This window comes from Acomys russatus, chromosome 6 (genome assembly GCF_903995435.1).
Source record: "Acomys russatus chromosome 6, mAcoRus1.1, whole genome shotgun sequence".
NCBI classification, from domain to species: domain Eukaryota; kingdom Metazoa; phylum Chordata; class Mammalia; order Rodentia; family Muridae; genus Acomys; species Acomys russatus.
The window spans coordinates 52,315,550-52,545,549 of record NC_067142.1 but is presented as its reverse complement, the minus strand read 5'-3'; the positions used below and the strand labels follow the sequence as shown (position 1 = coordinate 52,545,549).

General features: G+C 40.2%; 3 protein-coding genes across 5 annotated transcripts in view; 2 read left to right on the top strand and 1 right to left on the bottom strand.

Annotated features, from left to right (window-relative positions):
- Positions 1-676, bottom strand: part of Tor1aip2 (torsin 1A interacting protein 2) — a 14,316-nt gene extending 13,640 nt beyond the window's left edge. The window contains exons 1-2 of one of the 2 annotated variants that reach the window (XM_051147618.1): positions 521-676; positions 390-448 (exon numbers count right to left, since the gene is read on the bottom strand). The gene's annotated coding sequence lies outside the window, so the exon portion shown is untranslated. The remainder of the gene's footprint in view (positions 1-389; positions 449-520) is intronic. The other variant, XM_051147619.1, reaches the window with a different exon arrangement.
- A 4,686-nt stretch (positions 677-5,362) lies between these two features.
- On the top strand, positions 5,363-38,086 carry Tor1aip1 (torsin 1A interacting protein 1). Of its 2 annotated transcripts, XM_051147623.1 has the most exons (11): positions 5,363-6,171; positions 8,142-8,213; positions 10,087-10,146; positions 11,016-11,060; positions 20,070-20,105; positions 20,895-20,975; positions 22,955-22,999; positions 26,001-26,042; positions 26,907-26,978; positions 32,134-32,190; positions 37,058-38,086. In XM_051147623.1, exons 1-11 carry the CDS (start codon positions 5,694-5,696, stop codon positions 37,843-37,845), a joined length of 1,776 nt encoding a protein of 591 aa, XP_051003580.1. In that variant the 5' UTR covers positions 5,363-5,693; the 3' UTR covers positions 37,846-38,086. The 2 variants fall into 2 exon arrangements, with proteins under 2 accessions (XP_051003580.1, XP_051003581.1); XM_051147624.1 differs by lacking the exon at positions 22,955-22,999.
- Positions 38,087-66,193: 28,107 nt separating this feature from the next.
- On the top strand, positions 66,194-199,353 carry Cep350 (centrosomal protein 350). The gene is made up of 38 exons (XM_051147620.1): positions 66,194-66,354; positions 79,662-79,747; positions 81,114-81,157; positions 83,937-84,048; positions 85,625-85,784; positions 90,885-91,501; positions 107,155-107,268; positions 110,673-110,786; positions 115,639-115,785; positions 119,018-119,673; positions 120,904-121,025; positions 122,488-123,548; positions 124,801-124,942; positions 126,766-126,935; positions 129,188-129,374; positions 134,491-134,693; positions 135,358-135,521; positions 137,691-137,801; positions 138,128-138,268; positions 138,580-138,716; positions 140,029-140,151; positions 142,976-143,145; positions 149,322-149,518; positions 150,183-150,367; positions 150,867-150,954; positions 154,363-154,509; positions 156,946-157,103; positions 166,977-167,176; positions 170,695-170,903; positions 175,110-175,254; positions 179,024-179,184; positions 182,860-182,996; positions 186,912-186,994; positions 187,986-189,943; positions 190,631-191,035; positions 191,154-191,300; positions 192,758-192,880; positions 198,667-199,353. The coding sequence occupies exons 2-38, from the start codon at positions 79,675-79,677 to the stop codon at positions 198,829-198,831; spliced, it is 9,276 nt and encodes a 3,091-aa protein (XP_051003577.1). The 5' UTR covers positions 66,194-66,354; positions 79,662-79,674; the 3' UTR covers positions 198,832-199,353.
- Positions 199,354-230,000: the final 30,647 nt, after the last annotated feature.

Below are 230,000 nucleotides of genomic sequence, written 5' to 3'. Positions count from 1 at the left end.
GAAAGGAGGAGGGTGGGGTGGGGGGGGGGGAATACTTTTAAAAACTGGCTATGAAACACAGTTGAGTACCTAAGTAGGTAAGAATAATAATTAAGGTTTTGTTAGAACTTCAGAGTTTGTCCTTTTCAGCATTCTTAGTAAATGAAAACTTAAATGTGCTATCTTTTAAGCAGTAGAGTGACTACAGGAATCGGTATGCAGATAGGTAAGAGAAATGGACTCCTAACCTTAAGAATTCTCGTTTACATTTCAAAAGTTTCAAGTAATTCTACTTCTCATCTGAAGTCCGCGCCAAAAATCTACTCTCACCTTGTTTCATTTTATGTTTCAAAGATTCCGAGTATAGTTTCAGCACCCTCCCGGAAATTAATATACCCATTCCAACCTACCTCGATATCTGTTTGTGCCGTAGGGAGGTGGGGGTGGGGAGGGATCCTTTCTCAAAGACCTTTTAAAAGGAGAAAATAGCAGTTCAGACACTAAAACTTATTAAAGTTGTGTTTTCATTTTGCTTACTTACAAATTCCAGCCAGGTTTTAAATAGTGGGACAGTCAGGATCAGCGGCGCCACTCGGCTGTTCCTCCAGCTCCAGAGCGCTGGTCTGCAACCCCCAGCCGCCACGGCAGAATGTCGCCTGTCCCGCCCACGTGACGTGAGCTCCGCAGGGAGAAGCCCACGGAATGCTGGGATGGGTAGTCCCTTGGCTCCACCTCTCCCAGCTCCTCCCACTAAGCTTCACAGAAACTCGGCGCTCGCCTTCCTGCCAGCAGAGGTCCAGCCCCAGCCGGCTTTGCTTTTCAAGGCTGAACTGTAAACATGCTGCAAGATTCTGGCCACCATGTCCCTTAAAATAACCTGAAATTCACAAGAGCTACAAAGGCCATAACCTCATAGTATTTCCTTGCCCAATCACAAATGTGATTATGTCGGGCGGTGGTGGCACAGGCCTTTAATCCCAGTACTCAGGAGGCAGAGGCAGGCGGATCACTGTAAATTCGAGGCCAGCCTTGTCTACCATGTGAGTCCAGGGCAGCCAAGGCTACAAACAGAGAAACCCTGTCTTGAAAAAAAAAATGTGATTATGCAGCCAGACGTTGATAACAGAAGCCTTTAATCCCAGTGCTCAAGAGGCAGAGACAGGTAAATCTCTGTGAGTTGGAGGCTAGCCTGGTCTGCAGGGCCAAGGCTACACAGAGGAACCCTGTTTCCAAAAACAAACAAACAAACAAACAAAAAAGTGAAAAAAGTGATTATGCACAATAAATCCATCCTCTTTTTTAAAAAGATGTTATTAAGGAGGCCAATAGAGAGCATCAGATCACCTAGTGCTGGACCTACGGGCTACTGTGGGCTATTGTGAGCCGCCATATGGGTGCCGGGAGCAGCAAGAACAGGAAGCACTCTTAAAACTTGAGCAATCTCTGCAGCCTGCCCCCCTCTCCCGCTCCTTCAGTAATTAAAAAGTATTTTTAAATGTTTGCCAGGCATGGTGACACATCTCTTGTAATCCTAGCATTTGGGAGGCTGAAGTGACTGAATCAGGAGCTCCTGGTACAGTGGCGCACGCCTTGACTCCCTGCGTGCCTAAGATGGAGGCAGACGGGTCTTTATGAGTTGGAGGTCAGCCTGGTCTACAATGAGAGTTCCAGGACAGCCAGGGCTGTTACACAGAGAAAAGAGGAGAGGAGAGGGAGGAGAGGGGAGGGGAGGGGAGGAGGAGGGGAGGGAGGGGAGGAGGGGAGGGGAGGGGAGGAGAGGGGAGGGGAGGGGAGGGGGGGAGAGGGGAGGGGAGGGGAGGGGAGAGGAGAGAGGATATGAATCAGGAGTTCCAGTACAGCCTCAACTATATGAGGAGTTCTAGGCCAGCCTGGGGTATATTAGACCCTGTATTAAAAACCCTCCTCAGGGGCAGGAGAGATGGCTCAGAGGTTAAGCACACTGACTGCTCTTCCGAAGGTCCTAAATTCAATTCCCAGCAACCACATGGTGGCTCACAGCCATCTATAAGGAGATCTGGTGCCCTCTTCTGGCCTGCAGGTGTACATGAGACAGAGAGCACTGGATACATAATAAATAAATAAATCTTAAAAAAGAGAAAAAAAAATGGTGCCATCTAAAAAAATAAAATAAAATAAAAACCCTCCTCAGTAAAATACTTTTCATTTAAAATAGTTGAAGCCGGGTGTAGTGGTGCATGCCTTTAATCCCAGCATTCAGGAGGCAGAGACAGGTGGATTGATGTGAGTTTGAGGCCAGCCTGGTGTACAAAGTGAGTCTAGAACAGCCAAGGCTACACAGAGAAACCCTGTCTTGAAAAACCAAAAAATAATATATAAAACCAAAAAATAATATATATATATAATAAAATAAAATAGTTGAAGAGCACTGACTGTCCTTCCAGATGATGGAGGTTTGATTCTTAGCACCCACATGGTGGCTAACTGTAACTCCAATTCAAATGCCCTCCTCTACCATGCATTGGCACCAGGCACACACATGGTATGTACTATTAGGTCCTGATGCAGGGCGTGGCTGGCATGACCTGCCCTCTACCTAGGGGCAGGGCTTCTCTCCCAGAGATTCACTATATAAACCAGACATTTTGGTTCCAGGGCCCCCTTGTTCCCACCTCCCTACCCTTTCTCTTTCCCTTCCCACCCCCAAGCCTGCTCTCCCTTCCCTTCTCCCTCCCGTACTGCTTCCAATAAACCTGCGTTTATATAGCATAGCTTCATCGCCAATAGCTCACTGTTTATTTAATCAATCACATACATGTACCAAGTATATCTACATACATGCAGACAAACCCCCTATACCCAATTTTTTTTTTCATTTAAAATTGCTTAATTTAGGGGCTGGAGAGATGGCTCAGAGGTTAAGAGCACTGGTTGTTCTTCCAAAGGTCCTGAGTTCAATTCCCAGTAGCCACATGGTGGCTCACAACCATATGTAATGAGATCTGGTGCCCTCCTATGGCCTGCAGGCCTACATGTAGGGCAAAACACTGTATACATAATAAATAAATCTTAAAAAAAAAAAAAAAAAAAAAAGAGCCGGGCAGTGGTGGCACAAGCCTTTAATCCCAGCACTCAGGAGGCAGAGGCAGGTGGATCACTGTGAGTTCAAGGCCAGCCTGGTCTACAAAGCGAGTCCAGGACAGCCAAGGCTACACAGAGAAACCCTGTCTTGAAAAACCAAAAAAAAAAAAAAAAAAAAAAAAAAAAAAGTTGCTTAATTTAGAAAGCCAATATAAAGAGCAGGAGACTTCTAGATACAGCTTTGCTAGCCAGATATATGAGTTAATACCAGTCACTACTTTTGATTTTGTGTGTGTGTGTGTGTGTGTGTGTGTGTGTGTGTGTGTCTGTCTTCTCTAACAAACGGCAAATTCTCTCAGTAAAACTCTTCATTCTTTCACATTTCTCAAATTCCCAAAGAGACTGTTTGAAGTTCAAAGCTCAGGTTGCCATACTGATGGCCCAGAAAATCTTTTATACTACTGGAAATGAGTCTACTGTCTATAATGTTGCCTTTTTTTAGTATACAAGGGTGGCCCAAAAGAGACTGGAAAACATCTACAGCAGAATATCTGGTTTGACAAGAATTTGGCTTTAACTCATAGTAGCCAAAGTTTGGTATTTGCAAAGTTGCTAGGTGTGGGCGGCAGCTGCCAGAGTTAAGATGACACATTCCTATAACCTAGACATGAGGAAAATTCTAAGCAAATATATGCTAATGCTGAAGTTACCTGCTTCTAAACTTTAACATCCATATCCTTTTGAAAAAGCCATTCATCTGGGTGTGGTGGCCCATGCCTGTATTCCAACCACTCGGGAGGCAGAGGCAGGCAGATCGCTGTGAGTTCGAGGCTAGCCTGGTCTACAAAGTGAGTCCAGGACAGCCAAGGCTAACAGAGAGAGACCCTGTCTCAAAAAACCAAAAAATAAAATAAAATAAAATAAAAATAAAATTTAAAAAAGCCATTCATAAAACTACTTTATAAGTAGTTTTAATTACAAAATAAAACACATGCCAATTATCCAATAGCCTTTGTAACTCTCATTTTCTGTGACTGACCAATTCTGTATAGACCCTCGTCAATTTTTTCTTTCAATATATCCTTCAAACCAGAGTTCTACAAGCCATCACCTAGGCTTCTTTAGTCATCTGTTGTGGCAGGTTTAAAGAAGTATTTTATATACACATACACACACAGTTTTAAAAGAAAAAAAAAAAAAAAAAAAAAAAAAGCCAACCAAAAAGGAAAAACAAGGGCAGCCTTCTTGTTATGGTTCCTCTAGTTTCTCTGGCTATAGTTCTTTGTATATAATAAACAGCGCTAAACGAAGCTTCAAAAAGGACATTATCTTGCCTGACTGTAAGTCATCTAACTCTTCGTGTTGGTGACCAAATTTATGGACTATTAGTGAAAATTTCAGTAACTGGGAATTTGTGTAAGTTTGAGCAACAATTTAATGTCATTGTTTAAAATACTTTCTAGAAAAGGTAAAAACTTTCAAATTTAGGGCTAGGGGTTTAGCTTATTGTAAACAACTTGCCTAGTAAGCTTGAGACCCTAGGTTCAGTTTCCAGTACTTGTGGGAGTGGAGATCTATTCATTTATATTATAGAAAGTTCTCCAAGGAGACATGCTATGTAATTGAATGTAGCAGGGTTTTCTCTCAGTAGTAACTTAGACTTTACAAGTAAATTAACCTTCCTTCAGTTTGTCTAAATTTTCTTACAAACCTCTACATTATACACATGTAAATACGGTATGCAGAGCTGAAATAGTTTTGACCATGTTTTTGTATTCTGTGAATTCGGAAACTCTAAGTGAAATGCAGAAATACCATATCCAGAATGGAAGTAAAAGAATGGTTCTTAGAACGAGAGTGCTGCCTTTAATCTCCTGTTCCTTTCCCGTTGTGTCTAAGGAAGCATTCAGTCTTCCCAACAGTGCTGCTGGGGCAGAATTTTCACATCAAAGTTCAGGAATAAGGTGGTTGCGTCTAGGATTCAAAAATGGAAATCCACACAAGGAATGACTAAACATGATTTTAAAGGGCCCGTAGGTGAATTAAAATTTTAAGCTGGTTAAGTGGCTTCATAAGGTGCTTGAAAGTATAATTTTCGCCATAAGATGACATGCAAAATTTCCTCTCTGATCATTACTCCTACGAGGGACATTTGAAAAGGAGTGGCCAAAAGTAGCAGGGTAACTGCGCAACAGCTTGGGATCAAGGGCTGAAAACTTGTCCTTTCCAAGAGCCGCTAGAAGCCAGGACCAGCGCCTCCTGTGGTGGGCAACCGGCCACCAGCAGCTTGGCAAAGGCCAACACGTCCTACCACCTCCTCGTCGCCCCACCTTCCCCTCCCTCAAGGCCAAGGACAGCGGCGTCCTCCTCCCCCTTCTCCTCCTCTTTGGTGCTTCCAGCCAGGAGGCGGGGGTGACCCACAGCAGCTGACCCAGCTCGGGCACTGCCTCTCCCCACAGCCCTTAGGACACACCATGGGCCCGGAGGCTGGTTTGTGGCACACTAGCGACGACGCAGGCGGCGGCCCGGGCGACTCTCAACTGCCTCCCTGACCACTGCGACAACCTCCCCGAAGCCATCGCCACCGCTTGCTGGGGAACCTAACCGCGGCAAAGCCATCTCCACTACCGACTACTCCAGCTACGTAAACAACTATGGCGGGAGAGAGGCGACCGACCCAGGCGCTGGGAGAAGGATGGGCCGTCTACGTCACGCCCAGAGCCCCCATCCGGGAGGGAAGGCGAAAGTTCGCCTCTCAAAATGGCGACAGCAGTGACGCGCCTGCGTACGGAACTCCTCCGTCGCGCCACGGACGACGGGAAGTGAGGTTTTCAGAAGAGCCGCCAGAAGTGTACGGCGACTTCGAGCCCCGGGTGGCCAAAGAAAGGTCCCCGGGGGGAAGACGAACCCCGCCAGGAAAGTTCCGGCCAGAATCTGCGAAAGAGGAAGTGAGAGAAAGCGCTTACAACCTTCGGTCTAGGCAACGGAGACGGCGGGGACCCCAGGAAGCCGAGGAGATGAAGACGCGAAGGTCTGCTCGCCTGGAGCAGCACTCACCGCAGCCTCAGCCGTCTCCGGCTACGAGCAGGGCAGGGTTACGGGACTCTCAATCCTCAAGTGAAGACTGCCGAGGTAACAGTCTCAGCTGCCAGCTCGGGAGCGCGCGCAGTGCCGGGCACGGGTGCATGCGGCGTGAGGCGCGCCCCCGTGGAGGCCGGCCCCGCCAGGGTATCGGTGATTCTGCGGCCCTTTAGGCGCGCACCCCGGTGCTGAGTCCACCTGGACCCTCGGGAGGGAAAGATGCATGACCCTCGGAAAGATGGTGGTGCCAAGTGACCCCGGCGGAGGCGGAGAGCTCTGCTCATCTCTGAGCATCAGTTTAGGGGACTCTAGGTTGCCTCTTTCTGCAGGCTTTTGCTAGAGGTCGGCGGCTAAGCCGTTGTCGGCACTCCAAATTAACTCTAGGCTCGCTTTCATTTAACTTCTGCCAAGGCGTCTATCGAAACCACTTCCATTTCCGTCTTCTTCTTCTTCTTCAATCTCTGGGGCCCCAAGTCCCCAGTTTATAAGTCATGTTTTTAAGCTAACTTTCCAGTCGATTTCTCTTCCCATCAAGATTAGGAAAAAGATATTTTTCAGGCTATGAGGAATAACGGACTTTATTGAATTGGCTTGTGACCTAACTCCAAATATGCAAAGTGTGGTGGTCTCTGCCAGACTTCCCCTAGGTTGAAGGCCGTCATTGTAATCTCAAGTAGCTAAGCAAATCAAGGCTGAGAAAGTACTAGAAGACAAGATTCTATTAATTAGGAAAGCTTCTAAACGAAGCCCCAAATGCCAGCAGTGTGTGTACTGTAGTTTTAGTTAAGTCACAGGTGAATCAAATTTCTTAAAAGCATCCTCCTCCTTCCTGCTCTCAGATATAAAACTGAGTCACCGGTGATTTCCAGTAAGCCCCGTATAAATCACCTAATTATGAGGTAAAATTCTGACGTTTTGAGTCACAATGAGATAATATCGCTAATGGTAGACATTTGATGCATCTAATGACATTTTCAGCTTAGACCACTGTAAACGACTTGCAGGTTTACCTGCATTCCCTTAAAACCCTGACACATCTAATGATTGGTTGATTTTGGAAACTATGCTAGAGATACTCACGTTCTTTTGGGTCTAACAAGACAGTTTATTCTATATACATGTTAGTAGTTTTTTTTTTTTTTTTTAATTTTTTTGATTGGTTGGGGTTTTTTGTTTGGTTTGTTTGTTTTTGTGGATTTTTGAGACAGGGTTTCTCTGTTAGCCTTGGTTGTCCTGGCCTCTAACTCACCTGCCTTTGCCTCCTGAGTGCTAGGGTGCCACCGCGCCTGGCCCAGTATTTTTTTTTTTTTTTTTTTTAAAGATGGCAGATTTCTTGAAAGAAAGGAACCCCTCTGTCTGCCTGGTAGCAATTTAGGTTGTTTGTCTGATTCTGTCACGGAACCTAAGCCGGTGTTTGCACACAGGAGGCAATGTAACTATGTTACTTTCTATTGGCTTTCCCACAGAGCACTTAAATTTCACCTCTTAGTACATTTTTAAAGAATTTAAATATTTTTTTCTACCTGCTGAATCTACACCATTTTTGATCGTTGAACTCATCTTAAAAAAAAAAACAAAAAAAAACTTTCTGAAGTAACATTTTTTTGTCGTAAAACAGCAATTAATAGTTTCTATTTTGTTTTATGTATATGTGTATGTCTGCGAAGCTGCATGTGTCTGTGTGAGTACATGCACATATGTGTACAAGTTCCCTTGGGAACCAGAAGATAGCATCAGGTCTCTTGGAGCTTGGCTATTGTGAGCCACTTGGACCAGTGTGCTGGGATCCTGGAGGCCTCTGAAAGAGCAGCGAATGCTCTTAACCACTCAACGCCCTCTTCTGACCTTATCGTACTGTGTCTTAATAAGAATTCTGACTAGTTTAATTCCCAAGTTTTGAATCTGGGGAAATTGGGTACTTGCAGCTCTGTTTATAGATTAATGTCGAATATGCATATTCTGTACCATGATCCATCCCAGGCATGTAACTTGAACTTTTTCTCTTCTTGTTGGTGCTGTAGAGGATGAAGCTTCCCAAGCTATTACAAGCCAAACAGCCTCCATGAGAACTGTCAGGACACTAGAGGCTTCAGGTAAGAATAGTTGGTTCTTCATCTGCAAAGGCTCATCAAGAGTCAGCTCTAATTGATAGACTTGTGTGAGTCTTTTCATTCAGTGAATCAAGCCCTGTGGGCAGTCCAAGGACAGACAGGGTGAGCACAACTACTCAATTACTTTGTTAATCTTTACTTTTTATTTATTTATTATTTCTTTATTTTAAGACTTATTTAGCCAGGCATAGTGGCTCACGCCTGTAATCCCAGCATTCAAGGAGACAGAGGCATGTGGATCTCTATGAGTTGAGGCCAGGCCTGATCTACAAAGCAAGACCAGGACAGCCAGGGTTGCACAGAGAAACCCTGTCTAGAAAACAACCCCCCACCCCCCAGAAAAAGGATTTATTATGTATCCAGTGTTCTGCCTGCGTGTATGCCTGCACACCAGAAGAGGGCACCAGATCTCATTATAGATGGTTTCTGGGAATTGGACTCAGGACATTTAGAAGAGCAGCCAGTGCCCTTAACCTCTGAGCCATCTCTCCAGCCCTTTTGTTAAGCTTTATAATGTCACAGGGAGGTATTCTGCCCCCTCAATAGATGAGAAAACTGGGGCTCAGGGTACCTAAGATTCTCCCCTGAGATCACATGAGGCATGACTAAATTGAAATTCAGGCTCAGGTTTGTCTTTTCTAAAACCTTTTCATTTTCCCCAAGCCCTCACTCTCAGCCTCAGGTAATTCTTCGTAGTGTCAGTGGTTATGTCACAGTGCCTTCTGCTTAGCTGTTTCTGCGTGGTAAAACCCTGGCACAGTGAGTGTCAATTCTGTCAGCTTAGTCTCACTGAGCTCAGGGTATCAGCTGTAAGGTGGGACATCATTGCTCTTTGTGCCACCTCGAAGACAAAAAGTACTGCCAGTTTCATGCTGATATATGGTAATGTGCCATAATTAGATAGAATATGATTTCAGAGATGTTTAAAATGCAATAAAGAAAAAGATGTCTTAGAATCATTGTAACAGGGAAATAGAATACATTTAGTAGTTCACCAAAGTTTTTGTGTGTGTGTGTGTGTGTGTGTGTGTGTGTGTGTGTGTGTGTGTGTGAAGTAGATTCTATGTTTACATGAATTACGTACGAGTGTGGACCTCAGGTTGTCAGATGTGGCGGGCAGCAAGCCCCTGAGCCATCCCATTGGCCTGAGAAAATGTACTTTATACATTTTTTTTTTTTTTTTTTTTTTTTGAGACAGGGTTTCTCTGCGTAGCCTTGGCTGTCCTAGACTCCCTTTGTAGACCAGGCTGGCCTTGAACTCACAGCAATCTGCCTGCCTCTGCCTCCCGCATGGATAGATAATCAAATTGATAATATAGTGCATATTTTGGTCCCTACCCCACCCTGCTTTGGCGTGGTGAGGATACAACCCAGGGCCTAGTACAGGCGGCAGAAGCTATATATCTAGTCCCAGAAGTTGGTTATTAATATTTTGGGTTTTTTGGGCCAGGGTCTTGTGTAGTCTAAGCTGATACTCAAACCCACTGTGTGACAGAGGGTTTAAATGCCTGATCCTCCCGCCTCTACCTCCCATGTGTTAGAATTATAGGCGGATACATACACCATCATACCTTGCTTGCGCAATGGAGAAGAACCTTATTTACTATTTGTTGTCTTTTGTACAATACGGCCTACTGAATTTTCAGGTTTCTTCAAGATCATATATGCATTCTGTATAAAAGGTAATTCGCTCTAGTCTGCTCTTGTTATTAGTTCACAAGAGGCTGTCTGTCCCTTAGAGAAAACTTGCCTTTGGTTCTCTATCATAATCAAAGTCTGGGGACCTTTCTTGACCAAATGAGGATGACTGCATACTAAGTCTTGCGTTTCACACACCTTTCTCTTCCACCATCAGTGATGAATGAAGACCCAATAAGTCACTTATGCAGACCCCCGCTAAGAAGCCCAAGATCTGGTAAGAGACTGTTGTGTTGATGTATCTTCCTTATAAGTACTAGAGGAGACACTATTCTTCTAGAAGCTTAACCAGGCACGGTGGTGTGCGCCCGTAATCACAGAGCTCCGAGGACAGGAGGGTCAGGAGAGCACGGTCATCTTGCCTACACAGAGAGTCTAATGCCAGCCCGAGCTACATGGGGCAAACGAAGTCTGTAAGCAACCAGTGTCAGCTTATTTTTCCAGAAGATACGTATTTTCACCTGCCACTTTTTGCCAGTGCTGAGGCTTGAGCCCAGAGCCTGGCACATACTAGGCAAGCTTTCTCTCAGAGCTCTGTCTACTGCCTGGCTGCCTTCTTAAGCGTAAATCTTGGATCAGTGGGGGCTCTTCTGTACCCCTTTTTGTTTGTTTCCACCTCTCTTTCACGTGTATCAAAAAGTTCTGCCCACACTGGTATGCAGAAAAGTCTTCCGCGTTGGTTTTGAAAGATTATTTTTTATCGTGGTGCTATGGTTCTTCAGTGCATGCATGATGCTTTCAAAATAAGGTCGGGGACCTTTTAGTTTTCTTAGTATATTACTAAGACGGAAGGCCTTATGGCATGGGCTACGAAAGGTTGTGTGTGCGTCAGCTACATTTCCTTTTGACTAAAACCTTGCAAGTCCTTAAATTGGTTTCGTGATTATGAAAGGAAACTAGTAAGGTTCCTCTGTACAGTCTACTTGCACTTTGTGTTCTGTGGTCCTTTATATTAGGTCTTTGTTGCATCACAGCCGCTCCCTTGATGATGCTGAGATGCTAAGATGTCATAAGCGCATGTGGTAAGGAAGTACACAGTGCTTCTCCCGTTCGCTTCTAATCGTTTTCTTGCTGCCTCTCTTACAGATTCAACCTACAAAACAAATGGGAATACTAAAATGAATGAAATAGGTTTGTTTTTTGTTTTTTTTTTCAAATTCCTAACGGGTTTTTATTGAGGGTTCTTAGCAGCGAAATACACAATTGTGTGCGTTTTTGTGGTTTGCTTCAGAAGTTTCCATTGTTCATTCTATCAGCTTATGGGTCAGTGTCCCTGGAATGAGGGCCTGCTTTAGTTCCTGAGGTTTTATTCTGTGTAAAATTGTCTTCTTACTTGAAGTCATGTGAAAATGCATGATAATAAATCAATACTTTTTTGTGTGGTGCTAAGGATCAAACCATGGTTTCACACATGTACGTCTGATCCTAGAGTCACATCCTCTCAACCGGTTTTGTTTTTATCTTGTTCTCGTTTTGTTGTTATTGTTGTTTGGGTTTGCTTGTTTGTTTGTTTGTTTGAAATGAGGTTTCATGTACTGTGACTGGTCTCAGCTGTGTAGGTAGCTGAAGATGACCAAGAGCTGCTGTCCCTTCTGCTTCCGCCTCCCGAGTGCTTGCACAGATGTGTGCCATCAAACTTAAAGTCAGGGGCTTGGGGTTTTGTTTTGTTTTGTTTTAAAGTTTTCTTTCTTTTAAGATTTATTTATTTTCTGAATATGGGTGTGCTGTCTTCATGCACACCAGAAGAGGGTATCAAGTTGTGAGCCACCATGTAGTTGCTAGGAATTGAACTCTGGACCTCTGGAAGAGCAGTCAGTAGTGCTCTTCACCGCTGAGCCATCTCTCCAGCCCAAGTAAGGTGGTTTTTATTAGCCTTTGTTAAATTTATTCTGTGAAGAGAAAGAAGTGTCAACCTAGATTCAGAAAGTAATTTTTTTTTTGTAAAAAAAAAAATGCCCTTTGTCTTTTTGTTGTTTTTTCACTAATTTAAATTATTTTAGTGTTTGCCTTGATGTAGAAGGTGAGATTTCAGCCTCGGGTCTTGGGAGTCTAGGGACATGGCTCGGGTAAGCACGATTGTTTTGCACACATGAAGTGTGGAGTTCAGATTCCCAGCACCTAGGTAAAAGGCAGGCATGGCTTCAGTGCCTGTAACCCTAACTGCTGAGTATTGGAGACAGGTGGATTCGGGTGGTCCATAGGCTGATGAGTAAAGCAGGGAACAGTAGAGAAAGGTTGCTTCCCTGGTCTTCACGTGCACGAGTATGGGCACACACATACACAAATGAGGAAAAACATATAAAACAATAAAATCTATAGCTTTAACTGGGTCTGTTGGCTTATGCCTCAGACCCGGTGCTTGAAAGAAAACCAGGAGTTCTAAGCTGTCTCAGGTTTACACAAACCTGCATTGAATGTGGTTGGAAATAGGTATAAATTTTAAGACAAAAAAAAAAAGTTTAATTTTTCTATATAAGTAAGTAGTTACAACTTCCTCTATTAAACGTCTTTTTACCTAGGCATGGGCTGATTTTTATAAAGACTTCAGGATCTGTAGTTTCTGGGTACTAAGAAGAGCTCAGCAATGTGTACCTTATCATATGTGTTTTCACTTATAAAAGTTTCTTGGGAGAAGTTGGTTCTGTTTTGTTGAGGCAGATCTTTGTGTAGCCCAGGCTAGCCTCAAGTTCACTATGTAACTGAGAATGACTTTGACTTCATTATCTTCCTAACTCCACTCTCTTAAGTCTAGATTTCGGACTTTTGCCACCATGCCCAACTTCCATGAGCATTTCCTAAATTCTCTATTTAACTGAGCGTGATTTATTTAACATGGAGACATGACTGTAATCCTAACAACTGGGATGGGAGTGGGGACAGTGGGGGTCCTGAAGCAGGACTGTCACAAGTTCATAGCCAGTCTGATCTATGTTCGAATTGTAGGCCAGCCTTGACTACAGAATGAGTGTTTTAAAAAATAAAAATAAAAATAAAGCAAGCTAAATAGCAGGGAAATGAAGTCAAACCAAGAAGTCATAGATGCTTTGCTTATTCATCATCAGACTGTATTTCATTCTTTCTCTATGTATTCTTTTAAGATTTATTTATAGCTGGGCATGGTGGTGCACGCCTTTAATCCCAGCACTCAAGGACACAGAGGCAGGCAGATTGCTGTGAGTTTGAGGTCAGCCTGGTCTACAAAGTGAGTCCAGGACAGCCAAGGCTACACAGAAAAACCCTGTCTCAATTTTTTTATTCACTTATTTGTATTTTATGCATATGAATGTTTGCGTGTGTGTGTGTGCGCACGCGCGCACGCCTGCCTGGTGCCCATGGAGGTCAGAAGACGGCATCAGATCTCCTAGAATTAGAGTGACATGTGGTTGTGAGTCACCATGTAGGGGCTGGGAATTGAGCCTGGGTCCTCTAAAAGAGCAGCCAGGTCTCTTAACCACTGAGCCATCTCTTTAGCTCCGGCTGTATATCTTGTAGCTCCCATTAAAAAGATGAAAACAAGCCGGGTGGTAGTGGCGCACGCCTTTAATCCCAGGGCTCGAGAGAGGGAGGCAGGTGGATCTCTTTGAGTTCGAGGCCAGCCTGGTCTACAGAGTGAGCTCCAGGACAGTCAGGGCTGCATGGAGAAACCTGTCTTGGGGCGGGGTGGGGGGAGGGGAGATGAAAACAAGCCAGGCACACACCTAAAGTCTAAGCACTTTGGTGGGTTGATACAGGAGGATCAAAAGAAAAAGGGCAGCAAGACCCTATAATCCTGTCTTGGAAAAAAAGAAGAAGAGGAGGAGGAAGAGGAGACGGAATTTTGAAAATCTTGTTAGAACTCTAATTAGTGAGAACTAGTCTCAGACTGTTTTTCTTATGTTACTAAGTATGAGAGCAAACTTCTTTTTAGCCACTTCCTATGTCAAGGACTGACCTACGTACTAGGACAATAAAGAGCTATGAGTTTTGTTTTTTGTTTTTCTTTTCTATATCTCAGGAATACATTAGGTAATGAAAAAGAAAGATAACATTAAAAAATCATGAGACTCTCAACAGTTAGGGCTGGGCAAGATTGTGAGGTTGAAGCCAGCCTGGGCCACTGATTAAAATGAAAACTAACCATTTCTCTGTAGGCTTGGCTGCCTGGACTCACTTTGTAGACCAGGCTGACCTCGAACCCACAGAGATCTGCCTGCCTCTGTCTCCCAGAGTAGTACAGGGGTGCCAGGCGTGCACGGCTACACCCATTCTGTCATAACTTTTTATAAGTGCTAAAATAACAGTTTGTACAGAATATGTAGGAAAAGTACCATACATGGAGAGGTTCAACTTTTTAGATGGAAATGCATTTGATTAAATGTCAAATATGAAAAACTGCATGGTATGACATAGGAAAAATGTGAACTATGAATCAGGTAAAGCCAGGGAATAGACTTGGCAAATGCTACATCAGTCTGCCTTGGACAGGTGTCATTATTTTGCCTTTAAAGACCATACAATGAAGGAGTTACCATTCTTCGATATGGGTGACACCACTCTTATGTTAGCAGTCTTTTTATGGGAGGCCTTATGTGTAGAATGATATTCTCAGTCACATTTGCTCTGTGTGTGTGTGTGTGTGTGTGTAGAGGTCAGAGGACAACTCGTGTGAGTCATTTTTCTGTTATATAGGTCATAGGAAAGGAACTTGGTTTTAGTGCTTAGTGGCAACTGAGTCATCTTGCCAGCCCCATACTGGCTTTTTCCAAGTTATGAGATTGAGATGGCAATGTATAGCCATTTATCAATTTAGCCTTGACTGTAAATAAATATTTAAGGATATTAATAACATTAATAGAATTCTAAAGAAAAGTCAGTAGATAAACAATTTTCAAAGTATGGATACTTTTTTCTTTTTCTTTTTTTTGTTTTTTAAAGATTTATTTATTTATTTTAATGTGCATCATTGCTTTATCTGCATGTACACCTGCATGCCATTAGAGGGCATCAGATCACATTATAGGTGGTTGTGAGCCACCATGTGGTTGCTGGGAATTGAACTCAGGACCTCTGGAAGAGCAGGCGGTACTCTTAACCCACTGAGCCATCTCTCCACCCCTCTTTTTTTTTTTTTTTTAAAGGTTAATTTATTATTTATACAGTGTTCTGCCTGCATGTGTGCCTACAGGCCAGAAGAGGACACCAGATCTCATTACAGATGGTTGTGAACCACCGTGTGGTTGTTGGGAATTGAACTCAGGACCTTTGGAAGAGGAGCCAGTGCTGTTAACCTCTGAGCCATCTCTCTCTAGCACCCCCTTTTTCTTTCTTTCTTTTTTAATATTTATTTATTATTACATATACAGTGTTCTGCCTGCACGTACATATCTGGGCCAGAAAGGGTGTCCAATCACATTATAGATGGTTGTGAGCCTCATTGTGGTTGCTGGGAGTTAAACTCAGGGCCTCTGGAAGAACAGCCAGTGCTCTTAACCTCTGAGCCATCTCTGCAGCCCCTTCTTTTTTTTTTTTTTAAAGAAGGAGAAGCCTGGGTTGGTGGCCCCCACTTGATCAGCGGAGGGAGAGGCAAGAGAATTATGAGGTTTGAAGCCAGTCTGGGTTACATAGCCAGACTCTGTCATAAAAAACTGAGCAGAGAGCCGGGCGTGGTGGCACATGCCTTTAATCCCAGCACTTGGGAGGCAGAGGCAGGCAGATCGCTATGAGTTCGAGGCTAGCCTGGTCTACAAAGTGAGTCCAGGATGGCCAAGGCTACATGGAGAAACCCTGTCTCAAAAAACAAAACAAAACAAAAAACTGAGCAGAAACCTGACTAAATAAAATTTCAGTATACCCTTTTTTATTACTAGAAATTGAAAAATCAGTTTGTTTTTATCTTACAACACAGCCTCTATCACCCAGGTTGACCTAGAACTTGTGATTTTCCTGCCTCTGCCTCCAAATCTTGGGGTTGCAGGACTGCATCACCATACCTAGTTTCAATTCAGTATTTTTTTGGTCCCTGCCCCCCCCCCCCCCCCCCCCCGCCAAGACAGGGTTTATCTGTGTTGCTTTGGCTGTCCTGGACTCACTTTGTAGACTAGGCTGGCCTGGAACTCACAGCGATCCACCTGCCTCTGTCTCCCAAAAGTGCTGGGATTAAAGTTGTGCGCTACTATGCCCGGCTTCAATTCAGTCTTTATGCATGTTTTATATGATGAATAGTTTATAGAGTAAGCCATCTGTGGTATGCTAGCTGAATAATTATATAAATTAAAACTTCTATACAAAAAACTAAATACTATAATAGCCTAGTACTTTGAAAATAAAACTTGAGGGGCTGGAGAGATGGCTCAGCTGTTAAGAGCACTGGCTACTTATCCAGAGGTCCTGAGATCAATTCCCAGCCACCACATCATGGCTCACAACCATTTGTAATGAAATATGATGTCCTTTTCTGTCATGCAGTCATACATGCAAATAGAGTGCTTATATACACAAATAAATAAATCTTTAAAAAGAAAAGAAAATTTGAAAGGTGAGCATGCTAGTGCACGCCTTTAATCCTAGCATTCAGGAATCAAGAGGCAGGAGTTAATGCAAAGAGAAAAAAACAGAAAGAAAAAACTTAGGGGGGCAATGAGATAGTTCAGACAGTAATGGTACTTGCTGGCAATAGCAAAAACCCAAGTTCAGTCCCTGAGACCAACATGGAAAGAGAGAACCAACTTCTGCAGCTTGTCCCCTTATCACACATAGATACTCTCAATAAGTAAAATTTATTTATTTATTTATTTATTTATTTATTTATTTATTTTTGGTGATTCAAGATGAGGTTTCTCTGTGTAGCCTTGGCTGTCCTGGACTCGCTTTGTAGACCAGGCTGACCTCAAACTTACAGCCATCCACCTGCCTCTGCCTCCCGAGTACTGGGATTAAAGGAGTGTGCCACCACTCCCGGCTGTAAAATGTGATTTAAAATTTCAAACTAATAATAAAATTCGAAGGGTAAAAAAGTCTTTAAGAAGTGAAACAGTTCCTTTAATTCAAAACATAAATAAAATTTTGATCATATTTTTCTACTCCTGGGTGTGTGTGTGTGTGTGTATGTGTGTGTGATTGCTTTGAGCTACAGTATTATTATATAGCCTTGGCTGCCTCAGACTCACTGGTGATTCCCTTCCTAGCCACTCTGGACTCAGGGTTGTGCAGCCCCACGCCCGGCAGCTTTGCACTTTCCTTTTTTAAAAAGGAAAATGAAAGTCAGTCCTGGGGCACCCCGTCTAAGACGACATGTACCAGACTCTAGCTCTCTGAGAGAAGCGTGGTGTTACTAGCAAGTTTCTCAAAGCGATTGGTTTTCTGTTTTCTAGCAAAAATATTGACAGGTATATTCTAGATGTTGATTCATAAATGCTACTCTTTTCAGTAGAACTTTGACTAATATTATACTAACATAATTGAATTGATGTGAAAATTTCCAGATTCATACTATAATGTTTAGAATCATTTTCTGAAATTATACTTTCACCTGTCAGGCTAAATTGAGCAACATGAAAACCAACTGTCCAAAAGAAAGTTTATTGGGGAATTGCAACTGTTTTATAATTCAAGATCCATATGTCATCGGAGACCCATCTATCCAAGCTAAAGAGCAGAAGGAATCTCAGACAGACAAGTCCACCTGAGCTGTTTTGAGATAAACCTCACTGGCTACAGGAGGTACTGCAGGAGTCAGTGGATACTGGATACTGTCTAGTTTAGGAACTTGAGACAGGGGTGCAGGTTAGCGTCTTAGGTAGAGTGCTTTGTCTATCCATGTACTAAATCTTAGGTGCCATCCTCAGCACCACAAAAAAAAAAAAAAAAAAAAAAAAAAAAAGAAAGAAAGAAAGTGACTAATCTGAGAATATTGTGTTTTTAAACGCCTTGTTACAGAACTTGTAAACACGCATTCGAGGAGCTGCCTCCTGGCCGTCAGTTTACTTTCTTAGGTTTGGCATAAGCGACTGGTGTGATCCTGAAAGCTTTTAAGCCCTTTGAAGAAGCAGGTGGAGATAAAAGCTGAAAAGAAATACTCCCGGTTCTGTAAAGTCTGAGTCACCCTAATCCTCTACAGTTTTAGTTATTATTTTTGCCCAATTATGCTTATATTTGGGTATAACTTCCATTATTGAAAAAGACAGGCCGGCGTGGTGGCGCACGCCTTTAATCTCAGCACTCAGGAGGTAGAGGAAGGTGGATCGCTGTGAGTTCGAGGCCAGCCTGGTTTACAAAGTGAGTCCAGGACAGCCAAGGCTAACACAGAGAAAACCTATCTCAAAAAAAACAAAAAAAGAAAAAGACAAACTGCCTGGTGGTGGCGCACGCCTTTAATCCCAGCACTTGGGAAGATAGATCTCTGTAAGTTCGAGGACAGCTAGGGCTACACAAAATAGCCCATGTGAAAATCCTGAGTCAAAGTTTGGTCAATGTGTTTGACTGTTTATCTTTGAATTCCCCATTTCTGAAGAGCCCTGATGTACATCACCCTGCTGGAACTGAAAAGGGGAATTTGTTTTTTTCAGTTCATACTTCTTCTTTGTCATACCAGTGCTGAGGACCTGTTTGTTCCTTCAGCTTGTTAAAGGTTTCGAAGGAAATAGAGGAGTCTGCAAATACGAGAGTTGAAATGTGCGGCCCTGTGGGACCTGTAGGGACCTGGACTATTTGCCAGTGTACAATGTGATGTTTTCTGCATACAAGTTATATTTAGAGTACAAACAAGTCTCTTAAAAGAATAAGTAAATGTTTATTTTTAGCTAAATATAGTTCTATACACCTGCAGTTCCAGCATTCAGGAGATACGTATATTGGGATGAGAAGTTCAAAGCCAACCTTGACTACATAGCAAATTTGAGGCTATCCTGAGCCATCTAAAATTCTGTTTCAGAAAAGCAAAAACAGCAAAAATTAAAGCTGTGGGACTGGAGATATCGGCTCTGAAGACTGCTTGCTCTTCTAGTAGACCTGAGTTTGTTTCCAGCACCATGTCAGGCAGCTTACAACCTCAGCTGTCCGGGCTCTGATGCCCTCTTCTGGCCTCTGCAGGCACTTTGTTTTGTTTTTTTGAGACAGGGTTTCTCTGTGTAGTCCTGGCTGGCCTCGAACTCACAGAGATCTGCCTGTCTCTGCCTCCCCAAGTGCTGGGATCCTGGGTGTGTGCCACCACACCCAGCAATAGATCTTTTTAAAAAGTACATGTTTTTATAAAATAAAAAACCTACCAGGCATGGTGATATACAACTTTAATCTTAGCACTTTGGAGACACGAGGCAGGTGGATCATTATGAGTTCAAAGCTAGTCTGGACTACATACTGAATTCTAGAACTGTCAGGGTTACATAGTAAGACCCTGTCTCCAAAAAATTAAATGAGCCTTCATCTATTTAAAAAATTCTTAACTTTTCCCTTTTAAAACTCCTCCCCAGTCATTGTTAGCAGTTCCCAACTCATTCTCCTTAGGACTAGGGCAGAGAGGAAGGGAGAGGTATTCAGGTCAAGGAAGTGTAGGGCCAGGGAGATTCTCAGCCAGAGGCCTGAGGTCTGTGTTGTGTTGTGTTCACTTCCTCCCTCCCTCCCCCCTACTCCTCCCCCCTCTGTCATTCTGTAACCCTTTGTTCACAGATGGAGTTCAGAGGACCTGAGAAAATGATGAGGATTCTAGTTTAGTCTTAAAATGTTATAGTTGACATCCAGGCTAGGTGGCACATGCCTCCCTGCAGAGTTCAAGGCCAGCCTGGTCTACGAAAAACAAAATTAAATGAATGCCCTTTATTTGTGGCTGTAGAGATGGCTCTGTGGTTGAGTGTGCTTACTGCTTTGTGGACGTGTGTCTCAGCACCCATGTAACCTGGCTTACCACTGTCTGTTTCTCTAGGTCCAAGGGAACCAACCCACATGGTTTCTGCACACGACAGACACATACATATGATTTAAAATGTTAATAAAAGCACTTATTTCTAATATGAGCTTATGTCAGATTTATTTCTAAAGTGATAGATTGTTAGTCATTTTATAGGAAAGTTTCCTTTTGTATTTTGTGTTGGCTTTCCCTTAGCTATGTGCTCCCCCGCCCCAAGCTTTACTTTTTGACGTTACCTACTTTATGTCTTTATCTCCTAGAAGCTGCCGGCATCCAACAGGTCAATTTCTCTGAAGGTAATTTCTTTTTCACTATCATGTAATATATTCCCTTTCTTTGTATCAGAAGTAATTGGATAGTGATTTAAGAGGTAAGAGCAGAAAACAGTCTTTTTCTTAAAAACAAAAACAAGCACTGTAACTGTTAAGATACGGCAGGATAAGTTTGGGTAGAATGGAAGAGTGAAGTCCTTACATACTTTAAAGGGTCCATATTTGTTTGGTTTTAAGGAAAGCTAATACGTTCTACTTCTTGCATGTGTTAGTCGTTGGTTATGATACTAAAACCATCAGTTTGAAATTCTCATGACTAGTTTATGAAAAATACAAGCATAAATTTAGTTCATTGTTAAACCAATATCTTTGAAATTAGTCATTTGGATATTGAAATATCTGTGAGTATATGTACATTACCCATGGGGGGAAAAAACATCAACCGGCCAACATTAGTCATATCTGAAATTATACAGTCAGTTTACAGTATCGTTTCTTCCCATAAGTAAAAGTTTTCCAGTATTTCCTGATCATCTGTTCATTTTGGACTCTGCATTCAAGCCTCAGCGTACAGCTTTTAGACATTATTTCTTTAGGAAATAGTTATGTGGCTGAAAGAATAGCAAATACACGAGCTCAGCTGTAGCTCACTTAGAACGTTGTTATTCCAAATAGGAAGCACAGTAGACAAACAACCGCTGTGCTGTGCACTGGGAAGCCAGGTGCTTGCACTTTACCGTTAACCTGGGTTTAGTCAGAGCTCTTGAACGTGACTGTTAGGACTGTACTAGTGTGTCGTCTGCTTCCTTCTAGGAGAAACTGAAGACGATGTAGAGAGCTCTTACAGTGATACCACTATCAAGGTCAGATCCAGGGATTCTGTTGAGTCTAGAGGTAACGTTGCTTTATATACGTGTAACTCTTCCCACAGAGCGATCTCTTAGTTAAAATAGGGTTTTAACTAATTTTTAAGCCTTTAAAAATTTTTTAAAAATCATTTTTAAAGTTTTATTTTTTTGTACATTATAAGTATTCCTTCTATTATATACGTGTGATTAGTAATGTGCTATCCAACAAATAGCCTGCTTGAATATTTATGGAAAGATATTTTTATGTTCAAGAGCTACTGCCTGTTTTTGAATTTTGAGAAGTTGATCACATTGATACTCAACAGTCTCGGGAGGATTGCTCAGTTTTAGGATCTTTTAGTATTCTTAGGTAATTACTTTGTCTTTAGGTCAAATTCTTAACCATGTTGGATAGCACAGGGGATTTTGTGGTTTAAGTATGGCCGTCTGTAATTGTGATGGGAATTTGACTTTAAGTGTACTTTATCAGAGAGTTGATTATAGAGAGAAGTTGCAACTTAAAGCTTAAGAAGATGCTTATTTGTAGACACTGTAAATGGATGGCTTTTTTAGTCCCACAGGCATACTACCTCGTGGAAACCTCTGTAATTCTCATGGTTGACATCATCACTTTTCTCATTAAAGATAAGTTCATGGGGCTTAACCCCAGCACTCACTTGAGAGGCAGAGGCAAGATGTCTGTGAGTTCCAGGCCAACCTGGTCTAGATAGCAAGCTCCAGGCCAGTCAAGGCTATATAGTAAGACCTGTCTCAAAAAGTTAAAATAAATACAAGCTTGTGGAGCTGCTGACACCCTGATGGCAGAGTGCCTGCATAGCATTTGGGTGGGAAGCCCTGATTTGGTCCTCAGGATTACAGAAAATAAAAATAAAAATGTAAAACTGAAAAACTTTAGGCATTTGGTATTTTTTATATCCTACCCCATTTTCCCTCCATTCTTTTTTTGTATCTGGTTTTTTGTTTGGAGAGGCTTACTTTTTTTTTTTTTTTTTTTTTTTTTTTTTTTAATTAGACTGGAGATACTGTATAGCACAGGCTAAAATATTGATCCTCCTGCCTCAGCCCTGCCCTGTCCACAGTGGTTCTGACATTGAAGACGTACATCACAGTACCCAGTTGCCATCATGATTATTACTATTTTGTTTTTATATGCTAACATACAAAGTAATGGGTTTCTTTTTATATTTTGACACATATAAGCCTTTACACTTTGTTCTTAGTTGCCCCCACTTGTCTCTCCCATCCCTCATCCTTCTTGCAATATTTAATATTTTTATTCTTTTACAATTTTATACATAGGTAATATTTTTATCGTATCCCTCCCATTATCCCCTCCATCAGCCTTTGCCTCCTGCCAAGCTTCTGCTTTTTCCCTTCCTACTTGGTTTGCATGTATGTGCCCCCACAACATTAATTACAATTGCTTGCCACGAGCAGAGGTGGGTGGGAGGTTATTATGTGGGCGTGGGTAACTTACCAGTGGCTACACCACTGAGGCTTATGACTTCCCTTCCCCAGCAACTGTTAACTGCCTATTAGGTCCTTCTGCCAGGTGGAGTCATGAGCCCCTCCCCCATCTGTGATGGAATGCTGATGGGCTGTGGTCTTGTGCACATGCACAATATTAGCTTGATCCTGTCCTCCTTGCAGAAGTCCAGAAGATATGTGTGCTGATACGTTATACAGGCTGAGAATTTTTTTACAAAATTACGTACCCCAGGTTATTCCCTGTAGTTTATGTTTCGCTCTGTTGATTAAATACTAACTGTTCTCCTACAAAATGAGCACTTAGAAGTGATACACCAAGCTTCGGAAGCAGGAGGGAGAACAAGCCTAGTACCCACTCCATTCCCCGCTGGCTCGGTAGCTGGTGATTGGAACACACTCTGCAGCATCACCCAGGCCTTAGACAAGGAGCCCTCCCCCAGGTTCTTCGCTAACGTGGATCTGACTTTTTTTTTTTTTTAATAGAAAAGAAGTGATACATTACTTTTTGTTTTTTAGATGAAGCCACCCGTTATCCAGAATCCCTGTGGAGGTTACCACAGAGTAAGTAGTGCAAGTGTGTAGACCACCCCGTGAGAAGACCTGCCCTGTGCTTGTGCGTTGCGCCTTTGCTTGCTTATAACGTCGTCGATTGCTTTGTTAGTTCACTGATTCAGTGTGAGTCTTACAACTTTGAAAGTTGTTATCTTTGTTGTTGCAGTGATAGAGTACAAACTGTTAGAAGTAATATTTTAAGGTGCAGGAAGCAATGATCATTAGTGACGTTTACTTTTGATTTTTTTAGGGGTGCTGAGGGGTGCCCAGGTTTTTATAGTACTTTTTAGGCAAGCATTATATCACTTTGCTACATTGCAGTTCAACAGTTTTCTTAATGTTATTTCCTATGGCAGATAATCTGTAATGAATATTTGCTCCTTAGGTTAAGCAAAATAATAGTGTTTTTTCTTTTTCTATTTTTAAATCAAATCTCAGTATTTGAGTTGTTAATCGACTTATAATATGCTTCCATGTAAATAGTCAAAACCCTTTTTTCCCTTCCACGTTTCCTTTTTGAAAATATTTTATTGACTCTTTAAGTTGTCATTTTTAAAAAATATATAAATTAGAAGAAAATCTGTTCACATAGGCAGTATTAGTTGTGGCCTTTAATACACTTTCCTAAACAGTACTGCTTAGTATTTGATGGTAGAGTGAGTATGTGTGTACACATATATGTCCATTATTTTCACGCCCACTTTTGTTTAAGGCCTGTTCTCACTGAATTGCCTAAGCAAGCCTTAAACGTGCAGTCTTCTTGTCTTAGTCTCCTAAGTTTATAGACTTGTGCCTCCAGGACTGGCTGTGTCTAGTTTTTCAAGAAAATATATCATTTTGTTTAGTTTCTTTGTATCTCCCCTGCCCCCGAGACAGGGTCTCTCTATGTTAGCCTTGGCTGTCCTGGACTCACTTTGTCAACCAGGCTGACCTCGAACTCACAGCAATCCGCCTGCCTCTGCCTCCCGAGTGCTAGAATTAAAGGTGTGTGTCACCTGGCTGCTTTCTTTTTTTTTTTTTTAAACAATTAATTGTTTTTAAGATTTATTTATTATTTATACAGTTTTCTGCCCACACATGTGCCTTCCCACCACAGGAAGACACCAGATCTCATTACAGGTGGTTGTAAGCCACCATGTGGTTGCTGGGAATTGAACTCGGGACCTTTGGAAGAGCAAACGGTGCTCTTAACCCCTGAGCCATCTCTCCAGCCCCCCCTGGCTGCTTTCTTTCTTTCCTTTTTTTTTTTTTTAATTTAAAGTTTTCTTTAAGATTTATTTTATGTATATGGGTGTGCTGTCTTCATGCACACCAGAAGAGGGCATCAAGTTGTGAACCACCATGTGGTTGCTGGGAATTGAACTCAGGGCCTTTGGAAGAGCAGTCAGTAGTGCTCTTCACCACTGAGCCTTCTCTCCAGCCTTTATCCTGCTTTCTTATAGAACCCAGGAATACCAGCCCAGGGATGGCACTATCCACAGTGAGCTGCCCCCTCCTCCATGCATCACCAATTAAGAAAACGCCTACAGGCTTGCCTACAACAGTTTTTATGGAGGCATTTTGTCTGTTGGGGGTCCCTTCTCTCAGTCGACTCTAGCTGTGTCAGGTTGACATAAAACTAGCCAGTACAAGCATATATTGCATTTGTATATAGAAAAAGTAAAGTTCAGGATGAATTTATGTAGATACCTATATGTTTCATCATCAGTGGATAACTTAGCTTTTCAGGGAAGATTTTGATGCTTACCTAGGTCCCATCGTATCATTTTATAATTATACTTAAAAACTTGAAGTAGCATCTTTTGCTTCGTGGCTTTGTAGTGCCCACAGATTTGCATATGTGATAGGTATTGCTCTGTATTGCATAGTTCGTAATTACTACTGCTTGTATTTGTTTGCTAGTTTCACTACTTTTCGATATGTAATCTTGTAGAAATTATCAATTTTGTTTTCCCCCTATTTATAAAGAATGGGTAATAAGTGTTACCACATTAGGTATAAGAATTAAATAATTGCACTTGACACATAGAATACATTTAACCTGTTTCATTGTTATTTTTCTATAATAAGCCATCCATGACCAAGACAACTTTTAGAGCAGTGGTTCTCAACCTTCCTAATGTTGCAACCCTCTAATATAGTTCCTCATGTTGTGGTGGTCCCCAACCATAAAATTATTTTGCTACTTCATAACTGTAATTTTGCTACTATTATGAATCACAATGTAAAGACCTGATATACAAAATATCTAATATGAGACTCTCGTGGAGGTCACAACCCACAGTAGAGAATCCTTGTTCTAGAGGGAAGGGTTTACTCAGGTTTACAGTCCAGGCAAGGCATTAGGAGTAGTGGAGAGCACACATCCCAGACTGCAAGCAGGAGGCCGTGTGAGCGCACACCAGATGTCACAAGTTGTCTAAAACTTCAAAACCCGCCCCCCCAGTGACAAACTTTCTTCAACAAAGCCATGCCTCCTAAGCCTCCCCAATGAGGGCTACCAGCTGGGGACCAAGTATTAAATGTTGCCCTGAGACCCATGGGGAACAGCCTGGTTAGGTGGTGCGGGAGTGCTCTGTATCCTCAGCACAGACATTATTTTTAGAGTGATGATCCTAGAGCCGATATCTTATTGTCCACTGAGTGTTTCCAAGCTTAGAAAAGCAGAAGAATAAGAAGGGGAAAATGACCCAGTGGTTAAATGTGCTTACAGAGGACCAGTGTTCAGTTCCTAGCACCACAGTGGACAGCTCACAACCATCTGTACATCTTACCTCTTCAGAAGATCTAAACACCTTCTGCTTCTGCAGGCACTGGCACCCGGGTGCACACATGCATGCACATGTGCACACAAAAAATACTTAAGGGAGAAAATATATTTGTTGTATGTTCGACTGGTCACAGGTTGGATTTGGTTTCTTTATCCGGAAGATAAGTGAAATGTCTGTATAGCATCTTTTTGTCTTTGTTTCCCTGTGTTCTTTGACTTTGCTCCTTTTTTGTGTCCTAGGTGAGGCCTTCGCAGCTTATGAGAATCAGCCTTCAGTGCTGAGTAAGTGGTTAATAATCTGCTCTGTTTCAGTCAGCCCTGTTCCTTCCTTTTCAGCCAATAAAAAGTTCTAACATGGCCAGGCACACACCTTTAATCCCAGCCCAGACAGGAGGATCTCTGAGTTCTTGGTTAGTCTACTCTACAGAGTTCTAGGACAGCCAGGGCTACACAGAGATACCCTGTCTCAAGAAATCAAATAAAGTTCTAATACGATTTTAGCTCATTTCACCTTGTCGTCGTCGTCGTCTTCTTCTTCTTCTTCTTCTTCTTCTTCTTTTTTGTTTTGTGGTTTTGTTTTTTTTTTTTTTTTTTTTTTTTTTTTTGAGACAAGGTTTCTTTGTGTAGTAGCTCTGGCTATATCCTGGAATTCTTCTGTAGTCCAGGCTGGCCTCAAACTCACGGAGATCCACCTGCCTCTGCCTCCCAAATGCTGGAGTTAAAGGCATGCGCCACCACTGCCCGGCCCTTCTCCACTTCTTAAAGCCATCCCACAGTGGTACTTTACGGAGTAGTTACTCTGTGAGGTGGTACTCTCTTCAGGGCTGGCTAGCCTCAGTGATTTGCTTGTAGGATAATTGCCCAACTTTTCTTAATGTAATTAGAATACAATAGAACAGTTTTGAACTCAGTCCTAGAGACCAGAGTAAAGATGTACAGCTCAGTTTTGTCTAGTGAGTGACTATTTCTTGCCATGGGAAGGCTTTTGTCTTCACTGATCTGATCCCATGAAATTATCTTTTACTTCAGAGACTTGTATTTGTCCTCCCTGCTGTCCCCCTTTCTGTTAGATTTATTATAAATGTTGAACTATGGTGTAAACTTAGAAAGTATATGAAATGATGTTTTTCTATGTTTTTGATTCAGGCCCAGGGTGTGAAAAAAACCCTCAGCAGAGGGTTGAACAAGCCCTAAGAATGAGGACTAGAATGGCAGCCTGTAAGTAGACGCCTCACTTTTTCACTATACTTCTATTGAATTACTAAGTACTGAGTTCTTCGGATGAGTCCTAAAGGCCAACTCTGGCTCCTCGATTGTCATCTTGAGCACAAGTGCAGTGTAGAAAGTGGCATGAGAAAAGCAATGGATGGTGCTCCCAGGCCTCCCAAGCTCTGGCAGCAGTGGCTTGTGCATGACAGTGGAGGTGTACGCTTCTAATAATTTAAGGAGTGTGTGTGTGTGTGTGTGTGTGTGTGTGTGTGTGTGTGTGTGTTGGTGGATGCCAGACAGATAAACACCCCCTGGCAACCTTCTTGGCCCATTATTCCATGCCCTAAAAGCTGAGAGTCACGAATAGTATTTTCATAAAAAGAAAGAAAGAAAGACCTGTAAATTGATGTGATAAAATGATCATACTTTGAACTCAGTCTGTTATTATTTCTGTAGAAATACATCCACATCAGTGCTAATGATGCAGCTAAGGGGCAGGGCACTTGGCTAGCATACTTGAAACACTGTTTTAATCATATGCAAGAACAAAGGGGAAAAAAATCAAGTCAGATGTAGCAAATCCTGTCTGTGACTCCAGTGTGTGGGAGGCTAGGACAGGAAGACGAGAGGTCCTGTCAGCCTAGGCTTTAGAACAAGAACCTATGTCCAAAACCAACCAACCAACCCAAAACTGTAATGGTTGTGTCTATTTTGGCTGTATAAAAACATCCACTGTATTTCTGCCTAGAATGGTGCTTCTCTGCTCTCCCTTCCCACAGTACACCATTTGCTTTTGGCATGGGGACAGTGTTTCACTGTATGGCCCACACTGCCTGGAACTCCATCACGCAACCTCAGCCGCTCAGGGTTAGGAGTGTAGGCATGCGCCATCACACCACAGTGGTAGGTCAGATCCCCTTTTTCCTATCCAACCACAGTAGCTCTTTTGCTCCTAGAATGGCTGACTAAACTGATCCAGGTAATCTCTAATGACCACAGTTCACTTTCCTTTAGCAGTAAGCTTTATTCCACACATAAATGAGTTATTTAGCTGCTGGAAAATGAAATGCTCTTCTCTTGCCTTAATGTTGGCTGTTATTTCTTAATGTTGTGTATACTTAATATTAGAAGACCATTTCCTCTTGTAATTTGTTATTTATTGCCTCTTAGGAAACCAAATACTAATTATTTAGCATATTAGAATTATGTGTAGCCAGAATTAAAATTAAAATCTAGGGTTTTTTTTTTTTTTTTTTTTTTTTTTTTTTCCTATTAAGTTAGAGAGACAGCATCTCTCTGTATCACCCTGGCCATCCTGGAACTCACTATGTAGACCAGACTGGCCTCAACTCAGAGAGCTTCTCCTGCCTCTGCCTCCTGGGATTAAAGGTGTGTACCACCACACCCAGTTGAAAATTAAATCCTAAGAAATAACTCCTGAAAGTAAAAAAATGCAATAGTCTGTATACCCTGAAAAATTTAGAGCTTCTTGGGTTATTTCTTAATTTTTGTTGTTGTTGTTGTTGTTTTTGTTTTTTTGAGACAGGGTTTCTCTGTGTAACCTTAGCTGTCATAGACTCACCTTTGTAGACCAGGCTGGCCTCAAACTTACAGCATCTGCCTGCCTCTGCCTCCCAAGTGCTGGGATTAAAGGCATGCACCACCACGCCCAGCTATTTCTTATTTCTTAATATTGTATTCTAGGCAATAAATAGCAAAGAAAAGATTTTAAAACTTTTTTTAGATTAAATTTTTTAAAAATTATTTTTGTGTATGTGTGTGTGTACCTGACCTAGTAAAGGGCTTTGGTTTGGAACTGGAGTTACAGGCAGTGGGCCCCAGGGACTGAACCTGGGTTCTCTGCAAAAGTACCAATTGCTCTTCTTAGCAGCTGAACCATCACTTTAGCTCTAGAATTTTTTCTTAATTGTGTGTTCTATATTTGTACATATGAGTGCAGTACCTCCAGAGGTCAGAAGAGGGTGACAGATCCCTTGGAGCTAGTGTTTATGAGCCACCTGATGTGAGATTTGAAACTAATATCTCTACACACACACACACACACACACACACACACACACACACACACACACACACACCTTTCTTTTTGTTTTTTGAAACCTGGTTTCTCTATGTGGCCTTGGCTGTCCTGCACTCACTTTGTAGACCAAGATGGCCTCGAACTCATAGAGATCTGCCTGCGTCCGGGAGTGCTGGGATTGCAGGCATTGCTCCACTGCATCCAGCACTCTCCAAATCTCTTTAAACTTTTATTTTCTCAAAGACAATACGCATTGCAAAAGGAAAAATACTTATGTTGGACATTTGTTTGCTATGTAGCAGTGCTGCGGCTGTTGTTGGTTTTGTTTTTGTGAGAACGACTCTTACAGTATAGCCCTGGCTGGCCTGAAAGAATGTAGAGAGCAGATTGACCTGCAACCCTCAGAGATCCCTGTGCACCGGCTTCCCAAGTACAGGGATTAAAAGTCAGCATGACCAGCCTAGCAGTTTTTTTTTTTTTTATCACCAAATATGTAGCTAATTTTAGAATTTTATGTTGCATTCCTACGTCATCTTACATTAGTATAATATTATGACTTAGGTACTTATAACTAGCATTTCTATGTATTCTGTTGAGCTTGGACAGAAAACTTGACAGAAAATGGGCGTACAAGAAGTATGCGTGCATCAAGCCGAGCACGGTGGTGCACGCCTATAACCAGGCTGCTGAAGTAGCTGGTTGAATACAGCTGGGCCGTCTAGGCTAATGGGAGAAGGAAGATCATTAGTCCCTTAACAACTTTTTATTTAGGATAAAACAAGGGAAAGGAGGAAAATACGTGTAACAGTGAACAAGGCCTGTGGCAGCTCTGTAACAGCCTTTACACAGGTTACTCTTCAACCCAAGAGAGTAGTTTAAACATTTCCCCGGATGTTATTCTTTGTTCTTTGGTTGCTGCTGTTCTGGTTTTTGGACAGGGTCTCACAGAGCCAACGCCAGCCTTCTCCTCCTTTTCCTCCTCTTGCCGCCTCTTGAGTGCTGCGATCACAGGTGTGCGCCACCATGCCTAGCTCAATTCTCCCTGCCTCATTTTTTTTTTCAGCATTCTGAATTTCATATTGCTCTGTCAGCTGTGTATTTCTGCTGGCTGTGGTGGGGGTATTTTTTAATGTTGGTGTTTCAGAACCTGGAACTTGATTTCTTGTTGTCATCTCATGTTAGCACCAGTTTTCCTGGGTATAAAATGGCCCAGTTGAGGTTTTGATCTGCAATCCTAACCTTTTGGTCAAGGGACAGTCAATGTCTGTACTTCTTTCCACTTAAAATATGTCTAGAGAAATTAGATTTTTAAAAAAAGATTTGTTTATTATGTATACAATGCTCTGCCTGCATGTACACCTGCACACCAGAAGAGGACAGCAGATCACATTATAAATGGTCATGAGCCACCATGTCGTTGCTGGGAATTGTTTTTCAAGACAGGGTTTCTCTGTGTGGCCTTGGCTGTCCTGGACTTGCTTTGTAGACCAAGCTAGCCTCGAACTCACAGCAATCTACCTGCCTCTGCCTCCCAAGTGCTGGGATTAAAGGCATGTGCCACCATGGCCAGCGAGAAAGCAGATCTTTAAAGTATATTTTGGGACCTTTTGAAAGGCGGAGCATAGTTACCAAGTTTAGCGTTAGAGCTCTTGGGTTTTAGCTCTCAGGCTCCTCCACTTTCTCATTCAAAACTTCCTGCCCTCCAGCTTTCTTACTGTCAGAGGCACCTGTACCTTTAGCTCAGCACTATGAGGAGTCCCCTACATTAAACACAGTTTTTTAGTTTTACCACATAATTGCAAATGCTTATTTGTGTCATGTACAAATCAGTAACTGTGGCAGGTTCATGGCCTTCTACTCTTGACTTTTATGGGGTGACTGCAGCTATAATCTTGGGACTCCAAAATCTCTATAACTTTTCATGTTTCTCTTACTGCCTCTAGTGATTTTAGTGAGAGAGAGAGAGTTTAACCTTTAGGCCATGTCCTACCTCAGTGGTTTATACATAGCAGACTTAAAAGTATGTTTCTGATCTATGGATTACATACACAGTGCATATGATACATATTTAAAGCTGTTTGTCACACCATCATAAAGTGGAGCATCACAGCACTGTCATGTATTCCATTTGATACTTGCGACCATCTAATGAGGTACTTAAGAGGAACATCTGATGTATTGGGGGCATTTTATTGATTTTTAATAATGCAACTGCAACTTCCTGGCATAATTTAAAAGTTTCTAATAAAGTTTCTTGAGCAGAACTGATAACTGAAAAACAATATGGCTCTTAGAGTTAAGATGCCATTGTGTCCTACTTGGTTATTGAGTGTTTTGGTTTTGTTTATGTTTTCTGGCATAGGATGCAAGGCAATTTCTGTATCTTAGAAGTGCTGACTTTATTCCTGTGGTCTAGCCCAGTGTTCCTCAAGTAGAAGCTGTTAATAAGCACAAGGAAGATCGTTTATCTATTCAGAAGTTGTCCCTATCAAAGTTACTACAGGAAGTGGTCGATGGCTAAAACAGCAAATGGAGGCCATACCAGTGACGTTGCTAAGCCTGTCTGTCTCCTGAAACAGGTTTGGTTTTGTCTTAAAAATATTAATTAAAATTCTAAATGGTCAGAGTCCCCAGAGGAACTATTTCAGCCATTCTGAGATAGGAAATGAGGATGTAAGATTGAGTTTTCTATGGGAACACCTTAGTCCATGTAACTTAGTAATCTATGCTTTACATTTCCCTTCACTTTACAGCATTTTCACCAGGAAGTGGTTTAGTAAATGGCCATTTCCCAGATGGCGTCATGCTTTGCCACGGTGGCCTTATCTTCTTTGACCTCTTACCTTTCTTCCAGAGTTTCTCGTTCTTATTACATAAGCTACAAGGCTTTCTCTCAACACTAGTGTTTAAATGTTCACTCTGTACTGGATCAGTGTTGCTGCAATTAACTGTGAAGGAGCCTGTGGTGCAGCAGGCATTCAGATAGTCTGCCTCACCTACTTAATGCCTCTGCCTGGCCTCTGCCTTCTTTTGGTAGAATTTTCATTTTCTTTCTCTAATGTAAATAAGTGGGCAAACAAAACATAAAATTGATGGTCTTTTGAAATTATTATTTTATTTTAGATAACAGCATTCAGGAATCAAACTATAGAATCCAGTCTCCATCAACCTCCAGCCAACGTAAGTTTATCTGTTCATTAAGTGCGTCCAAACTTGGTGGCCTGTATTTGTTTTAAACCTTTTTTGACAGCTGTGTGACATAATGGGATTTGAAGCATCACATGAGCATTTCCATGGGAAAAAAGTATGTATTTTATCAGCAGTGAAATTCTGTGTAGGCAAACTATATGAAACATCCAGTTTCCTCTTGATTTTATTGTTCGTAATACCAAAAATAAATGCTGATAAGGAGGGCGAGAGAGATTGTTTAGTGGGTAAAACCTTACTGTACCAGCTTCTCACCACCTGAGCTCAGAACCCACATGAAGGAGGAGAGAAAAGTAACTCCACAAAGTTCTACTCTGACCTACGTCTACACACCATGGCCTGTGCACACACACATGATACTAACAAATTGACTTTGACTGAAAGCTGCAGTGTAGCCTCGGCACCTGGAAGGTGGAGGCAATAGCATCAGTAGTTCAAGGCCAGCTTCAGCTAGGTAGTGAGTTCAAGGCCAACGCTGGCTATATAAAAGCTTACCTCAAATACAGTTAACAACAAACCACCAAAAAGGAACTACCAAATAAAACAGCTCTAGAATACGGCAATGAGTTTTAATGCAAGAGCACAAAAAATTCATTAACAGTTTCTGACTTCACACTCCAAACTGCACTTAAGACAGCACCACTGCTGGATTAGTGGAAAGGCAGTGCATAGTGTGACCGGAGCAAATGCTGCAGATTTTGGAGTCCACAGACCTGTATTTGAACTAAACTGGAGCACTTGCCTCATATCTAGCCTTGAGGAAGGTTTTTACTCCCAAAGCCTGTTTCCATGAGTAATGAGTACTAAGCAGTCAGTAGCGAGTCTCAGGTTGTTGTCTCTCTCTACACTGGTAACATACCCACAAAGAGTTTTAATTACTTTGGAAATGACAGGATCCTTTCTTCTGGACAATTTTTCTTCCCGTCTCCTCAGCGGATGGACGTTTGTCTCCATGGCTTGCTGTTGTGGATCACTGCTGTAGTGACCTTGGGCTGCAGGGTCTGAACGCTGGGCTGCACGTACTGAATTCATCTCTTTGGATACATACCCAGCAGTGGTGTTGCCGGGCCACATAATAGTTTATTTTTAAGCTTTTTGAGGTACTTTAAGAAGGAAAAAAAATTGCGTTAAACCTATTCTTATTTACCTAGAAATTAGTCTCTGGTTTAGTAAACTTTACTTGGAGTCTCACATCTACTTCTGTATTTAGCTAAGAGCATTGTTCAGATAGAAAGAATTTTTAAAGCCTTTTTATGGATTGTGGACTTTCCTTGCAACTTCAACGTTGAACAACTGACAGTAAATACTAGTGAGGATGTAGGGGAAAGGCCCCTTCTTTCCTCCTGGTGGGGGTGCACACTAGTGCAGCCGTTACAGAGATCGTCATGGCGGTTTCCCAAAAATCACAGAGCCGCCATATGACCCAGTTCTATCCCCAGCATACAGCCAAAGAACTCAGTGTCTTATCACAGAGCCACTGTACATCCATCCATGTTTATTGCTATTCATGACAGCAAGGAAGTGGAACCAGCCTGTATGTTCACCAGCAGATGGATAATGAAAATATGGTATACACACACAATGGAATTTTATTCAGAGGTTAAGAATGATGAAATTACAGAATTTTCAAGGAAATGGATGTATCTGGAAAGTATAACATAAGGAAAGCGGCCTAAACTCAGACAAAAGCTGCATGTTCTCTTATATGCATATTCCAGCCTATAATGTATATGTGTGTAAATGGACAAAGTATAGTATACTTAAATATATTAAATAGATGTAAATGTGGGTAAAGCATAAAACACTAGAAAGAAGACTGGGAGGGCGTAAAAATAAATGCTAAGGAAGTAGAAATGAGTGCACAAAAGGACATGACACAAAAGAGTAAAGGCGGTATTTTCTTTTTTTTTTTTTTTTTTAAGATTTATTTTATTTATTTATTATGTATATAGTGCACACCAGATCACATTATAGATGGTTGTGAGCCACCATGTGGTCGCTGGGAATTGAACTCATGACCTCTGGAAGAACAGTCAGTGCTCTTAACCGCTGAGCCATCTCTCCAGCCCCAAGAAAGGTGGTATTTTCTTAAGTGTAATTTGAAGTGTGAAGTCAGAAACTTAATGAATTTTTTGTGCTCTTGCATTAAAACTCATTGCCATTTTCTAGAGCTGTTTTATTTGGTAGTTCCTTTTTGGTGGTTAGTTGTTGTCTTATTTTATTTGAGGTAAGCTTTTATATAGCCAGTGTTGGCCTTGAACTCACTACCTAGCTGAAGCTGGCCTTGAACTACTGATGCTATTGCCTCCACCTTCCAGGTGCCGAGGCTACAGGCACAGGTCGTTAGGAAATCCTGATTCACTCAGATGCGCAATGGTCACTAGGCGTGGTCTTTAAAGCAGTGTCCCATGCCAGCACTCAAAAGGGGAAGGCAGAAGGACCACTCATGAGTCTGAGGTCAGCGTGGTCTCCATAGAGAGTCTTAGACTAGCCAAGTGTCCATAGTGAGACTGCCTCTCAAGGAAACGAAGCAAACGGTATGTGCATTTTCTGAACGTTGACATTTATGTACAGTATACAAGATTACATTTGTTAATGTCACTATCAAACTCAGGATCTTTCAAGAATGAAACATTACCAGGAGTGGTGACTCATGTCCGTCATCCGAGTACTAGGGATGATAGTGCTGCAGTGAGACAGCAGTGGGAGGGCTGACAGGAGCTCAGCGCCCTCACTCACAAAGTACCGGGCATATCTTGTTCATTTTTCAAGAAACAGCTGTGAAATGCAGGACTGTGACTAGCCATAGGTTGGCAATCATTTCTCAAGTAAAAAGGGCATGCACTTTTTAAACTACCTTGCACTCAGTTAGAGCCCTTTCCCTTTGGACCCCCCTAGTCTGTGCTTTGCAGTAGACGTTCTTCTGTTTTTACATAGAACACTGAAAACATGTGTACTCAGAACGTTAAAGGTCTTGAGTTTTTTTGTTTTGTTTTGTGTTATGGGTGCTGGATATCGTGCTGAGGGCCTTACATGTGCCACACATTTACACCAAGCTACACCCTGCCTCAGCCTAAGCACTGAGGTTGAACAAAGTTAATTTAGCTACTGCCTGAAGGGCAGTCTTAAATGAAACTGGTTTTTCCTCTCCCCCTTTAAAATTTTACTACGTTTATTTTTTATGTGTGTGGAGGTCAGAGGACAACTTTCAGAATCAGTTTTCTTCTAACATAACACATGGGTACTAGGGATCAAACTCAGGTCATTGGGCTTAGAACAGGCACCTTTACCTGCTGATCCACTCACCAGCCCTTCTAATTTTTGTTTTGTTGTTTGAAACAGGGTCTCTCTGCATAGCCCTGCCTGGCCTGGAATTCACTATGTAGACCAGGCTGGCCTTGAACTTACAGAAAGCCACCTGCCTCCTGAGTGCTGGGATTAAAGGTGTGCGCCATAACACCTGGCATCCCCAATTACTTTTAACCTTGTATACTAGCAGTGAGACCTACAGTGGCTGTGCTAACACAGCTTAATGCCTCTTCCAGCAATTCCTGCCCAAAGCATCTCTTCTTCACACACAGCTATCCCACCATTAGGGCAACTGTCACCACAGTGGCCAAAACCAAAATTTCTTACTATTAGAGACTGCACAACCAAGTAGTGTTCAAGTGTTCAAGATAGCTTCAGGCCACACTTTGAGATCTGCTACTCTTAAAAGTCCCTACTACACCTATTAGACTAAAGTAATCAATAAATAACAGATTTGGATGGGCTGGAGAGATGGCTCAGAGGTTAAGAGCACTGCCTGCTCTTCCAAAGGTCCTGAGTTCAGTTCCCAGCAACGACATGGTGGTTTACAACCATCTGTAATGAGATCTTGTGCCCTGTTCTGGCCTGCAGGTGTACATGCAGGCAGAACACTGTAAACATAATAAATAAATCTCTTAAAAAATAACAGATTCATAAGTGGGATTACAAGTTATTATTTAATTGGTAAATGAAGTAATCTATGAAAATGCTATATAAAGTAAAAAAGCATTATGCAAATAAAATGGTACTATAATTATCTCCAGTAATAATGACAAGTTCAGTGCCAGAGTTTTACACCATCAACTTGCATGCCACAAAGATAAATATAAGTACAGTTAACTTACATAGATAAGTAGCTGCTGTAGTATATGGAAAACGTATTGAATCCTTTTTTTTTTTTTTTCATCCTTTTTTTCTCCCTTGGCTTTTCGAGTCAGGATTTCTCTGTGTAGCCTTAGCTGTCCTGGACTCACTTTGTAGACCAGGCTGGCCTCAAACTCATAGAATCCCAAGTGCTGGGATTACAGGCATGTGCCACTGCACCCTGCTTCAAATCCTTTCTTTATATATTTCAGAAATATTCTACTTTATATACTTAGCCATGTTAACTGCTGATTTTCTAAATTAAGCAGTGCTTTATAAAGCACCTATCATTTACTTCCCAACTATTAAAAAAATGCTCATAAGTTTTACTTTATAAAGTTTTGCTTCTGAAATTATGTTTACACCATTTCATATGTAAGTTCTTTTTCTTTAGAACCATTATCTTTCTTGTATATATCACATATATATAAAATCTCCATAGGTTTATGAGCTTTTATTGAAGAGGATATATTTATTTCTGAGGGGAAAAAAACCCCAGCTCCCTTCTTTAAAGTGCTCCCTCTTAGTCATTCGTAGTCAGGCATACCTTTAATGCCAGCACTCACAAGGCAGAGGCAGGGAGTTTGTAGCTCAGCAGTTAAGAGCATGCGTGGTTCGTGCAGAGGACCCAGGTTTAATGTGATATGTATGTCCTTTTTTTTTTTAGCACAAGTAGCCGTACAACCTCAGAATGAATCTCGTGTCAAGACAAAATGGTGGGGGCTGGGTCTCATTGCCGTCCTTGCTGTGGGAATGTTTTGGTTCTTTCATACTCCTGCAGTAGAAACCACTGCCGTTCAAGAATTCCAGAACCAGATGAAGCAACTTCAGTCAAAGTACCAGAGTCAAGACGAGAAGCTGTGGAAAAGAGGCACAACATTCCTAGAAAGACACCTGAACAGCTCTGTCCCTCGGCCCCAGCCCGCCATCCTGCTGCTCACTGCAGCCCAAGATGCTGAAGAAGTGCTCAAGTGTCTGAGTGAACAAATCGCTGATGCCTACTCCGCCTTCCGCAGTCTCCCTGCCATCCGAATTGACGGGGCCCGTAAAGCTGATCAAGACAGTGACGTTGTCAAACAAGAAGTAGATCAAGAACTGAACGACGGGTTTAGAAATGGCCAGAATGCAGCTGTGGTCCACCGCTTTGAATCCCTGCCAGCAGGCTCAACCTTGATCTTCTATAAGTACTGCGACCATGAAAACGCTGCCTTCAAAGATGTAGCCCTGGTCCTGACTGTGCTGCTGGAGGAGAAGACGCTGAAAGCCAGCCTCGGCCTAAAGGAAATTGAAGAGAAAGTGCGGGATTTCCTCAAAGTTAAGTTCACCAGAGCCGAAACGGCCAGCTCCTACAACCACATGGACCCAGACAAGCTGAACGGGCTGTGGAGCCGCATTTCCCACCTCGTGCTGCCCGTGCAGCCTGAAAACACCCTGAAAGGGGGCAGCTGCCTGTGATCGAGAAAAACCGAAATCCTGTCTCAAGTCTGAGCAGATTTCAGACTTGGTAACTAGAGACAGAATTGGGAGCAGTTTTTGAAAACTGGTTTTGTTTTAAAGGAAACTCATACATAAAGATGGAATGTCTAAATCATTTATGCAGCCTAATTATCTGTGATTTGAGAGAATCGTGTCTGTTTCCACTGAGAACTGCTAAGGGTGTTTAGCATAGTCTACAGTATGTGCAGTTCCCTGAGGGTCTGCTTCCTCCCATTCTGACTGGATCATTCTTGCTGTGGTGTGACCAGCGAGAGGGGTGAGCTTCCTTTCTCAAAGGATCAGCTTTATATTTAACTTTGGATTTGTTTGTTTATTTGTGACCCTATTAGTGTGGCAGCTCCCTAAGTGTAGCCATTAAATTGTAGCCATTATTCTTTCTTTTATACCATTTAAGGTGGAATTCTTAGTTTCTTTCTTTAAAAACAGAAGTCATGAAAGATCATGTGGGTGTGCAGTTTAGCCACCCTCCCCCCCAAACCTGGTTTTTAGAGAGGAAAACAGAGAAACTGTTTAAGAGAAGGAAATGGAAGAAAAATGATAGCTGCAAGCTGGGCATGGTGAGACATGCCTGTAGTCCCAGCATTTGCTCAGGGTAGTCAGGAGGATCAGAAGTTCAAGGCCAGCCTCATCCATATAGTGTTTTCTGAAACCCTGGACTACATGAGAAACTGTCTTTTAAAAAAATAGTAATAATCATTTTAAAAAGTTTTAAAGTTTTTAAAATGAAATGTTACTTTATAAAAAAAGCATGAGAGTGGCAAAAGCCTCTGAGAGGCGGGTTACTCAAACATGTCTAGGCTGTTACCTCAGTGAACCGCTACAATTTGCTTTTTTACTGCTGTCTTTTTCATCACTTGAGAAGTTGTTGGTGTGAGGCTAAAGCTCAGTGGTCGACCATTTGCCCAGCTCGTGTGGTACCCTGGGTTCCGCAACCAGCATTCCATACACCTGGAATCTCAGCACTCATCAAAGTGCAACACCTTTAAATCAAAGCCAGCCTGGAATATATAGATATAGATATTATCAGGACCCTATCTCAGTCCCACTCCCCAGTAAAGAAGAGTTCTGTAGTTCTCCCAAGATTTTTGTTTGTTTGGTTTTTTTTCGAGACAGGGTTTCTCTGTGTATTCTTAGCTGTCCTGGACTCGCTTTGTAGATCAGGCTGGCCTCGAACTCACAGCGACCCACCTGCCTCTGCCTCCCGAGTGCTGGGATTAAAGGCGTGCTCCACCATGCCCGGCTTCCTTCCAAGATTCTTAAAGTCTGTATATCATACAGTTTATTTCCGTAATTAACTTCTAACAGTTTTAAAGGTAGGTAATCTCTTTTTGATAACACCTGACAGTTTTTGTTTTAAAGAAATACAATATCCAGTACATCCTCAACTTGATGGCTTGGGAATTTATTATTTATTTATTTTTTTTTTACTTTTTGCTTATACTAGGGATTGAACCTAGGACCCCAAGCCTACTGGTCAGGTGCTTTACCGGTGAATTACATCCTCCAGCAGTAGAAAAACATTTCAAAGTCGGGTGACTCAGGTCTACAACCCCAGCACTTGGGAAGCTAAAGCAGGAGCTCGGCTGTGAATCCAAGGCCATCATTAGCTACGTAGTGAGTTTCCAGCTAGCCTGTCTGAGCTGCAGAATGAAAACTGTGTCAACAACCCCCCCCCCACACACACACACCCACACGCACAGACACATACACCACACATGCACAGCCACACACACCACGCACGCAGGCAAGCACAGCACATACAGACAACTTTAAAAATGGGGTAAACTGCTGGGCTAGTGAAGCAAACTCCGTTTTCTGCTTGTACATGTGTACTAAAGGCCTTGTATAGCACTCCATTAACGAATACAAAAGTATTCTATCACATGATCAATTTTGAGTGCCTCAATCCAAAAAGAGTGGTCCTTACCACACTTAAAGAGTGTTGGACATATGTGTCTACTGCTGGAGTGTTTCAGGGGTGGTTTTTTTTTTTTTTTTTTTTTTTTACACTTAACACTGGGCTTTCTCATCTGTCTGTTGCTTTTTTTTTTGTTTTCTACTCTTGTCCTTTTAGATCCACCTTGAGGTCTTTTGTCCATAGGCATCTAAGTGAAAATTTAGAGTGCTAGTTAGGCCTCCTTTGCCCTCTGGGAGTCTCGTGGTGGGTGGTAGAGCGTGGTCTACCTTCTTTCCAGGGAGACGACCAGTATCTGTACCTTTATTATAATCTCTTCCTGTCACAAGTCAGATGATCAAGTTTATTTTCTAAAGAACTATAAAAAAGTTTTTGAAAGTATTTTTACATGCATATATGGAAATAGTATTTTATTAAATATTCCACTGGCCTAAATAACTTTGAAGTGATATATGTTGCTTATATCTTTCAGGAAAAATGATTGTAGCAGCTATGTGTAAATAACTTTAAAAGCTATTTTAGTAATTTAAATAAATTTACTTTTTGTGTTTGTACTCTGTGTATTATAAACTTTAATGACTTGTGAGCCTGTTTTTAAATTAATCCAATTTTTTTTTCTTTGCAAATTTTAATGGCCTTGACTAAGAGAAGCTTAGGCCAAAAAAGTATTGTTTAGAGTGGAATGAACGTGAGTTGTTGTTGTTTTTTTAAATCCATGAATTTGAGTTACCATTCAAATAGGGTTGTGTTAGACTTTTGATTTTTTTTTTCTTTCTTTCTTTCTTTCTTTTTTTTCTCTTCTTCGAAACAAGGTTTCTCTGTGTATCCTTGGCTGCCCTGGACTCACTTTGTAGACCAGACTGGCCTCGAACTCTGAGAGATCCACCTGCCTCTGCCTTCCAAGTGCTGGGATTAAAGGTGTGCACCGCCACTCCTAGCGACTTTTGGTTTCTTAAGAGTCCCTAAAGCAGGGTAGGGTTTGTAAGTATTTAATTGCCTCCCAACAGAGCCTTTTTAGATTTCCTTTTTCTATTCACTCCCTCTCATTTTTAATGGCACATATTCATTGTATATCTGTTTATTGTGCTTTACACAAAATATTTTACAGCCACTCACCCATAAAGGCACTGTGACTGAGGATATGAACTCAGGAGTGTCTCCACCCTGCGCCTCTTGGGCTGCAGCACTCCGGAGAGCGGGCCACACTTTGCCTGGCCAGCACCAGTTGAGCTTGCCCTGGTGGTGTGGGCACAGGAGAGCTGACAGGCTGATCAACAGGCCATCAACAGGATGCCCAAGAGGGCTCCTGCTTCGGATCCAGTACTGAAAGTGTAGTAGAAACCAGAGGGCTTGAACCAGGCCAATGACTCGTTGCACTGAACATTTGCAAGTAAAGCTGTTTGGGCAAAGGGTACACTGTGTGACACTCTGCTATGGGATGTTTTGTTTTTGTTTTCTTTTGGGGGGCGATTGTAAGGGCGGAGGGCAGATAGAGAGGGATGGGGAGTTGAGTGGGATTGCAGTGCATGATATGAAATTCACAAAGAATAAAAAGGGTTTTTTTTGAAAGTTTTTGGTTTTTTTGTTTTTGTTTTTTTTTTTTTTTACATTTTATTTTATGTGAACATACACATCTCAGTACTTACGGAGTAGTAGGCCTGAGTATAAGTTTTGGGAGTCATTTCTCTTTTACCATGTGGGTTCTGGGGGTCTTAACTCAGGCTCGGGCTTGATGGCACCTGCCTTTACCTGCTGAGCCATCTCACTAACCTCGATCACCTGTTAAGAGGTCAAAGAGAACACACTTGGCTAGCATACACATGGCCCTGGGTTCAGCCTTAACACTTAGTAAGTAAATGAATACATAAAAGGAAAGTGACTTCCTGGGCATTTGGGCTAAATAGTCAGCCTGGCTAAATAGCGTCACTATCTCCTAAAGCTGGGCTCAGGGTGTTGCGTTAGCGGCAGAATACATGCCTAGCACATGGGAGGCCCTGGGTTCACTCCTGCGCTGCTAAAAGAAAAGCATCCGCATGTTAGTTATGGCCTGAACTCTACTTTGTTTATGATTCTTTCAAACGAGAAAGTCATCAACGTGAGAGAGGGAATTCGGGTCTCCAGAAATTGAGCTCTGTGACTTTGAAGACAATAGTAGGCCAAGAAGTTCACAAAAAATACATCAGTTTTGCATTTTCTAGCAAGGAAATTTGCGTCCCTTCCTTCAATTGCTTTCTTTACATTTCTAATTCTCTTTACGTTTTCTAATTCTCAGAACAAAACTGAGTAAACCGAGTTTCTTTCACTGAGAGCTAACAGAGATGAAAGTTGCACATTTTAATGTCATTGATCAGTGCCTAAGCTAAAGATGGAGACCAGAGCCCCGTGTGATCTCGCTGTGTGATCTCACTGAGTGCCCTTTACGTCGGCTGCGCCCGTGCCTGGAGTGCTCATAAAGGGTATGGAGAGGATGGGCCTACTCAGTGTTGTCCTTACCAAGGTCGGAGTAACATTCTGTAGTCTTCTCCTAAGGAAGGTTTTACTGGCTGACCACAAGAACTCTTGTGTGGTGAGGATCCTCTTGCCTGGTAGGGAAAGCGTAGTCTCACCTGAGCAAACACGGTGAGGGTGGGGACACTTACACTCCACGCTGGACCAGATGTTTGGCCTCTTATCTCCTGCACCTTCTTATACTCTTGGACTACTTCCTGTTTTGCTGACTTCCTTTCTGCAACCTCATTACTTGGCTAAGTTCAACTTGTGCCTTAGAGTTGTAAGTTGGTTTTGGTTTTGGTTTTTTGAGACAGGCTTTCTCTGTGTAGTCCCGGCTGTCCTGGACTTGCTTTTTAGACCAGGATGGCCTCGAACTCAGCGACCCACTTACCTCTGCCTCCCAAGTGCTGGGATTAAAGGCGTGCACCACCACCACCCGGCCTGGAGTTGTAAATTTTAAGTGAGATCTTCCCTTATTCCCCTAGGTACCTTGTGTGTGCATAAGACCTTTATGAATGCCTGTACATGAGTGTATACATTTAAAAGCATAATATGTTTATGATCTTGAGAGGAGCCAGTGGTGGGAAGTGGAAAGTTCCTGGGTTACGTGGGTGATTTGGAGGCTGGGACAAAATCCGTTGCAAGTGTCATGAGGCAACCAGGAACCCCCAGATAAAAAGAAGCCCTAGAAGATCACCTACATAGTGCGCACAGGACCACATTCAATCTTCAGTACTGCAACGAACCAAATTAACCAATCGAAGAGATCATAAAGTAGACATCCCACCTGCATACATTGAAAGAATATTGGTAAATTTACACTACTGGGAGCGGTCAACAGAATCAGTGGAGTTTCTACCAAAACACTCAAGACTCCCTTCGCGGAAATAGAAAGCAGCTGTAAATGTGGGGAAGGCTGAATAGCTAAAGCACATGCAATGCTAACCGGCGGGCTTTGACGTCCTACTTCCTGTTCCTTCTTGCCCACAGGTGGTGATGGAAGGGTATGCACTTACTAACATCCTGTATGTCAAATTTGGAGCGAGTGAGATGGCTTTGTTGGTGAAGTGCTTACCATCTAAGCACGGGGCCCTGAGGTTAGAGCCCAGAATCCTTGCAGAAAAGCCCAGTCCAAGGGGAGGTGCACCTACCAATCCCAGTGCTGCTGCTGTGGAGACAGGAAGCTCCCTAGGGCTTCCTGGCCAGCTGAGCCTTGTCTAATAAAGTGAAGATGCTGGGTGTGGTGGCTCTTGTCTTTAATCCCAGCACTCGGGAGGCAGAGGCAGGTGAATCGCTGTGAATTCGAGGCCAGCCTGGTCTACAAAGGACAGCTAAGGATACACAGAGAAACCTTGTCTCAAAAAACCAAACGACAACATAAATAAATAAATAAATAAATAAATAACCCAGGAAGCTCTAAATTTTTCAGGGTATACAGACTGTAGTTACTGCATTTTTTTACTTTCAGGAGTTATTTCTTAGGATTTAATTTTCAACTGGGTGTGGTGGGTACACACCTTTAATCCCAGGAGGCAGAGGCAGGAGAAGCTCTCTGAGTTGAGGCCAGTCTGGTCTACATAGTGAGTTCCAGGATGGCCAGGGTGATACAGAGAGATGCTGTCTCTCTAACTTAATAGGGAAAAAAAAAAAAAACCTAGATTTTAATTTTAATTCTGGCTACACATAATTCTAATATGCTAAATAATTAGTATTTGGTTTCCTAAGAGGCAATAAATAACAAATTACAAGAGGAAATGGTCTTCTAATATTAAGTATACACAACATTAAGAAATAACAGCCAACATTAAGGCAAGAGAAGAGCATTTCATTTTCCAGCAGCTAAATAACTCATTTATGTGTGGAATAAAGCTTACTGCTAAAGGAAAGTGAACTGTGGTCATTAGAGATTACCTGGATCAGTTTAGTCAGCCATTCTAGGAGCAAAAGAGCTACTGTGGTTGGATAGGAAAAAGGGAATCTGACCTACCACTGTGGTGTGATGGCGCATGCCTACACTCCTAACCCTGAGCGGCTGAGGTTGCGTGATGGAGTTCCAGGCAGTGCGCGCCATACAGTGAAGAGTGACTGAAGAAGATACCTGGAGTTGACCTCTGGCCTCACACACATATGCACACACATGACCCACATGTCAAAAACAGACAGCTCCAGGCTAAAGAGATGGCTCAGAGGTTAAGAGCACGGACTGCTCTTCCAGAGGTCCTGAGTTCAATTCCCAGCAACCACATGGTGGCTCACAACCATCTATCATGTGATCTGGTGCCCTCTTATGGCCTGTAGGTGTGTACATGCAGGGAGAGCACTGTATACATAATAAATAAATAAATAAATAATAAATGACAGCTCTGGCAGTTTAAAAGCACTGGCTGCTATTCCAGAGAACCCAGGTTTGCTTCCTATCACGCGCATTGGAGCTCAAACTGTAACTCTAGTTCCTCTGGAATCCAATGCCTTTTTCTAGTCTCCACATGCAGCAGACATGCACATGGTATATAGACATACATGCAGGCAAACCACACACAAAATAATTTTTAAAAAATTTACCTGGCTTAAAAAATAAAAAAATTGAGCCGGGCGTGGTGGCGCATGCCTTTAATCCCAGCACTCGGGAGGCAGAGGCAGGCAGATCGCTGTGAGTTCAAGGCCAGCCTGGTCTACAAAGTGAGTCCAGGATGGCCAAGGCTACACAGAGAAACCCTGTCTCAAAAAACCAAAAAATAAAAATAAAAAATAAAAAAATTACCTGGGCCTGGTGGTACATACATCTAATCCCAGAACTCAGAGGCCAGAGGCAGTCAAGTAGATCTCTGTAAGTTTGGTGCCAGCCTGGTCTACACAGTGAGTTCCGGGCCAGCCAGGACTAGTGAGACTAAGCTGCAGAAGAATTTATAAAAGAAAAGGAAACAAAAATATAAGGAGAGCTAGCTCAGCAGTCAAGAGTACCTGCTACTGTTCCAAAAGATCAGAGTTCAATTCCTCACAACCTACCCTTAGACGTACAACCAACCATAACTCCATCTCCAGGGGAGCTGTCGCTGCCTTCTGCCTCTGTGGGCACCTGTCCACATGTGTGTATACATGTGCACAGATATACACACATAATTAAAAAAAAATAAGATTGGGGGGGAGCTGAGACAGTTTCTCTGTGTAGACCTGGCTGTCCTGGAACTCAGCTTTCTAGGCCAGGCTGGCCTTGAACTCAGAGATATGCCTGCCTTGGCTCCCTAGTGCTGAGGTTAAAGGCAGGCACCACTACCTGGCAATATCTGCTATTCTTTTTTTCTTATTTTTATTCATAATCATAAACAACTCTGCAATCCAGCTAGACTTGGAAGGGAATGAAAAAAGCATGCCTGCTGTGCAAACATGAGGGCCAGGCTTGGATCCCAGCACCCACATACAAGGCTGGCCCACACCAGGCCACAGTGGCACACTCTTCTGAGGCCAGCACTCAGGCAGATGCAGGTAGATTGCTGTGAGTTTGAGGCCAGCTTGGTCTACACAGAGAAACCCTATTTTTTTGTTTTGTTTTGTTTTTCGAGACAGGGTTTCTCTGTGTGTATCCCTGGCTGACCTGGACTCACTTTGTAGACCAGGCTGGCCTCGAACTCAGGGATCCACCTGCCTCTCCACCTTGCAAGTGCTGGGATTAAAGGTGTGCACCATTACGCCCGGCTAAGAAACCAAATCTTGAAAAACAAAACAAAACAAAAAAGCCACCCACTTCTATAATCTCATCACCTTGACTTCATCCTTCAATGTGCGCGCGCGCACACACACACACACACACACACACACACACACACACACACACAGCATCTAAGATTACCAATGAAATCTTTTCCTATAGAAATAAACTAAGGTTTTCTGTTATTAACTGGCAGGTTCCAAAGACCAAAGGTGCCCCTCTGAAATATTTTTATTAGCTGTAGATAAGCACATTGACAGATACAGAGGGAATGAAGTGCTTTTGCTCTTGAGAAACACAGCCAACTGCTTATCTCTGACTTCACCTCTAAGTTTTGTTATTGAATCAGCAGCTCTTTTTTTTTTTTTTTTTTTTTTTAGTCATCTGGTCATTCCCAAGGTGGCCCTTTGACCTTTACAGGCTTTGCAGTTTCCCAAAGAGACCAACATGTCTTAGTTAGTTGGACTATCAGTTGAGTTTCGCTTTAGTTCTAAGCAGCTAAGTAACCCTCGGCATCCTAGTTCATTTCTCTAGAAAAGCAAAGAGCACAGGCCCAGTATAGTGGCCCAGCTGGCCAAGACACTTGCCACCAAGACAGATGACCTGAACTTTGGCTACACGGTAGAAAAAGAGAATCCACTCTCTGAGAGTTGTTTTCTGACCCCATGCATGACATGGCAACACATGCCCACACATAAACACAGAATTAAGTAAATATTAATTTTAATTAAAAATGTTTAAAAAGAAAAGAGACAAACATCAACATTGATGGTAGTTTTCATATTTGCCTCAAATCTTTCACAGGGTAAACAGGAATATATATATATTATTGTGTATATATATGAATAAATTTTAATATGAAATAAATTACAAGTAAGCAAGAGGAATGCCTGGAATAAATAAATATTATGTAATGCTTCTGCGTAGCTACTTCCCCTTATTAGAAAATTGTTTAAGCACTTTTATTTAGTTTTTGTTTTGTTTTGTTTTTTGAGACAGGGTTTCTCTGTGTAGCCTTGGCTAACCTGGAATCTCTTTGTAGACCAGGCTGGCCTTGAGATCCGCCTGCCTCTGCCTCCCTGAGTGCTAGGATTAAAGGCCTCAAGTCTCTTAAGAACACCAACGGCACAGTGAACATACCGTATAGCTAGAAATGAATACGCCAGAAAGGAAGTTGAGGAAATGCTTGGTAATAGGTATTGGAATAACCAGGCTGGCCGAGCCGCTCCTCAGACAGTATGAGGTCATGCTGCCGATAGCAAGACCCTTCTGGTGCTTTCCATCTGAAGTCCTCCTGGTGTTGTGCCGACATTATCTAGCAGAAAACACCACCACCCCTTTTTTATTGGTGGAGAGCCTGAGACAGCAAGAGATTAACTGCCTTGCCTAAGCATACACAATGTGTCTGTCAGCAAAGGGACCAGACATTTACTTCAAGAATCTAATCTGCATTTCTGTTTGCATCACCAGGTCAGCTTTGTAAACCCCACCAGATATTTATTCACATACCTTTCTATGCAATGTGCTTTAAAAACTGATTATTATCTTCTGCAAACAATTCAGTGAAAAAATACTTTTGTTGTAAGTCATGGTTGGTTTCTCTCTCTTTCTCTCTCTCTCTCTCTCTCTCTCTCTCTCTCTCTCTCTGTGTGTGTGTGTGTGTTGTGTGTATGACAGAAATATAAAAGGAGACTTTTTTTTTTAAAAGCTCGTCCTGGACTCAGAAAAGTATTTACTTTAGGTTTAGGATATTTAATAAAAGCCAGGCTGGAGGAATGGCTTAGCGGTTAAGAGCACTGAATGCTATTCCAAATGACTCAGGTTCAGTTGCCAGAACCCACATGGCAGCTCACAACAGTCTGTAATTCCAAGATCCGGTACCTATACACAGACACATATGCAAGGAAAACACCAATGCACCTAAAATAAAATTATAAAAATAAAATAAAAACCAATTTTAGACTTTTGTTTTTGAGACAGGGTTTCTCTATGTAGCCTTGATTATCCTGGACTTACTTTGTAGACCAGGCTGGCCTTGAACTCATAGAGATCCACCTGCCTCTGCCTCCCAGAGCACTGGGATTATATGTGTGCACCAACATGCCCAGCCCAATTTCAGCTATTTAATCATAGGGCCACCATGAAATTGCATCGGCTATGTTGTCATGCCCTAATTATTTTTGTGTGTATGTCATAACATTGTTTTGGAGAAGGGCAAGGCACAAACCAGAGTAGTCGAATTAATGTTACACCTGCTATGGCCTCCTAACTCAAATCTGACCCTGAAAATACTTTAATCTGTATGGGAACGTACTGAGAGGGAGTAGGGGAGTTCTAGGTTATCACCTTATAGAATATATAGCATATATAAAATATATAGCATAGAAAACACTGCTCTTAGGCTAGAGGGGTGGCTCAGCTGCTGAAAGCACTAGCTGCTGTTTCAGAGACTTGATCCCCAGCACTGACTTGGCGACTCACACTCACTGATAGCTTTGGTCCCAGGGGGATCTTCTTCTTCGAGGGTATTGCCCACATTTATGTAGGCAAAACACCCAAACACATAAGATAAAAATAAAGAGGTTTTTTTTTTTATTAAAAAATGCTACTCAAACTTTTTTCTCATCCCTTTAATTTTTTGTTTCTTTTTGAGACAAGATCTCATTTTGTAGCCTAGCTGTCCTGAGACTTGCTATGTGGACCAGGCCAGCCTTGATCTTCTTCCTGGGATTAAAGGCATGTGCCTCTATGCCTGGTTACTATCAATCTTTCATAATCTGTTTTAGAACACAAGATTCCTAGTGTGCAGTTGCTTTTACTGCTTCTGACAAAGAGCACAGATACACATAAGTTGTTTGTATTGTAGTGATGACAAATTCTTGTGCTAAAAGTACCCTGGAATCACGGGACAAAAATAAAGTCTTATAACTGCCTGTAAGTTCTAAGTAAATTTCAAAATAGGAAGCATATATCTTTCTCCTTCGTTTTGACCTCAGCCCAGAACTAAAGATAATAAAAGGAGATCTTGTTAATTTAGGGCTGAGAGTGATATATAAACGTCCACAGGTTTGTGTGGCTTCCCCAATCCCTTCTGTGGAATGATGAATTTGTGGGTACAGGGGCCATCAGCAGACAGGACTATTGCTTATACAGTCATGCTTTTTGAGTAGACAAAGCACTGAAATCCATACCCAAGGCTTTTCTTTGGTTTTGGTTTTTCGAGACAGGCTCTCTCTGTGTTAGCCTTGGCTGTCCTGGACTTGCTTTGTAGACCAGGCTGGCCTAGAACTCACATCAATCCACCTGCCTCTGCCTCCTGAGTGCTGGGACTAAAGGCATGCACCACCACACCTGGCTCCCAAGGCTTTTAAGAAGCTCCTCAGCAGCTTTGTACAGCTTCATGGTAGAATAGAATGGACACAGGTGTGGTTTAGAAGACAGAGGTTCCAGTTGGTTCTGCTGTTAGCTGACTTCAGAACAATAAGCAACTCACTTTTCCAAGTCCCAGCTTCCTTATCTCTGAAATAGAGATGATTACAATATATCTCATGAGTGTAAGCTCACAAGAATTAAGCCAGAGAATGGTATAGAAAAGCATATATATCAGTCATAACCATATACAATGAAAATGAGAAAGTACATGCATATTTGAAGCTGGATTTGGTAGTGCAGGGTTTGATTCTTTAGAACCTACTTAACTTGGGGTTCCTTAATGCCTCTACCTTCCTTCCAACCAACTCAACCTAGGTAGGAGAGAAAGAAGGTTAGTAGGGACAGGGGGTGTAGACTTTTTTAGACTCAGTTTCTTGAGAGATTCCACTTTTCATCATCAGGTAAACAGCTGATGTCCAGCTAAACAGCAAACAGCAAGCAACAGACAGCAGCAGCAAACAGCAACAGTAGAACAAATCAGCCGCAGCCTCCTGGAAGCATTCTCTGGAGCACTTCTTTCTAGGAGCATTTCAAAGCACTCTCTCCCTCCCTCCTTCCTTCCCTCCCTCCTTCCCTCCCTCTCTCTCTCTTGTTCCTATTTATACCCTCTCAGTCTGCACAAGGATGTTTTCCATGGGACAAAGATCATGCACCATGTCATCAAGCTGCTATCATCTGTGGATGAACTAAAGGCAGGTTCACATCCCACACTTGGCATCAAAACAAAGAAAAAAAAACATGTTTAAATAACATAACAAATACTTTCACTCCACATCACTAATCCCAGTACCAGGAAAGCAGGTGCAGGAAGATCGGGAGTTCCAGGCCATCCTTGGGTACAAAGTAAATTTGAGGCTACACAAGATTAAACAAAACCCTAAAATTTTAAAAAGATAAAGAATATATATTAATTTATTTATTAGCATATGTCCAAATAATATATGTTTACTTTGTACAAGTTAGGATTTTTTGTTTGTTGATTGGTTGGATGGTTGGTTTTTTGAGACAGGGTTTCTTTGTGTAGCCTTGGCTGTCCAAGAGCTAGTTCTGTCAATTAGACTGGCCTAGAATTCACAGAGATTCCCCTGCCTTCACCTCCCGAGTGCTGGGATTAAAGGGTTTTTTTTGTTTGTTTGTTTTGTTTTTTTGTTTTGTTTTGTTTTTTTTGAGACAGAGTTTCTTTAGTTAACTCTGACTGTCTTGGGGCTTACTCTGTAGACCAGGCTGGCCTTGAACTCACAGAGATCTGCCTGCCTCCGCCTCCTGAGTGCTGGGATTAAGGAGCGTGCTTCCATTGTCCAGCTTTTAATTTTATTTCTTAAGGTATGTGTATGTGGGGAATCTATCATGGTTAAAAGCACTGTCTGCTCTTCCATAGGACCTATGTTTGATTCCCAATAACCCCAGGATGACTCACTTGCATCTGTAATTCCAGTTTCAAGAAATCCAGTGCCCTCTTCTGGCTTCTGCAGGCACCAGGCATAAAAATGGTACACAGACATCCATGTAGACAAAACACCTATACACATAAAATTTTTAAACAAAAACAAATAACACTTGAAAATGATTAAAATAAATAAATAGTTGTGAGTTTGTTTTTTGGGGGGGTTACAAATGCAGGTGTCTGAGGAGACCAGAAGAGGGTATTGGTTTCTCCTGAAGCTTGAGTTCCATACAGGCGGCTGTGAGCCGCTCAATTGTGCGTTCTATGTGCCTCCAACTGGTCCGCTGAAGGAGCAGCAAATGCTCTTTACAAGAGTCATCTCTCTAGCCTCTTGTTTTATTTTGCTTCTTTATTTTGTTTTTGAAACTGGGTCTCATGATATAGCCCAGACTGGCCTGGAACTCACAGAGATCCACCTGACTCTGCCTCAGGGAGGGCTGGAATTCAAGGGGGCTGGACTTGCACCTGGATGCTTTTGATTTTTAAAAAGGAGGTTACTTGGACTCACATTTTTTGAGGCTTTGGCTCACGGCTCACTGGCTCCATTGTTTTGGGCTTGCAGGAAGGGAGAGCATCGTGCCAACAGGGCCGTGTGGTAGTTGAGGCCCCCGACTTCATGACAGCCAGGAAGCATCTGCACAAAGATTTTATTTCAAGTTTAATGAGCTATTGCAGCCATTTATATTTCTATAACCAGTGACCTCTTCTCCATCACTCTTACTTTCAGCTGTTCTCCACCACCACCACTTTGTATTTTGTAAGCATTCTGTTTGATGCAGTCGGATTTGTAAGCAAATGCTCATGCGTGCCTATATTTTGTTCAACAGGTGGGGATTATTTAGCTCTGAGATTCTGGGAGTGTTTTAGTGGCTGATAAGCCTCATTAAAGCCTGAGGTCTTCTACAAGGCAGAGTACCCAGCTGCTTCTTTTCTATTTTTGGAAAGGGGTGCAGAAAGTCCTCTGTCAAAAGTTTAAAACTTTCCACTGCCTGTAAGCAGACTAGTTCTCTCATAGCAAAAGACAAGCTGTTGGGTCACACAAAACCCCTTGTACCACTTAGCTTTGTTTATTAGCTGCCTTGCCAGACGTCCCAGTGCATATTTCATTGGTGTCATGAGGCCATAAATCAGCATTAAAATGAAATATGCTATAGGGACACCCGTCATCTTAAGAGCAAGCCAAGGAAAAAAAGGGGGGGGGGGCTCTTTAGTATTGTTAAGGGAATTTGTGTGTCTGTCAGCCACTCTATTTTAGGGGAACCACAAAAGAGAAAAGAAACCAATCTCTGCAAATCTGTGGCAATTAAATGTAGGAAATTCTTCTGAGGCTTCAGAGCATCTCAAAAGCACACATTTCAGAAGTTCTTTTTTGTTGTTGTTGGTTTTGCTTGTTTGGTCAGTTGGTTTGGTTTGGTTTTTTGACTGGGTTTCTCTATGTAGCTCTAGTTGTCCTGGACTCACTTTATAGAGTGCTGGGTTTAAAGGCAAGCCCTGCCACCACCTCTACAGTACTTTTGTTCTTAGTTAATTTGGAAAAAATAGATTTAATACTTGTTTTTCAATACATTGTTTGTCTTATTTACAATCTTGAGGAATTTGTGAATGGAGGCAAGTCATAGCAGTAAAATAATCAAAACTGGCCCCACTTTTAGATCTGAACATCAGAGATCACCATTTGCATGGATGTATACATACACATAGATGTATTTTTATTCCTATAAATGACAAACTAGAGACATTGTTAAAGCAACCTGTTTTGTTTTGCTTTGCTTTGTTTTACTCAACAATGCTTTGTGTAAACTAAGCATTTTTAGATATATTTATTGTTTCTATTGTCTGGCAATTGCTATAATAAAAGGTGGTTCTACATATTTCAAAAACAAACAAACAGTAAACCTACCAAGAGAAAGGCTAAGTGTACTATGTCCTATTTTGCTTTTGACCTTACCAGAGATAAAATCAGGAGGAAGAAACTGCCTTGCCTGGCATTTTGCCAAGAGGGCTCAACTGAAAGGGGGATTAGTCCCAAGCGAAGTGTAGGGTTGAAGCAATATTCTAGATAATTCAATTGTCAAAAGCTCCTTTAAGCCTTACAGTGAGACACTCACATTGCGCCATGGATCTCCAGCTGGTTGTTTCCAGCTCATGCTACACTGACAGAATGAATTCATCCACCTGTCCCTGCAGCGGATTAGTAGATAAATGCATACAACTGTATGAATGGACTTCTGCTTTGTTCTTGATTGTGAAGAGTTAAGTTTGTGGGGGCTTAGAGGTGGAGCTCAGTGATAGAATGCCTGCCTAGTTTGCACAAGGCCCTGGATTCAACCCCCAGCACCATACACACACACACACACACACACACACACACATCGCAAACACAAAGACAACAACTTTGTGGAGGACACTCTTATTTGTGTGTGTGTGTGTGTGAGCTTTCCACAATATGGATTTATATTCCCTAAATCCTACTATAAACCAGGACCTCAAAAATATGGCATGGAAGAAAACATAAGGTTATCACTGATTTAGTTATTTGTCCCCCAAATTTCAAGCTATGTTGTATTCCTTCAAAAAAGATTGACCCTTAAAGCTAGAATTCCTGCTAGCACAAGATCCATATAGGTAAAACTCCTGGTTGTAGCATCATCAGCCAGCCAATGTGAGTAGGAGCTACAGGGTGGGATGTGGGTGAGACTCACAATGCTCTGGTGCTCAAATACGAAAGTTTCAAGCCCTCATTAATCCTGCTGTTCTAATCACAAGGATTTTGTGCTTAATTAAGTCAAATAAAATCAATGTGCTAATTGTACTTATAATTTATGTGAAGAGGAGTATTTTATGGCCTTAAAAAAGTCACAGGGCTATAATCACAGCGAAGTAGGAAAAGGAGGATCAATCAAGAATCCAAGGTCGATTCTCAGACACATCCTGAGTTCAAGGCCAGCCTGGGTTATCTTGAGACCCTAATTTTTTAAAAAGATAAATCAATAAATAAAATTGTAATAAGCCCAGTTAAATCAGAATTTATTCTCTTTTTATCTTTGGCTTGCTGTAATGGTAAGACAGCTTCAAATTTAAGAAGAACAAGGTTGGGGCTAAAGAAATGGCTCAGAAGTTAAAGTATTGTTCACCTTGTGAAGAAGCCAGTTCAGTTCCCAGCAACCACATGGCCACTTAGAACCTTCTGTAATCCCAGCTCCAAGGGAGTCTAAAAGAAGTGTAAGAGGCAGTATTTAGTCCCAGCAGTCGAGAGACAGAGGTAGGCAGATCTCTGTGTGTTTGAGGCAAACATAGTCTATATAGTAATATCCAGGCCAGCCAGCACTTGCTAATGAGACTCTGTCTCAAAAACCAAAACAAAACAAGAATTAGAAGGATGTGAGTCATGGATAAGATCAGCTCCCTGGTTTTCTTTCTCTTTTTCTGTGACTTAGATGCTATGACCTGGCTGGTATCCTTAACCATAACTGTGCATGGTTGAAACCGGCCAAGTTAAAGACCAACCTGGATTACACAGTGAATTGCAGGACACCCTTGGCTACAGTTGAGTCTTTGTCTCAAAAAGTTATCATTTGCTTTTTGTTTTGTTTTGTTTTTGAGACAGGGTTTCTCTATGTTACCTTGGTTGTCCTGGACTGGATTTGTAGACCAGGCTGGCCTCGAACTCACAGCGATCCACCTGCCTCTGCCTCCCGAGTGCTGGAATTAAAGGCGTGTGCCACCACGCCCAACTTCATTCACTTTTAATATGTATTATTTAGTATTTTAGAAACTAAGAAGCTGTAAAAAGTCAAGCCTTTGTGTATCTACCCATAGTTGAAGAAAGAAAATGCTATCAGTGCAGTTGGAGGGCTGGGACACATCTCCATTGGTAGAGGTTTTAGGCTCAGTCAGTCACCATTCCGAACTGTGTCCATGCTTACCACATCTCAACTTCCCTCCTGCTACCTCAGAGCTTATTCACTTTGCTGAATTCAGTATTTTTTACTCCTTAGCATTTAAAAATCAGGAAAGGGTTGGGAGGATGGAAATCAAGTCATCTGGACAGTGTGCTTTAGTGATATAGCTGACTTCCTTCCTTGCATAAACTCCTTGTCTTGTTAGGGCCCAGCGAGAAAGAATTGGAGACTGTAGACCATTGCGTTGAATCAGAAGCAGGTCTTCAACTTCACCTCATGTCTCCACATTGATCTCCAGAGCCACACATTGATCCTCATCATTTTGTGTCTCGGTCAGTGTATGCTGTTATCGGAGTTTTTCTCACTTTTGACAAATTAGTGGGTATGAACTGGTTTACTTTTATGTCGTGTGTGTGTTTGTGTGTGTGTGTGTGTGTGTGTGTGTGTGTGTGTGTGTGTGTGTATGTATCTGTCTGTCTGTCTAGGTCAGAAGACAAGTCACGGGACTTGGTTCTCTCCTTCCATCATGTGGGTTCCAGGGATTGAATTCAGGTTACTAGGCTCTGTGTCATCCTGTCAGCCACTTATTACAGTTTTGTTTTTCTCCAGCTGCTAGTGGTGTAATGCATCTTGTCAGTTTTAACAATTGTCCTTAGCTTTTACAATTGTTTTTAGATTAGCTGCTAACCTTGAACCTTCTTTTATTTATTTGTTTTTAATTTTATGTCCATTGATATTTTGCCTGCATGTATATCAGTGTGAGGGTATCAGATCTTGGAGTTACAGACAGTTGTGAGCTGCCATGTGGGTGCTGGGAATTGAACCCTGGTCCTTTGGAAGAGCAGTCAGTGCTCTCAACCACTGAACCATTTCTCCAGCCCCGAACCTTCTCTTAAAACTTGTTGTTTCAGCCGGGCATGGTGGCGTATGCCTTTAATCCTAGCCCTCGGGAGGCAGAGGGAGGTGGATCACTGTGAGTTCGAGGCCAGCCTGGTCTACAAAGCGAGTCTAGGACAGCCAAGGCTACACAGAGAGACCCTGTATCGCAAAACCAAAAACAAACAAAAAACCCAACTTGTTTCCTTTCATCTGACGTTCTTAAAGTGGGACATACCTGCGTATATCTTTTCCATCTGTATTAGTTGCTGTTTGATTGCTGTGAGGAGACACCGTGACCAAGACAACTGCTATAACAGAAAGCATTTAATTGGGAGCTTGCTTATGGTTTCAGATGGCCAGTCCATTATCACTGTGGCAGGAAGCATGGTGACAGGCAGCCTGGCAGGCAGGCAGGCAGGCATGGGGCTGAGAGTGTACATCCTGATGTGCTCGCAGGGAGAAAGAGAGAGAGGGGGGGGGGGGGAAGACTGGACCCGGCTTGGGCGTTTCCAAAGCCCACCCCAGTAACACACCTCTTTCAACAAGTCTACATGTGCTCCAACAAAGCCACACCTCCTAATCCTTCCCAAACAGTTCCACTAACTGAGACCAAGCATTTTTGTTTGTTTTGTTTTTCAAGACAGGATTTCTCTGTGTATCCTTGGCCGTCCTGGAACTCGCTCTGTAGTCCAGGCTGGCCTTGAACTCATGGAGATCTGCCTGCCTCTGCCTCCTAAGTGCTGGGATTAAAGGCGTGTGCCACCACTACCCGGCCTGGGACCAAGCATTCAAACATATGAGCCATTGGGACCATTCTCATTCAAACCACCACAGCATCCCGTCACTCCATCCTTGCCCTGTGAGGTGTTGCTCATGCTTCTGTTATCTAGCTGACTCTCTGCACTCCAGTCTCTACCATCACTTAGCTGGATCACCTGTTTTCGTAAAGATCCTACTTTCAGTAAAGCTGTTATGCACCCGTGCTCAATAAACAGGCTCAGTAGTATAATAGTAAAAACCATTTTCTTTTCTTTTCTTTTCTTATTCAGTGTATCCTTCTAAGTCTCCTCCCTGAGGGAAATCAGTCTCTTCTGGATGACTCTGGCAGGTCCTGTGGCTTTTATGATCAACTTCAGTGAATAGAAAATCTTGAAAAAAAATTACGTGTGTGCATGCGTGTCTGTGTGAGGGTACCCTGTGAATAGCCTGGTGCCCACAGAGGCTGGAAGAGGGCCACGGACATCCTGGAGCTGGAGTTATAGGTATATATGCCACCTTCTGTAGGTGCTGGGGATAGAACTGAGGTGCCCTTTAAAAACAGTATGCTCTCTTGATTGCTAAGCCACATCTTCTACCTATAGTAGAAAAATCTATCATATTAGCTGTCAAACTGTTGGTTCAGTAAGGAAACATTAGGCTAAAAAAATAAATCAACATTTAATTTCTACAGAAAAACATGCTATCTTACCAGTAGGCATTTTCTGAAGTTATGTATGTTGTCTCCTTTCTCCCCCATCCCATAGAGACAGGTTTTTTTTTTGCTTTTGTTTTTGTTTTTGTTTTTCTGTGTGTGTGTGTGTGTGTGTGTGTGTGTGTGTGTGTGTGTGTGTGTGTGTGTCCCTGGCTGTCCTGGACTCACTCTGTAGACCAGGTTGGCCTTGACCTCATAGAGGTCTGCTTCTGCCTCCAGATGCTGTGATTAAATTAAAGGCATACACAACTACTGGCCAGCTGTGTGTTGTCTCCTAAGGAAAAGGGAGTGGTCCATGGCCCAGGGAGGAAAGCAAAAGATAAAGAAGGCTGGGGAGCATTAGGAGAAACTCAGGGGCATTCTTTTTGTTTGTTTTTTGTGGGTGCTGAGGATTGAGCCCAGTACATGTGTGTGCTAGGCAAACACTGACACTGGGCCACACTCCCAATACATTTGTCTGTCTGGTTCAGGTGGGGCTCAGATGACACACTCCAACCCTGAACTCCTGATCCTTCTCTGCTTACCAAGTGCTGGGATTATAAACAGGAACTGTCATGCCCTAAACGTTGGTACCTGCTTGGTACAACCATAATGTGACTGTGCTCACCCCTGGCTGGAGACATGTTTTAAAGCAAAAGTTTTTCTTTAGATTTCTTTTTCAGGACTATTAAAAAGACAGTATCTTGCTCTGCAGTGCTGGCTGGCCTGGAACTTGTGATGTGGACCACTAGCCTGTCCTCTAAAACTTGCCATGATGCTTCTGCCTTTATGCCTGGGTGCTGGGTTTGCAGTCATGAACCACCATGCCTGGATTCCTTGAGTTCTTGTTTGTCTGTCTATCTATCATCTATCTATCTACCTATCTATTTATCTATCTATCTATCTCTCTATCTATCTATCATTTATTGTGTGTGTACATATTCACGTGTATGTGAGGGCATGTCTGCCATGGCACAAATGTGGAGGCCAGAGGACAACTAAAGGGAGTTGGTTCTTTCCTTCTACCATGTGGAATCCAGGGATTGAACTCGGGCTTACCTTTACTCACTGAACATCTTGCCAGCCCTTCCATGAGTTCTTTTTTTTTTTTTTTTTTTTTTTTTTTTTTTTTTGGTTAGATTTATTTATTAATTATTATTCTTATTGGGTTTTTGAGACAGAGTTTCTCTGTGTTGTATCCCTGGATGTCCGAGAACTCATTTTGTAGACCAGACTGGCCTCAAACTCATAGATCAGTCTGCCTCTGCCTCCCCAGTGCTGGGATTTAAGGTGTGCGCCTTGCTTATTTATTTTTATGTATATGTGTGCTTGAGGTTTTGCACCACGTGCACGCAGGAGCCTAATGGAGTGTGCAAAAGAAGGCATTGGATCCCCTGGGACTGGAGTTATGAGTGATTGTGAGTCACCCCATGAGTGCTTGGAACCAAACCCAGGTCTTCTGCAAGAGCAACAAGTGCTCTAACCACTGAGCAATCTCTCCAGCCTACTTCTTAGCTCACTTTCCTGCCAACCTCTACCACTGTGACTCTCTGAATGTGTATGTTGACTGGCCTAAAACTGCCTATTCCTGCTGTCCCCTCGCTTTCTGCTACTAGCTAAGTATTTCTCTTTCCTTGGAGCTCTGCTTGCTTTGGAAGGCCATCCACTTTCTTAGGAGGACCTCTTGAATTTAGGATTTTTTTCAGTGTTACATAAAAAACAAAAAGTCTCCTAGTTGAGTGATTTCTCCAATCCTTAATTTGTTTTTTTTTTTAAAGAAAAATACTTGCTTTTTAATTTCTCTTCAATTTTTTGACTTCTTCAATATGTAATATACTCACATAGTTCAAATTCAAAAGTACAAAGGAGAGGGATGGCTCAGTGGTTAAGAGCACTTGTTTTTGTAGAGGATTTGGATTCAGTTTCTAGTACCCAGATGGTGTATCACAACTATCTATGTTCTAGTAGATCTGATACCTTCTTTTTTAAAAAATTTTTAAAATATTTATTATTTTTTATTAATTTATTCAGCTGTAAGGCATTTTCTTAATTCATGATTGATGGGAGAGGGTCCAGCCAATTATCAAGGGGTGGGGGAGCCACCCCTGGGCTGGAGATCGTGGGTTCTTTTGAAAACTTAGGTTGAGTAAGCCAGTAAGCAGCACCCCGCCGTGGCCTCTACATCAGCTCCTGCCTCCAAGATCCAGCCCTGTTTCAGTTCCTGTCTAGACTTCCTCCTGTGACAAACAGTGCCTTGGAAGCCTAAGCTAAACAAACCCTTCCCTCCCCAACTTGCTTTTTGGCTCTGGTGTTTCATCACCAGCAATAGAAACCCAAAGACTACAATCAAGGTTAGCTATCCCAGATCAGAAACACTCGGCTCCTTCCCTGGCCCCATCCTCTGTTAAACTTGCATCCAAGTTTGCTGCTTCTTTTTCAGAGCAGAATCCAGCTTTATGTTCCTCTGCCTTCCAGATTCTCCCAGCATCCCCCCACACACACACACACACGCGCGCGCGCGCACACACACACACACACACACACACACACACACACACACACACACACAAAAGTTAATAACTTAAGGAGAGAAAGAAAATACCCATGTACCTTGTTGCCTGCGCTCTTGGGTGAAATCCTCCTCTGAGAGCCTTTGAGGTACAACTTGTCTATTTTCAAACCAGTGACCAGGTTGAATGGGCTCGTGTGAGGGGCAGAGAATCACAAACCTGCTTTCCTATTTCTACTGTGAAAAAGCTTGTTTCGTGAATGCCTTTTTCACAGCTATCACTTTGCTTTAGGAACTTAGAACTTCTGGGTTTAACATCCAATTGAAGGCAAATTCAGCTCAGTGTTACCTCTGTGGGTAAGCCTATGTTCTTCTGTGCTCTGGATTCACCGTCTCAGACATCTCTCTTCCTCCTTCCCTTCCTCCACCCCTCCTTCACCTCTCATTACTGGAATTGAACCCAGGTCTTTGTGCATGCTTAGGCATGCACTCTATCAACGGAGCTATATCCTCAGTCCATAACCAATATTCTCTTGACTTACGCGTACACACGTACACATGCTAGTTTTATTTTTGAAGATAGATGGTTACGTCCATTTTCTTGCAAAGAATGTTTTTATTGATAACTTATAGTGTGTGAGTGTGTGTGTGTGTGTGTGTGTGTGTGTGTGAGTGTGTGTGTGTGTGTGTGTGATCCACCCCCTTTCTGGGGATAGGGGAGATGGAACAGATGTCTACTCAACAAAGATAGGGCACTAATGACAGACCAAATACCCTATTCCACCCATGGCTAGATGGGTGAGCCAATGAAACTCATTGGGGGGCACTCACAGGAGCATGAGTGAGTGAGGGGTTACTTTCAGGAGGACAGGTTAACTCTCGAAGGCAGCTACATGATGGTAAAGCCTGCCCCAGCATGGGTGCTGTGTCTCACTAAAGCTGCATCGGTAGGGCTCCCTGCCCGACATGTAGTCAGTTCTACCTAAGAGAGTCTCCATCCGCTTAGCAATTCTTTCCTGTTAATGTAAGTTTGGGGAGGGACATTGAGAATTGTATAGTTTTCTGTGTCTCCTGAGTCTTGGAAGTTTTGTGAGCTATTAGAGTTTCCTGAGTCTCTTCCCTCCTTCTAGAAGGAAATGTCTACACAACATCTGTCTGTCAGAAGACGAAGTCCAGTAGAAAAGCTCAGCGTATGTTGAGAATACAAACGGTCCAGAGGGCGTGAAAGGGATGAGAGAGAAGAGCAATGGTGGTGGGATGGATGACATCAACACACAACATCCACATGTATGAAACTGTTGAAAACAAATACATTTTATTTTTAACATATTTATTTATTTATTTTTGAGACACATCCCTCTACATAGCCCTGACTGTCCTGGAACTCGCTATGTAGTGCAATCTGGCTTCAAACTCACAGAGATCCACCTGTGTCTGCTCCCCAAGTGCTGGGACTAAAGCCATGTGCCACCATGCCTGGCTTATTTTTTTTTAATATTTTTATTACTCCTTTGAGAATGTCATACAATGTGTATTGATAATATTTACTTCTCTCCCAACTTCTCCCAGATTTACTCCTTTTTTTCTACTAAACTTTCTCTTCCTTCCTTCCTTTCTTATTTTGAAAACTCAGTGTCCTCATTCTGTGCTGCCCATATGCTCCTGGTTACAGGGCCACCCACTGGAATGTGGCTGACTTCCTAGGGCTAATACACTGAAAGAAAACTGAATGTTCTTCTCCCAGAAGCTATTAACTGCCAATAGCGCCTCAGACTTGAGCTAGTGCAGGTCTTGTGTCTGCTGTCATAACCACCATGAGCTCAAATGTGCAACTGTCCGGCTGTGTCTGAACATACTGTTTTCACTGTAGTCACCCACCACCTCTGTCTCTTAAAATCCTTCCATTTTGTCTCCTGGGATGATCCTTAAGCCTTAGGAGGAGGGAATGTAACATACATGTTTCATTTAGGTCTGAACATACGGCAGTTTCTTATTTCCTGCACCTTGACCATTTGTGGGTCTGGTTAATAACATCAACTGCTAAAAAGAAGTTTCTCTGTTTTATTTGTTGTTGTTGTTGTTGTTTTGTTTTTCAAGACAGAGTTTCTCTGTTATCTTTGCTGTCTTGGACTTGCTTTGTAGACCAGGATGGCCTCAAACTCACAGCGATCTGCCTGCCTCTGCCTCCCAAGTGCTGGGGTTAAAGGCGTGCGCCACCACCACCACGTGGTTAAGAAGTGTCTCTGATGAGATTTGAGAGATACCCTAATTTATGGATATAGCAATATGTCATTAAAAATCAGTTTAACACTATGTCCATTTATCAGAGTAACAGTAGATTCTCCTCCACATCCTGTGACTTATTCAGCTACATGTTCTTGGCCTCAGTAACAATGCCAGGTGTAGGTTCCATCGTATGAAGCAAGCCTTAAAGCCAATTAGAAAGCTGTTAGCTACTCCTATGACATTTGTGCCACTATTGTACCCATGGGCATATCTTGCCAAGCTGGTCATTATTGTAGCTTGTGATGTTTACATCTGGGTAAGCTTGTGATTACTTTTCTCCTCCAGTGGTGTGCATAGCACAGTCCAGCACTATGAAAGCTAGGCAGTAGAGATGAGGCGTTCATTTGGGTACCAGCTTTATTTCTCTATATTCTATGACTCAAGCATGTTCTGTCTTCAGCAATAAGGTCTTAATGTTAAGTTCTAGAGAGTAAGTAACCAAGATCAGTGACAATAATCTGTAATGTTTGGGGGGTCTATAGGACACCACTGGCTAATAAACCCCAAAGAGGCAACCCATTCCTGGCACTGCACTTTTTATTTGTTAGCCTAGGTGTCTATCAGGGGCACCTTTACCTATTATAGGGTAACACTAAACATTTAAATAAAATATGTGCGCACGCATTGTGTGTGTATGTATGTATTCATATACTGTAGGAGATTTTTACAGTAGTAGGTTTCTACATTTTTTAAAGGTCTTTCATATTAGTTACCCTTCCTTATATTACTGTCTCTACTCTGCTCTCTCACCTTCACCCCATTTAGTCCTACTATTTCATTATTCCCCTTACCCGCCTTTTATATCACTGCGCCCTCACTCCTATCTCATGGTAACGTTCACTTCCCTTACTAGTTTTCTGACCCCTCTATGGGTATTCCAAATGAAATACACAAGTCTGAATAGTCAAAGATAATACCCATATTGAGTCCTTATTCAAATATTTTAAATGAAAAATTTAGAAAATAAGATGTAATGCCGTCCTGGCTAGTTTTATGTCAACTGGACTAATGCTAGAGTTATCTGAAAGGAGGGAAACTCAACTGAGGAAATGTCTCTGTAAGTTAGTCAGGGTTGTCTAGAGTATCAGAACTTATGGGATGAATCCCTTCACACACACACACACACACACACACACACACACACACACACGGGTGGGGTATCAGAACTACTTACTGCCAGGCTATGAACAGAAAGTCCAAGAATCCAGAAGTTTCTAAGTCCACAAGGCTGAATGTCTCAGCTGGTCTTCCAGAGACAGTGAAATTCTAAAGAAGTAGGCTCTCCTGTGAAGGAATGGACTCACTAGCAAGGCAAGAGCAACCAGGCAAAGAGCAAGAGCTTCCTTCTTCCATGTCCTTATAGAGGAATGGCTCTCAACCTTCCTAATGTTGCAGCCCTTTAATACAGTTCCTCATGCTCTGCTGACCCCCAACAATAAAGTTATTTCTACTTCACAACTGTACTTTTGCTACTGTTATGAGTCAGAATGTAAATATCTGACATTCAAGATATCCGATGTGCGACCCCAATCACAACCCTTCCACGGCCTCTGCAACAGCTCCTGCCTTCAGGTTCCTGCCTTGTTTCAGTTCCTCTTCTGATTTCCTTCAATGGATGAACAGTGATAATGGAAGCATATAAGTCAAATAAGTCCTTTCCTCCCAAAGTAGCTTTGATCATGGCGTTTCATCACAGCAACAATACACCTAACTAGGACGAAAGGCCTAGACCAAAGTGACACAGTGAATAAACAGCTCCACCAGGCTCCAAATTCAGGCCTTTGTGACTCCAGAATTCATGACCTTAAGATCTTGACCTACCATGAAGATGATAGAAGATGTTGTGAGGAAACATGACCAGCGCACAAACTGGCAGGGGACGCTCTGCCATCTGTCGAATGCACACGACGGCGCTCACAGATGGAAGAACAACTACAATATGTAAATACCCAAACTTAGGGCAATTCTCCTGCCTCAGTCTCCCAGGTGCTGGGCTTACTGGCATGTGCCACTATGCCTGGCTTTTCAGGACAATTCTATCCAGTAGATACATTAGCCTTGATTCGTTGTCACTAAGTGGTGGCTCTGGAGGCGTCAGAGGACACACAAGTGTTGGAGCACGTTCTACTTGATTGTACCGTATTCAGGGAGATGGAAAGAGAAAAGCTTTGCTAGTGGAAGTGAGACGTTTTCACTAATCTTGGCAGGCAGAGGCAGGGCAGGGACAAAACTTGAGGCAATCACTGTGCAGTAGAAATGAGACTACTTTCATAAAAATGGCGAGGGAACTTTATAGGCCTTGATACACTTGAAAGCCAGTACCTCTCAAGGGAGTAGAAGTACAAGATGTCAAAAAGAAGAGAGGTTATACAGGCATTATGGTGTAGGTCTGTGATCCTAGCACTCAGGAGGCTGAGGCAGGAGGATTGTATGTTCCAGGCCAACCTGGGCCACACACACACACACACACACACACACACACACACACACACACACACACGGGGGGAGAGAGAGAGAGAGAGAGAACGCTGATAGCACAGGGGCCTTGCTGCTGACACTAACAAAACCCTTATTCCTCTGTTGCTTAGGAGGTAACATGGCGGGGTGGGGGGGGGGGGGGGGGGGGGGGGGGGGAAGCATCAGTAAGCTTTGAAGTAAAGAAGATGCTAAACACTATATTGGTCAAATAGTGTTTCAGAACCCATTTCTTCCTTTTAAAAGGTGAGTATAGTTACTTAATAAGGTGATTGCCTACATTCTTTAAAATAACTAGGCTGGGAAAAAGGTTAATTTTACTTTTCAATTACACGTATGTATGTATGTTAGCATGCATGCATTCTTGTGTGTCTGTGGAGGTCCGAAGACGACTTTCAGGACTCTGCTCTCTTGGTCCACCATTTAGGGTTCAGGGATCAAAATCGGGTTGCCGAGCATGGTGGCAAGTCTCTGCCTGTTAATCCTTTTCACTGCCCCATTTCCATTTTCCAATTATTTATTTATTTATATGTATATTTTTTATTTTTGCTGCAGCGCATCTTCTTAGGGAGCAGATATACATTTACATGCGCAGGACGTGGCTCCTGTTGAGCACGGCTGCCCTACGGAGAGGATCAGTTCTTGCTCTCTGCTTTTACTGATAGGGTCTATGTAACAAACATTTATTGAATACCTACAAATTTTCTAGTTACTGTGCAAGGCCCTACTGGGTATATACAGAGAAAGGAGAGTTTAAGACACTCATAGTATTTTAGATGAGAATTTCTAGGCAAAGCAACTATTGGAGCCTAGAAGGTGAAGTAAGGAGAGCTTAGGAGAAGTGAGCACCTAACGGAAGGTGGCATTATTCGCAGAAGATACGTCCTTTAAAGTCTGGACAGATGATAGAATTCACCATGCGGATACCGGGAAAAGACAAAGCTAAGAGAAAATGTGTTAACCCCAGAGAGTTTCTCAAACCACAATACAGAATCGAAAAGAAATGGTAGTTTTACTTGCTTTGGTTGGAATCTTAAACCATCAGCGTGCATGCTAAACAGAACTGTAAACGCTGGCCAATGAGACAGCCACAGTGACAGCAGCCAGTAGCTGCAGCAGCCGCAAGCTGCAGTTAACTCTAACTGCCTAGAGAGACGATTTATTTGGACAATTGCTGAAGCATCATCAACTCTTAGAAAGCTGCCGGTTCCCGGTTTCCCCGGCTCATCCTTGTCAAGTATTTAGCATGTTTTCGCCCGGGGTGAAACGCTCAGCTAGAAGGCCCAATTAACGTCAAAGGGAAGGGGGTGGTCTGCTCTGCGGATTGACTTTGGCTCCTCCCCCTCCCTAGTCCTGCCGAGCTCCCACTGCGCCACACCAAAGATGGCTTCCTCGCGTTCCTTAGCCTCGGCTTATCTCGCGCTCACCTTTCGGCCACACTCAACATGGCCCTAACCCAAGGTTGCATTCCTGCGGAACCGTCTCCGGACAGTTCTCGCGAGGTTTGGCGGGTCGCTCTCTCTCTTTCTCTCTCTCTCTCTCCCCCCCCCCCCCCCCCCCCCCCGCCCTCTCCCTCCCCGACAGCTCCCGCCCTGCCTCGCGCGGCCGCCACCGCCACTGCTGCCGGCGCGGCTCCTCCTCCGTGTCAGTTGTTGAGCTGTAATGGCGACTGGGCCGCCGCTGCCGAAGTGACTCCCGGGCGGGGGAGCGGGGCCGGACCTGCGCCTGAGAGGACTGCAGAGCGCCGCAGCTCGGGAGGGGGCTCGCGGCGGGGGAGAGGAGGCCGTCTCTGCGCCTCTCCTTCCTTCCCTGCCGCCCGGCTGATCCCGGGAACCGGGGCGAGGCGGGTACCCGGTGCGTCCCCGCATCGGGGAGGCCAGGCCGGGCAGCCCTGGGGCCGGTCGGGCGGCGTCACCGCACCCTCCGCCAGGCCCCGCGGGATGCACCGTGGGAGCCGAGGGCGGAGGCGACACTCTCAGGTGAGCTGCGGGAAAACCTGGCGGAGCCTTGCGGACGCCTCGGCTGCCTCTGTCCGCGGTCCCAGGTCCCCGAGGTGGCCGGAGAGGCGGGGCGGGGTCCCCTGGAACTGCCTGGCGTCCTCCTGGGGGACCCTCCATGGGTCCCGAGACTTTTCCGGGAGGGTCATGCTGAGACCTGCGGTCCTGGACTCACCGGTGCCCACCGGTTTCTTTGCTTACCTGCCGGAGTCACCCTCACCACCCTCCTCCCTCCTCTTGTCTGCATAAGAGTTAAGCCACCTCTCACCTTTGGTGGCCGAACTGTCCCTTCTTCGTTTTGAGATCAAGCATATTTTGGGAAATTCCGGGGCAGCTCCAGTGTCAGGGATGGCCAGTTTCTGTTCCTTTTCCTGAGTGTAATATTCTCAAAGTGCAGTAATGGGGAAAACTTTGATCACCTCCAGTCCAGCAGTTGTTGAATGGAGTCTGCCTGCTTATTCACAAACGCTTGGGCGGGGAGGGGGGGGGTGACATTTAACAAGTTGTTACTATTGCTCCCCTCCCCCCTCTTTTAGAAGCAGACCAATATGCTAAATCATATTTCGCTAATGTCACAGATACAGGCAGCAGTTTGCCTGGATTTCAGTTTTCAAGTAAGGAAGTTACAAATAGGTATATATTTTAATGAGTGTTTGATATTGTAACAAATGCTTGGCGGCGGCGGGGGCGGAGGAGATGGGGGTAGGTCGTTAAGAAATGGTGGTCGGTGTCCATGTACTTTAACTGTTCTGCTGGTGATTCTTGTTTTGAATTTGGAGAAGTCGTTAGTGTTGCTATGCTAACCTGCCCTCTTAGCTTGTATTTTAAGGGTTTTAAAGGGAAGTATATATCTAGTCCAACCTATTAACACCTGGGAACTTTGGAAGAAGAAATTACAAAATAATGCAAACCGCTCTCCATTTAACAAGTTGTCTTAATTTAAAAGATTTTTTTTTTTTTTTAAAGGCAGTGTGCTGCTGATAACATGGGATTGTGACTTTGGAAGGCTCTTAGGCCTGTACTAGAAGTTACTTAAAGCCCATGAAAGTGTAAGAGTTTTGGTATACTAAATTGACAAACTATTAATGCAACAAATCTGAACTGTCATTACATTCAACTTAGTACACCTTAATCAGAATATAAATGTCACGCTGGAATACATTGTATGTGTGAATAAATACATGTGTATCTTGTCTTCTCATAGTAGAACTTTGTGCTTATAGTGATAGTGATGGTAATGCGTGTAAATAATTTTGTACATATTTGAAAGGTTTTTCTGACATATATTGGTGTACAGTATTATTTAAGGCCATCAGTACTATAGAATCAACCTTACAGAGTTTTAATACATTTATGAATTAAAGCTTAAATTTTTTCTTCTGATTGTCATTTTTTAAAAAAAATCCATTTAAAACACACTTTATCATGGGCGCAATGAAAGGAAGTAAAGTCCCTTTATATCCACTTCAGTTTGTTAAAGTGCTATAATTTATAGTGAGGGCAGAAGAAGTTATCTGAAATAACTGACTTTTGGGCGAGGGTGTACTTCCAAATGCATGAACTAGTCTTCATGCAATCTTGTGAGCAAAGTAGACAAATATCATTTTGCAGTTGTGGAGATGGACATTAATTTATGTGTCTGCTGTTCTTATTCTGCAGATGTTATAGAATTATTTATATTTTAAATTAAAACCTTAGATACTTTTGCCACTTGTTATTATTTTGAAATATTAGAAAAAAATTCTGCTCTTCCTTTGTATATACTTGTTCCTTATGGTGATCCCTGGTTTTTAAAGGCATTAGTGTTTTTATAAAAATTTATTATTAATAAGTCATAAATTATTATAATGGATTACCGCTCTTTATTTGATGTTTTTATTTGAATAGGTTCTTAAGAAACTAATTAAAAAAAGAAAAAAAGAAACTAGTTAAGAGCTGGGGGTGTGGCTGGGTGGTAGGACTTCTGCCTACCATGCATAAAACTGGAAGTTCAGTCTCCAATAGTGTAAAAAAACCAAGAAGAGACTTGATACCTTGTGAGCATATATAGGGGGAGGAGGTCCCCCTCAGTCACAGTCATGGGGGGGAGTAAGGGAAAAATGGGAGGGAGGGAGGAATGGGAGGATACAAGGGATGGGATAACAGTTGAGATGTAATATGAATAAATTAATAAAATATACTAAAAACATAAATTAATTATAATGCAGTATTTGTTGGTATCAATTTTATTTGTTTTAAAGGCTTTTTCTGGTGTCTGTCACACTCATCTTCAGTGTTGTTTGTGCTTTTTTATTAAATGAAGCGTGCTTGCTTTTCTGTTAAAAAAAAATAGTGTAAAAGAAAGACAAAAACCTATAGTGAATTTGTTATAATTCATTTTGCTTGAATCTTAAATTGTGTTATCTTTGATTCTTCCATTCACTTTATACTCTTAGTTATGTTAAACATATTTAAGCCACATGATCAGTGGTAACATAACTATAGAGACACTTAATTTAAAAGCTAACTGTATGTTATGTAGTTGTGATTGTTATTTTTGCTGTGTGGGTCAAATCTCAAAATAGTTTTCCTTATTGATCTTTGCCCACACCACACAAATTTTAGTGTTGCACATAGTTAATGAGTGAAGGGATTGCAAGGTGTCTTTCTGCTGGGTGAAGGGATTGCACGGTGTCTTTCTGCTGGGTGAAGGGATTGCACGGTGTCTTTCTGCTGGGTGAAGGGATTGCACGGTGTCTTTCTGCTGGGTGAAGGGATTGCACGGTGTCTTTCTGCTGGGTGAAGGGATTGCACGGTGTCTTTCTGCTGGGTGAAGGGATTGCACAGTGTCTTTCTGCTGGGTGAAGGGATTGCACGGTGTCTTTCTGCTGGGTGAAGGGATTGCACGGTGTCTTTCTGCACTGATGATTGTCGTCGTCGTGCATTGTTATTCTCACTTCATATTCTCCTTTGAGCACTCTGGGTTATGATTTGTCTCTCATCTGGCCTGTAAGTGCTACGGTGGTAGAAGCCTCTGTTTGTTACTATGCACTCAGTTCCTAGCATAAACTAAAATAACCAATAAATAGTAGTTGAGTTAATCTCAGTCCTGGATAATACTTTAAAATCAAAACAAAAACACTGGTTCTTAGTTCACAGGCACATTTTATCCTTTCTTAGGAATATGCTTCACATGTCTGTTCAAATTTGTTGGGTATCAGGGGAATGGCAGCCTGGGATTTAAAAGCCTCTGAGAATAAGCCACAGGTGGGTCCTGAAAACTTTGATAATTTTAATGATTTGCCTAAGTGCTCTGTTAGTAGTAGTTGTAATTTGAAGAAAATAGAAGCTTTAAGACTCTAACCTGTGTAGTACTATAATTATAGACTTGTAATAACTTTAGGTCCTTCTTAATCACAGGCCTGGGTGTTTCGAATATTGGAGGCCAGTTAGTCCAGTATCCAGGTTTTATATGTCAGAAAGCCTGCATCATAACTCAGAAGAGTCCACTAAGCAGCTCTAGGTTTACATTTGTTTTATGTGTCAGATAACTGTCAAATCAGAAGGCAATTATGGTTAATCTAGCAGTGGTTTTTTTTTTTTTTGGTCACTATTAACTGTAAATTCAAAGTGGATCTCATCTCTCATGTTAACTCTAAGTATCAATTAGACTATAAATTAGTTTAAGTAGAACAACTTTCTTGGAAGAAATCTGGCATTATCTCTCAAAATTTAAATAAAGTATATGTACTATTTGATAAAATCATTTAATGTTTGTGAGTTTTATCTAACAAATTTTAACACAAGAGCTCAACTGTAAATCTATTAAGAATATTCATTTATCACGATTACAATAAAAGGAAACATAAGTATTACAAATGTTCAAAATGGCAATTGGTGAGGGAACAGTTAACATAGTTTATTTATGCTGTGAGATACTTGACAGTTGTTAGCAGGTTTTAGGGATCTATATTTACTTCGTGAGAAGCAGCTGAGTGTGTCCTTCAGCACGTGGACCAGGCAGCAGTCCTTATAGGTTCCTATCCTAACTGCACTGTTTATATCAGCTGTGACCATTAGTAACTCCAATTCATCTTTAAGGTGGATATGATGATGGTTCTTGCCTCACAGGGCTCTTGTGAGAACTAAGTGAGTTAGTGTCTGTACTGTAAATAAGCACAGGGTGCATTATGTAACTGCTTCCTATTACTCTTATGTCCTGACATGGAACAGAGTTCATGATGTAATGTTGTGTACAAGAAATACTGTGCATATGATTTGACTTATGAAACAAATAGGGGTCAGTAAAATGGTTCAGTGAGTAAAGGCATCTGTTTCACCTGTGAGCACGTGCATCCTAAACAACTATAAAACAAGTGCAAGGGTATGAGGAGTTCATCACAGTCTGTTGGGCTCAGTTAGCCTCATTTGTGTGTCCTCATCCATTTGAAGATAATGGCCTCAGGTTCCTTTACCTGCATCTGTCAGGACAGTTTTCTGTTCACTAATTTGATGGTTTGATTAATATAATGTTCTGTTTTATTGCACACAACCAAGTTCTTCAGTTGACTATATCTGAAGAGAAAATTGTTCATTTGATTCATTTTGAGAGAGAGTACTCAGCTGTGGTGAGTGCTGTCAAAAGGTCAAGTAGAGTGAGGAGTGCAAATGTCCTTTTGATTTGGAGAAGAGGCCTGTGGTGATTTTAGTGAGTGAGGACTACTGTGGTGGAGGAATGAGGGCGGGAACCACATTGCAGCTGCTTGAAGTGTGAGTGAAAGGATCTCTAAATGGAGATCTGGAGTATAGTCCACGTTTTTGAGAGGGTTGTAAAGGAAAAAGCAGTAGTGGGGGTGGTGCTGGGTGAGAGGCCTTTTATTTCGTAAGATGTCCTTAAGCATAACTGCATATAGGAAAAATGTTTGAGAGGGGAGATTGGGGCAAAAGTGTGAGGAACATGTGGGCAGTAGTGAGGTTTTCTGAAAGACAGAACCTGGGTAAGTAGATCTAGAAATAGGTGAAATGTTTCTATGGTACCTTTTCTCCAAAAGCTACTTCTTTTATTATTATTATTATTATTATTATTATTATTATTATTATTATTATTATTACTATTACTACTACTACTACTACTACTACTACATTTATTTTTAAATGCCATATGTGGGTGTACACCTTTGGTCGTAGCACACAGGAGGCAGAGGCAGGTAGATGTCTGTGAATTCCAGGCCAGCCTGGTCTACATAGATGGTTCTAAGCCAGCTAGGGCTATATAGTAAGAAAGGAACAAAATTAAAATTACATTTGTATTTGTGTGTGTGTGTTTTAATATGCACAGTGCCACATGTCTCTAAGCCCAGCCATTGGAAGGCTGAAATGGAGAATTGTTGTGAATTCAAGGTCAGCCTGGGCTATGTAGTGAGTTCAAAGCAAGCCTGAGCAAGTTAGCAAGGCCCTGTCTTAAAACACACACACACACACACACACACACACACACACACACACACACACACACACACACCCCAATCCAGTTGATTAACAATGGTACGCTTTAAAAAAAAAAAGATTTAAGAAATAAAAAAGAGCCAGGTGTAGTGGCGCACCCCTTTAATCCCAGCACTCGGAAGGCAGAGACAGGTGGATCTCTGAGTTTGAGGCCAGCCTGGTCTACAAAGCAAGTCCAGGACAGCCAGGGCTGTTACACAGAGAAACCTTGTCTTGGGGGGAAAAAAAAAGATTTATTCCTTGTATTTACATGAGCATTTTGTATGGTGTGTGTGTGTGTACACACAATGTGTGCATGGTATCCATAGAGGGCAAAAGAAGGAGTTGTATCCCTTGGAATTATAGACAGTTGCAAGGTGCCATGTGGGTGCTGGGAATTGAACTAGGCTCTTCTACAAGGCTAGTGAGTACTCTTGACCTCTGAGCCATCTCTGCAGCCTTACAAAAATATTCTTAAGTTTGACGAAGTTAAGGAAGCTTATAATCTATCAAGGAGGCAAAGTGCCAGAAGGTCATATGAATGGTGTCATACTGGTTTCTTAAAGCAATGGTAAGGATATAAAAAAGGAGTGACCAACATTGAATTCTTTAAAAGCACCCGTATGGAGCCTCAGAGTATTACTCAGTGGTAGAGCATGTGTTTACAATGAGGAAAAGCTTTTTCATGACTGTGGAAGATAACTGTTTAGAGTAGCAATGGGCACCAAAGGAATTTGTTTAAAAAAAAAAAAAAAAAAAAGGACAAACAAACACTACCCTGATTAAGACCATGAAGGGCTTTATCTGTAGAAATTTGAGAGAAAGTCCTATCCTTTGGGGTGAGTATAGTAACAGTTGAGGCACATGGAGCAGTTCCCAAAGAAGTTAAAGTGCAGTGAAGTTGATAGATCACAGATTCAGAGGGGAATTTTGATTTAGGTAGAAGAACAAGGCGATTTATGATGATATTAGGTGGATAGAGGGATTATGTTACAGGTTCTATTACAGATGGTGGCACGTTCAGTATTATAAGAGGTGCTGGAGAAATGACCGTTAGAGGCTTTTAAAACCTTGAGAGAGCTGTATTTAATTTACAGTTCTGGCACTTATTAGCCGAATGACCTTGGAGTAGTTCTGTAGTCTGTCTTGACTTCAAAACGGATATGTGGATACTTGCTTGATAGTTGATGCAGATTAGAACTAGCCCTTGCCAACATAGGAAGAACACATTCATAGTGCCTATGGCTATTAACTGTCCACACAGTCACATCCACAGTGTTACAGGTCTGTGATTCAAGGGATGTTACTGTGTTTTTGTTTAGAAGCTACACGTTCTCAGCATTAGCTCTTGCAAATGAGCTCATTCTTTTTTTTTTTTTTTTCTTTCCGAGACAGGGTTTCTCTGTGTAGCCTTGGCTGGACTCGCTTTGTAGACCAAGCTGGCCTCGAACTCACAGTCATCCACCTGCCTTCCCTCCCCCCCCCCCCCCCCCCCCGAGTGCTGGGGTTAAAGGTGTGGGCCACCACCACCTGGCTAAGCTCATTCTTCTTAAATTCAATAATCTGTGTTTTCTAAGAGTCTCTAGAGTTATACTACTCAAAGCTGGCTATGTACTAGGATCCTTGTAAAATAGGTCCTTAGGCCTCAGACTTGCTGATTGGGAATATACAAGAGGTGGATAGATCAGAGTTCTTTTGTTTTTAACCTTGATACTCAGGTGATTGTCCTCCTGGAGAGTCTTCCTAATGCTACTTCCTAACACTGCTAATACAGTTCCTAATGTTGTGGTGTCCCCCAACTATAGAATTCTTTTCCTTGCTACTTCATAACTGTAATTTTGCTGCTGTTATGAATTGTAATGTCAATATCTGATTCTCCTGAGAAAGGGTCATTTGTGACCCACAGGTTGAAAATCACTGTCCTAGAGCTTGTTAGCTACCTGGAAGAAGACATTGTGTGCTGCTCTGAAACTCATTTGCAGTGAGAATGATAGAGGTGCATGTACAGAGGGTTATTTGAGTTAAGAAAATAGTTACAGGGTTTGGGATGCAGCTCAGTGATAGGACTGTTGTCTGGCACGTCTAAGAACCTGAGCTTAGAAGCCAGCCACCGTGGTGCACTCTTATTTAATCCCAGCACTCAAGAGACAGAAGCAGGTGGAGCTTCGTGAGTTGGGGGACAGCTACAGCCACACAGTGAAACCTTATCTCAAACAAACACAAGAACCTGGATTTGATTACTAATACCACCAAGACAAAAACTAGCTACATAGATAGAGTATTTATCCAAAGAGTATTTGTTTGGTTTTTAAGTCAGGGTTTCTCTCTGTAGCCTGGTTGTACTGGAACTTGCTCTGTAGACCAGTCTGGCCTAGAACTCAGAGATCCACCTGCTACTACCTCTTAAGTGCTGGGACTTAAAGGCACACACTATCATTGCCTGACTTATTTATTTTTATATATTAAAAATGTGTGTGTGTGTGTGTGTGTGTGTGTGTGTGTGTGTGTACACATTCCCTGGTGTGTGTGTTTGCACCATATGTGTGTAGGATTCTCTGGAGTTCAGAAGAAGGTGACAGACTTCCTAGAACTGGAGTTACAAGTGGTTGTGAGCCACTTGATGTTGGTGCAGGGAGCCAAACTTCAGTTCTCTGTAAGAGCAGTGAGCGCTCTTATTTGCTGAGCCATCTCTCCAGCCTCTGTCTATTTTTAAAATAACTCCTATCATAGGCTAGGAGTTAATCTTTGCTTAATTGATAGCTAGGAGAAATGTCTTTCTTCTTTGAACAACTGCTTTTATATCCAAAGTGAATGAGTTTTTAATATAATTTACACACTTATTTATTTACTTACTATTTTTCTGCTTGTGTGTGTGTGTTATACATGTTTGCATATGTATGGGCACAAGTATGTGTGTGAGTTTACATATATTTCTTCTAGTATTTTGGCTTAATCCAAAGCTAGATTTTCTTTGGGGATAGCCAGAGCGGTAGCATAATTATTTCTCACCAGTCCTTAAACTTATTGCACATTAATGAGTAATTATTTTTAATCATATGACTCCCTTACTTTTGTGATATCACTTTGCTCAGTTTATTATATGGGTGGCTATTTTTATCTCTTTTCTTTTTCTTGTTATCAACATGATCAATTATATTTTTGTGTTTATGCTTATAGTTTGTTTTAACATATAGTCTTGTAGACTTATTTATTCAATAGTATGTGAATTCTCATCCTCTAGTTTTCTAACACCACCTCCCCAGATTTAGTAGGCTAGTAATGTACATTGTGTCTGTTATTTCTCAGAAGTGGCTTTCCAAAAGGCTTTTCTCTTACGTATATGTTATCATGTTTTTCACTTAAGTTAACCACTCTCACCTTGCTTTTTCCCATTTGTCCTGTTGGCAGTGCTTTTTTAAGCAATACAAAAAATAATTTATATAGTTTCAAAAATTTTATACATGAGTACTATATTTACATAATTTCACTCTGTCTTTTCCCCCTTCCCACCTCCCCCTCTGTTTTCCAACTCCTCCAGTGTCTTTCTAGTCTCTCAAATACATAACTTTAAAAAAAAAATTTGTTGCTGTATGTATGTATGTATAAATACAATGTACCCTGCCCATTTAGTGGTACTTATATGTATATGTGTTTAGGACTGGTCATTTGGAATTGGGTAACCTATTAGGGGGCTTGTCCTAGAAGAAGGATGGTTCTCCGTCTTAGCAACCATTAGTTGCCTGTAGCTCTTCATCTAGAAGTGGGAACTTGTGAGATTACCCCTGTCTGTGTTGGAATATCAACAAAGCAATGGCTTACCTGCTTTAAAGCCTATGGATTACAACAATGACTGCCAAGATATGCTCATGGGTATGTCTTGAGGGTAAACCAAATTGGACTTAAGGTCTGTTCAGTAGGTGGGAATTTATTACTGGTCCAATAAATATAGCCCTGCCTGTGGGTGGCAAGGTCATGAACTCTAGAGGACAACCTACCACTGTCACTTTCCTAAACCTGTACAATTTCCAACTGCATTCTAAATATCTGTCCAGAGCCCAGAGAAGGGATTTAGGCAAGTTATAATAGCATTTGGGAAATAGCTGAAATTATGAAAAGTGTATTTGAGGGGTTAGGGAGCTATCTCAGTTATTAAAGTGCTGCCATGCAAGCATGAAGGCTGATCTCAGATCTCTAGACCCCACATTAAAAGTCAGGCACTGTGGTGTGTGCCTGCAGTTCTGTCGCTAGTGAGGTGGAAGCAGGGGTCCTGGGCTAGCTGGCCCTGTACGCTAGCTGAATAGATGAACTCTAGGTTAAGAGAGAGTCTCGGTCTCAAAAATAAGGCAAACACCACCTTTGACTTCTACCCTCCATGTATATATGCACACATATGCATGCCCACCCACCCACAAATGTATACATGCACATGTACACACATAGCATAAAATGTATTGAGTTTTCTTGTGAAGAAGGAGCTAGAAAAGAAGAGGCCTGGTGATTGGTACTTTGGAAATGTTACCATTATAGTACTGAGCTTCATTACTCATTTAGTGTACGTTCTGGGGAAGTGAGTGCCCCTCCATTGTTGAAGAAGTGAGGAAAGAGGAGAGCTGTGTTTAGTAACCTAGGAGGAGTGGGAGTTTCAGGGGTCAAAGATTGAAATTGTAAATGTTAAGAAGATATTGCTTTAATACCATCAAATGGAAAATTACACTGAAAGTATGTTTCTTAGATTTTTCTAGACAGATACAATTTTTAAAAATGTTTAAATAAGTCTTTAAATTTTATTTACTTATTTTATGAGTGTTTGCTTTCATTCTGTCAGTGCACTGCATGTGTGCCTGGTGCTGGCAAAAGTCAGAAGAGGGCATCTGATCCTCTGGAATAGGAGTTATAGGTGGTTGGTAAGCCACCCAGTGGGTGCTGGGTATCAAACTCGGGTCCTCTACAAGTGCTCTTAACTGCTGAGCCACCTCTTCAGCCCAATCACATATTTCTAAGACTATCAAAAAATAAACTCATAAATCTCTGTGTAGGCCTGGCTGTCCTGGAATTCACTTTGTAGACCAGGCTGGCCTCAAACTCAGAGATCTGCCTGTCTCTGCCTCCCAAGTGCTGGGATTAAAGGTGTGAGCCACTACTGCCCTGCTGCATGGTTGTGTTTTAAGACAGGGTCTTGCGTGTGTGTGTTTATTTGTGTGTGTGTACGTGTGTGAATGCACAGAGGCTATGAGAGGATGTCAGGTGTCCTGCTGTATCATTCTCTGCCTTATTCCCTTTTGAGACAGGGTCTTTCTCTGACATGTCTGGGTCTGCCCCTTTGCAGTGCTGGTGTACAGGCGTGTGCAGCCATGCCCAGCTTTCTGCATGGTTGTTGGGACCTAGACTTAGCTCCTTAGGTTTATACATCGGTTGCTTTTATCCACTGAGCCATCTCTCTTACAATCAGTGTTGATAACTGTGATTAAAGTTTTTATGGCTGAAAAATTTTAAACTTTGTAAATTTACTGATTTTTAGTTTTCCCCCACAACTGTTTTCAGAAGAAAATATATTTTCTGAAGATTTTTATGTGTGTGTACTATGCTGAGGATTGAGTAGAGGGCACATAATAAGCAAGCACTCTGCCACTGAACTGCATCTCTGACCTTAAAAGAATTTCATTTATAGAATAGTTTTGAAGTTTGTTTCTTAGAAGCTTATGTGTCAGGAGAAAATAATCCTTGGATAAATTAAGTCCCATAAGTTTTATATATTTGGAATTAGCTAAGGTAAGTTTTTCTTTTTCTTAAATCTAATTTAGTGTTTTAAAATATCCAACCTACTGGAACTAGGAATGTATTTTGGTAGTAGAGTGCTTGCCTACTGTGCTTGAGTTCTGGGTTCAGTTTCTCAGGACTCCAAATAACATGCTGTACTTCCTTTATAAATAAATAATTGAATAAAATAATTATTATATCCTATTTATTTTGTGTGCATGTGTATGTGCCTGGCTGCGTTTACTATGGCACACACGTGGAAGTCAGAGGAGAACTTGGGGAGCTAGTTCTTTCTTTCCGTCATGTGGCCCTGGGGATAGAACTCAGGTTGTCAGGCTTGGCAGTGTCTTTACCCCCTTCCCTTTAAATTCCACTAAAAAATTATTTTGTGGATTCAATACTTTCATAAATATGACAAAAATTAATATATTTATAACATGAAGAACTAATAAAATTGATTAAAAATTTAAGATCTTGCTAGATGAATGAACAAAAGACAATTCATGAATGAAAAAAACTAAGATTTAAGATCTGTGGCAGAGGAAGAGGTGGGAGGAATGACTGGAGGACACCACAGGAACTTGGTCCACAAAAATCAAATGACTGGGACTCAAGTGGACTCATAGAGATCAGGGAGCCTGTATGGGTCTGACATGTTCTCTGCATATATGGTGTGTAGCTTGGTGTTTGTGTGTGACTTCTAATAGTGAGAGTGGGGGCTGTCTGACTCTTTTGCCTACCTTTGGGGCCCTTTTCCTTCTATTGGGATGCCTCATCTAGCCTTCATGTGAGACTATCTTATTGTAGCTTGTTATGCCGTATTTCATTGATATCCCTGGAAGCCTGCTTTTTTCTTTTTTTGTTTTTTTAAGACAGGGTTTCCCTGTGTAGCCATGGCTGTCTAGACTCGTCTTGTAGACCAGACTGACCTCAAATTTACAGCTATCTGCCTGCCTCTGCCTCCCAAGTGCTGGGATTAAAGGTGTGTGCCACCTCGCCCACGGGCCTGCTCTTTTCAGAAGGGAGGGGAAGGAGGGGAAACTGAAGTTGGGACGTACTATATGAGAGAAGAATAAATAGAAAGAGGAAAAAGATCTGTGCAGAATATTTGATCCTGCTAGCTTCTACCAAGTTCAGATTCAAGCAACCATTTCTTCCCCCAATGGAATCAGCAAAAACAGAAGGAATGCAAACAATTTAAAAAGAAATTAATGAAGCTTCTGGGCTATTATTATATTACTGGAAGCTGGAAAACAGTTTGGCACTGGATCTCAGCAGCATGTCCTTTCTATTCTTTAGTTCAGTTTTGATACATTTTTGCAGATATTACTCTAGGCAAATAATCCAAGTAGGCCAAAAATTTATATACACAGTGTTGTTGTTGTTGTTGTTGTTGTTTTTTTAAGACAATGCCTCATTATGAATCACTAACTGGCCTGGAACACGCTGTGCAGATCAGACTGTTCTTAAATCACAGAGATCTGCCTGCCTCTGCCTTCTTAGCTCTGGGATTAAAAGCTTGCACCACCATGAATGGATTCAGTGTTATTTACAATAGAGAAAATAAAACATGATATGGTATTGGTTGTTTATGTTTTATAAGAAGATTTTGTTTTTCTGTCTATTTACTGTGTGTGTGTGAGGAACTGTGTGGAAATATGTGTATGCCATGGCAACATGAAGAGGTCAGAGGCCAACTTGCTGGGGTCAGCTCTTCCAGCATGTGGATCTTGGGGATGGAAATTAGATTATTAGGATTGCTGACCCATTTTGCCAGCCCTCTTCTTATTGTTATGCTAGGGGTTGAACTGGGGCCTTATGTAAGAGCTGCATGTGCTCGACCTCTGGTCCTGCCCTAGCCTTGTGATTCTGTGAGTGATGAGCATGAGAATAGCTCCTGTAAAGTGTCGTATTAGTTACTGGATCGATTATGAGATTCTCATGAGACTGTGAAGCTACATTTTAGAGATGACAGTCGTTTTCAGACCTTCGTGAATAAGCCAGGATATCTTTTTTACTATTGTTTTTATAATAGTGATATTCAGTGATTATTGATGACATAATTGCAGGTAAATTGGCAAGATGAGGAGCAGCAAGTCAAAAGAGGTGCCTTTACTAAATCCAAGGAGCTCTCAAAGCAGGGAGACTGTTCAAGGTATGATTTTTTTTTTTTGAAGATTGATCTTAATCCCTTTTAAAGGTCCTATAATAAATTCTGGTGTGATCAATAGATGAAATTTATGCATACGTTTTGATTTATGAAACAAAAAAGTAGATTATACTGAAGGGGTGGCTCAGTAGTTAAGAATGCGTACTGATCCTGCAGAGGATGTGTGCTCACTCCCCACCACCTTATTGTGTGTCTTGCAAATGCTTATAACTTCAGCTTCAGCAGTCATTTGCATGAACACACACACATATACACACGCCATTTTTAAAAAAGTGAATAAATAACTCAAAGTGCTACCTTCTAGTACAATAGTACCTGTTAAAAAATGAACTAGTTGAGCCAGATGTGCTCGTGCTTTACTGTAGTCCCAGCTCTCAACCGCCGAGGCAGGAGATCACAAGATGAAGGGCAGCTTGAGCTGTGCACTAAGAACATGTCTGTCTTCAGAAAGCAGATACCTATCTGTCTTCTTTCTATCTATCTATCTATACTTATATATACTCCATCTATCTATACACATATATATATAAAATCTATCTATCTATCTATTTTTTTTTAGACAGGGTTTCTCTGTATAACAGTCCTGGTTGTAGACCAGGCTGGCCTTGAACTCACTGAGATCCACCTTCTCTGCCTCCCAAGTGTTGAGATTAAAGGTGTGTGCCACCACGCCTGGCTATGGTGTGATATTTTAAAAGACGAACAGAAGTAGATCCAGAGGAAGGTTTCTGTTTGTGAGGAAACTAGAAATTAAGCCAATGGGAAGTATTTAGGGGAAATGGAAATACTTATCCTGGAAGAGGATAACTCATGGAAACAACACAGCCTTAAACTATTTGAAAGAGGAAGTAAATTTGCTTGTATTAATATAGTGAATGGAATAGTTTTTGAAGTATTCTTTCACATTGTAAAATGTGATATAAAACAACACAAAGTTTTATATTTGATTGGGCATATTGGTAGATACCTATAATCCCAGCACTCAGGAGGCTCAGGCAGCAAGATTCTAAGTTGGAAGTCAGGTCAGCCTAGGCTATATAGTGAGACCCTACCTTATTTATATCTTCCCCCACCCTTGTGTGTGTATGTGCGTGCGCATGCGTGCACTGTGAGGGGATGTTCGGGGCACTACTGTTAACTGAGTTTATTTTTTACATATGTGGAGAAGCCTGGCCTTCTCTAATAGTAGGGAGAAAAAGGGTATTTTGACTCAGTATTATAAATGTATTTGATAAAGAATAGTTGTAATGAAGTAGTTCTCACACCTTTGATCCCATTTGGGAGCATATTAAAAGTCCTAGTTTAAGTTCTTCAGCACTCTGATTCTATGAATGTCACTTTTTCTCAGTAGATATAACCACACCGTGGGATGCACTTTCTCAGACCAAGGCTGCTGTAAGTAGTTTTAGTTTCTATTTTAAAAATGTACTTATTTGTTTTAAAATTGATACCATGTTATTATGTGATTAATTAGAATATTTAGAAAACAAACTCAGATATTTATATACATTACACAGTGAACAAAAATGAGTAGTAAAGGAGTAAACAAGCTTTAGGGTATCAGGTCTGCTACTGTCATGACATGTCAAATATTCATGTGACTTGTGCTGTTTATTTACCTTAAAAAAAGATTTACTTAATAATTTATTTATTATATATTATTATGTACACCTGCAGGCCAGAAGAAGGCACCAGATCTCATTATAGATGGTTGTGAGTCACCATGTGGTTGCTGGGATTTGAACTCAGGACCTGTAGAAGAGCAGGCAGTGCTCTTAACCTCTGAGCCATCTCTCCAGCCCTGTTTATTTACCTTTAATAATTGGTTTATTCCGTATGGTAATGTGGAGGATGAAAATGGAAAGATTGGACTGTACCTGTGTAGAAGGCTCATTATCAGGAGGAAGTGAAAGGAACTAGCTTCCTCAGTGGACTGAGAGTCATCTCTGTTTTATGTTAGTCATAGGCTCTTTTCCTTTATAAAAAAGAATGATTATGGGAGAAAAAGTTATTTTCCTTTGTATTTGGATTGTAGAAATCCAAACTGGCCAAGTGACATATGGTCTCTTCAGAGAAATATTCCTCTTCTGGGTTAATTATCTTAATATGTACTTCCCCCCTTCTTTTCTATATCCCCTGAATTTGGCTCTGTTACTTTATTGTTGGAGTATTTTAAAAACATTTAATTATTTTTATTTTATATGCCTGAGTGTTTTGCTTGAGAGTATGTGTCCACTGTGCATGTGCCTGGTGCTTAAGAAGCAGCTTTTAGCCACCATGTGGGTGCTGGGAACCAAACCTGGGTCCTGCAAGAGTAGCAAGTGCTCTCAACTTCTGAGACATTTCTATAGCTGTTGTCTGATTAGTCTGTGGAATTTTCTATGTTCTATCTATGTTCTAATCTTTGGGTCTCCTTTGAAAGTAAATTGGCTAATTAAAAAAAAGATTTTTTTTTTTTTGGTGTCTTCTCTTGAGAAGGTCTATTTTCTGTTTTGAGAAATATGACCTTATACAATGGTAGGGAGAAAAATTGTATTTTGATTCAACATAATAAAGATTTGGCTTTATAAAGAAGCCGTATACAATCTCTCTACACAAACTTTAAACATGTGTAATGTAGAAATAATAGTTTTTTATGTCTTGATTTAATTTTAGTGAAACTAATACATAGTGAATCTGAATAGTCAATACTTTTCAAAAGTACTGTGTGTTTTTGAAGAAAGTTTTTAGGATTGTAAGAGATTCACAGATAGGGAGAAGAATACTTGATACTGAATTATGTGAAAAGTTATTCTAAAATTTTCACAAAAAATCTGAAAGAAAGTAGAGTTCTGTATAAGGTATTTTTATTTCTTTGTAGTGGAATTTTGAGGGTTTAGTATTTCTGCTTTTGTTTTCAGATTTCTTCTTTAAACCTGTAGTACTCTATTATTGAAGAGAAAATGTTTTTTAAATGTTAGAGTATTGGCAGGGATTATATACCAGAGTATATATACAACCTGAATTCTGTGCTTTGTATTTTGATTCTATTTATTTATTTATTTATTTATTTATTTTTGTTTTTTTCGAGACAGGGTCTCTCTGTGTAGCCTTGACTGTCCTGGCCTTGCTTTGTAGACCAGGCTGGCCTTGAACTCACAGTGATCCACCTGCCTCTGCTTCCTGAGTGCTGGGATTAAAGGCGTGCGCCACCACCTCCCAGCTCATTTATTTTTTTATTTAAGTTTTTTTCTTATATTTTTGAGATATAGTCTCACTATGTAACTTTGGCTGGCCTAGAACTTGCTATGTAGACCAAGCTGACTGCAAACTTAGCAGCCTCTTGAGTGCTGGGATTAATAAAAGAGTGTGCCACCACACTTGATGAATTTTGCTTTTATTGAAAGATGTAAGTGCCTGGCGTGGTGGCGCATGCTTTTCATCCCAGCACTTGAAAGGCAGAGGTTGGGCTGGAGACATGGCTGCTCTTCCAAATGTCCTGAGTTCGATTCCCAGCAACCACATGGCGGTTCACAACCGTCTATAATGAGATCTTGTGCCTTCTTCTGGTGTGCAGGTATACATACAACCAGAATACTGTATAAATAATAAATAAATAAATCTTTAAAAAAAAAAAAAAAAAGGCAGAGGCAGGCAGATCATTGTGAGTTTGAGGCCAGACTGGTCTACATCGTGAATCCAAGACAGCCAAGGCTACACAGAGAAACCCTGTCTTGGAAAAACCACATACACACACAAAATGTATATTATAGACATGAAATTGTAAAATGTGTGACTCTTTGAATAAATATTTTAATCCAGCCAAATTATCCTTTTATTATTTTAGTATGTAAGATATACAAGATATGGTGAATAATATATGGCACATATTCAGATAACATATTGCCTTAAAACTTAACAATTTCAGCAAGTTCAACTGATGAATAGAAACATTGGAACTCTTCACCTACTGGATATTTTTGCTCATATTTGGATAGCATTATGTTCAAAGCATAATTACTGCTAAAGTAGTAATAAGTTATATAAAAATAGTTAATATTTACAAGAAAGTGTGAATTTTTTCTTCTACTTCGGAAAAATAGTTGGGCATATTATTTTAAATATCTATGTAAACCAATGCTAATTAGATTATTTCAGGAATAACTTATGTGTTTTCATTGTATTTAAACTTTAGCTGAGGCACATTGAGAACAAATTAGAAGTAACCCCTACAAGTACAGCTGTAATCGATTCTGTGATGGATGCTAAGAAGTCTGCAAGTGCTACCCGAAAAATAAGTAGGAAAGGTATGTGTGAAGTCCCTTTAAAAGTTTTAACTATACTAGATACAGATTAAAAAATAATTATTATTGTTTGTAGGGGGTGTACATGTGTCTTGGCCTAGAGGCCAGGGGCCAACTTTGTAGAATTGGTTCCCTCCTTTCGCATTTATTTGGGTTCTGGGATTGGCCCTGTTAATACAGATTTCTGTTGTTTCAGTTGAGTATTTCTTGGTAGTTGGCTGTGTATGCATATGTCCTTACTGTACTGCTGTGGACCTCTGAAGCAGCCTCATGCTTAGCCATGCTGATAATGTTTCACCATTGCATCATCTTTGACAGTTGAGTTCTCATTTGTTTGTGGTAATGAGAATTTTATTATGTGTTTGAGGTTATATATACTTATCTTTTTAACTTCACAGGTATAGTCTTTGAAGGAAGGTAAAATTTAGTTGATTTAACATGTACTGGTATGTGTTTACTTTGCAGGGCTAAGTTATTGGTAATGAATGGAACTTATTTATTTATTTATTTTTCTTTTTTTAAAAAAAGATTTTATTTATTATTTATACAGTGCTCTGCCCCCATGTATACCTGCAGGCCAGAAGAGGGTACCAGATCTCATTATAGTTGGTAGTGAGCCACCATGTGGTTGCTGGGAAGTGAACTCAGAACCTTTGGAGAACAGGCAGTGTTCTTAACCTCTGAGCCATCTCTCCAGCCCCCATTTTGGTTTTTTGAGACAGGGTTTCTCTGTGTTACCTTGGTGGTCGTGGACTCACTTTGTAGACCAGGCTGGCCTCAAAGTCACACCAATCTACTTGCCTCTGACTCGGGAGTGCTGGGATTAAATCGAGCGCCACCATACCTGGTGAATGGAATGTTTTTTATACAGATATATTGACATACGTACATACAAATACATTTATAATATATAATTTGTACATTATAAACTGACACAGTGCAGATATTTGAGTTTTGTCTGTTTGTTTCCTTGGTGGGCTACAAGGGGCAAGTAAATGTGCTCTACTTAGACTGAAGCTAGCTGCATTTTGACAGTTCTCTTTTTACTGTTATGGAGGGAGGGTTACTGAAGATTTAACCTAAGGCTCCACATACAAAGAAAGTCACTACTGCTGACTGTATCTTCAGCCTTAATCTTATTTTCTTTTGTATTTTAAGATCAGTTTTCCACACTGGCCTTGAGTTCACTTTGTAGCCTAGGTAGGTCTTGCATTGGCAATCCTCCTACCTCATGATGTATGGATTTTAATGTGGTATTTTCTTTTTTTTTCCATTTTTGGTTTTTTGTGACAGGATTTCTTTGTGTAGCTGTGGATGTCCCGGACTCACTTTGTACACCCGGTTGGCCTCAAATTCACAGAGATCTGCCTGCCTCTGTCTCCTGAGTGCTGCAATTAAAGGCATGCGCCACCATGCCCGGCTGGTATTATCTTCTTAGAGAACAGTTTTCTCTATAAATTGAGTGACCGTGGACATTTTCTGGTGGCTTACCTAATATCTAACTAGAGACCGTAGAAATAGTGCACAGATGAGTTATTCTCTTAGACATGTGCTTTCACAGATCTCTTTTCTCCTTCAGACGGTAGATATCTAGATGATTCTTGGGCCAGTGCTCCAGCTTCCAAAACTTGTAAGCCACGGAAAGAGAAATCTCGTAGTCCCCTCAGGGCTACTACCCTCGAAAGTAATGTTAAGAAAAACAACCGTGTGGAGTTCCGTGAACCTTTGGTTTCTTACAGGTTGGTATTGGGAAAAAGAAGTTAGTAACTGGGGATAGTCTGTAACAAGTACAATGGAATTAGGTTTTTTTTTCTAGCTTTTGTAATACTCTGATTCTGAAATTCTAGTAGTTCCTTTCCTCATTGTTGTGTCCAAATGTCTGACAAGCAGCCAAACGAAGGACAGGTTTGCTTTGGTCACAGTGTAGAAGCTATACAGTCTATTGTGTCAGGGAAGGAATAGCAGCAGTCTTGTGAGGCAGAGGGTACAGGTCATGGGGCTGGGTTGTGAAATGTCAAGGACTACCCTAGTACCTTGACTCCTCCAAGCAACTGTCCAACTCCTAAAGTTCCACAGACCTCTAAAACAGTGCCACAAGCTGGATACTCTAGTGTTCAAATACACGGGCCTGTTTCACACTTAAGCCACAATAGAAATGTTATTATTCTCCACAAAAGATAATCGAAAAAATAAAACATCACCAAAACATAAAAAGTAAAAACCCACCAACCTCCCCAAACTTAGCCCTCTTATATAAAAAAATACTGAGTACTGAACTGCCATTTTTGTGGTACTGGATTTCAAATTCAGGATCTCTCATAGAGTTGTCAAAGACTCAGCCAGGCTGTGTTCCCAGTCTGTATCCTCTCTATAAGGATTTGATTGGAAGAAATAGTAGTATTTGTCAGTGTGTGTGTGTGTGTGTGTGTGTGTGTGTGTGTGTGTGTGTACACCGCATGTGTTGTTGCTGCCGAAGAATGCCCTGCAGCTAGAGTTACAGTTGGTTGTGAGCTGTCCCATGTGGGTTCTGGGAACTGAACTCTGGTCCTCTGGAGAAACAGAAACTGCTCATAAACAAGCAACACGCATTCTGAACCAGCTCTCTAGGCCATGAAATTAATTTTTTTGTTTTTTCTGATTTTATGAGTTTATTCTTTTACTTTGTAGCAACTTAGATGTTCTGGATAAATAATTTAATAGTATAGAAGAGATAATAGAAAGTATACACTTTTATTAACAATTCTTAGGATATTTAAATATTAAATTAGAGAATTTTATATTTTTGAGAATATCTTACTAATGATTTAAATGTATTCATAGCCTTAGCATGGCAAATAATAGGAAGTAGCAGACCCACTGCCTTATACTTATTGAATTTATAAGCATTTTTTTGTATTTTAAAAAGTGTCAGTAAATCAAGTTTCCTGATGGTACTTGCTAATTTTAGATATGTACTTAATTCTCTCAGATTTTGTGATAAAGAATTTGGAAGAGGAGGTAAATAAAAAATACAAGTTAAAAGATAATAAAGCATTTGCAAATGTAAGTAAGATATATGTAGAATGATCAAGGCTGAAAAATATAGCCTTGGTACTGTCACTAGTATTGAAGCAAAAGTAAAAGGAATACAAACCCTGCCTAAAAACATGCTCCCTGCCAGGAGTGAGACTGAGCTAGTGACTCCTTTATATTCTGATGTTCTTGCAAAGAATAATATATGGTATTTTAAAATTTTATAAATTATATTAAGAAAAGAAAAAATTTACCTAGGGGAAAGTTATATACCAAATGCCTCAGATTCCATTTATCATATAACTCCCTTCCCTAATACGTGTGTACACACACACACACACACACACACACACACACACACACACACACACACACACACAGTTTCTTATAGCTCAGTTTGGCCCCCAGCCAAGAATAAATTCCAATTTCTGAGCTTCCACCTCCTCCTATTACTGAGGTCTTAAGAGTGTACCACCTGATTTATACAGTGCTGGGATTAACTGTGCATGCTAGCAGGCACTCTCTCAACTGAGATATATTCCCAGCTCCTTAAACCTTTACTATCTTCTGTAAGAAACACACCTCATCTGGCTTTGCTTGTATTAGTTACCTTTGAGTAGCTGTGACCAAAATACCTGAGAATAACTTATTCGGACTCATGATTTCAGAGGGCATAGTCCATGGTTGGTTAGACCCATGTGCTTTAGCATCATGGTGGTGGGGGCATGTGGAGAAGACTAGTATTCACCTCATGATATATGAGAAGTATGGAGAGAGGAAGAATGAATGAATGAATGAATGAATGAATGAGAGAAGCCCTTGGTAAACCATCAAGCACATCCAGTGACATATTTCCTCTAGGTAGGCCACACCTCCTAAGGTATCTACAACTTTACAAAATAGTGCTGTAATCTAGGAACCAAACATTTAACATACGAGCCTCTGGGGAGTGTTTTTCATTGAAACCATAACACTCCCAACACTCCATTTTCCAAGACAGATTAATCTGTGCTTCTATAATACTAAATAATTCTCATAGCATTTTCATATCATATTTTGGTTCTATGTTTATCTACCGAAGGGTGTAAATCTTATCTTCTCAAAGAAGTAACTGGTTAGTGCTAGCCATTAATGAATATTTTTACCAATATTTTATTATGAAAAATGTAAAACTTTTAGACAGCTTAAAGTATAGTGAAGACCCTTGTACATATTCAGTAAATATTTAATGATTAAAAGTTTATGTAAAATTACTCTTTTGTCTTTTCTTTCTTTTTTTGTTTTTTTTTTTTAGACAGGGTTTCTCTCTGTAGCCTTTGCTGTTGTGGACTCACTTTGTAGACCAGGCTGGCCTTGAACTCACAGTGATTCACCCACCTCTGCCTCCTGAGTGCTGGGATTAAAGGCATGCCCCACCATGCCCACCTGCCTTTTCTTTTTTAAAGACTTATTTATATTTAGGTGTATGCGTGTGTGTGTGTGTGTGTGTGTGTGTGTGTGTGTGTGTGTGTATGTATACACATACACATACATGATACCACAGAGGTCACAAGAGTGTCATCTCACCTGTTGGAGTTAGATACAGATGTGAACTATCTGACAAGTGTGTTGGGATCTGAACTGTCCTGGCCAAAGAGCAGCAAGTACTCTTAATTGATGAGCCATCTTTAGCTCCCTCAATCTTCTTTTTCTTTTTTGCTTTATTTTATTCTCTCCATGTTCTAATTTTATACCTAAATATTTTTTAACTGAATTGATGAATCCTAGTAAAGATAGTGAACATAATTGTGTTTAGTCTTAGTGTCTGATGGCAGCCACAGGGGAAAATGCATACTTCTGTACTCATAATAGATAGACTTGCCATGTTGAGTAAGGTCATAGTTTTAAGAGTTTCTATGGCATTTAGGGTCTTATATCTTTATGTGTAATGGTCTAGATTAGGCTATATAAGAGATTGTTAATGGAGGTACAATGTTACTTAACATTTTAGTATTCACATGCTGAAGAAAGTAGCTAGGCTGCTATTTCAGATGTTGCAGGTCCAAACTGCTGTTATATGTAGTGGGCACTCTTTCTCCTTCATGTCTTGCTTACAGCAAAGTTTTATTTGTCTTCATTAACTTTGCTTTTTTTTTCAGTTGCTTTTTTAAAAAAATTAATCAATTTATTCAGATTACATCTCAATTGTTATCCCATCCCTTGTATCCTCCTATTCCTCCCTCCCTCCCTCCCACTGTCACCCTATTCCCCTGCCCTATGTCTGTGACTGAAGGGGACCTCCTCCCCCACCATATGGTCATAGGCTGCCAAGTCTGTCTTGGTAGTCTTTTTATTCTTTCTCTGAGTGTCACCAGGCCTCCCCATCACGAGGAAGTGGTCAAATATGGGGCACCAGAGTTCACGTCTGAGTCAGTCCCCGCTTCCACTCAACTGTGGAGAATGTCTTGTCCATTGGCTAGATCTGAGAAGGGGTTTGATGTTTACTGCAAGTATTGTCCTTGCATTAACCTTCCTTTTAATAAACTTTAGAAAGTTTTAGAATAGTATGCAAATTAAAATTGGCTGTGAAGGAAAACCTCTGCTAGTATTTTTGTAAACAGAGACTATGAACTTTGTGCTGTCTTAGGCTGTGACCAGCCTGCCTACACTTGAGTTTTACATAGTTTAAAGCTGCTACATATTTCTCTGGTTTCGAGAGGTTTTGCTTTAGAAGAAAATTTTTAGGGCTTCTTGCATGCTGACCTTAAAAAAAAAAAAAAAAAAAAAAATATATATATATATATATATATATATATATATATATATATTAAAAAAATTTTTTTTTGAGACAGGATGATGTTAAGTTGCCAAGACTGTCTTTGAGATCCTCCTGCCTCAGACTCTTAAGCAGCTAGGATTATGGATCTATGCCATTAGGCCCTGGATTTACTTTTTCAAGCTTTTAGGGGAGTTGTTCTTAGCTGTTAATTTAAAGGTAGGATCTACTAAATGTTTATTTATAGCCTTTTCTAACACATTATCACTTAATCAAAAACACAGATACCTGTTATATTTTAAAATAGCCTTGGTTCACCTGGGGCAGGGCAGATACTAATCCCCTAAACTGCCTTCCATATCTCCTGCCCCACTCCCAGGCCATCTGCCTCTAATAGTGTCTATTGAGCTTCCTCCATCCATAACCCCAAACACTTGCTAATGTTCTTCTTATGGGCCAGATCCATCCATGCTTTTTTCCACCTCACTCATGGCAGCAGCCTCCTCCTTTTTCCTCTTCCTCTCTCTTTTCTTTTCCAAGATCCTTTTCCTGTCTCTCTGACTACTTCCTTTCCCAAGATACTCTCTGGCCCCAAATCCTGCGAACTTTAGCCTTTCCCATTTGCCATGCCTGAGTGTGTTGGCTTTATATTGGTCAAACAGGAATAACATTTTAGGCAAGGTTGCAAACATTTTGGGGTACATGAGTCTGCTCATTTGGGCAGCAACCAGACCAACCCCCAACAGTTCTTTGTTTTGCTTCTGTTAGTTTCAGGTTCTCTGTTGTGTTTGTAATACTGGTTTTAGTTTGACTGTTTTGTTGTTGTTGTTGTTGTTTTAAACTCTTACTCAGGCTTTTTTTATTGACAAGGAAAAATTATTTGTGATATAAATAATGCTTTTATTGCTGTATTTAAGAGCTTAATCAAGCTCTTCAGTGTATGTGTCACCTCACACACTTATTGTTATTTTCTGGTGAGAATACCTAAAATTTAACTCCTGCATTTTTTTTTTAAGTCTACAGAGTTTTTTGTTATTAACTGTAATCATAGAGCTTTTTTCCTCTCTCACAGGGAAACCCATGGTACACCTCTCAGCTTCAGCCCCAGTCATCTGGAGTCAAAGCTTGTCTATTGTGTTCATGAGGAAAAGGCTGAGAATGGGAAGCAAATAGCTGGTAGTCAGGACGACCGGAGTGTCCATTGCTGTGATTTGGAGAGCTCTCAACCATCTGTCATCAGTGATACAGTTGTCAGATTTTTAAATGATGGACCAGCAATTGATGCATTGTACAGTTCTGAATGTTTAACTAAAATGGGAGTACCTGTAAGAACTGAGGAAGAAATGCCTAACAAAACAAAAGGAAGTGAGAACAATTCAAAGTCTTTTCTTAATAACATTGGACATGAAAGTGATCCAAAAGTGTTGCTGCTGTCTGACTCTTCTCCATCCTCTATTAGTGCCTGTAATTCCCAAAGATTAGATATTTCAAAGCGGCGACAACATGATATTAAACTGGAAAAACTTAAGGAGCGGATTAGGAAACAGTGGGAACACTCAGAAGAAATAAATGGCCAGGCCCAGACTCTAGGTCATATTGACCATCCAGTCATGGTTGTTAATGTTGATAACTCAGTGACAACAAAAGTCAGAAAAGTGGCAACAGCACCACCAGCTCCTGCATATAAAGGTTTGTAATCAGTCTTTATATTTTTCTCTGTCTTTGTGTTGTCTGGTTCCCCTTGGATGTACAGAACAGGTTGATTACCAAAGTAGCTACATTATAAAGAAAAATTTAGGTGCATGTTAAGAATGACAATTCTAGATGTATGACAGAATTTCTGGGGATGTGGTCCAGAATGAGATTTTGTTTGTTTGTTTGTAGGTTTGTTTTTGAGACAGGGTCTCACTGGATGGCCTAGAACTCACAGAGATCTGTCTGTCTCTGTCTCCTAAATGTTGGAATTAAAGGTGTGTGCCTCCAGAATAAGAATTTTTAAGAAGTCCATTAGGGGATCTTCCCTTGTTCTTCCTCCCCTATACCTCTCCTCTCCTCCTCTCTTCCTTTTTGCAAGAGAGTTTACTCTATAACCCAGGCTGCCTCAAACTCAAAAGCAGTCTGAGTGTGGGATGACAAGCATGAGCCGCTGTGCTCAACTCCTTAGAGAGAAGTAGAATAAGTACTCTTTTCTGACAAGCAAGAGAATATTGTTCGGAATTCCTCAGAATTGCTTAGCAGTAGTGTCGGTAGTGGTGCATGCTTGTAATTCTGTCTACACTGGAGGACAAGGAAAGGAGAATCTCTAGTTTAAGGCCAACCCAAACTGCAGAGTTCCAGCTAGTCTGACTATATAGTAAGGCTCTGTCTCAAAATAGAAAGTTTTAAAAAGGCTTGGAATGTAGCTCAGTAGTAGATAGCTTGTCTAGCATATTCACGTCCCTTGGCTTAATTCTCAATATTCGAAAGACAGTGACAAAAACTCCATTTAAAAGACAAATCCATCAATTTCCACTGAACATAGGACTGCCTAATATTTTGGTATTGACATGGATCCTGTTTTAACTTTTGACTTTTGAAGAAGTTTATTTCCTCTTATTTCAGAAAAATATTTAAAACAGACTTATGCTAACATTAATAAATTTTTATTGAGGAATGCTCTTTGGATCTATTTTCTTTTTATAGATAATTTAAGTTTTCATAAATGGTGGGCTTAAGGGGTTTTTGCTTTTTTTTTAAATTTATTTTTATGTTTTTGAGTGTTTTGCCCACATGTATGTCTATATACTACATGGCTCCTCTGGAAGAATAGCCAGTGCCCTTAATTGCTGATTCATCTCTCTAGCCTTGGGATTTCTGTTTTTATGTACATGTTCCTTGAATTGTTTCCAGAACTGTGCATGTAATGAAGGGTGTGTGTGTGTGTGTGTGTGTGTGTGTGTGTGTGTGTGTGTGTGTGAGAGAGAGAGAGAGAGAGAGAGAGGAGAGAGGGAGAGAGAGAGAGAGAGAGAGAGAGGGAGAGGGAGAGAGGAGTGAGTTTGTTCCACTAGATAGTGAAATCAGATTTTTCTTTTTCTTGAGACAGGTTCTCAGTATATAGCCCTGGCCATCCTGGAACTATGTGCACCAGGCTGGCCTGCCTCTGCTTCCTGAGTGCTTGGATTGAAGGCATGCCCCATCATGTCCGGTCTCTAGATTTCCTTTTCTGCATATTTTTTCAAGTTCAGTTTTTATAGATCAATTTAGGCAGATCAAAATATTGTTAAGATCTCTTTCTTCTAAAAATTTTAAGTTATTAATAAATTAAGACAGTTTTGAATTAATTTGTTCTGTATTTCTTTACCAAATTAAAAATTTCCCTGACAAGTTTTATGTTTTTCTAGTCCTAAGAGGTCTTTAGTTAGTTTTTCTCTGGAACAATTTCAGCAGTATCAATTTTATTTTGTGTTCTTGCAATGTTTTATTAGTGATACTTTTTGTGAATTATATAAAGATAGATAATTTATATTTCCTTCTAGTTAATCTGTGATAAACTTGTGACCAAATTCAATTTAGAATGCTTAAGGATGCTCTGTTGTCTAAGAATGTTCTGATGTATTATTAATAGATCCTTCTAGTCATATGTATCTCATATCCACTCTGTTGGCAGAACAAATAGCAAGTGGGGTAAACAGAATATTCTTCTTGGCTTTGAAAGAATTATTGCCCCAAATCCTTGTTATAGCATGGCTGATCCACTAATGCACTTTATATTTCACTATTAGCAAATTGTTTTCTGAAAAAAATCAAAGTCGTAAGATACCAAAGGTTATCTCACTAAAACAAACTTAAGATGTCTTATTGGAGTCATTTTATTAATACTTTACTTAGAAATTATGAATTCTAAAAGTAAAAATCTTAAAGATAACTTTTTAAAGTTGGTCATCGAGCTTTATGATATTCCTTTTTGTAATAATTTAAAAATGTGCTTGTTTTTGTGTTAAAATTTTTTAACAACTTTTAGAGGGGTTATTTTGATAACATGTAGTACACATTTAAGTAATTATTATGGAATATAGTTTCTAATATTCTGATTAATGGGTTTATTTTTTATAATAGCAAAGTATTTTTAAAAAGATTTATTTATTATTTATATAGTATCCTTCCTGCCTGTATGTCTGTAGGCCAGAAGAGGGCACCAGATCTCATTATAGATGGTTATCAGTGACCATGTGGGTGTTGGGAATTGAACTCAGGTCCTCTGGAGGAACAGCCAGTGCTCTTAACCTCTGAGCCATCTCTCCAGCCCCACAAAGTAGTTTTTTTAAAGCATAAATTAATGTACTTCATTACACTGTATTCTAAAGTGATATTTTATTTGCTTGAATATATAATAAATTCACTTGGTTGACTGTTCTAAAGATTTAAAGTATATATTTTGAAAAGCTTCTCTTGTGTTCCAACCATCTGATTCCATTTCTGGAGGTTACTTGTCTTAACAAGTTATATATTGTTCCAATACATATACACAGTTTGTGTACAGAAAAGAATTTGTGCTTGGGTTTATTTCTTATTTTTATACAGTTTTTATCATATTGAACCAATTCTGCAACCGGATGGATCTTTATTCTCTTTATCTTATCCAGTCTTCCTCCTTTCTTTCCTTTCTGTGTTAGATCTTAAACCCAGAGCCTTGTGCTTGCCGGTAGCTTTTGTTTGTTTGCTTGTGCTTTAAAAAAGAAAAAAAGAAAAAGAGCTGAAAACCAGGCATGGTGGCACATGCCTTTAATCCTCGCACTCAGGAAGGCAAAGGCAGGCAGATCTTTATGAGTTAAACGTTGGCCTGGTCTACACAGTGAGTTCAGGACAATAAGGGCTACACAGAGGAACCCTGTCTCAAACAAACAAATAAATAAACAACCCAACCCCCGCCCCCCCAAAAACATGAGGCAGAACTGTAAATTTGAGTCAGCTTTGGATGACAAGGTCAGACTGTCTCAAACAAAAACCAACTAGATGCCAGAGACATGGAAATTATTTTATGAAACACAAATGGCATTTAGTGCTTGCTTATCTTTTTCTTTCTGGTGTAAAGATCAGTGAAGGTAAAGAACCTAACTTGGTCATGAATATAAATAAGCACACAATATTCTTTTTCGTTCTTACTTTTTAAATTCTGTGCATGTGCATGCATGCCAATGGAGGCTGGAGATATCAACTCCCATGTAGATGGAGTCACAGGCAGCTGTGAGCAGTCTGATACGGGGCCTAGAATCTGAACGGGGGAGTAGGGTCACTCTTTAGCAACAGTGTGTACTCTTAACCACTGAGCCATCTTTCTGGCCCCAGGGTTTTTTTAAAAAATCATATTCTGAAAATCAGTAGAAGAAAATTGTAGCCCAAAAAAAAAAAAAAAAAAGAAGTTAGTGATTTGAGGGACTTCTAAGAAGCATACTGGTATTGAAATGTTAACATTTGTGAAGATGAAAATACAAAGAAGGGCTACTATAGAAAGAAATGTTCCCTAAAGAGAGTGGAAAAAAAATACATCCAAAACCCCAAATTCTCCAAAATCTGAAATATGGTAAGCGCTGATATAACATTGTAATTGGAAAGTTCCACACCTGACCTCATGTGGCAGGTCACAGTCAAAATGGAGGTGCATTATATTGTTTAACTTTGTTCTATCAGCTTGGATATATCTTTACCATGTATGTCAGGATTCCTCAACTCCATTGTGCTCCTAGGTACAATAGAACTCTGTGTAGATCACATGCAGCAGTGGACTTTCCCCATCGTGTCCCACAAAGGGTTTGGAGTGTTTCTTACCTTTTGCTTATTTTCTGCTTTGTGGTATAAAGATATGCCGGAAATGTTGAAAAGCCCAGCAAACTCTCTTTTTGGTAACAGTTATAGGGAAAGAGAAAATATTTAGGTTTATAAATAGCACCCAAACCACCATGCTAACTGGGAAACATCCGACAGAAGTGCATGGGCTGGAGTCAGCACCAGATGTGACCTGAGAAACAGGATAAGCTGGTGAAGCTCTGCCATGAAAGTGATGAAAAAGAAAGGTAGACTGTTGGGCTAGAGATGAATGTGGTGTATTTTAAAGTAGCTCTGTCTGCATTGCAGTAGCATATGCCAGTGTGTGAGATGCTGCTGTAAAGCTGGTGGAGGCCTACCACAATGAACTGAGATGGAAAGGAACTGTGACTATGGAAAAGTTTAAGAAAAAGCACAGATTGTTATTATTTAGAATTCATGGTGGAAAAACACATGCTGATTACAAAGCCAGAGAGAAAGTCAGTGATTAGGTTGCCAAAGTTGTTGCTGTTGAAAATAAAAAAAATACTCATGATACGTTAACTGCTTTGGTGATGTCCCAGAAAGATGCTGATTATAGCTGAGAAGCTAGCCACCACAGGAATTAAGGATGCCCAGGACAGAATGCCTGGTGAGATGTGTTGATGCAGCAGGCACACATAGGCCTTATTATAGCTGAGAAGCTAGCCACCACAGGAATTAAGGATGCCCAGGACAGAATGCCTGGTGAGATGTGTTAATGCAGCAGGCACACATAGGCCTTAAAACTTTTGTGTGACAAGTGAAAGCATTCACCTCTGTTTTAAAGAGTTTAATTTCTGACCAGTCAGTTATGCTAATAAAAAGTTAGACCATAGACGGTTTTTAAGTTGGTTCCACGGGCACAGGTACTAGTAGCCCACACTCACTGCTAGGGAACTGGCCTGAATAATGGTATAGGATTTTGTTATCGACAATTGTTCTGTTCATCTTCTAGAAGGAATTCCTATTAACATATTATGTGTAGGCTTGTAGAACATGTAGCTCAATGGTAGAACACTTACCCACTGTTTGTAAGACTGTAGGTTCAGTCCTCAGCAGCATAGAGAAATAAAAACCAAAACAATCCCCCCAAACCAAAATTTATATTTATGCAATCTATCACATTCTTTCTTTCTTTCTTTCTTTTTTTTTAAAGCATTTGTTTGGCTTTGTTCCCCTCACCTGCTTTGGGACAGGGTTTCTCTGTGTAGTCCTGGCTGTCCTAGAACTTACTCTGTAGACTAGTCTGGCCTTGAGCTCAGAGATCTGCCTCTGCCTCCAAGTGCTGGAATTAAAAGTGTAAGCTACTGTAGCCCAACTTAAATTTTTTAATAAATATTTATTTAAATTGTGTGTATGTGCATTTGTCAGCATACACATGTCACAGCATGTGTCTCCAGGTCAGAGAACAACTTATTGGATGGAATTAGTTTTCTCCTTGTACCATGTGGGGCCTGGGGGTCAAACTCAGGTTTTCAGACATGGGGGAAAAATGCCTTCTCCTGTGGAGCTATCTCACAGTCTCCAAAACTCTTTGTTGAAAGCATGCTAACAGTGTGGGACAGAGGCGCAAGTGTAGAAGGTTTTCTACATGAATTTAACAAAGTGTGTTGACATTCTGAAGATGCTTCATGTGCTTTTGCCATTGTTTGGACCATGTGACAAATGAGCATGCTTGGCACAAGCTTCTGGCCTGCAATTCTATGTTCAGTTATGATAATAAGGTGGTCAGTTTCAGTCAAGTGAAAAAAGAAACATGATTTCTGTCCTTACATATGTAAATCATGCCTTTAGAAGTGGGTTTAAAGAAATTACCTTATTGATATTGAGGCTATAATTTGTTGCCCAGTGGTAAAAAAATTCAGGTGGTCCTGAACCAAGGTGAGAATGGTGGTGGTGATGATGATGATGTTAACACTGTAGAGAAGATGCCTATAGGTGACATAGGGAACATTATGATTAGGTGAAGGTCTTAAAGCAGTGCATATTCACAAAAGAACAAAAATCATCTTGATTATATAATCAAAGAGCAACTTCTAAGACAAAAGCTTGCAAAGGCCAATAATTCTTGAGGAAATATTAAGCCATCAATAGCAGATCTACTTCCTAGTCTGCAGCTGTCTCAAATTTCTACCCCCCTGCCTTGTTTGTTTTATTTTTCCCCTTTTAGTGAAAATAGATTCTTGGGGCTGGAGAGATGGCTCAGAGTTTAGGAGCACTGACTTCCAGAGGTCTTGAGTTCAATTCTCAGCAACCACATGGTGGCTCCTAACCATCCATAATGTGATCTGATGCCTTCTTCTGGCCTGAAAGTGTACATGCAGGCAGAGCACTGTATACATAATAAGTGAGTAAATCTTAAAAAAAAAAAAAGGTTCTTTTCCTATACAGCATGTCCTTATAGTTTCCTTTCCCTTTGCTCCTAGTTCTTCCTACCAGTCCTCTCCTCCCCTCCAGACCCCTCTCTGTCTCTCATTAGAAAAGAACAGGCTTCTAAGAGACGACAGCAGAACACAGCAAAATAAAATATAATAAGATAAGACAAAAAACATCACTTCAAGGCTGGACAGGGCAACCCAACAAAAAGAAAGGAGCCCCAGGGGCAGGCACAAGAAGCAGAGACATAGGACTCCCATAAAAATACTAACCTTAAAACTATAATATATGCATAAAGGGCCTGGTGCAGAGTGATGTAGGCCTTGTGCTCCCTCCTTCAGTCTGAGTTCATATGAGCTTTGCTGAGCTGATTTTGAGGGACACATCCTCCTGGTTTCCTGCATCCCCGCTGGCTCTTACACTTTTCCTACCTCCTCCTCTTTGGGGTTCCTTGAGCTCCAAGGAAAACGATTTGATGGAGACATCCCATTCACAGATATATGTTCCAAGGATTTTCTCTCCACATAATGTCTGGTTGGTGGATTCTCATCTGTTCCTGTCTGCTGCAGGAGGAAGTATCTCTTGAGTAAGGCACTAATCTATGTGTATAGAAGACTATCATTAGAAGTCATTAAACATACATATCTATACATACATACATATGTATACATATATATGTACATACACACACACTTATTTAAAGACCAATAGTGCTTTGCTTTATCCTAGGTCTCTGGTTCTTGGTTACCGAAGCAGTGTGTTGGGTATGGTTTCCATCTTGTGGAATGGGTCTTAAGTCCAACCAGACATTGGTTAGCCACTTCCACGGCTTCAGTGCTACCGTTGCCCAAGCATATTTTGCAGGCAGGACAGATTGTAGGTCAAAAGTTTTGTGGCTGGGTTGGTTTTTATGCTTCTCTTTTGGTAGTCTGCATAGTACCTTCCTGTACCAAAGACACTAGAATGTAGGGGTGAAGGCTTCATGTAGACACCAGTTTGACTTCTCCATGTTCAGTTAGTTGTGTCGGCGCTGTCCGTGGCGGTGGGGCCATCTGTGAGGTGGCAGAGAGCATACCTTTGTCTTAGCAACATCCTGGGTGGTTTGGGAATTTCCATGGGACCCACCTTGGGCAACAACTCAATTAGATGCAATGCAGTCCGAGTGTTGGAAGCCTTGTTTGATGACAGGAGATGGCAAGTTGGAACTCTGTCTCCCCCATTATTAGGAGACCTCATTAGGATTTCTTTATATATTTTAGGAAGTTTCCACTGCACCAGGTTTTCATACCATTCCTCAGAAATCCCTCAATTCTAGCCCTTAACTCTTTTCCCCTCCCCTTCCTAACTTGATTCTTCAGTTCCTGTCCCCACCTGCTCCAAGTCCATGCATAAAATCTGTTCTATTTCCTCCTTCCAGAGAGATCTGTGTGTTACCTCCTAGTCCTTAGCCTTTCTGGGTGTACACGTTTAAGGTGGGTTGTTATTTATCTAATAGCTAATAGTCACACATAAGTAAATTATGCAAGCATACTTATCCTTCTGGGTCTGAGTTAGCTCACAAAGGATAATTTTTTTCTAGTTCCATTCATTTGCCTGCAAATTTCACGATGTCCTTTTTTTTTTTTTTTTTTTAAATAGGTTTTCCAGATTATTTATTTATTTATTTATTTATTTTGGTCTTTCAAGACAGGGTCTCTCTGTGTAGCCTTGGTTGTCCTGGACTCACTTTGTGGACCAGGCTGGCCTTGAACTCACAGCGATCCGCCTGCCTCTGCCTCCTGAGTGCTGGGATTAAAGGCATGTGCCACCACCTCCCGGCTTAATAGGTTTTTCAAGACAGGGTTTCTCTGTGTAGCCCTGGCTGTCCTGGACTCACTTTGTAGACCAGGCAGGCCTCAAACTCACAAAGATCCTCCTACCTCTGCCTCCTGAGTGTGTCAGCAAGCCCAGTTTACAATGTCATTTTTTTAAAACAGCTGAGTAATACTCCATCCAGTAGGTCTTTTATTGTTCAGGATTGTTTTAGCTAATTTAGGGTTTTTTTCCCCCACATTTCCATATGAAGTTGAGAATTGACCTTTCAAAGTCTGTCGAGAATTATGTTGGAATTTTGAAGGGGATTGCATTGAATCTGTAGTTTGCTTTTAATAGAATGACCATTTTTACCATGTTAATCCCCCAATCCAGGAGCATGGGAGATCCTTCCATATTCTGATATCTTCTTCAGTTTCTTTGTCAAAAGCCATTTCCGCATTTAACAAGATGATCATGTGTGTATTTTTTTCTGTCAGTTTTTTTTAAATCTGGTGTATTACATTTATTTATTTACATATGTTGAGCCATCCCTGCATGTCTAGAGTGAAGCCTACTTGATCATAGTGGAAGATCTTTTTGAAGTGTTGGAGGATTTGGTTTGCAAGTATTTTGTTGAGTACTTTTGTATCTGTGCTTATAAGGAAATTGGTCTCTAATTTCTTTCTTCATTGGGTCTTTATGTGGTTTGGGTATCAGGGTAACTGTGGCCTTATAAAATGAATTTGGCAGTGTTCCTTGTTTTTTTTTTGTGGAATAATTCGAGAAGTATTGGCATTAATTCTTTGAAAGTCTGGTAGAGTTCTGCACTAAACTATCTGGCCTTGACCTTTTTTTGATTGGGAGACTGTTAACAGCTGCTTCTTTTTCACTAGTGGTTATAGGTCTGGTTAAATTGCTTATCTGATCCTGATTTAGTTTTGAGAAAATTATCCATTTCTTTTAGATTTTTAGTTTGGTTGAGTACAGGTTTTTAAAGTATATCCTTAGGATTCTGTGGATTTCCTCTGTACCTGTTGTTATGTACCCCTTTTCATTTCTGATTTTGTTAATTTGGATATTCTCTACTTTTTAGTTAGTTTGGATAAAGGCTTATCCAGTTTATTTTTGTCAAAGAACAAACTCTTTGTTTCATTGAATCTTGTGTTGTTTTCTTTGTTTCAATTTTATTGATTTTTTTTTTTTTTTAGCCCCGAGTTTGATTATTTTTTGCTGTCTACTCCTCTTGGGTGTGATTACTTCTTTGTGTTCTAGAGCATTCAGGTATGCTGTTAAGTTGCTAGTATGAGATCTCTCTAGGTTTTTGTTTTGTTTTTCAAAACAGAATTTCTCTGTGTAGTCCTGCCTGTCCTGGATCTCTCTTGGTAGACCAGGCTGGCCTCAAACTTGGAGATCTGCCTGATTCTGCCTACCAAGTGCTGGGATTAAAGGTGTGCACCACTACTGCTTGGACTCTCTAGTTTTATTTTTATTTTTAATTTTTTTTTAAATGTAGATACTTAGTGCTGTGAAGTTGCCTCTTAGAACTGCTCTCATTATGTCCCATAAGTTTGTATATGCAGCGTCGTGATTTTCATTGAATCCTAGAAAGTCTTTAATTTCTTTTCTTTCTTTCTTTCTTTCTTTCTTTCTTTCTTTCTTTCTTTCTTTCTTTCTTTCTTTCTTTCTTTCTTTAAAAAAAGATTTATTTATTATGTGTACGGTGCTCTGCCTGTATTACACCTGCAGGCCAGAAGAGGGCATCAGATCACTGATGGTTGTGAGCCACCCTGTGGTTGCTGGGACTTGAACTCAGGACCTCCGGAGGAGCAGTCAGTGCTCTTAACCCTTGAGCCATCCCTCAAGCCCCAGTCTTTAATTTCTTAATTTCTGTCTTGACCCATTTTTCTTCTTCTTTTTTTTTTTAATTTTTTTTTTTTTTTTTTTTTTTTTTTTTTTTTTTTGAGACAGGGTCTCTCTGTGTAGCCTTGGCTGTCTTGGACTCGCTTTGTAGACCAGGCTGGCCTCGAACTCACAGCAATCTGCCTACCTCTGCCTCCCAAGTGCTGGGATTAAAGGTGTGTGCCACCAGTCCCTGGCCCATTTTTCATTCAATAGAGAGTTGTTCAGTTACAATGAGTTTGTAATCTTTCAGGTGTTTCTGTAGTTGATACATAGCTTTAATTCATGCCGGTCAGTTTTCTTGTATCTTCTGAGACTTGCTTTGTATCCAAGTACATGGTCAGTTTTGGTGAAAATTCCATGGGGTAAAGAGAAGGTATATTCTTTTGTGTTTGGATTAAATATTCTGTAAATATTTGTTAAGTCCATTTGGCTATAATGTCTGCATTTCTCTGTTTGTATTAGTTTTTGTCTCAATGACCTGTTCATTGGTGAGAGTAGGGTGTCACCTACCATTAGTATGTGAGGGTCATTGTGTGATTTAACCTTTAGTAGTGGGTTTTTTTGTTTTTGTTTTTGTTTTCAGTTTTGCTTTAATGACTTGGGTTTCCTTGTGTTTGGGGCATAGAACTTTAGAATTGAGGTGGCATCTTGGGGATTTTTCCTTTAATAAGTATGTAGTGTCCTTCCCTATCTCTTTTGATTAGTTTTAGTTTGAAGTCTGTTTTGTCAGATAGTCAAGTGGCTACACCAGCTCATTCACTCCTTAATTCCATTTGCTTGGAATATCTTTTTCTAATTCTTTACACTGAGGTAATGTCTATCCTTGATGTTGAAGTATGTTTCTTTGATGGAGCAGAACAATGGATCTTATTTTGAATCCGTTCTGTTAGTGTTGTCTTTTTATTGGGGGAATTGAGACCATTGATGCTGAGAGATAGCACCGAGCAGAGTTTGTTGATTATTTTTTCTTTTGATTTTGCTGGTCTGAGATTATTTATTCCCTATGTTTTCATGGGTGTAGTTAACCTGCATAGGTTGGAGATTTCCTTATAGCACCTTATTTAGGGCTAGATTTGTGAATAGGTATTGTTTAAATTTGCCTGTATTACAGAACATCTTGTTTTTTCCAGCTATGGTGATTGAAAGTTTTGCTGGGTATAGTAGTCTATACCCATCTTTGGCTGGCATCTTTGGTCCCTCAGAGTCTGTCATCTGTCCAGGTCCTTCTGGCTTTTAGAGTCTCCACTGAGTAGTCACATATAGTTGCAAAAGGTCTGCTTTTATATGTTACTTAGTCTTTTTCCCTTGCAGATTATAATAAATAAATACATATATGTATATATGTATGGACAGATAGATATATATGTGTATGTTTAGTGTTTAGATTACTATGTCCTGAGGGGACTTTTTTTTCTGGTCCAATCTCTTTGGTGTTCCAATGATTCTTGTACCTTTATAGGCAGCTCTTTCTTTAGATATGGAAAAGTTTCTTTTGTGACTTTATTGAAAATATTTTCTGGGGGTTTAGCAGTTAAGAGCACTTTCACTGTTCTTTCCCCCCGCCCCGATTTCTTTAAGGGATATGTTAATTTCCTCTGTGTCTTCATACAGGTGGTTTTAGGATCTTTTTCTTGTGCTTCAGCTACGTTGGGATATTCAGGGCCTGCTGTGGTGGGATTGCCCTGGCTGTTATTGATTGTGGTTTTTTTTGTTTTGTTTTGTTTTGTTTTGTTTTTTTAATATTTATTTATTTACTATGGATACAGTGTTCTGCCTGCATGTACATCTGCGGGCCAGAAGAGGTCACCAGATCTCATTATAGATGGTCGTGAGCCACTATATGGTTGCTGGGAGTTGAACTCAGGACCTCTGGAAGAGCAGTCTTAACCTCTGAGCCATCTCTTCAGCCCATTGATTGTTGTTTTTTACTGACTTCCCTCTAGGCATGTGGGACTTGGAATGATTATAGGTCTAGGTGCTGATTTCTGGGTTTGTCTTTGTTGGGTGAGGGTTTTGTTCTTTGGTTTCTGTTTCCTCTCTGGAGTTTTGGAGAGTGTGATGCCTGTGTGTTGCTTGGTAGGAAATTTTCTATGGATCTGACAGTTGTGACCACTGGAGGTTCCAGGTAAAATGTGTTTCTGGGCATTGGGAGCTGGCATTTACGAATTGGGATAGTACAGGAGCCTGAAGGGGTTCACAGGAGGGAGGAGAGCCAAGTGTTCAATTAGGATTTGCTTATTTGCTTGGACTAGGGGTAAGACAATGAAGAGAGGTCACTCCAGAGGATGTGCTGTAGTGCTGGGGATGAGACTGCCAGTTGCATCTAGACAGAAGGAGAAGGGAAGGTCTGTAGAAGAAGTCTTACCTGCCTTCCTGGCAGGAGAGGTTGGGGGTAGCAGGGAGTGCCTGCTGGAGTTGGGGGTTGGGATAGAGCAACAGGTTGGGAGAGGGAGGTTAGGAGGGGAAGGTCTGTGGGATCCACAGGTGATGTGGGCAGAGGGAGAAGGAAGGAAGCAGGTGTTCTCTCTCACAGATAGGGGGTTGGGCTTGCAGGAGAAGAGGGAGTGGTGAAGATCTTCAGGCAGCTTACCTGTTTCCTTGGTTTATTTAACTTCTGTGGTCACAGGGAATGCTTGCTGGTGTTGGAGGCTGGGATACTGGAATGAGCTGAGGGAAGGAAGGGGTCAGAGAGGAAAGGGAGGCCAAAGCAGGCTTCCTGCTACAGAACTGGGGATGAGACTATGAGGGCTTGGAGGAGCAAAAGAAGATGTGTGGGTCTGCCTTCGCCTTCAGCCTACATGCTGCCCTGGCAGGAGTTGCTCTTGGGTTTGGAATTTCTTCTTATCAGAAAAGGAAATGCAGTTTGCATGTATTGAAAGATGCCATCAAGTTTGCTGTTTCTATTGTTTATTATACTTTATTTTATTTTTGCTTTTCTTTTGTGTAGAAAAGCTGTCCTGGAACTTGCTCCCAGACCATGCTGGCCTCAAACTCACAGAGATCCTCCTGCCTCTGTTTCCCTAGTGCTGGGATTAAAGGTGTGCACCACCACCGCATGGCTGTTTCTGTTGTTTAAAGCAACTGAATTCTAGTTATATTTGGAATTGATTTTTGTCTCTGTATTTGTGGCTTGTAACATTCTTCACTATTAGGTGATTATGTGGGAATAAGGATAAGAAAATGCTTGCCGGTAGGTAACATTTAAATTCAGTCAGGTCTGATATTATGTCAGACAATCATAGACTGACCACAGAGGTGGCAGAAATAGTGCCTAGTTTTCTGGTGTTTAATATAAAAACTTTGTTTTATTCACAAAGTAGTTAAAATACCTATAAATATACATTCAGGCCATGTATATAAAGAAAGCACAAAACATAAATGTTTAGCCTTGTGTCCAATCTCTTTATGTTCACATAATCCAAAATCCAAAATCATCCCCAAATTTGAAACACTACTGGTCCTAAGTGGCCGGGTATACTCTACTTGTATATTTAATATCTACAACATGCTTATACCAAGTTTGAATCTAATTTATTGTTTACTTGATTAAATTCTACAATTATTTATTGTCTCCATTTTTTTTGATAAGTAGAAACAGTCCCCGAGCTGGTCATGGCAGTACATAATGTAATCTCAGCACTTGGGATACTGAGTGAGGAGAATCATAGAGTACAGACCAACATGGACTACTTAATGAGACTGTGTTTCAGCAAAACAAAATCCCAATATATCTTTGCATTACTTTTGCTATTATCCACATTATTTTATTGTTTTGTAAAAATAGCACTCAGTTCAGTATATTTCCTTTTTAAAGACAGGGTCTCACTATGTGGCTCTGGAACTCTGTGCAGACCAGGCTGGTCTACAGAGAATTCACAGAGAAGTATATTTCTTAAATAGAGATAGATTTGAAGTGAAAAATCAGGGTATAATTTCTAGGAAGTAGCGCATATGTAATGTTTCTAAAGACTCTGACCATGTGTCCCTTTGGGGCATTTCACCAATATGAAAACTAGTTTACTTGTTCAGATAGAGGCAAAAAATAGATAATAACAGACACTACCTGTCTTTGAAGACAAAGGATACTATTCTCTGTCTCTGATCCTGAGAAAAGGTAGTTTGTGTCTCTGAAACCCATAATTTAGGTTGATATGATATAGTTTAGATACATTCACTCCTAATGGCTGACATTCTTGTATAATTTAATTTCTTGAGTCTCCATTTCTAGTTTATTCGAATATATCCTGGCTTTTTTTTTTTTAAACCGAAGCCTGCTTTTTTCCAACTTGCATTCATCAGTATATTATGTATAGTAGCTAATTATGCATTCCTCTTTTTAAACATATAAAGTTAATTAAATGTAGTAATTATGATATTAATCATCATAGATCCATTAGAGTAGCTTTAATGAAAAAGGCATATGCTAGTAAGTATCAGCAAGAATATGGAGAAAATGCAACTTATGTGTACTGCTGATAACAATAAAAATGGTGCTACTGCTTTAGAAAATAATTTAGTAGTTCTTTTTAAAAATTATTTATTTATTATTTATTCAATATTCTGCCTGCATGCCAGAAGAGGATACCAGATATCATGTATAGATGGTTGTGAGCCACCATGTGGTTGCTGGGAATTGAACTCAGGACCTCTGGAAGAACAGCCAGTGCTCTTAACCTCTGAGCCATCTCTCCAGCCCTAGCAAATAATTTAGTAGTTCTTACAGTTACACACAGTTACAGTTACCATGACCCGGCAATTGATTCTTATATGCAATACCCTTTGAAAACATTTCCACAAATCTTGTATGAGAATAATTACAGCAACATTATTAATAATGTCATATAAGCCAGTGAATAGATAAGTAAAATGTCATATCTAGTCAAGAAAATATCAGTTGACACTGAAAAGCCCTGTTTCTGTAGACTCTGTAGAGTCTTGGAAAACTACAAAGTGAAGTAGGCTAAATATAAATGACCACATGTTTAAAGAGTCCATTTATATGAAGTATCTAGACTAGGCAAATCATGAAGAAAGAAAGTAGCTGAGTAGTGGCCAGAGATTGATAGGCCTTATGGCTGTCAACTGATATAGGCACAGAGTTTCTCTTCTCATTGATGAAATGCTCCAGAATTAGCTAACAGTGATAGTTATGGAACTGGAATCTACTTAAAAACACCAAAGTGTATACCAAAGAGTGAATTTTGGGACTAGTGAGATGGCACACTGACCTGAAGACCCGAGTGTGATCCCTAGGATCCAAACGGTGGAGGAGAGGATCAGCTCCCGTAAGTGGCCCTCTGGTCTATATATTCATGCTGTGGTGTGCCTGCTCCCTCTCCCCAAGTAAACAAAATGTTAATTTTATAGTGAATTTTATGTTATTTTAATTATATCTGACTTAAAAACAGAACCAGTCTTTCAAAGCCTCTTCTGTTGGTGTGTATCAGGTTTCAACCCTTCAGAGACCAAGATTCGCACTCCTGATGGAAAAGTGTGGCAGGAGGCTGAGTTCCAAAACATGAGCAGAGAACTGTATCGAGACTTAGCACTTCAGTTGGCAGGTGAGAGCGGACCTTCATGTGTCTTGCTTATTTTATCTAGCATGCTAAAACTTATAATATTAAACATGAAACTCTCACCAAACTCGAGATGTTCCCTTTTCTAAGTGTATTGTATGTTAGGTGGTAGTGGTTTAAGTCATAAGACTCTCTTAGCCTCTTGGCTCTCCTCTAGGGTTAAAATTAGCCTCCATGGCTCATGATATAGAAACTAGGCTATTTTTAAACTGGGGGACTTTTAAAGTCAGGACAGACTGATTTTAAGGAAACTTAGAGTTACTTGTGGTTTACTTCTCTTAGGCCTCAGAGGTCTTTAAAGTGGCCAGTACTTTCAGCCACCATGTGCGGAGATCAGAGTGTTACAGGAGGGTGCATGTTAGAGAATTAGGACTAAGAGGACCCGCGGAAGGCGGGCGATGAGAATAGTGGTGCCACTTCCTGAGCATCTAGTAGGGTGCTGGGTGTGATGCTGTTGCTTAATCTTGTTTATTTTTTTAACAGTTGAGGAATTGAAAGCTGAAAGAATAACTTTATTCCAGGATTGCATAAAGAATTAAAATCAAGATTAAAAATCAACAGTTTTAATTTAAAACCTGACTGACAGCTTTCTAGTAAGCCCCCACAAAGATTTTATTTATTTATTTATTTATTTATTTATTTATTTTTTTTGTGGCCTTGAGTGCAGTTCCATTTTCTTCACTCTATTAACACTGTGTGCAGAATACTTTTCTTATGTGGAGATGATGTATAGTGTAGTAACGATGAACAAATATTTTAGAGCTAACTTACGAGAGTTCACACTCTGGGCTTGCTGTTTATTAGCTATATATATCTGAGGTTGTGTGACATAACCGTTCATCCTTGGCTTCCGCATCTTAATAAGAAGTGACAATACTACACATCACAGGACAGTGTCATAGTCTGGCAGGGACTGCTGAGTCAGGGACTTAAAAGGTTCAAAGGTTGTTATACTCTGCCTTTCTCTCTTTATGGTGGGTAAGCTGTATTTTTTTTTTTTTTTTTTTTTTTTTTGGTAAGCTGTATTCTTAACCTAACTACCTCTTCCCTATGCGTTTGCTATGTCCTCCCTGTGTGTAAGTCATTACTCCGTCCTGCTTTCATTCCTCTGTGTCAAGGGTTCCCTCTGTCTCGCCACGCTGACTCACACACTGCTGAGTGTATTTTATCATGCCTCTTTGGCTTTCTCTCCAGGGACTGCCCTGGTTCCCCCTTCTGATGAGAGAAAGTGTCCTTCTACTAATGGCCTCTGATTTGTTTTCTCCCTTTATATTTGTTTGTTTGCTTGCTTGGGGTTTTGCTGTCATCAAGATCATTAATGACAGTCACTTTGCCATATGCAATGTTTAATATCCATATGTCATTTTGATCCCTTGGCAGCATTTGATCCGATTAACCACCTCTCCACTGAAAGTCTTCACCTGGCATTCTAGAAACATTTGGTTTTTCTCTTAAATCTACCTGGTCCTTACTCTTTTCTTTTTCCACCCCTACCCTGTCATCTTAGCTTTCTTGTTTATTTATCCAAAAAGACCTACCAGGAAAGGTATGTGCTCTTAACACATGAAATAGTTCTCTTGTAAATATTCCTATGTCTGTGTGCCAGGTTGAGGCCTTCTCCCTGAATCCAAACTCTTACCGACCTGCTAACTATACATCTCCTTTTAATGTGTTATAGATATCTCAAGCTTAATGTCCAAAATGGAGATTACTTGATGTGGTTGTGACACATCCCTTGAACTTGTTACTCCAGTAGTCACTCTAAGACCCACATCTTAAGTAATTTTTGATCTCCCTTTTTCTTTCATATTTTCTATTCTATTACTAAATCATAACCACTTTCATCACCTTTGTCACTAGTACCTAAATTAAGGCACCATCAGTCTGTTGCTTTAATTCCCCATGTATTTTCCTTACTGCTAACTTTTAATGAGTCTGTTCTCAATACAGCTGCAAGGGCAAGCTTGCTAAAGTCTTGTTTAAATTGTGTCACTTTTTTGCTCAGAATGTTATACAAACTTCCTATTTTACTGCTGAGCAAAACATGAAAACCTGTAGAACCCTTTCCTCATCTGGCTCTCACTTACGTCTCCAGCCCAGGGTCCTACTGTCTGCACCAGAGACCTTGCTGCTTCTTAGACAGTTTGCTCCTCCTTAGAGCCTTTTACTCAAAAGTATTTCTACTCTGCTTATAACAGAGCTCCATGTATACTTTAAATTACATTGATGAGACCCGTAGTTTAGGTTAAGTTTTTGAATTTCTGTGGTTAGTATATTTACATTTTGTAAATTTTTTATGTTAAAATTTTCAAATAAAATAGTAATCTAAGAAAATGCTCCTCTGAAATTCCAAACATGCAATGATTTAGAAGCATGACTGCTGTAGCTTCTTCCCATTTCTAGAAATGAGGTGGGTTTCTCAAAGCTTTCTGGAAAAAAAACCCAAAAAAACAAAAAACCAACCAACAACAACAACAACAAAAAACCAAAGCAATAACCACAAAAAAGAATTGGTACCTAACAGTGGAGTAGTGGCCGTCCTTAAACCTTTCTGTAGTAGGACTCGACATTGATAGTTTGTGGGTCATAGAAATAGCCTTAGTGACAGTTTTCTCTCATACTTCTAAGACCACAAAAGGATGCTTGAAACTGAACTCTATTTATGCTTTGGTTTTCTTACACATGTGATAGTACTTAATTTATAAACTAGGTGTAAAAGATAAACTTACTGTTTACCAAACCCAGCATACAAATTTCTTCATTAAGTTGACAAGTGTGGCCTTTCACTTTACAGGCACACTGCATGACTTTTTTCTAGTATGATCTTACTGCTGGCATCACTATTCTTGAGTTCTGGAGCCTTTAAAATAGTTTAGTTGAAAACATCTTGCAGCCAGGCGATGGTGGCACACGCCTTTAATCCCAGCCCTTGGGAGGCAGAGGCAGGTGGATCGCTGTGAGTTCAAGGCCAGCCTGGACTACAAAGTAAGTCCAGGACAGCCAAGGCTACACAGAGAGACCCTGTCTCGAAACCCTCCCCCCCCCCCAAAATCTCAATGATATCACTAAGCAAATAGTCTAATAGCAGAGATGGCTACTTGTGTCTAACAGGTGGGTAGCCTGTAGGTGGCCACTCTAGACAAAGGTATGTTCCAGTCTGCCTAGCTAGAGCTGGATAGCAGGAGATGCCATCATGCTATTCAGAATGATGCACAATTTGCAACATGAATTGTTAATGTATGGAAATTCCCACTAATGTTTTCAGACTGCAGTTGACCTTGGGTACTGAAGCTGCAGAAGGGGCCGGTGCTGCACCTGTCCTTCTTCACTGAGGAGTGTAGTGCTGAATGAGAGTCATAATGATGGCTGTCTTCGTTTATGCATTTCAGATGACACCTCTGTAAAGGAGAAACCTGCTGAAAAGAGTAAAGAGAAGAAAGTGGTCAAACCAGTACGAAAAATCCAAAAAGTAACACAGTTCACAAATCCAGAATGCAAAACAGGTTGGTTTTTAGTGTTTTGTTCAGCTTAAAGTTGGATATTATGGAAATAGAATCTATATGGGTATAAATATTTTACCAGATGCTATTGTTAGGAACGTATGAAAATTCAGTCTATTGTATATATCATTATTATTATATACATGTGTTTTGTTGAGGTATATTTGACAGCATTAACTATCCATATTGAGAATATATAATTTATAATTTTTTTTATATATCTATACAATTATTGTTCATTATATTAGTACTGCTATGAAAACATTCCCAGCAAAATCTGCTAAAGGAAGGAAGTGCTTATTTTGGCTCACATTTTTGGGGTGTGGTTTATCATGGCAGGGAAGGCAGAGGTGGGAACAGGAGGTAGATGCTCATATTTTATTCTCAGTCAGGAAGCAGAGAAAAATGAAAGCTGCAACTTAGCTCAGTTTTTCCTTTTCATTCAATCTGGGACCCTCACCTCACAGAGTAGTGACATCCACATTTACGATGGGTTTTTCTTCCTCTGCTGAGCTGTTGTGGAAGCACCCTCATAGCACAGTATCAGAAGTGTGTCCCTGGTGATTGTAAATCATATCTACTTACTTTATAATGAAGATTAATCATCAGATTCATCATATGTTCAAATACTGAACACATCTATCACCTCAAAATGTTTTTTCTAGTATTTTTAATAGAAACATATAAAATTAAAATAGTGAATTTCCCCCATGAGTAATCTTTTTTCTACAAGAGGGTTAGTCATGATCGTCTTTAAAACATATCAGAACATCAGTGTTCTTTCCAGTAGTAGTTAAACTAGACAAAGAATGGATCACACTAGGAAAACAAGAACAGTCTGCTTATGTAATGATTGGCATGTCAACCTTGATTCAGATTGCTTAAATTCATATTATAACTAATTTAATTTCTTTGGCACATGAGCTAATTTTAATGTGACCCAGTTTGCTCATATGTAAAAAGACCACTCAGGGGTGTTTGTCTCACAAGGTTGTTGTGAGAACTAAAAGCATTAATAGTAGAAAAATGCTGCTGTATAGTGTGCCTCACACATGACATGAGGTCCAATTTCTAGCTGTCCTGAAAGGTCATATTCAACAAGTAACTCCTAGCTATGAAAGACTAGCAACAGTTTGAGAACTTGTCACTTTCAGTTTTAGGAGACTCTGAATTGATGCATTCACTCATTATCCAGATATTTTCCAGCAGTGGCTGTATGTGTGGCAGAGTGATGTACTAAACTTAGATAATAACAGTGGTTAGCAAGACAAAAGATTCCTGAGAGGCACAGATAGAAACAGAGGGTGACTATGATAAGAGATTGCAAAGCCTATGGGAAGCAGAGCAGAGTGATGAGGTGCTGTTGTTTTGATCCAGCCCTTGTCTTCCTGGTTATGTTCGTCATTAGAATGACAGCACATTCTGTGATTAACTTCAGATGCAGTAATAAAGTAATGCAAGTTCTGTACAAATAAAACTTGTTTTATAAGAATATGAGTTATCTTAATGTTAATTAGTAAGTATAAAAACATTTTATATAGTTGTTGGTGGCACATGCCTTTAATCCCAGCACTCAGGAGGCAGAGGCAGGTGGATTTCTGAGTTTGAGGCCAGCCTGGTCTGCAGAATGATTTCTAGGACAGCCAGGGCTACACAGAGAAACCCTGTCTCAGAAAACAAACAGAAAGAATCCAGAAGAACAAACAAACAAACAAACAAAATACCCTAATCTGCTCTATTAAGTTTAGAGAAGAATGAGTAAAAAGGGAAAGAAATCCATGTTATATGATACCATGTAACCCTGTCAGAGGCATCCTTGGGCATGAAGAGCAGAGATTGTGTGATAGTCTGCTCCATCTGTATGCACTTTGCCATTAACCTAGACTGAATAGCATTAAATATGTTGAAACTGTGTTAATAATTTTCTAGTGAATCATCTTCTTTTTAGAATTACTTTATGAGACTATTTCAGAAGGCCACAATTTAGTTTTATTTTATTTTATTTTTCTGGATATTTTGGCTACATATATGTCTGTGTAGCACATGTGTACCTCAGAAGCCAGAAGAGACTTTCAGATCCCTTGAAATTGGAGTTACAAACAGTTGTGAATTGCCATGTGGGTGCAGGGGATCAACCCTGAGTCCTCTGGAAGAGCAGCCAGTGCTCTTTAACTACTGAGCCATTTCTTCAGCACCTCCCACACAGCACTTTCAAAAACCAATGCTTCAAAAAAGTGTTTGTTTAATTTTGAGTCCGAAAATAAAGGTAAAAGTACAAAGAATTCTGGTCTATCATTTTATAAAAACACAGTTAGAACTCATTAAATACTCTAGAACCACTGTTTAGGGTTAATAACAAAGTACAAAGTTATAATATATATATGTATGATATATGATATATCATACATAACAAAGTAAAAAGGCATTTCTAAAGTAAATAGGGGCTGACTAAGTGGGTAAAAGTGCTCTCTGTGCACAGGCAGGGACCTGAAAATGAATTCCCAGAAGCCACATAAAAGCCAGACATAAAGCATTAGCACCTGTAATCCCAGTGCTCCTGTGCCAACTGGCCTGGCCTGCGCCACAGAAAACCTGTCTCAAATGAGGTGGAAGGTGACTAGACTAATACCCAGCGTTTTCATCTGACTGACCTCTATATGTGCACAGTGGCATGTTTTTGCTTACACACACACATACATACACACACACACACACACACACTTTAAGCAGAACATACTTATAATTCAGTTTTGTAACTAGTTTATTAGATCCATATTTCCACTTAAACTGCTAAATTAGAGCTTGTTTAATTTAATTAGTAAAATATCTCATATAATACAATAGGGTAGAATGCTAGAGAACTGGAAAAATACAAGAAAACAAAACTGTTATTTTGATACAAACAAAAAAGTACTAGTATTAATTTGCTACTTTTAAATAGTTTTCTAAATCAATCTATCTATCATGTTAGTACAGTAGTTTTAAAGTCATAGTAGTATAACTTTAGTCATTGTATACCTAAAACATTTTTGTATGTATCAAATTTTTATCTTTTTATTTTTAAAGTTTGTTTATTGAGGAAGGGCCTCACTTTATATAGTCTTCATTGGCTGGAAACTTGTTATGTAGACCAGGTGTGAACTCACAGAGCTCTCTTGCCTCTGTTTCCTGAGTGCTGGTGTTAAAAGTGCACCACCACTGTCAGTCATGGTGTTGCACACCTGTAATCTTAGCACTCTGGATGCAGAGGCAAGTGGATCTCTATGAATTCAAAAGCTAACTTGGTCTACAGGATAAGTTTCAGGGCAGCCAGGGCTACACAGAAGAAACATTGTCTTGAAAAACCAAACCAAATCAAACCAATAAAAGAAAGAAAGAGAGAAAGAAGAAGGAAAGAAAAGAAAGTGCATCATTATGTCTAGCCCAGAACTTTGGCTTTTGAAACATACTATGATATGTTTGTTTTTAAAAAGGAACTGTCATTTTAACAGACAGTGTGTATAGTGATTTTACTATACTTTTATTAGTATTGGCTTTTAAATACAAGTGATTTTTTTGTTTTTAATTATTTTCTTTGTTATTTCATTTCCTTTTTCCCTAAACTGGCTTTAACTCAAATCCCTCCTGCTTTTACTTCCTGACTGCTGGAATTAGAGGTGACCTTGGTAGATGTCTGCAACCACCACTCTTTGCTTCTTCCAACCCCTAATTTAATTTAAAATGGAATCCAGGGCTTGTGTATGCTAAGTAAGCTCACTGCTGAGCTACATGTAGCCATTGCCTTCCTATTGGTCATGTTATTTTACATTTAATTTGATGGTTTTTTTTTTAATGATTTCTATATTGTAAACATGATTTACTACTTTTTATATTGCTATTTTGAGATGATCTAATTGAATTTTCTTATGTATGAAGCTAATGAAAACAATTTTCCTCTTAGTAAATAACTTATTTGCAGCACACCTTTATTTTTATGAACTTTTATAATTAAAGGCAATTTAAAACATCGATTTTTATTGTATTATTGTAATGTCTACTTATGGGAATACAACTGTAAAGTATGAAAGTCTCAATAAGTGATTACTCCTATTTTTATGTTTCTTAAAAGTTTTATCCCTGTGCTTAGATTGAGCTTTCATTTATTTAGCAAACAAGTTTTATCTAACTTGAAATTTCAAGAATCATTGTGATTTGATACTTAGTTTTATTAGCATTTTACACTTATTTGAGATGTGGATGCAAATCCAGATTTAAACAGGCACAGCAAGATGATTCAGTAAGTGAAGATAATTGCTACCTAGCCTGGTGATCCTAGTTTAACTCCTAGGACCCATGGGGTAGAACGCACTGGACTGATTACCTCAGGTTGTTCTCTGACCTCCCATGTGTGCAGTGGCACATTCTCCCCACTCCCAAAAAATAAAATGCAAAAGATTTTTAAAAAAGATTTGAACAAACTGTTAACCAATTTTGATGGCTTAGAGTTAAAAATAACATTAAAAATATTTTTATTTCTTTTTATTTGTATGGATTTTATACCTGCACATATGCCTGTGTACCATATGTGTTCATATTAGTTCTCACAAAGGACAAAAGAGGGTATTGAACCTCTTGGAACTGGAGTTGCAGATGGCTGTGGGCCTCCATGAGGGCGCTAGGATTGGAACTCATGTCCTCTGGAAGAACAGCGAGTGCTCTGAACTGCTGAGCCTTCTCTCTGACCCCTAGAAATGTACTTTTAATGGCAGACCTTTTGATTTTAGCAGAAAATAAATGTAAAATTTATAGAACCTACATTACCAGTAATATACTTCTTAAAGATAAAGTTTTAAATTTAGTGCAATATATATTTTAGGTAATAGTCGTTTGATAAGTACATCTTCTTGGCGAGATGGACAAAAGTTAGTAAAGAAGATTCTGGGACCTGCACCCAAGATGGAGCAAAAAGAGCGAAGACCAACATCGAGTGACAGAAGTGGACGAGAAAGGATGGCTAAGTGTGGTGAGGCTGTAGTTAAAACTGCTTCAAACCCAGGGCTGCTTGCTACACACTTAGAAGGTGAAAATATGTTGGAGAACAGTTAAGATTTTGCTTTAAAATTATTACTGTAGCTCAAAGATGCAGAGCGTGGACAGGTCTGCAGAAGAGTTAGTCTTTCCAGAGGTATAGTAAGTCAGATCTAAATTTGTTTAAAGATTCAGGACTCTCTTAAATTTGACATTCAAATTTATTCTTTTTTTATTTAAGTACATTGAATATTGTTTTTAAATTATCAGTATTACCTGTATTATCAGTAGGCCCAGCTAGCGATCAATCAAGACACAGACTAAAAAGTGGGCAGCGGAAGTTAGAGGTGAACGGCGGAGCTGCACAGAGGGATGGAATCACACCACGCCACAGATCCACTTCAGAGGTTTAATAGAGAGATACAGGAACCGTCTCTAGAGACACACGGAGAGGAGAGGGAAGAGGTAGAGAGAGAGGTAAAGGGGTAGAGAGAGGGGAGGGTCTGTTCTTTTATATGGCCCAGGGCAGGGCCACACCCCCGTGGCAGGTAAGTAGTGACATCACAGGTAGGCAGACTAAAGCAGAATCCTAACACAGACACTTGTTATATTTTAAAATAGCCTTAGTTAACCTGGGGCAGGGCGCAGATATCAGTCCTCTAAACTGCCTCCCATAGTGGGGCAGGCATGGAATCCCTGCCTCAATCCCAGGCCATCTGTTTCCCATAACTTCTATCAAGCTATCTCCCGTCCATAATCCCAAATACTTGCTAATGTTCCTCATCTGGGCCAGATTCTCCATCCACGCCGGCCATGTGCTTCTCTTCCATCTAACCCATGGCGGCCTTCCTCTCTTCCCTTCCTCTGGTCTCTCTCCTGGTCCTTCTCTTCTTCTTCTTCCCAGAAATCTCCTCCCCCCACCCTCCTCTCTCACCTTGCCACACCTCTATCTCCTCTGCCCTGCCCAGGTGGGATGGCTTTTTATTAATCAAAAGGTGGGTCACAGAGACAGCAAGCAGTAATTAGCATCAAAATACATCAGACCATCCCCCAACACGTTGACTGCTATTTAAAATAGTTGTGAGGCTATTTAAGGGGGTGATTCAGTGGTTAGAGTGCTTGCTGTTCAAGCATGAGGCCCAGAGTTCAGGTCCCCAGTAGCTTACCTGGGGACCCAAGACAGAAATCCGTAGAGGAAGCTGACTAACAAGACCAGCTGTATAAGTGAGCTCTGGCTATGACTGAGAGACCCTGCCTCAGTGAATGAGGTGGAAAACATTAACCCGTGGCTTCCACATGCACATACCCCACTGCCAATACATGCATGTCCATACACATGTATGCCTACATGCATACAAACATACCAATACACACACAAACACACACGGAAAAGGGAAAAATAACTAGTTATATTTTGCATAAACATTAACTTTGAGAAATGAAATGTAAAGTCACCAGAGGCCAGCTTTCCTTTCAGCAGTGAAATTTGCCTTAGTTAATTTAAGTCCATTATGCAAGAAATGTCGTCAACTCTGATTTAATATATTGCAGTCAATATGTATATATATTTTTTTGTTTGTTTGTTTGTTTGTTTTTAGAGACAGGGTTTCTCTGTGTAATAGCCCTGGTTATCCTAGACTCGCTTTGTCTACTAGGCTGACCTCGAACTCACAACGATCCGCCTGCCTCTGCCTCCCAAGTGCTGGGATTAAAAGTGTGAGCCACCACTGCCCGGCTCTTTATTTCTTTCTTCTTGCCAGTGAACTCATGCATATTCTCAGTCTAACATTAAGCCATGTCAGCAAATAATGGGTAATAAAATGGTTGTTGCATACATAATGTTTATTGTACTCTGTCATTCATTGGAGAGTCATAAGAGGCTCAACTGTTAGCCAGCAGAAGAGTGTTTTCTAGGAAGTAGGCAGTTCTTTAATACCCAGGACTTCACATAGACCACAGTCCCTGGCTACCTGAATATATATGTAGTATAATAGAAAGGAACCTTATATATTTCTAATGCTTCTTACTGTAGTATTTTATTTTTCTCTAAAAAATGGATAAAATACCAAAATAATATTTTAAAATATTTTTGAGATTTGTTTTATAGATATTAATAAGATGTGATATGTAAGAGGTCAGTTTTAATCTTTATATCAATAGAAATCTGAACTTGCAGAAATTCTCTGGTAAACTCATCTAAATTTGGTGTCATTTAATTGGAAAACGAGTCAGTATTGTATAAAATTTTTAGAAAAAAACAGTATTTTTCAGTGCCTTTATTAGTTATATTTGGTGCAGGTTGATCTTTTTAAAAAAAAACTTGGGGATTTTATTTGTACGGGTGTTCTGACTGCATGTGTGTCTGTACACCACATGTGTGCCTTGTTTCACACAGATGCTAGATCCCTTGGAACTGGAGTTAGACAGTTGGGAGTTGCCGTGTGTGCGCTGAGAATCAAACCCAGTGGTCTACAAGAGCAGACATTTCTCTTAGCCCCAAGTCTTCTCTCCAGCACCAAGTTTGAGCTTTTTCAAAGCAGTTAAAATTGCCTTTCTTAAAGATTTCTAAAGAGTTTTACTGGTTAGGTTTGTTGTTGCCTGGAGGCAGCCTCATATAGTCATGGCTGGCCTCAAACTTATGATGTAGCCAAGGACATTTATGAACTTCTGATTGGCCTGCCTCTGTGTCCTGAATCTTGAAATCGCATGTACTTTTTTTTTTTTTAAATTCAGATGGTTTCTGAAAACAGTATTGATTTATTATTATTATTATTTGGTGTTTTTAAGGTAGAGTTTCTCTGTGTGTATGTATCCCTGGTTGTCCTGGAACTTGCATTGTAGACCAGGCTGGCCTCAGACTCACAGAGATTCACCTGCCTCTGCCTTCCAATTGCTGGGCTTAAAGGTATGTGCTACCACTGCCCTATTTTTTAAACACTTTTTGAAGAGGGGAAAAATTAAATATGCTGTGTAAGTGAAATAGTTGCATATTCCTTTCTAATATAATATTTTTACAGAAATTCTAAAAGATGTATTATAAGAAAGTATAATTTATATGAAACATTTACTGATATAAAAGGAAGTTTACGATTACATTCATTGGGCTGTTAAGGGATATTTGAATCGGAGTTTAAAATAAAGGAAAATTTCTTAAGTTTCTTCTTAGTGCAGTACATCTTAGGAATGAATCTGAAGTTTTAGTATAGCTCACAGTCTGTGCATTTCAGGGGGCCACATTGGAAGAGCAGAATCTGATCCCAAGTTGGATGTTTCACACAAACATCTTCCACGAAGCTCAGAACGGTCAAGAAGTAGAGCTCGCCCTGAAAATAGTGCATTGAAGTCAGCACCATCCCTTCCAGACAATAAGCAGGAGGAAAATGCTGCCTTAAACAAGGATTTTTTGCCAGTTGAAATTCGTGGCATTCTTGACGATTTACAGCTGGATTCTTCAGCTCAGACTGTGAGGCAAGAGATTGCAGAGTTACAGAATCAGAAGTCATCAGCACCCGTGCAAGTGCCCCGGAGTCACAGCCCAGTGAAAAGAAAGCCTGACAAAATAACAGCTAATGAGGACCCACCTGTGATTTCCAAAAAGCGCCACTACGATACAGATGAAGTACGGCAGTACATTGTTAGACAGCAGGAGGAGAGGAGGAGGAAGCAAAGCGAGGAGAAGAAGGCTCAAAAGGAGGCCACAGAGCAGAAGAATAAACGATTACAGGAGCTCTACCGGAGACAGAGAGAAGCCTTCGCTAAAGCTAAGTCTGTGCCTCCCGATCCATCGGCCTCTAGGCGGCTGCAGGAAACTTACTCCAAATTGCTACTAGAAAAGACGTTGCTGGAAGAGCCACCTCATCAGCATGTTACACAGGAAACACAGGTACTAGTAGTTATGGGAACACAAAGTGGGGTAATTCATGGTGAGCAAAATTTTACTTGTTCTACAGAGCTGTTGAAAAGTTAACATCCCTAGGACTTGGACATGCTCAGATACTTATTACAATCAAGACCTTTCATGAATCTTACTGCATGGAAACAGTAAGTAGGAAGTAGAAAAAAATAAAAGCTGAAGAGCTTGCAACATTTGTCACCACTGATCTCTTGTGTTCTGCTATATTCCTGTCTTGTCTTCATTGTAGCACTAAGCAGATTCTAGTATGTAATACACCACCAAATTATGTTAATGAAATACTTGGTTTTGGGTTTAAGTATTGCAGTGACGACATACTCTTATGCTAATGTTTTGAAGACCGATAACTTGAGTGTCTCAGGTATGCTCAGGTAAACTACTATTTTAAAAGCTTTATTTATAGGTTTAAACATCAGTAAATACAACCCAAGAAGGTTACGTGTATTCCTTTTTACTTACGAGATGAAAAAATTGAGGTTTATAAAGGATACTATTTTATCTTAATCATGTTGTTAATATTAATGTCTGTTTAGTTTTTTTGCCTATTGCTGTTAATAAATACACTGACAAAAGCAATGTAAGGGAGACTGTGTTTTTCTGGCTCTTAATTTAAGGGGACAGTCTGTCATGGAGGGAGAACAAGGTGCCAGGAGCTTAGAGCAGCTGGTCATATCACATTCATAATCAGAAAACAACAGTAATGGACGCATACTGCCACTTAGCTTGCTTTCTCCATTTGAGTAGTCCAGGGTTCTAGCCAGGGAATGGGGCCGCCACAGTGGGCAGGCCTTCCTACTTCATTTTACCCAGTCAAGATAATCCCTCACAGGAATGCCTAGAGGCCCATGTCCCAAATGACTCTAAATTATGTTAAATTGAGAGCTATTACTCACCACCACAGTGGCCTTGTTAGATTTTAGACGATATTTTGCTCTTAACTGTAGTGGTTGTTTTTGTTTGGTTTTCTGTTGCAATAGGACCCCAACCCACAACCTGGAATAATATAAGTAAGCACTCTGCTACAGAGCTACACCCACAACCATGTAATGGTTGTTTTAAAGGCAAATTTATTATAAAGTAATTTTTTATTTGAAGGGCCATTTTAAAAGTTAAAGTGAATTGATAAGCTTCTTACGTGCTGTGCTACCTGAAGACATCTTTGTGATCAGAATCAGATAAATTTGATGTCCTTTTCTATAGGCCAAACCTGGGTATCAACCATCTGGAGAATCTGATAAGGAAAACAAAGTACAGGAACGTCCCCCAAGTGCATCTTCCAGCAGTGACCTGTCCCTGTCAGAGCCTCCACAGCCTCTTGCAAGGTAAAAAAAAAAAATAAAAATAAAAAGAGAGAATGAAAGATGGCTACGGTTCTTTCTTTTTGTGAGAAGACTTATTTCAAAATTGGTGAATATCTTCAATACCCAAACATTATGTACAGCTGTATTCACTGTACTCCCTCTGCTCTGGTTTTTCAGTTTTCCCTGTACTTTAATCCAGGACCAATGTCAATTCCTCATGCAAGTGGCAGCACTCTCATCCCCCTCCAAGCCTAACATAAAGTTTTTTGGATGGTTAAATCATCGTGAAAGATATAGGTGAAACTATACTCTGTAATAATAACTATTGGGAGAAGAAAAAAAAAATTGAAACTCTTTGAAAATGTACAAATACAAATCAAATCTTTTTCCAATTTGAAGTTGATGCATGTGGTCCTCTTTCACCCCAAAGGACAATAATATTGATAACATTTAAGTTGTTTTCTACATTTATTTATTTTATGTATGAGTGTTTTGCCTGCATCTATGTATATACACCACATATATATCTAGTGCCCAAGGAGGTCAGAAGAGAGTAAAGGACCCCTAGAACTGGAGTTCCTGATGGCTGTGAGTGACTGTGTGGGTGCTGGGAGCCAACCTGAGCCCCCATACAAGAGCAAGAACTGCCGCACCTCCTAATGGTACCACTTCCTATGAGCCTATGGCAGCCATTTTCATTCAAATCACCACACAATCATTTCGTGTTCGTGTCATATTATTTTTAAAGGGTTGGTTAGAGGTATTGTTCTAAGGAAGCTTGTCTGCAGAGTTTTAAAAAGCTGTTTGGAAAAAGAAGACCGGGGCTGGAGAGTTGGCTCAGTGGTTAAGAGCACTGTCTGCTCTTCCAAAGGTCCCAGGTTCAAATCCCAGCACCCACATGGCAGCTCACAACTGTCTGTAACTCCAAGATCTGACACCCTACACCAATGCACATAAATTTAAAAAATGAAAAATAAAAATATTAAATAAAAAAAAAAAGAAAAAAGGAGACCTCTTATTAAAGAATGTTTACAAAACAGTGCAAATGGCAAAATGCCGTTTTTGTGCAAGCATCACCACAAAACCACAACATAAGCAGAGATAGACGTTAGCAAGGGTGTAATTGTAAACGAACTGTCAAAGATAGCAGTGGCCTTCTGATTATTTACCTCTGAGTAATCTCTAACTCTTAGTCCCTTTGCCTTCTTTCTGGAAGTGTGCGTATATTATTCTTAAAACCAGAGAGCCCCTTTCCCCCCTTTTAAGTGATGGTTTGGATTAGGGATATAGGTCCTTGATAGAATACTTGCCTGGCATGAACAAGGCTCTTGAATCAATCGCTAGCACTGAAAAAGAGAGAGAGAGAAAAAGAGAGAGAGAGAGAGAGAGAGAGAGAGAGAGAGAGAGAGAGAGAGAGAGAAAGGAAGGGGAAAATATACATGTGGGTTGCTGTATTAACTAACATTATGATTTCTGTTATCAGAAGAGACTTGATGGAACCTACGTGGATGCAGCCTGACAGGTTGAGCCCGCGGATTCACAGTTCACAAGCACAGCCCCTTGTTGGAACAGCTGAAAATTTGCTCTCTCATCTCTTGCATCTTGAGCATGTAGGAATTTTGCCCAAGGACTATGACTCTGTTTTACCAGCCAAGAAGAGTCATAATAAGGCTTCAGGACCGTTAACTTTCACACCTCAACCATATCTGACCTCACAAGCTCCTCATCCAGATGCCTTGTTAAAACCTAGTACCAGCCAATATAAGAGTAAACTGGATCGTATTGAAGCCTTGAAAGCTACAGCTGCTTCTCTGTCCAGCAGGATTGAAAGTGAAGCTAAGAAACTAGCTGGGGCCAGCATTAACTATGGGTCAGTGTGGAACGTTGAGTACGATGTGAAGCAAGCACCTCAAGAGAATGGACCTTGGACTAAAGCCATCAGTCCACCCATAAAAGAGGATATTGAAGATGTCTTCTCTGCCCGGATTCAGAAGATGCTGGGAACCTGTGTATCTCATGCAACTTTCGATGATGATCTTCCTGGTGTAGGCAGCCTTAGTGAATATAAAAAACTTCCTGAGATGATCAGACCCCAGAGTGCCATATCAAGCTTCAGAATGAAATCCCCTAGTCCTAAACCAGGAGGGCTGCTGGCACAGTTGTGTAGGAGGCAGACCGATTCTTCCAGCTCTGATATACAAGCCTGTTCTCAAGAAAGAGCCAAAAGGTCTCTTTGTTCTAGCATAGACTCAGTCAGTGAAGGGCCTCTTCTTAGTGACGGGAGTCTCTCTGAGGAAGAAGGCGGGCAGGATGCACGGTCCTTATTGAAGGTAGCGGAAATCTTAAAGGAAAAAGAATTCTGTGCTGGAGAGAGAAATTCTTATGAACCTATCAAAGAGTTTCAAAAAGAAGCTGAGAAATTCTTGCCACTTACGGGGCACATAGGTGGTACACAAAGCAAAGGACCATGGGAAGAACTGGCAAAAGGAAGTCCACACAGTGTCATTAATATTTTTACCAAGTCATATCAGTTATATGGAAAAGGTGAGAAAAATAAAGACTTATACTATTTCAAGACTATTTATCACAGCAACAGAAAGCAAACACGGACATTTGGCATTCTAAATTTCTTTTGATTTTAATGCTTTCTTTTTTTTTTTTTTTTTTTTTATATTGATGAAAGCAAAGTACTTAAATCAGTATTTTTGTTTTTTAATAGTATTTTATGTATATGGGTGGTTTGCCTGCATGTTTGTCTTGTGTGTGCCTGGTGCCAGAAGAGGGTGTTGAATCCTCTGGAACTGGAGTTACAGATGATTGTGAGCTGCCCTATGAGTGCAGGGAATGGAACCCAGATCCTCTGGAAGAGCAGCCAGTGCTCTTAACCACTGAGCCATCTCTCCAGTCCGTAGTTCTTAACTACTGAGTCACCACTCCATCTTGACATTCTTATTTTTTTAATAAGAAAATTGGTTTGGTTCTTTTTTTTTTTTTTAAGATTTATTTATTTATTATTATATATACAGTATTCTGTCTACATGTACACCTGCAGGCAGAAGAGGGCACCAGATCTCATTATAGATGGTTGTGAGCCACCATGTGGTTGCTGAGAATTGAACTCAAAACCTCGGGATGAGCAGGCAGTGCTCTGAACATCTGAGCCATCTCTCCGGCCCCATTGGTTTGGTTCTTAAATTCTTGTATTAGATCTTCATTAAAATTTTATAGCTGTATTGAAATATTTGGAGATGAAAGGTGTTGGGATTTGCTTCAAAATCTGTAGGATCACAGTGGAAGACAGGGATAGGCTGTCTAATTGAAACCAGCTTGCTTTTGTATTGGTATAGCTAGCAATGGATGCATTAGTTTCGTAATGCTTATTCCCCCTTGTTTATGTTACTACACCTCAACCAGTAAAACAGGACAGTGCTCAACAGACATGGCCACAGGCCAGGCTGATGTAGGCAAATCCTCAAGGGAGGCTTCCTCGTCCCATCTGACTCTAGTTTATGTCAAGTTGACAACAAAAACTAACCAGGACAACCAACTGTCAGTGTAAATAAGTAGCTCAGCAAGAGAGAGCAATGACATACACAGTTACCACAAAATCTTCAAGTTGAGCATAAGAACAGATGAAACCAACTCATTTGTTAAATAATTTGCTCCATTTATAGAGTGAAAATACAGCCTAGGAATTCTAAGAATATGTTAGTATATCATGATGTTGTCGAATGCTTTGTTTATAGCTTTAAATTTTATTTATTTTTAACCATACCTCAATTGTTTCTTTTGATAGTGTTTGAAGACAGGGGAACACCGGCATCACAGCCTTTGAATGCCACCATAACTCCACTCAGCAGTGTTTCCTATGAAGATGATTTTGTCTCCTCGCCAGGAAGTGGGACACTGACAGAAAAAAAATCAAATCTTGAATCTCAGTAAGAATTTGATAGCAAATATGTACTAAAATTTCAAGTAGAAAAAATGTACAAATGAGATCTCTGGTCAGAATATAAGTTGCATCTTGTCTTGATTGATCTGTATAAAGTTTGTGTAGTGAGAAGTTCATGGACTCTGGATCCAGACTCTCTGAATTGACACTTGGCTCTTTAGAGTGCTTGTTTGTATTTATGCATAATGTTGAGAATAGTAGTACCTGATCACTCACAGAGTTATTACAAATGTTCAGGGAAATAAACATTTTTCTTTTCTGAGACAGGATCTCATTTAGGATAACCTTAAACTCTTGATCCTCCTGCCTCCAATTCTCAAGTGCCACCACACCTGGTGAGTGGAACTTAAACTACTTAAAATAGGACCTGGTACATAAGAAAGAAAACACAGATAGATCATAAGTCAATCTGTAAGCCCCCAGTTTGCTGTGGTAGACATTTAAGTTTGTGATACTTAGTAACATTTTGTTTTTAATCAAGAAAACATCTAAAACTTTGATATATGTGAAACATATAAACTTTGAAAAGATTGATTGTAACAACTGGTGATTATTGGGCCTTCAATGTGCAAGACACTGAAAGAATCTGGGTAGTGGGGGGTGGACTTTGCCAATAGAATTCATCTTTATACCACCCTGATTTGGGGAAGCATTACTCTTAGACTGCCTGTTTTAGAGAAGAAGAATAGAGGTTGAAATGTACAAAATCACAGAATACGTTTGACTTTCCTAGAGTTTCTTCCCTAAAGTTTATTACCATATAAATTTATAGCTCTCCATATTTAATGTCTTTTTATGTATTATAAAGTATAGCCCCCATAACATTATTAGATAATCATATAGAAATCAGTTCTGCTAATTTCCCACTAGCTGGGATAGTAGAAATGAATATTCATAGAAGTATAATAGAAAAATTGTAGTTTAAATTTTGAGCCCAAAGAAAAGACTAAATTTTTAAATTAAGGTTTTAAAGGATTTCATTGTAGTGAGATTAATATCATCAATCAATAGGATTTGATGCATTTTACTATTAGGTGAAAGTAGACTAAATTAAATTATTATTCTCTGGAAGATTATCAGAAAAAAAATAATTATACTGTATAATTATGCTGTATTTGAGCAGAAATTGAGGCCATGTTTTCCCATAGTCAACTCATACAAATTTTTCTTATTATATATATCTGAAACATTTGGCTTTTTCAATTATTATTATTGCTGTTGTTATTATTATTATTGTTGTTATTATTATTATTATAGATAGGGCTTATGTATCTTAGGTTGGCCTTGAACTTCTGATCTCCTATTTTCACCTCCTAAGATTATGAGTATTCTGCAGACCAAACCTAGGGCTTAATGCATGCTAGGCAGATACTGCTAACTGAGCCACATCTTCAAACCTGAAACATAAATTTGGTTTTACTTCAATAAACAACTCGTCTACGATTTTTCTGAGTAGCAAACTGAGCCATAGAGAACCTTTTAAAATTAATAAAAGGATCAGATATTTACACTATTTGATGGACATTTCTACTACTATTTAATTTGAGTACCTTTTGTTATAAGTTTTTTTGTTTTGTTTTTGTTTTTCAACATAAGAGTAAGCTTTGCTTTGGCATTTTATCTAGGTACTCAGAGCTCCTTTGAAATTTGTGACCTCAAAGAAAAGAAAAAAAAGAAAAAAAATTTGTGACCTCAGGGTTTTGTTTTTTGTTTGTTTGTTTGTTTGTTTGTTTTTTAAACCGGCATTTTACAGAGTTTTGGTTTGCTTTTGTTTTTCTTCTTTAACTTCTATTACTTTCTTCTTGACAGAATTGGTGGTAGCAACTTAGGCATTCAGGAGGACCATTCTAGCAGAAAGTCTGCCCATGATCTTTACTCTATGGATGCTACCTCTCAGCATTCATCAGGAGCTCTGTCTGCTGTGTCATCTCGGTCATCTGCTTCTAAAGGAAAGAAAGGAAAAAAGGAAAAGATGGAATGTAAGTAGAATTCTGCCATGACTTACTTACTTCTCGGTGGTTTTGTGGTAATGACCTAAAGTTGTGGTTTGAGTCTCTATTTAATTAGTAGATGGATTTATTTGTGATAATGTAGTTAGCTTTCATATTTGTGAGGTTTCCTTGTATCTGTTGCCATATAACGTCAACTTTTTAATATAAATCTTTTGATACAAATGCAATACATAATAAAAAATTTAAGAATGATAGATACTCATTCAAGAACTGTACATTAGGGAGGGCTAGCAAGGCCTGGAGCTGGCTCCGTGGGTAAAAGTGCTTGCTGCACAGTCCTGACAGGAGAGCCAGAGTTTGGTCTCTGAAATGCTATAGCAGTGAGTGCAGAGTGCCTCTGACCTCTGTGTATGAACTGTGGTTCTCCTGTAGTGTGCAGTCCTCTCTCTCACACACTAGTAAATACAGTGCAACTTTAAAAATAAAGTACAAGTTATCCTTAATCCGTCTTTTCAGAGGCAACTACTATTACAGTTTTTGATGACTTTTTCCAATATATACATGAAGCCACACACACCTTTGTTTTTAAGAGAGATACAAATAATATTGCTTTACAACTGTTGAAAAAAAAAACTCGGTAGTACATCATGTGCATTTCTAACCATCATCAAACATGGTCTTCAAATTGACTTGTCTGTAAAGCAGACTGGCATTCATATGCTGATTTTGAAGAGTATGAGAAATGATTGGAAATAATGTGTACTAATAATGCATAGTAGCTACTCGTGTTGGCACTCAGTAAATCTGTTTGAGTGATAGAAATACCAGCCAATATCTATAGTTCCACTCCATTAAGAAAATGTTTATGTGAGTATGTATGCTATGTGTCTGTGAAGGTCAGCATATAGCTGTGGATTTAGTTCTCTTCCGCTTTGAGCCTTCTGATGTTTGGCAGTGAGTACAGCAAGCTACATGGCCCGTGAGCTTCTGAGCTTCTCCTCTTCCGTCTCACTGTTTAACATAGGGGTTACAGACGTGTGCTTCCATGCTTGGTGTTATGTGGGTTCATGGAAGTGCAACTTGGGTTTTTATGGTTGGATGGCAAGCACAACCTCTCCTGACCCATATTTGTTGTATACACCTACAGGCAGGGAGGTACATTAGTAATGCAAAAATGCTCTTATGCTCACAAAATGGTTTCAAGCTTGGGAGTGATTTTTCTTTTTCTTTTTCTAATTGAAAAGATAAACTACTGAAAGCTTATTGAGTTGAAAAGTGTGAGGTGGGACAAGACTATGGGAAGAAACCCACCTATTGATTGGTATAGGAAACTATTTAAAAAAGCTTTAATTGCCTGTAATTTCTATATATAAGGATGATCAGTGCTAGCATTTTATATTTTCATTGTGGTAAAATAATATGCACAGCTGGGTGTGTTGGATGCAGTGGTGCATGCCTTTAATCCTAGCACAAGGGAAACAGGCAGATTGATGAGTTCTAGGTCAGCCTGGTCTACATAGTGAGTTCCAGGAGAGCCAGTTCTGCATTTGCATAGTGAGACCCTGTTTCAGAAAATCAAGATGATGATGATGATGATGATGATGATGATGATGATAAATAATGCACACTAAATTTTTATTTGGCTGGAAAAATAGCTCAGCTGGTAAGTATGTGCCCTTGTACCCACAAGATGGTGTGATGGTGCATTCCTATAATCCCACTACTCAGGAGGTAGAGACATGAGGATCAGAAGTTCAAGGTTTTCCTTAGCTATATAGTAAGGTAGAGGCGAGCATGAGCTCCATAAGATACCATTTTGGAAAACACACACACACACACACACACACACACACACACACACACACACACACACACACAAGCCCAACAAAACAAAACAAAACAAAAAACAAATAGTCATTTAAATCATTTTCAAGTTCAGTGGCATTAAGTCCATATTTGTATTATTGCAACCATCACCACTACCATCTCCACTCTTCTCTCTGCAGCCACTGGCAGCCACTGCTTCTATAAATGTGATAATCTGGGTACTTAAGATAAGTAGAATTATAGACTCTCGAATTACAGACATTTGTCATAAGACCTGTTTCTTTAAATGGGCCAGAAAAATGAACTGATTTATTTTAGATATGAAAAATAAATTTTAGATATAAATTAATTTTTAATACTCTGGCCTGTACTTTTATTTTACTGATAAAATTTTATCAGCTATCTAAGTAAGTCTAATGTTAGAAATTTGCTTACAAAAACTTACTTCCTAGGGTTGGATTCTCTCACTGGAAATGCTCAGAACTCACTTAGTGATGAGGGAAAAGTTCAGTCTGACTCAGAACGTGGTTACCATCAAGGAAAGAAACTTGGGCCTGCCAGCAGACTTGCCCCTAGGGACTATGAACAGACTCTGAACACTGAGAACACTTTGGAAGAACTTTCTGGGCATTCTGTGAGGTAAAGCAGTATATTCTTTATGCTGTAATTTATATATAATTAAAGTAACAGTATCATTGTTGTTCAGTGAATTTGGTAAGTTTCAGCTTGTCAGTTCACTGTGCATGTTTGAGCTGGTATAAATTTGTTTACTTTCTGAAGGACATTGTAACGTCATTCATAGCTGTAGACTTTGTTTTCACATCTGGTCATTTCTCATTGCAACTGTTAAAACATCTCCAGTAATTGTTTGCCTCAAGCACAATTCCTTTTTCTCATATTGTTCTTGGCTCAATTTTTTGTCCCCTTTCTTGGGGTACATGAGGTCAGCTACGCACAGAGAAATGGTTAAGAACCCAGGCCTACTGGAGTATTTCCATTGGGTCACCACAGTGTCTCTTCATTTCTACAAATTGTGTTTCTCAACTGCATTCTTCTGCTCTAAACACAGCTCCTTAATACCCTTTTGATCACATTGTTGAAATTATTTCTTCATCTAAGTGTTTTTCTCCCTTTTCAGTTAAGATCACTCAGACATACTCTGAAGTGCCAGTCTTAAACCGATCATGGAAATTGTATAACTGTATTTTCATTCTTTGAGAGAAGCATGGGAGAATAGCAAAGTAGAAGGATCCAGAGGGTCCTAGAAACCTACAAGTAGAACATTATGATAGGCAGATTTGGGCCCGGGGTCCCGCTCAAACTAAGGCACCAGCCAAGGACAATACAGGTGGTAAACTTTAAACCCCCACCCAGATCTAGCCAATGGTCAGAACATTCTCCACAGTTGAGTGGAGAGTGGGATATGACTTTCTCACATACTCTGGTGCCTCACATTTGACCATGTCCCCTGGAGGGGGAGACCTGGTGGCACTCAGAGGAAGGACAGCAGGTTACCGAGAAGAGACTTGATACCCTATGAGCATATACAGGGGAAGGAGGTCCCCCTTAGTCAGAGTCATAGGGGAGGGGAGTAAGGGGAAAATGGGAGGGAGATAGGAATGGGAGGATACAAGGGGTGGGATAACAATTGAGATGTAACAAGAATAAATTAATAAAAAATAAATAAAAAACTGCTTTACCCTCTGACATGCACTCTGGTGCCTACGATTTGATCACTGCCCCTTGGCAGGGCAGCACACAGAGGAGGGGGATGCAGGCTATCCCAATGAGACCTGATAGGCTGTGGCCAGCTGGTCTAGGGAAGGGGAAGAGGGAGAAGAGGGAGGGAGAGTGCGAACAGGAAGGTAAGAGCCAGGGAATGACAATCGGGATGTAATGTCACTAAATTATAATGAATAAACTAAAAAGAACTGCTTTAAAGTTTTGAGTGTGGGGCTAGAGAGATGGCTCAGCGGTTAAGAGCACTGACTGCTCTTCCAGAGGTCATGAGTTCAATTCCCAGCAACCACATGGTGGCTCACAACCATCTGTAATGTGATCTGATGGCCTCCACTGACCTGCAGGTGTACACACAAACAGAACATTGTATACATAATAATAAATAAATAAATCTTAGAAAAAAAATAAAGTTTTGGGTGTGTGTATGATGTGAGTGTGGACATTTGTGACTTACTGCCTATATGTGGAGGTGAGAGGACAGTTTCAGGAGAAATCAGTTCTCTCCTTCTTCTGGTGAGGCTCTCTTGTTTCTGCCATGCTGGTTGTTTTAACTTTGAACTCCAGTCTAGCTGATCCTTTAGCTTCAAGTAATTCTCTGTCTCTGCCTCGCAGTCCACTGTTAAGAGTGATGTGCCACTTCATCCAACATTTTTTTGTTTTTGTTTTTGTTTTTTTGCTATGAGATTGAATTCGGGATATTGGGCTTGTGTGGAAAGTAATTTTTTTTTAAACCTATTTTGCTATCTGCATGGCACTCAGACTTTTTTGTTTTTTTGGTCAGATACATTTAAGCTGCGGCCTACAAATAAGCTTTTGTCAGTTGCTTTCTGTGCAGTTAATGCTGTCCACATGACATCTCTGTGTTGTTTTGGTCATTTTCAAAATCAAGTCCAAGCCAGGCAGCGGCTTTAATCCCAGCACTTGGGAGGCAGAGGCAGACGAATCTCTATGAGTTCGAGGCCAACCTGGTCTACAGAGTGAGTTCCAGGACAGCCAGAGCTGTTACACAGAGAAACCCTGTCTCGGGAAAAAAAAATCAAGTCCAGGACCAGTGGGTTGGGTCAGGAGGTAAAAGGCCTTGCGCCCAAGCCTAAGGCTCTGCGTGCAATCCTCAGGCTCTGCGTGCAGTCCTCAGGCTCTGCGTGCAGGCCTCAGGTTCTCCATGGGAGAAGAAGAGAACTGACTCTCACAGGCTGCACTTTGATCTACACATAAGTATGTGTGCACGTGCATGCGCACACACACACAAATGAACAAAATAAAATGTATGGCTCTAAAGACACAAACTGATCTTAGTTTTTAAAAGAACCCTTTACCTCTTCTGTTCTGTATAGATTAACATTTTTAATGCTTTCGTGTTGCATCATCAACACCCTCATTGCCTACATTTAAAATTACATTTTTAATTGCTGTGCCACTAATTCAGGGCTTATACAAGTTTATCTTTCTGCAAGATATGCTGACAATTTGACAAAATCTACACAATTAAACATTTCTAGAATATAAAATTCAAGTAAGTCTAATAATACTCCATACTGTAGTCTGTATCTAGCCCTTCATCTCTGAAGATCCACAGTGGATAAAGTGAACTTTGTTAAGGGGGAATATAATTTTAAAAACTTTTTAACTGATTTGATAATACTGAAAACTTATTGTTTAAAAAGATTTATTTATATACTTACTATGTATACAGTGTCCTGCCTGCATATACACCTGCGGGCCAGAAGAGGGCATCAGATCACATTACAGATGGTTATGAACCACCATGTGCTTGCTGGGAATTGAACTCAGGACCTTTGGAAGAGGTCCTCTGAGCCATCTCTCCAGCCCCTAAACTTTTTTTTTTTTAACTGTAGTCTAAGAGAATCTTCTCTACAAAGCAAATATGAGTTCATCTTGTAAAACTGTACAGTGAGTTATAGAGTCGTTTCTTGTGATTGATGTGGTATAATTTAAAATGAAAATTTCCTTTAGATACTAGAAATAAAATCGGCTGTAGTCTCTTTCTATACATTGTATTGCTTTTCATAATTCAATTACGGTCAACTGTCATAAAATATTACATGTTAAACTGTAGCAATAAACAACTTCTTTCTTTAATGTAATATTGTTCCAAGTAATCGCATGCCATTCAGGCCCACGTTCCATGTGACTTACTTCTTTGTTCAATGCTTTTATATTTGAGTTTAATTAAACCTTAATGGATTCCACTCTGAAGGCTAGTAATAATGCTAATTTGTATATGCTAAAAAGACTTTATAAAGAGATTCCTTTAAGTGAAAGGTAAAAGCTTTTTACATAAAAATAAATGGAAACAATTATATGCTGAGGTTATAAAAATGCACAGTGAAAAGTCTTTTATTTCTGAAACTGAGGATACTAAGAAAAAGTCACAATAGTTTTATTGCAGCCGCTCAGATTGTAAAGTTCGCAGCCACAGGGTATAACAAGTAAGTTGAGATGGAAAAGTAAGGGTGGAGAGATGGCTCTTCCTAAAGACCTAGGTTTAGTTCTTAGCCATGCACACTGTGGCTCTCAACCACCTGTAACTCCAGACCCTCTTTTGGTTTCCTCAGGGTCTTGGCACAAGTCATGCAGAAACATACATTCAGGTACACATACATACACATAAAATAAATATTTTTTAATATACAAGAAAGGCATTAAATGTCTATGTGTAAACAGTATGTATCAGGCTTTGGTGCTGAAGTTTCATGTATCTGTTGGAGATATTGAACATACTCCTCCTTGTGTGTGGAGGGGCACAACTGTTATACTCTCTTGTGTGTGGAGGGCACAACTGTTAACACTCTCTTAAATCTTCAGTTAAAGACTTGGGAAGCTAGTAAATGCTTTCTCAAAACTACTCTTAGTCAAATAGTCAAGCCAGGGATTTTTTGTTTGCTTGTTTTTCGAGACAAGGTTTCTCTGTGTAGCCTTGGCTGTCCTAGACTTCCTTTGTAGACCAGGCTGGCCTCAAACTCACAGCGATCCGCCTGCCTCTGCTTCCCGAGTGCTAGGATTAAAGGCATGCGCCATCATGCCCAGCGCCAGGAATATTTTTTGCCTTTGAAATCGTCATTTTATTTTCAGAAGCTAAAAGCAAACTTATTTTAGTATATTAAAAATGTGTTAATTGTGCCAGGAACGGAAATGCATGCCTTTGATCCCAATACTCTGGAGACAGAGGCAAGCAGATCTCTGGGAGTTCAAGGCCAGCTTGGTTTACAAAGTGAGTTTCAGGACAGCTAGGGCTCTGTTACACAAAGAAACTCTGTCTCAAAAACCAAAATCCAAAAACAAAACAAAAAAAGTGTTAAAACATACTTTATAGAGTGTTTCTTAATTTATTCAACAAATAAATATTCAATGCAAGGAAACATGAATGACACGTGTTTTATGTTGAATTAAATGCCTTAAGAGTTGCTACCATTAGTTATGTGATGTTACTTACGAAAAGCTCAGACAGTGTTATAAATACTCAGACAGTGTTATAAATACTAAAAATTAGGTATGTGTAGTTAAACATATATTAACTATTTGGAATGACAGTGTGAAAATAATTTTTCTATGACCTTTGGTTTAAAAGAGGAAATAATGACAGGATCACAGCTTTAAAAATTTTAAACCCAAAATGATATTTGAGACATGTTTTAATGTTTGTTTCTAATGTTTTTACATATAGTTATATTTTTATTGGTGTATAATGGTTATCTTAGATTTCTCTTAATAATGCAGTTATGAACTGTGATGTATGTGACATGTTAAATGCTAGTTTTAGTCAGTCACTTACTTTACTATTTTACTTAGGGTGGGGTTTTATCTAGCTTGTTGAACACTGTATCTAGCAACTGGAGACGTATTCATATGCATCCAGTCAGGGCAGTGACTGCATCAGTGACTGAGTGCCTACATGATAACTAGCGTTGGTAAAGAAGAAAACATTTGTTGTTCTTACTGTTTGGCTGCTTCTTGGAGTAGTTTCTCTAATGGCTTTATGCAAAAAAACTTCTAGTGGCTCATCAGACAAGGGAAGATCTCAGAAGGCTCCAACTTCTCCCCTGTCTCCAAGTTCACAGAAATTGTTACAGTTTGACCTTCCTGGGACTTCTTTAGAAAGATCTAAGTCCTCGGTCATAGTACCTCCAGCCACATCTGGATTCACACCTGCTGCAGCTTTCACTGATGTGAATAAAACAGAGATGGCTTCAACACCAGGCAAGTTGAGTTATGCTGGTAAAATTTTAAAAGTAGAGGGTCAGAGTGTAGATTGGCTGGTGGTGTGCTGGCCTAGCCTGCATTAGGCTCTGGTTTTGCCTGACCCCATGGAAATTAGATGTGGCAGTGCGCACCTCCAATCTCAGGGCTGGGAAGGTCGAAGCAGAATTTCCAGGTCATCCTAGGCCACTGAGTGAGTTAGGTCAGCCTGGGCTACATGAAACCACACTTCAGAAGAGAAGAAAGTACCAAGAACAACAGCAAACTAATTATTTACTTTTTTCCCCTGAAAATTCCTTTTTTTTCCAGCTAAGCGGTAGGGAAATGTTACCACAAGTTTATGTGATTACTCTTTGAAGCATTATACAGAAACCATAGAAAATTAAATGTGGAAAAGCATAAGAAATTAAAATGTTCATTTTTTCCATGCTGCCAGTATTAGTCAAAACTCATCCCCAAAATAATATATTCCATTTATTTATAGGCATGTTTGCATATATACATGCCTGTAAAAGAAGAAAAGAAGTAACTATTAAAATACAACATATTAATAAGTCACTATCTTTAGTACAAAGGAAAGGTAGATTTTTATGTGCTCATAAAATGAGAGCTGGCGTTGTTACTTCAGGTGAACCTTGTGATTTAACAGTGCTTCTGTCCCTAGGTTCTAAGCGTTTTTCTCCTGCTGGCCTCCAGCACCGCATGGCCGCAGAACTCAGTTACCTGAGTGCCATTGAGGAGTCTGTGCGCCAGTTGTCAGATGTGGAGAGAGTTAGAGGCATTTCACTTGCTCAACAGGAGAGTGTGTCTCTGGCTCAGATCATAAAGGTATTAGTTGAATTTTCTTAATTTTTTTTTCCTGTGGTTTTCCTCTTTTCTTTGTATTTAGAAGTACTCTTAATGAGTTTTGTTTGTTTGTTTGTTTGTTTTAAGAAAATAAACTTTCAGGCCAGGCACTGTGGTGCATTTGGGAAGCAGAGGCAAGAGTATGTCTGTGAGTTCAAAGCCAGCCTGCTTCACATAGCAAGTTTCAGAACAGCTAAGACTAACACAGAGAGACCCTGTCTCAAAACAAACAAACTTCCAAGTAGAATAAAAAATAGCTTGTACAGTACCTATAAAAAACAGAAGAAAAACTATTATACAGATTACTAAACCCTGACTTAATAGTGCATGCCTGCACACTTAGCATTTGGCTAGTGGAATCAGGAAGATCTGCAGTTGAAGGTCAGCTGTGGCTGTATAGCCAGACCCTTTCTCAAAGACCGAAAACAAACAAACCAAAAAAGTCAGCACCACCCAGAAAATTGAAAATAGGATATTTGGCAGCAGAACAGTAGCACAATTATTCCTTTTTACATACTTCATTCTTCATGTTTTATACTCATCTTAGTGACTGAAAATTAATGATTGAATTAATGAAAATGAATGATGACTGTAAAATCCAGAGGTAAGCCAGTATTATCCTCTGTGGAGTCGCTAGGGCATCATTTTTATTTTATTTGTTTAGGTATTACATTCAATAGAAAATGCAGACTTTAGGTGTATAGTTTTGATCAATGTATATTTATCCATAATAACCATCTACTCTATAGAAAACGTCTATCATCCCAGAAAGCTGACCTGTTCCCATTTTCAGGTAACTCCCAGAGGCAGCAATCATTGTGTTTTCTTACGCGAGTTTACTTTGAATCATCCAGAACCTAATACATATCCAAGTTTATTTCTAACTCTGTTGTATTTAGTTTATTTTATTCATCATAAATACAAGATTTATCTGACATTGTATTTTTGCCTAGTAATAAATCAGTAGTCAGTAAGGAGGTCCTAATTACTCATCCATTTTCCTGTTGGTTGATATACAACTTGTCTTCATTTTTCTTGCATAAATACCCAGGAATATTGCTTGAGTCCAGTGTAAGCATCTGAAATTTTGTGAAAAACTCTCATTGTTTTGTAAGGTGGTTCAACATTGAACAGTTGGCTTCATTGCAGTGGAAAGACAATGCTGACCTTGAATTTGGAATAAGCATTGAATCAGGCAATCTTTAAGAAAGTAGACATCAGTCTCTTTTTATGCTTTACAAGTATAAAATATTTCATATTCAAATATTTCATATTTGAAAAAAGCTAGGGACTTCCTGCTGTCACAGTGACTGGATAACACTATTGTTACTTATTCAAAGTGGTTAGGAATCCTGAACTCCCTTAACAGTATGAAACCCTTCTATATATACACTTGCATGCCCACTTATACACAGGGTTTTTGTTTTTTTACCATTTCCTGGCTACATTATAATTTTGGAAATCCCAAATCTGTTCATGGCATTATATAACTTCATGTGCAGGCCAACCACCTGTACAGAACTATGCTTTTTACTACTGTTCCAGAAGAGATAGTCTTTGGAGCTGACATTGTATTGAATGATGGTGTCAGAAATGACCCTGGTAAAAAGGAGACCTTTAGAGTCAACATTTTCAATAAAATTATTCCTTCAGAGGCAAAGTCAAAATGATGAGAAATGAGGCATTGTCTTTAGTTTTAGTATATAACATAAAAAAAATTCAAAGAGTTAGATGCTGTAGTTTTTGCTTTCTAACCAGATTTTGGTATTCATTCTTACTTAACATTGCATGTCTTGATAAATGTTTGTATTTCCATAGTGATGCATGGTAGGTAACCACTAGACCTTGCTGGAAATGATGAAGTATTTGATGACTTTGGAGTTTACTACCTTCCCTTTTAGGCTCTGGTTGTTTGCTATAAATCATTTCCATTAGAAACAACATGACTCTAGTAAGATGGCTCACTTTTGCAATCCTAGCTATATAGGAAGCTGTGGCAGAGTGCATGTTGGTTTGAGATCAGCTTGGTCCATAAAGGACCTGTTTAAAAAAAAAAAAGGAGGGAAGACAAGGAACAAAGGAAGGTGTTTACTGTAGCCACTCTATCAAAACAATGCTGAAGAATTAATATTTGATCACTTTAATTGAAAGGCACAACAGCAGCGTCATGAAAGAGATTTGGCCTTATTGAAACTAAAAGCTGAACAGGAAGCTCTGGAGTGCCAGAGACAGTTAGAAGAAACCCGGAACAAAACAGTTCAGGTAATCTAAAGCTTTATATTGAGAAATTTCACTGTAAAACTCATTAAACATATAAGAATAAAAGACAATGTTTAGTACTTTATGTGTGATAATTACATGACATTTGAGTTATGTAGCAACCTTTGAAATAGTCGAGACTCGTTCCCAATTTAGTAGCCAAAGTGCATAGTAGTTCATCATCCATAGGCCCACCAGCTGTGAGATCCAGGTTATAGTCAAGTGTATGTTTCATCAAGTATTTGCTCCCTGAAACAAATTTATAAGTTAAAACTAAGTTGCACGGAAGGAAGACTAAGCCCTAAACGTTGAACCCATTTTATTTATAGGTCCACACAGAATCATTACAGCAGGTGGTTAAATCACAAAGAGAAGTGACTGAAGTCCTCCAGGAAGCAACTTGTAAAATAGCAGCTCAGCAAACAGAGACTGCTCGCCTCACTACAGATGCAGCTCGGCAGATCTGTGAGGTGAGAGCCACTAGAGCCCTTTGCTCTTTCTTCTTTTCCGTCATTCTGAATAACTTAGATCTGGCTAGTAATGGGTGTCTAACATTTAAAAGATGCATACTTCGACAGTGAATTTCAGCAAAGCCCCCATTAAAATTGCCTCATTTATTTATTTACCTACTTATTTGTGTGTGGGTGTGCTTGAGTGTGTCTGAGGAGCTATTTTGCAAGCCCAATTCAGTGATCTTTCCAGGGCCTTGTGCTCCTTTTCAGGCCCCCTCTGACACTACTTTTTAAAGTCTACTTTTGCTGTATTGTATGTTCTCATTTAGATGGCAGAACTGACTCGAACACACATCTCAGATGCCATCAATGCTTCTGGAATTCCCCTAGCCACACTGTATGACCACAAACGGCAGCATCTTCCAGAATTTATGAAACACCTAAGGACCAAAGCTGAAACAGATAAGTAAGTATTCAGCCATTCAGAAATATGTAATGAGGTACCTTTTATGTCTAGAGAATACAATTATGGGCATGCAGTCCAGTGGGATGAGGAACATTTAGCAAATATTCAGTTAAGTGAATTTAGACTTAGGTAAATTTATGTAAACCTAGGTAAGTGTTATAAAAGAAACATGTTTCAGAGGTACGTAATACTGGAATTTAAACAGGGAGGGCAGGAGGTCAGAGAAGGTGGTAAAGGCTTGTAATGGCTATAGTAGATGAGGAATAAGTGATGTAAAGGAGGCAGGTGGTAAGCAGATTAAAAACATTGAAGGAAAAAAGAACACAACATGTTTATTTGTTTGTTTTCAGACAAGGTTTCTCTGCATAGCCTTGGCTGTCCTGGACTCGCTTTGTAGAGCAGTCTGGCCTTGAGCTTATAGAGATCCACGTGCCTCTACCTCCTAGTGTGCTGTGATTACAAGTGTGTGCCACCTCGCTTGGCAGAAACACAACATATTTAATGGGAAATAAAACAGAAAAGGCCAGTGTAACTGGAAGAAGAGAGCAAAGAGGAAAATGAGATGGGATGATCAGGATAGGACCTTGCAGATGTTAGAATTTTTTTTTACTTTACTCTAGAAACAATGAAAAGTCATTTAAAAAGTTTTTAAGACAGGGTATTACTTTGTATCCCTGGCTGGCCTGGAGCCCACTATGTAGACTGGGCTGGCCTCAAACTCAAAGAGACCTGTGTACCCCTGCCTCCCAAGTGCTGGGATTAAATAAAGGTGTATATCACTGTGCCCAGTCATTGTGTGTGTGGTGGGGGGCGGGGGTGGTTTCTTTGGGGAGAGCAAAGTTTTTTTCAGGGTCTCACACTGGAAGTCATTCTCTCCTGGAACTTTCTGTGCAGTGGGCCATGCTGCCTTGAACTTGTGGCAGTCCTCTAGTTTTGTCCTCCCAAGTGCTGAGATTACAAGCATGAGTGGTCACTCCCAGCTTTGTGGGTTGTTGCAATTTTGTTTTTGTTTTTTTTCTGAGACTGGGAACTCACTCTGTTAATCAGTCCTTGAACTCAGAGATTTGCCTGCCTCTGCCTCCCCTGGAATTAAAGGTGTGTGCCACCACCACCTGGCTTGTAACTGTCTCTAATTCATAGATTTTTCTTCCTATTTATTGGGACTAGGAGTGAATAAAGAAGGTATTCTTTATGTTATATGTCTTTTTCTTTGTTTGAATGCTAAAATACTTTCTAATTCAAGATTTTGTCTCTTACAGTATTTAAAATCTTTATCCTACTGGAGACTCAGTTGTTTTTATCTTGTTTTTAGGATTGGTCAGTCTGTTTCACTCTCCCAGAGTAAAGAAGGTGCTCTGGACACAAAGTGTCTGAAGTACTCCCCTTCACGTGGTAGTTATTCTGAGTCATCAAGACATAAGAGTCATGATCGAAGGTGAGGGAAGTTTCCATCAATATAGTGTGGTGAACTCTGATAAATGCTTTAAACATTACTTTTTTCTTCTTAATTTTGTTTCTATAAATTGAATGATGTCTTGCCTTCAAAGTGCTGCCCTTCTCTTTTAATTAGCTAGTGTACAGAATATTTGTCTATGTAACAATGCTGCTAGTACTCCTTGAGTGTAGTAATCCAAATGTTGTATAAGTTGTTTGTTCTTCTACATGTAACATTTGAGCAACCTTCAAGTCAGGTAATAGCATGATTAGATTAGGGCAGGGAACTAGACTCCTGGAGGTTTTCAGTGTTCAACTAAGAGGCTGGAGGAGCGGCTCAGTGGGTAAGAGTACTTGCCACACAGTCATGATGACTGGAGTTTTGACGCCAGCGTGCACATCATAACCTCTGCTCTCCTTGTCTGTGTGTCTTCTCACTCGCGAAACACTTTTACATACACATGCTTGTACACACGCATGCGTGCGCACGCGCGCACACACACACACACGTAATGATGTATTAAGGATTTAAGCCTTGATGTATCTGGCTCTAAAGCCTGGGTTTATTGCTCATTTTCATACTGATATTCTTGTTTCTTTACTTTTTCATCTTTTCTTCCCCCTCTCTAAATGTTTCCTTTTTTCTTTCTCATCTTTGTCTCTGTTCCCCTACCCTTCTCTTTTTCTTTCTCCTTTGAGATTATGGTCTTACTGTGTTGCTCTTGAGTAGCTATAATTGAGATTACAAGCGTGTAGCCAGGTGTGGTGGCTCACACCTTTAATCCCAGCACCCAGAGGCAGGTGGATCTCTGTGAGTTTGAGCCTAGCCTAGTCTACAGTGCTAGTCCAGGACAGCTAGGGCTACACAGAGAAACCATGTCTCAAAAAACAACCAAACCAAACAAAGAAAAAAACAAGCATGTGTCACCTTATTCATATCTGTTGATGTTAACCATATATATCAATATTATAAATAATATTGAATAATTTGTCAGCTACTAGCACAATATTAAAGTTTGTATTTCTTAGTTATGGTTCAGTCCTAAGTAGATTTTACAGGCTCCTTTGCAGCATTTCTAGCAGAAGAATAACCACATCATTAAGTATAATAAAGCCTCAAAAGTAATGTATGATAGGCACAACAGGTATTGATTACTTATTATGTCTAAACTATGTGTTGTGTTTCCTTTTTAACCTTAACTGTGCTGCCATCAGTGGTAGTTCACTTAGGCCATTGGGTTACTACAATGGATTGTTAGTAGGTTTCTTATTCAACAAAGTGATAATTTTTCTAAAGTTTGCACCCAATTCAGCTATCCACACTTATTTTCCCAGGCCGTTTTAGATTTCTTGTGACTATTTTTTTTTAAAGATTTTATTTATTTATTTTATGTATATGAGTGCTCTATCTGCATGTACACCTATCCACCGGAAGAAGGCTTTAGAAGGAATAGATGGTTGTCACCATGTGGTTGCTGGGAATTGAACTCAGGACCTCTGGAAGAGCAGACGGTGCTCTTAACCACTGAGCCATCTCTCTAGCCCCCATCTTGTGACTATTTTAATGTCACATGTTTTTAGGGCTCATCTATATTATATTATGTATCACTATTGTATTTATATTGTCAATTCATATTCTAGTACATGCATATATTACGCTTTATCTGTCAGCTTATAGCCATTTCGGTTGTTTCTGCTTTGGGGGTATCATGAATAATTCTGCTGTGAACATTAATGTTCAGGTTTTTATGTGGATATATGTTGTCATGTTTTATGAGTATATATTTAGGAATTACTGGACCATGGGATAAATGTTTTTGTTTTGTTTTGAAAGACAGACTTTTTCAAGAATTGCCATACTTATCCACCAGGAATGTAAAGTTTTCTCACATCCTTATGAATACTAGTTACTGTCTTTTGATTGTGGTTATCCAGATGGGAGCCATATATACTTGTGTCTCCCAAATTCACCAGTGGTAATGGCAGAATTTTAAGGAAAGACAAAAATTAAGTGCAAGTGAAATAAATACAAGAAACATAGCTCTGAGGGTAGAAAGAAAAGCAATGAAGAATAGAACCATGGAATAAAAGAAAACAGCTTTTATTTGATATTTAATTTTGATACTTTAGGGTTTCAGAAAAGTATCAGGAGTAATACAAAGTTCATAAAGGTCTTTTGTTCAGAGTACTTAAATGCTGATATTTTGTCACCTTATTCATTTGTTTTATTTTATTTAAATCAAATAGAGCTTTTAAGAAGGTACAGGAGCTGTAGATGACCTGGTCAGGCTTTCCTGACATGTACAAGGCTCTGGGCTCCATCCCTAGCACCACAGAAAAGCAAGTATGGAGGCTCATGCTATAGTCCCAGCACTTGGGACATAGTCAGGAGGACCAGGAGTTCAAGGTCACCCATGGCTACATGCCAAGTTTAAGGGCAGCATGGGCTACAGAGGAGAAAAAGCAACTTAAGAATTTAAATTAGAAGTATAGATAGCTTATCAAGAACAGTTCCAGTACACAATTAGTGATAAATCAGTGTTAATGAAAGAAAATGGAAGTAGTAAGCAAAAGCCTCCCTTTAGCCTAGAAATTTTGCTGTGAAATGAAATAGGGGAGTGGTGACCTATGAATAGTGATTATCTGTTATATTTTAAGTAAAATATCCTATTTTGATCTTTCCAAAATGCATTTTATAGTATGTCTGTCTGCCTTCAATTTATGCCTTGACAAAGGCACAGTCTTTGGGTCAAATAATTTTACTTTGAAGTTATGATCCCTAATTTCTTTTTTTTATGTTTTTTCCATAATATCTATATAAACAGAAGTAGTAGTGGTAGCAGCTGTCAAGAAAGCCCTTCAGTTCCATCTTGTAAGGAAAATGAGAAGAAATTTCATGGTGAAAAGATGGAGAGTTCAGTTGATGAACAGCTTCAGACAGCTGCAGATGATTCTTTACGAAGTGATAGTATTCCGTCTCTTCCTGATGAGAAAGGTAACTTCCTTGTACACATGTGTAAAACTGGAGGGATAGCTAGACAGCTTTGAAACAAAGTGGCAAATGAGTCCACCGCACTCACACATCTACTCATTTGCTTTCTTTTTTTTTTTTTTGTGGTGCTGGAATTTGAACTCAGGGCCTTATACATGCTAAGCAAGTGCTTTGTCGAGGACTTATATTCTCCAGTCTTATAATTTTATCCTGAAAATAGTAGTTAAGAGTCATAAACTTACTTGCACATATAACTTTAGAGTTTTGTTTTGTTTTGTTTTGTTTTTAACCAAAATGTTGTTTCTCTTTACTGTGTATACTAACTTGAAGAATGAACCATTAAGAAGAATGAACCAAACCTTGAAGGTTTAGAAAATTCTTAGCCAATCCCTATTTGATTTATTTTTAACATTTTATGTGTGTGAGTGTTTTGCCTGCATGTATCTCTGTGTACCACGTGTGTGCTTGGTATTGGCACAGGCCCAAAATGGGCATGGAGCTGGAACTATAGATGGTTTTGAACCATTATGTGGTGCTGAGAGTCAAACCTGATCCATGTCTCTAGCCCTGCCAGTTCGTATCATAGGGGGGTGTGCATTGGAAGGGAGAGGAAGAGGCAGAAAGCAAGGATACTCTGGAGAGAATACCAGTGGTGTGACTGGACTCAAAAAGATTAGCCATGCATTTGATCAGCTTTTGTAACAGAAGCCAAAAGTAGAGATGTGGTTACCAGCAGAAACAGGCAGGATAAAATAAAGAACAGGCTTCTAGAATTCTCTGAGGTGGCATCTCTAAATATGCCTTATTCTTTGAAAAGGAGAAGAATGATGTCTGGGCAATTAGCAGATCAGTAAGGCTGCCACTGTCAGTTTAGGCCAAAGTGCCAAGCTGTTTTACCCACCTGTCCCTATCAATTAGAACTTACAAGTTAAAAAAAAAAGCTAGCATCATCCAGACTATTTTTACATCTATTTTTAATTGTTATAAAGCTGAATGGCTGAAACATTTTCACTTAGTAGTGTTTTACATCCTGGATTTATATGAACAATTCCCACATAAATGGAACTAGAAAAACTACCAATTCTTTTAAGTCTGGTTTTTCTACTTGCAATCTCAGTCAGGATTATTTTGACCCTGTGGGGGAAAAAAATTAATGCCCAGAGCTACCAATAACAGGAAGAAAAGAGAAGAAAAATTTTTTTGCTGTTTTTGAGAATGAAATGTTTCCTGGCATGGTAGGTGCTTAAGCATGTTCTCCACATGCCGTTTATCTACATGCTAGTCAGTCTTTTGCCATAACTGTTACATGTTTTTCATGGATGATAAACATGGTCATGTGAGGTTTTTGTTGTTGTTGTTTGTTTGTTTGTTTTTTAGTTTTGGTTCTCTGAGACAGGGTTTCTCTGCGTAGCCCTGGCTGGAACTCACTCTGTAGTCCAGACTGGCCTCCACCCTTCTCTGCCTCCCAAGTGCTGGGATTAAAGGTGTGTGCCACTACTGCCTGACCAGGCTCATGTTCTTAAAAAGGCCAGCCCTGCAGCTTTGACTTCCTTCTCATGAGTGAGTGCTTTTTTAAATGAGAAGATGTATCGTTTTGAAGTCAGAACAGTTTTTCATTGGATCCTGGAAGAGGACTCTTAAGTTCAGCAAGCTTCTGATAGCATCTCATGTCATAGAGTGCCCCAGTCCCTGCCCCATAACCATGAGGTTTCCTTGCCTTTCCAGTAGAGGGCTCACTCTTCTGAGTAGCTTTTGGCTGCTTGGTTCCTAGTGTTTTACCAGTTGTCAGTTTGTGGGCAGTTTGCTCTGTGAGAGTGGATCTCAGTGAACTCTGAGTGGTGCAGGTGTCAGAGAGACAGCGGCAGTATTTCTGTGGTAATAAACACAACTTCTCATTCTTAGGAGTTAGACCACCTGCCTGCTAACATATGCGAATAGAGGCCACTGGCTAGGTGACCTGTCATCCTGATCATTTCAGAGAGCAGAACATTGAGACAGCTCTTTCTAGAGTTTAAGATGTAGTGGGATTTGCCATGTAGGTCTTGAACTTGCTTGATAACTGCTACCCATTTCTTTCCATTTGTCCCATTTGGATGAGAGTGTCCCTTTTGTTTGTTTGTTTTGTTTTAATCCAGCATTTGGTTTTGAAAGTCCGTAGTTTTTTTGGTCTTACAGGCTGCCAACATAATAGAATTTTGTGTGGACTCATACTTGGAGTTTCACCCACATTTAATATTTGGATGAGGCTTTGAACTTGGAATTGATTCTGGGATAGGATAAGATTTGGAGGGTATTTGGATGAGGTAACTGGCTATGAGAAGGGAATGAATCATGTTATGTTTAGGGGACACTGGACATGTCTCCCCTAAAATTCCTATGTCAAGTTGTTGATAAGGATGCAGAACACTGGAACTTGTATTCATTACTGGAGAGAATAAGAAAGTGAGCAGTTACTTTATAGAAGGGTTTGGTAGTGACTTGGTTGTATAACCAACTGGTAGACAAAAGTCTAGATATTTGCCAATTGATTTTAAAACCCGTGTTCATACAAAATCCATTTGCACTATTATTCATAGCAGCACTTTTCATTATTGTTGAAAACTGGAGGTAACCAAGATGTCAAGAGAACAAATAAACAGTTACTCCATACAAGTGACTACTATTTAGCTACCAAAGGCAGCGCGATCAGCTCCTACAACATCATGGATACATTTTAAATGAGTTTTACTGAAGAAAGAAGCAAGTCCCAAAGTTCTGGGTCATATTGTTTCATTTATATAACAAAAAGGCATAAACAGAAGAGTGGAGAACAGATTGATGACATTGTGGCTGTTAGGTGAAAAAATAGTTAAACTACGAAGGAGGATGTATATGGTAACTTTTAGGGTAAAAGGAACAGTTATGTATGGTATTTGTATTTTCTATTTGGTGCTATACATTTCTCAAAATGCTGAAACTGTGTATCATAAAGATAATGTTAGTGTGTATGAACTAAACATTGATATATGAAACCTATTAGTCAGGGTGTAGACGATCCCCAAATGCAGTACAGCTTGTGACTAATGCATTTAATTATGTTACATATAAAGTGGCAACAGAAAGGGATGGGGGATGTGTTAGGTCTCTCTAGACAAACAAAGTCAAATGTGTATAGAAGTGTAAGAGAGGACTGATTAGATTTCTTACTCCTCTGGAGAACTTCACAGTAGCTGTCTGAGGGCCAGAGTGGAGGAAGCCTAAGAGCACAAGGTCCCAGTGACACAGCTTTTGTATGCAGTGAAGGCAAGTCTGTACTCAAAGGCAAATGAACCAGAGTCTGCAAGAAAAATGCAACAGCTCCAGAAAGTCCACTGCAGCCCAAGCTTCCCTCTTCCACTTCTTTGTTATAATGTAGCCCCTAGTTCATTCAGTGATGACTGCCATGTTCAAGGCAAGTAGTCCTCAGTTTGCTGACCCACATGCCAGCTATCGCTGGGGTCACGCTCCCCTACATACCCAGAAGTGTACTTTACACAGTTTCAGTCAAGTCAAATTGACAGTCACATTGTATGTGGGGTGGGGTGGGATAGGGAGTGAGGGGTCTAAGAAACTTCAGGAAATGGTGTTTTGAGTACAAAATTTAAGTCTAATGCAAATGGAACAGCATATAAACCTGGACACTGTTGGCAATTTTGTTTTTCACAGTGATACAAGTTAATAGTTATATTAATTAGGGTTAAACAAATCAATATATTGGGTAATTTATCAGTGTTTGAGAGGAGATAAGATTAGATTCTGGTGCCGAATTGGAATCAGAAACATCAGTATGGATTAATGCTTAGCATGTCCAGATGGATACAGTAGCAATTGTGCATGTTTGTGTGCACACATACATAGATGAGTATACATGCATATTACCACCATGCAATGAGCAAGTGCGGAAGTAGTGATACCCCAGTGTGTGCACTATGGTCTGTAGATATTATTCTCCACCCAAAGAAACTGAAGTTCCTTGTAGAAATGAGTGAGCCAAAGATTGCAGTGCAAAATACATGCTGAGTTCAGAGCATCTTGTGATAGCAGAAAGTAAGGAGCACTCAGTAGACAAGAGGTTGAGCATGTGTCAGGCACATAGTAACCAACCTAGAAGACATGTCGTAGCCTCTCCCCCGCCCTGCCCCTTTTCTTTTTTTCTTTTGGGCACAGGATTTCACTTTGTATTCCTGGCTGACTTGGAACTCACTATGTAGATCAGGCTAGCCTCTAACTCACAGAGATCCACTTAATGCATGTACCACCATGCTCATCCTGTTTCTGGTTTTTGTTATTTATTTATTTATTTATTTATGATGTATACAGTGCTCTGCTGGCATATACACTTGCAAGCCAGAAGAAGGCATCCGGTCACATTATAGATGGTTGTGAGCCACCATGTGGTTGCTGGGATTTGAAATCAGGAACTCTGGAAGAATAGTGCTCTAAACCTCTGAGCCATCTCTCCAGCCCCCTGTTTTTAGTTTTTTGGTTTTTTTTTTCTTCTGTTTTTAGTTTTTAATTAAGCATGGAATGAATTTCTTTTTTGAAAATTTTGTTTTTAGTTTAAGTAGAATTATATCACTCTCTCCTTTTCCTCCCTCCAGTTCTTCCTAGTTACCCTCCCTTGAACCCCTCGTGCTCTCCCACTCTCAAGCTGATGGCCTCTTTTCTTTTGATTGTATTTGTTATATATACATACATATGTATGTGTGTGTACAAATATATATAAACATATACATGCATATATATGTGTAACCATTTTGTTGTTTGTGTGTTTATGGTTTCAAGACCGACCAATGTGTTGGACAACCAGTAATGGTGCTCATCTCTGGGAAAGAGAATTCTTCCAGCAGTCAACAGTGGCTTGTAGTTCTTCATCGAGGGGTAGAGGCCATGAACCTTTCCCCCTTCCACATCAACATGTCCATTAATATTGTTGTTGTGCTGGTCTTGTCATGCAGCCATTTCCAAGAACAACTGTTTGATGGCAGACTTGACAGTATTTTAGCTTTTACGATCTTTCCATCTTCTCTTCCATGTGTCCTGAGCCATTGGTGTAGGAATGGTGATTAATGCAGGTTTATCTTTTGGCGCTAGGCTCCCCACACTCAGTTTACCCCTACATTGGGTCCAGTTGTGGGTTTTTGTGATGGTCTCCATTTGCTGTAAAGCGTGGTAGTACATTTACCTGTGGTGTAAGGATACGATTTAGACTGTGATAAGGAATTATGCTGGTCTAGAAAATGGTTTCTAAGGTTCATAACCTCATTAATTCCAGAAAGTTTGCTAGGTTTCCAGTAGCAGGCATGACTTCTCTCCTGTTGAGTGGCTCTCAAGTCCAGTTAGACAGCTGAGTGCCACTCATTGCACACTTGTGCATATCTTGCTGTGCTGTGTCATGGATTATAGGTGTTGAGCTGGGGAGGACTTTTAGTTCCCTCCTTTCCTTGGCAGCTTGCATAGTATTTTCTGGAACCATGAAACATAAACCACAGGAAAGAGGTTTTCAGGTCAGATGCAGCTTTAGTCATTCACTTTGGATGTCCTAAGTTTGTGTGCCTTCAGCAATAGGATAATATAACTCTTGTTTCTCTGCTAATAGTGTTAAACTTTTACAAACTTTTTTTCCTCTTGTCATTTCCTTTGAGGAACATCTAGTCATAAATGTTTGTATAATAGTGCTTCCTAACTGATCTATAATTGCTCTTTAAATATTAAATATATTAATCTTTTAACATATTTCTTATTCTAGCATTTCTAGGTATTTTCAGAGAGGTTTTATTTGTTTGTTTTGTTTTGTTTTCCTTGTCTGTAAGATCATTGACTTTTCCCTCTTAATTGCTAGGTACGGTTCTGAGAATTTATATAGAGTTGCCTCAGTAAGAGGCAAAGGAGGTTCTATTTAAACATACTGAGGAGATTATACTGATAAGGTATGGGGCTGGGGTGGTAGCTTAGTTGGAACTGTGCTTGCCTAGCACACACTAACCTAAACTAGGTGCGATGGCATAGCGTGGCATACACCTATGATCCCAGTACCAGGCACGTAGAAATGGGAGGATCAGGAGTTAAAGGCTAGCTTGGGCTATGTGAGTCCCTGGGTCACACTGTTTCTCCCCCCCAGCCCCACAAAAGAATTATTATAATTCTCTCCCTTCTATTAGACTCAACTTCTATTGCAACAGAATACTCCCTGAAATTTGATGAATCTATGACAGAAGATGAAATAGAGGAAAAGTCATTTCGATCTTTACTTCCTTCTGAGAGTCATCGCAGATTTAACATGGAAAAGAAGAGAGGTCATCATGATGACTCAGATGAAGACGCTTCCCCAGACAAGACTGCCTTGTCTTCTGCCAAGGTATGTTTTTGCTTAGGAGGTAAATTGTTGCAGCCATAGATTTTCAAAGGTATGAAAATACAATTTGCATAAATACCAGCTATATAATTGGCAACTATCAGATATTTTCCAGGAGGTCATATTTATTATTATACGTGTAAAATCTGGCTTGGTTTTTAAAATAAATAGAATATAAACTTACTAGTTGTAATAAGACTGTAAGGACCCCAGCCTTTTTACTTCATTCATTTAAAATATACATTCTTCTTTCCAAATTGTATGCTTCATGGAAAACAGGGGCAAATTTTTACCCTGTTTTGTTTTCCTGGGACAGTGCATGGCTTGCAAGAATTGTTCATTAAGATTTTTGGGTGGCTGAATATCAGTCTCTCATCTTTTTGAGGAATATTTTCATATATGGTAGATAATTTTATAAAATGCTTGTTTTGCTTTATTTAATTTTTTATTCTTTTTCTTTCCGAGATGAAATCTCACTATTGTTGCTTAGGCTGGTCTCCAACTCATGTGTGCACGTGATCTTGATATATCAGCCTTTGGAACTATAGACATGTGACCCTACCCCTATCATTTGTACTTTATATTTTACAAAGGAATAAAATTTTAAATGAAGTTAAGTGCCAAAAGATTTTGAAGGTGCTAAGTTTGAAATAACTTCTGTATTCAGGAGCTGAGCATGCCATTCTCAGGAGGACAGGATAGCTTTTCTAAGTTCACTATGGAGATGGTGCGACAGTATATGAAGGAAGAGGAGATGCGCGCAGCTCACCAGTCCTCGCTTCTGCGCCTTCGAGAAAAGGCCTTAAAGGAGAAGACAAAGGCGGAATTAGCCTGGCTAGAACATCAGAAAAAGCAAGTTCTTTTTAACAAGTACACTTCGCTATTCAGTTTCTTTGAAAAAGAGGTGCTTCAAGTCTTCACATGTTTTTGTTTGGTTTTGATGTTAGGAAATGAAACTCAGGTTTGTGAATGCTAACTACTTGTGATACCTGTGAGCTATGTTCCCAGCCTGTCTCTTCTCACGTGATTTCTTCAGTACACTTCTTAAGCTAAAACAGTGGCAGTAATCTTTGGTTTGTGTTACTTATGAGATCATTTTCCTACTGGTGAATATTTTCATTTCTCCTAGATCACTTCATCCAGCTCATTTTACATATAATATCTCTCACGAGCTATATGTTGTTCAGAGTATTGCTGTCCTTAGAGGGTGGAGTCCAGGGCCTGCATATATTATATAGTCAGTACAACACTTGCTGTCCTTAGAGGGTGGAGTCTGGGCTTGCATATATTATTAAGGTTTTTGAGATTTATAAATGTGACATTCGTATTAATTAAAGAATATTCCTTGCAGACATCTACGAGACAAAGGAGAGGATGATAAGATGCCCCCCCTCCGGAAGAAACAGAGAGGTTTGTTGCTAAGGCTGCAGCAGGAAAAGGTGTGTGGGAATAGCACCTGTGTGACAGTTTGTCACAAGGGAAGATTGAATGTTGTTCTACCTCATCATGTCACTGTCACTGAGATTTAGTTGATAACTATTGTTTATTACAGACATTTCTTGCTAGTCTCACCTATTTCTCTTATTTTAATACTGTCATATTGCTAACTTATTAGACAGCCAAATCTGCCTTCATGTACTACAGAAAATAAAGTAGTCCTTCAAAATACAAACAAAAAATTAGTATATGTATAGAAAAATGGATGTGGGTTAATATTCAGTTATTATTTTCTTGAGTAGATTTTTATGACATGAATTACATATTGACAAGATTTTGGCTTAGTGGACTTAGAAGGACCTTAGCTTTGAGTTCTGGAGAGGCAGCATAGTACCTAATGATTGAGAACTCAGGCTATGGTGGCAGCTTGCCCGGATTAACATGGTATGAATTATGTAATAGATTATTACCCAAATAGTGTCCAAAACCAAGTTTACCTAGGAAGTGTCATTACTGGTCATATTACTTACTTATAGGAAATGTGTTAGTCAGCTTTCTGTTGCCATAATAAGTACCTCAGGTAAAGAAAAGGGTTTATTTTGGTTATACTTGAGAGGTTTCAGCACACAGTTGGTTGGTCCAGTTGCTTTTGGACCTGTAATTAGGTAGTGTTGTCATGGCAGGATCACAGAAGGCTGAGGGATAGGAAGCTTTTGGCAGGTAGGAAGTAAAGAGAAATAAGAAGAGACTAGTCATGACCCTTATCTAAGTTCCTTTCAAGAGTCTACCACCACATAATTCCTCCGCAAGCTGGAGACTGGCCTTCTAAACAGGCCTTTGGGAGACATTTACCTAGTGATAGCAGAAGATCTACATCCGTTTTGCCTGTAGGTTCCCTGGAAAAGTCATTGAGTGAATCTGTATATTATCTGCTTCAAAAATTTAAGCATAAACCAGTGCCCCAGCACAAATCAAGGACATCAGATTGTATTGACAGTCATTCTTTTTTATTTTCATGCCTGTACAGTTAAAAAAGCAAGTTTTGATTAATATAGCCCCAATTAAGTGGCCAAAATGATAATCGTATGATTGTGACCCTTGCATACATATGTTTCTTATTGTATTTAACAGAAACATGAAGTCCACAATTAGGACCCTGTTTTGGCTAGCAGACTCAGTGATTAGCACAAGGAAAAGTATTTGTACAGTTACTTAGAGTTGGAAACTTAACTAGCCAAGTATTTTGTCTTTTTAAATTTGTGTGTTCCATTACGTTCTTAAAATTAACATACCAAGTAATAGACTTCAGAGTGGCATTTCTGTACATGTGTATCATTGTGCTTTATGGGTACCTTCCACAGTTCTCTCTGTGCCACCCTGCTTCCTCTTGCTGCTCCCTTGTTCCCCACAAATAATCTCCTTTTGTCTTCATGCCACATATATTCTATCCCTTTCTGTTCTCCCTTCCCATTACTTCCTTTCTTCTCTTTCATAACCTCTCTCTCTCCCTCTCTCTCTCTCTCTCTCTTTCTCTCTCTCTCTCTCTTCTCTCATACACACATCCAAGTTTAAATCCAGATTCTGCATGAGCCAGAATTTGATAATTGTTGAGTCTGGCTTATTTTACTTAACATTATAATTTCAGTTCCCCTGATTTTCCTTCAAATGTCTTAATTTCATTATTCTTTACAGTTGAGTAAACTACCATGGTGTAAATGCACCACACTTTCTTTTATGCGTTGGTGGACCTCTGGGCTGCTTCCGTATCTTGGCTATTGTGAATAGTGCAGCAGTAAACACAGGTTGCCCATGTCTTTGCAGCAGGATGATTACAGTCCTGTTTGGATATGCCCAGAATGGTATACCTGGATTATATAATAGTTCTAGTTTTAGGTTTTTAAGGAAATTCCATACTGACGTCCATAGTGGCAACACTACTTTATATTCTTCCCAGGAGTGTGTAATGGTTTCTCCTTCTCTGTTTCCTCATCAGCATTTCTTGTCCTTCGTTTTCCTGATAATAGTCATCCTGATTGAGGTTAGATGAAATCTAAATGTTCTTTAATTTTGCATTTCTTCATTGTAAACAAGCCACACAGCCCCACTCCAGAATACCACTTTTACTTGAAAGAATTACTGACATGAAAACTATGCTTATCCATATCCTCAGCAGTTAAGAGCACTTAACTCTTGCAGAGGACCTGGGATATTTGAATAGTGAAAAGTATTTTATGCCACATTAAAATGAGTCCAGAGTGCTAACCATTATGATTAACTTTTCAGATAACTAATAATTAAAAACAAACAAAAACTCTCAAACATGATTAAAATAATGAAAGGCCGAGTGTGGTGGCACACGCCTTTAATCCCAGCACCTGGGAGGCAGAGGCAGGTGGATTGCTGTGAGCTCAAGGACAGCCTGGTCTACAAAGTGAGTCTAGGACAGCCAGTGCTACACAGAGAAACCCTGTCTCAAAAAAAAAAAAAAAAAAAAAAAAAAAAAAAACCCAAATTTTTAGTATCTTTATTATGTTTATCTCATTGGTAAAGTGATTTTCTTTAATTTATGAAAAGAAGGGATGTTTCTGGTAAAATTTAACAATTATTAGCAATGAAATTTATTAATTTTGCCCATTAAATTAGCTGCCAATACCGTGTGAGGAATGATAGGTGTAATGTGGTCTAAAGTGTTTCTGGTAGACTGTAAGTGGAAATACTCTCCTTTTTGAAAGATGGTGTCTTTTTGTTGTTTCTGTTTTTGAGACAGTCCTTTGTAGCCTATGCTGGTCTGGAATTTACCATGTAGCCTAAACTGGCTTCAGATTCATGTTTTTCCTGCCTTGACCTCCCAAGTGCTGGGATTACAGATCTGTGCCAGCATAACCAGGTTGAAAGCAATTTTTAAAACTGTTAAGAGCCATAGACTATTACATTGTCATTGACTTGCTTTTCCTACTTTCAGGAACCTCTTATAGACAACTAGTTCATATCATGAAACAGTTAAAGGGTAAAGCATTCTTTTGGGTAGTGAGATATGTTACAGTTTAAGAATTTAACAGCACAATAGTGGTTATCCTAGTTGGTTTACTGATGTGCAGCCATTAAGCAGGTAATGAAAAGATACAGTAACATTGTGGAAAAATATAAAAGGTATGTTAGAGTTAGAAAAGACTATGAACTTGCCATCATGTTTAACTACAGCTATTAAAGCTAAGAGATCATCAAAAATTATTTTAGAATGATGGGGTTATTTTAACATTTACCCTCTCTCACGAATTAGACATGTTTGGTATTGTTATCTTGAAGTACATTGTGTCTGTGATCTATGTGATGATGATTCTTTTCTGTATGCTACTTTGAACTCTCCCTCTTTCAATCTCAATCCCTTTTCCTAACTCTTTAAATGTTAGGCAGAAATAAAACGTCTTCAAGAAGCCAATAAGGCAGCTCGGAAGGAGAGGCAACTGATTCTTAAGCAGCAGGAAGAGATAGAAAGAATCCGGCAGACCACCATAAAACTACAGGAGAAGTTGAAGTCTGCAGGGGAAAATAAATTGGTAATTTAAATGAAAATTTTATTAATTTGTTTTCAGCCTATGTTGCTTGCTAATGTTAGCCCACTTTGTATTCTGAAATGATAGGTATGTTTGTTCAATGTGCTGTAATAATGTCTAGGATAAAGCTCGAGAACACATTCTTCTGGAATGTGCTTATTTTGGAAGGAACATATGGCTTTAAATTCTCTCCTCTTATGAACTAAAGCAGGACAGAGTTCTTGCATTTGCATGTCAATCTATCATTACTCCTCAAAATTGAAAAGACAGACTCTTGATTATTATATGGTAGTCTTCTCAGATAGCCAGATTTAATTTTATGACATAATGACAAAAGGTTCAAAGGACATATTTAGGCAAGGTGCAGTATTATGTTGGAAATTTTAAATCCCTCATAGTTTCCATTTTTATTTTTGAAACATTCTCAAGTTAACAGGAAAAACTTAAGCACATCACAATTTTTTTTCTGAGTTGCTTGATAATAAGTAGCCAACAAATTAACACTGATGTATTATTACTACTTAACCTCAGGTCTTCTCAGTTTCTCCAGTTGTCAAAATGGTGTTCTTTATAGCAAGTCAATTAGTGGCCTTCAGTTTTTGTGTCTTTCTTTTTTTTTTTTTTTTTTTTTTTGTTTTTGAAGTCAGGGTTTCTCTATGTAACAGCCTTGGCCCTCCCCCGCCTCCTCCCTCTCTGGCATCAAACTCACAGTGATCCACCTGTCTCTGCCTCCCGAGTGCTGGGATTAAAGGTGTGCACCACCAACCGCCAAGCTAGAGTAGTTTCTCGACTTTGATATATGAGAAACATACATGCCAGTCATTTTGTAGGGCATTTCCTAGTGAGCTTTGTTTGGTGTTTCCTGGACATTAGATTCAGGTTGTGGTTCTGTGGGAGGAGTACCATGTAAGGGATGCTGTATTCTCATTGTTATCAACAGGTACACCTTGATTTTAATTGATCACTGTGCCTCAGTCACTTGATTAATACAGTGTATACTAGACTTTACTGTCTTAATGCATTAGATACTTTTTTAATTGCTGTGACAAAACACTACCACCAAAGAAAGTTATGAAAGAAAGCATTTAATTGAGTTGTCAGTTTTAGAAGGTCAAGAGTCCATCATTGGCAGTCCTTCATGGCAGCAAGTAGCAGGCATGTGGGCAGGAGCAGCTGAGAGTTCACATTTTGATCTATAAGCAGGAGGCAGAGAACATACTGGGAATAGCACAACTCTTTTGAAATCTCCAAGCCTGCCCCCTGTAACACCCCTTCAGCAAGGCCACACTTGCTAATCCGTCCCAAACAGTTCCACCAACTAAGTAGTCAAACATGAGCATATGGGAGCCATTCTCAGTGAAGGCATCACATCTTCTTGTTTTCTCATTCCCTGTGTCTTCCTACTCAGTTGCACTGTGACACCTTTGCCAGGAATTTCTCTATGGAAAGGCCATCTTTCCTGCTCTGCTCTCTGTTTGTGCTCATGGCCTGGTGCTGACCACTTACTTCCACATGAACTTCCTTGTTCCCCCATTTACTCTGATCCTCCACATAGGGTGTGCTCCAATGTTAGATAATGCTTTTTATTCTACTCAGGTTTTAATCCCGGACTCTTGCCCATGGTCTTCCTTCACCCTCACATAGGTAGAAACCTGCTGCTCTATATAATGGCTTTAGGACTCATTTGTTCAGGTTGGGGAAGGAAAAGAGAAGGGATCAGCTTTGTTTGTAATTTTATGAAATTTAGATAGTCAGGGTGATCTGTACCCATCTTCTTGTAAAGAATTGAGTATAAATTGCTCTTTGTGGGAAAGATGTATTAAGCAATTAACATTTTACTGTGTTGTCTGCAGATTTTTGTTTGGTTTTAGTAAATTTTTTTAAAGGCAAGATCTTGCTATGTAGCCCTGGCTGGCCTGCAACTTGCCCTATAGCCCTGGTTAGCCATGAACGGTTAGCAGTTGTGCCTAAGCCTCCTCAGTGTTGAGACTGTAGGCACTACCATACCTGGCTTCAAATTTTGCTTCTTGTTCCTCGAAAGTAATATGTTAGTTGGTTAAGCCAGTAAATCCTCCACGTTTTCCCTGTAAACCTTGTAAAATCTATGAACCTACTGTTTTCCATATTTAAAAATGTGTATTTTCCTGGTATATTTAAAGTTTATATCTTCTATTCATTCTTTCTATGAATGCACATTTTATGTAGTTGTAGTGTCTTCTTGTTGTGCTAGGATTAAAGGCATGTACCGCCACATATAGCAATTTTACTATTCTAACTCTTTTTAATTATATGATCAATTTCTATTTTGTAAGTAATTAATATCTTAATTTCACCTATTATTACAAATGTTGTTTTAAGTTAAAACTTAAATTGACTGTGTTTAAGATCTCCTTGAGATCCTTTTAAAGCCAGTGTCATTTTTCTCTGTGTTGTTTGCAGGGTTCTCATAGTGAGGAAGATGTGAAGGATAATAAGGCAGCTAGTCCTGATCCAGCTGGTTTGGAGACCCGTAGTCCTTCCCCAGTATCTATCTCCAGCAGTGAAACCAGTAGCATCATGCAGAAACTAAAGAACATGAGAAGCCGCATGGATGAAAAGTAATTTACTTTTTGTGTGTTTCCTATTTAATCACATTGACATACTTCATCAGATTAGACTGAGAGAAGAAAATATTTTAGCAGAATTACTAGATTACCTAACAGTCAGTTCACTATGTATCTTATTTATAGAACAATTTTTTATCATTTTAATACAACTGGGTTTTTTTAATTAAAAAAATAGTAGTCACGTATATATTCATGATAATATTTTCTCCTTTCTTTTATTAAGAGAAAGGTTATGTGTACCAACTTGGGAAAGAGTGATATATCCTGACAGTTCATCATTGGTTCAGTGACATATCTCTGACTTAGTCAAATAAATACAATTTTAGCTTTGTGAATGGGAATGAATGAGTTCTTCAGCTGAAACTAGACAGGTTGAGATTCTCTTGGGCTATGGAATAACTTGTCTTTGTTTACTTGTTTTGAGTATGGCCTTACTCTATAGCCCCAACTGGCCTAGAACTCACTTAACAGCCCTGGTAGGCCAAAACTTGTGGCAATCCTCCTGTCTTAGTCTCCAGAGTGTTAGGTTTACAGATGTGAGCCTTCATGCTGGTGTTCTGTTATTTTTACATTCTTCTAAATTGTATATGTACATGTGTGGCAGTGGGGCACACACTTGCACACCACCTTAATTTTTTGAAATAAGCTCTCCTACTGAACGGTCAGCTTCCTGTTTGAGCTAGATGGGCTGGCTACCAAGTCCCCAGGTTTTACCTGCCTCCACATCCCCAATACTGGGGTTGCAGGTACATGCCACCATTGCTGGTTTTTATGTGAGTGCTGAGAATACAAACCCAGGCTCCTATGCATGCAACAAATACTTGACTGTGCTCTCTCCCCAGCCCTAAAGTGTTTGTAAGCATTTTTTTTCTTTATTTCATTTTATTTTGTGATGTGTCTCCCATGTAGCCCTCGCTCGCCTGGAGCTTGCTATATAGAATAAGCTGGCTTTGAATTCACAAGCGATTCACTGCCTTTGCCTCCCAAGTGTTAGGATTAAAGGAATGTCCTACCACATCTGGCCCCCTAAAATACACTTTAAAAATTTGTGTGTGTGTTCATGTTCGTGTTCATGTGAGTTCAGGTATGGGTAGGACTCAAAGGACACTCATCTTTCATCTTATTTGAGATAAATCTCTTTAATTGTCACTGCGTATACAAGAGTAGGTCGACCAGATGTTTCCTTGGTTTCTCCTGCTGGGATTACAGATCTATGTAATACCAAATACATGTGATCCAGCATTTATACGGATATGGGCATTTAAACTCAGGTCCTCAGGCCGGGCGTGGTGGCACACGCCTTTAATCCCAGCAGAGGCAGGCAGATCTCTGTGAGTTCATGGCCAGCCTGGTCTACAAAGTAAGTCCAGGACAGCCAAGGCTACACAGAGAAACCCTGTCTAAATAAATAAATAAATGCAAACTCAGGTCCTCATGCTTGTATGGCAAGTACATTATATACTACTGAATAATCTAGCCTGCCCTGAAACATTTAAAAGATTTTTAAAGTACTTTTTTGTGTGTATGTGAGGAGGGTGGAGGACAATGAGCATGGCATGTGTGTGGCAGCTGGAAGACAGTCTGCAGAAATGGCGCTCCTTCCAACCCATCTGAGGTATCGAACTTGGGATGTCAGGCTTGGCCACAAGCATATTTTCCCAGTGAGCCATCTCACAGCTTTCCCCACCCTTTTCTCTCTTTTTGAAGCTCAAGGATGGTTTTTTAGAACTAATCCCAACAGCTGCCTGGAGACTAGGGAAAAGAAGGGAAGCCAGGGACATGCACTGTAGCTGCATGGGGCCAGACACGTGGGAGTGAGGGCCTTAGAGGAAGAGCAAGGAAGCCTAACGGGCTAAGCATACTTAGAAGAGAGACACAAAGAACAAAAGGGGAAGTTACACTTTGCTCACTAATTCAGAGATGGAGACAGTTTTATGAAGCTGCTCTACTCGAGCCAGGGATCTTGCTATGCAACTTAACTTATCCTGGAGCTCATTGTGTAGCCCGGGCTGGTCACTTGTCCTTACCTTCCCGCCTGCCTCACAAGTACTGAGCAGGATAGCAAGTGCACCTCACCACACTCACCTCTAAGACTCCTTCTTTAAAGAAAACTCTTACTTAGATGTAATTCAGTTGCACCTAAGCTCTGAGCAAATAAGGTATATTTATGTGATAGCTACTCTTAAAATGTTAATTAAGTACAGTTCCCAGCACTCAGAGAGGCAGAGGCAGGCAGATCTCTGTGAGTTCAAGGTCAGCCTGGTCTACAAAATGAGTTCAGGACAGCCAAGGGAAACCCTGTCTTGAAAAACTTTTAAGTAAATAAATAAAAATTAAGTACAATTATAAAGTAAGCTCTTTATGCCTGTAAATGTCTATCCTGTATCTAATTTACTTGAAACATACTAAATATGGAAAGGAAAACAGATTTTTGTTGAGTGTCATTTTAAGTTAATACTTAGAACTAGAGGAAGAATGTCATTTGACGTATATGACATAAGTTTATCTAGTTATAGAATAGTGAAAAAGTTCTAGTGGAGCTCTTGCTTCCCATATTACAAGAAAGCCAGTTCATAATTTTGGACTATTTAAATTATGAAAATGTTTTTAAACATTTTAAACATCTATGTGGGAGGCACATGCATGTAGTCCTAGTAGTAGGGTGGAAGCAATAAATAAAAAAAAGTTCAAGGCCAGTCTGGATACACAGTAAGTTCAAGTTCACTCTGGTACATAGCAAGTTCAAGGTACATAGCAAGTTCAAGGCCAGTCTGGATGTCCTAGTTTGGGATGTATTGCTGTGATACCATGACCATGGCAACTCTTATAAGGAAAACATTTAATTGGGGCTGGCTTACAGTTCAGAGATTTATTCCATTATCATCATGGTGGGAAGTATGGTAGCATCCAGGCAGACATGGTGCTGGAGAAGGAACTGAGAATTCTATATTTTGATCCACAGGCACCAGGAGACTGTGTGTCACATTAGGCATAGCCTGAGTGTATGTATGTATACATACATACATACATACATACATACATACATACATGAGATCTAAAAGCCCGCCTACACAGTGACACACTTCCTCCAAGAAAGCCATAAGTACTCCAAGAAGGCCATACCCCCTAACAGTGCCAACACCCTTGGCACTAATGCTTGGACCAAGCATTCAAACATATGAGTCTATGGGTCCATACCTATTCAAACATAGGAGTCTATGGGTCCATACCTATTCAAACATAGGAGTCTATGGGTCCATACCTATTCAAATCACCTCACTAGCTTATTAATCAAAAATCCTTAAGTAAATAAGTATAAGTTCTTTTATGAAGCAAAGTTAAGCATGAGTAAGAGAGTAAAAGAGACAGAGACAGAGATGGATGGGCTTCCTGGTTTAAGTTATATGCACCCGAGGCAAGGGTGGGTAGGACCTCTTAAGAGAATCATATTCATCTGTATATAAATTTAAGATTCTCAATATAACTATAAAAATTGTTTTGGTGGCTTTAATATTAAGTCATTCAAAAGGTTGAAAGGTTAGGTATGAATATTTATACTTATTTTAGTTTTGTTTTGGATACAGGATCTCACTATGTAGCTCTGAATGTTCTTGAACTTGCTGTGCAGAGTGGATGGCCTCTAGCTCACAGAGATCCACCTGTCTCTGCCTCCTGAATGCTGGCACTAAAGGCACATGCCACCATGCCCATCCTGATACACTTAACCTTGATTTCAAGAATTTTTTCTTTAGTAAATGAAATGAAATAATTATTTATGAGGAACATTAAGATGTTCATGAGCTGTTAAATAAAAACTAGGTCAAAGAGGAAGTTTTTGCATAAATAGATCACAAAGAGGTCAAGAATTTGTTTTTTGTTTTTTTCTTTTTTTCATTTTACTATAAACATGCTTCATAACCCTGTTGGTGAGAATTTTCTCAATTTTTCAGCAGGGATAAAGGACTTTTTTTCCTTCCTATGTCCCCTTAATTTTGTCTGCTTAAGACAAAATTTTAAAATTAAAGATAGAGTAAAAGTGTAGGTAAATGGCTCTGTAGGTGAGAGCGCTTGATATGTAAGCATGAGGGCGCTAGAGCCCACATCCAAAGAGCATTCACATGCATGGAGTCCTAGTGCTGTGAGGAGCAGACACAGGAGAATGGCTGGGGCTTGCTGACTGATAGTCTAATTCCAGATTTAATGTAAGACTCTGTCTCAAGAAAGTAAGGCAGAGAGAGTGATGGAGCCAGATGCTGACATCCTTTTCTGGCCTCTGCACATAATGCTGCCACCCCCCATCCCCATATACAGATAAAAGTGGTGCAAAGTGAATATTTGAATATTACATATATGTGGCTCTCTCTTCATTACTCATGGGATAAATGAAAGGTTTCTTCAGATAGGAACTTACTGAGCTAATACGGTTTTGCATACCTTTTATCTCATCACCACTTGGGAGATGCTGCCAGAAGAATCAAAAGTTCATAACCAGGGATGGGATAAACATTGAGATGTAACAAGAATAAATTAATTTTTAAAATTTTTTAAAAAGTTCATAACCAGCCAGGGCTACAAAAGACCTTGTCTCAAATATAGACAGAGAGTCTGTAACTCAGTTACAGTGTTTATGTAGTGACCCTTTGTGTGATCCATAACACTAGGGAGAGTTTTCAAAAGAATTTTTAATGCTTTTTTCCTAAATAAATTACTTTTTTCATTGCAGTGACAAATACCTCATAGAAACAACTTAAAGGAAGAAATGTTTGTTTGGGTTCATGGTTTCAGCAGTTTTAGTTTATTATCAAAGGCAAGGCAGGTAACCTTGTCTGGGGTGACGGGAACATGAGGCAGCTGTTTACACAGTGTCAGGAAGGAAGCAGAGGTGAGCCAGAGGCAGGCATAGCCTTCAGAGATTATAACCAGTTTTTTCCAAGAGGGCCCTGCTTCCTGAAGCCTCTGTGGTCTTGAGAAGAGCACTGCAAGCTAGGGGCCAAACACTGAAAACACAGGCGTGTGGGCACTTCACGTTCAAGCCAGAACAGTTTCTTTCCTAATAAAAATGTCTGTTACTACATGGAAACACGCTGCATTGTTCCAGAAATCTTTTTATTTCAAGGTTAATGTAATGGTTCATAATTTTTTATTACCACCCTAGTTTTCATTCTTTTGCTATGATAAATTCCATGATCAAAACCATCTTTTGCAGCAAACTGTTTATTTCATCCTACAGCTTTTAGTCCGTCATAAAGGAAAGCCAGCACAGAAACGTCAGGCAGGAACCTGGAGGCAGGCACTGATGAAGCAGAGCCCATGGAGGAGCACTGCTTGTTCACCATTGCTCCCGCACCTTGCTTTTTTACACAGCCCCAGGATGTCACTGCTCACAGTGGGCTGGGACCTCCCACTTCAGTCACCAATCAAGAAACTGTCCCATGGTCTAGCCTGCTAATCTGATAAAGTCATTTTAGTTGTGTCAGGTTAGCAAAAAACTAACCAGCACAATCGCTCTTACTGTTTTGTATCTTCTTCCAAATGCCTTTGAATGGTGCATGCTGGAAGGAAGACAGTTTCAGGCACAGTTTCTTTATTGATCTTGTACTCATACGAATAAGAGCTTCATTGCCAGTCTCTAACCATAGTAAACAATTCTAATCATTTAGCCCACATCTGTAGAATAAATGCTAGTCTCTTTCTATCATGGTAACTTTATATTAGATTAACAGTGTAAAACCCCTAATAACAAATTTAAGACTGGACTTAACTAACTTTGCCCTCATGTTTCTTAAGTATTTTCATTAGACTTCAAAATATTAATCACCTATGGTATATGTGTTATTGCTATCTTTCCTCGTCAACTACTCAGTTGTGTGAAGGAGCATGGTCCTTGAAGCATTCAGTAGCTTTTTTTTTTTTTAATCTGTTTTAAGTAATATACTTGTGTTGGGAGTAGGGATGGAGTCAGGTAGTAGTTAGGGAGAAAAGTTTGAACGATAGTTGAAATTTGAGGATGTGTTAGTGATATGTTAAAAAAAATACATCCATTCACTAATGTTTTGACCTCTAAAAAAAGTATTGTTTTTAAAAATTGCTTTTTAAATGCCATTTTTATTACCAGAATTAGGAATTCTAATATGCTCAGCTCAAGTGTTAGTCAGTTACTACAACCTTGCACAACTACTTTGTGTCTAAGCACTGTTACTTGTAGATTGTAGAGACGGCCCTGTTGTGGATACACAGATAGCTCCATGGTGCTGTGTGGGTTTTGAGAACAAAACTTGGTCCTCTGCAAGAGCAGCAAGTTCTCTTAATCACCAATGCATGTCTCCAGTTCCTTGGGCAAACTATTTTTTGTGGGCTTTTTGTTTTTGTTTTGTTTTGTTTTGTTGTGTTGTGTTGTGTTTTGTTTTGTTTTGATTGAGACAGGGTTTCTCTGTGTCATAGCCCTGGATGTCCTGAACTGACTGTGTAGACCAGGCTGGCCTTGAACTCAGAGATCTGCCTGCCTCTGCCTCCCATACTACTTACTGTCAACTTTCTGAATTGACTTTTATGACATTTTCTAAAGTGATAAGTACTACTTTGGGCTACAGTGAAAGAGTTTTGTCCTAAATGTTTCACTAATAATAATGCCCTTGGTAAAATTTATATTTCTAATATATGACTTTTCTTGACCCTTTAAAAGTACCTCATTCTGTAACCCAAGCTGGCCCTAAACTCAAAGTATCTGTGTCTCTGCCATCCCCATGCAGCTGCCTGTTCATCATCCTGAAGGATTATTAGCGCTAGTGGCACTGTCCTAAGGTTCTATTTTCCTTCAGGTTTAAGGGGTACTTTTAGTTATACAATGTATGTATATTAAATAAGGAAATGTGTTTCTGGAAAAATATTTCAAATGTATAATTTTATACTCTTTTTAAACTATCATTTGTGTTAATCATTTCTCTAGTTCTTCATTTTTTAAAAAGTTATTAAATATTTTTACATATGCATTAATATTACCACACATATATACAATAATTTTTTTTTCGAGACAGGGTTTCTCTTTGTAGCCTTAGCCGTCCTAGACTCACTTTGTAGACCAGGCTGGCCTTGAACTCACGGCAATCCACCTGCCTCTGCCTCCAGACTGCTGGGATTAAAGGTGTGTGCCATGTCCCTTCATTTTTAATGTAGAGATTTTTAATATGTTTGGTCTTTATAAATGACAAGTGTCAGTTCTTGTTCTGATAGAGAAAATTTGTTTTCTGTAAAAGGCTAGACAAAATATGTTACCTATATATCTTAAAAGCTTGTTTTATGTGTTCCAATACTATGTTACTTTCCATGCTAGGCCATGGAAGCATTTAGCAGTTTTAGACTTTAAAAGGTGGGTGGTGTTTGAATGTTATAAATAATTTTCAACCTTAAACAAGTGCATTTTATTTTGCATACTATTTTGATAATTAGCATCAAAATAAGTTTATCTACACTCATAAAGAATAACAAGGGACATTTCAGTGTCTTTCTGAAATTTTCAGGAATGCATTTCCTTAAAGTTAAGTACAGAAAATCAAGGCAATCCAGATATAAATGACTGTGTATGTGTATGGGTACATACATAGAGTGATGAAATGCTATCTGTGGAGGGACAGGCATGTTGTCTAAGACATGTATAAACAAGATGCATGTGCCTTAAAAACAAAACAACAGAAACAAAAACATGGCTGGAGTCATACCTATACTTTTTTCCCTTCTGGGAAATCGGATATTAACCCTTGCTCTTCCAAGGCAATAATGAAATGTTGCCTTCTCTACAAGTTACCATTCTACGCATGTGAACAGGAGCATGCTCTGTCAAAGAGGGTTAGCCTTTCCAACTGTCACCAGACTTACTTATCCTTTTACCTATGTAGGAAACCTATTTGCTACTACAAAAGAAGAAAAGCAAGTTTCCTCTGCCTTTAAAACTTTAACATATGGGATTTTCTTATCCTTAGTCTTACAATTAAACTGTTATTTAGACTAGCTCACTTTATTTCTAACTATACATCCTGATATTTCAAAGTATGGGTGTTGATTTTTCAGTACTAATATTATTTAAGTAATCCTTTGCTAGACTTAAAGCAAGATGTCTCTAAGACGTTTTGTAAATAGTTTATGTTGTCAAATTTAAGATTTTATTCCATAAATTGGGTTACTGAGTTATATTTTATTTTCAAGATAGATTATGATAGTAAGGTTAAATAAGCCAAATATAGTACTTTAGCTTAAAATACATAACAAGGTGCAGGTACAAAAATCAGTTGCTCAAAATTACACATGTGTATAGAATTGCTGATACACCAGGTCATGGCCATATTGTTTAGTCAGAGTTAGAGCTTCTTGCAAATGTATTTAGCCTCACACTGTTCTTCTCATTGTAGTCTCATAAACAAGTTAATTTACTTGAAAATGTAGATGATGGCTAAGCAATGTTTGAGAAGACACATTTATTCAGAATTCATTAATAAGAAGTACATGTGTTTGTGTTTGTCACACATAAGGATTTGCTTTACTGAGTAGCATGTAATATTTAGGACGCATATTAAAAGGTCTTCATTCGACTCCTTTGCTTTCCCTTTTTCATTCTTCCTGCTTCTTGATCTCTTGGTTTTAAAATCTTCCTCCTTATTTTGTAGACACTGCTCTCCTGTTCACTACTTCTTCTCTGTCTTTACGTCTCACCACTGGGCCTCTCTCAGTGTCTGTTTTCCCAACCTTCATCCCAAATTCCAGCTGTATATCTACAACCAGTTGGTCAGGTAACTTTGCACCTTTTTCAGTGCACTCTTCGATAGAGCATGCTCTGTTCTTTTTGTTTGTTGTGTTTGCTTTTTTCCTTTTTTGTTTTCACTTTGTTTGTTTAACAGCAGCCTGAAGGCCTTTTGTCAAATGTCATACGGACTTTAACATAGTGTTTCCATACTAAATGACATGATGGTTGTTTAAGAATGAAACATCAGTTCCTCTTGGCCTTTTATTGCTTGTTGGATGTGTGAATTCTTTTCCCTGTTTATCTATCATTACAGATCTAACAGCAGTAATAAAAGCAGCCCAGCTTGCATAGTCACAGCATCTATACGTTAATTAGTGGCCTTTCAACTAATCACATTTTGTTTTCACTAAATCAGTAATTTCTCCCAACCGTTTAGGCCCAAACTAAGATTTAATTTTAGAAGTCAGATTAAGTACAAAGACTCAGGTCAGTTAATGCGTCCTCTTACTTAGTAAGTCCAGAGGTGATATGCTTGTGGCATCTGAATGGTGCTCAGCGTTTCATACCAAAAAAAAAAAAGATCGGTCACTTGACATTGCATTTCTTAGGTAAAAGTGAAGCCCAAGTTTGAAAATAAAAATTGAAGGGGGATAAAATCATTTTTGTTTGTTTGTTTGCTTGTGTATTTGGGCACTTTGGGATTTTTTTTTATAGTTGCTTTTGGTTTTTATTATTTTGAGTTGTGTGTGTTTTCTGGTCTGATATTTTAGAATAAACTTCTTACATATTCTCTTATGAAAAAGAATCACCTATAAGAAAGAGTATGTAAGCTATTGAATAACAGTGTCAGTCCAGTTTATTCAAATATTCATTATATTTTCTTTTCTGAATTTACCACTAACTTTCCTTCACTACCGTGAGAATCTCTTATAAGGGAACACTAATTTTTCTCATATTTAAAAAAAGATAAGTTGGCTTATTGTGCTTCTGTCATTTCAAACTTAGAGAGAAAATGGTATGGATGCCCTGCTTTTGCACGGCTTGTTGGTGAGGCATGAGTGACAGAGCTTTCAAAGTGACCTGTTGCCTATGAGTAGGTTTTCTAACTATTCCTCATGGTACGACTATAGGTTTCTGACCAAGCGAGAACAAAAGCTAATGCAGCGACGACAGCATGCAGAAGAGCTCCTGGAATGGAAGCGGCGTTTAGATGCAGAAGAAGCAGAAATTCAGCAAATGGAAAAGCAAGCTTTGGCTGCCTGGGACAAAGAACTAATAAAACCCAAAACTACTAAGAAAGAACTAGAGAGCCAGAAAACAGAGCAGAAAGGTATAAAACAAACTAAAGCCTATATATTGGATTTACTTTATTTATTTTCTTTCTTTCTTTTTTTTTTTTTTAAGATTTATTGATTTATTATTATGTATACAGTGTTCTACCTGCATGTACAACTGCAGGCTGGAAGAGGGCATCAGATCACATTACAGATGGTTGGGAGCCACCATGTGGTTGCTGGAGTCTGAACTCAGGACCTTTGTGAGAATAGGTGGCTCTCTTAACCACTGAGCCATCTCTCCAGCCCGGATTTACTTTATTTATATGTGATGGGAATGATTAAAAATGAAGAAGGCAGTGCAGCTACTAGTGATGTGCAACTTTTAAGAAGCTATAAGTAAGCCAGGTGGTGGTGGCGCACGCCTTTAGTCCCAGCACTTGGGAGACAGAGGCAGGCTGATCGCTGTGAGTTTGAGGCCAACCTGGTCTACAAAGTGAGTCCAGGACAGTCAAGGCTACCCACAGAAACCCTGTCTTGAAAAACCAAGAAGCTATAAGTAACTTCTTTCCAATATAAATGTGAAGGTTTTTTTTTTTAAATTCAACCTGTCAAAGTTTAATAGATGTTCAAACAGGGAAAACCCAGGTGTTTAATTCTTTACTTTCCACAGAATGCAAAGAAGAGATACATTTCAACTTGCTTTATGACATTATTATATAACTCCAATGCTAAATCCATAAAAGAATGACACACAAAAGGAAAAGGTTATTCTTCTCTATCCTAAATACTATGCATACAAATCTTATCTTAAGAATTACACTCACTTGCATGCATAGAGTCAGAAAAAGACTTAGGAACACACATGTAACCCTCAGATCAAAGCACACATGGAAAAGAGTTGTCTTTACCCCACATACAAGTACTAATACAAAATGAAATGAGAAAACCTAGACTTAAAGCAGATATAATACTTAGTGATAAAGCAGGAAACTTTCCCTTTGAAATGTTTATTAATCATTGTATGAAGAAGGTTCTAGGGAGTTATTAGTAAGGCTTGAAAAACAATTAAAAGCTGTAAATAGTGGAAGAAGCAAAATTTTTATTATTTACAGTCAGTAAAGGTATGCACATAGATAACCTAGAATTTGATAGTGACGAGATTGTGCATTGGGTAAAAGTGCTTGTTTCACAAGCATAAGAACCTAAGTTTGGATCTAAGAATCCATGTAAAAAGCCAGGAAAGCATGCATCTCTACTTGTAACCCCAGAATTGTGGGGGCAGAAACTGTCAGCGCTAGGTTCAGTAAGAAACCATCTCAAAGGAGTAAGTCAGAGAGGGATAGAAGAAGAGACCTCACCTTTCCTGACTTCTACACGTGTGCATAGTCACATATAATTGCACATACATATACACATATACTCCTTCTCACACATACAGGAAAACCCAGGATTTGCACTTTATTAGGATAATGAATGAATTTAGCAAGGTCATTGGTTAGAAAATACAAAAAAAAAAAAAAATGAGACCCAATTGTTGGCTGGGGGTGGAACTCAGCTGATGGAAAGTTTGCCTAGCGTGCATAAAGCCCTGACTTCTTTCCCAGTGCCTGGATGTGATGGCACAGGACTGCCTCCAAAACTGAGGCAGGAAGATTAGAAGTTCAAGGTTAGTCTCAGCTTTACAGTAAGTTTAAAGCCAGCTTGGGCTATATGAAACTGTGACTTAAAACTAGCCAAACAAATCAACAAGACTCCATTCATTCATATTCCTGCATGCAGCCCTGATGACTTTAATTGAATCACTTTAGAAAGGATAGGGCAGGGGCAGTGCTGGAGAAATGGCTCAGTGGTTCAAAGTGCTTACCACCCATGTCAGGTCTCTCACAATCACCTGTAACTCCAGCTTAAGGGGATCCAGTGCCTCTTCTGGCTTCCTTGTGCCCCCATACAAACATGACATACACACACACACACACACACACACACACACACACACACACACACACACACACACACACATGTACACATAAATAAATCCTTAAAAAATATACTTGAATGAGTCTAGGACAGCCAAGGCTACACAGAAAACCTGTCTGGAAAAACCAAACAAGAAGAAAACAAACAAAACAAAACACACACACACACACATATATACACACATACATACATACATACACACACACACATACTTGAAAGTAGGAGAATTAGTTGGAAAGAGAACAAAAATGAGTGTAGAGATCAGTGAGAGTAGTAAGGGGACAAAAGAGGATAATAGGTGAATCTGATACATTATATACATGTATAAAAATATGATGAATATAATATACCTTATAAATTTTAATATAAAAAACCCTCAATTGTATGTCTTAGACCAACAAAAATTGGTTTTTGGCCCACACTTCGAACTCTGGTACACAGGAAGTCAAGGTAGAACCTTTGTGACTTTGACACCATCTTGAACAACAGAGTTCTAGACCAACGTAGGGAGAACCAGTCTCTAAACAAACAAATGTAAACAGGTAAGTAGAAAGAAGTGTAAGACGCACTTCAGTATAAGGTTAACGAGATCTTTGTGAAAGAGAATGCAGACTTTGTTAGGAGACGTTAAACAGCAAAGCAGTTCCACATTCACAAAGGAACCCAGTGTCACATGATGGTAATTGTCCTTGAATTCATCTCTAGAGTCAAGGCAGTTTAAATCTGAAGCCTGCCAAGCTTTTTGAAAAGGCTTTTGTGGTCTCCTTTAATTTTTTTTCTGAACCAAAGGTCTGAAAAGCAAAACTCTGGTAAAGAACCATAATAGGTAGAACCTAAATCACCATATACCAAGACTTTTAAAGGTGCAATAGTTTTTAAAATGTGATACTTACACTAAGATGGACAAATAGACTATGAACAGATAATTACCCAGGAGGACTTTCTCACATGATGATGCCATGCTTTGCATCCATGTGTGTTGTCCAGTTTGGTAGCCACTTGAAGTTTGACTAGTACTTTCAAAGAACTGAATATACATGTATATGTGTGTGTGTGTGTGTGTGTGTGTGTGTGTGTGTGTGTGTGTGCGTGCATGTATGTGCACCTGCCTGTGCATGTGGAAGGTAAAGGGCTGCCTCAGGTCTTGTTCAGCTCATATAACACCCAGTGTATGAGCATAGTACATTTGAGCTTTTCCTCTCAGCATGGACAAAGTCTGCTGTATACAAGTAAGACTTCTCTACAATATAACCTAGGAGTAAAATTTCTAGGCTATAATGTATGTGTTTCATCTTTTCAAATAGCACTAAATTATTTTACAAAATGACTGAAGCAGTTTCTTGTGCAAAGGGGTATGTTTGTAAGTCATAATTGCTCTGTACCCTCCTAAGTAGTCTAAGTAGAATGTCAGTTATAATCACAGTTATATATAGTAGATATCTGCTCTCAGGTGGTGTCACCAAAAATTGCTAATGAACAGACTTTAACAGTAAATGTTAAATAATGCGATTTTATGCTGAAAATAAGTCTAAAATGTAACAAGTTTAACTTCCTTGTTGAACTTTTTTTTATTGTTTCTACCCTGTGTTTCCAGGAATGGCGAGTGAAGAGGGATCTCCACTGCCTTCCTACTCTTCCCGGAACAGTGGAAGTTGTATTCCAGAAGAATTGGGCAGCCCTTCTGATCTGTGTATGCCATCTGAGTCTATGGTGCAGGCACAGCCCAGAAGTCCAGATCATAGCATACTTACTGAGGAAATGGCTTTTTCACAGGAAATGGAATCTACCTCTCCGAGTAAACATGTAAGTTAATGCCTGTTTATATCTTAAAACTTCCTTAGAAAAAAAACCTGTCTAAAAGGTATTACTAATAGTTATATTATTCCTATTAATAGCAGCATTAACCATCACCCATGTATGTAACATAAAGGGTTTAACATTTGAAGAGAAATAAAACGTTTAATAAACTTATATTTATAAGTATAGGAATTTAGCTGTAGTAGCAGTTAAAATTATGCTCTATCGAGTCTAATAATACTAAAGAGATAGGCCTTAGTTAGAGTTACTATTGCTATGATGAAACACCAAGTTAGGAAGGAAAGGGTTTGTTTTATTTTATTTTATGTTTTTGGCTTTTGAGACAGGGTTTTACTTTATAAGCCAGGCTGGCCTCAAACTCACAGAGACCCACCTACCTCTACCTCCCTGAGTGCTGGGATTACTTGGTGCTGTGCATCACCGACCCCACTAGGAAAGGGTTTATTTTGCTTGTACTTCCACATCACTGTTCATCGTCTGAGGAAGTCAGGGCGGGAGCCTGAAGGCTGGAGCGAAGCAGGGGCTCTGGAGGAGGGTTGCTTACTGGCCTGCTCCATTTGCTTCTTTCAAAACCTATGACCACAGACCAGGGTGGCATTGAGCAGTGAGCTGGGCCCTCTCCCATCAGTCACCTCTTTAGAAAATGCCCTACAGGCTTTCACTCAGCCTGATCTTATGGAAGCATTTTTTTCAGTTGAGGTTCCCTTCTCTCAGATGACTCTACCTTGTGTCAAGTTGACATAAAAACTAGTCAGCACAGATAGGAATTTCTTTTCTTTTCTGGTTGTTGTTGTTGTTGTTTTTTGAGACAGGGTTTCTCAGTGTAGCTTTGGCTGTCCTGGAATCACAGAGATCCCACTGCCTCTGGGAGTGCTGGGATTAAAGGTGTGCATCACCACACCCAGCTAGGAATTTTTAAAGTCTGTTATAGGGCCAATGAGATGGCTCAGTGATAATAAGGGTGTAGCTGCCAAGTTGCCAAGTTTGATGACCTGAGTTTGATTTTCAGAACCTTCAAGGTGGACAGAGACAACTGACTCTCACAAGTTTTCCTCTGTGTGTGTGTGTATGTGTGTGTATGTGTGCATGTGTTCATGCCTGTGCATGCGTGTACAAGTATGCACACACACACACAAGTAATTAAGATTATTTGTGGAAATATGACAAGTTCTTTTGCAAATCTGCTTCGTCTTAAAAAGCAGTAACATCTTTAAAACATACTGAAGTGCCTTTGCTATAATTTAGCTAATAAATGCTAATTCATAATCAGAATAAGGGTGATGATTTTATCTCTTTAACATATCTAAAATGAATGGTTTTCAGTTATATTGGGCATTATTAGAACAACATATTCTATATTTCTTTTATTCTCTCCTTCATAGAAAGATAACATTTAAGATAGAAACTTATCTGTTTTTTAAACTGGTTTTTAAGACATCAGCTTAGCAATATGAAGTACTACTATGCAATAGTAAAGCCTCTTTATTCAACGAAGTTACATATATGCTTGTGTATGTAAAAGTCAGAAGACAACAGGAGTCAGTCCTGTCCTCCTAAACCATGTGGGTACTGGCATTTGAGCCCAAGTTGTAAGATTGACAAGTACTTTAGTCTGCTGAGCCATCTTACTGGCTAATGGATAAGTTTAAAAATACGGATAAAAAGATCTATAGTTATAATTTTGGTTTAAAGTGTGTGTGTGTGTGTGTGTGTGTGTGTGTGTGTGTGTGTGTGTGTGTGTGTGTGTTTTGCCTGCATATATGTCTGTGTGTTTGGTACCCAAGGAAGCCAGAAGAGGATATTGGATTTTGAAACTGGAGTTACAGATAGTGATGAACCACCATGCAGATGCTGGGATTTGAGCAGCCAGTACTGTTAATCTCTGAGCCATCTTTTCAGCTAAGAATCCTCATTTTTAGTACAGCTGTAAGAATTACTTGTATGATCCCCTATTGAAAAGTTAGTCAGATTCATATGTATAACATTATTGTACTTGAAAGGTTTAGCAGGAAAAAAATTTAATTGTTAATGCAGATATGATTCCACATTATGTTGAAAACACTACATTGCTAATGTTTTTTGCACCAACTTGAAAATGTGTTTAGAGTATAGAAGGCTTCTCTTTTTCATGCTAATGATTTTCAAAATTATTATATGGCAAAATAGGTTTATTGTGTAGGTAATTTACTTGTAGCATAATTCCTATAGTCTAGGGATGTGTGTATATCAACTGTGCATTTAATACAGCCTTATTAATTTCAAAGTTCTATAAATGTACTAGCTTCTTCCTACCATTGTTACTAGCTTCATGTTAAAAACAAAGCTGATTGAATACTAAAAAATTAGGTAGTTTTCTTTCTGAAGAAGATGTATAAAGGAAATTAAAACAAGTGATGTGTTAACGTAGATTTTTATAATAAGTATTATTTGTGCTTATCAAGTACCAGGTAGCATGCTGAGTGCCTTGCCTGAATGATCTCACTTAATCGCCACAACAACCTCAGAAAGCAGGCAACATTGTAAATCCCTATCCTGAGTTAGCAGGTCCGAACACTTGACAGGGACTTGAGGTGGCTCTGTGGTTAAGAGTGCTTGCTGCTTTAGTAGAGGACTGAGGCTTAGTTCCTAGCACCTATGTGCGGACTCACAATCATCTAAAACAACAGTTCCAGGAGATTTAAAAAAAAAAAAAAGATTTATTTATTTGTTTATTACTTATACAATATTTGGCCTGCATGTGGAAGAGGGCATCAGATCTCATTAGAGATGGTTGTGAGCCGCCATGTGGTTGCTGGGAGTTGAACTCAGGACCTTTGGTAGTACAGCCAGTACTTTTAACCTCTGAGCCATCTCTCCAGCCCAGTTTCAGGAGATTTGATGCCCTCTTCTGACCTCCACAGGCATGAGGCACATATGTGGTACACATCCATACATGGCAAAACGCTCATATACATAAAATAATTGAGTCTAAAAAAAGACTTTCCAAAAGTCCTAGGGAGAGACAGGGGTAGTGACAGGAGTCAGGTCAGCTGTTTTCACTTTCTCATGATGGCAGGGGAGAAATTTTGTCTTTTATAGAAAGTATAATCTTCTATTCTTTGTGGACAGTCTTATGCCATTTTTCCTTCTTTCTATAAAATATGGTACATATTTAATATTTTTTAAAGTTTATTTTTATTTCATGTTTACTGGTGTTTTCCCTATATGTATACCCGTGTGATGTTATCAGATCCCCTGGAATTGGAGTTACAGGCAGTTTTGAGCTGCCACGTGGGTGCTGAGAATTGAATCCAGGTCCTCTGGAAGAGCAGCCAGTGCTCTTAACCCCTGAGCCGTCTCTCCAGCCCCTTAGTATTTTTCAGTTAAGTAAATAAGGAGAATAGCTATCAATGACATAAGTAGTCATTTGTAATTTACTATAATTTTAAAAAGCATGTTCTTTCATACCTTTTTTCTGCCTTTAAGGCACTGCTCCCATACACACACATACTACACACACACACACACACACATAAAAGAAAAAAGAAAAGTAAAATTAGCCAGATATAATAGTTTATGCCTATATGCCAGCACTCAGGGGCTAGGCTGATGATAACCACAAGTCCACAAGTTACGCCAGTTGGGGCTATATAGTGATTTCTAGGCCACCTTGGCTTCAGAGTGGCCTAGCTTAAATTACAAAAAAAATATAATAAAAACTGGTATGTTCAGCTAATCAAGAAACTATTAAAGAAGGAAAACAAAGCTTTAATAAAAATAGTAAACTGGGCTGGAGAGATGGCTCAGTGGTTAAGAGCACCGGCTGCTTTTCCAGAGGTCCTGAGTTCAATTTCCAACAACCACATGGTGGCTCACAACCATCTATAATGTGATCTTATACCTTCTTCTGGCCTGCAGGTGTACATGCAGACAGAGCATTCATGTACATTAAATAAATAAATATTTAAAAGTGGTAACCTTTTTTTTTTTTTTTTACCTTTTGTGAGATTATATAAAGTTGTGCTAAAATTTAATATATTCAATTACATTTGATGTTTATTTGCTATTAAATGTTATGAAATATATTTTAAATATAAAAATACTTATTTAAAATGTTCTAATTGTTATCTTTACTTAGTTGTATCTCAAAATTTAAATATAAGTCCTTGGTTATATGATGCAATAATTCCTGTTTGACTTCTGTTTGTACAGTCACCTCCCAAAAGTTGCTTATCTCTGTCAAAGCAAGAGTCTAGCAAAGTAGGTCGTAGGACTGAAGGACACTGTCATCTGCCTGTCAAGTCTTACCAGCCCTGTTATAGTTGGTCAGATGAGTCACTGTCTATGACACAGTCAGGTAAGGCTGCAATGAGTTTCTTTTCTTTGTTTTGAGTTCTCCTTTAGAAAGCTTTGTCTAACCGGATGCTGGTACACTGTTCTCCTTTGTTGCATTTGTATAGGCTTTTTCTTGGAAAGATTAACTCATATAGCTCAGTAATTATCATTGATAATTATATTCTTAATTCTACAAATTGTAACTAACTTTATTCTCTTGTGGTAGTGGACATTTATCTCATCAAAACTTTCTCTCCTTTTCTCTGTGTCAGACACTGCCTTTGTATTTCTAAAGCCCTCTGTACTGCAGTGTACCATACCTGTACTGGTAGCTGACCTTGGCCCACCTAGGCCTACGTTGAACCCCTGGGGACCAGGTTCTGTGTTTCCTTAACATTTGTAACACCAGTGCTCATGGGTACTGTTGATAGCATATGGTGGGTATTTATTAATTTTTTTCAGTGAGTTATTAGTAACCATGAGGTAGATGGTTATAGAATATGATGGTACAAATCTCAAAGGAGCCATATAGAGAAACAGTAGCCTGTGGAAGGGAAAAGAACATTCTGTTTTCTTATGCCTCTCCCTGTTAATGTTTCTGTTGGATGTTGATTTTGAAAGACTTAGGTTTCAGAAGTTTGTTGGCCTTGAGATGCATATCAAAAGGGAAAGTGCTATTTACTAGAATTATGAGGAAAATTCATGCGATGTTGAGTATTGCCATATAAATCATATTGATAAACATATATTGCCATTTGAGCTCATTCTTAGAGTGTAGACATTTAGTTTTTGTTTTGTTTGTTTTTTTAAGTAGAAATGGTTTAGTTGTTGTTGTGAGAGAAGGTGGTTGGATGAAATAGTTTAATCAGGTAAGTACTTGTTACAAGTATGAAGACCTCAGTTCAATTCTTAGAACCCATGTATAAAGGAAACTTGGCAGAGTGGTATGAGCTTGTAATATTAGCCCAGAGGAAAGGGAGATCGGCAGATCCTTGGGACTTGCTGGCCAGCAAGTCTAGCCTGTTCGCAGAGAAACTATGTCTCAGCAAACAAGCTGGATGTGCCTGAAGAAAAAGGCCAAGGTTGACTGCTGGCTTCCACCAGATACAAACATCTGCATGTGCATCCACATATACATTTTAAAACAGGTAGATAATGTAACATAACTCAACTGTTTTCCTCATGATGATTATCTAGATTTTGTAAAAAAAAAAAAAGTCAGTTGTAAATAATGCTTTGAGAAATATTTACATTATTAATTTGATAGATTAATAGAAATAGAATTATCAGCCCAAAACAATGGAAATTATTATCTTTATGTTTATTTTTGTGCATCTATTAATACTTGTACAATAGACATAAATTTAGTATGTACTTGGAAACATGGGTTCCTGTTGGTGCTTTGTAAAATCTATTTTATTGGGGATCTTATACCTTTATTTCCCTTCCAGCTTTTATCCACTCTAATCCTCTCAACACCAGGTAGGAGAAAAAGAAGGTTAGAAGGTAAAGAGGCAGCGTGTGTCTCTTTAGACTACTTCCTGCTGTTTAAGGACATAATTCCTTGGGGCAGGTCCAATCTTTGTAGTCAGGATACCCAATAGTCCATCAGTGCAGCCAGCACAGCAATAGCAAAGGCAACAGTAGCAGAAGGTGGGTGAGCAGCAGCGGGGAGAGCACCAGCTGCCTTCTTCCAGCCCTCCCTCTCTCTCCAGGCTATGGCATTTATTCCCTCTCGAGAGTCCTCAGAACTAAACTATCTGCAGCTGCCTCTTTGTTATAGGATCATAGCTGACATTCAGTTTTTAAAATAACATTTAAAGTCACATGGAGAACAAATTTATTGGTGGTCTCCTACAATTAACAAGGTGACATCTCAGGCTTCAAAGGCACATAACTCTTTGGGGGTGGTGGTTGTTGTTTTGTTTTCTAGACAGGGTCTCACTGTGTAGTCCTGGCTGCCTTGGATCTCACTACATAGACCAGCCTTGACTCAAACACCCAGAGATCAGCCTGCTTTTGCCTCCTGAGTGCTACTAGTATTTAAAAAAAAAAAAAAAAAAGACCCAAAAAGTAAAGACAGGATTGCATGTAGGTCTGGCTGGCCTCCTTGTGTGTCTCCAGGTATGGGATTATAGGCATGTGCCACTACTCTTGGCTTAGAAGCATATAATTCATCAGGCTAGATAATTAGAGGTTTCTGTATGACTTTAGGAAAGATGATGATTTTTAACCCTGATTGTAGTGCCCCATTAACTGAATGAGTGTAAAGCCCCCAGCACTTAGAACTTTCAACCTTAAACCAATTACTTTCTTGAAAAGTTAAGAGGAAGCATGTGAAGATGTTCAGTTGGTTTTTTGTTGGTTGGTTGGTTTTTTTGTTTGTTTGTTTGTTTTTGTTTTTTGTTTTTTGGTTGTTGTTGTTGTTATTTTTTTCTTTGTGGTTTTTCAGCACAGGGTTTCTGTGTGTGCCTTGGCTGTCCTGGAACCAGCTCTGTAGACTAGACTGGCCTCGAACTCACAGAGAGTGCTAAAGAAATCACAGGAACTCAGCTTTTCTTTGCAGCCCAGATATTAGGATCACACCATTTTAAAGAGACAGTAATCTTTCCACATTTCAGTGACCTTTTAGGTAATCTGAAGTACCTGATAAAAGCCTGATGGAACAGTACACCTCTGAGTCTGAGGTTTCCGTATAAGAGTATTGCTACTGTAAGGTTATTAATTGTCCCACTGAACGTTAGTGTGTGGAAATGCCATCAGTGTGATAATAAAAGGTGTGAGGAGTAGTCACTAATATGCTATGTAATTTCTGTGTGCAGTGAGATAAATAGTTCCTTTAAATCATGCCTGTTTGTTTTCATAGCCTGTGTATGACATTATAATGAAGTGCTTTCTTGTCAAGTTTCCACGACTGGGCCTCTGGGCCTCTCATTTACAGATATAAACTGTCTTATTTTGATAATTTTAAAAGCTTTCAAAGAAAGATTGCAATGGGGTATTTTCTCATTTTTTAAGTGATAACACTTCAGTTAATGTTTCACAATTTGAAAATATAAAATTTTAGTTTTATCCCAATTTGACTTTAAAAATATGACAGCATATATTAATATCTAAGAAGGACAGTTGTATGAACATCTTGCTACCAGAAGTAATGTTTTACAAAAGGTACAAATTTCACTAACATAAAATTTTAAGCATTTTTCAACATTACTTAAAGTTTCAAATAGTGAGTTGACAAGATTGCTCGGTGGGTTAAGAGTGCTTGCTTTAGGAGCCTGACGACCTGAGTTTAGTCTCTGGAGGCCACAGTGGAAGGAAGGAGAAACCCAACTCCCAAAAGTTGCCTCCTGGCTTCCATCCTGTGTCTGCACTTACGCACACACATCATGCAGCAATACACAGTTTTTACAATAATTACAAGTAAAAACATAAACAAATAGTACCATTAGAAAATATAAAATAACTGGGCAGGGTGGCACATGCCTTTAATCCTAGCACTCGGGGAGCAGAGACTGGTGGATTTTTGTGAGTTTGAAGCCATCCTGGTCTACAAAGTGAGTTCCAGGATAGACAGAGCTATATAGAGAAACTCTCTTGAAAAACAAAAGTAAGTAAGTAAGTAAATAAGTAAAATACTTAGGAAGACTAAAGAAAAAAGAAAGACCTATGGAAAAGCAACATTTAAAAGATTTTAAATATTGATTTTAAGCATGACAGCTCTTCTTTATTAGTTACTGAATTAATTTTATTCTTTGTTAACATGAGTTAAAAAGTTTCGTTTCTTCCAGAAACTACATCTGACCAGAGTGACATTGAGGGGAGGATCCGTGCTCTGAAGGCTGAGCTGAGGAAGAGAAAGTCCGTTGTGGAGCAGCTAAAGAAGGAGCAGAGGAAGCGGCAGAAGGAAAGGCTAAAAGCCCAGGAGGCCAGTCTGCTCAGACAGCTGGAGGTGAGACAGGGCTCCTACAGAAAGCTCAGATATTTGTAGTGTGTGAACAAAGCAGTGCCTTAGAGTCCTTCAATAGTCATGTAGTGTCACATTTTTATCATCTTTAAAAACAAATCTGAAGATATCTAAAGTATTAAGCTAAATATTAAATTAAATATTAAAATATTTTTCTGATATTATGGTTATGAAAAAGATCCATATGCTCTTAAAAACTTTAAAATGGAATGGATAGGAAAGCAGATCGATCTAGACCCTCACATTGTTGTCACCTTTTTTTCCCTGGCAAATAGGCCACACAATTATTAGTCTGACCCTTGGGCTAATTTAGGACAGCTCCTAAGTGACAGCTGTAAGTTAATTCCTCCCTAAGTTCTAGCAGCCGTCCATATTCTGCCTGCCACTAGAAATGTGATTTTGCTGACGTCCTCATTCTGTTTTCTCCTACAGTCCCAGTTCCATTTTGTTCCATACCATTCCTATTGCCCTTAGTCTAGGGTCCAAGCTGGAGTTTTGAGGCTCCCTTATCTGTATTATCTGTATAGTCTCTTAGTTAGTACAGTCTCTGGCTGATTTTTGGGCATACCTGATTCTGTCCCTGTCTTTCTGTCTGTCTCTGTCTCCCTCTCCCCCTTCTTTTCCATCTGTCTGCCTCACCTTTCCTCTTTTTTTGTTTTGTCATGGCATTGTCATAGAATCTATCTGAACTTCCTGATAAATTACAACAGTCTGTTTGTAGGCATTTTTTAAATCTATTTTATTTGAGTTATTATATCTAGTGCCCTTTTCTACTCCAAACCTTTCCATCACCCCAACACCGGGCAGGAGAGACAGAAAGTTAGTGGGAAGAAGGGCCATTGAGACCGTTTTAAACTACTTCCTGCTGATTAGAGGTGTTGAGTTCCTTGAGGCAAATCCAATCTTCATTTGTCAGGATATCTCCCATTTCTTCATATCATCTCTTTTCTCAGGACCAATTGATAAGCCAGGAACAGCCATACCCCCTTTCTTGGGGCTCAGTGTTTTATTCCCTCTCTAGAGTCCCCAGACTTAAATCATCTTCAGCCATCAGAGTCACAACCCTGTCAGACCATGCAAGAGGCAAATAGTCTGCTACTGTGCACAGTCTGAAGCTACCCCATATCCCACACCTGGGATAAAAAAAAAAAAAAGTTTATATAACATAACTGGGTTTTTTTGAGACACCAAAATTCTCACTACATCTGTTCTCGTGTCACTACCAGGGAAAGCTTCCATCCAGCTTCTATCTGGACACTTTCAATTTTTCAAAACAGTTGAAACTGTTAAGCCTTTAAGTTTACCAAATGTGAGAAAATGCATTGTTATGTACAGCCAAATTTAAATGTTACCCATTGATCTTTGTTGTTTAACAGGGTTCTTCCTGCATTTATTAATTTCCTGATGAAACTAAGATTGTTATATTTATATGTCTGGAACTTAGATAATTTAATTTATTCCTTATAGCAGGTAAGGAAACTGAGTTGCAATAAGATAAAGGACTTATCCAGGGACACACAGCCCATAGATGATAAAGGCAGGATTTTAATTTATTTCTAATTGCAAATTCTATGTCTTTCCATGAAAATAGGTCTGTTAGTAAATGTGGAAATAATAAACATTTTCACAAGTACATCACATGAAGACAGACTGGGCATTTTAACTTGTTTCAAAGTCAGAAAAGTGGTTATAATAAATAAACAGACCCTGGGTAGCCACACATTCCTATAATCAGCTTTAGAAGACTGAAATAGAAATGGGAGTTCAAATCCAACCTGACCCACATAGTGAGTTCCAGATCATTCTGAGCTATATACTGAAAACTTTACTCCAGGGAATTTAGAATAAGCAACAGCAGGGACACAATGGCTATGATGGGAGTTCATGTGGGAAAGCAGTGGAAAAACAAGTTCAAAAGTGAAGGAGACACTCAGGAACTTAGAATCTAGACTAAAGACTTTGGGCTTTATCTGATTGGCCATGTAACTCTAAGCCATTAAGAAAATACTGGAAATGAATTAAGAATAAGCAGTGTTGCTAACAAAACAAACAAACAGACAAAAACCCTCACTAATATATCCTAGTACTCAGGAAATTGAGGCAGGAGGATCTCAAGTGTGAGCCAAATCTATGCTACATACCAAAATCCTGCCTCAAAAATACAAAGTTTTAAAAATATTCACTGAATGCCTTTAATCTGAGCACTTGGGAAACAGAGACAGGCAGGATCCCTATGAATTAAGGCCAGCCTGGTCTACAAAGTGAGTCCAGACAGCCGGGCTACACAGAGAAACCCTGCCTATAAGAAACAAAACAAAATAATTCATTGATAAAAAATCTGTGGAGAAGTACCATATGATCCATCTCGTTCAACATTTAGCTAAATGGCTAAATAAAAATGAAAGAGAGTTATGTATTTAAGTTTTGAAATTATGCCATAGAGAAACATGTGGCAATTTATCTGAAAAAAGATCTATTGGACTTCATTGGTCACAGACTTAATAAGGGAACTAAACTTAGATCAGTATTACTTTCTGATCTGAGTAACCTTACCTTCTATATAGACCTAGCTAGATGGCCATTATGCTGTATATGTTTAGCTAATGATTAATACCAAAACATTGATAAACAGCTGAAGATAATATGAATGATAAGAGTTATAAAAGTAAAGATTTTAGTTCAGACATTAAGAATGTGTAGCAATTAACAAGGGTCCATAAATCATTCTTTCATTCTACAAATATTTATTGGCAATCTAGGTTAGGCCAAACAGATACATCCTGGATAAAAAATGCTGCACGTTTGCTTTCAGCTACATCATCAAATGGCGTTGTACAAGTGAGCTTAGCCGTACAAATGGAGGAAAGACGTAATAGGTAGAGGGCCCATCTTGGATGCTATACTAATGATAGTTAGGAATTATTGAAGTTCTGGTGGGTAATAGCGAGTGCGTGTTTGACAACCAGGCGACAGTGTTAGTAATTCTGACCTTCTGACTGATAACAGTTTCTCCCAAGTATTACTTCTGAGATGTTTACTGCCAGAGAAACTCAGAAACAAAACAAAATGCAAGGCAGAATATGGTAGCTCAAATGTTTAGTCCCAGCACTAGAAGGGAGATGCTCGCAGATGTGAGTTCAGGTATATCTGCATAGCAATTTCCAGGTCAGCCAAGGCTACTGGCCTTTATCTACCCACCCCCAATACCGTAACATAATAGTGTGGTGGCGCACACCTTTAATCTCAGCACTTAGAATGCAGAGGCAGGCAGATCACTGTGAGTTCAAGACCAGCCTGGTCTACAAAGCGAGCCCAGGATAGCCAAGGGTTACGTGGAGAAAACCAAAAAAAAAAAAAAGAGAAAGAAAGAAAGAAAGAAAAATGTATCGTATAGAAAATAGCATATAACAAGTTAAAGATTTTAAGTGTGCCTGGGTAGATTACGATGCGTAAGTACTTAGCTTTGGATTGAAACTGTCATTTCTTTCTCCTTTGCAATGGTGAAGACATGAAGGGGAGCAGGGAGGGAGATCTTTATGTTCTCTCTTTTTACTGCTTGGATTATTCAAACCATGCTATTTAAAAGTTAAATATCCTTATGATTTAAAATTCCTTTTAAAACATTCTCCATAATAACTCCTCTAACTCTTCCAAACTTAGACTTATGATGAATTCATTAAGAAAACTGAAGGTGAGCTCAGCCAAGATTTGGACACATCCCCAACATCCAAACTTCCAATTAAAACTCTCTCCTCTGTCTCCGAGAAACCCAGAATCAAGCCTCATCCACTGCACAGGTAGGACCTTTAACAACTTGCATACATTCTGCTTTATTTGATAATGGATAAAGAAAAACTTTTAATAGAAGTTCAGTAACAGTAAGTTATACTAGTAAAACTATGGGGTTTTTTTTTACAAGCATAAAAGTGTTGCATATGACAAGTGCAAGTTAAATGTATAGGTACAAATTAGAAATATGTATTTTTTAACCTGCAGCCTGGTGGGTGCAGTGAAAATAGTGCTGTCAGCATTGTTGGCAGTAGCAATAGAATTAAGTGTAGATCTTTTGAAAAACTAGATGTTTTATAAGGCAAGACTATCTAAAACCTTTAACTTCATAATCCTATGTTTAAAACAATTATCTTGATAAAATATGTAATATCAAAAATATCTATTTGCATAGTTATTATAGCACCCTTTGTGTTTATCATAGCATCCCTTATAGTCATAAAGCATTGGGAGTAATCTTCAATTCCGAAAATGAGTGAAATATCTCAGCAAGTTATGGTTCTGTTTAGGTCATAGAATATTATATGTCCAGTAAAAAAAAATATAGAAGACAGCAGATAGCAATAGTAGAATATTTGCTATACTAGATTAAAATGTCAAGTTATAATATTTAAATTGTTTGGACAGTGGGTAAGAGGCCAATGAGTACAACTGAGGAGCAGGGATATGTGAAAGAAGATATTTCATGAAAATGACAAAAGAGAAATTAACAGGTGGGCATATCATGAAAGGTAAATAGAACAGGACACTGCTGGGGATAGGAGAGACTGGAAACAGTGAAAGCCACATTGTGAAAGCTTTATAGTTACTTATTTTTCATATTTTACTCTGGGAAGATGTGTGCTGTTAAAGTTGTTTTTAAAGTATTTTGAGGGCTGGGACAACTTAGTGGTGGAGCCCTTGCCCATTATGCACAAGACTGTGGATTTTATTTGCATTGGTTTAAGATGGCAGGAACAAGCTAAAATGCTTTGCTGACTATGGCGTTGTCTGTAGTCCCAACATTCAGAAGGTAGTTAAGCATCATGGGTTTTAGACCAACCTAGGCTACATAGTGAGCCTGATATGCAGAATGCAACTCTATATATTATCCAGCCCCTCATCTAGGGGGCTAGAGAGATGGCTCAGCACATAAGAGCACTGGTTGCTTTTCTAGAGGACCCTGTTCAAATCCCAACACCCACACGGCAGCTCACAGCAGTCTGTGAACTCAACACTAGAGAGTCTGATGCCCTCTTCTGGCGTCTGCAGACACCACATGCTCATGGTACACAGTCATACGTTCAGGCAACACATCCATATGGGTTTTTTGTTTTGGTTTGGTTTTTTGTTTTTAAGAAGGAAGGAGGTGCTAGAAAAATAGTTCAGTAATTAAGAACACATACAGCTCCTATAGAGGACCCAAGTTCAGTTCCCAGCACCCACATCACAACCATCTCTAAGTCCAGCTCCGGGAAGCTCTAATGCCTCTGCCTTCATTGGATATTTACACTCATGTAAACATACTCAAACACAGATACTTACACCAGAGACATGTAAGTTAAAATAATTTTTATATCTTTTAAAAAGAAAACAAGATGAGACGGTTCAGCTAGTAAAGCACTCACCATGTAAATCTAATAATTTCAGTTCAGTCCCTGAGCCCCACATAGTGGTGGAAGGAGAAAATCAATTCAACAGAGCTGACCTCTGACCTCCACACACGTACCCTGGCACACATACACCAATATACACATCCAAGATAATAATAATTTAAAGTGTTTAGAAAATGTTAAGCCTGGGAAGATGGCTCATTGTTTTAGAGCACTTGCTGCTCTTCAGAGGACTGGGGTTTGATTCTCAGTACCCACAAGGTAGCTTACAACCACCAATAACTCCAGTTCCAGAATATTTGACTCCTTCTGACATCAGGCACAAGGTGTACATGCATACAGGCAAAACATTCGAATGCATAAGTATCTAAAAGAATTTAAAAAGAAAGGGAAAATGTTTTTGAGGTTTTGTTAGTTATGTGAATAGGACAGGCTCATGACAGTCAACTTGGATACCCTGGATTGGTACAAGCTAGCTGTTTAACTTCGTATAAATTATTTAACCTCTCTGCTTGAGTTGTTTGGACTATACATGCCTATTAAGCAAGTATTACTACCTGTTAGTATGCTTGTTAGGAGTTAAAAGAGTTGGGTGTACAATACAGCAAGTATGTATTCACTGGTCACTGATTCACTTATCATTTTTATTATTAGACTTTCTAGGGAAGCATTTTTTAAAAAGCAGTCACAATCATATCATATCCAGCTATCCTCAAATAGCATACACCAACAATTAGATATTTTTGCAAGATTTTTTTTCTTAGATTTTATTTGTGTTCTTGTTTTCTATGTACTTTTCCATTATTTTATAAAATGTAAGTTTTATTCTCAGCTCTAAATCAGTGGTTCTCAACCTGTGGGTCATCACCCCCATGGGGGTCACCTATCAGGTATTTAACCTAAAATTCCTAACAGTAGCAAAATATCAGTTATGAAGTAACAACAAAATAACTTTATGGTTGGGGGTCACCACAGCATGAGGAACTGTATTAATGGGTTACAGCATTAGGAAGGGTGAGAACCACTGCACTAAATAATATACTATTAGACTGGGGTATAGCTGAGTTGGTAGAGTACTTGCTCAACATGAATGAAGTCCTGGGTTCAATCCCTAGCACCACATTGACTGGGCATGGTGATACATACCTGTAATCTCAGCACTCAGGAAGTGAAGGCAGGAAGATCAGAAGTTTAAGATCACCCTCTACATAGCAAGCTCAGGGTCAGCCTGTGATCCAAATCAATAAATATACTACTTATGGAATGGATTTCTTAATCAGGCTGTTAGATATTTTTAACAAGGAGTTGCTCAGCAGTAGAACACCAGCATATTTAGCTTCTGTGCAGCCCCTGCATTCCATCTCCAGCATCAGAATATACTTGTATTTCCAGAGATCTTTCTCACTCTTATGTGGATGAAAGATTTGAAGAAAAAAGCATAGGTGCCAAAAGAAAAAGCAGTTTAAGCCAAGCCTCAAATAAACAGCAGTAATAAACATAGAAAACAAAAATAGAAGATATATTTTAGGAATTTCTAAGAAGTAGTATTGTCTAAAGTGTTAGATGGGAAACAGGAAATTGAGGGCTCCTAAATTTCTCTTAGTCAATTGGACCAGGCTTTCATTACCCTAAAAGCAAAGAAGTTTTTGTAGGAAACTTAGGATTTTGGCCTGAGATGTTGTGATTCATACAAGCGGAGTTGTATAAGTATCAAAGAGAGAAATACTGAAATTACTACACACACACAGATACAAATGGTAGATAAAGCTGGAAAAGTATTCATTTAGAGAAAAAAGGAAAGCAAGTGTAAATAAAACTAATAGCAACATTTAAGTTATTATAAGCAAAAAGTGGAAGGCAAACAATATGACCAGCAACTGAGGAAGGGAAGGTGGTGAAAAAGGAATGGTGGAGCATGCGCCTCGTGTGAGCAAGACTGTGGCTCCATCCTCTTCACTTCAGAACAAAAGAGTATGAGAACAAGGGGGGGGAGAGTGTGTGCATGTGTGATATTAATGGCTGAGACATATAAAACAGGGAAAGGAAAGTAAGACATGCCTTTTATCCTCAGATAGCAGGAGGAAAGGATGTTGAATGGTTATAAATCTAGATGAATTTGTAGTTAACAAGGCCAGGTAAGACACTCAATGCTTGATGACCTCTGTTTTTCTCATTGAGTTAATCCATAGAGAATGACAAGAGCCAGAGGCAGGCAGCTGTGTGAGACACCTTCTATAGGGAAGAAGGCGTACTTGTCCAAGGATGTCTATTACTGTTGTCAGTCATGCTAGTATCCACATTATATTTCACTTATTACTTTTTCCACTTCAGATCTGAGACAGCAAAAACTTGGAAATCTGTAACAGAGTCAGAGCGTTCCAGAGGATCCTTGGCATCCATTGCTGAACATGTTGGTATGTACCTGAAAGTACGAAGTTGTGTAGATACAGTTTATGCTCACAGAATTCTACCTCTACAAAAGTGAATTTCTGAGACTGCAGAGATGGCTCAGCAGATGGCTCATGTAATGTTTTTCCAAGTTAGGTTCCTAGCACTTATTCTAAGACTAGTTACAACTGCCTGTTAAATCCAGCTCCAGAGGATCCAACTCCTTCGTCTGGACTCTACAGGCACCCACACATATGTAGCAGGCCGACTGACTGACTGTCTGGACTCTACAGACACACACAACTTTTTTTATTTTTTCCCGAGACAGGGTTTCTCTGTGTATGTAGCCTTGGCTGTCCTGGACTCACTTTGTAGACCAGGCTGGCCTCGAACTCACAGCAATCCGCCTGCCTCTGCCTCCCAAGTGCTATAATTAAAATCATGCACCATTACACCTGGCACAACGTTTTTAATTTAGAAAAATCAATTTCCTCAATTATTTAGCATTTTAAGTGATTTGCATTACATCTTGCACTACTTTTTCCTCTGACAGCATCTGGAGTGTTGATTTCTCTGATCTGAAACTCTTGGGCTCAAGTCCTTAGACTCCCAAATGCAGGGACTACTGGGGACTTTTGCTCCAGGACTCAGTTCCTTTTAAATCAGTTTTTATTGGTCCATATTTCTGACAAAAAGTGAGGTGTAAAAAATCAAACAGCAGGAGTTGTGGAGCACGCCTTTAATCCCAGCACTGGGAAGGCAGAGGCAAGTGGATCTCTGTGAGTTCGAGGCCAGCCTGGTCTACAAAGCAAGTCCAGGACAGCCAAGACTACACAGAGAAACCCTGTCTCAAAAAAACAAAACAAACAAACAAACAAACTCATATGATAACCAGAACAAGTCATATTTATTGACCAGAATTGTTCTTAACTGAAAGTTGGCTTTTATTTAAAATTTTAGCCTCAGAACTGAAAGATTGTGATTAAATAATTTTATGTGTTTTTTTTTTTTTTAAAGATTCTTCATTATCATGTTCTGAGAGAGCCATATCAGAAAGGTCACTATCTGCATATGCAAAGAGAGTGGTTGAGTTGGACAACAGGATAGAAGAACACTTGCAGACCTCATCTCCAGTTCTGTCATCGAGAAAAACGCAGACAGAATCAGTAGACTCTCTTGAAAGTGCACCTTCACTATCTCCTCTCAAGGAGTTAAATGCGGCTAGTAGGATCTATGATGTGTCAGAGGCTAAGGCTGAAGAATCTAGTCAAAAATCAGAAATACAAGAAATAGAATACACAAAACTGGAGAAGAGTGAGGTGGAAGATGCCTGTTCTGAGCGCTCGGGGGGATCTGAAGTCTTACTAAAACTAGATCTGGCCTCTGAAATCCTTTCAAATAAAGAGCTTCCTTCAGACTCTGCAAATGCTCAGAAAGACTTAGTTAAACCAACCACTGAAATTTCTCATGAAAAAGAGGAAACATTGAAAGAGAATCAGTCCAATCAAAGTACAGATCACAGTCAAGACATCCAGTCAGTAAGAGAGATCCATGAACAAAAATGCAGAGAGAAAGGGGACTCAGCCTTGTCAGGACACCTTTCTGTTTCTAAAGAATCATCCTATTCTGAAGATTTTGAAGTGTCTTCTTTCAAGAAAGGGATTTCTGCTGATGAGATTAGTAAAGATGACTCTGAGGTGTTATCATTGTCACTCAGGAAAGACGCACAGTCTCACAGAGAGAAGTCACAACCAACAAGGAGCGCTAGAAGTAGAGCCACCGGGTTTGGAAGTGATGATGAAATCAGTGAGTGCCTAAGTGAGAAAAGCCTTTCCGTTCATAGCAATGTCCATTCTGAAAGGCTGCTAGAACTCAAGTCCCCTACTGAGCTGATGAAAAGTAAGGAGCGCAGTGATGTGGGACACGAGCAGGGTGTGGCCGAGTCCCTTTCCCTGCCTGCAGTTTCTGCTGCGGATGAGCTACTGGACTTCCACATTGGGGACCGGGTGTTGATTGGCAATGTTCAGCCAGGCACTCTTAGATTCAAAGGTGAGACTAACTTTGCTAAAGGATTTTGGGCTGGAGTAGAACTGGATAAACCTGAAGGAAATAACAATGGAACATATGATGGTATTGTATATTTTGTGTGCAAAGACAAGCATGGTATTTTCGCTCCTCCTCAAAAAATATCTCACATTCTAGAAAACTTTAATGACTATATAGACATAAGTGAAGTTGAAGAATCTTACTCAGATGGACAATATCAATACTATAATCAAGAGCAGAAAGATATAAAATGTCTAAACGACAGAGAAAACGATATAGCTGAATATTTTTGTGAGAAATTGCTTCCTAGTATGCATAATATAGAAGCCTCAGTGGATAAAGATAGAAGCCTTAACATAGTAACAGACAATAAACTGGACGTGTCTGGGGACCCAGAAGCCCATGTTCACCAACAGTCTTCAGCAGATCCTCTGATTCCCTGTAAGGAGAAAAAAGCCCTTGTTTCTGATGCCACAGAAAATGTTCCTGACACTTTTTCTGAAGAATCAAAGCAACAGCAACTTGCAGAGAAGGAAGAGAACTTTTATTCCCAAGTTTCAGAAAAGCCTTCTACTCCACTTCTGGATCTCTTAACAAGAGAAAAAAATCAACTAGAAGCTCAGCTGACGTCATCAATAAGTGAAGAAAAAAAGTCAAAGCAACAACTTGAATCAGTCAGCTTGCTAACAGACAACTTACTAAAAGTGTTTGTGAAAGACACAGTTAGTCAACTACAACAAATCAAAAAGACTAGGAATGAGAAAATCCAGCTTAGCAATCAGGAGTTTCTTGACCAAACGAAAGTACCACCCCAAGACCCACCCCAAAATACCGAGGAACAGTCACCCAGCATTTCAAGTTGCTTTCTAAGGTCTGAATTGGAAGATGAAAAAGAAGAGATTTCCTCTCCAGATATGTGTCCCAGACCTGTGAGTATTTTATCTAGAGAAGAGTCTGATGTCCTTTCCTTTGTAGTGTACACTAATTCTGTGGTTCAAGGTGGACATCTCCGAAGCCTGCTGTTTATTAGATATGATCACTATATTTTCAAAGCACTTGCAGGTATTTTTCTGTCTGAGGTATAATTGCCCTCTGTTATGTCATGAGTAGTCACTATAGGGTTGTCATGAACACTGTCAGGTTGTGGGAACTGAAACATCTTTTAAACTACTATATTGATAGCCCCTGTATACAATCCACACAGTAGATCTCCTTCCACGATCTTGGGAACTTTCCAGTGGCTCTCACCCCCAGTCTCTTTCACCTGTCTATTCAGTTATGGTGCCCTACAGAGATTTCCAGGTGTGTTGATTCTGATCAAGCTGAAATATATCCTCTGTGACATAAACTCAGACCATCAGCTTGTTTAGGTTGCCTGTGGATAACTAAGGAAAGTAATGACTTTGATTAACTTGAGTCAGATACTCACCAGAGGTAAGCATTTTCATTTCCCACTTCAGAATCCTAGTGACAGTAGTTCAGAAGTAGAATGATTAATGATATGTAAAAGGAAGAAACAAACTAATGAATAAACATTTTATTAAAACACATAAGTAATAGGTGTGCTTTGTCTTTTAAGTAAGGTGAAGTCACTATTTGAATGTTTATTTCTATAGGAGAGCCCAGTGTTTGGTGCCAGTGGGCAGGAAGAGCTAGCTAAGAGACTTGCTGAACTTGAGATCAGCCGTGAGTTCCTGAGCACATTAGATGACCAAGACTGGTTTGATGAAGATTTTGGTTTGAGCTCTTCTCACAAGATCCAAAAGAGTAAGGCAGAAGAAACAATTGTACCTCTAATGGCAGAACCTAAGCGAGCAACTCAGAAGCCATGTGAAACATTATTGGCAGTTCCCCATACGGCAGAAGAAGTAGAAAGCCTTGTCCATAATGCAGCAGAGGAGCTTTGGAAATGGAAAGAATTAGGCCAAGACCTTCAAAGCCTCAGTATTCCTACAAAATTTTTTGGCTGTGCCAGTAAGGGTGTGGACATAGAAAGCACTAGTAAAAGAGTCTACAAACAGGTAACGTAAAAATACCATTGTTCTTAAGAGTCTTGCCCACTTTCTGAAATTTGGATTCTTAGCCATTTTCTTACTATTGTCTTTTCTTTCTTTCGCTTTTTTTCCTCTCTCTGTTAAGGCGGTTTTTGATTTAACAAAAGAGATTTTTGAGGAAATATTTGCCGAGGATCCCAACTTGAATCAGCCTGTCTGGATGAAACCATGTAGAATCAACTCTAGTTATTTCCGACGTGTGAAAAATCCAAATAACCTTGATGAAATCAAGGTAAGCTGAAAACTGTCAATTATTTCCTTTTGTTTTTTTCCTATTTATTTATATAGGTCAATTAATGACATAGAAGTGAACACCTGTTGGTATATACCGTAAGTATTTGTTAACAGAGTCAACAGTAATAAGAGGGTTAGGGCAAAAGGAATTTATAGTCACAGGACAGTCAGGTCGCATGCACTTAATGCAGTCTATTCTGCATATTCACGTGTGTCCTTTCTTTAGCAAGTTGTTGTTCTGTTTTGTTTGAGATAGGGCCCATGTGACTTTAAACACTCAATCCTTTGGTTTTGAGACTCCCAAGCGGTGCGATGACAGCCTTGAGTTACCAGGCATGGCTACAGAAGTTTCCTTTTCAGAGCAGTGCTTCTCAGAGTTAATGTACATAGAAATCAATGGGAGTACTTTAAAAAAGCTATTAAGGATGGGTGATTAGATACTGTTAATAGTTAAGTTGCCATGCTACAGATGCGCATGGTATCACATGCCTGTAATCCCAGCATGTAGGAGGCTGAGGCAGGAGGATTACAATGAGTTTGAGGCTGGGCTGGGCCACAGAGTAATCAAAAACCAAAATAAAGCAACAGAACCAGTCAGGTGTGGTGGTGCACGCCTTTAACCCCAGCATGTAGGAGGTAGAGGTAGGTGGATCTCTGTGAGTTCAAGGCTAGCCTGGCCTACAAAGAGAGTTTCAGTACAGCCAGACTATTACACACAGAGAAACCCTGTCTCAAAAAACCAAAACAAAACAAAACAAAACAAAAATCAAAAACACAAAACAAAAAAAAAAAAAAAAAAAAAAAACCCAGAACTTTGACATGCCTCTCCTACTGGTGGTGTTAGTATTTTTAAATGATTTGAACCTTGGTGTTTGAGAAAGAGGCTTGTGCTTTTCTCATACGGTACTTAGTGGCATTTGCCAGTTCGGAGATGTAGTTTATACTTTCTCACCAGTTTTGGTGCTTTAAAGTTAGCTAATGAGGCGCTGGAGAGGTGAGTCAGCAGTTAAGCACGTGCACTACTGTTGTAGAGATCCACGTTGGGTAGCTCACAACTAACTGTAATTCCAGCTCCTCCTCTGGCCTCCTACCTGAAGTGAATATCCTTATATTTCATACTGCATATAAATAAATATATATATAAATATATATTCATATATATAAATAAGTGTTTACCATTAACTAATAGTGGGCTTTTAAAAAGTCAACTCTGAAGTGATTTTCTTTGAAGTTTTATTATTGGTTTTACTTTTATATGTTCTATAAAAACAAAATTGTTAAGTAAATAAAATCTGAGTGTTTGATATACTTTTCCCTCCACATTATAAATGGAACTAAGTGGTCTACTACCAAAAATACTGTATGAGCATAAGTCTGTCTCTGGAGTTGTTACGCGCAATGATGCTGAGGATGTCTTCTGTGCTTGTATGTTATTTACGCTTCTCGTTTCAACAGCACTTCATAACAGCTGAAGCACTCAAGCTGTTCAGTCTTAAGAAGGAGCCAGACCACAAAACAGACTGGCAAAAAATGATGAAATTTGGAAGAAAGAAGAGAGACCGAGTAGATCACATCCTGGTCAGTGCTTATAACAAAACCTTTTATTTTGATCGTGTCATTTTAACTCAAAATGTAGATAGAGTCCAAAAGGAAAAATACATGTGATTAATCTAACTTGATGAAAAAGACTTTAAGGAGGGAAAACAACAAGATTAGATTCATAACTTTAAAGAATCTTGGAGGAATTCTTGAAATGAGTACGGAGATGCAGCGAAAGGTAGCTGCAGCAAGAAGTCTTAAATAAGCATCTTAAGCATCTGTGAAAGAACCCGGGAGACAGCAATGGGGTGTATACCACTTCAGAGCATAAATGTTTACTTCTAGTTAGACTTCAACATCAAACATAATGAAGACATTGTCTTAATAGTGAAAGGAGAGCTGGGCCATGATGGCACACGCTTTTAATCCCAGCACTTGGGAGACAGAGGCAGGTGGGTCTCTGTGAGTTCAAGGCCAGCCTGGTCTACAGAGTGAGTTCCAGGATGGCCAAGGCTACACTAAGAAACCCTATCTTGAAAAACCAAAATAAATAAATAAATAAATAAATAAATAAATAAATAAAGTGAAAGGAGAGAGGGCTATGATTTGGAGCCATCTTCAGGCCCAAACTGATGACACAAACCATAGATAAGCTATCTAAGATGTGGATAATCAACAGACTGATCTGAAACTCTTGGGAAACTATTCTGACAGCAGAGGCTTACAGCCAGAGCCACACAAGACCATTTAAACAGAGGCATTTCTCAATCTGTTAGCAGAAAAGTCTCAAACATCAAGCAAATAAGATGCTTTATTTGAAATTTAATATTATTGTAGCCGGAGTAAGGATTATGCTATGTCTATGTTATAAGAACTGAAGAGATGTTCAGAGTTGTACATGCCTTAATCCCAGCATTCCCAGGCTGAAAGATAAAGATTGGATGTTCAAGACTAGCCTGGGCTATGTAGCAAGAACTTCTCTCAAAGAAAACAGAGTATTCTATTTACTCTTTACATACTACATTATATTTTAGAGACAGGGTCTCACTGTGTAGCTTTGGTTGGCCTGAAACTCTCTGTGTAGAACAGGCTGGGCATAAACTCATAGAGGTCCACTGCCTTTGCCTCTGCTTCCTGTATACTTGCCTTTAAAGGTGTCTACCATACATCTGTCAGAAAAAAAATTAAGATATAAACAAAAATAAGAAAACATGTATTATATGGATGTTCTCTTTGCTGGTCATATTTTTACATGTGTATAGCTTTTAACAAATGTTCTTCTTAATGTATGATGAAATGACAGTATTAATACCTTGAACTAATTAGTAACAAAAATGCTAAGTAGAAGTATCTCTCTTACTATTGGCGCAATCTAGGATTTACAGAAATGAGTGGTTTTGCATTTTATAGGTAGATGTAAACAGCAAATCATTTCGTACAGAAGAAGAAAGGCTCAAATAAGAATTTTTGAAAGTTTACATTTGTATTATACTCAGGCTTATTTTAGAAAGTTCTGATTAACCCAAAAAAATATTACCACCTAAATAATTCAGTATTTCAATATATGTAGATTTTACGTTTTTGTAGAAAGAATTTCTTAATTGGAGACTATAGTTCCTCTTTGGAATGATTGCTTTATTTAATAAAATGTAGACATTTTTCTTTGCCCCAGATGTCTTTATTTTGTATACATACATATATATATGGAGGGGGATTGAGGCAGGGTTTCCCTGTATAGCCTGGACTTACTTTGTAGACCAGGCTGGCCTCAAACTCACAGATATCCTTCTGCTTCTGCCTCCCAAGTGCTGTGATTAAAGGTGTGCACCACCACGCTGAGCATATAAATACATATTTTTAACAGTCTTATTTCTTTTTTGTGCACTGAGCTCAGGTGTCCTCCAATTAGTTCTCACTAGGTGTACTTCTCTGGGTAAGGCAGGCTGCTGTTGGAGTTGAGCCCAGGTGTCTTTGGCTCTCCTTTTTTTCTGAGCATTTTCCCTCACCCATTTCAGAAAGCTGTCTCTTAAGAGTGCTTAGTGTGCTCAATATGCCTTAATTCTCTTGGCAAGAATCTTGACCTTGATTTGCTTGTCTCCAGCCAGCATGCTGGGTGAGCCTGTAGACTTTCAGTTCTGCCATAGTGACATTCCTGGCGCATCCTTTCCGAACAGTGCCCATTTTCTTGGTAACTGTATCACTCTTCTTGTAAACTTGTATGAATATGTCCAAAGGAATGACTGAAGGCCTAAAGCAGGTGGCCTCCTATTTCCCTTCCTGGTTGTCATTCCGGGGAATACTGGAGGATGGCTGCCTCAGCCAAAAGCTATTTGTGGGGGGGGGGCGGTTGTTTTTTGTTGATTTTGTTGTTTTGAGACAGGGTTTCATTGTGTAGCCTTGGCTATCTTGGACACACGTGGTGGACCAGGCCGACCTCGAACGCTCAGCAATTCATCTGCCTCTGCCTCCCAAGTGCTGGGATTACAGGCATGTGCCACCATGCCTCGCCAAAATCTATTTTATATTACTTTTTACATGGAAGTATAGTAATCATTCATGTGGATATATTGTAATTTGTTTAACCAGTCCTCTACTGTAGTGAACATTTTATGATATTTCAAGCTAAGCCCAGTGTCTCTCTCTGCCTGTTGCCTGTGGCTTGGGATGTAAGAGCTCTCAGCTATGTTCCCAGTGTATGCCGGCCTGTTGCTGTAAAGCCTTTGTGTCTGTAAGCAACCCCTCAATTAAATGCTTTCTTTTATAAGAATTGCTTGGCTAATGTATCTTTCCATAGCAGTGGAACAGTGACTAAGATAAACTTTTATCATCTCACTCTTATACTAAAAAAAAAAAAAAAAGTTAAAGAACTCTTGGACTCTTATCAAAAATAATTATCATAAAAATAGTTGTATAGGTGAGATCACTCAGCTAGGTAGCCAGGCTCCGCTGTCTCTCTTTGGGGAGAAGGTGGGGTCAGAGAAAGAGTGGGATCTATGTGTCACAAGTTTCTAATGGCCAAGCAAGGTAGGAACTGAGAGAGGGCCACTGACTTTTAGCAGGAGATAAATCTTGACCTCAAAATAGCTTCGTTGGCGTAGATTGATAAACTTGATTGGAAAAGTGATGAGAGAGTTATGGAAATACAACAGTAGACACTCGAAAGGAATTATGCTGCAAATAGAAAAGTAAAGGGGGGTAATAAATAAGAACAATTGCATTAACTTGAGAGAAACTCATTGTTCCAGTGCTAGCAGGCAAGAGTCAGTAGGGAGAGTGTGACGGCTTTAGGGAGAGAAGAGTACAGTACCTCAGATGGCATACAGAATCCACACAGTACAGGGATTGGCCTCGAAGTGAATTTTTTAGTGGCTGATCTATGTGGAATGGATCATCAAAACAGTTAACATATCTGTTGCCTTGGGTAGCTATTTTATGGTAGACACTTAATTTTTTCTTCCATGTTTGAACCATAAAGCACATTTTTTTTCCTCTAGTCATCTTCGTGTACAGTAGGTCTCAAACCTCACGTCTCCTGTTGGACATGTACCCTTTGATACCCCAGGAGAGGCAATCTGTAATTCTCAGAGTTGCCCCGGGGAGGAATATGGAGAAAAGAAGTGTAGAAAGCCATGCTGTTTGAGTTAAGCCTCCATGGAGGTCAGCCCCAGGACTCAGAGAGGCAGGCAGACCCAGCCAAGCTTCATGGTGGCTGGGAGGGACTGAGCTGGGGGTAGAAATTACAGGAAGGAAAAGAGCATGATCTTAGGGTGACCTACCTTCCTTGAGATGGTCCCTTAGCCAAGTCCTTGACTGGTCCATCAGAGTGGACTTAGGGGAGGAAATTCGAGGTAGATTTCATTCTTTGCTGTAACATCCACAACTCAAAAGGGATAACCCTAAAATCACTTAGGAGATGAGCTGAAACTAGAGGAGACATATATTCTATCATGGAAGCCTAGAGATCCATTCCAAGGGCTGTTCACCAGAAGGGTTAAAAGCCTGAACTAGAGCTGTAGTTCCCAGCTCATGTGTAGCTTATATACAAAGCACGCAGATCTGGAGGGTTATATGTATAAGACTCTGTGGACTAGAGGGAAACAACAGAGGCAGACCTGTAGTTGGCATTGCAGCACCGAGGTGGGCTTTGATCTTTCCGAGAGTCAGACAAAAAGGAAGTGTGTTGCTTCTAATACAGAAGTGATCCCTGACCTGTGGTGCTAGGGATTGAACCTGGGCATGCCAGGGATGTGCTGTCCTACTGGGCTTCGCTCGGCCCCACACAGTCTGCTGCCCTGTGAGGAAAAAAGCAGTAGTTGGCAACTAGGCCTGAAGAACAGTGCTTCTCGCAGCATTAAAACCTTCCATTTCGTTTAAGGGAGAATCCACACTATGCTTAAGAGATGACAAGTACTGCCATAAAAATAATTTCATAGAATACAGTTCCCCAAAATTTTGTTTTGACAAAGAAATATTTATCTGATTTCACATTTATAGACTGAGACCTTGTTTACAAAAAGGAAGTGTGCAGCTTAAACTGATAATATGAAGTCTCTTACCAGCTTTCCCTGAGCATGGTGTTCCCCAGCACCACATAGTGTTAGGCTGGCCTTCATACCAGTTCCTTGGTAGGTTAAATCCATTTCTTACATATGAAATGTGATTCTGTGGCCTAGTAAACATAGGAGAGTGAGTTAGACTAGTTTAGGGTGGACTTTTCTTTAGTGTGCTCTGTTCAGTATAGTTGCTGAGAGGGAGTTCCCTTAAATGTATTTGCTTATAGAGTGCTCTTCAGTGGAGCCATCTATTCCACAGAGCACAGTCTGGGGACCAGAGGACTGAGTGGATGGTTCTAAGGCCTGCAAACCTTCCTCCAAAGAGAAAGAGGAAGAGGAAAGGCACTACTTTTTGATGTGCCAAGCCCAGCACGGACATGTGAAGATGGAACTTGCTGCTCTCCCGTCTCTCCATCTCTAGATGCTGTGGCCTCCACAAGTCACGTCACTGCTTCATAAGGGAGCTGGGGTACTAACTAGTTCCCCACTTCACCTGCTCTGCCTCTCCCAAGAGGACACAAAATTCAGAACAAACCAGGAACTTCCACTGGCTTTCTTGTTATCAGGCTTCTGGTTAGCCACCCTGCAACTACAGCTGATTCTGATGAGTCTGGAACTAGGTCAGGGCTCTTCCACCTGGTCTACACCCACTTATTTAAAATTATAAGCAAAGAAAGTTAAAATGGCAAGCAGGCAATAAACTTGGAGGTGTTCTTTCTAATTTGATTAATTTTCATTTACTAAGAATCCCAAAAATTCTAAAATGCAAAACAGAGCAAGTGATTATAACAATAATGTAAAAAGAAATGTCAGCAGTGTTACATTTGTTTAAAAAATACAAGGCAGCCTATATAGTCTTTGCTAACCTTGAACTTGCAACTCTTCTGTCTCAGCCTCCCAAGTGCTAGAGTCACAGGTATGCACCACTATGCAGGCTTTTATTTATTTAGAATATTAGAATCATATCTAACATTTGTTGGGTGAGTAGAGTTTTTCATTGCAATGCATGCATCTAAACTTGTTGGTTCTCTTTCCCGTCAGCTCCTGTACACATTTACTCAGGTTAACATAGACAATGGATTTGTAATCAATCCTTAGTATCTACAACATGCTGGGATAACCATGAAATGTAGTTCCATGGCTATTTTTAGTTTAGACACCAATTTTAAAGCTGTATTGACATTATTTCTCTGGGAAATATTGTGGATGAGAGGTATAAGTTCCTAGCTGTTGTGTGACAGATTTGCTAACTTACTGTGTTCTAATGTCCAGGTCCAGGAGCTCCATGAGGAGGAGGCACAGTGGGTTAACTATGATGAGGATGAGTTGTGTGTGAAGATGCAGCTGGCTGATGGGATCTTTGAGACCTTGATCAAAGATACTATTGATGTTCTCAATCAGATCAGTGAAAAACAGGGGAGAATGCTACTTGTGTGACATCTTGCAAATAAATCGAACACTGAGTGCTAACATGAGTCCTGGGCCTTTCTGCCTTCTGATGTACACCCCATCTCCACCATAGCAAGAGTGCTTCAGGACCTTGAACCTGTTCTTGTGGACTGCTGGTTTGGAGTTCATGGGACAATGTGGTATATCTGGTATTACAGCCTTTGCCTTTACAGACTGTCCACTGGATTACATGGTTCTTTCCCGTGGGCAGGGTTCTACTCTGATGTTGAGCCTTGGTATCACCGTACACCTCATTAGCAACCATGCCTACTAGGTCTCAGATGAGGGCTGAGAACACCAGACTGACCCCGAGCTTAGACAAGGCTTGAGTCTCATCAGGAAAGAGAGTTATATAGATTTATGTTTTAACTTTCAAAATGTAATCCTGGTCTATACAATGAAAGTCATAAATGGATATCCTAGTCTCTGAACAGTATTAACCCCATAACCACTTCTAAAATAGGCAAATTCAAGATTGTCTGCCTATTTCACATCCTGGCGTTCATTTCTTCTTGAAGATCAGTTTCTTCCATTCTTGAAGGTGAGCAGTACCATGGATGTCAGGAATAAGTGGGACCTTTGCTTTTGGGGCACCACCTAAGAAACTATAACCCATTGCATTGTGTTTAATTTTCCTGTCTGGGCAAAAAACAAGAGCCCACTGATGACAACGAGGCTCCTCCAGGACTGCCGCAGGCTGGCTCCTCTGCTCTTGTCCCACCCTGCTCTTTTCCCATTTGTCCTAACCTCTACCAGCTGCTCTCAGAATCGTAGATACTCAGGACCATCTCAGGCACCCAGGCATGGCAAAAGTGGAAATAATTCATTTTGGCCTTCAAACTTTGAATTCTCATCTCTCCCTAAGAAGTCAGATGCTGTTACTTGAATGATGTAGGAAATGGGTGAGTGCACCAAAGACCAGAAGATGTTGTCTATAGTCTGTGTGCTTGTTTTGCTCTGTGGAACATTTTTAATTTATTTTAAGATAAATTATTAAGTTGAAGATGTGTGTCCCTATTGAGAAATGATTTTCACGATAGTAAACCTCCATCTTGAAGTGTCTACAGTTTAGTCTTCGCACAGGAAAGCTGCAGTGTTACTAGCTCTGTACACATTGAAGAAGTCAGTTCAGTTCATCAAAAGACAACAGGCATTTACAGCATCACCCGAGACAGAAGGAGTGGGAGATGACTTGAAAGACTGTAAAGTTTAATCCTGCCTTTCTTGCAGCATTGCGTCTTACAACTATTACCTGTATCTGAGAAAAATCTCCAGACTCCAGCTGCTACGTTAGAGCATGTGGTGCTCTCCTGGGCCCTTAGCACCTGCCTTCTACACTGGTTTCTCTTCATCAGTCCTGTCCTTCGTAATCCCGGAGAATGTGGCTGAGCTTAGGCGTGACTGTAAATGCCTTAATCTTACAGTCCCTACCAGGGCAGCATGGTGAGACATCCACCGGGTTCACACTTACAGACACCCTGCACATTACAGCTTCAAACACGTTAGAAAACCCAAAGACAGCGTAACCCTTAAGTGTGCACATTTGTTCTTTTCTGCATTTTTCTTCCAAACTTGCCTTTGTGTCTCAAATGTTTCACTATGCACACTTCATTCCTTTTCAGTTTCATCCTGTCGTTACATGAGATTTGCTGGACTCTTCATTGGGATATTTGCATTTTGCACAGTGACTGGTGTGCTGGCTCTTGACAGTAGGAAAGCACTGAAATGTTACAGTTGGTTTCTAAATGCTCAGGTGGGTGTCTCATCAGCAGCTCTTTGTGCTTTTGCTGTTGAGCTGTTGTCTTTAGCCATAATGAGCAAGTTGACTAAGAGAAGCAAATGTTTCTTGGGGTTATTAACCAGTAGTGTGGAAATAGTTTTCATGCAGCCAATGGACGCTAAGATATTTCTCTTCAGTTTATGTTCTTTGGAAGACAGGAAACTTCTTGTGTACATCCCTTGACTGTTTGTAGGATCACATTGTCATTATGATACTGAACTTTATAGCTGCTACAAGTTTTTTACAAATGAATATCAAATTATAATAGGAATATATGTTGTTTTCCATATCTTCATTATTTGGACCTAAAGTTAATTTTTAATAAGAAAGTACATCTTTACTCTTTACATTATAATGCCAGAAAAGGAAAAACATACTGGTGTAAGTCCATGGATTCAACAATCTGGACACTGAGATCCCAACCACCTCCAGCTGTCTTCACTATCCAGGACTCCTGCCTTCCAGACATGAGGCAGGCATAGGCAAGTTTCATTCTTTGCTAGCAATCATTTCTACAGTTTGGTAGCAAAAGAATCTATAGAGTTACGGGTTTCTTCCTGTTTTAATTGTTTGGATCTAACTGAGATGGGTTTATTGTTATGGTCAGGAATGATGACTGTGGATGCCCAGCCACTCGTTCCATACTGGGATCTCTTTAGTGAAGCCCTGCCTCATAACCAAGAACCTAAATGTTCCTTCTTTCCAATCTTTGCTCCCTCTTCCACCCCCTGTCCTTTCCCGTCTTTCTGCATAATTCCTCTAAAAGATCTTTGCATCAGCAGTAATACCGTGTAGAATAGCACCGTCAGAACCTAGTAGTAAACCACCATGTAGGCGTCAGATTTACTTCTGAGTCCAAACAATTTGTGCTCTCCAGGGCAGTTAACTCTGGGTCAAACACGTACAGGGTATCGATTCCCTCTTCAGGTCTAAACAGGAAATTTTACTCTAGGGAAAAGTGGGAAGAGCTCAAAAGTAGTTAATAAGGGAGGTGACTTCCTTCTGTGACTACAGGTCTCTTAGAAATTATCTTTCAAAAGAGATTGCATTGCTCATAAGAGTGTTGTGGCCTATTGATAAAAACAATTTTGTTCACTTTCTTGTCTTGAAAAAAAGTGGCCTTAGCTTTTTGCAATACTTGAATAAAGTGTGTACTTGCAAAAGAATTTCTGTAGCACAGCATTAGAGACTCATAACTTTTCTGCAAGAAATTCAAACTTACATCTTCCTTTTACTACCTTAAGAATACTAGTGAATAAAACATTAATTCAAAAAAGCAAGTGATAGAAACTACAATGATGTTTAATGCAAATTGTAGGAATTTACATGTTTACAAATCATCTTAAACTGGTTGTGCAGCAATTCGATAAAAATCTTTGTATTATAAAAATGTGAAGAAAATGTAAACTGATGTAAAGGAGGTACTGTCATTTTAATTAACCTATGTTTAAAAGCTTTTCCTTCTGGACTTTGCAAGGCCTTCTTGGCTACACATTGCAAAGCATTCTTTAGGGGGCTCAGCCTCCCTGTGTGTACTGTATTGTGCAGACATGAAAAATAAACCCGTTTACTGTGTGTGTGTAAATAGCCTGGTCATCAGGCCGTTTTCAGCCAATAGTCACACTCGTGCAGCTCTCACAGAAGACTAAGGGTGTGGTTTGTAAGTATGCTCTGTAAAATAACTGGGATGAAGTCCCATGTATACCTGTGTAAATAAATTTGTTAACTAAAATGTACTTTAAGATAAAATCTGTAAATAAATTGATTTATAAATTAATTTCATGTCAGGTGTTAATTTGTCCACTCATGAGCCAAGTTTAGAAAAATTCTCATGAAATTGAATTGTTTCTGGCTTCTTGTTTCAGGCACTTGTTATTAAAGTAAAGAGGGCTGTGTGTAAGAGCTATTGACCCTACACACGGTCAGCAGCACAGGAAGCTAAGCACCCTGTTCTCTGAGGGCCTGTTCATTCCTCAGATAGTCAGTATCACCTGTGTCTTAGCACTGTGTTTAGTGTTGGAGAGACAGCAGAGGAGAGACATGGTCCCTGGCTTTGTGGAGCTTAAAATCTAATGAAAGAACATGACCAAAAAACACTTTTTGAAGATCAATGCATGTCAAACTCTCAAAGCCTGCAAAAGATCCTCCGGGAAGAATATGTTAAAATGGTAGGGTTGAGCCTGGTGTGGTGGCATACACCTTTAATCCCAGCACCAGGGAGCCAGAGGCAGGTGGATCACTGCAAGCTTTAGGCTAGCCTGGTCTACAGAGCAAGTCCAGGACAGCCAGGGCTACACAGAGAAATCCTGTCTTGAAAAACCAAAAAAAAAAAAAAAAAAAAAAAAAAGGTAGGGTTAAACCAGGAGACAACTTTTTTTGTTTTGGTTTGGTTTTTCAAGAAAGGGTTTCTCTCTGTAACCTTGGCTGTCCTGTACTTGCCTTGTAGACCAAGCTGGCCTTGAACTCACAGTGATCTACCTGCCTCTGCCTCCCGGACTGCTGGGATTACAGGTATGTGCCACCAGGCTCAACTATCCTAATACATCTTAATTAGATTTTGTTTTTTGACATAGGATCTCACTATGTAGTCCAAGCCGGCCTCAGACTTTAAACATGGTCAACCTTCTTACTCCAACTTCCTCTTTAGATAGAATTCAAACATGCCTTCATATCTGTCTTATGTTTCTCTTGAACATTGATGTGTGTCCTCCAATTCATGGTAAATGCCATTTCTTCCAGATGACTTGAGTCTTAACTCAACCATGAAAAATAACAGATAAAGTTGCACAGAATTAAGTGGGTCACAAAAATGCCTGGGTATGGTTGGTGTAATTTATTTCTGGAAATAAGAGCTGGTGGGTAATGGAGCCAGATACACAAAAGAATCGAAAAGTTTAAACAACGGAAGTATGTGGCACTCAGAATGAGTCTCCTCTGTCCAACAGGCAGAAGTGCCCACTGCCTTTACCTATGGTCGACTTCCTCCTACTGTACCGTTAGCCCCTTGCCTCTTTAAGGAATCCTCGGAAAACCATGGGCCCCAAATGGCAGCAGACTCTTAAGATACCACTGCAGTCACTAAAAATAATAACAAAATCCGCATATCTGCTATGTGCCAGATAATGTGGCTGGTGCTGAGGACATGCCTGTTGGAAAGAAAGACTGAACTGCTATAACATTGATTCAAAACATGAGGAGGATGGCAATTAACATAGCCAAGAATGGTGAAGAGTCAATGGAAAGAACTCGAGAAGAGATCAGAAGTCAGGTGCTAGTTACTCAGAAAAGTGGGCAAGGTATAGAGATTGCATCTTTTCACAGGTGGCTGGGTTGTGTGGCCAAGATCAACAGGCAGGTCAGTGCCTGCCAGTGTATGACTAAGGTCACCCAAAATAAACAGGACACGCCAGACTTGAGTGACAACTGCTTTCTTACAGCCAGAGGAGAGGTTGAGCTCTAGATCCAACCTGCAATTCCTCAGCTGCCCCCACCCCATGACCAGCAGATCTACAATGCAGCCAGATGCGATGAGGTCAACTGCCAACACCCTACTCAGGCTGTCCAGGGAAGACTCTCTCTTCATCCCTCCCCATCACAGCGGAAGACCAAGATCTCAGGGCACACTGAGAGCCAGACAACAGAGTCTTAACAGAAGGGCACCACTGAGGTGAAAGCAAGGAGTTATCCCCAAGCACAGGCTGTAGAAGGAAGTATTCAGGTCCAAGGCCTGTGACTGAAAGAGACAGCACAGCCAGCGAGCGGGACAATAGCTCCAAATGTGGAGGACACCTTGGTCTGATAGAGCCTGCTTGGCCTTCTCTATGAGTGGTGGAACTTGGAGACAGGGCCTCCCTCTCAGTCTGAGATAGCCTATCAGGAAAACCAGATCGAGGAGATGAGACCCTCCCTGGAGGGTGACCTTCACTCAACTAGGCATGTGTCTGGAATAAGCCAGTTTGCTGCTTGCTTGCTTACAAACAGGGTTTCTCTGTGTAGCCCCGGCTATCCTGAGACTCAAACAGAGACCCATCTGCCTCTGCGTCCTGAGTGCTGGGATTAAAAGAATGAGTCTATTTTAACGGAGTTTTGTTTTTAAGTTTTTGAGAGACTGACCTGAGCAGATATCTTTTCCAGCTCTGTTCTTCCCTCCTCAAATTATGTGAACTCATGTCAGCATAACTCCAATTCTACCCTGTTCTGCCAACGGACAGCGGAGGATGATTCGGCTGTCCCTCACCACCTTGACTAGTTAGTTTAGTGAGTCCTGTTTGTCTTAGGAGATTCCGAGCCATTGTGTAGAGACAGCCCTTACAGTGGGAGTGTAGGATGAAAGGGACTTTTGGAGTGACAAATCCTTCCTTCAGCTGTGCCAATTCCTATCAGGGTGTTGTCACAACAGGTGAAATGCCCCTCCCATCCCCCACATGAGCTTCCTTAGAGACCACTGCCCCTGGTGCTTGACCCAAACTTAATCATTCCAATCAGGAAATTTAATTTCCTCCTCCAACAAAGGAGGAAAGTCCCATCTTGACTGAACTTGGCATATCCTACAATGTCACCCGTTGCACTGTGGTGTTAAGGATCCTCAGTGTGACAAGAGTCTTTTTTGTTGTTGTTTTGTTGTGTTTGTTTTTTGAGACAGGGTTTCTCTGTGTAGCTTTGGTTGGTCTGGAACAATCTGCAGAAGATCCATTTTATATGATAAGATCCCATGACTGTGCTATTGTTAGACTGTGATTATGGTGTCTTGCTTAGACTGGAATCTTTTGATATCTAAGCATATGACCAAAGGTGTTTTTGAAGCGATGATGGCATCTCTCTGTCTGCATAATATAGATTGGTGGGCTTACATTTGCAGTATGTATCCACTGAGGTGAGGGTTCTCACTCTGTAGTCTGTGACCAGTAGTCCCATATGAATGTCAATGGAAGCATTTTCTCATGAACAAGTGGCCATGACCCACTTGATATAGCCTACTTTGCCATGTTGTATGATGTCCAGAGCATGCTGGTAATGTCACACAATTGTGTTGTATCTAGGACTTTACTACATTATTTTGGAGGGGAATTAGTTTTCATAATTTAGTCCATTTTATATGAAAGGTGGCCTTTTTTGTTCTGTGGTAGCTACATGCAGTCACAGCAATTGCTGAGTACAAGTTAGAGTAGCTTTTCAGTTGTATTTCTTTTCATTCACTAAGTTGTGGGGGGAGTTTGTTTTTGTTTTTCTTTTTAACCCACTTGAAGGTTTTGTTTTAAGATTTATTTTTATTTGTGTGGTGGGGTTGGGTAGGGAGGTGCATGTATGCAAGTCCCTTGGAGGCCAGAAGATGGCGTCAGATATCCTAAAGCTGTAGTTACTGGTAGTTCTGAGCCATGGCTGCTGCCGCCACCATCACCCACACACACTTGGATGCTGGGAACCAACTTGAGTCCTCTGGAAGAGCAGCAAGCAATCGTAACTGTGGATCCATCTCTCTTACCCCTTCAGTTCCACTTTTTTAAAATGTGAGGTTTTTAAAAAATTGTGTGAGTATGTGATGTAGGGCAGAGATACACATGCCATGGTGTGCATTTGTGGAATCAGTTCTACTTTCCAGCTTAACATGAGTTCCATGAATGGAACTTGGTCCTCCAGACTTGCACAGTAAACACCTTCCTCTATGGCGTCTCAATGCCCTGCCTCTTTTCTAATGGATCTTCATTATGCGCATTAATAAGAGTGACTAGTGGTGCCTGTCAAGGAAGAGACCAATGCATGATTGAGGGTCATCCAAGACAGACAACATGTGGAGGCGGCGCAGAGAGGGAGGAAGATGGGGTTCTTAAAGTGGCACAGCATTTGGTTAAAGCCAGAGAAGAGACTGTGCACTAGAGAGAGCCCTTTGCAGTGTCTTGGTCCTCTATGGCTGCAGTGCCCCACTCAGGGTGCAGTGGATGATTTTCTCCTAGGCCCTACCCCAGCAGAAAGCAGAAAGCATGCTTGGAGCCACTGACATGAGTGCAAGCAGAACTTGCCATTCCGCTGATCTGCCCTCATAAGATCACCACAGCACCTGCTGTAGGACCTTTAAAAAGGAAGTTTATCAGGCCCATTCTCTTGTTCCCATGCATGGGCAGGAAGCTGAACACAATTGCCTTCCCCACAGGGAAGAAAGTAGAGGAGCTGAAAAGCTGAGGGAAGTTTGGAAGAAGTTCAGAGCTTCTTAAACTTTTCCTACTTGCAACACTTTTTTGCTTTTTTTTTAAATGAAACAAGTAAAAAACTCAAATAACAACTTTTAATTAATTATTTTGTATGTATGTATATTTTGGCTGCACATATTTCTGCACACCACATGCATGCCTGGTGCAAGAGGCACCAGATCCCCAGGAACTGGAGTTAGCAAAGGGTTGTGAGCTTCCATATGGGTGCTCTTCCTCTGGAAGAGCAGCCAGTGTTCTTAACCACTGAGCCATCTGCCCAGCCTCTCAAATATCAATGTCTTTAAATAAGTAGCATTCTAATACAATCCAAAGAAGCACTAACTTGATACTTATACACTGAGGTGTGGTAGTTGGGAAATACTAGAAGTCTTTTCTTCCATACTGTGTCTATCATTAAGGTAGACACATGGGACACTGGGAATCTCCCTGTGAACCTGGATGAGTAACTAGATGTCCAGGGGTGCAGATCCATGGATTGGACCCTAGAAAGAGTAGGGAAACTGCTTCTATAAGAGCAGAAGTTTTCTAAATATATAACACTTCATAACAGACGATAGTCTTAAATCTGAGTGGGCATGCTTCAAGCAGTATTCATCGGCACTGTGTGGTGTGACAGCATGTGCAATGCAAAGTGGGCCTTTCATGTGTTTAGAACCCAAAGGGAAGTGGCACAATGCAACACGAGCAAGCACTGCCAGAAACATCAGATTCATTTTGCATTTAATTTTGAACTAATATTTTGGTTATTGTATGTTCAGAAACCTTTTCCTGTTGTCAAAGTTTTTGTAACCTCTATGTTCAGTTACATGACTCACAGCTTAGAAACATGAGGTCTAGTAGATCCAGGCCACTAACTACTAGGAAGAGATCATTGATTTCCTTAAGAAACTGAAGCAGAGAGCATCAGATTATTAGCACTCCCAGAACCAGAGAGCATGTAAATGAGACAATCAACTTAAAGCAAGGATAGAGCTAAGGTCTGAGTGTTGAACAGAGACACCCAACCAAGTTTATCACAATTCTGTGCCAGGAAGAGGATGAGTAGAGCAAAATGGCCTCAGAAGAAAGTCCTGACTTGAGGAAGTCTACAAAGAAAGCAGCCATTACCAGACCCTTTTCCAGTGAAAAGGTGTCACTTTTAAAAACTCAAACAAGCTGGGAGTGGTGGTGCATGCCTTTAATCCCAGCATGCAGGAGACAGAGGCAGGTGCATCTCTGTGAGTTTGAGGCCAGCCTAGTCTACAAAGTGAGTCTAGGACAGGCAGGACTACACAAAGAACCCTGTCTCAAAAAAACAAAACAACAACAAAAAACACAACAACAACAAAAGCAAGCAAACAAACAAAAAACCAAAAACAAAAAACTACCTCAAATTGGACTAAAGAGATGGCCTGGGTTAAGAGCACTGTCTGCTCTTCCAGAGGTCCTGAGTTCATTTCCTGGCAACCACATGGTGGCTCACAACCATCTATAATGTGATCTGATGCCCTCTTCTGGCCTGCAGGTGTACATGCAGATAGAGCTCTCATATATATATATATAAAATAAATCTTAAAAAACAAAACAAAAACACTCAAATAAGTTGAGGGTAGCCTGGTCTACAGGGTGAGTTTCAGGACAGCCAAGGCTACACAGAGAAACCCTGTCTTGAAAACAAAAAACAACAACAAAAAGTAACAACAAGAAAACCAAACTCATATATAGGTTGTAGGAAAAGTGGCTCAGTGGGTTAAGTGCTTGCTGTGTAAGCATGAGGACCTGAGTTCAGATCCTCAGTACCATGTAAAAGCCAGGCATGGTGTGGGCACCTGTAACCTTGGCACTGAGAATGGGATAGAGAAGATAGATAGATCCCAGTGACTCGCAGGCCAGTCAGTCTAGCACAAATTTTGAGCTCCATGTTCAGCAAAAGACTGTCTCAAAAACTCATGTGGAGCCTACCACATGACCTCCTGGGTACCACATTCAATCTCTCTATCCAGCACAGTCCTGCACATCTTGTACTAGGTAGGGCTCAGCCTGGTCAATCTAACACACACACACACACACACACACACACACACACACACACACTACAAACCCTCCTCTATTGCTAGATCTAGCCCTGATCCCACATCCAGTGCTCCAGCTTAGTCTGGTTGGCTCTGCCCATGCCACCACAACTCCCAGGCTTTGAACTAGACCCACATCTGGCCCAACCCCCTGTCTTCTCCAGACTTCATCCCACCCAGGTCATAATGACTTCAAGTCCAGCCCACCTCACACGTTCTGTACTGTGTTCCAGGTTACCATATCCATCCATATCAGACACAGAAATAACAGAAACACATGCCTAGGTCTCATAGTAAAATACAAATACTAGGAAAGTTCAAGACAGTGTCCCACCCCACACCCCAATCTCCCAGTCCTACAGAAATGTTTCTTAATGAGATAAACCTCAAGATACAGAATTTAAAACATCAATCATAAACTTCATCAAAGAATTTGAGGAGCTCAAAGAAGACATGAAGAAATAACTAAAGGGAGTCTCTCAAAGAGAATGTATTTAAAGAGTTATTAAACACCTGAGTGATTGCCAAGAAAACAAAAATTTAAGGCTGAATAAAAAGGCAAAGACAATACAGGCTTTGAAAACCAAACTTAACAAATAGAGAGAAACACTAAAGAGAACTCAAGCTGTAATGAATATGGAACTGAAAAACTCAATAACCTAACTAGAAAATTCAAGGGAAGCCTCACAAGTAGAATGGACCAAATAGAAGATAAAATATCAGGACTCAAAGAGTAATTAGACCACACAAGCAAGCAATATTTAAAAATATTAAAACACAGGAAAGGAATATATAAAAACTGTGGAATACCATATAAAGACTAAGTTCAAATTACAGGCATAGATGAGAGAAAGCCCAGGTCAATGGCATGGTCTAGATCTTCAATGAAAGATTATAGGAGAAATTTTCCCCAAACTAAGGAAAGACACACTCATACAAACACAAGAAATATAGAAGACAAAATAGATAAGATCAGAAATGAAACTCCCACAACCTACCATGACTAAAGTACTAAATATACAGAAAAATAAAGAGTATTCAAAGTTGAAAGAGAAAAAATGTAAGAGAAAAACCATTGGAATGACAGATGATTTCCTCAGTGAAAACTCTGAGAGCCCAAAAGCCTGGACCAATGTCCTCCGAGTTCTAAAAGATCACAAATGCCAACCTATATGACTGTACCAAGAAAAACTGTCAACTTTGTTTGAAGTAGAGAGAAAAACATTCCATAATATGAATAAGCTTAAAGGATTCATTTCCAGCAGACCAACACTAAAAGAAACAATATTTCAAACTGAAAGAAATAAGCATAGTCAAGAGACTGCATAGAAAGAAAACAAACGAAGCTATAATTACTAAAACATAAGGTATGACCAAGAACACAAACAGGAAAAAAATTAACTGCAATCAACACACACCTTTCAATAATAACTTTAAATATTAATGGCCTCAATTCTCCAATCAAAAGACACAGGCTAGCTGTTGCCTATAGGAAATTTGTCTTACCTTTTAAAGATAAGCACGGCCTTAAAGTAAAAGGTTGGGCAAAGGTATCCCAACCAAATGGTACCAGGAAGCAAGCAGGCACTGCTATTCTAATATCTGAAAAAATAGACTTCAAACTAAAACTAATCGGAAGAGATAAAGGACACTTCCTTCTAATCAAGGGAACAATGAACCAAGAAGACATTACAATGTTTAACATATATGCCCAAACTGTGATGCTCCCAGTTTCATAAAAAGCATACTACTGAAATTAAAGGTACAAATTAGATTAACATTAACCCATTATTAGTAGATAATTTCAATACTCTGCTTTCTCCGTTAGACAGGACATCTAAAATAAAATTAAACAAAAATATCAAATTAAATGACAACATACATCAAATCTACTTAACAGATATCTACAGAATATCCACCCAAATTCCAAAATATATACATTCTACTCAGTAACTTACGGAAACTTCTCTAAAATAGATCACATCTTGGGACACAAAAACAAATTTTTAAAAATTCAGGAAAAATTAAGTAACTCCATGTATTCTATCTGACCATAAATATCCTAATCAACTTAAAATACACACACACACACACAAATAAAAAAAACTCTGGTAAAAACAAACTCATGGAGATAAACCAACTCATTACTAAATAATGAATAGGACAAAGTGGAAACCAATAAATTAAAAAAATCTTGTAGCCGGGCGTGGTGGCGCACGCCTTTAATCCCAGCACTCGGGAGGCAGAGTGCTGTGAGTTCAAGGCCAGCCTGGTCTACAAAGCGAGTCCAGGACAGCCAAGGCTACACAGAGAAACTCTTGTCTCGAAAAAAAAAAATCTTGTAACTAAATGAAAATGAAATCACACACACACACACACACACACACACACACACACACACACACACACACAAAAGAAAGAAAGAGAAAGAAAGAAAGAAAATGAAAACACAACAAAACCTATGAGACACATCAAAAGCAGTCCAATGAGGGAAATTTATATTTCTGAGTACCTAAATTTAAAAAAAAATCAGAAAGATAAATGACTTAATGATATAACTCAAGAGTTTGAAATAAAACAAATTCAAATTCACTATACAACAAGAAATGATAAAAATTAGAGCAGACATTAATGAAATAGAAACAAAGAAAACAATACAAAGAATCAAATCTAAGAGCTGGTTCTTTGAGAAGATAAACAAGATTTACAACTCTTTACCAACTAACCAAAAGAAAGAGAGGACCCAAATGAAGAGATATAAAGGGAACAGGAAAACATTACAACAGACAGCAAAGAAATTGAGAAATTTGGAAGAGCATATTTAAAAAATATGTACTCCACTAAGTTGGAAAATTCAAAAAAAGTGGATTAATTTCTAGATTCATTCAAACCACCAAAGTTAAACCAAGAAGTTATGGTGTCTAGATGGCCTGTGGTTCCCTTCTCTGGCACCCACCTTGACTCAGATGAAAACTGGAAGCAGATAGCAAGGCCTAGGAGAAGTGTCCTCCAGGGCAAAACAAGACCACAGGGGGAAGGAAGTGCCAAAGGAAGACCTCAGAGAAGGGGCCAAAGATACTGTTTGCTCAAGCTCTGTTTGCAATCCTACTCTAGTAGCTAGCTAAACAATATACAGTAGAATAAATAAAAACTTTCGTTCCTAAAATAAACCCAGAGTCCCGGCTCTCTGCCTACGTTTACCCTCCTTTCCAGGTCCCTGTGCTGTCCACGGTTGTGCATGGCAAAGAAGAGATCAACACCCTAAACAGACCTGTAACAAATGAAGAGACTGAAACAGTAACTAGCAAAAAGCCTTGCAACTAAAAAAGGCTGAGGCCTAGATGGATTCACAGGAGAATTCCACCAGACTTTCAAAGAAAAACTACGTCCCGTACTTCTTAAATTATAAATGAGCAAACAAGGGCCTTTTGATTTTGTTTGAAAAGCCTTGGTGATTTAAAAAAAATTTTACCTGAAATGACATATGATACATGTAAGTGTATACATATATAGTTTAAATGAAGTTATGTCACTTGGGCCTACAGGGCTCCCCACAACAGCCATAGGCTATCTAACAGAAACCCCAATAGCATGCCTGAGAAACTCTCTTTCAAACTGTTGGTCAGGGTAGTTCAAGAGACTTTCAAAACAATAAGTTATTGTGGTTGCCTCCTGGAGGTTGAAGATAAGTTCCTATTGCTGAGGACACCATGCACTAAGGACACAGAATTTGGAGGATCCAGGCTGGATCTGACCTGGAAGCCTCATTTTACAGGAAAATGCTATGCAAGCTGCCAAAAGAAGGAAGCGACCAACAGTCCTACCCTTTTGTCATGCCTGTGAACCACAATGATGACCAGCATGGCAAGGTAGCCCTGAGGATGCAATAGTGACACTAATATCTTGGTGGTCACCAACACCTGTCTAATTAACAGGAGAGCAATTATGCCTTGTGCTAGAAACCTAGTCAACTGCCCAGAGCTAGAGAGGTCACAGATCTTGGAGGAGAACCTATACCATCACTTTACTAAACCAGGATAATTTCTAACTGCATTGTAGATCTTTATTTACAAAAAGAGCTGAGGTGTAAAATAACACCATGAAAAGTAAATTTCACTCACAGGATTCATCGCAGCCAACTTTCAATGGAGGCATGGAGAGAGCAACCCAGCCACAGAAACTTCGACCTACAATTTTTCCTGCCCAAAAGAGGGACAGGGATAAAGAGGGAGCAGAAAGTGAGGGAATGGCCAGCCAATGACCTGCCTAACTTGAACTCCATGCCATGAAAGAGTGCCCATCCCTGACACTATTAATTAATAATACTCTGCTATACTTACAGACAGGAGGCTAGCATAACTGTCATCTGAGTGGCTTTGCCCAGCAGCTGATGAGAACAGATGCAGAGACCCACAGCCAAACACTGGGTGGAGCTCAGAGAATCTCGAGAAAGACAGGAAGGATTGAAAGAGCCAGAGAGGTCAAGGACACCACAAGAAAAACCTACAGAATCAACTAACCTGGGCCTGTAAGTGCCCACAGAGACTGAACTACCAAGAGCGCATGCGGGGGACAGACCTAGGCCCCACACACATGTAACAGATGCACAGCTTGGTCCCCATGTGGGACCTCTAACAGCAGGAGCAGAGGCTGCCTGTGACTCTGCTGCCCACCTTTGCATCCCTTTCTCCTCACTGGATGGCCTTGTCTCGCCTCAATAGAGAAAATGTGTCCATTCCTACTACAGCTTGATATGCCAGGGTGGGTTGATATTCATAGGGGGCGTCTACCCTTCTCTGAGGGGAGGACTGGAAGGAAAGGAGGGAGGGAAGTTGTAATTGCATGTAAAGTAAATAAATTAATGAAAAAAAGAGAGAGAGAATAAAGCGAGGAAAAAAAAAGCTTGCCTTAAAACACCTACATTACGCTTCTCAAAAAAGAATCCAGGGCTAAAAAAATGTCAGCTGCATGGCCTGGCTACTCATGGTCAATATGGCCAGATGACTATAGAAGCTCCAAGTACCCTGCCCTCAATAGGACAAAGGTCAAATGAGAAGAGAGGGATGAACTTCCTATTTGCCTTGTTCTCTCTAGGAATTGTTCCCAGAAATTACAGTGGAAAATTCCTTTTAAAATAGTATTAGAGGCGAGGGAGAGCTGGATCAGCGGTTAAGACTGTGTCCTGCCTTTGCAGAGGACCCAAGTTCCAAGCACCATGTCATGTGGCTCCTAACCACCTGTAACTCCAGTTCTAGGATCTGGTACCCCCTCCTGGACTCCACAGTTGCCTGTACTTACATGTACATACCCACAAACATATGTGCATAATTTAAAATAACTCTTTAAACAGAACGCTTGACTAGCAGTACATGGCACTGGTTTCAGTCCCTAGCCCTACAAAAATTATAACAGAAAATATGTCACATTATTCATATGAGGATAAGAGTATGTATACATAAAACCCAAAACATAGTAAAACAATTATTTTTAAAAGTATTATTTAGCCGGGCGTGGTGGCGCACGCCTTTAATCCCAGCACTCGGGAGGCAGAGGTAGGCGGATCACTGTGAGTTCAAGGCCAGCCTGGTCTACAAAATGAGTCCAGGATGGCCAAGGCTACACAGAGAAACCCTGTCTCGAAAAACCAAAAAAAAAAAAAAAAAAAAAAAAGTATTATTTGTATGTACACATGCATGTGTATGTGTAGGCAGAGGTCAGCTTCTGGTGTCATTCTTCAGGGTTTCCAGCATGTGTTTTTAGACAAGGTCTCTCACTGGAGTTCACAGAGGAGACTGGGTTGGTTGCTAGAAAGCTCTGGGATCTGCCTGTGCCTGCTTCCCCAGGGACTGTAAGGACACAGTACCATGCTCAGTTTTTCTCCATGAGTGCTGGGGATCAAATTCAAGTCCCTGTGCTTGTGTGGAAAGCAGTTTACCACTGGAGATACTCTGTGAGGTGTTGAAAACTTCTGGCAGAGCTGAGGTTTTGGCTCAATGATCAGCCAGAGGGTTGTTCTCAGCCCCTCCAGGTTTAGAAACTCACCTAGCACACACAAGTCCTGATTTCAATCCTCAGATAATAAAAGTTCCCAGCCAACTTCCACTCATATGTCCTTGGCAGAACTGAGTGTCACAGAGCCCTGCAGACAAAGGAGTCTGGGAAAGCTCGTGTCCAGAATCTTCAGCTTCTAAAGGTAGATTCCATTGATAAGGAAGAAGATGGGAGATGGCTATTGTTTTCACAGCAGCAATGCTTGCCAATGTGTAAATCCTAAGCTGCTGAATTTCCTGTCAAAATTATTAGTTGTGAGTGCACAAAGGTGTAGCTGAGTAGTAATTGTTAACTTGTTGCATCATCGTGCCAACACCTGCTCTATTATGAGCAGAAGGCTGCTGGGAGCACTTCCTCTTCCTTCCCTCCCACCCTTGGGCCTGGGAGCACCAGAGGAGCTGCCATTATTGTTGAACTCATTCATTAGCCAGAAGTGTTCACATTTTCCAGGAAGATAGTTCTTGCCCTTGCATGACTTACAGTGGAGTGTAGGGGGAAACCAATGTGTATGTTAACAAGTAAAGGATATCATTAAGTGAATACCCCTCCAGGGGCAGACTTGTTCATTTTACAAGTAGCAACTTTTTCCTGGCACTCTTCTATGCACCATGGAACTCAACAGAAAATCAGCACCAATGTGGTCCCTATTCCAAGAGCTTGCATTCTCCATTCTGCATTCTAGTGTAAGGAGCCAGGACAATACACAAGCAAAACACTGTGGGAGAGGAAGAGAAGGTGACACTGAAATATGCACAATGAGATGGAGCCAGGAGTGAAGAGATCTGAACAAAGAGCATGAAAATGAGAAGGGCTGGAGAGGTGGCTCAGTGGTTAAGAGCACCGCCTGCTTCGGAAGCGAAGGACCAGGGTTCAATTCCCAGCATCCACATGGCAGCTTACAATTGTCTGTAACTCCAAGATCTGACACCCTCATACCAATGCACATAAATTAAAATTAAATAAAAATATTTAAAAAAAAGAAAATGAGAAGTAAAAGAAGACCAAGATAGCTACTGTGTGGTGACATGGAGAGCAGGAGGCCAGCCTCATAGGCCACAGTGACACTTGGTGCTTATTTGAGGTCTCTATGTTATTTTGTAGAGTTGTAGGCATGATGAAGCAAGGTGCTATGAACAGAGAAATGGGGTGTCTTAGAGAGAGGCTGAAGGCCTGCCACTGGAAGGAATGTGGGTAGTAGAGAGTGACCATGTGGCTGACACACCACTGACAGAGACCAGGAAGGCTGAGGCTAGACTGCCATGCGGTTTAAAGATCCAGGTTATTGATAGACTAGAAAGACATTCAAGTCCTGTGGTACTCAAGAAACCTTCAAGAGGAGGTGCAGGAGGGTGGCCTATGTGAAGAGAGCCTTGAGTAAATCTGAAAGTCCACGGTCTAGATCTAGGAGACAGAGATAGGAAGAGAAGGTAAGATCACACTAAGGATATTTTAAACTGCATTAAATAAATTGTTCCTCTGGGCAATCCTTTGTTGACTAGATAGCGGCCACTGTGATGACAGGTATGACAGGTATGACAGATGGCAGGAGGCAGGTGCTTCAGGAGGTCACAAGGCCTCAATGAGGCACTGGCTCCCTGAGCCAATTAATCGTAACCACATGGGTGTAAAGTATCGGTTCTCCCGGAGGCGCGTGGGCTTCCTCTTATTCTTGGATTGCTCCTGTCTCCACAATGCCGTCCCACATCATAGACAAGCCTGCTTCTCAGACTCTTTAACAAGAAGTTTACCAAGAGGTAGGCCTTCACACTGAGCCTCAGCCTGTGGCAGTTGAGGCTTAGTATTCCCCCATTTATTTAGTCCTTACTACACATGCTTACAAAATACACCCCCACTTTGCAGGAGGAGAAAACTTAAGTTTGCAATGTTATAGACCTTGATTGAGAGCTCAGAGCTCCTAAGTAACAAAGCCTGGACTCATCTGGATCACTCTGTCACCAAGCCAAGGTTTTCCTCAGAAGCCTCTAATGCTATTTGTCTGTGGCCATGACCATTTCTCCTGGAGAACATGTTTCATCTTTTCTGATATAGCTCGGAGGGTAGCCTCAGTTATCCAAACCACAAAATTCTAGCTGAGACTCAACGAACCCTCCTGGAAGAATTCAATCCTTAGATTCCTCTCCATTCATTTAGAAAAGAGCTCAACACCTTAGCATATGCCGGAAGGCCCAGGCCTGTGTCCTCATCACATACCTATGCCCAGGCCAGCATCAGGATCACTTGGAGGCTATTAAAAATGACTATGTGGTAGCACCATTTTCCCCAGCCTCTGGCCTGGTTCCTTTGAGATGACTAATAAGATGCTGAGTGACATGAATATTTATCTTGCTAGTCACAGCCCTAAGTGTTTTACATATTCATTCATTTAGCCCACAATTACACCATGAAACAGATACTATTAGTTGCCCAGTTAATAGATGAAGTTATTGAGGCATAGGATAGTTAATTTGCCCAGATTACTAGCTAGTAGGTGATAGAGGATTTGAACCCACATAATCCGACCAAGAACTACAGTATTGTGTCTACAGCCCACCACCGTTAGGTCCCAGATCCTGACCTCCTCCTAGCACCCACACAGCGACTCAGATCCCAAATTTGGATTGTTCCTGTGGAAAATGGGCTATTAACACCCAACTTTTAGAGATTTGGGCAGGGAAGAGAAAATGAAGTCACCTGAGAGGGCTAGTAGCCCAGGCTAGGCCATGTGATCTCAGTTCTACCATGCTAATACTGACTAGCCAACATATGCCCAATCAAAGCACAGAAAAGGTCAATCTTGATACCAGTTTTTTTTTGTTGTTGTTGTTTTTGTTTTTTGAGACAAAGCTTCTCTATGTAGCGTTGGCTGTTCTGTAGAACAGGCTCCCCTGAACTCACAGAGATCACCTTCTGCCTCCCAAATGCTAGAATGGCAGGTGTGCGCCACCATTGGCTGGCTTTGACATCGGTTCTTCAGAAATCCCTGATGCTTTCTTCAGCTCCACCTACAGTGACATCTTGCTTAAGATTCACTGTCGTAATGGCTGAAAGGGCTGAAAGGCAGCCTTTATTTCTCAACCTGAGGACTTAAACTCCTGTCAAGGGGTGCTCTATATTTAGCCATTACAAAGAACCTGAGACAATCTGCATGTCTGTGTTTGTCTTATGTGGTGTAATTATTATTAGCAAAGGGGAGGAAGTAGACTGACACAGGTCATAGAAGGATTTTAAAGGGAAGTGGAGCAGTGGCTTGACCCACCAAGTTCCAGGACTTCACAGAAGAACCTGGCTTTGAGCACTCCTGCTACTGCCTAAAAACAGTACTGGGGCTGGAGAGACGGCTCACAGTTTAAGAGCACTGACTGCTCTTCCAGAGGTCCTGAGTTCGATTCCCAGAAAATACATGGTGGCTCACAACCATCTATAATGTGATCTGATGCCCTCTTCTGGCCTGCAGGTGCACATGCAGGCAGAGCACTGTATAAATAATAATTATTAAATAAATATTTTTAAAAAACAAAAACTAGTATTTACCATTAGAAATGTGTCTTTTCAGCAGGTTGCCAAGAAGAGACTTGATACCCTATGAGCATATACAGGGGGAGGTAATCCCCCTCAGGAACAGTCATAGGGGAGGGGAATAATGGGAAAATGGGAGGGAGGGAAGAATGGGAGGATACAAGGGATGGGATAAACATTGAGATGTAACAAGAATAAATTAATAATAAAAAAAAAAAGATGAGACTTGATAGCCCATGATCATATAGTGGGGGAGGAGGTCCCCCACGGTCTTAGACCTAGGGGAGGGGAATAGGGTGAAAGTGGGAGGGAGGGAAGAATGGGAGGATACAAGGGATGGGATAAGCATTGAGATGTAACAAGAATAAATTAATAATAAAAAAATAAAGAAAAAATTAAAATACCTTTCAAAGAAAGAAAAAAAAAGAATAATATGAGATACCCTTATAGGAATTCTTTCTATATCTATGATAGGATTATTAGAGAGTAACAGTGGAGCAATTACCAAGTTATTTTTTTAAATATTTATCAGCTAAAAATGCTAGATATGAGGCAAGGAGTGGTAGCATTTTCATGTTAATAATGGTATAAATAGAGAAAATATGCAAAAACATGATTCAAACAATATATTTTGAAAATATTAGAGATGTGAGAGTTTTTTTGTTTTGGGTTTTCTGTTTTGTTTTGGTTTTTGTTTTTGTTGTTGTTATGGGTTTTGGTTTGGTTTGGTTTGGGTTGGGTTGGGTTTTTTGAGACAGGGTTTCCCTGTGCAGCCTTGGATGTCTTGGACTCATTTTGTAGACCAGACTGGCCTCAAACTCACTGTGATTCACCTGCCTCTGCCTCCCAAGTTCTGGGATTAAAAGGATGCACCACCACTCCTGGTTTGAGATGTGAGAGTTTTATATTGCCTTTTTCATAATAAATACTCTGAAAAATGTAAAAAAAAAAAAAAAAAGAAAAGAAAAGAAAAGAAATGTGTCTTTTGCTCTTTATTTGGTATCTATTCCTGCTTGCCTTGTGCTTTCCCGAGACAGCTGTGTCAAAGGGCATTGTCCCCAAGCAAACACTAGAGACTATGGTAATGGCAAGAAACATTTATCCATTTATTGGGTGTGCAGACTTTCCCTTTAGTACTTGAAGGTAGGACCCAAAACAGGCTAAAAGATTTAGGTAACTTGCCAAAGTCACAAAGCTATTAAGATGGGTGGTGGGATGAGAGGCCAAGGCACATGCTTTGAACCATTCTGTGGGGTCAGTGGTGGACACCAGCCAAAGACCTCCAATAGGAGTGACCCTGGATTTACTGGATTCCAGAGAAATAATCAATATTGGAGCTACCCTAGAGGGGCAGCCAGAAAGAGGAAAGCACAGCCACCATGTGGAAGCTGTTCCTGCTGAAATAGTATGGGACCCAGAACACAAAGATCTCCAGATATGCAAGCCAGCCTCACACTGGTCACCTAGGCCCACACCCTAGCTCTGCTACCCAGCCTATGCCAACACTTGTGGTACTCTCGGCAGGAAGATAAATGGAGGTCACACACCCTCTGTTTAAAAACAGTACTTAAAGTTAGCAAACTATTAAGTAAAATATGTTTATCCTTCTACCTTGACATAGTGTCTCACAGTGACACGGAAACCTGAGTTTGAAATTTGAACCTCAACCAAGAAGAGACTTGATACCCTATGAGCATATTCAGGGGGAGGAGGTCCCCCTCAGTCACAGTCATAGGGGAGGGGAGTAAGGGGAAAACGGGAGGGAGGGAGACATGGGAGGATACAAGGGATGGGATAACCATTGAGATGTAATATGAATAAATTAATAAAAAGAAAGAAATTTGAGCCTCAAAGAAGGCATGTGAAAAAGTGGGCTCCAGCTCGTGACCTGATCCTCTTCCACATCTGCTTGCTAGCTCTTCCTAGGGACTCCCACAGTGTGGACACTGAGCTCCGTATTCAAGTTCTGTCCACACCTTTCCTACAAAGCTGCCTTGGAGCTACCACTGGAGTCCATGCAAGTAGTAACATCCACCCACAGGGAAAATGGACTAAGAGGCTCTGGAGGCAGATCTGTGGCCTGTGTTAGGGAGTATACAACTGCAGTACCAGGGGTGTTCTAGAGAAAGGCACAGGCTCTCCCTTGATCTGGAGGGGAGGAGCCATTGAAGAAGAGCTGGGCCTGTAGTGTGGGACCTCCGTGTGAGTTTACAGATGTTGATGTCACTAGTTCCTTATTATGAAATGCTGAGCATGTTAATTAATCTGTCTGGCCTTGCTTTCTTCACGTGGAAAATTGAGATAATTACAGTCAGGAGGGACAGAGGAATAAGTGAGCTTATTCACCATGGGTAAGGTTCCTAGAGCAGTACTGGCAAACAGTAAGTGCTATGTGAATACCAGCAATTAAGTGTGATTATTCCTTGGGATTAGTCAGACATCCTCAACTTGTTAGCAGGGTGAGTGCTGAAAACACTCACTTCCTGGCTGGTGATGGGCAAGAGCTTGGGAATTCTGTCCTTCAGCCACATAAAAACAGAAACTGTGGGAAGAGTGGGCAGGGAACAGGCAAGAGGAGGAAAGTGAGATATTTGCTGTTGATTATTTATAAAGTTCACTGGGAGGCATTTTCTTAGTTCTATCATCTATCTCCTTTTTTACATAGGGTCCTGCTATGTGTCTCAGCCTGGCCTTGAACTCACGATCCTTCTGCTCAAGTCATCCAAATGCTGGAATTATAGACACTTAACTGGGTAGACATTTTCTAGACCTCTGGTAATAAGAGTGAGCAAGCAAGACAAAGCCTTCCATCTCTTCCTTTCCAGGCAGGAAAGGAAGATATTTAATGTATGAAGGAATTTATATATATATAATCTATAGGGATGAGAGGAACAAGGAAATGTAATGGAAGAAACTGCAAGAATGACTGGTGAGGGGAGATTGGGGATAGGTGGAGAAAATTTTTCAATAGGATGGTCAAAGAAGATCTCTCTGAGGAGGTGGCATTAATAATGAAAAAAGATGCTCCAGAAAAAGAAATAAGCTCTTACAAGGACCCTTAGGTGGTTTGTGCTTGGCATGAGGATAGAAGAAGGGGACAGAAGGCCAGTGTGGTATGACAGTGGTTAATAAGAGAGGCGTGACAGGGGACAGAAGTCATAAAGAAGTGAGGGACCAAACCGAGTACCAATCAAAATCTACTATGTCTACCATTTGACAATGTTGTTCAAGTTCAAGGTTTGATTGAGTAAATACTCATTTCCAGGTAAGGCCAACATTACTGGTTTGGATTTGTTAAGACCAGAGCAGCAATAATTTCTTCCAGTGGAAACAGTGAGTAAGGTATGCAAATCTTGACCTCAGTGCAGTTAGAGCTAAAAGCATACCCTTAGGAGCAAAGGTCTGAGGTTTTCCCCTCTTGATATTGGGGCTTGAGCTCAGGCCTTGCACAGGCTAGACAAGCATTTGACCACTGTGCTGAATCTCAAGCCTGCTCCTTTCAATGTGATTTAGGATCTCAATAAATTTCCTTGCTAGCGCTGAACGTGGTGGCGCACGCCTGTAATCCCAGAACTCAGCGAGACAGATGCAGGCAGATCTCTGTGAGTTCGAGGCTAACCTGCTCTACAAAGTAAGTCCAGAACAGCCAAAGCTACACAGAGAACCCATCTGGAAAAGAAATGCGGTTGGCCTTCAATTTGGCATTCTTTTTCCACAGCCTTCCAAGCACCACAAGACCTAGTTTGTGGATGGTATTTTCAAAGTACAGACTTGGATGGAGCTGTTTGAGGAAAAAGTGGAGAGGATGTGTAAGTGTCTGGAGGGCTAAGGCTCTGGACTCCCCAGCTCTTAGAGGCCTGGGCATATTAGTGAGTCAGGAGAAGGCTGTGAAGGAGTCACTAGAGGAGGAGGAAGGCACATTAGGCCAACAGAGGGGCTGACAACCATCTTTTCCCTAAACTGTAGAACTTGTCTGTACATTACTTTAGAGGCAAAGAGAATTTTGAAGAGACAGCTAAGGTTAAGTGTCTTAGAATGGAAACTTATGTTAGATGATCTGAGTAGATCCAATCCACCCATTCCAGTCTTTAAAATGTTTTCTTTAAAGATCTATTTATTTTATGCATGAGTGCTCTATCTGCATGTACACCTGCATGCCAGAAGAGGGCATCAGATCCCAATATAGGTAGTTGTGAGCCACTATGTGGTCACTAGGAATTGAACTCAGAACTTCTCAGAGTAGACAGTGCTCTTAACCACTGAGCCATCTCTCCTTCTCCTGAAATATGTTTTAAAGATGGTAAAAGGGGATGGGCATGGTGACACACACCTGTAATCCCAGTACTTGGGAGGCAGAGACAGGCAGATCTCTGTGAGTTTGAGGCCAGCCTGATCTACAAAGCGAGTCAGGACAGCCAGGACTACAAAAGAAACCCTGTTGAAATAACAAAGGAGGAAGAGGAGGTGGAGGCAGAGGAGGAGTAGGTGGAGGCAGAGGAGGAGTAGGTGGAGGAGGAGGAGGTGGAAGAGGAGGTGGAGGAGGAGGAGGTGGTGGAGGAGGAAGTGGTGGAGGAGGTGGAGGAAGAGGAGGAGGTGGTGGAGGAAGAGGAGGAGGTGGTGGAGGAAGAGGAGGGTTGTTAGTAAGAAAGACAATCCCAGGCTGGAGAGATGGCTCAGAGGTTAAGAGCGCCGGATATTCTTCCAAAGGTCCCAAATTCAATTCCTAGCAACCACATGGTGGCTCATAACCATCTGAGAGATCTGGTGCCTTTTTCTGACATGTAGGTGTACATAATAAATAAATAAATCTTTTTTTTAAGAATCTCTTTTTAAAAAAGAAAGAAAGACAGTCCCACCAGACTGGGCACAGTGGTGCACACCTGTAATCCCAGCACTCTGCGATGACGCAGAGGCAGATGAATTGCTGTGAGTTCAAGGCCAGTTTGGTCAATAAAGTAAATCCAGGACAGCCAGGGATACACAGAGAAACCCTGTCTTGAAAAGCCAAAAGAGGAAAGAAAGAAAGAAAGAAGGAAAGAAAGAAAGAAAGAAAAGAAAGAGAAAGAGAAATGACAATCCCAAATTTTTCATTTTACCAATGAAGACTCAGGAGCCAGATGCTGAGGAAAACACCTTCTAGCTCAGAGAGGCAAAGAAAGCACTCAGCTGACCTTCCTACTCAGCTCATGTCCCAGAGGAAAAAGCCAAAATCTAAAAGCCAAAGAGCTAAAGAGCTCTTTCTCCTTCCTCATGCTATCTTAATGCCCTTCTCTCAAAGTCCCTCCTATCTTCCCTGTAAGCTGGTTTCTTGTTCCACCTCTTGACCTAGGGTTAACTTTATTAACTCCTGTGTACAGAAAGCTCTTGGATTAAAGGTTTGTGCTAGGGCTGAACCATGCCAAACAAGAAACAGATTTTTACAGTTTACAGTCCTGGGGATTCATTTGGGATCAAATATCTTGCAACAAGTTGTGTTTGCAATATTTGTTGAAAAGGCTATCTTTTTATGGCTGAATTAATAAGTTTGTTTTTAAAAATCCAATTTGTCACGTATAGATCTATTTCTAGACTATTTTAAAGTATCAGTCTGTAGGGGGCTGGGGGTGAGGGGTGCGGGCGTTTCATGCCATGACTTCTGTAGAGGTCAGAGGACAACTTTGTGGAGTTTGTTCTCTCCTTCCACCTTTACATGGTCCTTGCGATGGAACTCAGGTCACCAGGCTTTCTCAGCAAGTGCCTTGACTTTCTAAGCAATCCTGACGGGCCCTGGTCCATTGTCTTGCCATTCTTATGACAATGAGACAATGTATAGTCTTCTGAAATTGAGATAAATTCCTATGCCATTCATTCTTTTTAAATATGCAATTCATGTTTTTTTTTTTAATTTTACTCACAGTTGTGCAACCTCCCTGACTATCTAATTCCAAAACATTTTAATGACCCCCAAAAGAATCCCATACCTACCATTTTAAACCTGATAAGATTTTATTTGGGATTGTACTATATGTATTAATTTGATTTTCTACATTTTAATTTTTAAAGTGAGTTTATTTTTATCAGTTCTCTGAGGGTTTTGTACACTGTTTTTTGACCATATTTAAACACACACATCTAAAATCAGTTAATTTTTAAAAGAAGTTGTTCATGCAGTCTCAGACTCCTGGGTGGGAAGCAAGGAACGCAGGATGGATTGCTGAAACCTTTTGTCTGATCTTCAGGATTGGGAAGAAACAATTCTTAAGATAGCCTATACAGCAGTAAAACAAGTCAGTAGGCCAAGGAACCTACTAGCTGAAGGATTCTCTCATGTCTGTTTTCTAGACTGACTACTTTAAAGTATGTATTTCCTGGTTGTTACCTTTAGAATTTTAGCCAAGCCCTTGAAGTTGGCCATAGTTTAACCTATTCTCTGAGTAATAATTTGATACACCATTGGTCCAGAGCTATGAGCTGAAGCTGGTGTGTTGGGGCAGCTCGAGAAGAAAGAGAATTTTGAGGCTGATGCCAAAACTTGGGGGATCAGATCTGAGCCTCTTGGTAAGTCTGGCTGCTTCCAAAGACTAGAACTCAGGTTTCAACGCTTTCAGCGAAGATCGGAAAGAAGGCAGTGTTTCTTCCTGGAAAAACTCTGGCTGGGCTGGGCTGTGTACATTAGTCATTTGTAGTCAGGGACACAGGGAGTCACATTTGGCTCGCTCCAGACAATATGTCTGTTTCCCTAAGCAGTAGTGCTTGTAATTGACAACCCCAACCGAAACCACATGGTTACTAGGACAGTTTCCCAAAGAAAAGTCAAAATTGTTACCAATGACAAAAGATCACGTGCTGTGTAGACTAAAGCTCATGACAGCCACCATTCAAAGGCAATAAAGAGTCAGTGAGGAGGAAAGTGCCGAGGACAAAAGAGGCCAACTGACAGAGAGGGTGAAGTGTAAGCACATCATGAAATGTATATGGTAGACTTGCTTTTTCACTCATTTTCAATCTCTGTTGGGTGTGTGCGCATGCGCTCGTGCCTGCACATGCTGAGGAAGGAACCTAGGGTCTCAAGTATGTTCTGCCCCCAAACCCGTTCTTTGTCTTTAAATAGAGTTTAATGCCTTTCACAGACATTGTAATAATGCTTTGGTTTGGTTTATATTTATAATTTTATTATTTGTTTTTTCTCTGCTTTCTTTTGTATTATATAATTTTTTTAAAATTTTATTTTAATAAGTTATGCCTCTCCATTTAAAAAAATTGAGGCAGGGTCCTCCTGTGTAGCTCTGGCTGGAACCTGCTATGAAGGCCAGTCCAGCCTCAAACTCGACTTGCCTCTGCCTCCTGAGTGCTGGGGTTAAAGTATGAGACACATGCCAGATCTACCTCTGCAGTTTCTTAGTGGCTGCGTAAAGCTTTGGTTTTTAATGTGGTGGCAGGGTGCAGGTGGTACTCTTGGCTGACACTTGAAGTGCAGTGCTAGTAGCATTTAGTGAGTAGACGTGGGGATGCTTCCCGGCACCACAAACACTGTCTGTCAGAGTGCCTGATGCTGCTAGGGCGAGGAAGCAACGGTCCAGTTTGCTTGTACTTAGGCCTGTGCTTCCCATAAGGCACAGAAACGCGCCGCAGTACGGATCCCTCTGCTACCCCGCTGTCTTTGTGCTTTACACAGCTGGTGACCTGTCAAGCTTGCTAAACCCTGCCCGCTGCCTAATTTTGAGCAGAAGCGTGACTGGCATACAGCTGTGCCCATTCACAAAGGTTCTGTCTCTGGCTGCTCTTGTCCAGTCAGTGGCAGAGTGGCACTGTGATGACAACCCTGTGGCCCTGGAATTCAAACCATTTCTGCTTTGCCCTTTACAGAACAAGTTTGCCTCTTGCTGTATAGCTGTCTGATATATCAGTTATAATTGTTTATGTTATAAATCCCACAATGTGCTAATTTTTCTTCAAATAGTCACATATGCTTTTACAAAATTAAGAGAAGAATAAATCTTCTCTTAGTCTATGTAGTAACTGTTTTTATTGCCTTCACTCCCCCCTGAAGATCTGTCAGTCTCCCCAGTTTCTTTCAGTGTGAACAAGATGTTAACCACTTAAGAAACTCACACTAACAAAGTTTTCCTAAAATTATGTTTATTTGTGCTTATTTTTATTACATTTATTTACTTACTTTGTATGTGTTGGGGTGGATATGTGGAAGCTAAAGGACAACTCTGGGTGTGCAAGGCCAGGGAGCCAAACTCAGCTCATCAGTCTCGGTGGCGCGCACCTTTGCTGCTGAGCCATCTCACCAGCCCTATTTGCCTTTATTTTTGAAGCATATTTTAATGGGATACAAAATTGACATTTATTTTTCTTTCAATACTTTAAAGACATTTTTGTGGCTATGGATGAGAGCTTAGCAATCACATCATACCGCCATTCTTAGCTTATTTTTTGTGTATACTTAGTTGTTTTGCTTTGTGAGGTTTTCTTTATTTTTGCCTTATGACTGTGATGTACCCAGAAGTAGTTTTCTTCACATTCTACCTCAGATATCTCACTGGTTAGACCTTGTGCCTAGGATGTGAGATGCCCTGGGTCCAGTCCTGAGTACCAAAAAAGTGCATCGTCTAGCATGTTTAGGAAGCCATTGTTGCTCTATTTTATCTTTCATTTCTCCTGCTATTCCAGTTACAAGTGTGTTTATTTATAGCCAAATTATCAGCACCTTCAATTCAGCTGATCATAAATTGTTGCAGCGGGTCCTGTTGACTTCCTCCCCCTTGGAAGGAGGCGGAAAGGGTCCTAGGGCCTTCACCTGAGTACCCAGGCAACCAGCTCTAAGCAATTCTTGCCTAATTGCACATGCCTTTAGGTCTCTGGGAGGGGCTACAGAATAGGCCAGGAAGGGATGGGAAGGAGTCTCCAGCCACAGCCACAGTCCTGGGAAAGCCAGCATCCCTGTTGGGTGCCTGTGAGTCCTCACCTCTTGCTCTGTAAGTAACCAAAATAAGCTCCTGTTCCTTTGGGATGAACATTGGTGGAACTGAATTCTGGTTTGTCATTGGGAACTTTTTTGGGGGGAGAGTTGTTTAGTCCCTGCCCTATCCACCCATCGCATCCCCATGTTCAGCCCCCAGATCTTTGAAACTAAAGCTTTTTTCTTAAATTTTGTTCTCATGTTTGTTTTTAAATTAATTTCTATTGGTCTACCTTCAAGTTCACAGAATTTTCCTCAGTTATCTCCATTCTACTTAGCCCATTACATAACATGTTTTGGATATTATACTTTTAATTTTATTATAGATAATATTTTTAGTTCTAGAATTTCCATTTACTTTTTAAATTATTTTTATTTTTCCTTTACAATTCTGTTTTCACTCATGAAACCTGGGAGGGGTGGCTCTTTGAGACAAGTGCTCAATGTGTAGCCCAGGCTAGACTAAAAGTTGTAATCCCCATTTCAACCTCCCAAGTACTTGGGGATTGTAAGCATGAGCTTCTGTGCCTGGTGTTCTTGTTTGCTCGGTGCTGTGGTAAGCCTTGTCCAAAGACAGCGTAAGGGAAGAAAGGCTTCATTTCAGTGTATACATTCCATTCCATCACCAAGGGAGGCCAGTGCAGGAGACAACACTGCTTACTGACTCCCTGGTTCTCAGTCAGCTACCTTATACAAGCCAGGCCTGCCTGGTACCTTCCACAGAGGGCTGGGCTCTCCTAAATCAATTAGTAATCAAGAAAATGCCCCACAGACTGCCCGCAGACTAATCTGATAGAGACAATTCTTCACCTGAAAGTTGAGTTAGACAAAATTACCATCACATCCGACCACTACCTTTTCATTCACTGCAGGGATATTTCTCTTGTGTAATCGAGTGCAGGAATATGTCTTGGTTCAGTTAGAAGAGGCCAGCCCCTTGGAAAGGGGTCCATTTATACCCCTTCCAGGTTTTGGCACCTGGTGTATAAACTGATGACATGATATGGTGAAGGGGGAAGTTTTTATTGTAGATATGAACAAAAGAACAGGCAGAGGCATCTGGAAGAGCCAGAGGAAAGAAAGTAGTAGAGTGAGCGTGGCCAGCAGACTGGACCTGGCCATTAGAGAAAAGAAATATATAGAGGGAGAGCATGGAGACCACAGAGAGAGGGGAGGAGGGAGACAGAGGAAGGTGGTGTGGGCACAGGAGAGCTAGTGGGCTGACTAACTAGCTACCTCCTGGGCCCTGACCGGGGCTTTGAGTTAGCCACCCCAACATCTTCCTCATCTGTGATCTGCTGGAGCATGTGAAAGGGCCAGACCTGCAGATCCAAAGCTGCAGGATCTTCATAACACAGGGGAACACCAGGATATCCAAGAGGAGTCCCTGTGAAGATCCAGGGTTCATAGTGTAGCAGAAGCCAGACCTGTGACTCACTGCAATGAACATTTGCAAGTACAGATGTGTGGACAAAAAGGTATACTGTGGGACACACTGTGACACTACAGCTTCCACGACAAGATGGGTTTGCTTTGTTTCGTTTTATTCTATCTTATTTTCCTTTGCAGGGGAGGTTGCAAGGGCAGAGGGCATATATGAAAGGATGGAGAGATGAGTGAGATTAGGTTGCATGATGTGAAATTCATAAAGAGTCAAAAAAATGTTGTGTATGTTTTTTGAGACAGGGTTTCTCTGTGTAGCCTTGGTTGTCCTGGATTCACTTTGTAGACCAGGCTGGCCTCGAACTCACAGCGATTCGCCTGCCTCTGCCTCCCGAGTGCTGGGATTAAAGGCGTGCGCCACCACCCACGCTTGGCTCAACAAAAATGTTTTAAAAACTAGCAGGGTTGTACGTAGGGAAGCTGTGAGCTGGAGAAGTCTAGGGTTGGTGAAGAGGTGAGAAGAGCTAGGCTGCTAGCTAGCATGGCCTCTGAGATGTGTAACAGCGGCCCTATGATGACGATGCTGAGGGATCCTGGGAGTCAGCAGGTACTTTTTTGTTATGCTCATAGGCAACACAGATAGTCATATGCCCCTTCTGCCTTTTGGAATTTGGGGAGATAGTTTCTTTTGGACCTGTTTTAAATAGATCCTTTGGACCTGTTCTTGATTCCAGCTCCTGGGTCTGTGTGGTTGCCTTCCATCGAGAGTAGTTTGTGTTTCCTGGTTCTTTATATATCAGGTGATTTCCCCTGTCCTCGCTCTTCCACCTTCCTGCTCCTCCTGCTCTGGGTGTTTCTACCCAGGTAATTTTGGATTGTCCCTGGCCATTGTGAATCATGTGCTGTAGAGACCCTGGGTAACTCTTTTCAAATAGAGTTGATTTGGTTTTTCATTTGGCTTGGTTTTTAGCAGCAAACCAAGTTAACTTGGTTAGATATAAGCTACAAACACCACCTCCTGTCTGGCTGGGAGTCTCAGATCTAGCTAGGCTGATTCTGGCCAGCAGAGCTTCTGCAGAGAACTCAGGGACGCCCCTGTCTGCGCACTCTTTTCTGGAATTCTCTTCTCATTTCTCAATGGCATTGGGCACCTTAAAATCTATCCTGTGGTCTTCAGGATAGAAAAAAAATGTTATCCCTGATAGAAAACTAAAACAAACTCC

Bases quoted from the DNA above. Each gene is read 5' to 3' on its own strand.
- Cep350 (XM_051147620.1), top strand. From the start codon at position 79,675: ATGAGGAGCAGCAAGTCAAAAGAGGTGCCTTTACTAAATCCAAGGAGC. The intron at 179,185-182,859 runs GTGAGACAGGGC...TTCCAAACTTAG, and splicing joins GTCTGCTCAGACAGCTGGAG to ACTTATGATGAATTCATTAA. The intron at 191,036-191,153 runs GTAACGTAAAAA...CTCTCTGTTAAG, and splicing joins GTAAAAGAGTCTACAAACAG to GCGGTTTTTGATTTAACAAA.
- Tor1aip1 (XM_051147623.1), top strand. From the start codon at position 5,694: ATGGCGGGAGAGAGGCGACCGACCCAGGCGCTGGGAGAAGGATGGGCC. The intron at 8,214-10,086 runs GTAAGAATAGTT...TTCCACCATCAG, and splicing joins CAGGACACTAGAGGCTTCAG to TGATGAATGAAGACCCAATA. The intron at 10,147-11,015 runs GTAAGAGACTGT...CCTCTCTTACAG, and splicing joins GCTAAGAAGCCCAAGATCTG to ATTCAACCTACAAAACAAAT.